At 38.3% G+C, this 288358-nt stretch overlaps 2 protein-coding genes, 2 long non-coding RNA genes and 1 pseudogene across 21 annotated transcripts in view; 3 read left to right on the forward strand and 2 right to left on the reverse strand.

Moving 5' to 3' along the window:
• Positions 1 to 9167, reverse strand: part of ZEB2 (zinc finger E-box binding homeobox 2) — a 126819-nt gene extending 117652 nt beyond the window's left edge. Inside the window, exons 1-2 of one of the 4 annotated variants that reach the window (XM_045868920.3) lie at positions 9075 to 9167; positions 8667 to 8808 (exon numbers count right to left, since the gene is read on the reverse strand). In XM_045868920.3, coding sequence (XP_045724876.1) covers positions 8667 to 8739 — 73 coding nt within the window. In that variant the 5' untranslated portion in view covers positions 8740 to 8808; positions 9075 to 9167. The other 3 variants (XM_045868921.3, XM_064586478.1, XM_064586477.1) reach the window with 3 other exon arrangements.
• A 668-nt stretch (positions 9168 to 9835) lies between these two features.
• Positions 9836 to 11757, forward strand: LOC135363875 (uncharacterized). The gene is made up of 3 exons (XR_010410146.1): positions 9836 to 9975; positions 11368 to 11518; positions 11623 to 11757. It is a non-coding gene; the product is annotated as an uncharacterized LOC135363875 (long non-coding RNA).
• A 3505-nt stretch (positions 11758 to 15262) lies between these two features.
• Positions 15263 to 134721, forward strand: LOC123839434 (uncharacterized). Of its 15 annotated transcripts, none has more exons than XR_010410139.1 (13): positions 15263 to 15650; positions 16732 to 16878; positions 17555 to 17609; positions 19262 to 19339; positions 23835 to 24040; positions 29582 to 29611; positions 31632 to 31726; positions 33913 to 34034; positions 63240 to 63377; positions 64444 to 64603; positions 66441 to 66608; positions 123005 to 123124; positions 123424 to 134721. It is a non-coding gene; the product is annotated as an uncharacterized LOC123839434 (long non-coding RNA). The 15 variants fall into 15 exon arrangements; XR_010410138.1 differs by having other exon boundaries at positions 123005 to 123077; XR_010410142.1 differs by lacking the exons at positions 123005 to 123124; positions 123424 to 134721 and having other exon boundaries at positions 23983 to 24040; positions 66441 to 71057.
• Positions 54524 to 57039, reverse strand: LOC123839136 (large ribosomal subunit protein eL20-like; annotated as a pseudogene).
• An 86387-nt stretch (positions 134722 to 221108) lies between the features above and the next one.
• LOC135363767 (importin subunit alpha-8-like) lies at positions 221109 to 222651 on the forward strand. Its single transcript, XM_064585777.1, has one exon. The coding sequence runs from the start codon at positions 221686 to 221688 to the stop codon at positions 222538 to 222540; it is 855 nt and encodes a 284-aa protein (XP_064441847.1). The 5' UTR covers positions 221109 to 221685; the 3' UTR covers positions 222541 to 222651.
• Positions 222652 to 288358: the final 65707 nt, after the last annotated feature.

Here is a 288358-nt window from a genome sequence, read left to right on the forward strand (position 1 = left end):
CACTTCCCCCTTGAAAAGATGCGGGGGCTGTGATAATGTCACTGTCCCAACTGACCTCTTATAGCTTTTTGAGCTGAAGCCCCTTTCTTCATCACAAACTCCTGGTGTCTTTTATAGTAAGGAGAGAGGCCCCAGCTGCTTTATTCCCTCTAGCTACCATGGTCTAATATTTTAAAAGCTGGAAATGAAAATAGCTTTTCTAAAGATATTTCCTGGAATTTTTAATGTGCTGCCTTGATTCCTTTTTTTTTTTCTTCTTGCCAATTATAAACCACCATTTGGAGGGCTTATGAGCAATGTAAGTCCACCTCATCTAATTAAACCACATTGTTTTAAAAGCTTGAACAGTTTTCATGTCTATAAGACTTGTCTGAATAATAAACTGCTAGCTAGAACCAGAATTCTGGGGGTCTTTGGAGAGCCAGGATTTTATCTGCTGAGTGCAAAGGGCCAGGCATTCAAAGAGTTAAAGAGTGTTCCCGCATTGCTGGGTAGGTTAATATCACAGCTGCCTGGTAAAGCATTATCCCGGTACCTCACTTAACAAAAGCCTCCTTTTGCAAACAGACTCCCACTTTCTCCCCAAGTGTCCAAAGGTGTTTACTGAAGTAAATCTGCCTAAATCCTTCATTGCTTGGGTCATGGGGGTGGATAGGAGGGGTGGAAGGTGTAGGGATAATCTCTTTTTGTAAATTCTGTAAATCTTCTGGGAAAAAGAAAAAAAAAATCAAGAATCTGTGTCACATGCTCGTGTACAACTTCTAATATCTCCGCTAGTTTTACTCTTATAAGTGAAATCCGCACAATGGCTATCAGAAAAGCCCCCATTTCCAAGTATTCATTCTGCTGTTTGAAGCAATTGCACTTCTAAACTTGTGTGTGTGTGTGCGCACGCGCATTATGGGCTTAATCTAATGTTGAAAAACTGTTGGTATCTAAAAGTGGTTTCAGAAAGGAAAAAAAAAAGACAAGACAGTTTAGGAGCAAGATAATGTAGCTGAAAAGTTGTCACGAGAGGTTTCTGCTCTTGCTGTGGTCTCATTCCGATACCATTAACTGCATGTTACTTTTGCATGTTGAAAATGGAGGCAAATAACACAGTAAAACCTGACAGGTCCGCCTGCGAGGGTTTAAACAGTTCCCAGTAAGAAGGAGCCCTTGAGGCATAAACTTTCTCTCTGAGGAGAACATGAATACCACCAACCCCTCCCTACAAATCTCGAAGCATCCAGTTTGAGATACAAAAAGGCTGTCATCTCACAAATGTTAAACATACTAAAAAAATCTGAAAAAAAAGTATGGAGAAGGTGTGAAAAACGTGGCACTTTACAGCCCTCAAAGCTTTTTAAAATAGAACAACTTTTCCCCCTAAAATTCTTTTCAGAGAATTTTTTTTTTTCCTTTTTGGCTCATTTGAGAGTTTCTTTCTTGGCTTTTTTCCCCTTTCATTTGAAAATATGAATTATCATAAAAAGTCAGGGGAAAAAATGGGAAAGTCTTTTCCAGTTTTCCTGAAGATTTATCAGTGTGTTCAGGCTGGGTGTAAGCACTTCTCCCTTTTTCTCTGGGCCAGACACCCATCACTGAAACCAGAGCGGGGCCTTGGGAGACTTTATCCTTTCTCTCCTCCAGAGCAGTCTCCAGCTGCGGCAACTGCCCCCCCTCTATCCCCCCCCTCCAAGTGCCCTCACCTCCCTGGTCTGATGATAAACAATAAGTAAAGCCAAATAGTAGGCAGCACTTGAGAGTGGGAAGTCCACACACCTGACCCCAAGTCTAACAGGCTTCTGAGGGAAAATTTGATCCCTCTCTGACACTTTTTACCTCAAGTGTTGAGCGGGTGGCCATGAATAGTACAGACATGCCATCTTGTAACACTATATGCCTGTCAGGAGGGACAGGGCCTGGTCAAGCATCAACTATATAAGGCTGGTAACTAGGGAAAGCCCAACAAACAGCCACAAACACCTAAGTTATTTTACTCAGCTACTACCCTCTGCCTCTCTCCTCTTCTCTCTCCTCTCTCCTCTCTCTCTCTCTCTCTCTTTCTTTTCATCTTGGCTTTCTGTGGCAGAATGCAAATGGAGCCTGCCGGCGGTGAAAGGGCTGAATTGTGATTAAGAAGAAGAAGAGCTCCTTTCTTTGTTCTCCCCTCAGGGGATGTTTACTGGGAGAGACACAGCGGATCAGATATGAAAGGCATTCAGGTCAGCATTGATGTGAGCGAAAGTGAAATCATACCTAAGGCATTCAAAAGACCGCCGTGTCAGGGGTTCAGCTAACGGTGCAGCTACTGTGCGTGTCTTCCCGGAGAGGCAAAAATCGTTTCACAGACTGGCAATTTTTTCTCCCTAATTCACTACAAAATTATAAAAGTTTCCCCACCCTATTTATCTCCTACCAGATGACACAAGAGTTAGTATTTTCTCTCCTTATGGACCACACGCGAAATTAGACCAACTTCTAATAACTGTATTACCTTAGTGAACCAGCAAGGCACCATCTGAACTGTGAAATCTTTCTTTTTTAAGCAGATGTATTCATGTGTGATACATATATGCATAATATGTAGGGGAGAACTGAATGAAGAGAAAAGCCAAAAGCACACACATGGATGGCTTTTCCTCTCACTTTTCTCAGAGGAAACACAAGACAACACACACACGCGTGCGCACACGCGCACACACACATAGTATAAAAACAGTACAGAACACCTTAAAACGAAATTCTTTATTTACTTTGTAACTACTAGTTACACTTTTCCTGAGAGTTTTCACTCTGACAGGACTGTCACCCAGATAAAAGTATTTGGCACATAGCTATTAAGGCAAAGACTTCCATAGAGTCTGCTGATTATTATTGCTTTCCTTTTAAAAAATGCTGCATGAAGAAATACTTGGATCTTACTTTTTAAAAGTTTACACTCCCCACAGCCCAAATAGTCATTCAATAGATTTTCCAAGTGGTAAGCTGATGCTGTTGGTATAAACAGAGCTATGTAAGTATATACAAAATTCACAAATCACAGCAAACATACAAATAATAGGGAGGTGCCTAGATGTTTCAAGGCTTAAAAATGAAAAGGAAAATCACATTTCATCTTCTGATTGCTAAAGAAAGAAAAGAAATGGGGGGGGGGATAGGGCTATATTTATTGGTTTTAAATCATCCTTCCCTCTTCTCTGCATTATTTTTTTCAACCTTCACATCTTGGCTAAAAAGCATATTTGGGCTTATGTTAACATCTGCTTTTGTGGTGACATTTAATTCTGTATATTTTCAACTAGTGTTTCTGCATCACAGATTTTCCTCCTTTATCTCTTTGCTCTAAAAAGACAACCAAAGAGCAATCAAAAAGGTGTCTGACTTGGCCATTCAGACAATTGCCCCCTTGTGGGAATGCGGGAATGAATGGTACAGTGGACACCCCAGCACCATTGACGTTATAAACATGTAAATGAAACACATTAGGGCAGACAATCAATTGTCTGTGAGCATTGCAAACCTGCACTCCCTCTCTCTGTGACAGGCACAAAATAGTGTCTACCTTGGGAAGCCACGGTGCTGGAGAGGAAAAGGACAAAGAGTTCCCTTTCACACAGAAGAAAATGCACCTTAAAAGCCTTGGAAGAATGCAGATGACAAAAACTGTTGTAAGGAAAAGAATCTCCCACATCTTAGAAGAAACGCGGCACTGCTAGAGAGCTAACAACACCGCCCTTTCCTACCTTCTGGGTAGACATACATTTCTCCAAGGAAATATTCTTAATACGGCATTAGGGTGTTTGATAACCTCTTGGAATTTTCTTTACTTTGAGCAAATTAAGCAAGCAAGAAAGGAAGCATCGGATACATATGACATAGCAGTTTAGCAGGGAACTTTAATCTTGGCTTTATTCGTATTTGGAAATAAATGCTTAAAGACGTGAATTTATTTTTATTTGGCAACAGAGTAACAATGTAAAGTTTAAAATCCTTAGCCCACCCTTACCCCTGGTGGAGCATCACATTATGGGTGCCAGCAGACTAGTGGCTCTGCTACGAAGGAAGGCATGTTCCACCCCAACTGACTTAGTGCTTCCAAACCGAAATAAAACAAATAGACCAGTCTAGATACACAGCCCCCAGTCTTGTGTGTGTGCAGCGTGACGAAACTTGCAGAAGCTCTCCACAGAGAGAAAAGGATGGAGATGGATATCTTTGGAGCGCCCTCAGAACTGGTACCTGCCACACAAGCTGCCTCTGAGTGCTTTGAGAATCAGCAAAACAGGCTCCCTATAAACTCATCAACTTTATGAAGAAAGCTACTTGCGAAAGATTTCTCCACTTGCAAAGATAACGAAGTCTGAAGCGACTGTAATCCGAAGGAAACTTCCCTGCCTCAGTGTGTACTAAGGGGCTCTGACTCCGGGCTGCCCCATGCCAACTTCACCTCTCGGAGAGGAGAGTCAGGAGCCACATCCTGAAGAAGGGGCAGAATGCATTTCTTGTCCTTTTTATGTAAGCATCTCTGAAACGGAAGCAACTTCTCCGTCCTCTAAGCATCACCACCAGCGCCTCCACTCCCTTTAAGGAAGTGGTAAGGAGAGAGGGCTTATCTTAAAAAAGGATAATCATGTCTGCTCATCTGCTTGTTTCTCCCCTAGGGTCCAGAGCCCTGAACACATCCAACTTTATCCCTTTTCTTTTACCACTGGAAATCAGAGACCAAAGGCATTTGTAAAAATCTTCCCCACTCCCCCCACACAATCCCCAACCCTTTAGCTGAAAGTTTGTAGAAAAATCAAATTTAACTTTTCTGTCTTTCTTCCATTTCCCTTTCCCCTCCACTCCGAATTCAGTTTTCATCTAAAAGACAACTTCATTCCCTTTTCTGAAACAAGCAGTTTCCGGGTTTGATTTTGGTTACAACCTGCACGTATGTGTGCGATTTTTCAGAGGCTGATGCTGGAAGGCAATGGGCTGGGGAGGCTGGCCCATCTTCCCAGACTCCACAGGATGCCGGAGGGAAGCAGGAGCATCCCCAGGAGCCGAGCCCGAATCAAGGGGCTAAAGCAACAAACTTTGCAAGTTACAACCCGGCCCGCCAGTGGCAGGCAACAGCCGGGCATCTCCCCTCTCCAAGTGCTCATTTCTGACTCCAAGGCTGTGTGGAGATAGTGGGGTATAATCAGGGGAATGGAAAAGGGGGGGCTGGGTTTCTCCCCTCTCTCCAGCTTCAGTGAAAGTGTTACAAAGTGAGTCAGGCGACTGAAGATCATCTGACTGAACTTTCTTGAAACCGACACACATTCTTGTCTGCCGGCAACTTGCTTTTTGCCTCCTTCCCCCTCACCCCTCTCCCCCTTTCCTCCTGCACATCTTACTTTCTGGGAAGAGATCTCATCCTTTCCATGTGGGGGAAAGGGGACTGTCAGCTATGGATTAACTTGGCCCTGGCACTGTCTTTGCCAAGCATCTTGCTGGTCTGAGAATCTTGAAGGCTGGGTTTTAGATTCTTGTTTCTCTCTTTGCACATTTATTTCCCTCAAACTGCCTCCTTCTCCTTCGCTTTTTAATAATTGTATACAGCATCGTCTTCTAACCCACATTCTTGACCAGCCTTTCAAACACACACACACACACACACACACAGACACAACTGCTTTACATATTTTTTCTTCTTGTCGCCTTTCTCTATATATACATTGTTGACTTCATTAAAATTATATAAAGTGCCATTCTAGTTTCCTGGATGACCATTTTTCTTTTTCTTTTTCTTGAAGCTTCTTACTTCTGTGATTAGTATTGCCATTATTCCTTTCCAGGAATTTCTATATGATTTTGATAAGCATCATCATATTTAGTGTTATCAGCAAAGACACAAGCTCAAAAGTGACATCTTTTCCATGAATCCAGGAAAGAAGAAAAATCCACTCAGTTCAGATAAATCCTGGCAATCCCCAAAGGGAAAGGCATTGGATATGTGCTTGATGAGAAAGAAAATGAAAAAGGGGGAAGAAAACTCTTCTACCTGCTTCTCAAAACCAGGGCATTGCTCAGTCAGATTAAACCTGAAGAGAAACACTGACAAGTAACCAATTCACAGCATGTTTTTCACAGATTATTTGGAAAAAGAGACAGGTAATAGTCAAAGTTAGAGAAGCTGTAAGCAATGGACAGGCTTGTTGTTAAGTGTGCAAGGTCTGAGGTAAATGCCTTAAAAAATGTGCAATTCAACTTTCCATTTCGGAGTGCTGAGGCTTCTCCCAAGTTAGTGGCTGGGCGGAGGGGAAATGGTTGCGGGGTCCATGGCTGAGCACCTCCCTGGCACTCTGTTTCACCTGCGAAGCCCCCAGCAGGCCTCCCTCTCCACCAACCCCACCCCTCAGGGTTCCCAGGGAGCTTGGAGCCTTCTCTTTCCCCAGACCTGGGCTCTGGCCTGACCTCACTGCCGGGGCCAGGCTGGTCAGCAGTGGCAAAATCCCGAAGGGGGTGGGAGGAGGCAGGAAAGCAGAAACAAACATTCTAAATAGTCTCTTCTGCAAAAGAACACTTCTGGGAACCTTGCTTTATATCTCTTTCTCTTTTTTTCTCTCTCTCTCTCTCTCAAAAAAAAAAAATGACTGTTTAACATAAGAAAAAAAATCCTCCTTGACACAAAGCTTTTGTTATCCAGTTGATCAGCACCGTGCTTTAGATACTTGTAAAGAGGGGGGGGGGAAGCCCCACAACAGACATTGATTTTAGAAAATCAATAACCAACATTTAATAAAAGGAACAGAGGAAACACAAGAGAGGAGAGGGGGACATTAGGTATAATTTTAGTGTCTACTAAATTACCCAGAGATGGGGAAGGGGAGGTCTCCTGTGTAAGGACCACCTTAAATAATGCCAGATTGCAGAATGAAGAAAAAAATTGAATTAAGGGAGAGAGACAGAGAGACAGAGACAGAGACAGAGGGAGAAAGAGAGGAGAGACTGACTTAAAAAGAGGCAGCCTCAACTGGATCTTGGGGAAGCAGCTCGGAATATATTATTGTACTTTTTTTTTTTTTTTTTGTAATACTAAGCCAAGCAAATAGATCAAAGGCAGCACAAAGGGAAAAGGCAGGATAACGTAACGAACAGTTTCTGACCAAAATTCCTCTATCACTCCCCCATATGGCTCGACACCTCCACCACAACAAGCAAAAGATACACACACACACACACACACACACACACACCCCACAACCTAGAGAGACAGAGACAGAGAAGCATCATTTGTCTCTAATCAAAATTCTCTCGTCTTTGTGTTTTCTCTCTCTCCAGCACCCCACACTGCGCCCCCAGCCGCCCCCTCCCTGCGCCGCGCTGCTCCGGGGCAGGCCGGGGGCGCGCACAATTGTCCTCTCTAGAGGAAAGTTGCTCCAAGTGGGCCGGGCGGTCCCCGCGAGGTGCGGGCTGGGTTTGCGGGAGGCCGGAGGCCGGGCCGGCGCCGCGTCCCCACGTCCAGCTCAGGAGCGTCAACGCGGCCCCGTGCCGGGTGATCAAGCTGCGACCGAGGGGAGCGAGAAGTTTCCTTTCCCAGTCTGAGCTGGCGCTAGTTCGCTTGTTTGTTTTGGGGGGTTGGTTTTTCTTTTTAAACTCAGTATCCTCTGTCAGCTCCCCCCCAGCACCCTCTCTGGTCCCCAGCTCTCTCCCCTCCCCCAGGCGGCTTCTGCGCTCTTGCCAATCACTTTTCTCTTTTATTCCCACGATTTTGTTCGGGGGTAATACCTAGGGGGGTCGATCTCTGTCTCTCTGTTTCTCTCTCTTTCCTTTACTTCATCCCTTCTCTGCCTCTCGCCAAGACAGACCTTATTAACAGTCACCCTTTTAGTCTCCCACCTCTGGTCTGTGTGTCCCCCTCGCACCCCCATCTCCTTCCTCCTTCCTGACTCAGCTTGGATAACGGGCTCCTCCTGACCATGTAGAAACTGCCCAGAAAAGTCTCCCTGCTCTCTTCGACCCCTCCAGTCCCCGGCGTGGGGCCAGAGCTCGCTGGAGAGGAGCCACCCGCCCCCGAGCCCGCACGGACCCCGCCGGACCCCGCGCAGGGCCGGCCGAGTCCCTCCCACCCGAGGTCCGGGCGCGCCCGGCCGGGCCCCGTTGCTCGCGGACCGTTACTTGGCGTACGGGGAGGCGGCCGCGAGACTCCGGCAAGAAACTTTAAGCCGCGCGGAGGCACAGCCCCAGGCCCCCTCTCCCGCCCTCGCAGTTCCTCGGCCACCCCCGCCCCCGCCCCGGGATCCTGCACGACCCGGCGCCCGGGCCCCCGCCCTGCCCTTGCCGGACGCTCCCGCAGCCCGGCCGGGGACCCGGCGGACCGGGCGCTAGCGGAGCGAAAGGCGGAGGCAGCGGGAGGGCGGAGGCGGGGGCGCGAGGGGGCGGCGGGGGGGGGCGCGGGGCCCCCGCCGGACCCCAGCGCTCCGAGCCCCCCGGCGCCCCCCGCTCACTTTGCCCGGCACTTCCCCAACTCCCCGGTCCAGCCGCCGCGCGCGCAGGGCTCCGGCGCCGGCCACGGAGAGAGGCTCGCCCGCGAGCCCTGGGCGCCGCCGCCGCCGCCGCCGCCGCCTCGGTTCCCTTTCCCTCTCCCCCTCCTTCTCCCCGGGTCTCTGAGCCGCGGAGTGGCCCGGAAAAGTTTGGTTCGGGCCGCTTCTTACCGTTTTTCCTCCTGGGATTGGCTTGTTTGCGCCTCTTGCACCGGGGGCCATCCGCCATGATCGGCTGCTTCATTGATAAGAGCGGATCAGATGGCAGTTCGCATGGACTCGGCGCCCTGCTTCGGCAGCACGCAGGCTCGATCTAGCAACCAAACACAGCGACAATGTGGGCATCGCCCGCGCCCATTGAAACGCGCGCGGGCCGCCCAGGGGAGCCGGGCCAGGGCCCCGGCGAGCACCCATCCGCGCCCCCCAACGCCAAAGCGAAACTTCGGCGGCCCCCTGCCCGCCCCTACCCCCAGCCTTGGCCCCGAGGCGCTTTGTGTTTGTTACTGTTTGGTGTGTTGCACCCGCGAGGGGATCGGAGAGACAAGAATTACATCTTCAAAATGAGTCATAACTCCTGACCGTATGAGGGAATGCACACGGCGGTACAGTAAGGCTGCTTGACTCAGGGCTAGGCGGACCCTTTCCTCGGAAAAGTCCTCAGCCCGGCTCGGGAACTTGGGGTGAGGCGAGGCTTTCTTTCTCTCTCATCTTGTCTCACCCCCCCCACCCCATTCCCCAGAGGAAACAAACAAACAAACAACGCGAAACAGCCCCCGGATGAAGCACACTCGGGCAAATTGATAATAGTAATTATAGGAAGCCCACTCGCCCCGCGCCCCCTCCCCTCCCCTTTTGGAGTTTATCGAGGCACTGTCTCTGCCTCCCCCCGGTCCCCCGCCCCCAAATTAAGATTTCCCGTTTCACGCCGAAATAAGAAGTATAATTATAAGCCTCTTTGGACACTGTCGCTTCCCACCCCCCCTCCCCCCCGCCACTTTGACAATATTTACTTAAGTATTTTCCCCCACCTCATTCACACACATGCTCCCCTACACTGGTTCCCTTAAATAGTTCCAGTAGAATTTTTTTTTTTTTTTTTTAATCCCCTCAAGAAAGGAAAGAGAAAGTCCAACCGCTACGGCAATACTTTTAAGCTCTACTAAATGATCGTATCCTTTCTGGCTTCGAAACTTTTGTACCTAAAAATCGAGAGAGGCGCTGCATTTTTTCAGCTGAAACTGTCAAAACTTGGAGAAGGGGAACCTCGGAGGCAGGCAGGAGAGGAGGAGAATCCCGAAACTCGGTGGAGGTTGGGAAGATGCTGTGCCTCGAGGATTAGTTTAAACAGGGGCTATAAAAGATGTAACAGATGCAAACTGTAACACAAGGGCCATTAACCCTTTCTCTGCCGAACACACTTAGTCCCCACGCCCCGCACCTATTGTCTCCTGTGCTCGAAGCTTTGCAGAAAACCTGGAAAGTGAGTATCAGTTTCCACACATTTGCTGAGAGGGGTGGGGGTGGGGGCAGAGAGAAGGGGAAGTGGATGATTTAGAAAGCACCTTGAATTTAACCTAGGCATAGTGGGTGACTTTTAAGTTTGACACATTTTGTCATTTCTTGGCTCTCCTATTGATTGTAAATTGTTGGGAAAAATCCTGAAATAAGGAAATGGTCACACAAGTGTCTGGGATGAAACAGCTGGCCTGTCTGTATTCATGCTGAGACTTACACACGATTGCATATAAATACATGTTTAATAAAGTAAGCTGCTAGTTTTATGAGCATGTGTGTGTGTGAGGGACAGATAGAGCATTTGTGCTGTAAACTTTATCTTTGCCTGTTATTTCTAACTCTGGAGTTAGTAATCTTGCCTTCATCATTATAGGGGGAGCATGTAAAATATATAAGTAGGTGGCAGATAAACACATTCATGTTAGCCGGGCTCATCACTGTTCCTGGGAACTCCAGCTATCTCTCTCGACTTTCCAGTGCCAAAGTATGGAATGGGATATGTGTGTGCATGTGTCTCCTGTTAAATCCATGTCTATAATACTTTGCCATTTAAAATACAATTTCAGAAGTTATCCTTAATTTAAAACTCTGATATCCTGACAGCAGCTTTCTTCCCAGCTGTAGTGACCCCCCCCCCCCCACCCCATACACACACTTTGGTAAACGACTCAAGTTCCATGAGGACTTTCACTTCTTTATTTATCATCACAGAAGTGAGGTGTTACTTCACATACATACACACACAAAGAATAAAATAAAGAAATGAAACTCGCTAAGCAGACAAAAACAGGCAACTTTCTGCTTAGAAAACAGCCTCCTCCGGTGGGAGAGGATGCACTGCCATATCTAAGAGAAAGACTTGCCCCTGAATTTGGTAGGTTTGTATTGATCAAGTTTTGTAATTATTAACAGGTATTTGCCAAGTTTTAATTGCTGAATACAATGAACTGGAACTAGATGCAAAAATAGAGCAGAATCTCTCCCCTTGAAGAGTTTTCATTCCACCATGTAGTTCTCAATAAAACTTTTCCTAGGCTGGGTAGCAAAAGGCACCTTTGGTTACCTGAATGGACAGGTACAGGGCAAATTATTTGGGGGAGGAAAAAGGAGAGAAAAGGAAGGAGAGAGAGCGGGAGTGCCAGAGAAATCGAAGAAGTCACTCTTGGGGAAAGCTTGCCATAAAGGAGCTAAACCCACCTGAAATTCCTGCCCACAGACACTCCTTCTCACTTCAGACTCACATCCCCACTTAAAAGGAGAAAAATCATAAAAGGAGGGTGGGGGATGACCATACAAAAAAAGAATAAAAAGAGAGAAAAGGGGAAAAAAAAACCTACCTGCGAAGTCTTGTTTGTAGTTTTGGCCAGAAATGGTGAGAAGAAAAAGCATGAAGAAGCCGCGAAGTGTGGGGGAGAAAAAGGTGGAAGCGAAGAAACAGCTCCCGGAGCAAACTGTACAAAACCTCGCCAAGAGTGTCGGGAGGCAGGACCGTTATTCCTGCGGAGCAGGTTAGAACTGATCTCTTTCGGCCACTCCAGGAAACACAAACCTGGGGACGGACTGACGTGTTACGCCTCTTCTAATGACATTTTTTTCTTTTTCTTTTCTGTAGGAGAGAGAGGAGAGACCCTGAAACACGCGCCACCTATCTTTGTGGGGAGGGATAATTGAAGCGCCCTGAGCGTGAGCATCATGTGAAAACGTGATCGCCAAGTTTCTCTCTGGGAAAGGATCTGGGATAGATTATACCTTGAAGTCTCCGCAAACGCTTTAGTGGAAGAAATGAAATTCCACCTCCCTCCCTTCCTCTCTCCCTCCCTCTCGCCTCCCTCCCTCCCTCCCTTCTCCACGCCCCCCCCCCCCCCCCCCCCCCCCCCCCGTCAAGCCTTTGGCATCATTATCCCCATCACTAAATCCTACAGAGTACAGGGCGGAAAACGGTGCACACCATTCACAGAACTGGAGAACTCTAAGGGGCGAAAGTTAAAGGGAAAGATCCCGGGTCCTCAATCCAGATCGCTTCTTCTTCTCATACAGATATTTCTAATGACTAGATTTGAGATGAACATTAAGTTGTGTGGATTTCTCAGCACGTCTTCTGGAACTAAATTCTTTGCCTTTTTTCTTACTTATTTATTTTTTTCTTTTTAGATGGCAGAGCCAGAAAAAAAAAAATGCTACATGTGAACTGCATCTTAGGGTGTGTGTGTTGGGGTGTATGTATGATGAATTTCTGGATTGGATCCCAATACTAAAAAGTAGTTTGGCATTTTAAAAAAGGGTCTCTAAGTAAATTAACATAGAGCGCTGGGTTGACTGATCTCTGAATCTCTCTACATTCAGGGAGACCTCACTACAAAGTGAGGGAGTGTGTGTAGGAGGAAAAGGAGAAAGGCCATAGAGGAACTTAGCAGGAAAGGAAGAGCATGATATTAAACGGCATGGGGTCTAAGTTTGGGAGTATATATTTTTTTGATATTGCAATTAAAGTAAAATTAAAAAGAAAAGACTCCACCTTTGCTCTGAAGGGATTGGTTATGTAAATATGGAAGGGATTTCCTGGAGAATACAGCTTTCTACTGTATGGTTAATTAAATAATCACTCAAAAGCTTCCAACGTGACGCTTCTGTCGTAATCCAATCAGGTTACATAGGTCCTAAACAAGAAAGATATTTTCCACATCTGGAAGTCAGCAATTTAGCAAGTACTGCACATTATTAACCAATTCAGAGCCCACTTCCCAGGGGAATTTTTTTTGAAGTTTAAGTGTTCTTAACCAATGCTCTGCTGTTTTGTTAATCAAAAAGCTGGTTTACACTGCACGTAATTGGAACTAATATAGAAGTAAATAAAGACAGCCAAATTTGAGGATGCTGAGCACAGGCATTTATCGGAAAAGGAAGAAATTTCTTAGCTTCCAATGGTTCAGGCTCAATTTCTTAAAGCACTGAGACCTTTTTTTTTTTTTTTTTAAGAGTGAAAGTGCTTGAGAACCTCAGAGCACAAATAAACTTCCAGTTCCACAGCCTTTGGACTTCCTTGCAAAGGTAAAGGTGGAGGTGTCAAGAGGACTAAACAACCTCACACCAGCTTTTCTGCTTTAATATTGTTAGTGTCACAGCCCCCTGTTTTCAGTCTGATGAAATCTGAAACAGATAACACCCTGATCCAACACTAGACTTTTACTTATATTAAGATAAACTGCTTTGAATTGTGCTTTGAATGTGTGCCTAAAGCAAGACTTTGAATGTAGGAGTCACTTGCAATTGCACTCAGAGGAGGGAAAAGCCACCACATGGGTTGCCACATCCATACTCCCAGAGGTGCATGTCTTTGTATTTTGTATATTGGGGGCGGGGTAGGGGGCAATAGCCATCCAGCATGACCGCAGCCTCTTCTTACTTTGAGATGCAAAAAAGTAAATTTTCACCGTGGTTTACAGACTTACCTCTCTCCCAACTTGAGTAATACAATGAGAATAACTTGATAAATTAATCTTCTTCCCTATACCATTACAGATAATTTACCTATAGAAGAGGAGCATTCAAGATCATCAGTCTAAAAGTTAATTATAAAAAAGGAAAATTAATGATTTCCAATATGGGTCAGACATATTTTTAACTTTATGTTTTACATTACTTTTAATAGTATATATTTATATTAAATATATGTATGACTTATCAAATCCTCCTCTATTTATCTCTATTGTTAATGTCCTTTTTTTCTTCCTCTTCCCACTTTCCTTCCTCTTTATTAAAAAAAAAAATGGAATCCAGCTTTCTCTAGAAGTTTGCTTTTCAGCCTCCCCACTTCCATTCCCATGGAAGAAAGGATCCCATTGCAAGGAATGATTGCAAGAAGACCTCACTGTATTAGCCCAGGTAGTCTTTGGATGGTTACAGTCTCACACACACACTCACAGGCAAAACCTCAGGTCAAAGGATCCAGGGAAGGGCTAACAAATCACTTGTCTTTATTATGTATATTAGTGTCAGGTTACTTAGGATCTGGCTTAAAGAAAAAAAGAGAGAGAGAGAGACTCAAATATTTCCATTAAAAACACCTAATCATCTGATTACTCTGGGCTCAGTAATTGTTGAAGTGGCAGGAGGCAGCCCCAACACTTAGGACTGGGAGTTCCGACTTTCAAGTATTTGATTTGGGGTAAAAAAGCAATCTTTTAGGGTCCCATTAAGGTGTATGTTTGGATGATGGCAAGGGAAGGGTCTCTGAGAGGGGTGAGCGCGCGCGTATGTTGCCCCCCGCCCCTGCCTGGCACGCCCCTGGCACTCCCCTCCTCATTTGACCGAGAGTTCCCACCAACGCAGAGGCGGTGAGATCGGAGGAAGCCGAATATAAATTTGTTCCGAACACTCCCTTAGTCCGAAGGCCAGGTCGGGGACAATGGAGATCGTGGGATCAGCGGGATGCATGAGCACAGGGCGCAGGGAAAAGTCGAGAGAGGACTGGTGCTTTCGGCTCCTCACACAGCAAAACAAGTCCTGCAAATGAATCGCTCCTTCCCGATCTTTCTTTCCCATTAATAATCCATTTCGAGATTAGCGCAGACGAAGGGGATTAAAACAACAGATACAAGTAAATGCGAAATAATATTGCAATCGACGTTGGAGGGAGAAAAAAATTCTTTAGGGTTTCTTTGAGTAAAATAAACTGCCTCCCTCAGGCTTCCCTCCACCCAGGCAGGGTAAGAAGATGCACTTTTGTTTTCCAATTTCCTTCAGCCAGGATCTGGTGCCTGTCCCCCCATTCACCTCTCAGTCGGTCAATTTCCCCAACTTTCACAGCAGTTCGCCCCCCCCCCCCCCGCGCCAGCCCCCAGCTCCGCTTGCCGGCTCAGAAGCCCAAAGAGATACAATGTTTCTGCTCTTGAACACACAGGCTGTAGAAGGAATTCGAATTTGGCCCAGCTAATGAATTTTTTTTTTTATATAGAAAATTCTGTTTATTTTGTACAATGTGGAGAAAAAAAAAAAAAAAAGGAACCTATTCTCGTTTTGAAACGGAATTGATCTTTCATCTAGAGGAATTATTTCAACCCTGTGTTGTTACGCAGGAGGTGGGCAACTTCTTTTAGAGTTGCAAGCAAAGGGTGATAAGGGAGACCCCTGGATTGGGGTGTGTGTGGAGGGGGTGGGGGGCGGCAGGGGTCCAAGCCAAGCCAAACGGTTTTCTCACGTGCAAACTTGCAATCCAATCCATTCGGAGTTGAGCCGAGGATAGGAGGGGGAAATCTATTTAAAAAAAAAAAAAAAAAATCAGGAGCATCTCTCTGAGAAACCCTTTTAAACAAAATCAAAACAGGACCAGAGAACCTCAGACCGACCCTAACATCCCTGCTGTGAGGCCCGCGGGCTGTGGAATCACGCACGTCACCTGGCCCCAGCAGGGCGGCCAGCTGAGGGGTTCTTTTTATTTTATTTTCCTTTATTTTTTGAAGTTGAGGCTGAATCTGGGCTTCAGTGCTTTGCCAACGTCTCCACTGACAGGAACCAGCAAACTTCAGGACTCAAATGAGCGTCTTAATTTATTGATGCAAAACAGGTCTGCTTGTCGCCCCCAATTCTCGGCGCGCTCGGTTCCCCACGCCCCCAGCTTCGGTCCCTCCATTCGATCTCAGGGTAAGGCCCCGCCGCACAGGCGGAGGAGCACGTGGGGGGGGGGGTTGTCCGTCTCCGCCCGCCCGCCCTACCCAGACCTGTACCGCCCGGGAACCCCGCGACCCCCACCCCGCCGCCGGGTCAGCTGACCTGGGTCGCTAGCTAGCCGGCTCCCCGCCCGCCGCCCTGTTTCCGGTCCCCGGGGTCCGCGAGCTGCGCGAGGAGCCGGAGCGGCCGCAGCCGGGAGGTGATGCTGGGGGCTGATTACCATGAGAAAGGCTGTGCCTGGAAAAGCCTCCTCCACGCGACTGTCAATCTCTCCAAGGGAGGGGGGGGCGGGGACGGAAAGGGGCCCTGTAGGAGTCACCAGAAAACTTGGAGTAAGTTGGATGCGACGCAGGCCCGAGGAGGTGGCTTTCGCCTCAACTTGGAAGGCTGTGGCGTTAAGGGCGCGGACGCCAGCAGCCTCGCCAGGGAATTAAAAATCCCAAAGCCTTTCTTTCCTCCCTCCCTCTTGCCCTCCTGTCAGCCCTCCCTGCCCTTTATCCTTATTTTCTTGAAATTCTTTCCCAATTGCATTTCCTACATTCTCCTTTCTTTTTATCTGATTATCTTCCTTTGCAATCTCTTGTTTTGTTTCTTAGCATCCTCTCTCTTTCTCGCTCCCGCTCTGATTCTTTTGTGCCTCCTTTAGGTGTCCAGATTTATCATTTAGTTTTGAAAACACAGTGTTTAATATGTAATTAATCTACCAGCAGGAGGTCAGGGACGCCTTAACTAAAATAACTCCCTGGGTCATCAGAGAGCAAGTTCACCAGGTGTCAGCGAAAAGTAAATCGTAATCATAAATATTAATCAATATCTTAGTAATCAAATGGCTTCTTATTCTCAATCATATCAGCTCAAACTGATTTTTTTTAAAAGATATAATCTTCCTGGAAAAAAAATAATACTTGCTATAGAGAAATGATTTATAATTAAAGCAATGTGGAAAAAATTCTCATTTACAGAGATACTTTAGCAGTACTTAACAGACTTTAGAAATTATGATAAGTAATTTAAAGAAACTGAAACTGTGCTTTATCTTTTAATGTTTATTCAGAAAGCGTCGTAAATTCCCAAAGCACCCTCCTCCCCACAAAGATTGATCACTTCAGAGAGAAACATGTTTATTTTGTACTTGCTAAACAAATTCACAACTTGAGTCACTGGGTTGGTTTCTTGGCCAGGTTGCCCCGTTACCTAGCAGGTGAGTGAACATGGGGCTTCAAATGTCATGAATATGGCTATGTTTTTTGTTTTCCTTATTTTTTTTGTTTTTCATTCATTTTGAGCACATTTGTGTTCACTTATTAAAATTCAGAGTTTGCACTTGTTTACAATTTGTTTACTTTGTTGCATTTTTAGAACTTGTTAGAAGTCAATTGAACATGTATATTAAGCTGCTTTGTAGGCCAAGAAAAATAAAGATGCACTAGAAAGATGCCTTTTATGCTTCATAATTATTAATTGACATTTTATGATGAATAATTAATCATTTGAATAATTTTGGTATCTCTGATCTGAACACATATTTGCATATCTAATGCTTAATTTTAACTGTTTTTTTTTTTTTAAATCATTCTCTTAGGACAAAGTAACAAAGTAACATTTTAATGCAAAATTTCTCTTTAACATTTGTGTAAGTTTATTGAGTTCTATTATTCTTTCTAGATAGCCCTAAAACTTCTTAACAATTTGTAAACCATTTATGTAGTAATCACAGACAAATATGTGACAAAACTACAGTTACTTAGGAAAAACAATATCCTGTGTAAAGTCCATTCACTCTTCTCCCCAAATGCAGAGATACGCACTAATTATGCACCATATTTTTCTTATTGGAATTTGATCATTGAACTTTTTGGTTATGTCTACTTATACAGGTCAAAAAGTGGAACATTGAGACAATGGACAAATAATTAAGACATGGTACTTAAGGTAATTTTACATTTTTTTACTTATTAATATATAGGCTGATTGAAAGTTATTTAAAAATGATCACTCAAATATATCCCTGGAATTTTTATGCCCCTGTGTCAGTCGAAGTCTGAGGTATCTATTTCTGATACTAGCTGTGCAGATTACTACCTGTATGATTACAGGCAACTTACTTTAAATGTGTTTCCTTATCAACAATGTGGGTACGCTAATAGTGTTCATTCCTTAGGGTTTTTATTGGGAATTAAATGAAGTAATACATGAAACATCATTATAATGTAGCTTTATTGTTATAATGAAAAGTTGAAAAAATAACATGGAACATACAGATCAATTAAAGACAGTATAAATTAATTTTGACTACTAAAAACTAACTTTTAGTATCATTCATAATTTTTCTATTGAGAAATGAATGCTGTGTCATTAAGTGAAGAAATAAAATGGAAAACATCATAAGATTTATGGCTGGTTTATGATTCTTTAGACCTGTTCAAGGGATGCATAGCCATAGATGTGAGAATAAATACAGTATTTCTTTATTATGTTAGTTCAGCAGTTAATTTATTGTATTTAAGATGGTCATAATTTGGTTATAAATACCAGACTTCTTTTAATCCAAGTGTATAAACTTGAAGTTTCTCATGTTTTTTAGTAACATACTGTCTTTGAGTGTAAGGGTTAAATGTGCAAAAGCTCAGAAGCGGTCTTGAGTAAGAATTGTGAGGGGAAAAAAGGCAAATTTACAAATTTGGAGACCAGGAATTTGGCTGTCAGAGCATTATTTGCTGTAAGACCATTCATAATGAACTGAACATTCCCTTTTGGAATTGTTGTTATCCTGGGGTTTGTGCTAATTCCAAGTACCTATAGTGGGGGAGAAAATCAGTTTATTAAATGGAAAATGAAATCCCTAGTCTCTTAAACATCCACGAGGCCAGATTTTCTTTTTGATGCAAAAGCTGAAGAATCGATGCAAATGCTAAGGGGAAAAAACTATTGCGATTTTTAATCCCGATACTGATGGTTTTTTGTTGTTGTTGTTTTCTTTGACTACTCAAAGCACTCCAAGTGTCCCTTAATTGTTTCCTTTCTCAGAGGATTCATTCCATACTCCTTGTAGGTCAAAACCACCAAAAGGGCCATTTGGACATCAGCTTAGGGGCTCAGAGTGCCCTGTACCTTTTTCTTTTTCCCTTTTTAAAGGGAAATGGGACCAGCAATCGTTTATACCTACAGATTGTCTGGTGACCTAGAAATAACTTCATACCGATTTGTGGTCTTCTTTAATAGTCCTCATTTTGTTAGAAGGTCAAAATTATAAACTTTGTACTCTGTTCAGTTCTAATTTTGCACCATTCTGGGGGTGATTTTTGGTTGTAAGAGTTTTTCAGGTGCTTAAATATAAAACCTTCCTCTCAAAAATGTTCTTCTCCATGATAATCACAACTATGCAATAATAGTAGCTAAGAAAACAACAGCAACAAAAAACTGGTTCTCTAGGCCTGGCACGTTTAGATGTGACCTAGAAAGAATTGATGACTTTCTCTAGAATTCAAGTGTCTGGTTCTGTGTGGGCCTTTGAATCTGTCAGGGCCGCCTTCCTGGCCAACACCATGCACATGAGCTATCCACAATCATCTCCCCTTCCGCAGATATCTTTCTGAACAACTTGTGCCCACCCACTCTGCACACTCTATCATGATCCACTGCCAGTCTTCCTGGATGTTTGGGTGAGTACTTGTTTTTCCATGTATGGCTTATGCCTTTTGGACCTAATACTTAGGGTCATTTCTCTAGTTACAACGTTGACTCAAGTCAAGTGCTCAGGTCGAATGCTTTCTCTAACTTTGTTGCCTGTGGCTTCACAGGTCAGTTCAGTCTTCTCTCCAGGACCTCCAACTCAGGAAAAGCTCCCATGTGTAGGTTCCTCCTAGCTTACCCTGGCTCCAGTGTTGGGCCCAAGCACAGGACAAGTTAGTGATGAAGATCATGATATCTTCATCAGGCATATCTGGGAATAGTTTTTATTTCTTATACAATTCTTTTATTGCTTGTTGACTGCAAACTAGACATCAGTGTATTTGACCCTAGATTCTTTATATTCTCCTCAATGATAGCATATTACAATGGCAAAGATACAGATTTTGGAATTAGATGAATTGGATTTGATTCCCTGCTTTGTGTGTACTAATTGTGTATTGAGGACAAGATATTAAACCCCTATGAATCTCATTTTAAAAATGAGCAAGAGAAGGGCACCTGGCTGACTTGGTAGATAGAACACGTGACCCTTGATTTTGGGGTTGTGAGTTTGAACCCCACGTTGGGCATAGAGATTACTTAAAAAAAAAGCAAAAGAATACTTAGGTTTTAGCTGATTGTGGTGAAAAAATATAACAATATATGTAAAATGTCTGATACAGGATATGCATATCAATAAATAGGAATTCCTTCTCATGAATTACCTGAAAAGTATATGAAGTTAAATTATAAAAAAGTAGAGTAGATGTAGCATGAGTTTTAGTTATTAATTATACTATTTTAATTATTTTATTGTTATTTATTTTATGATTCTACTAAAAATTATTTAACTGGTTCTTTCTTATACAGACATTAATATTTACTGATAGCAAAGTTAGAAAAATAACATGGAGGGGTGCCTGGGTAGCTCAGTCAGTTAAGTGTCTGACTGTTGATTTCCACTCAGGTCATGATCTTGGGGTCATGGAATTGAGCTCCACATCAGGCTCCACACTGGGCCTGGAGTCTGGTTGGGATTCTCTCTCTCCTTCTCCTTCCGTCCCTCCCCGCTGCTCACCTGCACTCTTTCTCTATAAAGAAATAAATAAAATCTTAAAAAAAAAGAAAAATAACATGGAATTTTTCAGTTTGTAGTAGAAAAGGTGGTGGGGGTTCATGATAACAAACATCATGATACTAGCTTCTAAGATTGTATATTTCACATGTCCTTTTATAATTGTAAGGAAAAGGTATTTTCCCACATCGTTCTCCCTACGTGACCTGGCAAGGGAGGAAGCAGTCTTGTAGCCAGCTCAGCATGGTCAGAAAGTGTCAAAGATCCTATTTGCTCAAGGTAAAATGAAGACGGTCTTAACACTGTCCAAAGCTCTTTACCTACTCTTACCCAGACTTTAGAGCGTTGAAGGAATTGTGGAGGGGGTAGAAGGGATAGAATAGCACTGAGAAAGTTGGCCTGCGGTATCTTCTTCCTGTCCCTCAAGTTGAGTGCTGAAACATCTACTTAAAAAAAGAAAAATAAAAAAGTAAGACTATGTATATAGCACAGACATTGCTTCACTCTCCTGCCTGCAAATTTGGGAGTGGGGTTGGGTCAGCAGGCCCTGGCATGATCTACTGTGTATGTGACTTTTCTACCCTATGCCCTAGAAAGGAGGGTGTCAGGGGACGACTGGGCTGTGGACACAGGGAGCATATTGTTCCAGTGGTTCTACTACAGTGCAAACCAAGCTTCTTTCTCTCTCTCTGGAACTAACTTTGCTACACACACACACACACACACACACACACACACACACACACAATCTATTCCTATTAGGCTTTTCCTTGGCCATTGTGGAACTGTAAGTATGGCTCCTGTGGGTAAATTTTCTGGGTTGAGGACAGCTGACTTACCTATTGTTCTTGGCATATGGCTAGACCCTTTGAGACAAAAGGGACAGAACAAAACTGAATGTTCACAAAAAATCTTGGCCTTTCAAAACAAGAAGGAAACGTTAAAACCTCATTCTTTTAAAGCTTAATTTGTCTATCTAGTAAATATTTGGAATTTCAGTTTAGAGAAATCAGCATGATCCTGAAGTATAGTATTACCTACCATCATCTAGAATTTATATAGGATATTGAAAAATTATTTACAATAGTTTGCCATGGTCCCTAGGTAAAGACGATTTCTACTGAGTTCTGCTTCTACTAGGGAGGGGTCTTGTGTGGCTGAGGGACATATTCAGGATTGGGTGAAGTATGCTTGCATTTGAAATCACTTTGAACTTTGAATTTGGGGCAAAGTAACGTGTTTTATGATACTGAAGCAAAGTACCATCACTTGGAAATTTTTAATCATTGCTTCATTTAGGATCTCTAAATAGTAATTTATTTTAACAAAGGAAGATGACCTATCATTGATGTATCTTTCCCAATCCCCTAGAACAGTGCCTATTATATAGTAAATATTTGTTGTTTTTTGGTGGAATCTGCCATTCATTAAGAAGCTTTAAAGGGAAGTAAAGTGATCTCCCATTTACACTTGTAGTGGCTTGAGATAAGGCTGAGGATAGATGAGGGTAGCAGGCAGGAATCATGGACACTTAGACCCACACACCTCCTTTTTATCAAGTTATGTACCCAGTTACATTATTTAGCACAAACTGTCTTATTCCTCTTCCTCTGTATCAGTTTTACATATGGCCTAAAATAAATGAAGGAACACATGCAGAATTATGTGTATATATTTGTCTTTCTTTTTCAATGACTCTGATGAGTCTTTTCATGGTTGATTTTTACATAAATATATTAAAATTTAATAAGAGGTTTATTCCTGAAAAAGGAAAGAAAGCATAGGGAGGAAATGGACAGGACTAGTACAAGTATGGTTTGCTTACAAAGACCAAGTGTGAAGTTGCAGTTTAGGATAAATGATCTCCTCACCTGCTAACACCACACAATAGCTAAAGAAAGAAAACAGAGAAGATGAGGAGTTGTGTTTTGTTTCTCCTTTAAGTAAATGAGCAGACTCCAACAGCCAATGGGCTAGATGATTCTCCTGCCAGGAGTTTCATTTTCATGGAGAACTGGTAACTGGTTGCTCAAAGGTCTTGAGGTGAAAAGTGTGAGCCTTATTTACAATGCTTTCTTTCTCCAGTACACTTCCCTCTCTCTTCTTCCCTCTGCTTTGGGTCCTATTTCTCAGGGCCTTCACCTCTCCTTACTTTTCTGTTGGTGCTCTCCGTTCCGAGGAAAAACGACCTTTCAAAGATAGCCTGGTCCACAGCCTTCAACAGGCTTAGCTTTTAAATAGTAAGCTATAATGGGAAAATAAGAAATTTCCACTATATTGCAAAAACCTGCCCGGAGGAAACAGAACGTTGACCTGAAATATTGTAAGGAAGGCCAGTTCAATACCATTGCTGTATGTTCCATGCCTAGCATGGAGCTTGGTGGCCAAGAGGTGCAGAAGAATATCTGTTGAATGAATGAATGCATGCATGTATGAATACTGTAGAAAAGAAGCCAGGCGTAAGACAACAGATGCCATTTATTCCACATGCCAAATAAGAGTCAAAAGCATTAATGTAGGTGCAAAAATCACCTGTGGTCATAAACAGGATTCTGATATTATTTTTGAATTCTGAGTATAAGATTTTATTTCCAAAATGAAATACCAAAATCATTTACCAAGCAATAGAGATATAACAGTCCCTCAGTCACTCACTTGCAAAGGAAATTTTCAATACAAATAAAGTCATACATATTTATACTAGGGTAATTCAAAATAACTTCCTCACATAAGCACTGCTACGTTCAAATAAAATCTTGCCAACACTTCTGAGTACATTGCTTTAAGAAAAAAAAAATGCTCCCTGTAGCGTCCGAACTATTTAAAAATCTTGCCAGCTTCTTCAACATACATCAGTTATCTCTCTTTAAATCACTGACAAGAATTTAAAAACTGCTTCATCAGAACAACTGTTACCCTTTCTCATACTCTAGTTAGAACCTGATCTTCTAAAAAGGACCATATTTACAGCTTCTTTTGAAATTTTGAAACCATTTGGCTGATATGTTTTTGCTACATTTTCTTTTCTTGATTTAATTACTGGGGACATTTGCATGAAAACAGGAGGACAGAGACGTAAGATTTTTGTCTTATGAGTTCATCTGTTTCTGATGCTTAATTCCCCACCTGAGATCAGTATTTGTTTTATTATAATTGGGAAGCCAGGATCTGGATTGGAAATGAAAGTTTTTGGAGGTGAAATAAAGTTCAGAAATAGGGACACAGGAGGCTAAGGGATTGGTGGAGGATATGATAATGGATTTTCTTCTGGGTTACTTATTTCCAAGTAGTCATCATGTCAGTGACACATGGTGTGTTACTGAAAAGGTTAGAAAACCAAGGAACTCTACAGAACTGGGTTGGTGCTTCTCTAAGAATACCACACTCAGGCAGTCACTACTCTGTTGTAGGTGTTGACAAGCATCAGAGAAAACAGTGAAGGAGCTGAGCCTAGGTCACACAGGAATTCTAGAGATGGCCACCGGAAGTGGGGAAGGAGATAAAGCCAAATGCCCCACTAATTCTGACCACCTTGCAAACGCTTGTGGTTTTTCACAGAAGAATCAGAGAAGACTATCAGGATGAATTCTGAGCATCTTCACCTGGATTTTCATGGGTATGTAGAATTATACATGGTCAGAGTTGAAGTCATATCTTCTAACTTTTCACGTTCTTCCTGAAGGGCACAACTGTCCATCCAGTCTTCCAAGCCCAAATTCTGAGGTGACTTTTGACTCCTCTCTTTAAAAAAAAAATCCATACTTCATCGCCCAGCAAATGCTAATGCTCTTACCTCCACAGGTTCCTCAAATGTGCTCACATTCCCCACATCCTCCACACTGACATCCCTGCCCTATCCCAGGTACTCATCATCTCTTTCCTGGAAGGCTATGCCCACCTCCCAGCTGGCTTTCCTGTTTCCCATCTTTCTTCCCTCATGTCCATTCTCCACACCATCTCCAGAGTGAATGAGTGATCTGAAACATATATCTGACTGTGGCACCGCGGAGCCTAAAAGCCATCAGCAGCTCCCCATGACGTCACTGTGGTGCTTCTCAAACTCACCTAACCCCAAAGATGGAGCCCTGAAGATGGCTATTTTCATATCATACCTATTAATTAATACTTATATTTAGCCATTTAACCTTTGCTCCTCTTCCACAGTTTTGGGTAAAGTTGAGACCCCAGGTAGGTGGACCAAGTTAATCCTGCCTGTTCCCCGGGTGTGAATCCTGCAGTGTGAGAGGCTTAGTGCCAGTGCCATAAGCCACGGTTCTTTAGCCAAACACACGAAGCCCTCTGAGGTCGAACATGTTCTCTTCTTCACTCTCCTCTCCTGCCAATCCTCAGATGGCATATTATGCTTTTGTACTATTGTTTGTATTTCCGCCTAAACAAACCATTTCATTCCCGATGTTAGGGAAGTTGCCTATGCTATTTACTGGGAATATGCTCTCCTATCCCTTCATTTGGCTGACTTCTGTGTTCATTCCTTGACTCAGTTCACATGTCATCTCCTCCTGGAAGCCTGAGGCTGGCTCCTCTGTGTCCTCATGGCACTTGGCACTCTGCACTGCTGTCCTTCCTTTATATGTCTTCTTTCAACCACAGTAAGTTTTCCATGAGGCCAGGGACACTGCCATTTTCATCTTTATACCCTATTATGGGCTGAATGTTGTCTCTCCCAGAATTCATTTTTTGAAGGCCTAATTCCCAATGTGATGGTACGTGGAGGTAGCGCATTTGGGAGGTAATTAGGTTGAGATGAGGTCGTGAGGGCAGGGTGCCCACAGTGGGATTAGTGCCCTTGTAAGCAGAAGAACACAGAGAACTTGCTCTCCTCATGCACATGCACCAAGGAAAGGGCATATGAGCCCCCAGCAAGAGGTGGCCATCCATAAGCTAGGAAGCCAGTTCTCGCCAGGAAGTGAATCCCCTGACACCTTGATCCTAGAATTCCCAGCTTTCAGAACTGTAAGAACTAAATGTCTATCGTTTAAGCCACCCGGTCTATGGTATTTTGTCGGAGCAGCCCGAGCTAAGACATAGCCTCAACTCCTAGTTAGTATCTGGCACACGGTGGACACTTAAAAATACATTTTGAAGTAATGTGAATATCATGGTACAAGTTTTCCACCACTGGACAAAGAACTCCAGGCACATGCATGTTCTAGAGATAATGCATTTAGCTGCAGGAGCACTCTAGCGTTCCTGCACTTCATATTAATAGGGGACCGAAAAGTTGGAAAGGTCTCATTGTAGTTTTGAATAACTTATATTTAGTTTAGACATGCATTTGCAAAAGTATTCAAATAAAAATAACTTTCACATGTAAAACATTTTCAAATTTCAAAGCTCTTACATATGTATTATCTTCACTTGATCCTTACAATAAACTTTCAAGGTTGGCAGATATTATTATGCCCAATTTGGAAAAGCAGGAAATTAAGATTTTGATGGAGTAAGACAAAATAATCAAACCCATTTTGGAAGTCCCAAGTATGTTTCAGAAATGGAAGCATCTTTGTGAAACTGGCAAAGAGCAAACTTTAGTATTCTTCTGTGACAGATGAAGAAATAGGGTGTTGAAAGGACTGGCTCAGAGTCACAGGGGGCCACCGTCAAAGTCAAATTGAACTCTGTCCTGTGACTCAGATTAGTCCTGATACACCCATGTACATTTATGTGTACATATTAGAAAGGGAGCCTTGGTTTTAGGAGAGCAACCTGAAGAAATTTTTTTTCTTCTCTTCCATAACTTTTGTTACTTGTCTCCAGTACATAAAGACACCAAATAAGAAACAGAGTTGTTCAAGAGAGTAGTTTGGGAGCAAAATTGGAAAATTATTTTGGTTTATTTGAGATGGGAGAGTAGGGACAGCAAGGATCATATTGAGCCTGAACATTTAAAAAATAATTTCTTGCTTTCATTATAAAGTCATAAAATACTTAGTTTTAAGTAAACATAATGAGACCATCTCAATATATCTTACCTGTAATGTTCTACAGTTTTTTCCCCTGATAAATGTGAAGCCCAAGAAAAGGTGTATTTATTATAGTTCTGTTGCTGAAGGAAAATGCTACTTCCAGCAAGAGGCTGTCTTTTACTTCTGTTTACTTAGAATTTTGTAAAGCAAATTTGGCAGATACTCTTCTGAGGGGAGAAAAATTTCACATAAGTTAGGATGGTAGATAAAAATGTATTATTTATTTGTGCTTTGAGTCACTCTGGAGAGGCCAGTAATACAAAATAAATTCTGCATAGACTATGATGCAATGACTGAATGCAAAGATATTTATAATCTTCCTCCTACCTACCCCTAGAAATTGGTTAAACAGTTTTACAAAGTATGTCCTTACGTGTAAATTGTTAAAGTTATAATGTGTTGACTAATGCATCAGGATTATGGGCCAATTAGTAAATTCAAATATGGGATGGGCACTTCATTTCCTAATGAATTGCTTGACAATTACACACATGTATCACATAGTTATTCATTCAGCAAATGCTTACCAATTGCCTACTATGTGTTAGGCTCCATGCTCAGAATAAGGCTACAACAGTGATCAAGACAGACCTGATTTTTGCAGGCTGGCAAGGAAGACAGACGGTGGGTGAGTGATGAATGCTATTGAGAGTATAGACAGCAGGCCCATCCAGCCAAATGATAGCTACAAAATAAAGTGAAGGCAAGAGTAGATCTTCCTAATGCATAAAAGGTCAGGTCTTTGAAATCCATTAACCACCACCGAAATTAGTCTAAATCACCTGTGACATATTATAACCCTTCCAGGCGGGGCTAAAGGCATGTTGGGACATCAGAGCAGGCTGGGAAGGAGAGAGGAGAAAGCCTAGTATCAGAACTTCAGGGAGGGAGGCCAGTGTTCCAATGACAATAGCTAGAGGGCTTTGATGCACAAAGCTCATGAGAGGCTGACCTCAATATCCAGGGCTCATTCTGGTGGGCGGTAGCTGTTCTTGCCAAGTATGAGGCAGTAGATCTGACTTTCTGGGGGTTCTGTTTCAGTGGAAATAGGACCCCAGTCAGCTGCTGGGTCTCACGCTCGGATAGGCTCTAGCTACTGACAGGAGGATCCTGGCAAGGACTAGACAGATTATCAGGGGGGGAGCCTCAAACTGGGGCTCAGGTTGGGGCCCTTATTCCAGGAGAGAACCAAAGTATGAAATGGGCACCAAAGCAGGTACAATGAATTATCAGAAGGGGTTGGGTGTTGCGGGGGGCTGTTCCTTCCGTGGCTTTAGGGTGTGTTGGTCCTCCCTAGATGGCAGGCTCAGTGTCTCTTTCCTCAGTGTCCTCTTCTGGCCACCACAGCTCCTTTCTCTCGCATCTCTTTGTATTCCAATACTCTCTGTGATGCCCAAATATCGAATGAAGCCTCTGTGTACACCAAGAACAGCTCATAGCTTTTGAGTGTGGATTTGGCTTTCGTTGGAATGATACTATTTTTAGTGTCAGTTCATTAGAATATAGGTAGTGCTTGGGTTTTTGCTGTGAAAGGTAGGATGCTTAAAATTTAAACAAATATAAACAAACAACTTCAATATTTTGGTTTATTTATTGATTCTAATGGCAATACCTTTTTTTTTTTACCTAGAACAACAAAAAATGATAACAAAACTATAAAGAAGCCTTTAATTAGTGAGTGCATGAGTTTTGTTTTCTTAGGCATTTTTCCTCTTGACTTGTGAGAACTAAATAGCATATCCACATATGTTGTTCCTATGTAGTGGATTACGTCTTTAGAAGTGAGCCCAATAGATATAAGCTTATAATTTGTTTGTGTTTTGCTCTTTATTTTTTTAAAAAATCACATTAAAGATGGGACTTTATTTTCTGTTTGAATGTAACTCCACTCTTATGTCTATGTTCCCAGGCGTGTGTGTGTGTGTATATATATATATATATATATATATATATATATATATATATATGTATATATATATTTAAAAGGTGGAGCTACATAGCACAGGATTCAACTTGACAAGTGATTTTGGCCAAGTCCCTTACTGCCGTTGGGCCTTAGCTTCTACATCTAAAAACATAAGATAATAGCACCAACCTATTGGGACCACGATTGAGAGCAAATGCGACAGTGGGGATCCAAGTGTGTGTTGCTTGTGAAGTACCAGTGCAGGTGTTTGGTATTTATATTCAGATGCAGGTTATGCTCACATCATATAAGAATGTGAATGCGTTCAAAAGCTCAACTAGTTCCTGAGGCAAGAAATGTGAAATGGCAATGACTAACAGGGTCAGTGAAACTCTTGGCTTCTAACCAATCCTGTACAAAATCTTTCCTAACCACATATTTTGAAAGATGAGGAAAGATAAAGGAATGAAGAGAACTGCCTTTTTTCTCTAACCCTTAAAACATTTTTTTTTTTCTTCCCAAGAAACTGAGCTATGGAAGCTTGAGGCCTAACTCAGTACTGAAGGTGGTCATTCAAAGAACTGTTTAGAATGTTGTATTTATGAAAGTGAGGTGCCATGAATATGTACTTGTATCAGACAGAGGTGGACATGATCAGAACAAGCTTGTTCACAGAGCCCTTCTCTCTGCTTGGCCATGAGTCACAAAAATCTGACATCTGGACATGAAATGCTTCCGTGAACAAAAGTTGAAACCTGTGTGTGTGTGTTTAATATGTAAAGGAAGAATGAAATTGAGACACCAAACTCTTTCATTGACTCAAGTTTAGGGCCAGATTTTAATAATGTGGCTGTCCAGATGTGAGACACTAATGAGAACATAAGGAATTCCTGGATAGAAAAGGGATGGTTGGCCCAATGGCCTGTCTCCTTCAAGTTTATTGCAACACACCTCTCTGTGTTGTCAGCATATCTTCCAACCCCTTTGCCTACATAAACATGTCCAGCTGTCTCTTAAACTCATTTTTACTGTATGTTTCACTCAATGGACTTATTTGGTAATTTTTAGTGTTTTCCATATGCTGGTAGATCTTTGGATGAAGTAGTCCTACATTATCACTACTTCTAATTAATCACATGAAGTATTTCAATAACAAAATGTAGCAGATACCATTGGAAATTTGGAAGAAATCAAATACACCTATAATAAATTTAGAAAGAAATAACTGTTATTTTGCTAATCTACGTTTTCATCTTTCTTAAAGATGTGAAGATGTAAGTGGGGAGTGATTAAGGTGGGTAAACATAAAAAGTTTCTTGCACTGTATTAGTTTCATTAAAAATTTCTTAGCAGAAGAAAATGCTAAGCTCAAGTGATATAATAAAGAAAAGGATCTGATGTTTTATTTTGGTTGGGTTAAAGCCATATTCCAGATAACATTTTACTTCCTTAATTATATCAATATTTCAGGCTAACATGAATTTGAGTTGAATTATTTAAAAAATAGAATCAGTTCTCTGAATCAATATAGAAATGATCTTACATTAAAACCCTTTTTTCAAAATTTTCCAGATTACTGGGGACCAGGGGACTTGGGGTGAATTCTTAGGTTGACCATGGGTCCTTCTTATTGGAAAATACACCTGAAAATTTCCTTGAGGATTTGATGGGAGCTCATTGAAGCAGAAATAACTAGGTGTTCATTAGCCGAATATTTTGCATTTTCATTTTTGAATGCCGTTATTTTAAAATTATTTCAATATATGTGTGTTGATTTGATGTGCGTGTCACATCAAATCATATGATTATATGTCAGTTTTAGTCTTTTATTGACAAACACTTAGGGTGGACCAACTTGTCCAGGCTCACACTGGCATTTCTTACTTTTAGCCTGAAAGTCCCACTTGCTATGAAATCCCTCAGCTACCGACAGACAGGTACTTCACAAACACATACGGAAAAAAAAATCTGCCACTAAGATTTGCTTGGCTTTTTGTCTGCATACTCTTCAGACTCTGGGAACTCAAAAAGCAAAGTGTTACATCAGCATTAAGGATTTTACTCTCTTGTTATAACAACAACCTATGTTAAGGTGTCAGCGCCTTGGTGACTAGGGTGAAAGATGATCCATGCGATTTTTTTTCTTTTAAGTTGTTTCTAAGCTCAGATGCATGATGTTTTATTTAAAGAGAGAGAGCGAGCTGGAAAATGTTTAAAAATCAAACCTATTTTCTTCCAAACTTTTCTCCCCCGAGTCCCTTGCTCTCTAGACACGCTGTAAGATACATCCTAAATCTAGCACCTTGAACAACCTCCAAAATCTCTGAAGCCCAAGCTATATCTTATTGTCCAGGTTATGGTAGGAAAAAATTATCTACATTGAGTGACTTTAATCTTATGTGCCTCACAACTGGAGGGATTCTGTAAGTATTTTTCTACTTTTTAAATTTGTGGATGGTGACTTCTGAACTTTCTCATGGAGGAGGTCTTAATAAAGAGCATGCCTGAATCCACTTCTTAATAATTTTTAGATTCAATGAAACCGTTTACAGGATTCCTCTTCCTAACAACTGCTTTGCCAAGCATTGTATAAAATAGCATTCTTCATGGGTAGATGATCCCATGGAAGGTGACCAAAAGATTTTAAATACAGAGGAAAGGAACCAGCCACTCAATCAGAATTTGTACATTTTTCATATGTGTGCTGTGTCTCTCTGGTAGCTTCTTGTTTGGTGCATGTGCATGTGTGTGCATGTGTGTGTAAACACATAGCATTTAGTTACAGAACGTGTCACAGATTTCTTTCCTGGTCACCATGCTGCATGACTGATCCATTTCATATGATGTGTTTAGTATGGTTCATTGCCCACTGGTCTTATTATTTAACAATTTGCATTAAATTGAATTTTCTATTTACAGGTGTAAATGGAAATTTTGGCTTCTGAGAATTTATTATTTACTGGCTAGAATGTTCTTGGTTGAATTAGCTCTGCCAATATTGGATTGTGTATACCTGGAATAAAGTTTGGGATATTTAATTAGAATATCATCATCGTGAAAGAACTTGTTATTTTTATGGCTAAGCTTGAGCTACTGAGGCCGGATCACTATCATTAGTCTAGGAGACATTCACCATAATTCTTTAGAGGTTTTTAAAAAACCATGTGTATTTCTTGATGGATCAGAGGAAGTTAAATTAGTGGTAATGTGTATAAATTACTCAAAAGTTCAAAAAGCTTGAAACCTTTATCATCTAAAGTAACATTTTGTTGATAACTGGACATTTCTCATTTTAAACTCTTGGTTTCCCACAGATTCAAGGAGCTAATACTTACTGACTTCATACTATTTGCCAGGCTCTGGCTACATCCTTTACCTATTTCATTAAATCCTCAAAGTATCTTGTGAGGTGAGCATTATGTTTGTTACCATTTTACAGGAAATGGATGCTTAAGAAAGATCACAAACTTGCCTGCACACGTGCCCAGTGCACTGCTGTGTGCAACTCTTCCAAGTCCATAGCGATCTCCATCTCTCCTTGTTCTCTGTCCCCTTCTCCCATGTCCCGCTCCCACTCAACCTCTTAGTGTTGCAGAAGATGCTAACACCATTCCCTGTCTTGGGCTTTGGACATGTGGTTCCATTTTTACCTTCTGTGCCTGGCACACTCTTAGTTTGTTTTCAGCTCCAGCCCTGGAACGGTCACCAACAGTCACTATCCATACTGGATCCAGCAGAAGTCTGGCCAAACTCCTAGGACATTGTGTGTGTGTGTGTGTGTTTTAACATTTTTATTTTTAGCTTCTTTCTCTCTCTCTTTAAAACAGATTGAGATAGTTGACCCATTTTAAGCCTTCTAATGGGCCCATTTTAAGCCTACAATTCAGTGGTTTTTAGTATAGTCATGGATACGTGCAACCATCACCAGAGTCAATTTTATTTTATTTTTTATTTATTTATTTGAGAGTGAGAGAGAGCACGAGCAGGGTGGAGGGGCAGAGGGAGAGGGAGAAGCTGACGCCCTGCTGAGCAGGGAGCCCGGCGTGGGATTCGATCCAGGGACTCCGGGATCATGACCTGAATGGAAGGTAGACGCTTAACTGACTGAGCCACCCAGGCGCCCCCAGAGTCAATTTTAGAATATTTTTGTCTCCACAAAGAGAAACACAATATTTTTGTCTCCACAAAGAGTAGTTCTCACCACTCCCCCCATCTCCCTCAGCCCTAATCAACCACTAATCTTTCTGTTTTTAGAGATTTGCCTACTGCAGACATTTTATACAAATGGAATCACATAATGCATGCATGGTCTTGTTTAACTGGCTTCTTTCACTTAACATAATGTTTCAAAGTTCATACATGTTGTAGCATTCATCAGTACTTCATTCCTTCATTCCTTACTATGGCCGAATAGTACTCCATTATGTGGATATACCGCCTTTTATTTTCCCACTTGGGTTGTTTCCACGTTTTGGTGATTGTGAATGGTGCTGCTATGAACTTTCATGTACTATCATCTGTTTGAATATCTGCTTTCAGTTCTTTGGGGGGTGTACATAGGAGTGAAATTGCTGGGTCTTAAGTCTATATTACACTTTTTGAGAAGCCCCTAAACTGTTTTCCATGGCAGCTGTGGAATTTTATATTCCCATGAGCAATGTATAATGGTTTAAATTTCTCCACATCCTTGTGGAAATAACATTTGTCATTTTCTATTGTTTTTCTTGTTGTTGTCATCAGTGTTGTTGATTTTTTTTTTTTTTTTTTTTGGTTGTAGCCATTCTAGTGGGTATTAAGTGGCCCACTGATTTTTAAGATCTTTTAAAGGCTTTTCAAGAAAGCTTTATTCTATTCTCTTTTGTGCCCTCAAGAATGGTTTATAACTCCCTTACATTATTTGTCATCACATCCTGTAATCTCTCTTTCTCTGCCTCCTTATCCCCTTCTTGAAACTGCAATGGACAGTCTTGTTTCTTCTGTATTTCCAGGGCTCAGGACATGCTTGTGAATGAGTGAATAAAGGAATGGAGGGAGTTGTGAGGACGAGTGTTGGGAAGTAGCATTTCCTATGATCCCTCTATTGTGCCAGGCACCGTGTAGCACCAACATGTCCTATCTCATTTAATTTTCATAAGAATAGTAATAATGTGTTCATTTCACAGAAGAAGAAGCAAACCAGAGACAAACTCTTGTCACCCAACCCCTGAGCATAGAGCTTGACTTCAGACCCAACCCTCTCTGAATCTAAGACCTGTGTTAATTTCATGACACGTCCCACCCGATAAGAACGTAATAAGGCCCATTACTACTCTTTTTCAATTTTATTTATTTATTTATTTATTTTATTTTTATTTATTTATTTTTTTAAAGATTTTATTTATTCATTTGATGAGAGAGACAGCGAGAGAGGAACACAAGCAGGGAGAGTGGGAGAGGGAGAAGCAGGCTTCCTGCCGAACAGGGAGCCCGATGCGGGACTCGATCCCAGGACCCCGGGACCATGACCCGAGCCGAAGGCAGACGCTTAACGACTGAGCCACCCAGTCGCCCCACTACTCTTTTTTTAAAGATTTTATTTATTTATTTATTTGACAGAGAGAGAGCACAAGCAGGGGGAGCCACAGAGGGAGAAGGAGAAGCAGGCTCCCCGCTGAGCAGGGACCCTGATACGGGGGCTCCATCCCAGGACCGGGGATCATGACCTGAGCTGAAGGAAGGTACTTAATCGACTGAGCCACCCAGGTGCCCTCATTCCTACTCTTATTACTGCTACTAGGACTACCTCCACCTATTGGATGCTTACTGGTGCCATACACCATGACAGCTAAATTTTGGATACCATCTAATCTAATCACTTTAAGAACCTAGTGATTCAGACATTATTATTATTTCAGATAATGGAACAGTCACTGAGAAGTTAAGTAATTGCCTGAGAATAAACAGCCAGTAAGCCATGAAGTCAAAACCAGGGTCTGTTTAATTGCAAAGTGTAGGTCCTTCTAGCAATATAGGAAAAATGCATTAGAGACCTGAAAGTTTCACCTGGTTACCTGACAGTTGTGAGGTCCATCAGGAAATCAGGCAACCAGAATTGCGCAACAATTTTTCCAAGTACTTTTGTCTTTTTAATTGCCTCCAATCGTGATTTTGGTGATACAGATATTCTACTATGTATTATGAAAAAAGTACTCTGTGACCCTAAAAGAATGTTCTGCTCACTGGCTCATTATGTTTTAAAGATCTTACCTATAATATATGTAAAATATACTACATCTGATCAAACAATTTTTTAGATAGTAGTAGTAAATTGGCTATCCTTGCTTTTAACAATTTGAGCATTCATTCAATATTTTTGCCACAGAGTCATTTTTTCTTTTACTGTGTAAATTCTACCTTAGAGCTGTATAAAATACTGGTAGGAGTTCATGGTAAAGATAAACAAGAAACATTATAACTAGTATAGAAAATTTTAAAAATATAGCTTGATTTTATACTAATTTATATACTTTGATTGAAGAGGATCTCTCCAGGATTCATACTAGGCTATTAAATATTGGGAAACCTCTGCATGGCTCTATTTTGGGGTCAGGTGTAAGTGGAAAAGAAGAAGCATCAGATGACCTTAATTAATTTTAATCAGTGTATTTTCTCAATCCGGGTATCCTGTTTTGGTGTTTCATTCATTCTTCTTGTGTCATGCTCTTCATTGCTCTTCATGCCTTTTTCAAGGATTTTTTTTTTTTTTTTAAATAGAGGCCTATGTTACCATTTGGCATATGTCTCCCTTGTCAGTGACATCTTGAAAATTAAAAAAAAATAATACCTCCCTCACACGCATCCATTCAGGCTGGCCGCCTGTAACTACACCATGCTTCAAAATGTGTCACCTTATTAAATTCTGCAAATTGTGCTGAACATTGTCTCTATAAATGTTTTGGAAGGGCTTTACTGTCAGGTCAGCTTTCTAAGGGCTAGAAATATGTCAAACCTGGCAGCCTTACCTTTATTTAAGAGCCAAAATACAAATAAGTAGATTACAAAGCAATCAATCAATACAGCATTGCAGGATGTTATGGTTGGCATTGACCTCAGAGTTCTGCACCCTCATTTTACAGATGAATAAACTCATCCGTAAGCTCTGCAGGAGATGGGGTTTTGCCTTGACTCAGTTACAGCTAGCAAGGTAACCCTGGATGTTCTGCCATGCCTCAGTTTCCTCATGTGAAAAAGAGGAGCTTTCCTTTTATTAGATAATCCCTCAGGCATTTTTCCACTTCCAGTTTCTATGGTGCATTGACAACATATATTGTATTGATACATTTCTAGTCATTAAAAAGTTTCTGACCTCCTGCAGAATAACTCTTCCAATCTTTTACGGGGACTCCTTATATATTTTTTTAAAAGTCAGATATGCTATCAATTTATAGTTATTGGGGAAATCATAAATTTTATCCACTGTCGAAAGAATATAACGAACGAAGATCTTTCCCCTGTTCTGAGCATTTCTTCACTTTTTTCCCTCCCTGGTTTGTTGTTTTAGGGTTGCTTGGGGATATTAGGTTATTGACCTTTGTTTATCTTTCGACAAGAAGCTTTCACTAAAGTATTTTTGGGGGGTTATATAAGAAACAATGGCTCTCACATGCAAGTAATTACATGGATATAAGGCAAGAAAAAAGTGGCACATATTTAAATTGATTAATTTTCTTTCTGAAAACTTGTGGAACCTAATCTGAAAGCTACGTGCAAGTGTGCATGGGCTTTCTGAGAATACTTCCTCTCTTCTGTTACTCTGAAGTCTCTGGATGAGTTTAGTCCCCCTGAAAGGCCTGGGCAGGCAAGTTTGGCAAACAATCTAATCTGATATGATGCACGCTTTTCTACTCAACTGTAAAAATCTATTTCATTCAGATATCACCTGCTATTCTTATGGCAAGTCTTTGGAATAGAGATCCTAAATGTGTCAAAAATGTGTAATGCATTTGTGATCGAAATAAATGGAGACGAGGGTGACTTCAACTTGCTTTCACATGTGCTGGCCAGCACTTGCAGAATTCAAAGTAGGTTATGTTAGCCTTCACACTTTCAATGCCTTTATGGAGGTGGTGTTTATATATCCTAGATTTTCCAGGGCAACCCTGGGTTGTAAATATTCTGTCCTGTTGTTCCATAAGTGCAATCATACTTGTCAAGCTATGTGTCATGAGTTTTGGTTTGGAAAATATGGACACCGTATGTCCATCAGAGCCTGTTTTTCTGGCTTGATGCCTTATGCTATTGCTCTACCATGCCCTACCCCTAGCCCACTTCCCATTCTCACCAAAGGCTTGTTTCTGTTTTAGTCCGCTTGCTTTCTCAGACTAGTGTCTAGGGGACAATGTGAACAGTAAACTAATCTGTGCTAATGGGCAAACAGAAGAAAATCAGGGTCAGGAGGATCTGTACATCCAGAATGTTCTGTCTCCCCCCAGGTAGACCGAGTGGCGCTTTGGAAATAGTGCCTTGACTTCATTTATCTCTAAGACAAAGTCGTTCTATGGGTGGTTGGCGGGGACAGATTTCTTACAGGAGGCATGAGCCCCCCATTTTGCTGCAAAGATGGCTTCCACCCTGTCGATATCTTTGGCTGGCTTTGCATACGTGTCCCAGATATGATTAGATCTCTGTAACAGTAGGAAAGGAGTAAAAGGCCAGTATAATTTTACTTCTCTGCCCACAATAATTTCTTCTGGTATGTGTACACTGCTCAGATGCTCTTTTTACAAAGTTGGAAAGTAAAATTGTTTTATGACAATATTTGCTGAGACAGCAAGATAAATCTTTGCCTCTCCATTGTTAAATCCCTGCCCCCCACTGAACTCTGACTTAAAAAAAAAATTATTCTTTAATGAGGAGGCTCAGTTTAACATTTGTAGAAAAATGTTTAGGATTATTTGAAATATTTTGTAGATTTCAAGTTCATTGCCTGCCATTTTCCTTTTAGCCTAACCTTGTTATTTCTGTTTATTTTATGTGATTTTATTACTTAAACATATAAAGATTTCTACTAACTGTCCAAACAGCTTGCTTTTAAAATCTCTGCTTAACCACTTTTATTTGTATCACGTTTTTTTTTTTTTCTTGTCTTGGTTTAGTACTTAACTGTGATAAATCTCAACTGAATCTCCTTTAACTCTTTAAAAAATAACTTCTCATTCTTCTGTGTTAAGCAGTTTACCTTTTAGAAATTCAATCAGCATTCCTTTTGGCAGTTTGTATTATCTTAAAAAGCCGCATTAGTACCTTGACTTTTCAGTCCTGGGAGCATTTGCTGAACCAGATGCTTTCAATATCATCTATTATTTTTAATCATACATGGTTAAATCTCAAGAACATTCTCTTGAGATTGTTGACTACTTAGGAAACTGGAATAGCAAGAAGCACACGATATCTTTAGAAACAGGATACAAACTTAGCTTCATTATTATCCTAATCAATATCTGAGTAATTAAGCTGCCCTATTATCAAATTCAAGCTTTCCTTACAGTCTATTATCTGTTTGTTTTTCCTGATCCTTTATGTCTACATTCAGCTAATTTAATGTTAACATTGTAGAGTCACCTGGTCTCTTTTGTTAACTGTAATCTTCTAATAATTGTATTTAACTGAGGGATCAGTATGTACCAGACATATTAACCTCTAAAACCTTAACGAGCAACCTGAGAGATTGGTATTATTATCCCCATTTTAACAGATGGGAACATAAATTTTGAGTGGGTAAATCATATTTTTCCAGCTCACAACCAGTGAGAATGAGGCTGAAATTCAAACCAAAGTCTGACTTAAAAACCCCCACTTCTAACCACTGTGCTATAGTACTTCCTGTTAATGAAGGATAAGGGTGTCTGTTATGTAAATCAACATAGTCATTGACAATGGACTTCCTTCTTTTAGACTGCAATATGCATCTATGAAAGTATTTATTAGTCTTGTCTGCTTTTCCTTTTTTATTTGAAAAATGCCAAAAAATGCATCATATATTCATAAAATCATATAAAATAAGAGCGAAAGATTTCCCCATCCCTCTAAGATCTTAGAGTCCTTAGTATGTGTACTTTCAAAGTTCTCCTAGGCATATCTAGACGTGACTCTATAGATCTTTCCTTATTGATTTTTAAAGTGTTAAGGTTTATTACTAAAATTACTCCATCTTATCACTTCTTGCTTGCATAGGGAACATATAAAACTTTACTCCTCTGGACAAAGACTGTAAAGTATCTTTTTCCTTTTTTTTTTTTGGTAAGGATTTTGAGAGTCTAAGCTGTGAATCGGTGAGGCAAATGTTTTAAAAATATTGATTTTCCTTTTTTTCTCCTGATACTTGTCCACTGTTAGACTGTAGGAAGAGAGGTTTAGTCAAACACTTAATATTTCATCGTATCCTTTCTCTAAGTGGATGGTTAGAGATTCTTACAAATCCTTTCCTCTTTTGGATCAGAAACATCTTTTACAAACAGACATTTAACATACGCTTTTTCAGGCTTCCATCCTCTACTAAAAGTGGGTGTATTTTCATATTGAACAGTGAGGCAGGCAAGGATGAAGAGGCTAGAGGAGAGGGGACCGTCACAGCAGAAATGACAGCAGCCGGTCTTTGGCCCCTTCATTCAGCAGGGCATTCTCCTCTCCTCCCGTGGACTCCAACTGAAGGCTATAAATCTGTTATATGTCTGCTTACATGCAAGGGTCTTTGTTTTCATTTCCGTTTTTATCTGCTGGACGGTAAACCATGCAAGCCAGGGATCTTGTCTTCCTATCCCAGTGTCTATTTCGTGCTGAAGACATGGGCTTAAGATCAAGACCAGCTCACGTGTGGGTGATTGAATAATGAAAATGATTGCTGTTTGGGGACTAAATGACAGGAATTTGCAGCAAGGTATCAATGTTGGTGTGAGAGGCAGAGTGTGCTACTGGACATAGCACAGGGATGGAGTCATTTGTACCTCAAACCTTCCACTTAACTAGGAGTGTGATCTTTTCTGAGTTCTGAGGTTTTGGCCTTAGCTGTCCCATCCGTAACATGGACAGAGTTCACAACAACACTCATGGCCTGTGTTGTTGTGAAGATTCAATGATGAAATGATGCAGCAGGCTTGGCCCTGATCTTCAGACTACACGGACTTTATTTATTTATTTCAATTTAAAAAAAGATTTCCTTGGGGCAAAATACACATCACATAAAATTTACCACCTAAACCATCCTTTTTTTAAAAAAATTTTATTATGTTATGTTAATCACCATACATTACATCATTAGTTTTTGATATAGTGTTCCATGATTCATTGTTTGCGTTTAACATCCTGTGCTCCATTCAGTACATGCACTCTTGAATATCCACCACCAGGCTAACCCATCCCCCCACCTCCTCCCCTCTAGAACCCTCAGTTTGTTTCTCAGAGTCCATAGTCTCTCATGGTTTGTCTCCCCATCCAATTTCCCCCCCTTCATTTTTCCCTTCCTGCTATCTTCATCCCCTTTTTTTTTTTTTTTTAACATATAATGTATTATTTGTTTCAGAGGTACAGGTCTGTGATTCAACAGTCTTACACAATTCACAGCACTCACCATAGTACAGACCCTCACCAATGTCTGTCACCCAGCCACCCCATCCCTCCCACCCCCCACCACTCCAGCAAACTTTAGTTTGTTTCCTGAGATTAAGAATTCCTCATATCGGGCACCTGGGTGGCTCAGAGTTAAGCATCTGCCTTTGGCTCAGGTCATGATCCCAGGGTCCTGAGATCGAGCCCTGCATCGGGCTCCCTGCTCAGCAGGGAGCCTGCTTCTCCCTCTCCCACTTCCCCTGCTTGTGCTCTCTCTCTCTAGCTTGCTCTCTCTCAAATAAATAAATAAATTCTTTAAAAAAAATTCCTCATATCAGTGAAATCATGTCTTTCTCTGATTGACTTATTTCACTCAGCATAATACCCTCCAGTTCCATCCACGTCGTTGCAAATGGCAAGATTTCATTCCTTTTGATGGCTGCATAATATTCCATTGTGTGTGTGTGTGTGTGTGTGTGTGTGTACCACATCTTCTTTATCCATTTATCTGTCGATGGACATCTTGGGTCTTTCCATAGTTTGGCTATTGTGGACATTGCTGCTATAAACATTGGGGTGCACTTACCCCTTCGGATCCCTACATTTGTATCTTTGGGGTAAATACCCAGTAGTGCAATTGCTGGGTCATATGGTAGCTCTATTTTCAACTTTTTGAGGAACCTCCATACTGTTTTCCAGAGTGGCTGCACCAGCTTGCTTTCCCACCAACAGTATAGGAGGGTTCCCCTTTCTCTGCATCCCCACCAACATCTGTCATTTCCTGACTTGTTAATTTTAGCCATTCTGACTGGTGTGAGGTGGTATCTCATTGAAGTTTTGATTTGGATTTCCCTGATGCCGAGCAATGTTGAGCACTTTTTCATGTGTCTGTTGGCCATTTGGATGTCTTCTTTGGAAAAATGTCTGTTCATGTCTTCTGCCCATTTCTTGATTAGATCATTTGTTCTTTGGGTGTTGAGTTAGTAAGTTCTTTATAGATCTTGGATACTAGCCCTTTATCTGATATGTCATTTGCAAATATCTTCTCCCATTCTGTCGGTTGTCTTTTGGTTTTGTTGACTGTTCCTTTTGCTGTGCAAAAGCTTTTTATCTTGATGAAGTCCCAATAGTTCATTTTTGCCCTTGCTTCCCTTGCCTTCGGCAATGTTTCTAGGAAGAAGTTGCTGTGGCTGAGGTCAAAGAGGTTGCTGCCTGTGTTCTCTTCAAGGATTTTTATGGATTCCTGTCTCACATTTAGGTCTTTCAACCATTTTGAGTCTATTTTTGTGTGTGGTGTAAGATAATGGTCCAGTTTCATTCTTCTGCATGTGGCTGTCCAATTTTTCCAACACCATTTGTTGAAGAGACTGTCTTTTTTCCATCGGACATTCTTTCCTGCTTTGTTGAAGATGAGTTGACCATAGAGTTGAGGGTCCATTTCTGGGCTCTCTATTCTGTTCCATTGATCTATATGTCTGTTTTTGTGCCAGTCCCATACTGTCTTGATGATGACAGCTTTGTAATAGAGCTTGAAGTCGGGAATTGTGATGCCACCAGCTTTACTTTTCTTTTTCAACATTCTTCTGGCTATTTGGGGTATTTTCTGGTTCCATACAAATTTTAGGATTATTTGTTCCCTTTCTTTGAAAAAAATGGATGGTATTTTGATAGGGATTGCATTAAATGTGTAGATTGTTCTAGGTAGCATTGACATTTTCACAATATTTTTTCTTCCAATCCATGAGCATGGAACGTTTTTCCATTTCTTTGTGTCTTCCTCAGTTTCTTTCATGAGTATTTTATAGTTTTTGGAGTACAGATCCTTTGCCTCTTTGGTTAGATTTATTCCTAGGTATCTTATGGTTTTGGGTGCAGTTGTAAATGGGAACGACTCCTTAATTTCTCTTTCTTCTGTCTTGTTGTTGGTGTATAGGAATGCCACTGATTTCTGTGCCTTGATTTTATATCCTGCCACTTTACTGAATTCCTGTCTGAGTTCTAGCAATTTTGGGGTGGAGTCTTTTGGGTTTTCCACATAAAGTGTAATATCATCTGCAAAGAGTGAGAGTTTGACTTCTTCTTTGCCAATTTGGATGCCTTTTATTTCTTTTTGTTGTCTGATTGCTGTGGCTAGGATTCTAGTACTATGTTGAATAGCAGTGGTGATAGTGGACATCCCTGCCATGTTCCTGACCTTAGGGGAAAGCTCTCAGTTTTTCCCCATTGAGAGTGATATTCGCTGTGGGTTTTTCATAGATGGTTTTTATGATCTTGAGGTATGTACCCTCTATGCCTATACTCTGAAGAGTTTTGATCAAGAAAGGATGCTGTACTTTGTGAAATGCTTTTTCTGCATCTATTGAGAGGATCATATGGTTCTTGTTCTTTCTTTTATTAATGTATTGTATCACATTGGTCGATTTGCAGATGTTGAACCAACCTTGCAGCCCAGGGATAAATCCCACTTGATCATGGTGAATAATCCTTTTAATGTACTGTTGGATCCTATTGGCTAGTATTTTGGTGAGCATTTTTGCATCAATGTTCATCGAGGATATTGGTTTGTAGTTCTCTTTTTTGATGGGGTCTTTGTCTGGTTTTGGGATCAAGGTAATGGTGGCCTCATAAAACGAGTTTGGAAGTTTTCCTTCCATTTCTATTTTTTGGAACAGTTTCAGAAGAATAGGTATTAATTCTTCTTTAAATGTTTGGTAGAGGGCGCCTGGGTGGCTCAGTTGGTTAAGCGACTGCCTTCGGCTCAGGTCATGATCCTGGAGTCCCTGGATCGAGTCCCGCATCGGGCTCCCTGCTCGGCAGGGAGTCTGCTTCTCCCTCTGACCCTCCCCCCTCTCATGTGCTCTCTCTTATTCTCTCTCTCTCAAATAAATAAATAAAATCTTTAAAAAAAAAATAAATGTTTGGTAGAATTCCCCTGGGAAGCCTTAACTATTCTTAAGTATACAGTTCAGTAGCGTTAAGTATATTCATGTTGTTGTGCAACCAATCTATAGAACTCTTTTCTTCCTGCAAAACTGAAACTCTGTACCCATTAAACCATAACTTCCTATTCTCCCCTCCCCCCAGCCCTGGGAACCACCATTCTACTTTCTATCTCTATGAATTTGACTACTCAAGGCACATAACAGAAGTGGAATCTTAGAGCATTTGCCTTTTGGTAATTGGCCTATTTCACGTAGCATAATGTCCTCAAGATTCATTCATGGTGTAGCATGTGTCAGAATTTCATTCCTTTTTAAGGCTGAATAATATTCCATTGTACGAATATGCCACATTTTGTTTCTCATTCATTCATTAATTGATCCTTGGGTTGCTCCCACTGTTTGACTGTTATGAATAATGCTGCTATATCATGGGTGTACAAATACCTCTTTGAGACCCTATTTCCAATTCTTCTGGGTATATACCCAGAAGTGGAATTGCTGGATTATATGGTAATTCTATTTTTAATGTTTTGAGGAACTGACACACTGTTTTCTGTAGTGACCACACCATTTAACATTCCCATATGCCATGAGCCTCCAATTTCTCCACATCCTCGCCACCAACACTTGTTGTTTTCTGTTTTTGATGGTATCTATCCTAATGGGTGTGAAGTAGTATCTCAGCAACTTTTAAACCTTCAGACAAATTCCCATGTTTTACCTGCTAGCCACTAGAAATAAAGTATCTATTATAAAACAAGCTAGGAATAACATGCAGACAAACTTAAGGAGTATTGACCACAGAACAAGATGTTCATATGCTTATTAGTTGTTTTGCCATAAGTTATCCGGATGTGAATCCGTAACTGTTCTTACAACAGATTTTCTGTTCACTGAGTCCTTGTACAGGGAAAAAGCATGGTGAAATGAAATTTGACCTATATTCTTTTTTTAAAGATTTAATTTATTTATTCATGGAGACACAGAGAGAGGCAGAGGGAGAAGCAGACTCCCTATGGAGCAGGGAGCCCAACGCGGGACTCGATCCCAGGACGCTGGGATCATGACCCGAGCTGAGGGCAGACGCTTAACCGACTGAGCCACCCAGGCGCCCTGACCTGACTTCTTATAAAGAGTATAGAGAAAGCTCCTTCCTTTCCTTGGATAATACTATTTGACTCGTCATGTTTTGCTTGTTGAAAAGGGCTTGTTATTCTTACTCAGAAACTTAAGAGTTTTCAGACATTGTTGTTGTGTTTAGACCGATGAGGCAAAAGCATGTGAAAGATTTACAACTATATTGCTAGTTTTACATGCTGGATGTAAGGTATATATAGACCATACCTTAGGGAAGGAGTGTATTTTCTGCTACTGAATCAGACCTGGGGCTTGTTGGTTGCTGCAGTGAGAGCACTGGTGAGTAAGTGTGGTTGCATTTTAGTGTGCCGTAATGTGATTTTTAAACTTGTTCAAACCATCAATTCACTGTTGTCATCACATCTCTTCCGATTTTCAAGTGCAAACTTGACACCATTGTTCTTATTAACAATTAAAAAAAAGTTATGCCCCTCAAGTTTCTATTATGAGAGACATATTCTTGAAGTTATGGTTACATTAAAATTCTTACTACAAATGAAGCCAGCTAAAAATGTTTACCAACTTGAATTGAGCTCATCATGTTTTGTTTGCTGAATAGTGTTTTGTGATTTTACCAACATAAGAATGAGTCTCCAAACTATTTTTAAAAGTGGAGCTTTTACTCTAAAGAAGTGCTTGCCTCATTTTCTTCATGCTACTCCAAACAAGATGTTGTTTATTACTTTGAAACACTATATGTAAACCCCAGGAATATGTTAAATATGATTGAAGTCTTGGCTGTCTTTAACAAATTGAAGTTTCCAGAAATTTAGCTGTGTTTAAAAACCAAAGCCATGTTTTCAGGAAAGATTTCTATTTCCAAATATGTGGTTGCCCAAACCTTTTATATTTTCATGTCAAAGTCAGCTGCCAAATAACACACACTGTACCTTAGCTATAATAGAAAAACACACATAGACTTCAGATTTTAAAAAGCACTGCAAGAACTATGATCATATTTCTTGAACTTATGCTATTCCTATGCGTAGAAGTGTGTTTTCGAGTACGCTCTGTAAGGCGACGGTCACTTACACTGGTACAAAATTGACATGCACAGCACAAGACTGGCACCGTGTAACAGCTGATCTGGGAAAATACAGGAATTCCTAGCCAGACCAAAATATGAGGTCAAGGAAGTCGCTTTTGTAATAATAGTGGTTATCTGTTTAATGTGTGATCTGGCAGTTATATGATATTGACCATAGGCAATTATGCATATTTCTAAACTGGTTGTGTGCAAGCCCACAATAAGAGAAATCCCCCAGTTTGTGATAAAAGGGTATTTATTGTCCTTTTATTTCCTTCATATGCTTTACTTAATCATTTATAAAAGACAAATTAATAGTGAGTACCAATATCATTTTGTGTTTTATTCTGTAGTCATTCCTACACATTTGGGATATGTATTAATATGTGCTCTTAATAGTCTTGGCACAAGTTTAATGTCAATGAATGAGTGATGTACACATTTTATAGTCTTCTTAAGGTATAATAATGTGGTTCAGTGACAGTGTGTCTTGATTTCTTTGGGGGCAGGGTACTCAGATATGAGTCATATGGGGTAGAGACCTATTAGTTACTTTTTCCTCAGCTAGTGCAATGAGACACAATTTTTGTTTCATTATAGTACATTTTTTTTAGAATAGTATTATCAAGATTGTGTATAGATTAATGCCTAAGAAACTAGTTGATCACGAGACTATATTTTCCTCTATCTTTTCAATGTGACTGAAAGTTATATTCTATATTTTCATATCAATGACAATGTGATGACACAGCAAAGGAGTTATATTGGCTTGTTGCACACATCAAATGTAATCTTTTCTTTGTGGAAAAATATGTTTATTTTGAACAAGAAAAAAGAAATTTGAGTGTTTCAAGTATCAGGAAGCCTATGTTGGAGAAGACAGTGATTGGCTGTTGTTTACCTACTCCATGGGTAGAACAAGGAGATATGGGATTGAATTTTAGTAAAACAGGTTTAAATTAACCATGCAGAAGCACTTACAGAAGACACCGCAATGGGCTGCAATTGTTGCCTTCTTTATTCCCAGGGACTCCGTCTGCTGTACTCACCAGGGCTCAGCATGGTGTCTGGCACAGAGAAGGTTCTCAACCGATATTAAATGAATAAAGAGAAAGAACGGATTAAGGAGATGCTTATAAAAGCCATAGCATTTGTTCTCAATGTAAGGTATTAATTTTAAGGTTTAATGGTGCCATTGTTTTAGGAACATCTACAAGGAAATCAGAGCTGTAAATATTGAAAAATCTCTCTGGCATTTTAAATTTAAGAATATGCCATATTTACCTACATAGTTAACAACTTTCCCCAGACATTTTTCCTTTAAAAAGCAGCACAGTATAGGGCGCCTGGGTAGCTCAGTCAGTTGAGCGGCTGCCTTTGGCTTGGGTCCTGATCCTGGGGTCCTGGGATCGAGCCCCGCACAGGGCTCCCTGCTCAGCGGGGAGCCTGCCTCTCCCTCTGTCTGCTGCTCCTCCTGCTTGTGCCCTCTCTCTGTCAAATAAATAAAATCTTTTTAAAAAAGCAGCACAGTATAAAGGATGTGGGGCCACCGCTTTGGGAACGGTGGGCTTGGAGACTTCTGGCCCCAGCAGAGGTCAGTACAGGGGGAGAGCCTGGGCTCTTAGCTACAGGGCTGCCTTCAAGGAGCCTCCGAAGACTGAATAGGAAATATTAAGAGTTATATGTTGTGTCTATTTATTTCTGAAGGTTTTTCCACAGAGTAATTTTTGGGGTTGTTTTTGTGGGTTAGAAGGAGTGTGGGGAGCTATATATTATTCCTTCTAATGTCAAGCTGAACCTCAAAAGAAGATTTTATTCGAAAGATGTAAAAACAAACAAACAAAAAACTTCAAACAAGGAGCCAAGTGTAGCCACTAGACATTGAGGAGTTCTGCGTGCTCAGAGAAGGTATCGCATCTGCATGCGGACTGCTTGCCTGAAGACCAGCCGGTGTCAGATTATAACCAGCGAAGACCAGGCAGGACTGCACAGTGATCAGTCCTTGGGCTGAGTGTTTGGTGGTTCAGTCCCCAAGGACTCCTGTATTAGGTCTCTGATGGGGATGATAATCTGGGGCTGTTGCAGGCAGGCCTATTGATTTCATTATGACTGAAGGCACTCCAGAGTTTCCAAGTTTCACAGGCCTAGGAAAATATTTAAGGTCCGATCACACTTACACGGGTTGCAAATTAGAAGAACAAAATTCACGTTAATAACTGAGTAAAATGCAATATTATGTCAGCTCCATTCATTGTCAAAAAGAGTAGCATACAGATGTCAAGACATTTGAAAAGAGTTTTTAAGTTAAAACTTTTCACTCTGTAAGCATTCCTCTAGGTGCTTGATGATCACTTGGAAATCATAGTTGGCTATAAATTAGGCGTATTATTGGAAGCTTAATATTTCAGAAACAAAATTATAAAAATCCTTTCCAAATTTTTACAGCAAAATGATTGTACTTAATGTGGGATATGGGCTCATTTTAATCTGTTTGATATCATCGGTCTTCAGATGTAATGGTGTATGGGGTCTGCAGAGTATTCACAGGGCCTTAAATCTGGGAGACTAGGTGGGAGAAAGTAAGAGGTTAGGTGTATTTTATTATTTATTATTTATTTATTTGTTCAAGGGAAAGTATATTTTAAAAGGTGCTAAGAGAACATTACATAGATGCCTAGCAATATTTCCTTATAAAGTATCTAATGAGCCCTTTCTTTTCTTTTTTTTATTGAAGTATGATTGACATGCAATATTATATTAGTTTCACGTATACAGCACGATGATTCAACATTTGTATGTACTGTGAACTGATCACCACAGTAAGTGTAGTCACCATCTGTTACCATACAGGTTAATACAATATTACTGACTATATTTCCCATGCTGTACATTACATCCCCGTGACTTATTTATTTTATAACTAGAAGTTTGTACCTCTTGATCCCCATTACCCATTCCCCCCATCCACCTGCCCTCAGGCAACCACCACTCTGTAATCTGTACCTATGAGTTTGGACTTTGTTTTGTTTTGTTGGTTTGTTTTGCTGTTTAGATTCCACATTTGTCTTTCTCTGTCTGACTTATTTCACTTAATATAATGCCTTCAAGGTCTACCATGTTGTTACAAATGGCAAGATTTCAGCCTTCTTTACAGCTGAGTAGTATTCCATTGTATATTTTTAGTATATCTTCTCATCCATCAGTGGACTCTTAGGTGATTTCCATATCTTGGCTATTGTAAATAATGCTGCAGTGAATGTAAGGGTGAATATATCTTTTCGAAATAGTGTTTTGTTTTTTTTTTCCTTCAGATAAATACCCAGTAGTGGAATTAGTGAATCATATGGTAGCTCTATTTTTAATTTTTTGAGGAACCTCTATATTGTTTTCCATGGTGACCATACCGATTTACATTCCCACCAACAGTGCACATGGGTTCCCTTTTTTCTGCATTCTCACCAACACTTGTTATTTCTTGTCTTTTTGATGGTAGCCATTCTGATAGGTGTAAAGTGATATCTCATTGTGGTTTTTTGATTTGCATTTCCCTGGTGATTAGTGATGTAAAACATCTGATCATGTGCTTATTAGTCATCTGTATGTCTTCTTTGGAAAAATGTCTATTCAGATCTTCCACCTATTTTTATAACTAGATTGTGTTTTGTTATTGAGTTGTATGAGTTCTTTATATATTTTGAATATCAACTCCTTATCAGATACATGATTGGCAAATATGTTCTCCCATTCAGTAGGTTGCCTTCCATTTTGTTGATGGTTTCCTTAGCTATGCAGAAGCTTCTTTCTTTCTTTCTTTCTTTTTTACAAGAGAACAAATCTACACCTTTATTTATTTACTTTTCTGTAAGTTTAAATCCTTGAAGGGTACAGCATCACATGGATTGTGTGGCCAGTGGCTTTAGCAGGAAGGTTGCTTTGAAATTTGGCACAAACCATGCCACTGTTTCCATGACCACAAGTTACTTTTCCCTAGATTACTCTGGTTTTGTTTGGTTTGCCACCAGGAGTCACCGTGTTTTTCTTTGCTCTGTACGCATAGGTACATTTCTTGCCTAGATGAATTCAGTTTCATCTCAGCATAAACACCTTCAATTTTAAGAAGAGCTTTGTGCTCTCTCTGGTTCTAGAGACCCCACTGATAGCCAGCAAAAATGACCTTGGACCACACCTTCCAGACCTATTTGTCGTTTTAGGCATCCTCTTCCCAGCAGGCCTCCTTAGGCTCCAAAATGGTGGAAAGAGCTATGCAGAAGCTTTTTAGTTTGATGTAGTCCCATTTATTTATTTTTGCTTTTGTTTCCCTTGTCTCTGGAGTCAGTCAAAAAACCATCACCAAGACCAATATCAAGGAACTTACTGCTTATGTTTTCTTCTAGGAGTTTTATGTTTTCAGGTCTAACATTAAAGTCATCCACTTTGTGTTAATTTTAATATATGACATAAGATAGTGGTTGGTTCAGTTACGTTCTTATGCAGGTGGCTGTCCACTTTTTTCAGCACCATTTATTGAAGAGACTATTCTTTATCCATTGTGTATTCTTGATACCTTTGCCATAAATTAATTGACCATACATGCATGAGTTTATTTCTGGACTCTCTATTATGTGCCAGAGATCTGTGTGTCTGTTTTTATGCCAATACTATATTGTTTTGATTACTGTAGCTTTGTAGTATAGTTTAAAATCAATGATCCTGATACTTCTGGCTTTGTCTTCTTTTTCAAGACTGTGTTGGTTCTTTGGAGTCTTTTGAGGTTCCACACAAATTTTAGAATTATTTGTTTTAGTTCTGTGAAAAATGCCTTTGGACTTTTGATAGAGATTGCATTGGATCTGTAGATTGCTTTGGGTAGTATGGATATTTTTACAATATTAATTCTTCCAATCCATGAGCATGGAGTATCCTTCCACTTGTGTCATCTTTAATTTCTTTCATTGTATATCTTGTAGTTTTCAGTGTACAGGTCTTTCACTTCTTTGGTTAAATTTACTCCTAGATATTTTGTTCTGTTTGATGTGACTGTAGATGGAATTGTTTTCTTGATTTCTCTTACAGTTCATTATTAGTGTGTAGAAGTGCAACAGATTTTTGTATATTAATTTTGTATCCTGCAATTTACTGAATTCATTTATTAGCTCTTACCATTTTTGGTGGAGTCCTTAGGGTCATTTAAATATAGCACCGTGTCATCCACAAATAGCAACAAATACTTCTTCTTTCCAGTTTGGATGCCTTTTTTTTCTTTTTCTTGCCTAATTACTGTGGCAGGACTTCCAATACTACGTTGAATAAAAGTGAGAATGAGGCACCTGGTTGGCTCAGTTGGAAGAGCATGCAACTCTTGATCTTGGGGTTGTGAGTTCAAGCTCCATGTTCGGTGTAGACATTACTTAAACAAAAAATCTTTTTTTTTTTTTTTTAAATGAAGATAGTGGCATCCCTGTTTTGTTTCTGATCTTAAAGGAAAAGATTTCAGCTTTTATACTAGTGAGTATAATATTAACTGTGTTTGTCATATATGGCTTTTATTATGTTGATGCACATTATACACACACACACACACACACACGTTGTTGAGAGTTTTTTAAATCATAAATGGATGTTGAGTTTTGTCAAATGCTTTATCTGCACCTATTAAGATATCATATAATTTTTATCTTTCATTTTTTTAATGTGGTGTACCAGGTTAATTGATTTGCAGATGTTGAGCCATCCTTGTATCACTGGAATAAATCCCACTAGATCATGGTGTATGATCTTTTTAATGTATTGTTGAATTGAGTTTGCTAACATTTTGTTGAGGATTTTTTTAAAAGATTTTATTTATTTTTTTGAGAGAGAGAGACAGTTAGTGAGTAAGAGAGAGCACAAGCCAAGGGGAGAGGCAGAAGGAGAGGGAGAAGCAGACTCCCTGCTGAAACAGGGAGTCAGATGAGGGGTTTGATCCCAGTATCACGGGATCATAACCTGAACCAAAGGCAGACACTTAACCGACTGATCCACCCAGGTGCACCAAGGATTTTTGTGTCTATGTTTAATATCCCAATACAAGGATATGGGCCTGTAATTTTCTTTTTTTTGGCGATGTCCTTGTCTGGTTTTGGTTTCAGCATAATGCTGGCTTCATAGGAAGTGTCTGGAAGGCATTCCCTCCTCTTCAGTTTTTTGGAGAAGTTTGACAAGGATAAGTATTAAATCTTCTTGAATGTTTGATAGAATTCACCAGTGAAGCCATCTTGTCCTGGACTTCTGTTTGTAAGGAGGTTTTTAATTACTATTCAATCTCTTTACTAGTATTTGGTCTATTCAGAATCTCTATTTCTTTATGAGTCAGTTTTGGAAGATTGTATATTTCTAGGTGTTTATCCATGTCTTCTAGGTTATCCAGTTTATGGACATATAATTGTTCATAGTAGACTCATAATCCTTTGTATGTCTGTGGTACCATTTGTTGTTTCTCTTCTTTCATTTTTTATTTATTTGAGCCCTCTCTTTTTCTTGGTTAGTCTAGCTAAAGGTTTGTCAATTTTATGAGTCTTTTCAAAGAACCAGCTCCCAGTTTCATTGATCTTTTCTATTTGTCTTTTTAGTCTCTATTTCATTTATTTTGGCTCTTATTTTATTATTTCTTTCCTTCTACCAACTTTGAGTTTTGTTTGTTCCTCTTTTTTTAGTTCCTTTAGTTGTAAAGTTACATCGTTTATGTGAGATTTTTCTTGTTTCTTGACTTAGGCCTGTATTGCTATGAACTTCCCTCTTATATTCACTCTTGCTGCATCTGATAGGTTTTGGTATGCCATATTTCTGCTTTCGTTTGTCTCTAGATATTTTTTGATTTCTCCTTTGATTTCTTTGATGACCTGTTGGTTGTTCAGTAGCATGTTGTTTAATTTTCACATTTTTGTTATTTTTTCAGTTTTCTTAGTTTCATACCATTGTGGTTGGAAAAGATGCTTGATATGACTTCAGTCTTCTTGAGACTTGTTTTGTGGACTAATAAGATCTCTCCTGGAGAATGTTCCATCTGCTCTTTGGAAAAATTTGTATTTTTCTGTTTTTGGATGGAATGTTCTGTATATGTCTATTAATAAAGTCCATCTAGTCTAATGTGTCATATAAGGTTGATTTTTCTTATTGATTTTCTGTCTGGATGATCTATCCATTGATGTAAGTGGAGTGTTAAAATCCCCCACTGTTATTGTCTTGCTGTCAATTTCTCCCTTTAGATCTGTTAATCTTTGCTTCATATATTTTAGTACTCCTATGTTGGGTACATAGGTATTTATAAATGTTGTATGTTCTTGCTGGATTGACCCCTTTATCATGATGCAATGCCTTTTTTTATTTTTTATTACAGTCTTTGTTTTAAAAACTATTTCATCTGATATAAGTATAGCTACATCAGCTGTTTTAAATCTCAATTTGTTTGCAATATTTTTTCCATCCTTTCACTTTCAGTCTGTGTGTATCCTTCTGAAGTGAGTCCCTTGTTGGCAACCAATAAATGCATCTTGTTTTTATCCATTCAGCCACTGTATATGTCTTTTGATTGGAGAATTTAATCTGTTTACATTTAAAGTAATTATTGGTAGGTATGTATCTGTTGCCATTTTTTTTTTTTAAAGATTTTATTTATTTATTTGAAAGAGAGAGAATGAGAGAGAGCACATGAGAGGGGGGAGGGTCAGAGGGAGAAGCAGACTCCCTGCTGAGCAGGGAGCCCGATGCGGGACTCGATCCAGGGACTCCAGGATCATGACCTGAGCCGAAGGCAGTCGCTTAACCAACTGAGCCACCCAGGCGCCCATGTTGCCATTTTGATCATTGTTTTCTGTAGTTCCTCTGCATTACTTTTTTTTCTATATCTCTCTCCCATTGTGGTTTGATGGCTTTCCTTATTGTTATGTTTAGATTTCTCTCTTTCTCATTTTCTTTTTGTATTTACTATAAGTTTTCCCTATGTGAGGTTCACATATAACTTCCTAGTTACATAACAGTCTATTTTAAATTGATTGCAACTCAAATTTGAGTACATTCCAAAAATATATTTTTACCCCCATTTTATGCTTCTGATGTCACATTTACATCTTTTTATGTATCCCATCACTAATTATTGTAGTTTTAGTTAATTTCACTACTTTTGTCTTTTGACCTGCATACTAGCTTTATAAATGATTAATCCACCACCTTTACTATATATTTACATTTTCCAGTGAGTTTTTTTTTTTTTCTTTTGTATGTTTTCATTAATTAGTGCCATTTCTTTTCAGCTTAAAGAGGTCTCTTTAACATTTCTTGTAAGGCCAGTTTAGTGGTTATTAACCTCTTTAACTTTTTGCTTATCTGGAAAACTCTTTATCTATCCTTGTATTCTGAATGATGACCTTACCATGTAGAGTATTTTTACTTGGAAGTTTTTTTTCCTCTCAGTACTTTAATATATCATGCTACTTTCTTCTGTCCTGAAAAGTTTCTGCTGAAAAATCTGCTCATAGCCTTAGGGGATTTACCTTGTGTGTAACAAGTTGTTTTGTCTTGCTGCTTTTAAGATTCTTTGTATTTAACTTTTGACATTTTAGTTACAACATGTCTTGGTATGAATTTCTTTGGCTGCAAAGAAATTCTGTGCTTTTTGGATTTGGTAGTTTGTTTCTTTCTCCAGATTAGGGAAGTTTTCAACCATTATTTCTTCAGATAAATATTCTGCCCCTTTCTCTCTCTTATCTCCTTTTGGGGGCCTTATATTATGGTCGTTATTCTACTTAATGCTGTTCTTCTTAATGCTGTTAAATGCCTTTAACTTATCTTCACTTTTTTAAAATTCTTTTTTTTTTCCTGCTCTGTCTGGGTGAGTTTCAGTGCTTTATCTTCCAGCTCACTGATCAGTTCTGCTTTATCCAGTCTTCTCTTGAACCTGTAGTATATTTTTTAGTTCAATTATTGTATTCTTTAGCTCTGTGACTTCTCTTTGGTACTTTCTTATATTTTATATCTATTTATTGACGTTCTGTGTTCATTTGTTCTCCTGAGTTTGGTGAGCATCTTTATGACCATTACTTTGAACTCTATCAGGTAGATTAGTTATCTTCACTTTGCTAAGGTCTTTTTCTGAGGTTTTGTCTTGATATTTCTTTTGGAACCTCTTCTTCTGTCTTCTCACTTTGCGTGACTCTCTGTGCTTGTTTCTATATATTAGGTGAAACAGTCACCTTTCCCAATCTTGAAGGAGTGGCCTTGTGTAGAAGGTGGTCTATGAGATGGGCCTGCTTTCCCCTCCCTTCCTTTCTTTCTTTTTCTTTCTTTCTTTCTTTCTTTCTTTCTTTCTTTCTTTCTTTCTTTCTTTCTTTCTTTCTTTCTTCCTTCCTTCCTTCCTTCCTTCCTTCCTTCCTTCCTTCCTTCCTTCCTTTCTTTTTCTTTCTACTTTCTTTCTTCCTCCCGAGAATCCTGGTTTTCCCAAGGAGTATGTTTGGACAAACCTGGGGCCCAGGAGTTTCTATATCTAAAGGAAAGTTTTGGACCTCTTGGTGGTTAAGTGTGACTTGTGCTGGTGATGTAGGACACAGTGGGGCAGTGGGAACTTGATCTTGGAGTCATGAAACTGCTTGATTGCTGGTCAGTGGCACTTGCTGGCTGCAATCTCCTCCACCTTCATGATCTGGATCATGCTGGGTGCCCGTGTCTTGGTAGCACTGGGTGAACACACCTGCAGTGGTCAGGTCCCAATACTCCTGGTACGTGTTGTGGGTGCTGCTGTGGGATTCATAGCATAGCCAGATGCTGAAGTTCTTTACTTACAAGAGTGATTTCTCCAACACCTGTCCACAGTAGACAATTTCCCTGGAAGACTTCATCTTTTTTAGCTGAGACACAAAGTCCCAGAAGCAGGACTTGGTGACACCATTTTTAGGTGCAAAGATTCGCATGTGATAGAGGGACAGAGTGCAGCATTTGGGGGTGGGCAGACAGTGCCTCACCACTTTGTACTCTTGCAGTGTGCCTGAGGTCTTCCTGGCACCCTCTCTGCTCTTGCTGCTATCCAAGAAAGGGAGCCCTTTACTTATTTATTTATTTATTTTTAAGTAGACTCCATACTGTGTGTGGAGCCCAGTGTGGGTCTTGAACTCATGACCCTGAGATCAAGACCTGAGCTGAGATCAAGAGTTGGGTGCTAAACCCACTGAGCCACCCAGGCACCCTGGGAGCCCTTTACTTTCAATGGCATCTTTTACGGTATGCAGACAGGTAACTTTGAAAGTAGTGGATCCAATCCTTAAGTACACAGTACTTGGTAGCCAGTCTGAATGAGGAAAAGGTAAGAATTTGACCTTGTGTAAATAATGCTGTACAGTGTATCTTATGATGTATGCTTTTATGTTAAAATGCTTAAAAATGGTTTAATCTGTGCAGTCAAGTGCTCTTTGTTTTCCAGTTGACTATATTCCTTTGGTATAGATTGTGAGTTGGGGAAGGGAGATGACAATTCTAGTTTCAGTTAGAAGAGTTTTGAGTGAATGCAGAACTCTCTCTGGAATAGAGTCATTTCTTACCATGCTCTGAACCTTGGTTAATAATATGAAATGACTATTTTGATATTTTATTCCTTACATAACCACAATGTTTGCACATCAACAGGTAAGAGTACATGGGTGCTGCCATTTCAAGCTACTCCTAATTATGTTTTTAACATTCTAGAAGGGCTGTATTTGTCAATCAGTGAGTCCTTCAGTGCAAGCCATTAAATGTTATAATTAATATAATTGTCTAGTGTTTAGGTAGAATAAATTGCTCATTTTTTATTTCATTATCTGTATTCTATTCTTTTGTTTTATTTATTTATTTATTTATTTATTTATTTATTTATTTATTTATTTATTTATTTATTTTAATAATCTCTATACCCAATGTGGGGCTGGAACTCATGACCCTGAGATCAAAAGTTGCATGCTCTACTAACTGAGCCAGCCAGGTGCCCCTAATTATCTTGTGTTTTTAGCACAAGTTTCTAACTATGACAGACACTCAGGTGTACTTATGTAATAATAGCTTTAAGGTCCATTTTATCAACGTGTACATGTTTTAAAGGGAATATTTCCATAATGTTTTTAGCTCTCACAACTTTTTTTAATCTTTCACAGAATATTATGATGTATTTGTCACATATTAGTTTCTTCCTTGATAGATGAGGCCATGAAAGGCATGGACTACTGAAATGAATTGCAAGGCCATAGTCTTTAGTTAATCCCCAAGGAAGGGCTGCTCTTCAGATTCCCAGATGAATTCTCCCACAGCCTTTTGTGAAAAAAAGACAGCATGTAGAGTTTTAGTTATTAATTCTCCAGCTCCATGCTTTTTTCTTGAGTTGCCTAAATTAGGAGCCTCTTCAATTAGAAACCCACTAACTTCATTAGGAAAGGGCACTGTGCATCTTGTCTAGCTGTGCTTCCTGGGCATGTAACCGTAATAATTACTAATAGATATTGGTCGACTCAGTGACTGAGTGAAATAATGAATGGGAGTAATGGCTCCTGAAAGGTTTGCCAGTGGCAGCTGGGGCTCTCTGCAAAGCCCAGGAATGGTGGACCTCTCTCTGACAAATGAACTGACACAACCTATGAGCACACCACTGCTCTCTTGGCCTGGCTATGCCTGTTTTGCCCACTTCACTCATTCTCCTCAGGCCAACTTGAGACTGGGTCTGGTGCAGAGACCATCAGTTTCTATCTGTTCTTTTGCATCAGAAGAGGCTAGGAAGTATGAATTGTGTTCAGATGGAATGAGTAAATGGAAGGGAACTAAATGCCTTCCGGGTGGAGATGGGTTGGGTGTCCTAGGAAAGGTGTTACAGGAATTAGCATTAGTATTGGATTTATGCAGGTCTTGACCATCTTCACATTCAGTGTCATTCTCTCTCATCCCTTCTGCTTGTTCCCTGAGAAAACTAGCATGCTGTCCCCAAAGAACTGCCTTGACTGAATTCTGGCCAAGGCAATGCTGCCGCCTGGCACTAATGAACATGGTGCACTCAACCACCCAAGCAGTTGGGCTCTGCTGGCTGGGACCATATTTTGAGGTGACTGTTTCCTGTTCTGTGCTGTGTCTTCTTGAGGAGGGCCACAGGGACACGTTTCTCTATGGTCTCAGAACCAGGAATAATTGTGTCCTCCTGAGCAAATGGCATGTTCTTTGTCTTAGGGACACTCTGATCTATGTAATGAATCACATTTTCCTCTTCATATAGCCTGTCTGAAAGCTCAGATTCAAATTTATAGACTACTCCTGGCAAGTAGATAAGACTTCCTTGCAATAATTTTGTCTTTTAATTTCACTGCATTTTCCCTTAGACTATTTTATTCACCAATTTTAAATTTAGTTTATTGTATCAGATGCGTTTTTTTTGTTGTTGTTGTTAAATAAACCAATTAAATCCTTTTGGGAAAAAAGAAATAAAAATAAAGACCAGTATATTCATGCAACACCTTTACTTTAGTTTTGTTGATTTCCCAAGCCTTAATTTTACACCTTTTTTTCTCTAATCTCAGTATCAATCTGTACTTCTTAGCAGCATAATCCCTTCTGGATTTGTTTTTTGTTTTGTTTTGTTTTGTTTTTTAATAGGAATTTGACCATTATATTAAAAGTAAGGTGTTAATAGCGATCCCTACAGTTGCTACTTTCTAGCTATGTGAATTTAACTAGATTACTAGATTAATCTTTTTCATTTATATAAGAAGAGTAATACTATTTATTTTTTGTGAAGGTTGTGAGGATTATACAAAATACTGTATGTAACATACATAGTACCTGATTTGACACATAGTAGGTCTTTTGTTTAAAAGTCTAAGTGGAAAATGCACTGGACTTGCAGTGAAATCTCTCTCTCTCTCTCTCTCTCTTTTTTTTTTTTCCCACTTATTAGCTTATGACCTTGGACAAATCATTTTACTTTTTTGGACCACATTTTTCTCACATATAATTTTATGGCATGGCAGAGAGAGCCCTTAGGATTCTAGCTGTGCTATTCTTGGATTCTTAGGCTTGTCCTGAGTAACATGTGAGAGTTTGTCCTCACTCTGTTCGCACTAGGAATGGTATGAATATATTCACCTGGGCATCGAGAGGTCTTGGGGAGAAGGGGATCCAGATCTGAAGCAGGGAAATGAAAAGGCCCATTGTTCTGGTCATTAATGTTCTTCACTGCTGTTGGTTATGGTATTTGCAAAGGTAGTAGCATCTTCTGGAATACCTCAATTGTGATTATAGTGATTATAGTCCTGAATTCAAGTGGATTTCAAAAGATGTGTCATTGTGGATGCTACTCTCTGCAGTGAATGGTTTATAACCGGGTGCTTGGTGAATACTTGGAGAGGTAGCAGAGGAACTAAGGGAGATGCTGCTTCTGATCAATGACCATACTCGCCAATGACTACATTTGGTTCATCACGGAGTCAATCATAGCAAGTGTCTGTGTCCAAGATATAGTTTCTATTCAGGAGATATTGGGCAATAGGAAGACCCCAAAGCAAGAGGAAACTCATTTATCAAGAAGATAAAGAAGAGTTTGTGATAGATGTAGAAGAATAATCTACACTGAAATGAAGCTACACTCATAGCCATTCATCAAGATGCAGGGTAGTTTTGTGGTTTAAAGGCACAGCATTTTTCAGTGTGTGGTTTCAGCCAAGTTATTGAATCTCTCAAAGCCTCAGTTTCCTCATATGTTAAAGGAATAGTGATACTTACCTCACAGGGTTGTTCAAAGGAGATAATGTAAGTGCTGAGATATGTTAGTTATAGGTAACTAGTATTATCAAAAACTACTGGTATTATTATAAACTGCAAATTCACACCGGACTTCAAGGTTTTGCTATCCCTAATCTCATAAACTGTGTGGACTATAAGAATAAATGTTAAAAACAAAGCATTAGAGGGGCACCTGGATGGCTCTTTCAATTGAGCGTCCAACTCTTGGTTTTGGCTCAGGTCATGATTGCGTGGGTTGTGGGATCAAGCCCTGCATGGGGCTCCATGCTCAGTGGGGAGTTGCTTGAGGATTCTCTCCCTCTGCCCCTCTCCCCACTCTCTCTCTCTCTGGCTTTCTAAAATAAATAAATAAATAAATCTTTAAAAAAACATTAGATGATCAAATGATTGGAGTAGAGGGCATATGCAGAGAAAAAAGTTCTAATAAATTTTTGAATCAGTACATCATGTCCATTAGTTTTCATCCTATCATTTTATCCCTGGGATCTTACTTTCAAAAGGTAGCCATCTACTTGTACTTTTGATTGATTTCATTCTTTGTATGTGAGGTGGGATTATAAATTAAAGACACTAGTTTCTATAAACTTCCCTCATTACTCCATAGTCCCATTTTGCCTACTTCTTGCAAAGTTTCTGTCTCCTGCCTTTCTGTGGGATAAATTTAAATTTGCTTACCTTGTTCAAAGAGAAAGCATTATGACACTTAATCCTGAAAAAAAATCTTTATAACATAACTTTTAAAAAATGGTAAAAAAAAAAAAAGTAACCAGAGTAAAATGTTAAACAAAACAAAGCAAAACAAAACAAAACAACAAAAACCCTGAAGAAAGTGTTAAGATATGGTGGAATGATTGTTACAAAAACAGAGAAACCACTGAAAACTAGTCTGGTTTGGGTTCAAGTATTGTTGTCTCAATGAGCTTCAACTTTTGCTTGATCCACTGAAATTCACTGAATTCAGGGAAATGTTGAGATTTGAAATGGTAAAATGTGTGGTAGTTACAGCCTCAGAACACAACACCTGGGAGTGGCGGTTTTCTTGTGTTTCACTGTTTGAATCTTTCAGGAGAGAAGTGAAATTCTATAATCCAAATTTCATTGATTTATTTAGTTTTGACCTGCATTCTCATGTCAATTTCTCCTATGTCAAGTCATATGTTAGTCCATTTGGATTTGAAAACTGTACAGATAATTTTGTAGGCAGTATTTTCATAGAAAAGAAATCAGGACTAAAATCCAAGATATTGGCTGCCAAAATACTTAAAAATCAGGATATCCTTAATTCAGTTTTCAAAAGATGTTCCATAATTACTAATTTATTCTTGAATTAGATGCACTAGTGTCTTCAAGCAGTTTTACTATTTTTTTTATTTAAACTTTTTAAAATTGTGGTAAAAATATAACTTGAAATTTGCCATCTTAACCATTTTGAGTTAATTGCAGTTCTGTAGTAGATTCACACTGCTGTGCCAACAGTGCTCCAGAACTTTCTCATCTTGCAAAACTGAAACTCTATACTTGTTAAACAAGAACTCCCCATTTTCTCATCCCCCAAACCCTGCTCAATTCAGTTTCTAAGTGGGGCATGTATATGTTTTGTGATTACGATTTGGTAAGGCCAGAGGTCATTTAGGTGGATTGCAAATTGTAGGGTATGGTGTTTCTTTCACTTGAAAGTTGGACAAACGGTAGGAAATGAATGCTCATAGTTAGCACTTTTATTAGTTGAACTATAGGCTACTACTTAATGGCACATATGAAGTACTTGAAAAGCAAGCATCACTCATACTTTTGAGTAGTGAAGTTTACAATGAAAATCAAAACCAAAACAGGAATCAGACAGAAAATCCTGACAATGAAGGAAGGTAGCTTTTGAAATATAAAAATAATTGGAAAGTTGTGATATTATTTTCTTTTGAGATCTTTAGAAAGGTGAATGTTCATTTCAGTATTGTGGTTTTGTTGAAGTACTACCAGCATGCCAAGGAACATGTTTACAGGTCCCGAGCTAGCCCCCTTCCTGGACTTTTCAAAGCTGTACCTAAGGAGTCTGGTGTGACCACAGTACAAGGCAAAATCTAGAAGGAGGAAATGCTGAGATGTGGGTAGTGATATCTCAGAGCCCTCATTTGCTTAACTGAAAGCATTTTTTAAATGTTCAGGGAAATGAACATGATGGAAGACGTTTCAGTGCCAGAGACAGTGAGGGCCCGACACCCTGGTGCAGTTCTCCTCCACTTATTTAAAAAATCAAGGTGATGAGATGTCATCTTATTGGCTACCTCCTGGCATCATCTTTATAGCCTCCATGCTCTAATACAATGGGCAAAATATGGCAAGGTGATGATGATGATGATGATGATGATGATGATGATGATGGTGATGGTGTTGATATGATGGTGATCCTGAGAATAGTGGTCACCCAAACTCATGGATGCTCTATTCTTACCTCAGGTGTCTTGCCTGATAGGTCTCAGATTTTGGAAATGCAATGTTTGATGATACTACTTAAGCCTCTACAGGATTAAATTTATAGATCTTACCACCCAGAGGTGTTTAAGACTTGGTTCTGGTGTGTTTCAGGTACATTTTACATTAAACAGGTTTTTATGTGTCAATTTGGGAACTTAATTGTCATTTATAAACTTGTTGCCTTGCTGAAAATGTATTTTGAGTCCAAAACAAATAAATTAAAAATTTTAAGGAAATGACCCTTTTTAAGTAGGAAATTGTTTCAATTTGTTCTTGTAATTCTATATCAGCATTTAATAAAATATTTTAATTTGGTTTTAGAATGAAAGCTATAGCTTAATTTTAATAATGGAGGAGAACAGTAGAGTGGCTAAAAAATGAACAGTATTAAGTATATTAAGTTCTTGATACATATTGGTTGAATTAATTAAATACAGAGTCATTTATATTTAGTTATTTGACTTTGAAATACAGGGTAAGAGTTTTGAAACTTCAATTGAATTTTATAATGATACTTTTCTTACTCTTATATTAACGTGAATTTTCACATCTCTGAACTCACATGTTTTGCTTACTTTGGCCTTATTTTTATTTGGCCACTACTTATTCTGAGTAGTGGGGAGGGTGAACTTGAAGTTATAAATATGCTTCAAGCAATCTACAAATCCAAGCACAGATAATCAAGTATAGATGGTGTTAATACTACTTAGGTAGTGATAAGCTACAGGAAAATGTGAGGGAGAGGAGTAAGAAGTTATAGTGAGTCACTTAACCAAATCTGGGTTGCTAATATGCTATTGAGAAGGTTTTTTTTTGTTGTTGTTGTTGTTTTTAATTTTAAGATTCTTCCTTCAGTGGAATATAAAGAGATAACCTCAGTATTAATGATAGCATATTGGCATATGAAGGGAAACTATATGTTACATCTCTTACCTCATTTCTTGCTTGAAGTGATAAACTGATTTGGCCTCCAGGCCTGAGTTTTTTCCTTTCTCAAAGTCCCATTTGATTCTCTCTCTTGGTTGGTGGGGACAGCCTTCCTGGTTGGAGGAAGACCGTTTTTAAGGCAAGAGAATATGGGTGCTGCATGCCTCTACTAAGACCGATACTAGAATTAATATAGTGAACTCACTCTTTCACCAAAGTGGTCATCTATACCTTGGGGACATTAAACAATGTGGAAAGGGTCCAGGGAACACTAGAAATGGCACCAGATTAGAACCCTAGAGACCTTGTGGATAGATGTAAGAAAACTCTAATAATTTCATCAGTATTTACCATTAATCAATTAATATTTCTATGTGCCAGGTGCTATATGCTTCATCTTGTTCAATCCTCACAAAACCTTGTAACTAAATCTGATTAATCCCATTTCAAGATTTAAAAAAAAATAGAGAAAAACGTGTTAAAACATGTTTCTCAAGCTGATGCAGGCAGTAAAATAGACCTGGAGTTCACCCAAAGATCGTCAGACCCCAACACAAATATGTCAATTATTCTGCTAGTGCTTCCTACCATGGTGGTGGGGATTGGGTACAGGCATGGTTACTGCTCTTTGGGTGATGATTTTACCTAGTTATTGCCAATTAGTTAAATTTAAAGTTCTTTACATTTCTCATTTGTTCTCCTTCCTTCTTTTTCACCTCTGGTCATTTTCTTCCCACTTCTGATATCACTCCCAAGTTGGTAGTAAAGGCCATGATTCCTGCCCATTTTCTCCTCTCACCACAAAACCTGGATCAATTAGGACAAAGGAGCCAAAAGTATGGTAGCCTGTCAGTTTCTCTTTCTGTGTGCTTTAGCCCAGCTCTCAGGATGAATTTAGATTAGGCATACTCAAGGATATCCGTGAGTAATAACTATAAGCTTTGTCATAGATAACTGTATCGGGTGTGTTTAAATGTACAACTCTGTTTTTCTATTATTATGTGATATTTCATGTTGACTTGTCAAACTGAAAAATACTCATATTGATTTTGCAGAAAGCTTCACATGTGAGATAAATGCACTCAAAGACTCCTCACAAGTAGCTCTTTGGAGCTTCAGATGTGAAATGGATCATTCCTCAATCTGTAATAGACCCTTCTGTGAAGCTCTTCAATCAAACCTGAGAATTCAAGGTGAAATTGAGGGGAGGATGGGAAACCCCTATAGGGGGATTTGAGTGGACTAGCTGAGAAAGGAACCGGGGGTATTTGCTGCCTCTTTTTTCAGTTTTTTTTTTTTCTTGCACGTAGGAAGGCTGTCAATCACTGTGTGACCTTCCATGCCGTGCACGCCGTATGCGTGTAATACCTGGGTACAAGGGGACAGCCGTAGAGGTGCTCATAGAGGTGCTGTCATATGTGCCTTTGATTTCTTTCCACTTGCCAGTTTTTTTTCCTGACAATTTTCAGGTTATTTTTAAAGTGGGTATTTTATACAAATTTATTATACAGGGTTTCTCTTTCCACCAAATCATTTATATTGTTATATTTGTTAGAGTGAAATTGTTATCTTTTGAGAAAAGCATAAATAATCTTCTAAAAAAGTTAGTGACGCATAATAACTACTTTAGTTAAAAAGAATTGTGATATTTTGTTAAGTAGTGATCATGGTAAGGGCATCTTATTTAAGAATCATGTTTGTAGATCATGTAAATGACTTTTAATTAGTTTGTTCTCAGGAAAGCAGTAAGAGTTACCCCTAGGAAGGAAAACAGCATCTTCTGAAATTAGTTTTGGTGTCACATTTTTTATTTATTTGGGAGCACATTTTCATTTGGACATTTCTAGGTTAATTAAAAAAAAACTCAAAAATGTTCAATGGGCTATTTAGTTTGGGGGAGCAGTGAATCCTGACACCAAACTAAGTAATAAAAACTGTGCTTTGGAATTTATGCTCAAACACAGAATATGTTTGATAATAGTTTTTGATGCTCAAGCTGCTACGAAATGATTGCTATCCCCTCGCTGTGTTGTAGTTTTTCCTAAGCCACGGAGACAGTGTTGTTTGTAAAGCTTGCATATTAGTATAATCTTAAGAGCATATTAATTGCCCGGGAGGTTTATGTATTTGTTCTGCACATGTGAGTAAAGATCACGGCAGCTTATACAGCATAATTTTAGAGATGGAGAAAATGACTATTGTAATACTTGCTACTCTCAGTTTCCTCTACAGCAATGCCCTTACACCTTTCTTTTTCAGGCATTTTGTAGCATCCTAAACAGAAGGATATTGAAGGGAGCTGATTCTGCTTTGATCCTTGTGCTTGTTGTCAAAGCGCTTGGGATTGAAGAGACTGTTGGCTACAATTGACTGTGACAATTAGGAGATGATCAGAGCCCTAGAGTGGAGCACTTAAAGGGTAATTTACATGTCAGTTTGTCGAATAAAAAAAAAGATATTCAGCTAAGATTTTTTTTTTTTTCCCCTCAGAGCCTTGTAAACTGCAATTTGTGCTCTGGTAAGAAAAACCTGGCAGAGGAGTTAGGATAGCCATTACCATTTGAAAAGAAGCAATCATAAGGCCGCTGCTGAGCCCTTTGTCCACTAAAAATGCTGATTTGCAGCAGTGAGTGAAAAAGTGGAACCATCACTAAATAAAACCTTGAGCTAGGTAACAACCCCCCCCCGGCCCCCACCCTTGCTGGCTTTTAATGTTGGTTAAAGGTGTTTTTAAAAAACGTATCTTAAATCCGATACTTACTATCATTATAACATTGTTATTGGTCATGAATGTCCTTTCCTAAAAAAATAATATAAAGGATGCATTGAGGAAGTGGTAGGTGGAATACAGGCCAACAGCCAATTGAAAGGCTGATGCTGGCTATCAGTGGTATCTTAACTCTGGTCCCTTTGTATGGTATCACAGTTTTCCGCCAGTCAATCCTTTACACTCTGTTTTCCCCCTAACATATCAGTGTGCTCCTAGGTTTTCCCATTTTTATTTATACTCTGATTTTAAAGTGGGAACTGTATTTCTAACCTTCACATATTTAGCCTATTTGGGTGCACTTGGCTAAAAATAGAATGCACTTTCTGTCACGATTTGCTCTTCATATGTGGTCATCTCTATACTTTTCTGTTTGGTAATCCATATACAGAAGTAAAAAAAAATAGCTAGAAAGTGAAAAGAAGATAATTGCCAGTAAATATATGGTGATATATATTTAACTGTCAAATAGAGTCAGAAAAATTAGTTATTTCAAGAATTTTTGAGTCTTACCCCCTCCCTGGAAATCATTAATAATAGTAATAATAATAATAATAAATAACATGTAGTTGCAAGCTTTTCATTTGGAAAATTATCTAAAAAAGAATGTATCAACACAGCCATCCTATCCAGATGTAATCCAATTTGGTGTGTATATTTAATTCAGAGATACATATTAACTTTCAATGGCAGATACATTTTATATTCCATTTTTTTGGATCCTTGGCTACAATGACAGGCATTTGCAGAAAGGCAGCAGGTTAGAAATGTCTTTATCTTAAAACACCAGCTTTATTGATGAGAGCTAAGAACATGCATGACCTTCAAAAGCCAGATTTTCCAATAGCACATTGCTGTTACTCAAGTCCTTCACCTGGATACTGGTGTTGGGTTTTCAGGCCACCCTTCCATTAAAGACATTCACAATTCCAGATAAAAGGGCTTTATTTCTCTTCATTTACATCTAATACCTTAACAACAATAAAAATTTTTTTCAAGGGATGCTTTACGAAAGGACTTGCATTCTACTTATGGAGGTTTCTGAAAAACACAATAGTCAATGGGGAGCTGATTGAGAGAAGTCAGTAATTCACAGATACTCTGACTGTTTTGCAGGAAGGCCCTGAACTTCTTTATAAAGTTTTTTAACTCTAGTTTTCCTTGTGTGCACGCCCCCTGCCCCCCCCGCCCCCCCCTCCCCCCCTTGCTAAGAAGAACACACCAGCAAGGAAAAAAAAAAAATGAATAGGTTAGTAAGTGCTAAGAGGATAATGAGACAGGGAGTCAGAGAAGGTCTGGGCTTCCTTAACATGTGTCTGCAGAATGCAGGCAATGGTAAATCTGTATCAAAAATCAGGCACAGCAGGAGGTGTTCGTCTCCCAGGTAATGGGTAAATGATGAGCAGATGAGCCATCCTTGTATCGATTTAAGCATTTTGTTCCAGCCAGTCACAATTAACTTTGATTTGTTTTTACTTTCCTCTTATAGGTTTGCATTTAAAACACTCTTGGAGCACTAATTGTATAAAATTCTGGTAACTGCACATTCTCTTTTTAGAGAGGTAATGAGCGAATGAATGAAAAGGCAGGGATTATTTGCCATTCTAAGAGCTGGGATTGTCAGAACATTTCTACTTGACTGAAATTGTTTTGGAAGGTGAGCTGGAACAAGAATCTTGCAACTAAAATGAAGTGACTCTGCATGTGGTTTTGGGATGTTTCTGTTCATCAAAGAACTCTACAGAACTGCTCTGGGACTTAGAAGTTGATTTAGATTTTATTTATGAAAGAATATTTAGGTGAATCCTATGAAAACATTTTAAAGTACGCATATTTGACTCTTAACAAGTAAGTGGGAGTCTTCTGAAGGCTCATTTGGAATTATTTGAAAAGAGTTTTCCTATTACTATCACAGTGTTTTTTCAATATACAAATTGCCCTGTTGTGACAAAATAAATTATTGAAATGCTTTGAAAAGTTTTTAGAAATGTGCCCAAGGAAACAATATGTAAATTGTTAAAGTTAATTCACATGTCAATTTATTGAAATGTTGCTGCTACTGAAAAGTCCAAGAACCTTTAGCACAACATTGCAGAACATTTACAGTCTTGTTTTAATGAGTAGCTCTTTCTTTGTATGTGTTTGGAGGTGGCAGTAGAGTTGCCAGATATAGCAAATAAAAATAAAGAATTCCCAGTAAATTTGAATTTTTGATCAATAGTATTTTTTCATATAAGGATATCCCATGCAATGTTCACATTTTATCAGGGAACCCTAGGTGGCACTCTGATTGGACAGAAATTGCAACCATGCATTGAATGGACAATCTAATTATTTATAAATTATAAATTGTCACTTATAAATCATTTTACCTTTCACTGTCAGATTAGCTAGGCCAACAAGCTTGCCCCCCTTCAAATAGAAACCAAAAGGCTTTTTAACTCATTAATGCTGAGTTTAATTTCCCCATTACGTTCCCTGAACAAGCTGTGGACTCATCATTTCAAGTATTTAGTAATTTCTGCCTGACTAATATAATGGAGACTTCAGAGAAGGTGACGGAGAAGTCTGGCTTACCCACGTTGATCAGGCTCTGACTGGAGTGTTTCCTGGTTATGGGGATAGAGAACTGAAGGATACAGTGGGAATATATTATCCTTGTAAAGCCACATCTTTCCTTTTGTGGCAGTATTATGATTACATAGGTAACCAAGTTGGAAACCCTGCAATTCCGATCCCAGTAGGAGCTTCTGGGAAAGAAAAGATTCTGTGTCCTTACACTTTTATTTTATTGCATTGAACTTTGCTCACCATAATCTAGTTGCCATGAAAGAAGCTAAGCTAGAACCTAGAGAAAACCATATATCTGATGTATCTTTGAAACCAGCATTCAATTCTGTCAGTAGTCAGTTTGAACTGCTATCACAAAGTATCATAGGCCGTGTGGACAAACAACAGAAATTTATTTTTCACAGTTCTGGAAGCTGAAGTCTGAGATCAGAGTGATGACACGGCCAGGGTGTAGCGAGAACCCTCTTCCATGTTTGCAAACGGCTATCTTCTTGTGTCCTCATATGGTGGAGAGCAGGGAACTCTGATCTCTTCAGTCCCTGACAAGGGCACTAATCCTGTTTAGGAGCATTCTACCCTTATGACCTAACTGTCATCTCCCAAAGGCTCCACCTCCTAATACCATCACATTAAAGGTTAGGGTTTCAACATATAAATTTTGGGGGGGACACAAACATTCAGTCTGTAACAATTTTTCCCTGTCCTGGTGCTTTTCATGGTCTGTCAGAAAGACTATTGTGCAGGAAAGTTTAGAGTCCTGTTTCTCATCCTCTAAGCCCCATTTTGATTTCAGTTGTAGCTTCAGTGGATGGTTCTTCACAAGCCCAGTCCTCCAGAACATTGTTTGAGTCTTCCTAATTTCTGCCTCAGAGCCTTTTCCAGAATTGCAGAAGCCTGCTCAGTACTTCCTCAAGGTTGGCCTGGAAATGTGGGAGATAGTTAATACCCTCAAGGGCAGCCCTCAACCGATGGGAGGCAGGAGCTTGTGGACAAACTTTTCAGCTATCTACCTTTCAGGCAGTTCTCAGAAGCACTCAGCACACTTATGTAGGTATCTTATTCTGGGATCTTATGTAGATTATTTGGATTTTCCACCAAGCCTACTTCATTCTGTATATTTTCTGTACATTTTCTTGAAGGTTCAAGGTTATCCCTATTTCTAGGGATAACCAACATGCATCCAATTCCTCATCTCAGGTTCTGTTTTAGGGCAACCCCAACTAAGAGACCCCTGATGCTATCTTCTTCCCAGCACCATGGCCCTCTCCTTGCTCTGGGTCTAGATATTTTGCTTCCTTCGGTTCTACCAAAGTTTACTTTTCTTATTATCAGAGGAAGACAGTTCTGCCACTGTACCTACTATTAAAACTGAATCATACTGCTTAACAAGCACATCAAGCACATTCACTTCACCCAAACTCCATTAAAATGAGAGCTACTTTTTATTGGACACACACTCCACGTGAGGGTGTATGCTAAGGGATCCATGAATAATGTTTTGTTTAGTCCTCAGCATATCACCAAGAAATAATCAGTATTTCTGTTTCACAGATGAAGAAACTGAGGCTCAGAAAGATTAAGGGATTTCTTTCAAAACCACAAAGCCCATTTTTTAAACTACTATTCTATAGAGCCCACCATATAAAGCTCTTAGAAATTAAAATTTTTTTATCGAATACTAATATGAGCAGCTAAAGAGATGATTGGGTAGGGAATAGAGACAAGAATTGGTTTATATCAAAGAAGGCAAATATTTTTTTAAAAAAGCTCCTGCTCTTGGGGCACGTGGGTGGCACAGTCAGTTAAGCCTCTGACTCTTGTTTTTGGCTCAAGTCATGAACTCAGGGTCGTGAGATCGATCCCCATGTTGGGCTACACACTCAGCATGGAGAAAAAACAGGGAAGTTCTGGTTACTAGATTTGGTCACAAAGGTCATGCTGTTGGTGACATTCCTGTAGTCTGCTATGGTTGTTAAAGCAGTCAATCTCTCTTTCTTTTGGCTTTATATGAAAGCAAGAAGGAAAGACCAAGGTCATTTTTTTTTTATTTTTAAATTTTTAAAAAAGAATCTATTTATTTATTTGAGAGAGAGAGAGAGAGGAGAGGGACAAGTAGACTCTGCACTGACTGGGGAGCCTGACATGGGGCTCGATCCCATGACCCTGATCTCATGACCCTGATATCATGACCTGAGCTGAAATCAAGAGTTAGAGGCTTAACTGACTGAGCCACCCAGATGTCCCCCAAGATCATAAGTTTTATTCATGAAATACAGTAGTAATAAATTTTCATATACCAAAAAAAAAAAAGCCCCAAATTATCAAATTATGATTGAATAAAATTGGAAGTTTTGGTTTCATTATGAGACCTGGGAGCTCTGTGTATCTATATTTTGGCTCACGGTGCCTTACATATGGTAGGACTTGATAAATATACACTGAATGAATTAATTTGAGTATTGTGGCATATAGTTTAAACTGACTTCAATAAGTCCAAGTTTTTAGTGATCTGCTTTACTAAACAACTGACTTTAGCATCTTTTAAGATTTGTTACTTGAAAAAAGTTAAAATTTTAACAGAGTCATATAATTTAAGACAGTGTCTGGAACAATGTAATCACACGCTTCGCAATGAAATATGGTGACTTCAGTTAATTTAAATCTACTGGAGGCAAAGAGAAGTGGAAAGATTTCATCTGATGTTACACTAGGCACATGACTAGAGAGGTATGGGCATGCTAGAGTGCAAAGGTCAAATAGAGTAAACAGGCACCTTTGTGGAGACAGGGAGAGCTACCCAGAGCAGCCAGGAGAAGATCTGTTCTCCACTTAGAACAGGATGAGTTAGTAGCCCTTCTTTACAACTGAGGCTGGGGTGGGGGGGAATGGTTCCCTGGGAGCTTTCCTCTGACTCTCCCAAACTTCTCCAAATTAACATATTCCATAAATATTAGAATTTTGACCTCCTTACAAACTGACTACATTTGGGATCAGTCCTATAAACCTGTCGTCTTTATCCTATTGCATCCCTTGATGTAGAGATAGGGGTTTATCCGTGCAAATCTTTTTATTGGTAGAATTTCAGATTCTCTTCAAATTGCCGTGCAGTTAGGAATCCAACTGTGTGGCAGTTTCTAAAAACTTCATGAGGTTGTTTAGAACAATAAAAGGGATGTGCGGTATGCAATTTCTATTTGTGCTTGTTGGTTACTGTTGGTTTCTTGTGGCAACCATAGTAACTCATAGGCCCTCAAGAGTGAAAGTGGAAATTACCCCAGTGTCAGGGCCATCATCACCGCAGCATTAGCTACACCAGTGAAAAATAACATCAGATATACTCGATCTTTCCATGCTTACTAATGGAAGCTATCTAACAAGCAAAAATAGGTTTTGTCTATTGGATTACAGACTATAAAAGAGAAGTCTAGTATTCTACCATTCAACATATGGGATGGGAATACTTTCAGATTCCATAGAAACTAAAGGAACCTAACATGTATATAAATGTCTACAATTTTACTCAAAGGAGACTATATATATATATATATATATATATATATATATATATATATATAATTTTTTTTAAAGTAAGCCCTAGGCCCAGGGTGGGGATTGAACCCATGACTCCAAGATCAAGAGTTACATGATCTATGACTCAGCCAGCCAGATGACCCCAAAGGATTCTTTTTAAGTTCTTTGTACAGCAGAACCAAACTTCTCCTTGTCTACAGGATAAGTTATTTTGATTGGCTAAATTTTAATGGCTCATTTAAAATGTAATTAGCAGAAAAAATATGATTATTATATGTTTAGTTTTATGCCAATTACTATGTCTAAATGCTAATTAAGATTAGGATATATGAGGGATGCCTGGGTGGCTCAGTCGGTTAATTGTCTGCCTTTGGCTCAGGTCATGATCCCGGGGTCCTGGGATTGAGCCCTGAGTTAGGCTCCCTGCTCAGTGGGGAGTCTGCTTCTCCCTCTCCCTCTGCTCCTTCCCTGCTTGTGTGCTCTCTCTCTCTCTCAAATAAATAAAAACCTTTTTAAAAAAAGATTAGGATATATGAATCAGTGCAGCTAATAGGTGAATAAACATAAATTATGCAATCGACCCAGGTAGAAAAATTAGACTCATCTACACCTTTATGTAACTAATGCTCACAGTGAGAACAGACTCCATCCAGAATATTTCTTAGACCAAATTTAGAAAAGTCCAGGGCATCTTCTCTCAAAATGCCTAAAGCCATTATCTGATAGAGAATAGGTGACCAATAACATTAGTCTACTACTACTAAATAGTACAAGGTGTGCAAACAGAATGGTCTGGTAGAATAAAGCAGACCTCAGGAAATATGATTTCCCAGAAATCTAGTTAGGTAGACTTGCACAGTTCTATTACCTCTCGGATCTCCTTTCCCTAATATTTTAAATAAAGAAATAGAAACACAGAACAAAAAATTGTTCTTTGGTTAATAACACCCAACCAACTTAAAGGTGTTAGATAAATATCATAGATTATAAAGCTATATATGTGAACTAAGAACTATTCAGTACCATCATTGGCAGACATTTGTGAATTTTACTATTGGGAGCTTTCCCTTCTCTGTACTAATGCCAAGCATTATTTGATTCAGAACTTTTTTTTTTAAGATTTTATTTATTTATTTGAGAGAGAATGAGATAGAGAGAGAGAGCATGAGAGGGGGGAGGGTCAGAGGGAGAAGCAGACTCCCCTCTGAGCAGGGAGCCCGATGCGGGACTTGATCCCGGGACTCCAGGATCATGACCTGAGCTGAAGGCAGTCGCTTAACCAACTGAGCCACCCAGGCGCCCCAATAGTCTCTTTTAATTAAGAGACCAGATTTCTTGTGTCCAGGAGTCATCACTTAAGAGCATTTGATGACCATTTTATTTGTTTGTTTATTTATTTATTTATTTATTTATTAAAGATTTTATTTATTTATTTATTAGAGAGCGAGCGAGAGAGAAACAGCATGAGAGAGGAGAGGGTCAGAGGGAGAAGCAGGCTCCCCGCTGAGCCGGGAGCCTGATGTGGGACTCGATCCAGGGACGCCAGGATCATGACCTGAGCCGAAGGCAGTCGCTTAACCAACTGAGCCACCCAGGCACCCTGATTCAGAACTTTTTGATCCTCAGAGTTTAAACGTTTGATGCACCCATACCCTTTCACAGAAAAAAGAAACATATTTTATTCTTACACATATATTACCTATAATTGTTGGCAGAGTTGGGACTACTACCAGAAGTGAGGGATAGAAGTGACAAGCGATGGAGATCCACCAGCTACTATGCAGATACCAATGAGCACTTTGGGAAGTAGCCTAATATGCTTGTGGGATAGCCATGCTTTCTCGCCTTTAGACTTTAGACTCAGGAAAACTGCTTCAACTTTGTTAAGTAAAGATGACTTTACTTGGGAATTTTGGCTGTTCTTTCTATTTAGAAGATACCAAGAAGATAATAGTGGACTGTAATGAACTTCAAGCTTTAAAAAGCTCTGACCTTTTGACTACCTTGCAAGTCAGTATTGACTTTGATATAGAAAAGCTCTCTAGTTCTTCCTTAAATGAATGATAAGCAGCATGGTTAGGATTACATAGTGAGTGTTTTGTCCCTGGATCTCTCTGGTCTCTAGGCCAGATCAACATACAGGGTCCCTATATTTAAGTTATTCTTCGGTTGACAGCATCCTTACATAACTTCTGCTTGTCACCAGGGACCTGATTATATTATCACATAATTAATTTATTGACTAATAGCTTAGTTATCTTAAAGAGGTGCTGACTTTATATCTAGGCAACAATTTGGGAACTGGCAGAATCTAGTTTATTAACTTTTATATCATTATACAATGATTCTCTAAGTGTGATATTCTCTGAACACTGTATATTATATAATATGATACTTAATAGAGTACTTAGAGAATAGGTGACCAATAACATTAGTCCACTATTACTAAATAGTATAAGATTTGCAAACAGAATGGTCTGGTAGAATAAAGCAGACCTCAGGAAATATGATTTCCCAGCAATTTAGTTAGGTGGACTTGCACAGTCCTATTACCTCTCGGATCTCCTTTCCCTAATATTTTAAATAAATAAATAGAAACACATGATCTCTTATTTTTCTCCCAGCTCTATGTTCTATGTATTTGTTGAATGATGATTAAGAATGTAATGACATCATAAATACTATAATTGAAAGGATATATTTTCATTTTTCTTGACTGTTTCAAAGTTTGATAAGTTTAATTTAGGATGCGTACTAACATTTTCTTTTTTTTTTTTTTAAGATTTTATTTATTTTTTAGAGAGCGAGCGAGAGAGAAACAGCATGAGAGGGGAGAGGGTCAGAGAGAGAAGCAGGCTCCCCGCTGAGCTGGGAGCCCGATGCGGGACTCGATCCCAGGACCCTGGGATCATGACCAGAGCCGAAGGCAGACGCTTAACCATCTGAGCCACCCAGGCGCCCCGCATACTAACATTTTCTGTGGAACTCTAAGAGTACCTTAAGTTTATGACTAAAACTTTTGTTTTTTGATGGATAGGCAAAAAATAAGAATTTATAAATGTTTTGGCTTTCTTCACATGTGTGAAAAATCCAGCAATAAAAACAAATACTTGCTTCATTTAGAGAAGGGTACACAGGGTTTTGTTAATTTCAGGATGATAACAAGGTGTAGAATGATAGGATGTAGGTCTGCAGATTTATGTTTGGTACACTGCCAGAAACTACAGGGTCGAAAGAACATGTCGATTTATGTATATTCTCAAGGTTTTGTTATCTAGTCCTTAGGCTGTTTGACCATTTGCTGTGAGTCATATTCTATTTCTAATTCTTAACCTTAGACTATTACTTAGAATAAAAATATGATTGACTCATGGTTAGCTGTGGAATTCAGTAAGTTATGAATACAGATGGCAAGAAAGGTAAAACATCAAGAAAAGTTCATTTGACCAAAACTAAGAAAAAAATTAATTTTAATGTCGTGTATTATTTGAAATACTTGAGAAACATACTCATTCATCAGGTCTGAAAAATGTGTTCAGAATTTGTTATTTTACATTATTGAACTATTAACTCTTATATTTCAGATCCATAGCTGCTTTATTGTTTTATAGTCACTGTATCTTTGAAGTGGGTCATTTTTGACAATATTTCACACCTGGGATGGCAAGTTTAATATTACTGATGGTGTCAATAAGACTTGATTATTTTGATATCTTCTACTGAGCAGAGCTTACAATGTTAATAATGTTTTTCAGCACTTTACTGCTTTAGATTATCTTCTTATAAGCCCACATCCTGTACATATTGTGCCTTTCCCTGTTATTATAATTGATATTTATAACTAGGAACTACTCATCATTATAACGTATCAATAATAAGACAACAAACAGTATTAATACGATGCTCAGCATTTGTAATTTTCAGAGGTTCAAGTACCTAAGGGTTCTACGGTGGGGCCAAAAGAAGGAATAAAGGAGCCTTCTAGACTCTAGATAGAAAACATTCAAAAACTGATTTGATATCAAATTTAAGGAGAAAATATGCCAATTAAAAATACAGTTTTTAGGATTCAATTCAGCATTTGTTACTTAATAGCATTTGTCATTTTCCAATTTTTCATATGCAGCAAATTAATTTCAAATCATTTTGCTCTTCCACATGCCTTTGTGTATTGTGTTTCTTTTTTTGTATTCTTTTGGATAACATTTGAAAAGAAAATAAGACTACAACAGTCATTGATTACAGTCAGGATGGAAGACAGTTGTAAGACCGAGGAACAGGTGGGGCATGGATGATGGGAATATTCACTTTTTGTGCCACCATTTTGTAGCTGCTCAAAAAAATTTTTTTTCTTTTCAGCAAATGGTGGATATTGTGTCTTTATAAAAAATGGTTCTGTACTGGATCCATCTGCGAAGTATAAACATGTCATCAGCACTCATTTTCCATCTCCAAAAAACATTCCCCATGTCCATATTTGATTTTCAAGTGCATCTGTGCACTGGTGGAAATCCTCCCAACATGCTGCCACACAATTGCAAAACCCACACATTTCTGTCTTTGAATCAAGCTTTCACAAGAGCCTGGCCTCCTCCGGGTATAAGCTTGTTTCGAAGTTGCAAAGGTCCGCCGGGTGACCCCAGTAAAAGGAGCTTCAGTATCTGTGGTAAGGTGAAATTATTCCTTTTAGGGGGATGATTTTGTCCATGCAGTTTCTTCTACTCTGTTCCAAAACTTTTTTTTTTTTTGCATCTCATAATTTCTCTTTTCGTGCCCACACTATGCTTCCCTAATTATTAGCATTATGCTATTGAGTTTCTCAATGACTAAACTCAAATTTAAGAAAGAAAGTTAGTTTGATTATTCTGAAAGTTTAAGTAGAAAAAGCAGGGAGTTCATCTCAGAAAGTTGAAAGGCGAGCATCCTGAATTCTGTGAGTCCCTAATGCTATTGATGATCACATAACCTGAAAGAATTTAAAACATCACTGGAAAAATGTAATCTCTTCCTGAACCCACATTCAGAAGTGAACTCCTTGGTAAAGAAGGAAATTTGATTTTACCTCATTATTTTCCCTACGCAGAGCCGGAGTTACCTTCGCTATGGAGCAGTGGAGTAAGCCTTGCCTGTCATTTTTAATCAGGTTGTTTTAGGTAATTTTGGTTATGCCCCTCATTACTGAATTGTTTATCAATAGGCGCAGCAAGTGTCACTAGCTTTTCTCATCAAACCAGGTCTGACAAAGCCCCACAGTGCATGGGAAAGAGGCAGCTAGGTGAAGCTAATGCCATAGATGTTTGATTCATTAGGAGCTTATTGTTAACGGGGATGTCTGATTGTAAAGGCTCAGTCAAGCAAAAGAGTGCAGAGTAATCAGTCGGATTTATAGTTTGCACGGCTCAGAAAAAAAAATCAACATAAACCTTTGGATATAGCAGAAACAGAAAAATCCCCTTTGGGCAGCCCTAACCTGGAAAGAGCCAAATAAGGTCATGCTACATGAAGGTTTCCTGTTAGGTGATGGGAGATAGAGACGGATTAGAGCCATATGGCATGGCCTATCATACCTTCTGACTTAAGATAACAAAGCCAAGCTTTGTGCTTAGCTGTTTTTGACTGACATCATCAATTTTATTTTATGTTGGTCACCTCCGGTAACAGGAAAAAAATGGCCTAGGGTTGATAACACATGCTTTTTTTTTTTTTTTTTTTTAGTATTAAGATGCCTAGAAGCTAGTTTTGTGCTGTTAAAAATTTCAAAGAATTAGTAGCTTACTCTTCTATCACCCATCCTCCAGCAACTGTCAGCCCCCCTCCCCCCTTGTTTTCAGTTTGTACCTTGCAAATGAGAGGCAGCCTTATTCAGAACCAGATGTAAGGCTCCTAGAGAATGAGCATAAGCTGGTGTACTTTAAGCCTAATGGGAAGTTTTATATGCAAGGGCCTTGAACTGATTAGTATAATTCCCTCTTTAATACAGCTGTCCCTCCAGATTAAGGTAAACCAAATGTTGCAATCAGAGATTAGTGTACCTTGCCAGTTATTAACATCCCCGGTGCTCAGCAAGCACGTCAGATGCTAATGCTGTGTATTTATTTGCCATTTCCCCATTGTAACTTGAACTTCTGCACCTGTCAAAGCATTCCAGTGAAGAGAGGGGCATTATTGGAAAGCAAAAGTTTTATACCTGTACACCTGTTTTGTTTTGTCACAGCTTAGATTTTCCTTTGGCCTGCCAAGACTGCCAGGTGCTTTAATCTGCTACTCTACTGGTTTTGTAAAGAAAGACTTTGTGTGTTAAATTGCATTTGTTACTTTCATATGCTTTCTTTTATGCAACTGGTGAGCTGCTCATCTAAACTGGTGGTGTGCACGCACGCGTGTGTTTGTGTGTGTGTATTTTCTTTTGCAGAAGAGGTAAAGGGTGAAGTTTCTTTCTCAGAAAACACACCTATGTCCTCTGTGCTCCTCAGATTCTGCAGTGTCTTAAATCACAAGGTGGGTCTCACAGCTGTAATATATTTGGCAGGATATCCTGCCTTCTTGCAGCCCAGATGTCAAGAAAGACAAAGTCCTGGCTATCAGAAAGATCTGGCTCTGTTTCTTTCCCTCCCCAGCCCCCATCCAGGGCATGCTTGGACTTGAGGGCTGAACATCTATAACAAACACATTGGAGAAGTTTGGGGTGGTCGCTCTGGTTGTGTTTTCGGTAACTGGTCCCGTTTGGGTGTTCCCCGATCCTTTTCATCAACGTGGCAGGTGGGCCAGCAAGTAAGGGAAAATCTTGGCAAGTTTGATGAAGAGGACTTATATTTGTCGAGTAAAGTGCCTTTGTGATTTTTATCTGCATTGTTTATTACTCAGAGATTGAGAATCAAGAGGTGCTTTTTCTGAAAAATGCAGAGCTTGCTGCGGAACCACTAGGGTCATCTCAGGGTCTGGTTTTGTTTTCATATGTGGGATTAAAGCATGTGGCTCTGCTCTTACAGAGCAGTCACCTGATGGCAACAGCACTGGGGCAGTAGCAGCTCCCCCTGAGTTTTGCCACAGGTGGGAAGGAGCCCCAGTTTTCCAGCCAGCCTGTGACACTGCAAGCAGCCACCGGTTGGGGTTGGTGTCCGCCTTGGCGCATTTTCTTCCCTTGCCCTCCTTCTTCCCCACTCCATTGTTGTGTCCGCACGTTGATTGCCTGGTGCAGAGTTTCTACATATTATAGCTTAATTGCAGATTTTTAAAAAAGACAAAAATATGTTCCTATCTTAGGAATTATGTCTTGCAGCCTACTAAATATGCTAATGCAACACTAAGCAGGGATAAAGTTCTTGCCATACCCCCCAACAGTTGCGTGGAACCCGCTGCCAAGTGATTGTTAATTGTGAAGCACAGGCAGGCTTTGCAATCCATCTTAATTGTCATACTTACTTCAGGTTTCGTGATAAGGCTCGATGTTCTGTTGAAAGTGACAAGGTTGACAAGGGGAAAGGGTGTGGGCCTGAGCCTGTGGTTCTGAAGGGGTTGCGTGCTCTGACCTGCCGAAGGTTGATATGGACGGTCTGCGAGGGGATTTTAGTTGCCATGGGGTCCCCAGGCGGTTGAATGGAGAGACTGTCTGTCCTGCTTTTTCCTGTTAGGATCCTGACACGTGGAGCATTGATGAACTCAGCACAACGTTGAATGGGAGCTTTTTGGCAGCTGAGACACTGGGGCTAAGCTGCAGGTCAGAGATAACACCAGTGCGGATCTCCTCCTGCACTCAGTTACTAGCGCACTTTCTTCCCTCCTGAGTGCAGGAAATGGCTCATGTTAAATACGGTCACTTTTCAGTTTTCCTTTCTTCTAAAATGGAGCTTGACAGATTGGACTTTTCAGCTCCCCCCTTGTTTCACCACCTCTGCTTCTACCTCAGAAATACTCTTCAGGAAGCAGGAGTTAATCTTGGTGAGGAAACGATAAGGTGATGCTTGATTTTTCAGGGGAAAGCAGAAGGATATGACTGCCTCGGTGCTGCACATAAACGTGTAACTCCCCACCTTCGAGGCTTTTCCCTTCACATCTCTTCAGTACAGACCAGAAGGGGCGCAGAATGGAGAGCCTCCTACCTAGACAGATGGAGGGAGCGCTTCCTAGCGTCACGGAGCGTTAGGTACGAAGGAGGACACTTCTGGGAGGTAATGCTCACGTTTAAAGAGGGGCCTTTCCAGCGCCTGTGTGGCCCTGCACCCGAAGGGCACGTTGCTGCTGACACCAAAGCAGTTCTGCATTGTTTGCCATGTAGCTGGGTTGTTGCAGGTTTCCAAGATGTGGAAAACAAAGAGACACTGGCAGCAAGAGTTACTGTAGGCATCTTTTGCCAGCCGGATTCAGAGAAGCCATGCAGAAAAAAAAATTCTGGCTAGTCTTAGTACCTGCCCTAAACTTGGGCTGCCCAGGCTCCGTTTAAAGAAAAGTTATTTGAAATTGATCTCTGTGTGGTATTGAGTAGTGACTGCGAAACTAATAAACAGAAACCGCCCCCAAGCCAAGTCAGGTTCTGACGTGGGGTGTAAGTACATGACTTCAGTGAGATCTGAATGCTTCCTTGATGCCCTTTGAAGCAACAGGGATGTGTGTGTGTGTGTGTGTGTGTGTGTGTGTGTGAGTGCACATGCAGGTAGAGGGGATGAGATAGGAAAAGGAAGACGGAGTGGATAGAAAGGCATGGGAATGAGGAAAGGTTTCTGATCAAGGTTTAGTACATATCCGAAAACAAAAGAGTTGTGGGTAGAAGTGAGAGTAGCAGTTCAGCCCTAGGGCTAACACCTTGGGACAAGCAGGGTGATGCTGCCCTTTGATCTGTCACCTCTTACCAATTCCGTGCACCCATTCTGTCTCAGGAGGGCAGAGGGTAAAGCTGAGAGAGATGGAGAGAGAGTGAGTGATCTGTAGGAGAGCCAAATATGATGAGTCAGTAACCCTGAGGAGAATGATTCAGGTTTGGAACTCCATCAGAATTCACTCTGATGCCAAGTAGTGGTGCCAGGCCTTCCATAATAAAACAATTTCCCAGTCTTCCTTATCCAGTTGTTCTATGTAGCCTTCATCTGGCTTGAAGTGACTGGGGCTAGGTTACTCCTGGACTTGTTCTAGATATACCTCTCTGGCTACTGCTGGTGGGGACTTCCCAGGAATTTTGAATTTCCCCAAATTGAACTTTAGAGAGAGTAGTCAGGACTGAACAGACTCCCAAAGGACCCCAAAGAAATAGAGGGTGTGAAGTGTTCAGTGTAGTCGCTGACACATAATAGGTGCTGGGGTAAATCCTCACTATTCCTCTATGAAGAACGAAGCCAGTTGAATTTGTTGTTAAACATTCTTTGGCTGTGTTTTCAGTTGTAGCACTGCCTGAGGAAACTGGAAAGCTTAGAAGAGGCTCCTGTCCTAAACAAAAGGTTTAGATTTGGTTGTGTTTTCTATCTGCTTGGTCCAGATCCGGTGTGAAAGTTTGAAGTGACCTGAAACATTCTAATCCTAGACATATGTGGTCAATTGTCCTGAGGTCAAAGGGAGACAACTACCTATACAATGTGATTTCAAGAGCCTGGGAAAGCCCATATGTCCTCCAAGTATCTCCCCAGTTAACCATGGCACCTGTTAACATCCTGATACTTCTGCTGGTAGGGCAATGCCTCTGAGCAAACACATGTTTTCTTGATAAACCTCTTTCTGTTGCAATTATGATCCTTGAGAGAGGCCATCTTTTATTATGTGGATAATGTTGATTTCTTATTTACTCACCCTGTGACAACTGGAAAGAGAGAAACTAGATACAAATAGCAGTTTTGTTAAGAATAATACAACTCCTCAGCCACAGGATGGGTCAAGGAGGTTACACTAGGTTGGGGTTTGTATTCCTCCAGGTAATTTTGGATCAAGATATGTAGATAGGAGGAGTTCTTCTAGTCAGCTTTGTGGAACAAAAAGAAATTAATTTGGGGTCCTTTCTTTCTTTTAGACAAGACCTTTCATTTCTGATCATGAAAAACTGCTTAATCCCATATTTTCTTGGGTTATCCAGAATCCTTCGCCTAGAAGATGGTAGGTTGGCGATTCTCAAACATTTTTCTACTCCAGAATGTACATTCACACGTTGGACACTTCCATGGGTATACCTTGATTGTGATACAAGAGGCATTGTATTTCAGCCTTTATTTGAAACAGGTCTCCTTGTCCTGATGTTCTTCTGTGTCCTCTTGGGAAGGCCCACTCCTTTACCTCTGTTCCTGTTCTCCCATCTTCATATCTCATCAGTCTGTGAGAGTTGCTGCCTTAAATAATGTCCTAATTATAGGAGCTTTTTCTTTTTCACACAGTTTGTGTGCCTTCGCCCTTTCTCTAGGAGCTTCACTCCCTGTAAGTATGTATAATATATGTGCATGTGTACATGTTGTATGTGTAGGTTTATGCACACACACGTGTGTGTATAATTATTATCTTAACAAGAAATAAGCCCATCCTATGTGTTTTGCAAAAGATTTAGGTTAATGGTTGTTTTAAACAATGAAGACTGTTAAGTCACCAATGTGTTCTCTTCATTGCCTATGTAATTTTAATTTTTTTTTTTAAGATTTTATTTATTTATTTGACAGAGAGAGAGACAGTGAAAGAGGGAACACAAGCAGGGGGGATAGGAGAGGGAGAAGCAGACTCCCCGCTGAGCAGGGACCCTGATGCAGGACTCATTCCCAGGACTCCAGAATCATGACCTGAGCCGAAGGCAGACGCTTAACCACTGAGCCACCCAGGTGCCCCTATAATCTTAATTCTTTAAGTTTTCTTTATCTATCACATGATTTTTACCCTTGGCTTTTTTTTTTTTTTTTTGGTTTTAAAAGTATGTGTATTATTATTATTTTTTTCTTACTGCACTAGTCCTACATACTTATTGTAGAATGTTTGGAAATTATGGGTGAGAATAAACTCACCCCAATTTCACAATCTAGAGTTATCGGTTATTAAATTGGTTGTATCTTTCTATCTCTTGGCTCTATTGGTTTAGGTATTGAGAATGCCTGGGTCACTCTATAATTTTTAAATTGTTTTTCTCTTTCCTTTTCAGACTTTCAACTCTTAAAGCTCTCCTCATTCCTTTTATGTTGATGGGTCCCAAGTGGGACCGATACAGTACTTTAGTATCTAAAGCTAGATCTGACTTGTATTCTGGGAAGGTTAGCTCACAGCCTCTACATACTATATTTTGAACTTCTTAATATGCATTTTCCTGCTCTGAATCAGTGATTTATTTTTTGATCTTTGTTAATACTCCTTTTCAAGCTTGAAACAAAAGAAATTATCTAAAAATAACCAAAGACTGTTATCCAAGACTTTAAAGTAGCGTGAGCCAATAGGTTGACACCTTTGATCCTTAGGTAAAAAGTTACAGTTCTTTTGTTGGCTTTCTGCAAAAGGAGGAAGTGGGGGCAAATTACACAGTTGATGCTATTTTATGCATGAAGGAACCTACTTTTGACAGCTAGTAAACACGTTTCAACATTTTTCTGGGTAAAGAAGCTCACTTATTTAACATTTATTTATTGAAGTAACCTCTATTATGTGGCAGGCACTGTTCTAGACTTGGGAATTCAGCAGTAAATAAAACAGACAAAATCCACCTTTGTGGGAGCTTACTACTTAGAAATAAAATAGTTGAACTTTTTTACTTTCTATTTAAATTTCCACTTAAAGTAATTGTATTTCATTTTCTAAATTCTGAGTTAGTTTTGAAGCAGGTGGGGAAAGAGCTCTATTATCTATTATTACAATATTTCTATATCGAATAATGTCTTTCCTACCAGAAATCTCTTTTACTCATTACTCTGCACATTCCAGTTTTTCAGTAGACAAAAGGCAAACAAATGCAGTGTCAAAGATCAATTTTGATGAATTAAAATAGTTGAACTTCATTTTAATATATGTTGTTTTATTGAGAAGGGAGATTTATAAAAACAACCAAACAGGAGGGGTAAGAGTGGATATGTTCTTTCAACTATTTTGAGGAGTAAGTATGCGATGCAAAATTAGGAGAGGTCCTTCAATTTCAGATAAAGCTGAATAGTTACATATTTGAGATTATGGTTTTGCCATGCAGTTAACTTGAATAGTAACAGAAAAATTACTAGTAGTTAAGCAGAGAAATAATGCATGAGGCAGAAAGAGATAGGTCAACATTTTATTTAATTGGAATGTGTTATCTACGGAGGCTCTACTGGATGTGAGTCACTGAAGGTATAAAGAAGTATGTAGAAACTAAGAAAAAAGCAGACAGTAGTTATCTCCGTGTTTTTTTTACCCACTTGTTTCAGTTTGAGTGTGTTTTAGGTAGTTTGTCAACCAGACATCAAGAGACAGGAATTATACCGATAGAATTGGACAACTTTTCTTTTTTTTTTTTAATCGGAATTCAGGATCTGCCATAGGCAGTTAGATTGTGACATGGAAATATTGAGAGTTTAAATGGATGCTCCGTGAGAAATTATCCTGGATTCTTCAGTTTGTGTGTAAGGATGGAGTCTTTGTTACTTTTTTTAGAGTTTGATGAAAAAAGTATGTGTTATAACTCAACTGAGGAAAGAAGAGTGTGTATTGGAGACAAGAACTTGCACAGTTAAATAACTCAGTCTGTGGAATAGAATATAGCTGCTGACAAGTGACTGAAGACATGGACGGTCAGCTGGAAGGGTTGGCCAGATTATTCACAAGTGCTGGAAAATTCAGAAGAACAAAAGAAAGAAAGGAAGGAAGAAATGAAGGACAAAAGTGTGAACAAAGAGAAAACAGATGAACAGACAAAAACTACAGTGTGGGTATAATGAGGCATAATTATTTGGAGCTTTGATACTAGCTCATCACTAGGGACAAATGATATTCTTCAGGTAGGGTTGTATGATTTACATCTGTGATTATTGGGATATGGGATAATCTAGGAACAAAGTACAATAACATTATGTTTACTAGAAACTATAGGAAATCCTGGCCAGATTAAGTGATGCTTTGTGAAGAAAGAGGTGGAGATTCCAAGTTTATCTTTTAATCGTTTTTAGCCCACTTTTAGTGTGCTGTGTTTAGTTTTTTAAAAAAGTAAGCCACAACTGATCCTTAGTTTAGTTTCAAATCCACACTCTACCTCTATTTCTCTACTTGACTTTCTTTGTCGTGTTGCAAAGCCCATCAAGATCTACCTACTCACTGAAGGTTTTTCTTCTCCTGTGAGATGAGATACAATACTATTCATAAACCTATAGAGATATGTGTGTTTTTTATTATTAACTATGGCCATGAGTGAGGTCTTTCTTGACATGTAAGACAGCAGACATAGTGTCTTCGCATTTAGAAAATGTGTACGAAACACAGCATCCATTCTTTGTCCAGTAAACATTAATTGATGTAGATGAGAGAGCACACGTCGCTAACAAGAACCTCCTGCCTAACTCTGGGTCTTCAGAGGCTTAAAGACTTTTGTGAGCTGGAATGATGCCCCATTGTAATTCCTTCTGTTTAGGTTAAATGAAGAGGTAGTTTTCTGTTTTAAAGGCAGCATTCCTGGTGAATTTAGCACGATATATGCATTACTTGTATTGAACATAAAAGTTTATTAAGTCAGAAAATTCAAAAATTATTTAAAATATAGACTGTGTTATATATACACGGTACATGTAGTGTGTATATGCATATACATACACAGTATATGTGCGTAATGAGTGATATGGAATTTTAGAATAAGTGAAAAGATGTCATTTCTGCTTTAAGAAGAATCAATGTATTTGGGAAAAAGAAATGAAAATCCTTAAAATTGTTTATTTTATGTTCTACCTTCATTCATTAATAAATATTCATGAAATATCTACTAAATAGATCAAGAAAGCACCATTATATTCTCTGAGAGCTTTTAATCTGATGGGTTGAAGGCAACCACAATACAAAGTAGACTGATTTTTACAAGAAAGCCAAAGAATGCTGAAATGAAAATAACAAAAATATTGAGCACCAGAGAGTCCTTACCATGTGTCAGGAGCTATATGATATATTTTAGGTGTGTTGTCTCAATCCTTACAACCCTGAGTTTCAGGTACTCTTACATCACCCCTTGCCCCACATACACTTGCCAGATGAATCCGCAGAGATCAATCCATATTAATGAGTTACCTAGGGGCACACAGCTAGGATGAGGCAAAGGTGGGCCTGTGAACTGAGAGTCTGACCACAGCGCTGGAGATGTCAACCATTATACTCCACTGCCTCCTAGGGGATGGGAGGGAGAGATCACCTCTGATTGGGGAGGGGTCAACAATGGGTTCTTGGAAAGAGGTCCCTTGATCTAGGTCTTAAAAGATTGGCTGGATTGTGGGGCAAGGGGAGCTATGAAGAGGGAGAGTCTGTTTGAGAATAGTTATGGGTTGGGGGAGAGGGAGCAGAGCTCAGGCTTGGGTAACACAGGGCCTGGTGGGGTGTTGGGTATATGTTGCATTGGGAGGTAGGCACGTGGGGGCTGAAAAAGAGAGGAAGGCCAAGAATCTGGTCTCAATTCTACAGAGCTAAGTATAAAAGAGAGTAAAAGATTTATAATAAAAATGGAAAGAATGGATATTAATATGGCATTATCATTAGAAGAGTTTTAATCAGCAAAATCTTAGAAGAGCTGGATATTAAACTAGGGTTTGAAACTGATGTAAATGGAGTAGAAAAGCATGCCAGCAATCTAGAATATTGTGATTCAAATAGGACACTAGAACATAAGGAAAGCTGATAAAAGTCCATTTTTTTCATGAGTTCAAAAACCGCTGAGGGATGAAGTTGGTTAAGTGAGTCTCTACCTTTCACACCTAGAAGAAAGGGAATAAAATATCATCTCTGTCTGTTATAGCTTACCATCTACTCAGCTGTTAAAGTAAAAAAAAAAAAAAAAGACAGTTTTTTTTTTTTTTATCCCTTTTCTTGTTCTTACTCTAAAATATATCCTGAATCTGACCTGCTTGAATCCTTCCTCAAGGACTTCGCAGAGTGGGGACACTCTGCTGTTTGGAAGTCTCAATCAGATCAAGTCACTTCCTCATCTGATATCCTCCAAAGGCTGCCTGTTGCATTTAGAACAAATTCCAATCTCTAAGTCCTTCAAATTTCCAGGCTTACCTTATTTTGCTTTTTATTATGCTTCAGGCTTCTTGCTTCCTTCTGTTCCTTGGACTCACCATGCTCGTTCTCACTCTAGGGCATTTCACTCTTCTTTGTGTTTTTCTTTTTGTTTTTGTTTTTTGACTGGCTGTTCTGCAGAAAATCAGCTCAAATATCTTAGCCTTGGAAAGCCCTTCTCTGGACAACCGACCTGAAATGTTATAACCATGACTATTTTCTTCCCTTACTTGTTAAGAAGGTCACTATTCTCTTATTTAGAAAACTTTATTCAAATTAGTCTGAATCTCTCTACCTAATTATATTTCTTTGTAGTTCTTATAATTTCCCCAAAGTTATTTAAGACAATCTCTGTCTTTGTCTGTCTCTCTCCAGGAGAATTTTGGCTTCAGAGGACAGGACTGGCTTTGTCTTCTCCAGTGCTACAAACTCAGTGCCTAAGTGCTTTGAATGTAATAGGTGCTCAATAAATATTTGTTAAATGGATGAAGAATGAGTGAAAAGAATGGGAGTGAGGATGGCTTCAGTAATGGGTAGAAGCTTATGTTTTATCCAGTAAAGGAGGTAGATTGTGGAATAAATTATGTGGCTATATTTTCTAATTATGTTCCATTTCAACAATTAACCAAGTTGCTTTCTTCTTTGCATACCAGCTAACTGAGGGTGTTAGGTAGAGGAAAAGTGTTTTGTGTTGTTGGGTGGGTGGGGGGAGACAAGCCTGAGATTTAAAAAGGAGAAGAAAATGGTCTTAGTTAATCCACGGGGTGGGTGAGAGCTCAACCAGAATGCTCTTTGGAATCCAGACAATTCAGTGACAGTAACACTCTCATACAAGTGTTAGGGAGTTCAGAAGAGATGAGTCTGTGACATGTGCAATCACTCCTTATGTGTTCGAGTTTTCAACTGTATTTCACGATGACTTTAAATTTGAATGGGAAATGACCTCCTCGTTCCCAGTTCCTTTTCTAGCCAGTATAGGATTGCTCCTTCAACAAATATCCATATGTTTTGTCCAGGAGAGTTCTCCTGTATCTTAACAGATGGAGTTTATGAGTTTATTTTCTAGTAGAAATAGTGATTTCAAGACAAGAAGGAGGTTGTAGGAACCGTTTATTTTTACTTTTTAAAAGGAATACCTTCCTGGCAAATAAGCGAGTACATAAGCAAGCAGACTCAACAGCTTTCTTGGAAGGAGTCAGCCGCTGCAGGTATGGGAGGAGTCCGTTGGCCAGCTTTTGCTTCCCTGTGCATTTCTCACACTTGTGTTGGCACAGTTGGTGGCATTTATTATTAGCCGTGTGTCCTACAAGACATTCATTCATGGAATATGGCCTTAGGAGAGGGATCGTCACTTCTTTTTCATTGGCTTAGGGGGCATCTCACATAAATGGAAGAACATCCTTAAATAGAAAGATCTCGATTCAGGGGAAAAGAAAAAAAAAGAAAAGAAAGAAAAGGTGAGGAGAGAGAGATGTTCTCCGTGCACTCAGCTTGGAACTGAAAAATTAAGAATTTGTTTTGTGCAATGCTAGTTACCTTGCCAGTCTCAAGTTGGCACTGTGGGCTTGCTGTAGCTGCTGAATCTGAGCTGAGCCGAGGAGACGGTTTGCTTCGGTTTTATTGCTCAGCCTCACCATGCATCTCAATATGTTTTTGATTTCGTATTTTAAAAAAATAAGGTGAATGATCTCAAAAGGAAATCATTGCAGGCGATTTTATTCTTTGCTTTTTCTAATGGACAATTAAAAGGCAATCCTGGTCCTATTCCAGGGATTTTCTCATTTCTTGGTACAACTGTAATTTAGGCACATATAATAGTGCAATGGTATTATTAGATATTATCATGTTTATTTTATTCATGAAAATGTGTGACACACCTTATGTGTATTCTTTTTGAGCAAATGTTCTGGAATGGGTTTTTGTCCCAGTTCCTTTTTGTGCCTGTAAGAAGGTGTGTGATGGAATTTCTGTTCCTAGGAATAAGAATAGTATTTCTTTTTTTGGGGGGAAGCATAATAATTTTGAGCTTTGAGGACTTTCAATGGGTTATTGTTGCTTGTTTTTTTTTTTTTTTTTTTTTTTTTTTTAACAAGGCTCCAGCCCACCAAATCCTACTGTGACACACACTTCCTATCTGCAATGGCAGATATTTATATTTCAAATTCAATAAAATTATAATGAATTTTATTCTGAAAAGTTTTTTTGAATTTTGTTTTTTAAAGATCTGTGAGGTAATTGGAGATACCCCAGGCTCTCAGAAAACCAGGGCTGGGAATCACTGCTTTAGTGATTAGCACTTTGTAAGCCTTCAAAAAATATTAAAACCAGGATAGATTGTCTAATTTCTTGTGGGTGGATTCACTTTAGTATAATGTAATGTGTTAACAAATGCTCAGAGAGGAGGTTGTAGATCCAGAAAGATGGTTTTTGCAGAAGGCTTTTATACAAATTAATTCAAAGAATAACAGGAACAGTTGTGTATTGGGGCAGAAGGAATAAGGTGACTCAATTAAATGATAGAGAGATCTCCAGGAAAAAAATAGTCTCATGTCAACCCAATACTAACAATAAAATTCTCATTACTGAAATCGATAATCCTGTAATAAATGCATAATAACTTCAAAAAGGATTCTTTTATTAAGTATTTTTTGTATGATTGGCTATGCACCAAATATTGAAATCAAATACTGCTTTGCTTTACTTTAAGAATGATAAAATTCTCTACTATGTCTCTAAAGAGAATCTTAAATGAGAAGCTTCAAAAGAGTAATTTGCAAATAAATTTACCTGCTGAATTTGTGCCAGAACCTCCTATATTTACCTAATTCATTTTTGGCTTTTGCTTAGCTCTAGCCATGATGACACTGTGAGAAATGAATGTCAAGTTCTCCTGGGTTGCTGGAATGTTTGTGCAAGGCAGTGGTGAAGAAGTAAGGGTAGTGCAAGCCCCAGGGTTTGGGTCCCATTCCATTGGGGGTCTTGGGGGTTCATCTTCCACAAAGCTTGAAGAACCAGCGTGAGGTCTGGCTAATCCGTACTCCTAGCCTGTTGCCACTTCGTGGGTCTGGGAAGGTAGTTCAGTCCCTCTCCACATTCGGAGTTGGGCACAGAGCACTTGGTAGTTCTGAATGGCAGGGGTGGGGGTGGGGGGTTCAGGATCCGTCCATTTGATACCAAAACTGAGCTCGCTTTGTGGCTTTCTGAGATAGATTCAGGACATTTTTGTAGTGCTCATCGACACACAACTCACTGACCTACAACTGTATCTGCAGTTTGAGAAGAAATTTGAGTAACTTAGTAAATAGGTAGACCGGGAGAGATTATGCTGCCCTGAAAACACTTCTGTTTTTTTGGCAGGGATGTCTGTTTTGAGCTTCCTGAGCTTTTTTGCTTGGTGTTCTGCAGAGAATTTTGCATTCCAAAAGATAGGCGAGGCTGCCTTCCGGTGTCTGAAACCGCTAGAAGGTGCTTTGATAGCATAGAGGCTTCCCCAGCCTGTTTTCGGGAGATAACCTCCCCTCACCTGGCGGTGGGGTTGCATCTGATTAACGTTCCATTTGCTTTACATATATTTTCCCTAGAACCTTGCCTGAGTGATCAGGGTGGCTACTTCCTTTAAAAGAGCTAGATATCCGTTATATCTCAATAAAGCTAAAAAGAGTGAGAGCGCGGGAGAGGGGATATCTGACATTTGGAAAAGGATCGCTCTCATTTTTAACTTTTCCTTAACTCTACCGGCTAGACCTGTAGCTAATACAAGTGAGGAGATGCTTCATACCCATATAGATGCTGTGGCCCTGAAGGTCCCAGCCTTGGTACACTTTTCCCTCGTTCAATTTTTTCTAACTGTGGTTAAATCTTCATTCGTGTAGTTTACCTCTTAGCTCTCTTATTTTTTGCATTTATATAGCATATGTTAGGGTTTGCTTAGAATGCAAAATATGCTTCAAACTTGGGAGAGAGCAAAACTAGGCAAGTTAATGAAATATAATGCCTTCTTTCCTCTTCCAGAATTATGTAGAAGGGAGCAATGGAACTTTTTGGATTGGTTCCATTCTGCTTTGGCTTACTGTTGCTTTCAGTGTGTGGTTCAGTTCATTGGCACCAGATGCCGTAGGAACTAAGGTCAAGGGTTTGATCCTCACTTGGGCCAGGTGGCTGCGTATTTTTCCAACAGGTTATACGGAGATTCAGTACAGTCACTGTAGAAATGCTGGTCTGACAGGGACTGCTGGACATGTGAATGACTGGGTGACAATCCAGCCCCATTCCGGGAAAAGCAAAGCCCGAGACTTACTGTCATTTTTGCATCTGGACAGGACGTGCCACTTAAAATGGGAGCTTGTTACTCAACCTCCCTGAGTCTCTGTGTCCTCATCTGGAGAATGGAGATAAGATTTGCTCCCTTTCTACCTCACCAGGATCTGAGAAGATTAGATAATGCCTGTAAAGTCCTTCTACAAAGGTATGAGCATTATCATAAACAAGGAGATTAGTCAACAAATAAAAAAAAAAATTCTTAAAAGACCCCCCAAAGTGTATTGCCTAATCATTTTTTGATTCAGTGTCAGTAGTTGGCAGTCTCACCCCTTTTGAGTTTGGTTTAGCTGCAAAAAGTTAGGTGTGAATGTTTGACCTTCCTATTTATTTAGAAGGTGAAAAAATTGTTTGATAGCGAACATTTACATTAATCAAAACAAAGTGGGCTTTGAATCCGAAACAGATTTTATTTGAAAAAGAAGGTGAAGGCGAAGGTCTCTAGGAACATATGCGCCACTGAGGAATATTTGCATGCATTTGATCTGCAAGCACGCTTCGGTGATTTTCACAGTCTACCTTGGAGTTTAAGTTGTAGCAAGGAGCCGTTGCCATTGCTCAGTGACACCGTCCCCTTTTTCCTGCTTTATTATGGCACACAGCGACAACTTCATTTTTAGCATTAAAAAAAAAAATCCTCTTCACTTAATTCAGACAGTGACCTGCAGGCCTCATTCTGACTGAAGGAGCCATTCAGAATACTTGCAGACAAAAGCAGGGCTTTTTCCTAGCAACCAGATCAAAGCCAAATCTCCCAGAATAGCTCCCTCCCAGGTTTTCTTTGGCGCATAGGTTCACAAGGCTCCTGGTATCCAGTTCAAACTACTCTTTCAAACTGAAATGGAAAGGAAAACTCCTGAGGAATTTTCGCAGACTCTGAAAACTGGCGAGCCTTGCGAGAGCACTTAATCTTGGGAGAACACGGTGGTCACTTGGAGCGTCCCTAACTTTGTTATCGCCCGCATCTGCATGTACATTCTGTCGGGCTTCCACAGAATGAGGTCTCTGTTTCCTTTCTGCCAGTACCTAATATCAGCTATGCCCAGGAGCCGGCTGATGAAGACTTCCTGTTTGTTTTGAGTCACCGTTAGAGTGATAAATATACTTTAGCTTTCTGCTTCGAGAGGAAAGAAACCAGCTGCCCTGAACTACAGAGAAAAATTCAGAAATTCCACTGAATGGCCCTGTTATCATGGAGTTTCAAGGGCAGCATCAAAATGAAAACTATAAGCCAGGGCAAAGTAAATAATTTCCATATTAAAGCATCTTGCTGCATGCATCGACCTAAGTTGTTTGTCTTTAATCATTTAGGCGAGCGTTGCATTTTTCACTCTTCTAAGACCAGCTCAGCAATGTTTAGAGATTTTTAAAAATGTAAACTTACGCTACAGAATAATGGTGAGCTATATAAATAAACAATTACAGTTGTGGTTTTTTGATCTGACCACAAGCTTTTAATACCATTTTTGCATGAGCATATAATGCTTCTGGATAAACAATAATGTTTACATTGTCAGTGGCATCCACTGTTGCACTGAGTCATTTACATATGTGATTATTTGGATATAGAGTAACCCAAGAACAAAAGAATACTATAAAATTATTTAAAACAAGAGCAACAGGAAATCTTTTATAGCTTAAATAGCACTTCTTAAATAAAGCCGTGGAGTTTTTGTGTTTTGATTTCATTTTTGTCCTTTTATTTTGGACACGTTTTGGATTTAATGACTTGAATGTCCTTTGAGTGGAATTTCTTAACTCTGATCTGAAGGGCAGTGAATTTAGCAAGCCTTATTGATCCGAATGTCTTGACCACTGCTTTCTGGCTTTTGTCTTTGTTTGTCTGTCTGTCCGTTTTTTAAGCTCAGTATAGACTTGACTTCCAGAAGCCATGAGTTGGAAAAGATGGCAACAACTTGCATGTGCTTGAAGTGGGAGTGAATTACTTATTTCCTCCCAATAGCTATAGCCTCTCCAAGCAACTTCTAATAGTAGAAGAAGAATACACAGTCATGCACAAGATGTCTTTTTGTCCAGGATAAGGGAAATGGTAAATAAGCAAGGTAAAGTTAGCATCAGCACTTTTAGGCTGTTGAATTCGTCATGCAGATGTGGAGGCAGGATGGTGTGCATTGATTGGCCTTAGGACAGTGTATCTGGTCATATTTGTAAAGTGAGACTTGAAAATGCACCTGAATTGTTGTATATAAACAAGGTACCCCAACACATTGGCAGTCAGTGATTGGAACATCATCCCAGTGGCTTCCTGCATGAGAGAATTACAGTGCTGACGGCTTTATGGAGATTGGGTCCTCATCTTGTAAATCCTCATGTTAAAAAAATTCATGTGTCATTGGCAAATCATAAAGGAGGACATGCATTTAGAAATGTTCAGCAAATTAGTTAAAACAAAGCCAAGTATGCTAAATATTGTTTTGGCTTTACAAATATGTGGTGCGTGGTGTATGTCTTTTTTATAGTCTCACCTTACTGCCACAGCAAGAAAAGAAGAAAGTGTTTTTAAATATGATTGAGGAGAGGATGGAAAGATTAAAGTACTAAATAATGTATTTTCTGTTCCAATGGAGACCTGTACGTGCATATACTTAGAGTAGTGTGAAAGAATGGCTGGTATTAGGAGGAGAGGGGAAAAAATAGTGGAGCCAGCATTTTCTGTGGGTAAGAAAGAAGGGTATAAAACAAATTCATGAGATAAAATGTATTTGCCGAGGTAAGTATGCCAGGGGATAATTTTGGTGGGTGTATCGGCCTCTGTACTTTAAAGAAGAGGTTAAAATTAAATAGAAATATAGGATGGTAGGGGTTTAGGTGAGGTTTTGGTAAAATCTATTATTTAAAATAAATTGGAACTCTAGCTGGGTGGAACCTATCACTTACCAAATATAAAAAGGCGTGAAAAACCACCCTTTACCTTTTTCAGTGCTATTAAATGCCAAGTATCTGGTGCTGAAGTGAAACTATTATGGTCAGATTGGTGCTGTACATGTCAAGCCACCATTCTTCTCAGCAATGGCAATTGCTTAGATTGTTTAAAACTAGCTTTGGTTGTGAAAGCACATTTATGATCCAGCCTTGAGGAATTCCACCCACTGACGGCCAACATCCATTTCTTCATGATTGAACAACAGCACAAAAGTCCCATCTTCTATTTGCACATTATACTGCCATTTACAAAATGCTTTCACTTGCAACATCTCCCATGATCCTTGGTTGTATCTGGTTCCAGTTGTAAATGGAAACAGTAAGAGTTTGTCATCTGTACCCCTGGTGGTGGCTTCAGCAATCTGGTTTCTTTTAAGGGGGCAGAAATACTCCTCATGCCTCCTCACAACATTTCAGGAGCATCTTCTTATGAAACAGATGCTGCAAATCAGTATTTTTAAGTATAGCAACTTGAGGCAAAGTGAAATGAAAGGGCGTTCCAGAGCAATTAACCCTGTATCTTCCTGAACATATCATGATGCCACATTTCGGATCCCAGGAGTTTTAGACAATTCTGTTGGAGAAGGTGAAGCATAGGCATGGGGAATAAGGACTCTGGGATATTTAGAATCATTTTGTCCTAGTAAAGGGTGGTAAAAAAAATAATGCGTTTATTAGAAGAAGTGGTGGTGGGAAGGGGGGATGTTTTTCACACCTGTTTTCACACTTCTGAAGTGATAAGTCCAGCCCTCAAAAATAAAATGGCAGGTTTCACACTAAACCCACCCAGGCATATTCCTATAGTCTCTAGTCTCCCAAGCCATTTATTCTTTAAGAAAAAGAGGCGGGGCACGTGGCTGGCTCAGTCAGAAGGGCATGCGACTCTTGATCTCGGGGTCATGAGTTTGAGCCCCACGTTGGGTGGTTGGGTATAGAGATGACTTAAATAAATAGAACCTTAAACAAGAGAATAAAGGGGTAACAAGGTCTGTTGTACAAATCAGTGGCCGAGAAAGGTCTCTGCCATCTTTGCTTTGTTCTCCTGTCTTCCAGATGTATGAGCCATCTTCTATATATCATGCATGGATCTCCAAGGCAATGCACTAAGTCTCCAATGACGTTGGTTCTAGATTAACAATCTTCTTCTTTGCCTTTTTTTGATCTAAATACTCAGTGAATTAGGCACCCAAGTTCATGATTTTACCAACGGGATTCACACACGTCTTTTACATGTCTTAGATTCTCTTGGCTGCCGTTTCTATCCTATTCCCTTCACTCATTGACATGGGTATAACTTATTTTTCACCATCTTTCATCTCTCAAAATGGTCTATCTGATCATAACCTAGAGTCACAGAATGTTATAAGTGGAATTAACCTCAGAGATGATGTAGGGCAGTATCTAACAACCAACTCACAGAACTCTTGATTTACCAACCCCTCAAACTTGATCTTCACCATTTTTCTTCAGCTCAGTAAATGCCAACCTCATCTGTGCAGGTGTTGAAAGGAAAAACTAGGACTCATCCTCGATTCCTGTTGCCTTTTCCACCCTAGATCTAATCCATCAGTAAATCTTATTTTTTGCTATCCTGAATATGTCCAGTACTCTTCCAAGAGCCACTGTCATCTCTTGCCTTGATAGAGTAAGAGCCTAGAATTCATCTCCTTGCTGCTTATTCTCTCACATTTCCCTGTGTTATTTTTTATATATTACTTTTTGAGGCTTTGTTTATTGACTTTCTTCCTTTGCAATTTTCTGGATCTGCTCTCCTTACTAGGATGTAAGTTCCAGGAGACTGGAAGCATCGGGTATAGAGTGCACTATTTAACACATGTAATTGTGCCTGGGACATTGTTGGCTCTCACTGAATATTTGTTGAATAAATTAATCTCCTCCTTCACAGACTGGAAATAAGGGTCACAAAGAAGTTACATGAATTTCTTAGGCTCACCAGATTAGTTTGTAAGTTTACAACGAGAGCATGGGTCTCTTGACCTAAGGAAAAGTTAGCAGTGAGCAGGAAACCTTGTCATAGATTGGGTAGATCTGTCCAATGAGGAAAGAGACCTCATCCAAGCACTAGGAGGAACTCTGGTTAGCTGATTCAGGGGAACAACAAATAATAATAACATTAGGTTCCTTTTTTTCCTTCCTTCCTTCCTTCCTTCCTTCCTTCCTTCCTTCCTTCCTTCCTTCCTTCCTTCTGAGAACAAAGTAACCAGAGTTCTTGCAAGTGTAGTGTTCAAGTACCTGCTGTGGGGCAAAACTAAAGGTATAAAAAGCTTCTAGAAATTCACTTGGGTACTCAGTACCATGAATGTCTCTAGAAAAAGGGAGGTTACTCAGAAATGGAACTCAAGCAGATCCTAGGCTGTTCTCCAACTTACTGCCCTACCACCAAATGCTCACTACCCTACCTGCTCAAGCACAAACCACCAGCTTCATGTTTATTCAACTCATACTTAGTAAATAACATACCTGTTATGGCTTTTCTCCTAACAACTACAAATATTGTTGAAAAAAGAGTTTCAATGTTTTATGTTAGTCAGAATGCTACCAAGGGCTAGTTATTGAAAATTAAATTGGATCAATCTTAATCGGTCTAGGTTATATGAAGGTCTTATATGAAGTACCATTGACATTTTGAGGCTTCTGAGGTAACTTGGTATGTGGTCCCTCAGGGTTTCACTTGCAACTATGTGAGTTTGCTTGAATAGAGAATCTATCTCCTTTTATTGTTTTGTATTATATTTATCATCTTCTTATCTTTAGTATGTGCCAAACAGTTTTCCATGGAATGATTTATTCTAATAATTAAAAGAAGGCAATATTCTTTTGGTGGATGACTGTTTTGTCTGAGTTATAAAATATAATTTATTTTTTTCTTTGTACCATTGTTCCAGAAGAGATTCATCTTTAATTAGTTTGAGGTGTACTGTGGCTTACCTTTGTCTCCAAGTAAAAGATTTTTCTTTTTCAAAATCAGATGAATTCTGAGTTGACAAGGTTAAAAAATCTGCAATAAGATTAAAAATGCTAGAATTTTCCATTAACAAGTTGCTTCTAGAAGTTGCTATAATTTAGCACTTCAGGTACTGAACACCTATTAAAGAAATGCTTGTTTGCATTATGTTAGATGTAAATTAGGTGACTCACTTTCCCCATCTCTTTCTCTATATTTATTTTTAATCCCGTTCTAAAGCAAGGACTAAGACCAAATGAAATTAAAGCATTCTTTTGGTTTGATTGGTCTAATATTCTTCAATGAGCTGACTATGACTCACAGCCTGTCCCCCTTTTATTAGTAATTAAACTGAGACACTGAAACATTATGTAAACTCATAATGGCAGATTAAATATCAGGGCTGTAGCCCACTGAACAGCACTGCTATGTTTAAACTGATACCTTCAATATTGTCCTTGGAAAATTTTAATATTTCACGTTATAGGATTGCCACAGAAAAAGAGAGTAATTAAAAACAGTCATGTATTTTATTTTCATTTTTGTTAGAAAGGGGTGTTCACTTTGAATGGTAAAGAACATAAGATAAATAATGTGCCTATAACATTTTTTTTTGTTCGTTTTTGCTGCACTGATAAATGCTTCTGTAGTGTGATGGTGGCCATTTCTTCTTTATTTAAAAAAAAACCCATCTTTTAATCTTAACCAAAGTAATTCATATCCATCACAGGAAATTTAGAAAGCATAGGTATATAAAAGTAAGAAAGTAAGGAACAACCCACAATCCCACAATGAAAAAATAACCATCATTAGTATTTTAGTTCACATGCTTCTAAACATTTCATGTATGCCTGTTAGATTATATGCACATTAAAGAAAAATGACACTCCTACTGTTATTTTTTAAAAAATCCCTTTTCGTGTAAGAATATATATTGAATATATTTCAGTGTCATTAACTAGTCTTTCACAATGCCCTTGTGAAATTCTGCACCATTTTTTATTAAAATTTTTATTTGTTTTATTTTATTATTTATTTATTTTTTATTTAATCAATCCCCTGTTGTTGAGTATTAGGTTGTTTCCAGTCTTTTTCAAGATTATAAATATGATTGGCATAAATGTTCCATGTAGCCAAATATTTGTCCATATTCTTTTATAATTTTTTTTTTTAAGATTTTATTTATTTATCTGACAGAGAGAGAGACAGCGAGAGAGGGAACACATGCGGGGGAGTGGGAGAGGGAGAAGCAGGCTTCCCGCGGAGCAGGGAGCCCGATGCGGGGCTCGATCCCAGGACCCTGGGATCATGACCTGAGCCGAAGGCAGACGCTTAACAACTGAGCCACCCAGGCGCCCTGTCCATATTCTTGACTGCTCTCTTAGAACATATTTCTAGAAGTGATTGTTGAGTCAGCATGTATGGATCTTAGGCTTTTAGTTCATATTAGTTCCCTTTTCCTCAGAAATGTTACACTAATTCATATGCTAATTTGGTTATGGCTTATTATTTTGGTATTTTAATGCAGCTATTCCTTTTATGGCAACCAAACATACTGACTGTGAGGCACTCTAAACTGCTAATATAAGAGGGTTGAAAAATAATTGACAAAATTCTACAATGCCCTGATTATTTCGGTTACATTAATCTGGCATAATTCTCTTTCTGGTCTGCTTTTGGCTAGTTGTATCTGGATTCAACATATGTTTTACTATTCTTCTGTAAGAGGCCTCCAATAAATTGAAAAAGGGAGTCCGTCATGCAGTCTAATATGGCATATTAACACTCAATCCAAATTCAGGCAGATGTCATCTGTTAATCATAGGCCAATATAAGAAGCAAGACTTGTGAGGATATTAACCAGGAAAAGGTTCCAGGACAACTGTGAAGCAGAACATGTAACCTATTCACCCAAGAGGCTATCATACAAATTAACGTGCTCACCATTAAAACTGGCAAAGCTTTCAAAGCTCAGCTAGGTTAGCTGCTCAGGTGACATCAGTGGGAACATACTGACATAATTTCATCTTTTAATTTTGTCTCTTGTCTCTTCTCTCTTTTTTAAATTTTTAAATATTTTTTTATTTGTTGTTGAATATAGTTGACATGTAATATTATATTAGTTCCAGGTTTACAACATAGTGATTCAACAGTTATATATATGACAACACGCTCACCACAATAAGCATCTCTTGTCTCTTCTAAGCTTTTTTTTAAAAATCTTAGATGGACTATGGTAGAGATTAGGTATCATTTACATTTTTTAGATTCCAAGTTTTGAAAAAAACAAACATTGACACTAGTATTTTCATGAGTGTCTCTTAACCTCTCTGTTAGGCATAAGGTGTATTCATGAGTCATGCACCAGCAGATAAAAACAATTAAAATATCAAATCTTTCCCCACTTCCACCCCTAAAAATGTTTCTAGGCTCAAAAAGGAACTAGGTTCTCGGCAATTTTAACCTAAAATGCTTCTTCAGCTTTTCTTAGACTCTGGCCATCTCAAAATGCAACTGAAGACAAAATTGTCCCATAAGATTAATTTTTGGTGATTGAACTTACATCTTAAAAACTAAGCTGTTTCACTTCCTTGTGAAAAAACAAATTTCTTGAAGATCGGTTTCCATTCCACGTTTGTGATCCCCAAAGTACCCAATCTTTGGTACGTATTTGCGTGGAATGAATGAGAATATCCTATGTCCCCACAAAAGCAAGATAGGATGATTACTGGCAACATACATAGTGGAGAGAACACCTAGATATGCAGGGGTCACAATACCCAGCTTCTCCTTCCTGTTGTGCCAGCCGACTTGCTGGATCACCTTTGACAAGTTAATCAATCTCTTTGAACTTAAGTCTTCATAGTTATAAAATGATGACACAAATTTTCTTCTTTGAGAACAGATTGTTTTGAACATCATGGGAAATGAAATAGAATATTGTGTAACCTGATTAGCACATTTCAAATGAAAATTATTATTATTATTTTGAAGACATGTGTTAGTGTTTTCCTTATTGGAATTCTTAATTCTTATTTTCCAGTGCTGGGGATGGAATAATAAGTTAAGTCCACAGTCTCTGTATGTAGTCTTTTATCTTAAATCTTGTAAGTAAAGCTTTTTACTAAAAAATATATATATAAATATAACTTTAATTGTTTTTCTCTTTCTTTCCTTCTTTTTTTGATTGAAAGATAACATACTTGCAGAAAAGTACCCAACTCATAGATGAAGAAGCCCATGTAAACAGCATCATAATCTAGGGGTAGTACCCCAGAAGGTCCCCTCACACTTTTTCCAACCTGCTACTTAATTCTCCTTGCCTCCAGGGGGCCAGGATCCTGGATACCAGGATCCAACTCTATTAACTTATTGTCCCGTGATGTCATGCTAAAATGGAGTGGAATCTGAGTACCCACTAAGCTGCCTGACATAGCAAATTGCTCATGGTTTCTTGGCGGTGACAATTCTCATCTTTGAAAATAAGGAGGTTGAACTTTTAAGGTCCCCCCCATCCCCCCCCGTCTAACCTTCCGTGGTTTGTTAGCTTAGGTGAGCTTCTCAGAAGCCATGTTCTAGATGAGAGATGGTCAATTAACTTTATCCTCTCCCATGAATACAAACAAACCATGAACCCTATGGACTATATGATAAAATGGACCCAGGAGGAATGGGTGAGGGAGGACTGATACATGGAGGTATCACGTATCTGGTACATACTCAGCACTGGGAGGATTGCCTCAAAGCAATCCTAGTCAACATCACATCACAGGAACAGTGGAAAATCCTTTATAATTTGATTGTCTTAGATCCACCATTCAGGTTTGGGATGGATAGGGACTCCTGCCATTTAGCAACTAAATACTGTCTGACAAGCAAAATGGAACTTAAGTAATAGGATTAAGATCTCCTTTTGCCTCAGTGATACACTATCAAGAAGGAACCTATAGTTCTATGACTTCTGTCCGCAGAAGCTGAATGAGATGAGGAAGAACAAATGAGGATAACTTCCTCCAAGAGTCAAAACAGTAAGCACTGCCACCTTCCTCTACAATCTTGTGACACGTGCCCTGCCATGAATTGAGTTTCCTATATGTGTAAGAGGCTCCTAGCATGAGGGATTTATTTAGATGCTTTCATTTTATAATCTCTTTTGAATGATTTCTTCAAAGAGAAAGATTTGTATTTAATACCAACCAAAGAGATGAGTGAATGACAACCTACCTTTCAATAGGCCTAGAGACTTGACACTATGCCCCGGAGGGAAAGTGTACAAATCTCCAGGATTCAGGGGACATCTTACCCACTTACTTCCTGTTCTAGGCTTGAATGAGGACACACCTCTTTCTTTATGACCCAAAGTGAAGTTTTCCCTAAGAAGCTCATGTAGTGAGGTGAGAAGTCAAGTCTCTTTTCCTTGAGAAACACTGGATAGAACCACACGGTCCCAAAAGAGAATAAGAACTTGATTGTTCCCAATCATGGTGGTTCCAAGTACATTTTTCAGATCATGGTTGTGGCTGCCTAGGATGGGGGTATGGTGAGCCACAAGTTCACAATATAGTATTGCCACACCTTGATCCAACTTTAGGAGAGGTAGGAGACACATGTTCTCCTCTGGACTCTTGTGGAATGTGACTTTCGGCTCCTACCTGGAAAACCCATATTCAACTGGCTACGGGCATTGACTCCTCGGCAGCCTTGTTGCTTGAGGAGGACACTTTCTGCTTACCTTTGAGAAAATTGCTTAAATACAATTACACTCCCAGCCAGCATTTCCCCCAGCTCGTCCGATGTCAAACAAGAAACCCAGCCCCCAAATCTAAACACCAGACAAGTAGCTTGAAAAAGGAAAATAAATTTTCAAATCCAAAAGCCATGTTGCTTCTGTGATTGAAAATCTTTTTCTTAGTGAGTAGGAGTTGCTTTCATCATTGCTGGTCATATGTTTTTGTTTTTCATTTCTGGTGGAGAAGTTTTCTAGGGTATTTTTCAAACTTTCCAGCTTAGCAAAGCGTTGGCTAAAATTGAAAAGAGAACTAGGCGTTGGGTTGGAGGCAGCATTAGGTTTGTTCTGGTGGGGGGTGGGGGGGGCAGGTTGCTGACACAGCGAAAATAAGACAAAACATTTGAAACTTCTGGCTTTGTACTTCTCAAATGCCTCTTTTAGAAATCGCTTAAGTCGTTATTAACATCCACCACCCACCTTCCCTTTTTGGTCCTGACATTGGGTAATAATAGATAATGTTGACATATGTTCCCTGCTGGTCAGAAATACTATACTTCTGTGAAAGGTAACATTTTCAAGCTATGACAAAATGTATTTTACTTGGACAGAACATTAGTTATTGGACTAATCTCAGAATGTGGGCTGTGGGGTAAAAGTTTTAACATTTTAGTTGTGGGAGAAAGTTTGTTGGAAGAGTAAAAGCATCAGTATGGGGTGTGTTTAGCTTTCACCATTTCTAGAGGTATTGGCTCGATGTCAAACTCTTATGTCCTTAGGAATGTAAAGGAAACATTCCCAGTATGTATGAAGAACAGCTGTCCATGGACACAGCAACTTTTAAAAATGATTATACCCAACTTTACTGCAGTATGGATTATGGAATCAAAAAATATTTTTCACTGTGTACCAAAGAATTCTGTTTTACAGGCCAGTTTTAAAGCTTTTAACTGCATGAGACATATGCTGCAGTTCTGTTGTTTGTTCTCCATGTGATGTACTCTGAAATATGTAAAAGAGAGAGAGAGAAAGAGAGAGAGAGAAGAGAAAAGCATGCAAATTCTTCTGATCAAATGTGGTCCTCAAAACTACTTTTGAAACTAATTTAGGGGATGAGTAAGGAAATGCCCCAGCTGGCTTCCATGCTACTGAAGTCTGAACAGCCCTCTGCAGAACTGGAAAAATTGATTTTGTTTTGAAGGCTCACACAGACTTTTGTGTTGTGGAAATTGGACAGAGTTTTTATTGAATCTGGTCCTTTGTGTTTTATGACAGTCTGAATGGGTGTTAAGATTCCACGAATAAATCTCTTGCCGTTTCTGAAATTTCTGATATAAACATGGGCTCCGTCAATTTGTTCTCCGCACAAATGTCTTTTTGAATGTTAACAAACATGGCGCATTGACGGGTGGGCTGGCCAATGGGAGAGCAGTCTGCCATACTTGGTAGGACATATTGGTGTGATTTTTCTTTTGTTTCTCAAAGCTGTGGCCATTGAGAAGTAGCAGCGGCTGGGGGGGTATGGTGGTGGTAGTAGAGAATGAGGACTTCGTGACAAAAAAGAGGTTAGGCTGTTGGGGAAGTGGTGTTAATGGCCTTCAATTGAAAGTCTGGCTGAGACACCACAACAAGGGGATTGTGGGTTGGCCCTCAGGAAATGAATTATCTTCTTCAGGGCCTCAGGTGAGTTACTGAGAGGACCATAGGTAGTGAAGGCAAGAATGTTTTAAAAATACAGTCTTCCTATATTCTGCATCAGTTTGTGATTTTTGAGTGTCCTTTAAACTCAAATGTCAAATGGATAATACCCTAAAATTAGTTTCCAAGTAAATACTGTAATTTAAAGCAGGCAAGCAAGCAAGCAAGCAAAAAAAAAAAGTCTCCATTTTTATAATAAAAATTAGGTCATGCTCTATATGAACACTTTTGAAGGAGAATCACGATTGAGTTTCAGGACATGTTATGTTCCACAATTAATGGTAGTGAAAAATTACATATTGTATAATTTGAAGTTTTCTAATGTATAACTCTCATTATAGCTATCATTCTGAACCTGGTATTGGGTTTTCATTTTGAAGCACGAGTCCAAGTCTCAGTGGCCTAAATCTTATTCTTCAGATATTTAATGCCCAGACTAGAGATGCGATGGCTCCTTTTTCTTGCATCAATAAGAATTTATTATGTGGTTAAACTGCCAAACAGTGTCCAACTCTTTACTTAGCTTGTACTTAATTACCCTTCTAGGGGGGTTATTGGGTGTATGGAGCCATTGCCTCACCACATTCTGCCCCACACGCTACCCTTCATGGAGACTTGGTAAAGGATCTGAGTAGTCATTTTGGTGGAATTTACATTCATGATAAAATCAACGAGCTAATGCGGATGCTTCATGAGAGATTTTAATACACTCTGTTATTGGCATTATAAACTGGGCCAGTTACTTGATGTGCTTCTCTTTGTGGGCCAAATTCTGCCCTCTGTTTCTTGAGATTCCCACTGAAGTAGTAATTACCAAGTGGAAGAATACTAAAAATGTTCAGCCAAATTCTGTTCTAAGTTGCTATCATGTAACTCCCAATGAAGTTAATTATGACTTAGTAAGAACTAGTGCTATAGCGTCTTAAGGGCTTTGGAATTCTGTGATCTGCCATCCAAGACACCAGGCCAACAGTCTGCCTTTAAATATCCCATTTTAAGAGGCAGATTGACTCTGTTGAAGGTAGACATGGTTATGCTGTAGCTACATATGAAATGGGGTTTAAATAGTAGAATTTAACATCTTTGAACTCAAGAAGTTTGATCTTGTCGCAGTTTCCCTCTTTAGGGGAGAGTTTGTTTTATAGAAACTTTAATTCTCTCTTGCATCAGAATCCATTGGTATGAGTTACCTCCTGCCCCATTTTCCCAACATCCCTTAACTGTAATAATATATAATTTTTATTTCCATTAATTGTAAAACATTTGCTTAAGTCATCACTGCTTAGCTATTATTTCCTGGAGCTAAACCATTATCTTCCTTAAATACAGATGTTTATATTATGCATAATATAATTCCTGTCATGAGAATTCATTATAACTTTTCAAAATAGTTTGGTTCTCATTTAGCATATGTCTCAGTTTAGCCTTTTATTATTTTTTTAATGGGAAAAAAAGGGGCCCGTGACCTATTGAATTTGTAGCCTTTTGTCATCGTGCACATAGGGTAGAAGGGGCAGGCCATTGCCCATAGATTTGGTATGAGCAGAACATACTGCTGTTAAAACAATTTACTGGATTATCTCAGATTAAGATTCTTCTGAAAGTTGATATGTAGAGCTGCCCAGCCTTTGGGGTCCGCTGGTTTGTATCTGAGACTGGTGGTCCAGGGAGTTTCTTGAGGTACGTATTAGGAAGCAGGCAGGTCAGGGAAGGTGGAAGATAGCGACTAGTTATATATCCTGTGGGAACTCCAAGTTGAGACTGGATTCATATTAAAAGCCTTTTTATGTTAGGCTGGAGAACAATCAACTCATCCTTAGAGAAGACTGGGCTTGACAAGAACTGATTTTACCTGACTTCAGGGTTGCCCAAGTTCAAAGCTGCCTTTCTATATGTTGCTAACAAAGTTATCAGGGCAAAAGAGGCATTGAGAGTTCAATTTCCAAGTAACAAGTACAAGATATTAGGCTAGAAGAAATGTCCTTCTTTCCTCCCTCTTTGTTCTTTCTCTCCCTTCTTCCCATCCATCCTCCCTCTTTCCCTCCTTTTCCCTTCTGTATATAAGGGTTTATTGAACTCCTAGTATTTGGCAGGTGTCACGATGACCATTGTGTGTAAATAAGAAAAGCTGCAGTTCCTGGTCAGGAGAAATTCACATTCCAGTTGGGGTGATATTCAAGAAAAGCAACAATTATAGAGTGTATCTTACATATGGGAGCACTAAGGAGGGATACCCAGGGTGTGCCACTGAAAAGATTATGTTCTAACCCTTTGTAATTAAACAAAAATAATGTTGAACTACAGAGCCAATGCAATGAAGACTAGCAAAGTTTTGATTTTGCCTGGGATAAATATTTATTGCCTTCAAAAAAGCCTTCAAAGAATTTCAGATTAGTTTTTTTCTTAGTTTTTGGGTGCCCTTCCCAGTTGGTGCCATTAGCATATGATGTCCTGACCCAAGTTAGACTTTCAAAGACTTCCAAGAGTAGATGAGACTTGGGTTGAATCTTGAAGTTGGAGTTATGTAAGTTATAATGAATTTGGTGAGGTGCCCTGGCTGGGAGTAGGAGAGAAAACAGGATTTTGGGGGTGGTGTATGTTATGGGTAGGCAAATTCTCTGTGAAAATGCACTGAGAAAAAAATGGTTCCCGTGGTTTGGTGTGGGTAGAACACAGAGTGGAGATTTGTGGGAATTAGGACCCATTATGACATATTGAGGAGTTTGGATGCCATCTAAAAGAAATGAGGAAACACTGAAAATTTTGAGTAATTGAATAATAGATTCATATTTTAGAATGAATAGCTCATTTGACAGTGTTGAAAAGAGATTTGGAGATGGGGTTAAGGCAATTGGGAGGCTATTGTAATACTCCTGGCAAATAACAGGAGACCTGTAAAGGTATTTTGATAGTTGAATCACTAGGACATATGCAAATTTAAAAAATAGAAATGAGAGAGGGCAAGGCTCTCAGAATGACACTTATTTTTCTGGCTTTTTGACTGGGTGGACAGTGATTTTAAAATAAGAATTAGAAACATACCCAGAAGGGGAAATGATATATTCTGTTTTATGCACCTTGTCCTTGCTGTCCTTCTGAGACATCAAGAGGAGAGCTCTGTTGGTTTAGCCTAAAAGAAAGACCCCATACCTCAGAGCCAGAAGGTTGGGGTTGAAAGGAGTTGTGAGGGCTGTTTCGGTTCCATATTAAGGGATTTGGACTTCTTTTGTCCTCTATTTCATTTATTCACGTTGACCCAATTTACTCAGAGTTTGCAAATCTCTACTAATATATGTGGTTTGCGTGTTAGCTAGCATGAATCTCTATTGATTATAGAATACTCTTTATCAGCCACTGACACTGAGCCTCACGTTGAGCTGAACCAGTCTTTATTTCTGTGGCAATGATCCAAATCTTCTGCTCTCAGGTAAACACAGAAACATTGCTGTTGCCCATCACCTATGGCCTGGTAAGTGGCAGGATAAGTGGGGGTGGGGCTAATTGTGGAAGCTGGATCAGCCCCAAATAATTACCTTCTATTTCAATGGTGGTCCAGCTCTGTATAATCTACATATGCTGGCCTAGATAAGCATTTCACTGACAGAAGAATAGGAGCTTGGGAACAGGCAAATAGACCCATTGTTAGATGAGGGCTGCTTAGCTGGGTCCATGATCTGCCAGAACCAGACTTGCTTGTAGGGGACAGTTAGGAACTTGCCCCTTGGGGTCAGTTCAGGTTTGGAGTCCCAGCTTGACCACTCAGCAGGTGTTAAAAAATGTTCTTCAATTAAATTCCCTTATAAGAAAACAGGGTTGGTAGTATCTACCTCATAATGTTGTTGCCAGCACAAAATATGATACAGCATGACACAATGCTTAACAAAGTGTCTGGTACTTAGTCTTAAATACATAAAATTAGCAAGTGTTAGTTTTATGGATGAATTTCAGGGAATTTGTGAACACCTGCAATTGTATGCATTGTGTTGTGAGAATGTGTGGAAGTGCTATTATTTTTGCTGGGAAGAGAATATATGGCTGTCATTGGATCCTCAACAGAGCTCATAATTTAAAAACAACAATAATGAAGATTGAGAGCAAACAAATGAAAAACAAAATAAAGATTAAGAAAGACTGTCCTAGAAAAGTTGTTAAACAGTAGCTTTAAGAAAATAGAATTTATTTTTTAGGGCAATTTTAGATTTACAACAAAATTGAGTGGAAAATAGAGAGAGGTCCCATATACTTCTTTCCCCCACACCATCACGGCCTTGTCCACTTCAACATCCTATACCCGAGGGGACATTTGTTACAACCAATTAACCTACAGTGACGCATTATTATCACCCCGAATCCATAGTTTACACTAGGGTTCACTCTTGGTGTGGTATATTCCGTGGGTTTGGACAGATGTATAATGATACGTATCCACCAGGAGAGTGTACAGAGTAGTTTCACTACCCTTAAAGTCCTCTGTACTCTGCCAATTCATCCTTCCCTCTCCTCTGACCCATGGCAACCACTGATCTTTTTACCGTTTCCATGGTTTTTCCTTTTCCAGAATGTCATATACTTGGAATCATATAGTATGTAGCCTTTTAGATTGGCTTCTTTCACTTAGTAATACGCATTTTAGTTTGCTCCATGTCTTTCATGGCTTAGGAGCTCCTTTCTTTTTGGCATCACATAACAGTCTATTATTTGGATGTATCACAGTTTATCTCTTTACCTACTGAAGGACATCTTGGTTGCTTCCAAGTTTGGCATTTCAGATTAAAGATGCTGTAAACATCCTTGTGCAGTTTTCTTGTGCAGATAAAAGTTTTCAGCTCATTTGTGTAAGTAGCGAGGAGTGCAATTGTTGGAACATTTTTTTCCTCTTGTGTTTTATAACCCTTTCCAATCATCCTTTCCCCTGCAAACATTCCTGATACTACCCATCCTATCAGAGGAGTTCTTTTATTTTCTCCTTCCTCATCCAGGTACCAGGACCATACTCACTGTTCACAGTAGCTCAAGGTCTCCACTGGTATCCAGTCTCCCTTAGGAGGATTCTACACTGAATACTTTGCATCCTTTATTCTCTAGCCAACTCACTTTCTGTCCTGGATCCCATTTTCTGTAGTTCCAGATCTTAGTTGGGAAACGGAGAAATAAATTCTTCCTAATGATTTGATGGTTGGTATTGCTATTCCTACAAAATATGGTATTTACATTTTAATGGGTCAGAATTTTCAAGGCAACACTTTCCATGGGGTGGGAAGGTTGGAGTGGAGATTCAGGCCACCTGGTCTACCAGTAATGGGGATATTTTTGGGTTTGGAGGCCTTTATGGACTGCTGAAATCTCGCTTTATGATTGATTGTTTCCTCTGTCTTGAATAAGAACCACACCTGTGAATTTTCACCCTTCGGCTGCTACTTTGTTAAGCCTCAGGACAGCAACAAATTTACTTTGCCTCAGTTATTCTTTCATCAAAATGGGAATGGCTTTAGACTTGCTGTCTAAAACCTATATGTAGATTGATTCCTTTACTTTCCCTTTGTTTAAGGCAACTGGAGGATGGAACACGCTAAATGTTCTGAATTTAAGTATGATATTTAAACTACAAAACATCACTGCATAATGATAGATCCGAGTTTTCAAGAAATCCCTTTGGGGAAGTTAAACTTCCATTTATACAACGAAAGTAATATTTATCTTGCCTCTTAATGGTATTTTGTAAAATCTACCTTAAAATAACACAAATCAGCAAAGCCTTCTTCCTTAAGAAGACCTTTATAAAGGGAGTGAAAACATAGTTGTAACATTGCTTTTTTGTGAGGCATGTGAAAAGAAAATCCTGGAAACACATGTTTATTTTTTTCAGTTCCTGACCACTGTGTTTGGAAAAACTGCCAAGTGTGACTTAAAACTTGCAAATACAGTAACTTGCTTTGAAATTTGGACCCATAATGTCTTAGGCTGGTTTTTGTAGAAAAGGAATTGTTATGTTAACTTTGACTTCTTCTGATCACTCTGCTTCCCTGAAATCAGTTGCATGCAGATTAACAGGACAGATTCCAATGAATGAATACACTAAATGTAACTGACAGTCCTTAATATACAAATACTGAACATGGGACATTATCAGTTCTCCAAAGAAGTACTCTTCATGCTTTTATATAAGTGCTTAAGAACAGATTTAAAAAAGAATGTTGAAAACTTGCCAGACCTTCTTTGTATTTTGAAAGCCCACATCAAGAAGTGGTAGTAAATAGTCGTTTGAATATAGGAAAAAGGAAACTATTAGCATTGTTTTTTTTTTTTTTAAGATAAAAAGACAGTCCCAAGGAAAAGTTTCATAATCTTTGAAATATGAATATGTTGTTTAATCAGTTTGAAACAAATGACAAGTTAAAATGTATGCATCTGTATAAATAGACAAAATAGTTTGTTACCTGCTAATTAAATAAAGGTAACTGGCTGTTTTATTGAGGGCATATTTCAAGAGAACCATTTCTACTTTATATCATTTGATAAGTTGCAGGCAGAGTGAGATGGACATTGGTTTTGAATTTTCAAAGCTAAGAAAACAATGTATATGTATTTTCTTAGTTTTGAAAAAAATATAGTCTAAATACATCTAAATACATTGTGTTTGTTTTTCAAAATACAGTAACCAATCTTCAAACTTTTCCTTCTCAGCTCCTCATTTTTATCTCATAGAAACTGGCCAGTTAAGTATTAACATATTAAATTTTTTTTTCATTTGATTTGTAAGTAAACATCACTGCTGCACATTTTTGACCAGCATGGAAATAGAAAAATATTTGTAAAATTGTCTGGGATCCAACAATGGCATGATATGTTGAATTTCTAAAACCTGAGGGGCTGCTGATTTGTCAGTTTCCTTGTGTAACAAGAACAAACTTTAAAAAATAACATTTTATATTTACTAAAGACTTTGATATGTATTATTCAAGTTTAACAATGGCCCATACAGCAGGTGTTATTATTCCTTTTGTACAGATGAGGAAGGAAGATAGAGAAATTAAGAGTGGAAGTAGAGATTCATTTTCTCTCCCTCCCCAAGTTCCTGCTGCCTTTAATAAGCAACAAACAAACTCATATTTTAAAACCGTCACTTCTGTCCTCTCTTGGAAGAATTCAGAATGAGGAAGCTGCCCTGTTTCTTCATATTATTGGCAACTAATTAGAAGGAAGAGGGATTTATTTGTCTGATTGCTAAATGACAAGTCTGATAACCATTGGCCTGGGTATCTGTGGTGGGGTTAATATTCTAAGGTTTATTTCATAGGTGTTAGTGAAATTTTTAAATGGGAATGGATCCTCCTGGGCATCTTATGAAAATACTGATTTCAATTCAGTAGGTCAAGAGTGGGGGCTTAACTTTGCATTTCTAAGAAGCTTCCAGGCATTGATGCTGCTGGTCCAAGGATCACGCTTGGAGTCGTGAGGTCCTAAAGTGTCTTGCCTCTGTTTCCTAGAGCTACTCCTGAAGTAATACCATGTTCTTACCTTTTCCTCCATGTGGGAAAGGTCTACAGTTTTCCAGGTCTTCTGCCTGTCACCAGTGGGTGAGTTTCATTCAGGGGTTGGTGGGGGAAGGTGTAGAGTTCCCATTTTGCCTTGGTTAAAAAGAAGGAGCATTCTCCATTTTTCAATTGGTTCAGAGCTAGGAGGGAAGAGGATCATGATCAGACCAGCAGTTTATTTTCCAAGAATCTGTTTTCATGCCCTTGGGAGTTTACATTCTAGAGAGAAACAAATAGAAACAAATATATGGTATATCATTTGGGGCTTCCAATTTTTTTTTAAAAGATTTTTTATTTATTTATTTGAGAGGGAGAGAATGAGAGAGAGAGCACATGAGAGGGGGGAGGGTCAGAGGGAGAAGCAGGCTCCCTGCCGAGCAGGGAGCCCGATGCGGGACTCGATCCAGGGACTTCGGGATCATGACCTGAGCCGAAGGCAGTCGCTTAACCAACTGAGCCACCCAGGCACCCTGGGGCTTTCAATTTTTTGATAGGTGGTAAGGCAAACTCTCACTGAACAAGGAACAGTGGACGATTAAGATGATGGGGTCAAAAGGGATTCATTTAGTGCCTGATGAAAGGCAGGTACTGAAAAATACTCCTTTCCCTTTCCTCTGCACACCTGAAGGGGTGGCCTGTATTTGTCTCTTGTGTTCAGGGCTGGGAAGAGTGTTTCCCTGTTGGTGGGAGCCCACATATGTTGTATCTCCTCCATGATATTTTAGAAGTCCAGTGGCATTTGGAAATTCATCACTGGGACTTTAGCAGGTCCCCTGGCCATTTAGCTCCTGTAAGACATGGGCACTTTCCATAGGAGTCATTCACCAGTGACTGATGACTATCCTTCTGGGGAAATTCACTCTTTTCACCAAATAATTAAAGGGAAAATGCACAAAGGCTTACCCTTAAACTAGTTAGGAAAAGGCATCCTGTTTCTTTATTGATCGACATTCTCCTGGGCTCCCTAGGTTCTCCAAGTTGAGAGAATGAGCTTTAGAGACTGATGGTAGAATTTGATGAATTGAATAGCACAGTGCCCGGCACATGGAATAATTTTTTTTTGAATAAATAAGAGTGGATGATTGCCTGTTAAATAGGCATTATCTAACGAGTGAGGCAGGTAAGCTTCCTCTCTTATTCTGGGCCAGTCTAGCTAGGGACACTGTTTTGGGAAACATGGTAGTGGTGATGCTGGGAAGTATGTTTCTAGTTTAAGTGAATGACATGAAGTTGTTGTTTTGATCACTTATCAGCTTTGGTTTATTAGTATGTATAACTTGGCCTTAAGTGAAGACTCTATTACAGTTTTCTATAATTGCGCAGTAAATTAGACTTGCCACACTTACATGTGAGTTTCATAGAAGTCATCAACTAGTCACCAAAGAACTTATTCAGAAAACCACTGTAATAGCTATTTGTTTTAGGATTGACTCTTAGCTGTTTGGGTATGTCTTTCACTTTGTTTTCATTATAAATGCATTACACATATTTCTAGGTCAACATTGAAATAGTCTACAACTAACTGAGCTAATTTGGCACTCTGACTCACACAGTGTTCTAAAATGGATGTGCTCTGAATTTCTTATTCCAGATTTGAGATGGTCACCTGAAATTCTGTTGACTCCCTCTTTGGTTTCTTCCTCTGTAAACCGGGTGTAGTGTTTTATTCCTACAGAGGAGGCTGTGACCATCAATTAGGTATTTGTTGTAAAGAGCTTTGATAGCTTGCAAGAATGACCTTTTATAAAAACAGGATACATTGTACTTATCCTTACAGTATTTTCTTGATTTTAATTATAACTCATCTTTTTTCCAACCATAGAAAAAGAACGGAAAAGGGAAAATGTGAGTACAGAGGGCAGCACTGATTTCCATCACAAAAAGAGATTCTACAAAACTCTGGAGGGAAGTCACACCACAGTATAGGCTGATCCTGGGTGGGTCTGGTGTTAAATTTAAATGCTGTCTTGAAGGAAGACTGCAGGGACTCCTTCAGAGTACCTGCTCAGGACTGAAAAACAAAATTCACAGTTGGTGTGTATTATATTTGTAAACTTAAAAATTCACAGGTTGTCACGATTAGAGGGGGCTTTTTAGATCTTCTACTTTAACTTCATCCTTTTACAGATATGAGGAAATGGAGATTCAAAAAGTTTTTATAACTTGCCCTAAACTACACAGAGAATTGCTCTCCTGATCTCAGACCTGTGGTCTTCTGTTGGCATATGACTGGGTCTTAGGATACTATATGCATCATTTGCAAAAGATGGAATAATATTGAGATGAATCCTAGTACACCAAGCTGAGACTTTAGGATCCGTTTCACTGTGGCATGTGAGCATGACTTGTTTGATCTAAGCTTCTTTAAGTTAATTTCTGCCTGTGTTATCAGTGTTTAGGGTGCCTATCTCCCTTAGTGTTCTTGGGGTTCAAAAGTGGACTCTGGCTAACTTAAATACAAATGAAGAAAAATAAATACATATATAAGTAAAGTAAGGATGTTACTGGAAAGATACGATGCAGCCCACAGAAAAAAAGGAGGCCAGTCAGGGCTCAAAATGTTCTAGACCAGCATAGCTGCAGAGATTCAAGTAACAGAACCTAATATAAACCCATAGTGGACAAGGCAGCTCCACTCATTGCTCCTACATCTTATCATCCCAGGAAAGCTGCATATTTCAGGGTCGGAGGGTCTATGTTGGGTATGTGCCCACACCTTTGCTGGGCATGCGGTGAGTGGGTAGGGAGTACGTGGGACATTTTGATGGAGAAATTGCTAAGTCTGGATGTATAAGAAAGGAGTAGTTCCCAAAAGGGGGAAAATTGAGCAGTTGTTACCAAAAGAGGGAGGCATTCAGGGCAACAGAAACATACATATGTCCCAGAATCCATTTCATTACCTTAGATAGGAAAGAATGCCATGTGTACAAATTTTTACTTTATAAAATAAATTTTAAAATATTTCAGATGTTGGCATTCAGTCTTAGTTGATATTTTTCACTTTGTTCATTTATCTAATTCCAATGACATTTAGATTTTCATATCCCATTCAAGCCAACTAGAACAAATACCATACCAATAACAATGATTTTGTTCAGTTTGGTTATAAATATTCATTCACTTGGTCAGTTCATTTATTCAACCTATATTTATAATAGAATTTGAAAACACAGGATTCAATTTCTGATACTAAATTGCCAGGAGGGAGAAGCAGAGATTTTTTTTTTTTTATTAAACTATTTTATACAACAGACTAACCGAGTGGCTTTTGAAACAGTACTGGGAGGTAGCTCTAAGTTCCCAGTGACCTCTGTAGGTAGTGGGGAGACAGCCAACTCGTTGCGCTTCAGTTCCTCTCTGCCTCTACCTCTCCTTACCTGCTATTCCCTTTTTCTACCCAGTCCTCTCCATTTACTTCAACCAGAAGAGTTTCAGTGTTGTTTGTTTGGTATCTGAGCAATATTTCCTTTTATGGAAAACAAAAAGTTTTAGAATTACTAAACAATATGTTACCATTAAGTGTTACCGTATTAACTGTTCGTGTACTTATTAGATTTATCAAATAAGTATCTTTCTAGTTCTAACCCCGGGTAATAGGGAACATGTCTTTGTAGGCATGGAAAGCTCATCTTCTTAATTAAAAAACAAAAACAAAAACAAAAACACATTTTGAACTTATCTGGAATTAAATCAATAGAGAATGTTCACTGTGGATGAGGCTCTAAACTATCCCCATTGGGGGAATATTAAGACAGATAAAAGACAGCTCTTTAGTTTAACTTAGTTGGAAAGGCAAACCAAACATATAAAATAAGAAAAGCTCAACAGAAGAACTGATTTTATCAGGCAAGTACCCAATATTCATAAACTGGATCACCTCATCTCCATCTGGAGGGAGTTACAGGAGAGAGAGTTAGTATATCACCAGCCCAGGCAGAGGGACCCTTCTTGATGATGGCATATTCTATTTGGGTTTATAGTTCTAGGAGTCTAGGGGCACCTGGGTGGCTCAGTCATTAAGCATCTGTCTTCGGCTCAGGTCATGCTCCCAGGGTCCTGGGATAGAGCCCCGCATCGGGCTCCCTGCTCCGTGGGAAGTCTGCTTCTCCCTGTCCCACTCCCCCCTGATTATGTTCCCTCTCTCGCTATGTCTCTCTGTCAAATAAATAAATAAAATCTTAAAAAAAAAAGTGAAGTTCTAGGAGTCTAAAGATGTTTAAAAATATGTCAGAATGTCCTTTTCTGTTATGGATGATTTCTGCATCTCCAAATTATGCAAATTCTTAAGTGCCTTTTGGATTTGGGGGCAAATACGAAAATAATATTTAAAATAATCTCATATTCGCCCTCTGCCTTTAATCTGACATTTCCAGGTCTGAAATGAAAAAACAAACTTACATAATTATATTCCCATATATGGAGGGTGAAATGTTTTTATTTGGGCTGTCAAGAAGAAACAATGTTAAATTCATAAAACTCAAAATTGCACAGAAAATTGGAGTTTTTGTAGCTATAGATTTTACTTTGAGTTTGATCTCTGTCATTGTCTGCGGGGTGAAGTCTGACTCTATGATTTTCCATTATGTCTGTGTTTGAAAGCTTGGTTCTGTCCTCCCTTCATTTAAAACATTCCTAAAGCCATTTTCCATCGAAATCCCACCCAGTGAATTGAGTCACATCAGAAGAATTCCAGAAATAAGAACAATTGTGCCCTTTTTGTCATTGATGTAATGGTGTTTTTCAGCATACTTTACTAGTCATGAGCGATATTTTGGCAGGCAGCTGAAATAACCCTAGATATCTGATTGCATTACTGACTGCTACCTTCCAAAGGGTACCTCAGGGGAAGAGACATTATTTTAGGAACATTCTTTATTTTTTAACTTGAGGATATTATCTGTTAACAAAATAGTAGATTAAAAAACATGAGAGGTGGTGGTTTTTTTTTTTTTTTTTTTTTTTGCGCGCGTGTGTGTGTGTGTGTATCTGAGGAATACAACAACATATATTCAGAACACCAAGTTCTAAACATACAGATTCCTTAAAACAAACTGGTATAAAACATTTTGATAATGCCAGGACTTATCCTTTTAAGATAGTTTAAATTGTGACATTATTAAAATGTTTACCAACTAAAGGCAGCATTGTCTTCAAGATTTAAGTTTATAATTCTAGACCTTACTTTTATGTGAGTTTTTTCTAGAAATTATGCCTTCCTAAAAATTGAGCTAAACCTCTTAATTTTGCTTAATTTTGTTTTGTTTCATATTAAATATAATTTGTAAAACTCTCTTTATTTTGCATATTTTGGAGTTCTCTCTAGGAATGCTTTTTGATCTAGAATTTTCTCCTAGGCTAGGTAATTTGAAATTGAATCTTTTACGTTAGAAAAGCTCAGTAGGTTCTGTATAGTTTGTTTGGTTTCTCTCCTCAGGTAAAAACTGTCTTTCTCTCAGTTTGGCAGTGTGATAGGCTTCACACTTGGTTGAATCTGAGGTGAATTTGTCAAAAGCAGGTTGTTTTAGTTAAAGTAATCCATGTACCCTGTTCTACCTGCTATCTGGGAGAACTGCCAAGAGAGTCCCCAACATTTCATTCAGGGGCAGAGTCTATCAAACTGTTAGTTTTTTTGTTTGTTTGTTTTTAAAGCAAATTTGACTTTGTCATGGTTCTGATATTTTCTTCATTTATCATGAAATCAACTCTAGGGCTGCTTGACTGGTTCAGTCAGTAGAGCATGTGACTCTGGATCCCGGGGTTCTGAGTTCAAACCCCATGCTGGGCATAGAGTTTACTTAAAAAAAAAAAAAAAAAAAGAAATCAACTCTAGTCTTCTGGCTTCATGTTTTATGCTAGTTTTAGTTTAGAAAGTGTCTTTTCTGATAGACTTTTTTCTTTTCCTATAATTATAATTATGGTTTAATTACAACTGATTAAAATTGTAAAGATCACTATTTTTTTGTCAATGTCTAAGACAAAGTATTCTATATATTTTATCAGCAATAAGAAACTGAAATATTTACCCTAGAGAGAGGCAGTGAAGATCTGACCAAAAGTTAAAAGATAATAATCATCTGAATGGTAATTACCATTAGGAATGCTAAACTACCCGAAAATAATCCTTGTTCTCCATCAAAAGTAAATTACAAGCTCACTCATAGTGGGTCATTATCAGCTGTTTTTAATGGAGCATAGTGTTTAAAAGCAGACGCTATGGAGGTAGAAAATTCTGGATCAAATCTCACACTACCCTGACTGGTCACATAATATTGAAATAGTTATTTAGTCTCTTAAGAACATCAGTTTCTTCATTTATAACATACTATAATGATACTTCATAGCGGATTGAAATGGTGAGCATAGCACCTAATTCAAATCAGAGCCTATGAAATGTCAGCTCTTACTTATTATGACTATTTGCAGTTTATTTTGCATCATCATCTAAATGTATTTCACTGTCAGAAAATCTTTTGTCACAAAACTGTTTATCTGTCAGCATCAGTTAAGAACATGGTGCCTAATGCCAACTGAATATTTTGATATATTAGGATCTATATATTACCCATAAAATGACTTCTACTTCCACAAGCAGAAGTTGTTATAGTCTGAATGTTTGTGCCTCCCCAAATTTATATGTTGAAATCCTAACTCCCAATGTGAGGGTATTAGGACGTAGGGTTTTGGGGAGGTGATTAGGTCATGAGAGCAGAGCCCTCATGAATGGGATTAGTGCCCTCATGAAAGAGGCCCCATAGAGATCCCTTCCCTTTCTGCCCTGTGTGGAAGTTTGCATCCCAGAAGAGAGCCCTCACTGGACCATGCTGGCACCCTGATTTCAGACTTCCAGCCTCCAGAACTGTGAGAACTAAACGTCTGTGGTTTATGCACCACCCAGTCTTCGGTATTGTATTACAGCAGCCTAAATGGATGAAGACAGAAATAATCATCATTAACATATTTGCAGATTTCATTCTCATTTTTTCTATGGATATGTTTTTATCATTTGAAAAGTGGCCCTTGTAATGCATATCTAGCTTTTAGATTTCAGTGTTACCTGGTGAGAACAGTTTCTTTAGATGATCTTCAAAAATCACAATTTTAAGTAACTAAATAATATTCTATTATACAGAATAATAAGAATGTAGCTTATTTAAATATTCCTCTATTATTGACTATTTAGGTTGCTTGCACTTTTTATTCATTATAAATAACATTTCCATGAACATCCTTCTACATATATATTTAAAAGTATAATGAACACATTCAAATATATAAATATTTTAAAAGCATTTGAGGTATTCCGATGCTTTTCTGAAAATTTTGTAGCAATTTACCTGCCCATCAGGACTGCCTCATAGATATGTGAAACCCAAATCAAGACTTTCTTTTTCATTTTGATCTGTTAGTCCTACATAATAAATGGGCAAATTCTCACTAATTTCCCCCATGGTTAACACACAGACAAAATCTGTCCTAGCTCATTATGACATTTAACTGCATATCTTGAATTACATTAAAGTTTCAAAAGTTATAATTTATTTCTGAAGGAATTTTAAGTGGCAACAGAAAAAGAAAGGGATTAAAAGAGTTATATTATTGGCTATAAGAACTGTATGGACTTAAAAATGGCTAATCATTACAAAGAACAGAAGAGGCAGGCTAAAGGTTTTTGCATTTTCTGTCATCATTTCAAAGGGCAAAGACAACCAGAGGAAGAGACTGGATCATCATTATTTATTCAACTACTTGGTCCTTCCTGTGGGGCATATCTTTTTTGCATCACTATTCCCAACTAGCTTTTCAGCCAAAGTCTGTTTATTGGATGTCAGGTTGACTGGAAAGGTGGCCAATGGAATTTATGTGAGAGGAGCATATCACACATGTGGCCTGCGTCCAGGATTCATTCATTCATTCTTTAAATATTTACTGAGGACCAACTGGGTGCTGGGCCCCATTCTGAGCATATCAGTGAGCTAAAGAGATAAAAACTCTTGCCCTCTTGGAACTTACATTTCTGTAGGAGAAGACGATAATAGCACAAGAAATCCGTTTTATGATACATTTGGAAGTAATTAGTGAAATAAGGTAGGGAAGAGGATAGCTTGGGGTCAGAGTGGATGTTAACATTTTTAAATGGGTAGTTAGGAAAGGTCTGCCTGACCAGATGACTCTTGAGCCAAATTTGAAGATGGTGAAGAAATGAGTGATGCAGATGCCTGGGGCAAGCACCCATGGGGGTCCAGGCATGTCTGGTCCGTTGGAAAATTGGCTCCACAAAAGTATTTTTGAAGAGGGTTCAAGATATGCGAGACAGACCAAATCCTGAGAGAGAACAGAAAGCTGTATGCATGATGAGCTTGACCCAAGAGCCACTGAAGATGAGAAGAAGAAAGATCCTACATGGTGGTTCATGTTTAAACCTAGTTCTGAATATGTCTAGAAAGAATTCTGCTGCCCAAGTGACACTGAATTAGCACTGAGCATATCACAGTAAGGGAAGACCCACCTCCCTTCCTCCACAGACCTCACAGCAGAAAGGACTATGCTGCTTAGGGTGCAGGGTGAGAAGCGGCAGTGGTCGCTGTTGTATGAACCGCCCCTCCCCCCCCCCGGGAACTTGGCCCCTAGCAATTGGCTCTTGAATTGTGGATACTGGTGGGGCTTACTGTGTCTTGTGCGATGAAGGGCAAGCCCAGCGAAAACTACTGTTCTGCATCAGGAGAGAGCTGGAGGAGCCAAATTGTCAGGGTGGCAAGATTCGTAAGTTAGAGACAGAATAAGGCAGAGCCTGGTAGACATCAAAGTAATGGAGTACAAAAGAAAGAGATCTCTTGGGAACTTCTAGAAATAGGTGTGTTTGTGTGTGTGTGTGTGCGTGTCTGTGTGTGCGCATGTGCTTTATAGGAGGTCGAGGTCTGTCAGAGTAACTTATGTGTGGAATTTATTTTTTACAAGTTTTTATTTATTTAAATTCCAGCTAGTTAACATACAGTGTAATATGAATTTCAGGTGTAGAATTTAGAACTTACATATAGCACCCTGTGCTCATCAGGATAAGTGCCCTCCTTAATACCCATCACCTATTTAACCCATCCCCCTACCCACCTCCCATCCAGCAACCCTCAGATTTTTCTGTATTAAGAGTCTGTTTCATGGTTTGACTCTTTTTTCCCCCTATGTTCATCTGTTTCATTTCTTAAATTCCACATATGAGTGAGATCATATGGTATTTGTCTTTCTCTGACTGAATTATTTCACTTAGCATTATACTCACTAGCTCCATCCATATTGTTGCAAATGGCATGATTTCATTCTTTTTTATGGCTGAGTAATATTCCATTGTATATATACCCCATCTTCTTTATCCATTCATCAGTTGATGGACATTTGGGCCCTTTCCATAATTTGGCTATTATTGATTGAAATTTGCTTTAACCTAATTTGTCTGCACAGGCAAACATGTAGATTATTTCTTAGCTTTTTTTTTTTTTTTTTTTTTTTAGTATTGAATGAAAGTATTGCCATAAATACTTTCTCATGTTTTTTTTTTTTCCTTTTTTAGGCCAACAATACCAAAGGCCAACAGTAAAGGACAGTACTAATCTCTGTAGCAGGGAAATGTGACTAACACCACAAATCTGTAATTTAGCAAACTCACCTAAGAAAAACTGAATATAAATGACCACAACTTGGGCGCCTGAGTGGCTCAGTTGGTTAAGCGACTGCCTTCAGCTCAGGTCATGATCCTGGAGTCCCAGGATCGAGTCCCGCATCGGGCTCCCTGCTCAGCGGGGAGTCTGCTTCTCCCTCTGGCCCTCTCTCCTCTCATGCTCTCTCTCACTCTCTCTCTCTCAAATAAATAAATAAAATATTAAAAAAAAATGACCACAACTCTTATAACTATTATTTTTACCTGGGCATTTCAAGGCCAAGTCAGCAAGAGAGATTTAGATCAGAGACAAAGGATTTTGTTACTCACAACTCGTCAAGCAGCATAAACATCAGCATATTTTGTATCTTTAACCTCCTTTCTTACTTAGCGGACAGTAAGGGAGCTAGGTGACACCCACAGGTACAGTTAAGTTGTATTATAGGAGAGAAATACTGCACTTGGAGAATCTGAAAGTTTCATACTGGGAAACCAGCTTGTTGGCCCATTACTTGGGATGGGGATAATATCTCTATCTTCCATGAGTGTTCACTACACAAATATCCTTGCACAGATAATCTGGGACAAAAGAAGTCAGTGCTTCTGCTTGCAAGATATGCAGAAAATGAGAGACCTACAGAAAACTGTCTTCCAACAACATTAGCAACTGGTTTCATGGAAAAAAGCCAAAAAGAGAAACACAAACCTAACACTTCCCTGCTTTTTGAGACTACATCTTTCTTGGAAGAAACCCTGCCACAACTAATAAATTCTCAAATTGCCATGACCTTCAGATTGCTAGCCATATTTTCTAGAGCAGTGCAGCCCTTTCTATTGCACTACTGGGGGATGGCCCCAGTGGGCATATACTCCAGGGCTCTTCAGGCCCAGTTACTTGAGGTGAATACCCTGTAGAGACTGGTCTCTCACTCAGTATTTCTTTAATACACTCTGTTTCATGTTCTGCAGAACCAATGGCATTTGGTCCTAAGTGGGTAGACCTAGCTATCTGGTTACCTAGTGTCGTGGGATGGAGTCTGAGATGGAGAAGAGATTGTTGGAAGGGAAGCATGACACAATGGCCAAATCATAAACCATAACTCCATTAAGTCCCATTTTCATATTGAATAGACAATGAAATTGTATTACCTGTCTCTTACAATGGGAAGAAAAATCAATATGTGCCATTTCTTCTTGTGATGGATGTCTTTCTCTATCCTCCCTGCTGTTGCTACCCGCAACATTTTACATTAGCATGATAAGAAACATTGCAAAGTGTGGGATGGGCCTGGGTCTTCAGAAGGTGATTTCTCATATCAGTCAGTGAATATAGTGTTTAAAACAGCATTTGTCATTATGGTTAAAAAAAAGTGCCCATAACCAGCATAGAGTAAAGCAACGTTAAATTATTGAACAAAGATTCCTTTACCACCCTGTAGGATATCTGGGAATAGCAGTCAAGTGTGTATTACATAAAAGAAAATGTGCTAGATCTGGAATTCACTTCCATTCCACGTGGCTTAGTTATGTGGTCTTGATTAAATTTAACACTCTGACTCACATGTTGATATTTTGAACGGGGAGAATAATCTTTGTTCTGTTCTCTTCATAGGTTCATAATTATTAACATTAACAATGTACTATAAGCATACGAGGGCCTCAGTAATCATGTCTGATATAATTGTGAAATGGTATTACAATTATGACATATTTAAATCAAAGTAGAATCTTTTCATAATATTGACATTGAGGAACAAGATCAATATTTCTGTGAGTTTCAATTTTTTGCAACATAGGGAACCTAGTCTGATTGGTAAGAAGACAAAATTCATGTAAGAACGAATGACATTCTAAAATATGATAGGGTAATCTAAGTAATACATTTCTAACATTGTTTTCATTTTTCACTAATGTTTTTCTTTTTTTTTTTTTTTAAGATTTATTTATTTACCTTAGAGAGCAAGTAGGGGCAGCTAGGTGGGGCAGGGGTGGCGTGGGGGGGATTGACAGAAAGAAAGCAGGCCCCGGGGGGAGGGGGAGGATAGAGGGAAAGGGGGAGGATAGAGGGAAAGGGGGAGAGAGAATCTCAAGCAGATTTCCTGTTGAACATGGGACCCCACACAAGGCTGGATCCCATGACCTTGAGATCATGACCTGAGCTGAAATCAAGAGTTGCACGCTTAACTGACTAATCCACCCAGTTGCCCCTCACTAATGTTTTTCTTAGGTGCACAATCCCCATATATAACCAAGTGGCAACCAAGTTGTTTATTCATATTTCCTGGAGTGTCCTCTATTTCTTCATCTCAGTCTTCTGTGATAACATCACCCTTAATTTATGACTCTAGTCATAATACTACTGTCTTGTCTTTTTGACAACTGGGAAATTAAATAGGAATCAACAAATATACTGGGGATGGGTAGTAGAACAAAGGGCTTTGTTTCTACATGTGACTAGAGCAATTCATGCAAACCATGACCTACAAAGCAATCTACAATATCTGCTTTTGTTTTAATAAAACATGGATCCACAGCAAAAAATTCATGGATTTTAGCCACCAACACTGGGAATCAATGCACACAAGTACTAACTCTTTTTTTTTTTTTTAAAACTAATTCACTCACCACTAACTTATGTAAGTTCTCATCTTGAAACTGGTGATGGCTGACACAGAAATATTTCTAGGATCAAAACTGAAAGCAGGTAGATGCTGTGGTTGTGATGCTAAGAATATCAAATCTGCCTGAATTGAATACATGTTGAGGTCGCTGAGATTTGGTTCATTGAACAACTGGGTGACAGATATATAGTTCAGATATGACTGCACACTTGGAATTTCCTTTAGCAACTGAATAGGTGCTGTGTGTGTGTGTGTGTGTTTGTGTGTGTGGTGTGTTTACAGGACAGTTACCTGACAGAGTTAGTTTAAGACTCAGGTGTTATTTCTTTCCTCAGATACCAAGAACCAGTGGTCTCACTGGAGTGTTATCAGCTACATTGGAGGGAACAAGAGAGAATGATAAAGAAGGTAAAAGGAAGCTGAGTGGTTGAGTCCTATTTCTTGGATAAACTAAGGTCAGTCAAACATTCCAGAATATCTGCTTGCTAAGACTCAACTTGTGCAGGTCTGAGCCACTCTTTTGGATATTATTTAATGGCTAGACTAAGTATTCTTTTTTAAAGAAATTTTTAAAATTTTAATGCAGGCGAAGTCAGTGTGCCAGGTTCATTTCAGCTCCTTCCTTGCCAAACTGAAGGACAGGGTCTGCTTCAGTTTCTCTGCCTTCTCTTTGTCTGTGATGACAAGATATAAAGGTATCTGATGCATTGAACTTTAGACTTCACCTTATCCTTATTTTTCTTGATCTCAACAGATTTGGCCTCCTTTCGCCTGGCTGTGAGCAGAAAGCCCTTGATTTTATCGATTTTGTGAAGCATGGCTCCAAGGGGCACTCGAGAGCATGCGGCTGGCACCACAAGCTACAAGAAGCAAGGGGTAGACTAACTATTCTTGAGGTCGCCAACTTTCCTGAGCAATGGAAAGTCATGGTGGTACATGTGAATGGTTTAAATAGGTAGCTCTCAAATTTTAGCATGCATCAGAATCATCTGGAGAACCTTTAAAGCACAGATTGCTTGGGCCCATCCTCAGAGTTTCTGTTAGAGGGTCAGAGGCAGAGACTGCGAATTAGCATTTTTAATAAGCTCCCTGGTAATGTAGATACCACTGGTTGGGGGACCACACTCTGTGATCCATTAGAATTGCCTTGGTTCCATGTATGTCTTTTATAATAATCATATCAAACTACATATTCAAATCACTATAAGTAAGCTCCATTCCAATCCCCAAGCCCCTAACCCTTCAAATAATAGATGGGTGGGGAGTTAAGTAAAGCTTTTGAAAGTGACCAGTGGAGAGTCATGGAAATGAAGTCCACACTCAGAGGGACTGCTCTTTTTGAGAACCTGGCTGGCTTATTTTGAAATAAGCTGAATTCTAGTACTTGTGGCAGGGACTATGAAACACAAGATCCTCTGATGACAAAAATGATGACAACCTACCCCCCAGTTGATCATCTTCACTTGTAAGTATACCATGTGGAATTGGATGGACTCAGAGAAGAAGTGAAGAAGGATCCTGCAGGACAAAGTGGAAGGTCCAGATGCCAGGTAGCTGCATGTCCCCTCTCACTCTGCAGTAGACTCCAGAAATAGACTCCAGTAACAAGACGGACATAGTTTCTGCTTTCATGGGGCTTACTTCTTGGTGTGGGTGGGAGGAAGTGGAGGGAGGAAGAGAGAATGGGGGAGCAAACGATGGGAGGGAAGAAGAGAGACAGAACATGAGCAAATAAATAATCCAGAAAAATATCACATAGCATAAGTAAAGTGTGGAGAAATAGAACAGTGATTTGAAACCAAGAGACAGGTTACAGAGTGGCTATTTTGGATTGGGTGTTCAGGAAGGTCACTCTGGATGACATTTAAGCTGTGATTTGAATGACAAGAAGGAGTCAGCCATGTGAAAGATCAAGGGCAAAGAGCATTTCAAGCAGAGGGAGCAGCTAGTGCAAATGCCTCAAGGTGGGAGTGAGCTTGGCAAATTCAAGGAATGAAAGATCAGTGTGGCTGGATCATCCTGGGACAGAGTGTGAGTGATACCAGATGAGGTTGAAGGACAGGCTGGGGCCACTCGAAAGTCATTGATGGGATTTAATTGTAGGTGTGACAGAAAAAACTATTGGCTAGTAGTGTTCTGATGTGATTGGTATTTTACTGCTGCAGCGGACAGAACACCCCACGGGACAGGGGACAAAGTAGAAAGAGGTGACTAGTTGGGAATCTATGTTAGTAGTACCTGAGAAAGGTGATGGTGGTACTGAGTAGGTGTTGTGAGTTGGAAAATAGTCAGATTCTGGAGAAATGTGGTCGATTAAGCATTACTGATTGTTTGAATATGTGTGGGGAATGTACATTAGGGAAACAGAGGCAACGAGAATTACCTCCAAGCTCCTTGCTATTCAGTAATGTGATTTGAGGACCAGCAACATCACATCATTTGAAACTTGTTATAAATGCAGAGTCATAGGCTATAACTCAGACTTACTGAATTAGAAGACCACCAGGTGATTCATATATGCATTAAAGTTTGAGAAGCCCTGTGCTAGATTATTGTTTCAATCTTTAGGGAGATTAGTGCTACTTATGGAGATGGAGATTCCTGGGGCAGGAATCAGTTGGGATCGGGAAGAGGGAACCATACTTTCTCTTTTATGTGTGTGAATTTTGAAAGATTCATTTGGCATACAAATGAAGACATCAAGTAACAGTTGGTTATGTAAGTCTGGATTTCTGGGGAATAGTCAGGGCTAGAGATAAAGATGTTGGATTCATTAGCATTTGGGTGGTGCTCACTATCCAATGAATGAATGGATGAACTCACTAGTGAGAGTGCGTTGATAGAGGAGAGGGCTAGGAAGGAGCGGAGCACTATAAAGTCTAGAAGCCTACACTTTTTAAAGAGGAAGACACAGCAAAGGAGACTAAACAGAGGAATGCCATGAGAGTATGGTGTCATGGAAGCCAAGAGCAGAAAGTGTTTTAAGAAAAAGCAGTCAATTGCACCAAATAGTGCTGAGAGGTTGAGGGAGAGAACACAGAAAACAGCACTGAATTTGGCAACATGGAGGTCAGTGGGGACTTTGGCCAAGGCAGTATCAGCATGGTGGGAATTGATACCTTTGGGGTACACAGAGGAGAGAAATTGAGGTGAGTGAGTCCAGACAATGCTTACAGATGAGGTGTTTTTTTAAAGATTTTATTTATTTATTTGAGAAAGAAAGAGAAGATGCGTGTGAGTAAGAGAGAGCACACAAGCAGGGGGAGGGGCAGAGGGAGAGGGAGAAACAGACTCTGTGCTGAATAGGGAGCCCGATGTGGGGCTTGATCCCAGGACCCTGGGATCATGACCCCAGCCAAAGGCAGATGCTTAACAGACTAAGCCTCCCAGGAACCCCTACAGATGAGTTTTTTTTTTTTTTTTCCAAGCTTCTGGGAGATAATATAGTTGTGTTTATTTCATTTGTATTCAGAAACCAATAATCATTCTTGGTTTCTCTTTCTACCATAGCCAAACTCCTAACTCTATTCTAGATGCATGGAGTACAAAGTACAAAACATCCTACCTATTACCTTTAAGAAACTCATAACCTAGTGAGATAGAGATGCACACAAATAATACAATGTTCTGATAATTCTGCATTAGAATTATTGGGGTTTATGGGCTAGGAAGAGAGTTCATATTTTTGCTTGCATAATGCTAGGCACATTGCATGTGTTATTTGATTTAACCCTTACTACATTCCTTTGAGGTTATCCCCATTTTACCAATGGGGAATGGATATTCAAAGATATACAGGACTTGCTTTTGTGTCAGAACTAGTAAATGGCGAAGCTCAAATTTGAACTCAGGTCTGCTGACCCCAGTGCTGTATTCTTTATAGCACCACGTTAGTTTGCATGGTGGAAGAGGGAACAAATAAAAATTATGCTTAGTAAACCGTGAGTGATCCTTCACAAATGGCAATACAAGGATTCCTTAATACTGTAGCGTAGCACCTTATACAGTGTTTAGGGATAAAATTCCAATGGTGAAAATTTTTCAAAAAATTCCATTATATCACTCATATGTCCCTGGGGAATGTTCACACTATGACTGCCACTTAGGTGTTGGGATCAAATGAGGCAAATATCAGATTGTGTCTCACTTCTCATTCAGAGAAACACAATTATTGAGGGGACTCACCTATAATACTGTTATTATTATTGGCTCTGTACATATGGTTTTATTAATATAAGTTAAATATATGTGTCAATTTTATACCTCAATAAAAGATTAAAAATTCACATAACATGCAAATCTAATAAGAGTTAATTTTCTTTTTTTGAGAGAGAGAGCATGAGCAGGGGGGACGGGTGGAGGGAGAGGGAGAATCTTTTTTTTTTTTAAGATGTATCTTTTTATTTTAGAGAAAGAGAGAGAGAGCATGAGGGGCAAAGGGAGGAGAGAGAATCCCAAGCAGACTCTGTGCTGAGTGCAGAGCCCAATGCAGGGCTCAATCTCATAAGCTTGAGATCATGACCTGAGCTGAAACCAAGAGCCGGACATGTAACCAACTGTACCATCCAGGTGCCCCAAATAATAAGAGTTAATATTAACTGAAAACTTACTAAATATGGTCAGTGTACTAGGAATATTACATGCACAGTATTATTCAAATTAATCCACATACTAACCCTGTGGGGTAGGTATTTTTATGCTACCTGAAGGGAAGACTGAGTTTCCTAAGGTCACAGAGCTAAGTTGCTTTCCTAGCCCCAAATAATTCCCATGTGAGTATGCCTTCCACTTTGCACATGGTTTTCCTGGCTTACAATCTTCTGCGCCAGCGAAACCCATCCTTACTGCTAGTTAACCCACAGGGCTTCCTAATCATGTGGCTCGCCCATTTCTCACCAGCAGTAGCTTTTCCCTTTATCTGCATCTCATGTGTTCACTTCTTTCTTTACTGAGGCTCCATAAGACTCACTTTTCCTCTTAAGTCCCTGCTGGAGCTCATTACCGTCTATGGATCAGTTAGGGAGTTTGCATGACTGAGTCTGTAAGTAGGAAACAAACTTCTTCTGAAGTCAGAAACTATTTAGGACCCTGGGACCTGATTTAATGTAAACACAATAAACACATTCCTGTCAGAGTAAAAATCAGTTATTCAAAATTTTCAGAGCAACTGTTTTAAAAGTTTAGATGTTTGCAAGTACCATCTAAAAGGTTCAATAAAAATACTACTTAGCTCAATTCAGATATAATTTGATATTTTTATTAACTAAGCCCCCTTTTGGAGATTATGTACAACTTTTGTTCTTCCAGTCCTCTGCAATGCCTCCCCGGAATCGTGCCCTATTTCTGTAGCTAGCAAATGGGCATTTGCACTGGTGCCTACTTGGATAATGCAAACCTGAATTTTAGGGTTCTACCTAAGGGCGTTTCCCCAGTCCTCTTTGACTCTGGCCTGGTTTTGGATGCCAATTCTCTGTTTCTGGAAAATGCCCTGACCATTGGGAGTGACTATTGTCTCTCACCTTTCTTTCTTGGTGGAAAAGAGCAGGCGGTGATGTGACTTAATTCACTTCTTTCAAGATCAAAGTACAAAAGATGAGGGAATCAACAACGAGGAGGGAAACTGGAACTTGGTGGACTGTCCGGAATGACTCTCGAACCTTTATTTTTTCACTCTCTTGTATTTGAAGCTAGAAGAAGGTAGAGATGATGGTTACATATGGGAATCCATCTAGTGAGATTTGGCTTGGAAATTAATTCTGACACATTGTTTTAGACCAGATAAGCTAGGTAATATTATAGCAACAAACAACACTACAATATCAATGGTTAACCAAAATTTTAGTATTATTTTCAGTCATGCAAACCTTCTGCGGGCCCAGACATCTCTCCAGGTGTCCTCCAGGTGGAAACTGAACATTCTGGGCTGTTTCTACCTCATGACACTTTTCTCTCAACATGGGGCTTTAGGGTTTGTCTAAACAGAGGAAGAGAACATTAGGGATTATGCATTGGCTCTTAAGTACTTCCTCCCCAAAGTGACCTCCGTGTCCCAATCCACTGGCCAGAATTAGTTATAGTCCCAGCTCAACTGCAAAAGGGGGTAAGAAACTTAGTTTTCTGTGTATCTAGGAATGGTTGGAAAACCAAAGTGGGCACTGGCAATGTCTGTTACAGACACCTGTGGGAAATGTCCCTCCAAGCCTCATATTCTTTGACATTCAGGTGCTTAGGGCACATGGGGTATGGCCTGAGGCGAGAGGTGTGTAGGCAGAGGGGCGAGAAATTTGTCCTATTTTGAAGACAACTGATGTCTTCATCCCTAAGCCTGAATGACGAACTTCCAAAAATTTTTCTTGTGTGCCATCTTGGTACAGAGACCATTAAAGAAAAACAGACTAATCTCCTTATAGCCACGAGTAAATAAATACACTTTTACAAGATATTTTATAAGGTGGTCAAGGACTTTGAATTAAGGGCCTAGATCTAGATCCTCCTAGGTACAAAATAGGCAAATGTGGATTTATGTATTTTAAATTCTATTTCTTCCAAGGTTTGTCATAGGATTAAAATTTAAAATAGAGTCCACACAGCAATGATGAATCAGAAAGGGAATGAAGAAAGCTCAGACGTATACACAAAGGATAAGCTATAAAGCTGTGAGCCTCCTCTGAAGGGCAGGAATGGGATCTTTCATTTAACACATCTTAGTTTGTTATCCTGGGAGCATGTTTGATACCAGCTTCTCATTATGGGAATAGTGATCAGGCTCCACTGCCTTACAAACATCGTATATATGTGTATACAATCTCACCTCTAAAATTTCAAGGTAATAGAAAGTAATCTAATTATGTGGATAATTAAAAACAACCAAGTGCAAGTTTAAAACTTGTACTTTTATGACTGCATAGGAGGCTATCAAAATGACAGGGTGTCTGGATGTGATCGTTGCACGCACTCAGATTAAATGAGTGCATTAGTTGATTGTTTCTGGTATGAAGATAAGCAGAGAAAAGTATAATAATGTTGGCATTTAAGTGGACCTAATTAGGCTTCAAGTTTAACACTCCATTAAGATGAATGGGAAAGGGTCACCCCCGTTCAAGCTGTGGCATTGTCTTAGTGTGTCTGGATTTTGCCTCTGAAGACAACAGTCTGTCAGCATATGTTCTCACAGTTACCCCTGGAAAGCAGACTGGAAATTTAATTCTTTTAAAATTAAATCTCAGATTCTGGAGGCCATAGTGGAGTCCATGGGGAGACCTTAAATCTTCTAGTTCTGCAGCTGTATTAGTCAAAAACAACAACAGTAATGATAATACTTTCCCTTGTCTATAGGAACTTTCCTGTGCAGACTTCAGTGTTCCCTGAATATGATCTGGTGAAACTAACAACCTTCAGTTTACCACTGAAGGACCCTGTCCATAGAAGGAATGAGTGACTTGGGTAAATTTACAGAGCATGTCACTGGTAAAGCCAGAAATAAAATGGAGGGACTGCTCAGTTTTGTTGCAATAGTTTGTCATCCATCAGGGAAAGGGAATAAGAAATAATGATCTCATGCTAAACTGAGTGCACATGCATGTGAAAGAAAACCCAGGAATCAAAGAGCAGCCCAGCACAACAGACCTGTTTATAGGCGAGTCTTACCATCCTGCCATATGGAAATTTGGCTCAGTGATAGGTGAGTAGGAGAAACCTGTAGTTATGACAATGGCCAACCCAAAGTGTATGGATGTGGTCTGAAACTTAGGCTACTCTGGAGCACATTCACGATCATCAACCCAAAGAGCCACAGGGTTACCCTGTGCTTTTCACTGACTGGATTTGGAAATTAGATGTGTGGATATTGCATAAGAAGAAGGCACGTATGGTTTGAGTTGAGTGGTTGGGTAATGGTTGTCATGATTTTCTGATTCTTTGGAAGGTGGTATGGCTACATCTCCACTGTAATCTCAGGACTGGCAATTTATAATTCTGGTTATGCTATAGTTTCCGTTCATGTCACTGGACAATTTTTCTTGCTAAAATTTAGTTGCTGCTTTTTAAAATTAGTGAGATGACGTATAGCCTGCTTATCCAAATTCTTTGTTTTGTGGCTGTGTTCTTCAGTAAAATTGTAAGAAGGAAGTTTTGGTATACAACTGGTAGACCTATTACTATGTCCAGCTCTTTTCTAAATGTGAAATTATTATAAATTTTGGAATTGTTTAAATGGGTCCAATTGTAATAAAATAATGGCAGTATGTTTTTATTAATCATTGATCTTAGGCTTTTGGAGTTGGATGGAAGGAAATGTGGTTCTTAGAGCCAAATGCTTACTAATGCTGAGATTCATTATTTCAGATCCCTGATTGATGATATGCTTTAGCTTGAACATTTCTAATAATGGAGAGTTGAGAATGGCATGATCATTCCCAAAAATGTTGACCATCTTGAATTATTAGTTCTTCTCACTCTGTCTTGTAATATTCTATACTTATTGATACTAATCTTGACTCTGAGAATACATCTGCTATTTGATAGCTTTCAGATACCTGAAGCAAGTGATCATGTTAATCCCTTAGTTTTCTCTTTTTCATTCATTATAGGGCATACAGAAGTTTTGAGAAACTTTGCTTCAAAGGTTTCCTTTTTTTTTTTAAAGATTTTATTTATTTATTTGAGAGAGAGAATGAGATAGAGAAAGAGAACATGAGAGGGGGGAGGGTCCAGAGGGCGAAACAGGCTCCCCACTGAGCAGGGAGCCCGATGCGGGACTCGATCCCGGGACTCCAGGATCATGACCTGAGACAAAGGCAGTGGCTTAACCAACTGAGCCACCCGGGAGCCCTGCTTCAAAGGTTTCCCTCAAGCTTTAGTATTATGTGAGGATTCAAACTAGCTTAAAAATGCCTATGGTGTATCATTAATACTTGGTTATTCTTGGGGCGCCTGAGTGGCTCAGTTGGTTAAGCATCTGCCTTCAGGATTGAGGGTCCTGGGATGGAGCCTCACATCGGGCTCCCTGCTCAGTGGGGAACCTGCTTCTCACTCTCCCTCTGCCTGCCACTCTCTCTCTGTCAAATAAAATAAAATCTTTAAAAAAATACTTGGTTATTCTTACTCATTGAGAACAGATAAGTTAGCATTTGGAATGGATTCACTTTCACAGTATATTTTAGCTTTTATATTGGTCTTGTTTTAGGGAAAATGAAATTCATTTGGTCTATCCTAATTAAAAAATTTATTTGTAGTAAAATTATTTGTAATAAATTTGCCCCAAAAAGTATCATTTCCAATAATGCTTTGACAAGATAAAAACATGTAAATGGAAAAAAGAAATAAAAAATCAAAAAATAAGATAGAACTGGGTAAAGTTCACCATATAAAATAACAATTATGATGTTATTACATACTTATTTGTGGTGGGTCCAAATTTGATTCTGAACTTGCTAGCAGCCAATTCAAAGAGAGAAATAAGATCAATTATGAGACTAAGAGCATCTAAAATGATTCAGAGACAATTGGAAGAAACTTGATTCCTCATGCTGAGTCCTGAGAACACTTTTTCCTGAGTTTGCAAAGAGATGACTTTCTATATTGAAGTAAGACTATCTTCAACAACATTTAGGTAATGAATTCCACAACAGATTTCATAGGACTCTTTCATGATAAAGTGATAAAAATTCCCAAGTGCAATTGCCTGGTACTTAGTAAGTGCTTATAATGGGTTAAACTGTCTCAGGCCCAGGCCCCCTGATTTCCCCCACCCTCCCTCCCGCCCCCACCCTCCCTCCCGCCCCCCAAAGAAGTTGAAGTCCTAATGCTCTGTACCTGGGAGGGTTACATTATTTGGAAATAGGGTCTTTGCAGATGTAATCCAGATAAAAATCAGATCATACTGAACTAGGGTGGACCGTCATCTGATGTGACTGGTGTCTATAGAAAGAGAAGAGACACAGACAGAGACATAGAGGGAATATGGCCATGTGAAGATAGAAGCAGAGATTGAAGTCATGCTGCCACATGCCAAGGAACACCTGGGGCTCTGAGGAGTTGGAAGAGACAAAGAAGCATCCTCCCTTAGAGCTTTCAGAGGGAGTGTGGCCCTGCCAACACATTGATCTTGGATTTCTAGCCTTCAGAACTGTGAGAGAAGACACTTCTATTGTTTTAAGCCACTCGATTTCTGATACTTTGTTATCCGGGCAGCCCTAGGAAACTGATATCGTGCTCAATACATATTTATCAATGTTTGGATGAATTTTATGGACCACTTGACTGATAGGAAAGGGCTGCTCAGAAATTTAGAGACTGCTGTGATTGACGAAGAAAAAAATGGATATACTCTCACTGGATATATTTATGTCCATTTCTATTTTTTACTAAAGTCAGCATTTCTACATAGAAGATTTATTTATTGTGGGGTTATAATTAATAAACCACGATCAGGAGGTTTAATGTATAGATTTGGCCACAACAGGTACCATCTTATTTCCTGTGACATACAGCTCTTCTCAGAGCTCTGTGCAGCATCTAGCATATAGTAGGTAGTCCATAAATGTTTACGGGAATTCCATGGTAAATTCTATTATTACATGATTAATAACGAGGGTAGAGGAAGGTCTTGTTCCCAAATCCTATTATTATAAAGGAGACGTATTACACCTATATATTTTAATTAGCAGGGTCACAGGAATCCTGTTATCTACCCTTGTGAATTTTACTATGTATGGGTGTTCCTGCTTCTTTTTCATTAGTCCTTTTCTCAAAACACATACCCATGACTTCAATCCTTATCATCTCCTACTATCTTCAAGAAATCAAATAAATCAATGACTCCCTAAACACCGAGAGAAAGAGAACATGAAAAATGAGCCAACAGGAAAAGCAACGTCTTGATTCTGGTTGGGACGCAGTCTACCAAAGTTGTTGCGAGGCCAGTTTCAATCTCCTGAGCACTGGCTTCCCTCCTACTGCTCTATCCTCAAGGCAGTCAAATGTTATGATAAGATAAAGGCAGCCACGAATGGGTCATATGCCCACTACAAATTATGAAAGCTCACCAAACACAGATGAATATCATGCATGATGAGCTCATTTGGAGAAAAAAGATGTCACATTCTTTTCAATAACTTAATATTTTATTTGGAATGGTAAAGCTTTTGAGAATCACTGAACTCCTATGCATAGTGGTACTTTCAACTTAAAAAGCAGAGATGGAGTCTCACAAGGTTTCAGTGCCACAATCCTCATTCTGGACCTGAAAGGAAGACATGAAAAAACCAAAAGAAACAAATAAAACAAAAAACAAAACCAAAAAATGTGGGGGGCAATCTCTAGGGGAACCCATGGAAACACGGACTGCTTGAATGCTCCTGTGTTTGCAAAAAGTTCTGTTCTATTCATCGGTCCTAGGTTCATCCCACCGGTGGTCCCACCCCTGTCAGAAATATAATGGAGCACAATCTCGAAACTGCCCTGCCCTTGCAACATTCACAGGTTCTCTCTCCCCCTAAATTTGAGCAGAGGCACTTTTCCTTTCTAAAGAGCAGCATCTGGCCTCTTCGTGTGCTCATTTGCATGCCAATACTGGATTGCTCTCCCAGCGCACAGCTATTTAATAGTGGTGCTGGTGTCCGAGCTCTGGGAACAAACCAAATGGTTTGGGTGTGCTTTTGTGTGCAGTGCGGGTCGTTGCTACAGTGTGCTTATTAAGAATAGTACACATTCATTATAACAAGATTGCTCTTTTGCTCAGGGGCCATCACGGCCCATTCTGTAAATGAATTAACAGTAGCATGCATTTGTGTATTATGGGCCCAGAAGATGCATTTGTTTATTAAATAAATCTGCAACACAGAAAGTATAGTTGAAAAAAAAAAAAACCTAGAAAATAAAGTGCGCATGTACAGTAGCTATTTGTTGTTGTTGTTTTTGAAACCTCAACGTCTTGGCGAGTTTTCCTCCTTTGTTTCTTTTAAATTACCAGACATCACAGGCCACACTATAGACTACCAACCAGTCTGCAAAATTTGATGTTAATAAAAAAAAAAAAAGAAACCAAATTTAAGTTGCAGAAGCACAAAACATTTCCAGGAGTGGTTCTGTAAATAATCACATACCTTTAAAATGATTTAATATTATGATTCTTCTGTTTCTCTTTAAATTCTCTTGTTTTTCTTTAAATCATTTATTATTTTTTAACTTAATTTTTATTTTTGGCTAAAATTTAGCTTGCATCGCATATATAATGTCCCCCATTAAACTCTGTTCTCTTTTGAAATACAAACTCTGTTTTTGGGGCATTCATCTAATATCGATCCCTTTATTTCCAACCTTTTGGCCCAGGTATAGCTAGTATATTAATAAACATGAGTCAGTCTGTCGGATTTTATTCCTGTTCACTAACGATTCTTTAAAGCCCAGTGGTGGTTCACAATTGCACTGAGAACTCAGAGTATGGTTTTAGTTCTGGCTACTCGGTATTTCTTTCCACTTATATTTTGTATCTTGCTGTCTTTAATATGTAATCTGGTATGTTGTGCACTGAAAGTATAAGGGAAAGAATATGGAAAGATTTTAAAATATGGAATGCTAAGAGTCTAAAGCCACAGCTGGGATAGTAGGAAATCTATTAAAATGAACTGAGGAAAAAAAAGGAAAGAAGAAACGGTCATATTCCTAAATTTTTGAAATTCTTATGTTACTTAAAGGCCGAATGTGTTTTACAAAGATAAACTAATTTCATATTTGATTTCTTGAAAAATTTCTATAAAACCCAGGGATAGTAAGTAAAATTGGCCAACATATTTTAAAAGAGAAAGCCTGGCAGAATGAGTGGATGAGGATTTCATAGATTTTTAGCTTAGCAAAAGATCTATGACACTATTAAACAAATACCCAGCTAATTAGTACAGCTGCAATATAAAAAAGAAATGTGTTTTGTAAGAAAAATGGCAGGACTTATAAAAGGTGTTCCACACGTAGCAAAAATACATAGCTGATTGAAGCAGGATTACCCTTTTCTTTCACGTGGAATCTTCAACATTTCGCATTTTGTCCTTAAAGAATAATATTCAGCTCTGCTATTTGTTGGGGAAAACCCCCCCCAACAAATCAACAACCCACCATTGTAGCAATTGACTTGAGAATTAGGTAAGGGAGAGAAGAAAAATATTTGAAACTCGATTCCTTTTCTTTCATCCTTTTTCTTGGGGAGGGGAGGGCAAAAGCTCTATTTTCCAGAGCATTTTATTTCTTCCACTGCAGCTTTTAGAGAGGCCAGCCGATCAGAAAGTCTGTAAGGGCCCGGGCCCAGACTCGGTGCTGAGCTCCGAATGTGATTCCAGTCCTGACAGGGGGATTATAGGAAACAGATGACTTACGCTTCTAATTTGTGGCCTTAAATTGCAAACAGAATTTCAGGAGTCGAGCAGAGTAATAAATGGCAGTAGAAAAAGCCACACACAGCCAAATCAGTATGTGGTGGTTGTAGGTTAAACTAAATGGGAAGAGACAGGTTATGATGGTTCAGTGTATTACAGAGAAGAAAGTCTTAAATTACCAGTGCTGAGAGGTATTGCTCCGCCGCAGACAGCGTCGGATTGTGCAGCCTACAGATATCCCAAGCAGAACAATAAAAAAAAGCAGGTTTAACGTAGAACCTGTTGCTGGAGGAATCATTTTTTCCCCTCTTTTAGAAATGGAAGCGGTGTTTTATGTTTGTTTTGACCTCTGCTGTGTACTTGGCCCCTTAACATCTGTTTTCGACCGTTGCCGTTTTTCACACCAAATTAAATGTCGAGGAGTCAGATAAAATAAGGTCGAAATATGTCCAAATTATTTTTGTTGACTTCCAGCAAATGTCTTGGTAACTCTTTTCACATGGAACAATACCATTTAAATGCCAACGTAGAAAATTATTTTCCTTTCAACATTTTAGGAGCTAAAGAAAGGAATTTTGAGGTGTACTTAAACTCGGGAAATATTGCATTGGCCTTTTTGGTAACTTGCCTGACTGTTTAAGGCTTGCTTGAAGCCCATTGCGCCATATAAAGTTATGTGCATTTGTTGGATAGAAATTCCAGGAAAATTGTTTAACAACAGCATGTAAAAAAGCCATTATTCAGACCTGCTTCAAACCGTAAATACCAGTTAGAATCAAGAGATCTGCTGTTTACCATAGGGAAACCAATATGCGTTTGCTTTCCTTCATAATCTCTAAATGTGGGTTAATGTGTACACGTGTGAGGAGAAACAGTTAAGACCATAATGACACGGATTTTCATCAACGTAAGAAGTCCGGCTGTCATAAGTCTGTGGTATGAATTTAAAAAGTGGCATCACATTTTTAACTTCTAATCTAATAAATATTGTGATAAAAGTAAACTGTCTTTTTCCGAAAAGAATACCATCTTCTTTTAAGATCTAACACGTCTGTGTATCGGAGACTGACAACTAATTCATGATAAAGATTGATTCAAAAATAACTACCCCATCCTATATTATTTATTGCCAATTTATCAAAATAACTTGTTCCTAGTGAATGATAGAAACAGCGCTCACATTAGTCCACAATGCTGGGCTTGAAGTGGAGCCAAATAGAATCTACAGTTTTTCTCCCACTTTCCTTATGAACAACGAGTCTATCTATCACACTAATTTTCGCATCTTTTAACTGCTGTGTTATCTTTGAACTTGAGTCTTCTGTTTAATATGCTGAAGAAAAGATGTTATGTGATGGGTAACCTAGGGAAAATGAACTATTTTCATTGTGCTCTTAAGCAAGTCTGTTGATAATCATTGAAGATGACTGGCTAAATAGATTTTGATTAATCACTTGCAAAAATTATGCTTGTTAGAACCACTTTATATTCTGTGTCATGGTGATATCAGTGTAGGTTATAGCTATTTCTTTGTAGATGGTGTGTTTTGTTTTTGGTTTGTTTTTTGTTTTTTGTTTTTGTTTGTTTGTTTTTAAATCACCTGGCAAAAAGAGAAAACAAACCTTAGTTGAAAGCTTTTGTCTCTAACAGAAAACTCTTTTCATGCCTGCCTTTTTTTTAAGAAGTGCTCAATTATTATTTGTGTCATAGTGGGAAGACTGGGTCTCTATAGGGCCTGAACCTTTTCAAACAGGAGAGAGCTTTTGTTTTTTTACCCCATCAACACTGATCACCTAATTAAATCTGATATCTCTGGCTGAAGCAAAATGATTTGTAATAGTTCTTTGGAGTTTACTTAATTAGTTTCGATGTCTTTTGTGTGGTAAATGTGGTGATATTTTCTAAAATGGAACTGAGAAAAGAGGAGGCAAAATGCACTCTTGTAAGGGATGGGAGAGAGGGAGGTGAGAGGGAGGGCAGACCCGTATGACCAAACCATGAAAGCAAGGTGTAGCCCCAACTCAAGGCCTTACAGACCCGAGTATTCATTAGTTGAGATCATCAAAGCAGACCTGACCTGGACAAAGGCTTCCTGTCAAACGTAGGCCTGGGCATCTGTCAGGGCCTCAGATTCTACACCTTGATCAGCCCAAGACACTGACACCATTTTCTTTAACAAACACCAACAGTCTTTTTTCTCCTTCATTTTAACATCTCTCAGGGGTTGGATTCCCTTTCTTCTTCCGCTCTGTAGAGAGTAAAGGGAGCTTGTTAACTTGCTTAGATAGTTTGACTGCGGATGCTCTTTGGCCACTTGCCTGTGGTAACAATGTCAAAGCATAACTTGGTATAATTGCTGTATTTGCAGTCAGAAGAGTGTTCAAGCGCTGAATAAAAAGGAAGTGTCATTTTGGAAAATCCTGTAAATTATCCTCAAAGTTCAGGCAAAATACAATGAGTGACATACCTGGTATGTCTCATGTTCATTGCCAAGCTATAGAAGAGTAAAATAATGGGGTTTTAACGAGCTGAATCGAAAAGCTATACATTCCCATGTTTGTTAGGCTGAGATTGGTGCCCAAGAACATAAAATCAAACTTAAAATGAAAGCGGTAGAACGGGGCTTTTTATAATTTAAAAAGTAACTGAAAAGCGTTAGAATTTTTATTTATCCATTGTGTCACAGTTTATATACGGTATGGGTTACAAAGGACAATTTTTGATGGATCTTCATTTAATAGAGACGTCCATAGTTTACAGACATTAGCAAAGCAATACCATTCTGCAAGTGGAAATTAGGATTGCAGTGGAACTTATTGATGGGTAATAATAGATGGCAAGCTAGAACCATATTCATTACAAGATGCACTTTTAAAGTGAGAGTCATATTCACTCTGTATTCTATATGTTTTCAGAGTCGTTTTGGTAGGAACACTGCAAAATGGGATTTGTGTGGTTTTTTTTTTTTTTCCCCTTAGTACGTAACGATGTGAAATTTGAAGCAAATGATGACCATGGATATCCCTCTGGCCTTTTCTGTGCGAGATGCATATGTGCACCTCTTCAAGGATAATCCTTACAGAATGAGTGCCCCCTGATCATTACGTAACACTGGTAGGCATGGGGCTGACAAGGCTGGCATTCTTTAGTCTGAGAAAAATGATCTTTTCAGTTAAGTAGACCCTTCCTGTGTCTCACAAACCATACAAAACCACGTGCTCCTGGCAGGTAATGGCTAGTAATTAGCGTGGCAGGCAGGTAATGACTTGAAATCACCTGCCAATTGTTTCTGAGTGTTTGCTCTCTTTCAAAACTCCGGATGAGTGGGACAGTCATGGGGGCCTATACTGACGCAAATGGAGAAAAGGGGAGGCACACAACCAGGGAATCTCTTTCCAAATAGAGTATCTCCCCATTTGTTGCTTATTTTAGCCCCACATCCTCCTTGAGGGGCTCCACAGAGGCATTGAGAATTGGCAGGTTACTTTACCTTCTTGCTGCTCCTACTGGGAGAGATGGTGCCTGTTGAGAAATTCTTTGCTGTTCTGGAATCAAACCAACCTTCTTAGTGTCAGCTTCTGCACTAGAAAATTGGGATTCAGAGAGTAATGGCAGCTCAGCTTGTTTGTAAAGAAGCATGAGTTACTCAAAGCCAGATTTTGCTTCCCGGTTATAGCCTACTTCTTTTTCTTGAGCTTTCCCCAACATCATGGAGAGCCCATGGTGTTGAAGCAAGAGAGGCTGGGTAAAGAGCCTGTGCAAAACTGAGGCTGGATTACTTCTCCAAGGATCCTATAAATGCTTCAGACCGGCGCTCACACAAAAATATCCATATGGGGTACAAATGAGCAACATAATGGAATATATTGAGAGAGGGGGATGGGAGGGAGGAAATAATGGTGAGCCGGATAGTTTGTGGTTTCTCCAAACTTGAATGAAGTCCATTCTGCTCCAGCCAATTGCTAGAATATGGATACAGGGAAGACAAAATTTCTAAATACTTAAAAAAAATTATTTGAGCATAATTGATGTACAATATTACATTAATTTCAGGTGTACACATAGTGATTCAACTTTTCTATAAGTTCCGCTGTGCTCACTGATGTGGGAAACAAAGGCAAAAGAAAGAAAAAAAAAATATATATCCTTACTACTTACAGCCCATTCACAACTCCTTGAAACAGGCAGAGTGACATCCCTCTAGGAACTCAGCTGCCTCGATGTGAATACTTTGGTAAGGGCAATCTTAGCCTGACCCCCCCCCCCCCCCAGGATCCTGTGAGTCTACTTTAACATATAAAAATTCCTTTGGAAACTTCATCTCTACCACCGCCCAAGATACAAGTTGGCAGTCATCCTCCAGGCATATGGCCCACTGATAGACATCTGAAGGGTCCCATGACTAGAGTTTTACTAGACAGTAATAAATGACCTTTTCCTAACAATAGCTAGCCCCCTCAAGGTCCTGGAAACCTTGCTGCCAAAATTCCTTAGACACTTACGCTATCCTTAACCCCCTCCCAGCTTGAAAGTATATAATTGGCCACTCCTCGTGACCCCAGTGCAGTTCTTTCTGCCCACGGGTCCTTCCCCGTGCTTTAATAAAACCACCTTTTTGCACCAAAGACATCTCAAGAATTCTTTCTTGGCTGTTGACTCTGAACCCCAACATTTCCTACATCACTCACCACAAGTGTAGCTACCATCTGTCACCATACAACACTATTACAATATTATTGACTATATTCCCTATGCTGTGCCTTTTATTCTCATGACTTATTCATTCCATAACTGGAAGCCTGTATCTCCCACTCCCCTTCCCCCGTTTTGCCCATCTCCCCTGCCCCCTTCCCTCTGGCAACCATCAGTTTGTTCTCTGTATTTATAATTCTGATGCAGCTTTTTTGTTTGTGTGGCTATTTATTTGTTTTGTTTTTTAGATTCCACATATGAGTGAAATCATATGGTATTTGTATTTCTAAATCTGACTTATATCACTTAGTATAATACCTCTAGGTTCATCCATGTTGTTGCAAATGGCAGATCTCATCCTTTTTAATGACTGCATAATATCCCACTGGTGTATGTGTGTTTGTGTGTATGTATGTGTGTATACCACATCTTTTTTATTCATTCATCTATCGATGGACACTTAGGCTGCTTCCATCTGTATTTCTTCTTTGGGAACATGTCTATTCATGTCCTCTGCCCACTTTTTAATTAGGCTGTTTGTTTTTGGGTGCTGAGTTGTATAAGTTCTTTATATATTTTGGATACTAACCCCTGTTGGATAGCTCCTTTGCAAACATCTTCTCCCATTCAGTAGGTTGCCTTTTCGTTTTGTTGATTGCTTCCTTCACTGTGCAAAAGCTTTTTATTTTGGTGCAGCCCCAATAGTTTGTTTTTGTTTTTGTTTCTCTTGCCTCAGGAGACGTATCTAGAAATATGATGTTATGGCCAATGTCAGAAAAATTACTGCCTCTGTTCTGTTCTAGGATTTTTATGGTTTCGGGTCTCACATTTTAGTCTTTAATTCATTTTGAGTTTATTTTTTGTGTATGGTGTTAGAAAGTGGTCCAGCTTCATTTTTTTGCATGTAGCCGTCCAGTTTTCCCAGCACCATTTATTGAAGAGACTGTCTTTTCCCCATTGTGTATTCTTGCCTCCAGATTTCCTAAATTCTTAAGAGGAGCCAGAAATCTGGAATTTTATGGGGGAAATATCCTGTTTTAAAGCATTGAAACTAATTAGAAAAAATAAAATCTTTATATAGGGGAAACAAAACCAGTGGCCTGATTTTAGGTCACAGAGCTGATGATCTCTGTTTTAAATTATTATTTTTTTTTACTTGGTACCTTTTCTTTTTGTAATCTTAGATTAGTAAAGAGGAAAAAAACAAAAAAACAAAAAACAAAGGTGGGTTTACCCATGCAACAAGTGTTATTTGGCTTTGAAAATTTTCTTGTGATTCTTGTGTCCAAACACTTAAAGAATGACGTCTTTGGAAATTGCCCCACACAATGCCTGCCTGGTTTTGAGCTTTCCCTAAATGCTGAAGGCCTCCTTGGGCCAACCCTCTGGGGCTCTTTCAAACTTACTTTTGGTGGAGAACTTCTCTGAACGCTGACTCACTGGTTCTAATAAGTCATTGTTAAGGAAAATTGCCTGACTCTCTCTCATGCCAGCAGTCCAGTAGGCTCCAAAGAACATAGTTTAGGATCTGGAAAGGCCTGGATTTCATTCAATTTGGGCTCTGCCTACTTACTACTACTGCAACCTTGAGCAAGCTCCATCCAACTCAACCTCCATTCCCTCACTGGCAAATTGAGAGTAATGTACTTAGCTTGCAGAACTATGGTCAGGATTAGAGAAAAATGCTTAAATTATGGCTTTTATTCATCTCTCATGTAGCACAGATAAATAGATTATGGTCATAAGACTTAATAGCCAGATACATACTTTACACTGGTAAAAATCCAAATCATAAATACGCTTTATATTTGTTTGAATTCAAAACCTTCTATGCTTTTCCTGAGTAGTTAAAGAAAGTTAGCATGATTTCCTGGTAAAGTTTATTTTCAGTTTAAACAGTATCAAATAAAATTGTGTTCCAACATCTAGAACACAAATACAATTAAATGATGAGTTTTAAGAAAGTTGAAAGGCTAATCAGAGTAAAACAAATTTAGCTGTTCAATGTAAAATCTGAAGGGAGAACTTGCTTTGGTTTGGGAGCTTGACCTACTGGACAAAATGATGTGAATGATTTCTTTTTATAAACCAGGTTGTCGTGTTTTTTTACATACAAGTAAGAAATCATCTAGCAGATCAAGTTTAATAGAGATTAGTCATACATAGAATTTACTAGGTTGGTAGTGGAGTGGTAGAAAAAAGCGGGGCTGGTTACTGAACATGCCGAGAACAGGAAGAGAAAGAACTGGCATAGCCGTCTTATTAGTAAGAGAACCAGATTTTGGAGGCAGCCTCAACATGGTCTAAAAAGCCATCATGTCTGTACCTTGAATTTTCTTTCTATACAGTTACTGTAATTTTAGAAGAGTGGTTTCTAGCTATATTACATCAAACTGAAAAATTACTTGCTTATTTGTTAGGGTTTTTTTTTTTTTTTTTCAGGGGCAGGGGATAATATAAAACTAAAACTGTATTTTCAAACTGAAAGAGAAAATTGAATTTATAAGGAGGCAAAGGTGTAATTGGCTTAATTTGCCCTTTTTCCAAATGCTTTTTATATATACTTGACTAAGCAGCTTGTGGACACTTTTATCCTCTTTCCACCTGCCATCAATTTTGTCATAGTTTCTCTAAAAATAAAGATATTAAGGTCAGTCTCACATCCAGTCACTAGCTTCCAGTTTTTAGATTTCGATTGTTCAATTGCATAGTAATTAAGAAAAGTGTCTAGCCCTAAAGTTCTTTGAAGTTTTTTCCCTCAGGGTAAAAAAAAAAAAAATTGGTACCTGAATTGTTTGAAGATCTAGTTTAATTTAGGAAGGGCAAAACCAAAACGTAAGAACAGAGAGCTATAAATTTTATCTGAATGTATAAGATGAGCTACATGAGCTATTTAAAGAAAAGTAGTGTTTTTTAATATGTTATTGTTACTTTCTCTGAAATATCTGACTATAACAAAAGGGATTTAGTAATCTATGATATTTGCATAGTCCAGTGGCTACAGATCCTGAGAGACTACCCATCTTCCTCATCTATTTGTTCTCATATGTGTTCATCTCAATATTAAATAGAATATTAAGTGATAGATTTCATTTTCTATAAAGTAGGACTCTAATGGAATACAATAGAATTTAAGCAGAGAAATCCAAACACACATTATGAACAATTATGTATAAAAATTGCAATACTCAGGTAGTTTATCAATATGAAAATGAAAAGATAGCTCAATATAACTATGTACAATCATCATTTCTATGTTACATTAGGAAAAAGTCCTCTTCAGGTCAGGTTAATTATGTTGCTAAGTAATCATAATTTTCTATTGTAATTTGTGAAACTTTAAAAATGAGAATTGATATCCTGCTTTCATAAAAAACTTAAATAATTGAAAGCCAGATTTTTATGAGTCATTACCAGAGTTTGTGCATTTTTTCTAATTAAATTATTTTCTTTTAGAAAGCCAGCTTCGGTGGGGGTGGGGTGGGAGTAAGCGGGCAGAGGGAAAGAAGGGAGCTCAAGAGGCACACACATAAATTGTCTTAATTTCTAAGAAATGTGGGTCTGACAATCACTTAAGACAATATAGTTGATATGGCTGTCAGGATGGACTCTTTTCAAAAGAATGTCTTTATAGAATATTATTGTGACACTTTGCTCAGATGGATGTCTTTAGCAGTATTTGATTAATGTAACGTAATAAAAGAGATGCACACCAAAGTGTCTGTACATGTCTGGTTAAGTATGTTTGATTCATTATATGTGGTTCTCAGTTCTTTCCTCTTTCCTCAGTTCATTTTTTATCATTTCAATAATATATCTATAAATATGAAAAAGTTGGCACTTTCAAAGTCTTTGACATATATGGCTATTAATTCGTAACTCTAAAAAATTGTATCTTTCAACTTGTCATTTTAAAGCTCGTAGAGTTTATTACAGTAAGTAACCTGTGTTGGAAATTAGATTTTGAACTTTAGCAAGAAGACAAATAAGCTCATGAACCTAAAAGTTAAAGATACCTAGACATAGATCTAAGAATTACATGAAAGGATCAATTATTAAAGATTATAATTTTAAGCTCCCTGAAGATATCACTGAGGTTTATATTGGTTAAGCAGTTTCCAACTTATTTTGTTTTCTAAGTCCAGATATCAAATATTGAGCAAGCTTATGATTAACAAAGATATCCAATTCAATTTCATGATCATCTTTGCTGCCATGGGTTAATGGGTTAAGTGTCATGGTTTATGTATTAATGACATAAATGGTTTTAAGACAAGGTATTCCAAAGGCAAAACAATAGTATATATATTGATATTTTCTACATGTTACTGTTTTAACAAAAATGAGCTCTACAAGGTAGATGCTATTTTATTTCTATTTTCCTGATAGGGAAGCTGCGGCAGGGGTAACATGCCCAAATCACACATATGCTAAGGGGCAGAGCAGAGCTGGGCTTGGAAATCAGAAGTCTGGCTCCAGAGCCTTTGATCACCTTTAGGTGAAGCTAAATGTGGAATGTTTTCTTCTTGGTGCCTTTGGTCCTGCTTCATATCCTTTGCTGCATAAGTAACAGCTTGTCCCTCTCACTTTCCATGTTCCTTTCCTTGGTTCAATTAAGAAGATAATAGCTAGAGCCTACTGTCCAGGGATCAAGATGGCAAAGGAGGAAGATCCTAAGCTGACCTCCCATGGACGAACCAAAACCACAACTACGTATAGCACAGCTGTCTCTGAGTTCGCCATGAAGACTAGCAGAACAGGTCTTCCACAACTAAAGGTATAAAGAAAAAGCCACGTTGAGGCAGGTAGGAGGGGCAGAGATGTGGTCTAGTCAGGGTGCATACCCCAAGCATGGTGACTCACAAGTGCGAGGGATATCACAAATGTGGAGGTCTTCCTTGAGGAGTGAGGGGTTCAAGCACCACATCAGGTACCCTTGCCATGAGGCTCCCACTAGGACAATGAGTCCCTGTAATAACTAGCCTTGAAAACCAGTGGGGCAAAGTCCAGGAGACCTGGGTTATAGGAAAGACTCCACTCTTAAAGAGTTTGTATACAAACTCCCTCACTCTGAGACCGACTCCAGAGGTAGCAATTTGAAAAGCACTTGGGTCATATGTGAGAGAGATTCATTGACTCATTTTAGGGCATGAACCAGAGGGGCAGAGATCTGTAGGAACTTTCCTTGGGAACAGAATACTGTCAGGCACCATCATTTTTACTCTCCTTCTACCTAGCTGGCCTGGTGCTGGAAGGTATCATTTTTGACTCTCTCCATCTACCTTGCCATCACTGCTCACCCCACCCCCATGTTCCCCTGTGGACCCACTGGGGCAGGCAACCTACCCCTCCAACCAAAGCAGCTTCCACCCCTGCCATTTATATGTGGAATCTAAAAAGCAAAGAAACAAAATAAAAATAAAAAAAAAAACAAAACAAAACAGGAACAGACTCATAGATACAAAGAACAAACTGGTGGTTGTTAGAGGGGAGAAGGTAGTTGCCAGAGGGGTAATGGGTAAAGGAGATTGAGAGGTACAAACTTCCAGTTCTAAAATAAATAAGTCATGGGGATAAAAAGTACAGCTTAGGAAACATAGTCAATAATATTGTAATAATTTTGTATGGTGACAGATGGTAACTAGATTTATGGGTGATCATGTGATGATGTATATAAATGTTGAATCACTATGTTGTACACCTGAAACTAATATAATATTATATGTCAACTGTATTTAAAAAAAAAAGAAGAAAAAAGAGCAGCTTGAAGCTGGAAAGAGGGAGTCTATTTAAATGGTGCAGCTAAAACAAAAGAAAAATGTCTAGCACATATCCAGTGGTTTATTCTGCTCAATTTTTATCTAGAAATATTACATGATTATTGATTAAAGTGAATTCTTAGTTCAATAGAATGCCCAAGAGATAGGTTTGCTCTGGTTAATGAGATGTTCTGAAGAACTGAAAATGAACAAGAAACCCATGTTGTTGTTTATTTCCTCATTTTCTGTTAAAAATACATGTGAAAATATGCATGCATCCATTTCCCTCAAAAGTGAGGGTCTAGTGAAATGAATGATATATTTGATCAGTGAATTCCTTTGTAGCCAAAAAGGAAAGAAAGAAATGAGAGAGAGAAAGAGAGAAAGAAGAGAAGAGAAGAAAAGAAAAGAAAAAAAAGAAAAGAAAAGAAGGAAGAAAGGAAGAAAGGAAGAAATTAATGGGCAAACATTAGGACAGCAAGTCTGAAGTGTTCCATGTAATGAGCTCTGACTCAGAGATGATCTGGGGCTTTGGAGTGCCAGGTTAGCACATCATGTGTGAATAAGCTTGTGGCAGGGGCTGAGGGTGAGGCCTGAGGACATGGTTTATGTTGGAGCCTCACCGTGTTCTGGGTGACTCATGTACACTAAACAGCAGAGTCATGAACCATTTACACACACCCAATATCAGGTTCACTCCGAGGCTGTTCTCCTGCAGCCATTTTACAGCTCTCTCTAAAAAGCACAGAACTTGGTTTGGCCTTTTCCAGAAGAGAAATAAAGAACAGAGGGCCTTAAGGTCCTGATGGTCCCTTCCTGGGGGAGATTGTTCAACCTCTGAGCTCGGAAAGATGCTCACAAGGTACTTTTCTCCTTCTGGTACTGTGTGGAAGGAGGGGTTTGGGGTCAGTTAGAGGCCTAGCTCTCGGCAATGTCCTCACCACCTCTGAGACCTTGGGCGATTCAGTTGTTATTCTTGGGTATGGCTTTCTTGGAAAACTATATAACTTACAGAATGGGATGGCAGAATTTTATGCATTTATAGGAAATTAACAGAGAAGAAATTGTGACGTTATTTTCAGGGCTCACTCATCCAATTGCTTCAGCTCGGGAATCATGCCAGAGCACTAATCAAGGATGTTAATTTTGTTCGGTTTTATATCTGTTTAGTGTTAAGTGAGAGGAAGAGAGGGTTTAAAATGGGCACTAGTAACTTTTGATATGTATACAAGGCTTTTTGAACCTATAAATAAAGGAACCTATGCAAGGACTAAGAGAAGGTCAAAAGAAAAGGAGCATTCAACATTGCAGGCTGAAAGCATGTAGGGGCATCTTCTGGGTGAGAAAGCCTGGTCTAAGGTGCACTGTTCATGGAGCGCCCTATCTATGGTTCAGCAGCACCTCCAAGCCTCGGAGTTCCCCTGCTTGAGCCAGAACCTGCCTCAGCTCATGAGCTATCGCACTAGCCCAGGGGAAGGAGGGGCCTCAAAGGAGTCAACTATGTTGCTTAGGGTTGTACATTTTGGGGACACATTGACTAAAATGAATCCTAAACTCATAGTCTTGGATGATCCTCTGTTCTTGGAGATAGAGCATTGGAGAGGAACACTGTGTTTACCATTTTAAAATGTCCAGGTCTGGCATTACTATTCAGTACCTACTCTGGCCAAGTCCTCTCACCTGTTGGGGACTAACTTACTGCCTATGGGAATGGAGGGAGTTGGACCCAAAGGTCTCTAAGGGTTTGAGTTTGCATGCCACTGACTCTGGACTTTTCCATGTAAACACTAAATAAACTTACAGTAACTATGGAGAAGGACTGTGTCCTTGCTGATAATTGTAAATGTCCATGATGTCAAAATGCGCGATAGTAAAAAGTGAAGTTGAAAAATGAGGAAGAGGTGTGACAGGGTGTAATCTAAATAGTTCTGAAGGGTGTGCACTTTTTAGTCTGCTTAGGGTCAGGGCTGAAAATTCTGTCTTCTAGCATATTTCAGAGTCAGCCAAACTACATTTTGGTGAAGAACCACCTTGTCCAGCAAGAGAGAGGATGGTAATCAAAGCAAGGATAGCCCCGTGACTCACATGATCCTTTTTCTGATGGAGGGAGGAGGCAGAGAGGAGCACAGGAAAGAGAAAAGACTTACATTAAGAAATTACATCAAATCCATGATTGAAATTTATATGTTTCAAACATACACAAAAATATAGTGAAGAATATAATGAATCTCCATGTTCCCACTGAGATTCAACAATCAATTCATGGACAGTCTTGTTTCATGTATATCTTTACTTAATCTTGTTTTACTAAGATGATTTTGGGGCAAATCTGTCACATTCTTTTAATCTGTACATATTTTCAACCTCTAAAGTTGAGAGTTCTTTTTATTTAAAAGGCAATTGCAATATTATTAACACACCTAAAAACTTAACAAAAATTCCTTAATATTTTTCAGTAACAAGTCAGAGTTCAGGTTTCTCCAATTTTCTCATATGTATATATATTTCATATATATATATATATATATATATATATATCACAATCTGTTTGAATCTGGATCCTAATTAAGTCCATAGACAGCTTGGGGAATACGTCTCTCTTCAGTCTCTTGTAATCTATAGGAACCTTCTGTCTTTCTTTTTTTTCCTTAACATCACTTTGGTGAAGAAACTGAGTCATTTGTCCCGTGAATTTTCTGATTTTTAATGATTAAATTTCAGTGTTATCTCTTGAGATGTCCCCTCTGTTTCCTATAAATTGATACTTTAAAGATTTTATTCATTTATTTGAGAGAGAGAGAGCGCGAGCGAGAGAGCGGCAGAGGGAGAAGGAGAGGGAGAAGCAGACTCCCCGCTGAGCAGGGAGCCCGATATGGGGCTCGATCCCAGGACCCTGAGATCATGACCTGAACTGAAGGCTGCCATTTAACCAACTGAGCCACCCAGGTACCCCTAAATTGATACTTTAAAGGCATGATTCGATTCTGGCTTTTTTTTGGGGGGGGGTTGACAACTCTTCATAGATGTGAAGTGTATTTCTATTAGGAGGCAAATAATGTCTCATTGTGATATTAGTAGCCATTATTGATTATTATCTAGATTTCTTAATTCATTACAGGCTGCAGTATATTAACTCTATAATTCCTTTTTATCTTACTAGCTGAAATATTTTTATTAAAAGAAATTTCCCCTACTTGATTACTTGAAGTATTACATATTCATTATAAGTTGTATATGAAACTCAGGATAAATACTGGATTTAACCCCTTATTTACCAGTTTCAACTTATTTTCTAGCATTCATCAAAAGTTACCAGTAAGCTCTGTGTGTGTTTAAACTGTTTATTTTGATCTCATGGATTTAAAAAATATTTGGACCTTGAACTTGTGAGTTAGACAGATGTAGGTTCTCATCCTGACTCCTCCGTGTTACACCAGAAAGAATCTTTCCTTCTTACTTCCGATGATTAAATCCTGGGGACCTTTACCTCCCTTCCATAATAAGACTTTCCCTTGACTCTCGTGACCAACTTAAAACCGCCCAAATGCACCATTTCACATTCAATTGTGTGGATGTTTGTTTAGTGCCTGATTTCTTTACTAGACTGTAAGTTGCATATGAGCATGGACCATGTTTCCTTTTAACGAAGCATCAGATCCCCATTATGAGTCTGTCTGTAAATATTTGTTCATTGAATGTTGAAAAACTGGGGTAAATTAATCTCTCTGAGCTTCGGTTTTCTCATCTGAAAAATCGGGGTAATAATACCAATGTCACAATACTGACATTATGTGAAGATTAAAGGAAATGACAGGTGCAAGACACCTGGTCTGTTGCAGGCCTTCTCAAGTGGTAGCCAGTTTTTTTTTTTTTTTAAAGATCTTATTTATTTATTTGAGACAGAGAGAATGAGAGAGACAGAGAGCACATGAGAGGGGGGAGGGTCAGAGGGAGAAGCAGGCTCCCTGCCGAGCGGGGAGCCCGATGCGGGACTCGATCCCGGGACTCCAGGATCATGACCTGAGCCGAAGGCAGTCGCTTAACCGACTGAGCCACCCAGGCGCCCCAAGTGGTAGCCAGTTTTAATACCATTTCATATCTAATGACCTTGGACACTACCTGCCTGGGAAACAATTGTGAAAAAATAATTATCTGCTTCTGTTTATGAAATGCTACGTCAGCTAGCAAATGAACAGCATTTACAGAGTTCTAAAAGGTCCTGAACGGGAGGAGAGAAAGAAATAGCATTCAGGTCTCCTGCCTCCAAAATGTTGTGGGGGAGCTGAGGTAATAATTGAGAATGATCTCAAAATGATTATAAAGAATTATAGGAACCAATTAAATCTGAGGGGATAGATGAAGTAGTTTAAGTTAGGGAAAGGAGGGGAAGCACGGACTCTGGAGGAGGCTTTGTGAGTCGAAGAGAAAATCTGAAGTTAGGGCTGGTCTCAGTGTCAAAAAAGGAAGTTGCTGTTTTGGGAAGGCTGACTACGTGTCCTCCCCATACTTACTTAACTAAGAAAATCCCTTCCACTGGCTGGCGATCATTCAAATCAGAGTCTATCCTTATGCAAATGCTAGACATTTAGATATTTTCTTACACTACACTGCGTCCCACCTCCATAATTTTGCTCAGGCTGGTCCTTCCCCTGGAATGCCCCTCTCGCTTTTCTTTACTTACTGTGTTGGTATCATGTCAGGAGTCACTCTTTTGGGTGTCATTCTCAGGCTCTTACCCCAACCCACCAGATGTGTTAGGGATTTTCATTTTGGCAAACTCTATATGCTAACAGTGTGGAGGCCAGAGACCAATTAGAAGAACCCAGAGACTAGGGATGTCATAGTCCAGGTAGATGAGGAGGCCCGAGACTGAGGCAGTGGGTCTGGAGGAAATAAATTCAGGAGGTAGAACTCATAGTGCTTGAGTACAGTGTTTGGTTTGAGGTGGCTCTGAAGCATTCAGCACACAAGTAAATAAAAATGTTGGCCCCTTAGTACAGTCCAGACCTTATGATTCTTGTATTCTTTGGTGTTTGGATTACTCCTGCTCCTATTCCTTTGCAGAAAGCTGTGTGACCCTGATTTTCCCCGTTTTCCCAGGACGTCCTGTACATACCCCTATCGCCCCATTTACTGTGCTGACTTCACCGAACGGTGAGCCCCGAGGCTGAGAACTCTCTTACTCATCTTCGTAACCTCAGCAGAATGCTCAACACATACTTAAGAAATAACAAATGGGTGATTGAGGTCTTATCTAACCATTGTACATTTACATTTAGATAAGATATTTAGTTACCTGGAAGGATAGATCAGTAATGTGTTAACACATGAACCTAAGTTAGTTTATCTGATTGACCCCTTCTCAGCAGCAGGAACAGAGTGGTGGCGAGTTAACCGGGCCCAGCAAGCTGATCTGGGGGAAGGTTGGCCACACCTGCTAACTCCCAGCCCTGGCTGAGATGCAGGAAAAAAGCAAAAGGGGTTTGTATGTTTTGTTATTGTTGTTTTTTTTGTTTGTTTTCTTAGCATGGTCCCTGTGTGAGAGAAAGTAGGAGAAAGCAAGAAGTATTTAGGGAAGAGCAATCAGTTTTTTAGTCTTGGTGAGACTGTAGACACTGAGCCGAGACGAACTGTACAGAGTTTAGTGGGGGTGGGCAGCTGTTGGAGAGCCTTACAACATGGACGCGACAGGGCAGTGTGCAGAGATACCCACCATAGAAATGCATAATAATCTTTCCAGAAAAAAACCGCCTTATATTTGCAGTGTTTCATATATTTGCCCCGAGAACCTGCTCATTAATCTAGGTTCTTAAAACAGTTATCTGCCTAAGAGATGCTTTTTGACATAAACAACTATCTACCTGGTGTCAGACTTTCTCAATAGATAAGACATACTTGTACTCAGGAAGGAAATTCTGCAGTAAGATAGCACACCAAACTTTTATTGTTCGTGGGGGAAGAAAGGCATGTGTCAGAATAACAGGAAAACCCACCCCGGTGTATCTGAACCTGATGTGGAGGAGGGGTCGTCATTTGGATCAGGCACACCGAGAGTGGCCCTTCTTGCAACATGGACTATCCTCAAAGTCATTGCTTTCTGAATTTTTTAGTGTCAGCAGAGACAAAATGAAATCCAGGATTTTTTCAGACAGTGTTAGCAATGAACAACAGGACATTTATCATTAATAATCAGACTGATCTTATTGCGTTTCATAGGATTTAACACTTGTCTGTATTTGTCCAATTAAATGTTTCCATCCATAACCTGTGTTTCTTTCCTAGGTGGAGGGATGTGCAGGAGTGGATCTTTTTCTATGAAAATTTTTGTTTTCTATCATGTTTAAATATATAAAATTTCATAGCTATTTTTTAATAGCTATATATTTGCTTAAAAAACTTGTTTAAATATAAAGATCTACAGGTGACATTTTGACTTCTGATTTATATAGAATCTTAAGAAATTATACTAAATACACCTTTAAATTATACTGATTAGAAAGTCTGTGAGAAGGACAATTTACAGAAATGCCAACAGGGTTGAGAATAGAACAGAGATGTTCAAATATAATGGCTCTGGCCTCCTTTGCATTATTATGAATTTTTATTTGTATCCTTATTACTTCAGGTAGACTTCCCCTGAGAAATTTGGATGGACAATTTAAAGGTGGTATGTTTCCAGGAAGACTTAGTGGCAAGACTGGAAAGAAGTCTTAGTGAAATATGGCAGAAGTCATTGTAACGTGACCTTGAGTCTCATAACTCTGGAGGAAGTAGGTACGGGGTAGTGTCAGAAAGGGAAAGATACTGAGGTGTTTCTAACATAGGCACAGGAATATGTGGCAACGATAGAACATTACTAAAGTTTTCCTCTAGAATGAGTTATTACCAAATATAATTTGAAGCCTTATGCAGTCTCAAGAAAATATCAATTTCTATGATTTTTATGAACTTGCACTTTGGAAAGGTTGGCAAATTGATAGACAATGAATAAATGCATTCAGGATTCACAGTTCAAGCTTATATTGTGGCTTGAATGTAGCTAGGAATGATACCAAATTTAGTAACACATGGATGTCTTTCTGGCAGTCTGATTTGTTAAAAACAATACTGACATAACTAAGTATTCTAAGCTTAATTGGGAAGCAACTTTTGCTTTATTGTTCAAGACTAGACAGTAGTTTCTCAAATCAAGTATCTAACCACCCTAAAAAAAAAGAATTTCATTGCGAAACTGAAATGATTGCATACTATAGCCCCTAACTTAATTAGAGACAGATGTACCTCTGGTCTAATAAGCTCCATATTGTTAAATGGAGATGGTAGCATCTCCCTTCATCAGTGTTATCCAAAATATAATCTTATTATTATTTTACTTGATCTATGGTCATATCATATTATTTTTTCCTTTTTGTTTTTGTTTGGGTGGTAGTCAGGGTGTGTGGTGGGATGAATGTTCAGAGGGTTGGGGGCCAATTTGTATGTATTTCCAAAGGATAACACTGAAAAATAGTCAGTGGAAGTATAACTGGAGTTCTGTATTCTTAACTTTTCATATCCAGGAAAATTTCCTACGTTAAACAAAAATCAGAACAAAGAGACTGATCTCTGTTCCCACATGAACTATTTTCCTATCAGCAATAAAGTATAATAAAATGTGATAAAAAGCAAAATTTGGCATAGTTTTGTAGAAACTTGATATTGTAGGTGCACATACATCAAATACTAAACAATTTAGTATAAATTAAATTTAGTATAAATTTACTCTAGCACTGTAAAGTGAGAGGCAGATAGGATATCTTCTCTAGAGAGCACATAGTTAAAATAATACTTGGAAATGACAAATGGTCAAATATGGGCATTACTTTTTTTTTTTAAAGATTTTATTTGCTTATTTGTTAGAGAGAGAGAGAGAGAGACAGAGCCAGCACAAGCAGCAGGGAGGGGCAGAGGGAGAAGCAGGCTCCCCGCTGAGCAAGGAGCCCCATGTGGGACTCGATTCCAGAACCCTGGGATCATGACCTGAGCCGAAGGCAGACGCTTAACCGACTGAGCCACCCAGGTGTCCCTGGACATAACTTTTCATTTTAGAGATACAGTATTTTATAGACAAATTGAGTAATAGTGTGCATTTTACTTCTAGGAATTTGGTGACCAAAGTACTTTGCCTTCCCCCTAGTGTTCTGATAAAAAGGTTTCATATTCTGTGAGCATTTTGTATTTCTCTATCCTCTGAGCCCATGAAGAGTCAGCAGCCCTTCCATCTCTACTCCCTCAAGATAATGCTAAACAGGAGAAGTCAGTTCCTTCTGTAGGCACTGTCAGTACCACATGGCAGACTTTGCCTCTTCCAGGAACTCTGATTGGCTCAGTTTGCAGGAGCCCATGGAGGACTGTACCATTTTCAGTGGCAATTTTGTCAAACTGAAACACCATTTGTCCACCACCCAGTTCAACTTTCCCATGATTCTTAGGAAGCCCCTGGCCTCCATTTTGAAAGCAGAAAACAAAACCACAGATCTATGAAGGTCAAAGGAGGAAGTTAGGAAAGCTGTAGCAATTGTTAAGACGTGGAAACTTCTTGTTTAAATTTCATTAGCTTCACTTATATTGACCCTCAGGTAGACATTCTAATGACCTGTAATTCTGTTGGGTACTTTATGAAGCAGAGGGAAATGGTAGACACATGGATAGGGTCAAAGCTGCAATATTGGTAATTAGCTCAATAGAATAAACAATGGGAGTTAGGCTATTTGCTAGAAGTTTGAGTGCAAATTTGACAAGGCAAGGAAAATAGATTGTCCTCCAGAGAGAACTAGTTAACACTTAAATTCAGAAAGCTCTGGATTCCTTCCTTGTTAAGTCCTGCAAATAGAGAAGAGGGTAAGAAAGAGAAGTAATTCAAAAGGGGGTGGTTAGGAGAGTAAACTGAATTTTTCCATGGAAATAAGATGTTTTTTTTTCCATAACTTTTTTTTTCACCCCTTTTAAGCTGTTGCTTTCAGTTTACTTCAATTCAGTCACTGAAGTAGCCTAGAAAGAAATCTTTGATATGCCAGATCAACCAAAAGTTTTAAAATATCCTTTTGTGCCTCCACTTATTAATGCAAATAGTAAGTTGGCATTTTGGGTTCATTTCACCATCGTCTCTGAAGTGGGTTAACATACACAGAGTGAGGAAGTGGAGGGAGTCCCACAAGAGAGCACATCTTTGATAGTTCAATAATAATAAAAAATGTATTTAGGTCTTTTCTAAATACCTTTCACCTCCCAAGAATATAAAAAAATGAGAGGAAGAGATCTAAGAAGAACAAATTGCGGTCGTCTTCTATGTTAGCTGAATGACTAAAGATATTGTTCTATGATTTACCCAATACTTAAATATTCCTAAGTCTAGCCTTTATGAGCTCATAAAAGACTTTGCTTATGTGTCTGGGAAAGCCAGTATCTTTATATACTGTCAGAACAGGACTAACATACTGTTTTCAATAGAAGTTTGAAAACCAGCAGATATTTTGTTATATAAAACAACCGGGCAATCACCTTATACCCACGTTTACATTTTAGTTTTATCGTACATAAACATTCCCTAGCTGAAATAGTTTTAAAAACTGGTAACCTGTGTTTGAGAATGATGGAAAGCAACTGAATCCTGGTTGAAATATTATTCCCACTGTAGTGTTTTATTCATGGGAATCTCCAATTTTTTCAGATATACTAAAAAAGCCAAAATTCATTAATGTCAGAAACACAAATGAGGGTTGGCACTGATCGTGCATCCATGCTAGGAGGAGGGAAGGCTGGGAGCCCCGTACAGTGTATAAACCCCAGATTCCACTTTTTCATTTGAGTTCCTCCATAAAGCCTCTCATGCATTCTGAAGCTCAAGAATTTCTTCTAGGCAACTGTTGTCAAAATACATTTTCCTACAAATACCCCCCAAAATGCAACCAAGAGCAATAATATTTCAGGAAGCTTTAGCTCAAGTGTGAGTAATAACCACTGGATAAACAGAAGTTTTACCGTCTTCTGTTTCATGATTGAGCTTTCCAAATGTAAACAATTTATAAGGAAAAAAGTGGGCCATGTCAGATTGGAGAAACAGAGAAAAGCTTGACAGGAGAGGTAGTTAGGACACGCCTGCGATTCCAAACTGATTGAGATATCTTCTCTTTGAAGTCATCATTCCTTGCCACCTCCCCTCCCCCTCCCTCATTGCCTTTGCTTCTCTCAGGGACCTCAGTTCAAACTCCTTCACATTTTCCCCCTTCTCCTCTCATTCATCTCCCCGACCCTTCTCCCACTTGGGCTTGTTGAGAAACTTACTTCCCAGGTGCTCTCCTTGCCTCAGCCTTGATTAAGCATCTCTTCTATATATATTTCTTTTTTTCTTTTTAAGATTTTATTTATCTGAGAGAGAGAGAGAGAGAGAGAGAGAGAGCACAAGCAGGGACGTGGGCAGAGGAGAGGGAAAAGCAGGCTCCCTGCTGGGCAGGGAGCCCGACATGGAGCTTGACGTGGGGCTCAATCCCAGGACCGTGAGGTCTTGACCTGAGCTGAAGGCAGATGCTTAACCCGACTGAGCCACCCAGGCGTCCCTCTTATATATATTTCTTAATGGTCTATAGTTTAGGAGAAAAAAGTTCTCCCTTTCTTTTTTATTTGAGCTGAAATGAGTTTTACAACTCTGATTAGAGACAAATCTTTATTTTTCCACACTGCCACTCTTTCTGCTGTCTCATTGACCACAGCTGGTATAAAAGTGATCAACACCGAAATGTTTAGCATACCAAGACTTATTTGCAGAAGTGATGATAAAATACCATGAGGAAGCATGCTATATGTACTCTAGAGGGAATGCTGTTGGAACCCTACCTAGATCCCCTTCAGTGGCTGGTACGTGCTCCCCTGTCTGCTTTGAGTGTGGCTGGTAAACTCCGTGCTGCCACCTTCCCTGGAAAATTGCCCTCTGCCCAATGACTGCCTGGGAAGGAGGAAGCTGGAAAAGCCCAGCCTCTAGGCCTCAAGGTGGGCCAAATGCTGAGGTACGATTTGTGCTCCAGAGCTTCTCCATGGCGTCAACTGAACTAGTCTCTGGCTGAGCCCACATTCTTGTCTAGTGTCCTTTCCCTCTCTCTTCCCTCTCCTTCTTCAAACACTCCTCCAAAAAAAAATCATTTGAACAAGAATTCCTATCTCACTCTGTTTCTAGAGAGAGTCACTTAAGACATTCACCATTGAAATAAAGAAAATTTTTAGAATTATTTGACCAAATATTCAATATATAAGAAATGACCAATTTTAAGATGGACATAGATAAAATAGCCTTAGGTTTGGAAAAACTGAATGAAACTTTAAGACATTTTTAGTTGTGTCAAAACTTAAGAACAATAGAGATATTATCTTTTGCCTCATAAAAAAGAGGAAATACTTCTTCAGGAGTTGCAAATATTTAAGATGTTATTAGCCCAGAAAAATCCCATGAGTGGGACTGTAGTTGTCTCCTAAGTACTTACATTATGACTAACTTTATAATTTCCAAAGTAGTTTCAATTATATGACCTCAAGTCAATCTCATGACAGGTACAACGAGCAGGGATAATTATTAGCCCCATTTTCCCTGGGTGAAGACTGTGCCTCAGAGAGGTTAAATGACTTGGCCGTTATTTCAGAGTTAGTAAGTGCCTGATCCATAGTCAGTGCTCAAACTTAGTATCTGTGTGAAACATGAGTGAGATTTGCTGATTAATTTAAACCATGTTAAGTTTATCAGAGTCTGGATCTTCATAATTCTGTTATTAAATCTATTTGGGCTGCCTTAGTGGTCCACCTACTAATCTGGAATTAATCTTGGGCAAAGTGGTCAAATTCATATTAAATGTGTATATTGATTATCCATTGATGTGTAATAAATTATCCTAAAAACTAACACATTAAAACAACAAATATTATGTCACAGCTTCCGTGGGTTAGGAATCTGAGGGTTGCTTAAGTGCCCCTGCCTGAAAGACTTCTCAAAGCTATCATCAAGGTGTTGGCCAGGGTTGCAGTCTCATCTAAAGGCTTCTAAATTCACTTAGGTAGTTGTTGGCAGGATTTAGTTCCTAGGGAGCTATTGGACTGAGGGCCCCATTTCCTTACCAGCTATTGGCCAGAAGCCATCCTCAGTCCCATATCACATGGCCCTTTCCATAGGACAGCTCAAAAGATGGCAGCTGACATCCCTCAGAGTGGACAAATGACAGAGTAAGAAAGGACAAGCAAGGCAGAAGCCAAAACTTTTTTTTCCTAACATAATCTTGGAAGTGACACCCTGTCACTATTATTGTGTTCTGTTGGTTAGAAGTGAGTCACTAGATAAAGCCCACTACCAGTGGAAGGGGATTACAAAGGATGTGAATATCAGGAGGCAGGGGCCATTTCAGAGGCTGCCTACCATGAGGTTGGTTGGCTTTCTCATGTATGAGGCCCTGCCACTTGATCCAACCCCTTGTTCTCTCTATACAGAGGCACTGGATTATTCTGTTAATTTCAAGGGTTTAGGTGTATGTGCCCTGGTTGAATGTTCTTCTCATTTGTTCTTCCTCCCACCCACTCTTCAATTTCTCTTCTCCATTTGCTCTTCCTTTCTTGCTTCCTCTGTCCTCCTGCTTCTTTCTGTACTCACTTCTTGTTCAGTCTCCCTGTTTCTCTCTCTCTCTTCTCATTCTCTCAGCAGTCACCTTCCTTTCAGAATCCAAGTCCTCTATATCTTTCCTGCTACCATGTCACTTACTGCTCCTCTGTCTGCTCACAGGGACCACGGGCAACCAGCAATTTTAGATGCTGGATTTTAAGTTTCTAAATAAAGTGATTTAATTCAACTATTGGGTCCAGTCTTTCTTCCAGGTTCCTCTAGGAAGCTGACACCATGATGAAGTGAGACAACATGGTTTTTATAGAATATTGAAAATCCCACTTTGGGGGAAGGTGGATTTTTTTCCCCCATTTCTCCACGTATAATGTCAGGTCTCAATTGTATCCAGTGTCTAGTCTTCTTTTATGTTAAATTCTTAAAGATTTTAAACATAAGATGATCATAATGGTGATCATAATAATGATGAGATGATGAGATGATGATGATGATGCAGGCTAAAGGATATTGTTACATCACTTATCTAAAACAACTTGTTAACTCTTGATGACAGGGACTGACTGTAAACTTTATCTATTTCCAGCATCTAGCACCATTTGAATGAATACATGAACGCAGCACTTTAGCAGAACTACAGTAGATTGGACAGGTTGGCTATTTCAGCTATTAAAGATAGAGTGGAAAAATGGTTTTCTCAAATCTTATGTGAAATTTTGGAAAATTGTTAATGGTATCTCTACTTCTATTTTTTCAGCAAGAGAAGATGCTCTCAAGACAAAAAGGGGGCTATTTGACACAGCAGAGAGCATTTCTCCCATGGGGGAGGTGGGAAGGGATGAGCAGTAATTAGCCTGTTTTGGTCTAGGATGACTGATAGCAATTCCATGGACTGTTTTGTGATATTAGACAAAGGTTCTTGGGGCAAAATGTGATTAGAATATGTTCAACTTGATGACATGTATGTTAAGCCTATTGGCACATAGCAACCAATTTCATTGCATGACCTCCTGGCTAGAAACATCAAAAGTAGGAGTCAAATCATTTGGAGAAGAGTTGTTTAGTGAGTTAGAATGAATGGAGTTTTTAGTGAGCACCGGCATCAAATTCTGTCCTAGTTTGTTGCTTGTCATGCCCTATTCTCCATCTGGGATGCCCAAGGCACTCTTTTTCAGGACACTTGACCTACAAGTCATATTTCAGAAACTACTGATTCGGTGCTTGCTGATGGGGTTTAGACTCTGAGGAGTCCGGCTGCTGGATTACATACAGACTAATGACCCATCAGATGCTAAAGGCAAAAGTTTAAAGTGCACTTGTGAATTAAACCACAGTATTGTCGGAAAGGAAGAATTTATTATGTCATTAAATTTAATTCAATAAGTTTTGCTTCTTTAGATGTACTGCACTGAGGGAAAAGTAAGAAATTAATTTTAAACAAGCGTTATTTTTCTTCCGCATACCCAGGTAAAGGATATTCATGTGAAAGAGAGTATTTTATTGGGATTAAAAGAAGCCATTAAAAGGAATGATAAATTGTGAAAACTGGGTATGACTGCCTAGCCAGGCATGAACTTTTAAGATCAGAGACTGTGCTTCAGTTAGTAAACACAGAGGGAAACCAGCCTTGCCTAATTTAACGACACCCTGGGTGAAGTTTTCAGGGCTTTGCATAAAATCTCAGAAGCTCATTGATATGAAGATGTTAGCAATAATCATAGTTGATGCTTAGAGTTTAATCTGAAAGTCAGAATGGGCACAAAAATGAAAATCAAGATGGAGATTTTTTTGCTTCAAATCTAGTAATTATTAGGATATGAAGAAAATTTTCTTAATTTAAATATTATAATAAAACAGAAGCATAAAATATGTGATGTTGAATCTTTCTACATATACCTCCTGGTTGCTTTATAGCAACAGATAAAATGTTGATAAATAGCAACTTAAAGATAAGTGAGGAAATTGCTGAGTGTTTGCACCTTTTGTCCTTTATCAATCAAAACAATCTGACAATCCTCACAGGGGATTCTAAATAAATTTCAGTGGTATAGAAGTAAATACAAACACTAGACTTTATTGTATTGATAATGTCAGTTCTAATAATTGAGAGACTTTTAGTATTTGTATTCCAGGTAATGAATTTCCTATTAGTGATTATTATGTAGTAGAATCAAAGAAAGAGTGCAAATCCTCAAAGAACAGTTTCTGGTTATTTTTTTTTTAACTGAATAAATTCCATAAGAAACAGCTTATGTCAAATAAGAGAAAAAAATTACAGTTAACCATTGAACAACATGGGGGGGTAGGGCTTAGAGGTACCCATGCCCTGTGCAGTGGAAAATCTGCGTAAAACTTTTGACTTCCCTGAAACTGAATTACTAATAGCCTACCGTTGATCGGAAGCCTTACCGATAACATCAACAGTCAATTAACACATATCTTGTATGTTGTATGTATTATATACTGTATTCTTACAATCAAGCAAGCTTGAGAAAGAAAATGTTATTAGGAAAATCACCATAAAAGGCAAACTACTGAAAGGGAGAAGATACTTGCAAATGACATATCCAATAAACGGTATCCAAAGTATATAAAGAACAGAGACAACTCAATACCCCCCAAAACAAATAATCCAATTAAAAATGGGCAGAAAACATGAATAGGCATTTCTCCAAAGAAGACATACGGATGGCCAACAGACACATGAAAAGATGTTAAACATCACTGATCATCAGGGAAGTACAATGAAACTACAATGAATATCATCTCACACCTGTCAGAATGGCTAAAATTATAAACACAAGGAACAGCAAGTGTTAGCGAGGATGTTGGAGGAAAAGGAACCCTTGTGCTGTTGGTAAGAATGCAAACTGGTGCAGCTACTGTGAAAAAACAGTATGGATTCTCTTCAGAAAGTTAAAAATAGAGCTACCCTACTATCTAGGAATCACACTACTGGGTATTTACCCCAAATACAAAAAACACTAATTCAAAGGGATACATGCACCCCAATGTTTATAGCCACATTATTTACAATAGCCAAATTATGGAAGCAGCCCAAGTGTCCATCAATAGATGAAAGGATAAAGAAGATGTGGTACATACATAAAATGGAATATTAATCAGCCACAAAAAAGAATGAAATGTTGCTGTTTGAAACAACATGAATGGACCATGAGGGTATAATGCTAAGCAAAATAAGTCAGTCAGAGAAAGATAAATACCATATGATTTCACTCATATGTGGAATTTAAGAAACAAAACAAATGAGCAAAAGAAAAAAAAAAAAAGGAAAGAGAGACAAACCAAGAAACAAACTCTTAACTTTAGAGAACAAACTGATGGTTACCAGAGGGAAGGTAGGTGGGGGATGGGAGAAATAGGGGATGGGGATAAAAGAATACATTTATCATGATGAAATAAAATAAAGTAAAATGATAAAATCACCAGGAAGAGAAAACATATTTATAGTACTGTACTGTAAAAAAAATCCACATATAAGTGAACCCACACAGTTCAAACCCATGCTATTCAAGGGTCAACTATACTGTGAAATAGGCCTGTGCCCAAGAAATTAAATATTGTAATTTCATTAGCATTCTCTCCTATCATGGGATATGCAAATTCTGTGCTTAAGGTGAACATAGAAATAATAACAAATGGAGTGCTTCTTTTCCTTTATTCATTCATTGCTAAAGGTGATGGCTTTGATTTTTTTAAGATAATCTGGTTTGGAATTTTCCTTTTCCTTCCTTTCTCTCTCTCTGTCGTGTTGGAATCACAAGGTTTGTTTCAGTTTTATTTCTGAAATTTTAATCTTTATTTTTTAAAGATTTATTTATTTATTTTGGGGGGGAGGGGCAGAGGAAGAGGGAGAGAATCCTGAAGCAGACTCCTCGCTGAGCCAGAGCCTGACTTGGGGCTTGATGCCAGGACCCTGAGATCACAACCTGAGTTGAAACCAAGAGTTGGCTGCTTAACCAACTACACCACCAAGGCACCCCTGAAATTATTTTAATCTTGGACGATTACCAGGAATAACAGACAAGAAATCCCACCTTCTAGTTATTCAATATGCTTAGTGATGCAAAGAATTAAAAAAAAAAAGAAGAATTTGGTGGTCTCAAATTTCAAGGTAAGGCACACCTTGTCAGGAAGGGAAAGCTGAGATGAGAAATTCATCTCCCCTTTGTGGAGCTTGCAGTTTTCCCAAAAGTGTCCTACTCCACAATTTTGGGATGAGTATCTGGCCTGGTTCCTCTGTCAATTATTTTTTTCCCCTAAGAATGGAAGGTGTTTTGTTGTTGTTATTTAAGATTTTATTTATTAATTTGAGAGAGAGTGCCAGAGAGAGAGCACAAGCAGGGGGAGCAGAAGTGGGAGAGGGAGAAGCAGACTTTTGGCTGAACAGAGAGCCCGATGCGGGGCTCGATCCCAGGACCCTGAGATCATGACCTGAGCCAAAGGCAAACACTTAGCTGACTGAGCCACCCAGGTGCCCCAAGAATGGATGGTTTTAAGTGAGGAAAGACACAGACCAAGGTCACCATGGCTGTTTACAGAGATTTCCTAAAGAACCTCTGTGTGCCCATTAGTGGACTGTCAGAAAGGAAATGAAATTCTACTCATAAATACCATTTGGAGTATCTCTCATACATTGGTGAAGCTAGGTTTTTGTCTGTATTTATAAAACTGTGGTCTTTATACCTACCTCATGGATTTATTGTGTGGATTAATTAAGTAAATATACTTAAGCTCCTATAACAGTTCATATAGTATAGAAAGACATTTGGAACTTTGTGTGTATTTATTTGTTAGCTCAGTGTTTCTCAAATTTTAGTGTTCATAAGAATCATCTAGGATCTTGTTAAAATGGAGATAAGAACTCAGTAGGTCTGGGCTGGGGTCTGAGATTCTGCATTTCTAACAAGCTCCCAGGTGATGTCAGTGCCGCTGATCCACAGACTGCACTTTGAGTAGCAAAGATTAGGTAGTGATTTATTTTATCACTTAGTTACAACTGGGACTCTAGAGCGTTGAGGTCTTAGTCCCGACTGGAGGGTTGTCTTTTACTGGTGATCTAGAAGCCTCTGAGAGAGAAGTGGCACAGTACTATTTCATATGTATTTCTTGCCCATAAACTCTCTTAAAAATCTGAAGGATTATATAATGTATCATAGAAATAATTGTAACATGTAATTCACAATCTGAAGTCTAACCCATAATCCCACCCACCCTTCAGGTGATTCCCGTTTATACTTTGGAAACCATTAAGGCATTTGGGAGAAAAGTGTTCTAGGGGAGTAGGAATTGTGTTGTGTAAATTCAAAAACCATTTTTGGATTACACTACAAATAGTCTTCATGCTGAAGCCTACCTGCTGTGTCCCTGGGAAACCTCTTCAGGATTTCATTTCAGGGATGGTATTTAGCAAGATCCAGGTGCTTGCCGCCCGGCAGCAGGTTGCTGTGGGAATAAGACTTGCACCGTCATTCTTCCTGTTTAGAAGGTTTACCCACCGAGACCACCGACATTATCAGCCCTGTTACTTCAGGTATGTGGTTGTGAACCTTATTGATCGTATTCCCTACCCTGTACTTTTTATCCCTGTGACTTATTTGTTTTATACCTGGAAGTTTGTACCTCTTGATCTCCTTCACTTAATTCGCCCATTCTCCCCCCACCTGAATTTTGTTTTCAATCTAAAAAAGAAAATGGATTCTGAGGGAGAGATGGGGGGTTAGAAATTTGAGCTTCATGAGCATTTTATCTTTTTATTTATATTCAAACACTGTATGGAAAGTAAAACTGATCCTTGTCCTGGACCGAAGTAAATGGAATGAGGGAGTAATTCTGACTTAAAGTCTGAATTTACAAACTCCAAGTGTTACCCAAACTGACAGAATGTGTGAGTTAATATTTATCCTGCACCTTGATACCTTCAGATGAAAAGTACGACGCAAATATCAAGCACTGTGAGCCCTGTGGAGTTTTCAATCCTTACAATTTGCTAACAGCGAGCTACTCAGTGGTTTATTATGAAGATGCTCCTTGTGCAAGACTGGCTTCTGCCGGTGTCTGAACTCGTTAGTAAAATCAGTTTTCACCTGTTTTCTTTTGCAGACTCTCCAAACTTTAACATGATCGATGACGTACACTCTCATTTTTAGTCTAAAATATTTTGGCAGAAATTTTATGTATGAATAGCCGGAGTGAGAAAATGTATTTGAAGTCATGTTGGATGCATTCTAAAGAGACTATATACCACCTGATGTTGGTTACATAAAACTTAAGGTTTTTCCTTGATGTTGGTGCCCAAGGCTGAGGGTAGCTGCCTCTCAGAGGTGGGTCTCAGGTGTGCGATGTATTTTTTTTTTTTTTTAAACTGTCAAGTGCAAGCAAGGGAAGGCAGCTCAAAGGGATCTTTTACTAGCTGGTGTTGTTGGGAATGAGATGTTGATTTACCTATATATATTTTTTGTTTGTTTAACTGGAAGATAATCCATAATGTACAACACTGTTCTGAAGGCAAAAATACTACGAAATAAAAATCTTTCTTCCTTCAGGAACTTATTTCTGGAACTGTTGTGTTGCAAAGTTATGTTCAGTGATCTATTTTTAGAAATCCAGCATTTTAATGACCACAGATCTACAGTGTAGGAAGTAGTCCATCAAACTGAGCCAATGGATTTTGATGGCACGCTCATAAAAATATGTAGAATTATCTGGTGGCTTCAGTAAGTAGAAAAAACAAACAACATACTTTCTCACTCATACGCACACTCACACACACACACGTACACACAGTCACAGACACACTGGTTCTTGCTTCAGACTTCACTTAGAAAACAGAAAGTTTAAAATTCTCGTGAGAAATGGCAAGATTTTAAGAGAAATTAGACTAGAAATACAAAGAGCTGATAAATAATTGGCAAGTTGAAAGTGGTTGTATAAAGAGGTTTAAAGACTAGACCAAAAATGTAAATCCCAGATTCCCACTGTTTCCTTGTTTCAGTCACTGGACCTTTCTCCATCCCACCTAGGAAGCTGAATTATTTTCTTCCCTCAAACAGACCAAAATAATTTCTGTACACATGGTCAAAATACAAGAAATGGATATTGGAAAGTATCAGGAAATTAGGAGAGATAATTGTTAAATTATTAATTTTGACAGTTAAGCTAACGTTGTATGGCAAACACTGCCGCCTTCTCCCCTTCCCACCACCCTCACACTGTCCCTCACCCCACCTGGCATCATACGTACAAATTCAGAGGATTTTTGACATTTTTGCTTTACAGTAATCCCCAGGTCATGATCCTTTCTGACTAGAGCTTTAGACATTTTTAGTTTTTTCTTTCTTCCTGATCATTTTTTACCAACAATATTTGAATGTGGAGCTCGTGGTCTTGCAGGCTGTACTATATATTTTTGTCTCCAAATCTTTTGAACATTGTGATGCTGATTGTTGAAGCTTGGAGTTACCCAGGTGGTAGTTATTAACTGACGTGTCATGGTTCATGGTGAACAAGCTAGGTCAACAAACTTGTTTTTCATCATGGCTGGTTTTAATTTGAAAGGGAGCTTGTTACCTATTTGATAATGCTTCACTGAAGTTCACCTATTTCAGGTAGATTAATAGCTTGTTCAGGGATGAGAAGCCTAGGGGCCCTGTTGTAACTGTGTGCTGTAGGTTCAAGGTTCAAACTTCAGAAAGTATAAAAGTCCTTGTTTTCCTTCCACCTATTTGCCAGTGCATGTCTTAGTGAACCTTGATACTTGGTAACGCTTGAACAGTCACAGGTTTGAGACCTTATAGTAATATGAGGAGCTGTGTTATATAATTAAGAAAGAGATGTGTTCTGCTAGTACATTCCAAATTACAAGACTTTTCAATTTTGAAGATCATGGGGTTGGTGGAGATTGAAAAATATGTGTGTATAGTTTCCTGACCATTCACTAGGAAAAAGATTCAAAATCTCTCTAAAATGGAATATTAAATTTTGTGCAAATCCAGATACCATAGGGAGGTATTAGATTGAAGTAAAAACTGAAAAAAGGCTGTTCATGTTTGAACCAATCCATGATGGTAACATATCAGTAGTTCCTTAAATGGATGTCTTCATAAGTACATTTATAATATGTTTAAAAGGGGCGCCTGGGTGGCTCAGTTTGTTGAGTGTCCGACTCTTGATTTTGGCTCAGGTCATGATCTCAGTGTCATGGGATCAAGCCCCCGAGTCAGGCTCCATGCTCAGCACGGAGTCTGCTTGAGTTTCTCTCCCTCTGCCCTTCCCCCTACTCTCTCGTGAATGCTCTCTCTCTCTCTCAAATAAATCTTTAAAAAAAATAATATGTTTAAAAATTTGTAGTAAATTATTCACTGAAAAATTCTCTTCTTTTTAAAAAGGGGAGTTTTGCCATATTTGTTTTCTTTTAGCCATTCACGTATAGGTCGTTGGGCACAAAAGATGTATCAGCTAGCTCTGTTCATCTGGAGAAGAAAAAAATTCAACCTGCACGTTCTTCATAACCTGATTCTTATGAATCTCGATGTAGTTGAAGTTTCCACTTAGATTTTGCTCCTGAAGCATTTAAATTCAACACTACTATTTGAAGATTAAACCACAGTAGAAATATTAATGATGTCTCTGTACTGAAAACAGCTTGGCAATCTCTTAAATTGATAGGTTCCTAAAGAAACTCTCCATTTCAAATAAAGATCTGATATCTGGATCTCCTAACCAGTCTGAAATGTAGCTTACCTACATGGATTGGCTATCTAGGAGCTTGTAAACAAATTCATAAATTTGTCATGCTGATTATAGTGTTGGCAAACACAATGGCTGATCATGTTATAAATGTTTATCAACACCCGCACTCACCCACCTGCTAAGAGGTGCTACGCTTTAATGAAATTGTTTGAATATCAAGGCTGGTTGCTAAGATACAATGTTCTTGTTACTAGGGATGTGATGCTTGCGGATTTCTGTTATCAAATAATGATTAGAGATGTGCTAACCTCAAGGTGCTCAGTGCAGTGAAAGGTTTACCGAGCTACAAATTAGTAAACTGTCTGCTTGAGCAGGCACTGGCAGAAGAAACATGTGCCTCATCCATACATGGCTGGCATTTTATAAGAAGAGAGGACAGGGAGCGCGGCCATGAATGACGGGTCCTTGAGAGTTTGCCATGGAAGGTTTACCTACTCTACTGCCCAGCATGATATATCTTTAGCCAGCTGGGGAATTTGTTGAAATCCATTGCCAATAACGCCTTCCTTTCTTATGAAAAATCCATTCTTTACATTTCCTTTTAATTGGTTGTTATGGAATTACTAACATTAAACACATCACATCTCTCTTATGAGAAATAAAAGTAAATAAAAGTGTAATCCTACAAAATGGAGCTGTATTTTAACATGCGCACATTTTTAAGATGATGCCAGGTTTAAGAGACTTACTGGTATAAATGTCATATTTAGTACGATGAATTCTGCAAATAACGATGCAGACTTTTTTCTATTGAGAATGCAATCCTCCACAATATTTAATCTAATAGAAAATATCATGTACGTGTTGGAATGTTTCTCTTTATTTTTACTTTATCGCAAACAATATAATGGAGATGACCAAAGCCGTGTTGTGTACAGCAGTCTAGTTGTTCATCTTGTTAAAGTAGGACCTGTGTTGCAGTATTGTAGCTGCAATACTGCAGGGATGTTCTGAGCACAAAATTCTCACACTGAAAAAATTTCTATGATTTTATGACAGTCCCTGGAATTCCCAAAGGCTCTACTCATGACCAGTAATATTTCTGAAATGTGTAGGCAACGGTACTTCCGGTGTCATGTATAATTTTTACTCTTGTTACTTTATAAGAAATTTCAATTATTAGGATCACAGGTCTGATGGGTATTAAATTGACTCTTGAAAGTTCCCTTAATAAAAATTGAAATTGTAGATATATTTTAATAATGAAAGTGTTAAAATAAAATGATATTCAGATGTAACATCTGGCCTTCCATTAGATCAGGACTACTGTGAGAGCAGAGACTGAATCTGTTCGGCTCACCATTGTATAACCATCCTCCAGAAGATTGCACAAAACAGGCACCTTATGAATCGATGAGTGATATTTACATCCAGAAAATTTTGCTAACTTCCACAGCAGATACATAGAAGTTTATAAGTTAAATTTTCCTTCCCTCTGTGTTGAGTATAAAAGGATGGAAAGAAAAATGTGACAGTGTTTTGTTTTAGCTTTGTGAAATAGGTTTTGCATATCCTACTTTTACAGATGAGGAAAGCAAAGTTCAGAGGAATGAGATAATGAATTACTCAGTGTCACACAACCAATGTGAGGCAAAGCTGGATCTTTTGTAAGTCTAGTCCTATTTCCAAAACCCCAACTGCCTCTCTGATATTTTCAGACCTGAGTGGGGAAAATAGGGTAAACACTTAAGTAGACATGGGTGAGTGCACATTTAAAGGCAGCAAACATTATGTGCCGATTTTGTACCAAATGTACAGGCAGGTATGTGAGGGATAAAGAGCAATAATTTATAAGGTCCTTGGCCATGAAAAGTTTCAGTTTTGAAAATGTGGAAATATGATGTGTTCACTTTAAAGAACTTGAAGACTAAATATGAGTTTCAAGGAAAATATATTTTGCCTGAGCACAGAGAGAGAGTTCTCATTGTGGGTGAGGTAAGGAGGAGTCATTGAAAGGATGGGTGTTTGATTGGGAGATGTGGTTTTGTTACCAACAAGATCTGGGTTTGAATTCTTGTTCTGCCACATCCTGGGTAAATCTGGGCAAATTTCTTAACCTATATGTACTTTTCTTGTTGCTATTATAATTTTCCCATGTGGATTAAATTGGTTTTAGTAAGGTAATGTGCTTAGCACATAGTAAGCAGTCAATGTTCGTTAAAATTTTTAAGACCTACTCATTGACTGTGCCCTACAGAATTGAGCTATATTATGCTTGTTTTAGCCCAAAAATTGCTTCTGAAGCTTAAATTTCACCTCTTTAATGAAATACTTACCTTGTTTTTGTACTGTCCAAAGGTTGGTTCAATGAAACTGATTCACGTTTATTGATGAATACAAAAGAGCCGTTGCAAAAATGTCTTCATGTTCTCTTGTGACTTTTGTGCTTCACATAGATTTATAAGCGGCACATGGTTAATTATAGCTGGACAGAGACATGTGGAGGTGTTGCTTGGGCGGGGGTGTGCTGTCAGGCTGGGAGTGACTAGTGCTGGGTGGGCTTATCTGGAAGAGATTTGTTCTCTTCCTGCTCAAAGGGTTCTTAGGAGGCTTAAGTGAGAAGCTAAATTGGCATGTCAAAGTGGCATCCAAAGTCAAGGTAAATCAAATTATAATATTACACTGTATTCCAATGAGGAGGGAGTAGACAAACAAAAAACCAATCTCTCAATGTTCTCAGGACTATAATGCTTGCCAGTGATACCACATGTACTGACTTTTGTTGGAAATTAACTGTCGTGGCATTCAGCAACACCATCTTTCCACTTTCTGTTTTATCATAATTCGATGCTCTTTTCTTTTTTTTCTGAGCCTTCTTAATGTCTGCACTCGCTGAGTATTTTATCTTTCGTCTAAATTAGAATGCTGAATATTTGGCCTACTGGCTCAGAAGGTGGCTTGTCTAAGCCCAAATGGTCTCTATCCTCTATTTTTTCAGGCTAGATTTTAAAATGCTTCTTATTCACCAGTGAGAAACTTACAAAGTGGATTATTAAAAAAAATGAGGTCGGTGCCACTTGGAGAATGTATTCTATGCACCCAAACACTCCTTGGTCATATTTAGAGATGCCCCTAAATATAGTTGTGCTGAACTACCTACATATACTTCAGACCATGTCGAAGCACAAAGCCCTGTCAGTGTGGGGTAGTGTGGGCATTTTGTTATCTACAACCAGCTGTTGCCTCTTTTTGAGGAGAAAAACCTACTTCTGTTTAAATTTATGTTGCATTGAGCAAGTCATGTTGCTTGCGATTATATGTGGCTCAGCTGTGTCACGTGGCCTGACCTGCTATAACCTGAGTTAATGCAGTCCACATGTGGTGCTGAAAGACACATTAAAACATTCCACTTCTCCACGGAACTGTGTGAGCAGGTGATTTCTCTAAATGGCAGACACTCCCATGCTTGTATTTTAAACCTCCACCACTTTAGCCAAAAATATCTTCAAAAGCCCACCCAAAACACTTCCCTTGGTTATTTTTGCAAATTGTTGGGTGATTTACAAAGAGCAGGGAGGGAGGCACAAGGGGAAGTTTTGAATTATTTACATAATTTGATGGGATGGTGCCTCCCTTAAAGAATCCACTGGGTATAAGTCACAAATGTATTTACTTCACATACTCAGAGTCCTAGAGAGGCGACTTAATCATGTAATTATTAACTTGCTGCTTCTTGGATTCCAGCAAGTTGATAGTTATATTTCTCATCAAACAAAATAAAAAAAAAAAACTATTTGAAAATTACTCTGTCCCAGCAAACAGCCCTCATAGGAATGCACACTATTTTTACCAATATATTTTTTTCTCTTCTGTGAGAACGATGAGCCCTGTTGGTCCTGAATTCAACCTGAAGTGTCTGGCCAGCAGTGATAAAATTTGATATTGGACCATTCAGACATTTTTACCTAATTCCCTCAATGATCAATGAAACACATTGCTAGCACATCTGGAGCAGAATTCTTTTTCGTTAAGCAAACTGACCAAAGGGGGATCTGACTTATAGTCCTGGTTTCTCCAGCATTGTGCTCTAACCAAATGAGGCAATTAGCCAGACGTATGGTGAAAAAAAGAGATCCTTGGAACACCGTTCATACTCTTCAAATCCCAAATCCACATACTACCCGGTGCAAGTCACTTAACCTCTCCTGAGTTTTTCTGTCTTCTATAAAATTGGATGATGATATTATGTACCTGTAGGGTGCTTTTATGAAGGAAATTAGCTTAATTGTGTGAAGGGTCCTGTAAAATGTTGGATATATAGGAGGCATTCAAAGCAAGTGAGCTGCCATTAGCTTTGCTAAGTTTAATTAGAGGAAGATAAAACCAACAACTCTCCACAAGTAAACTGAGTAAAAAATTAACACATTTATAAGATACTCCAAGATCTCCTTTCCTTCTTTTTTTCTAGAAATGTTTGGAGCCCCAATGTACTCTGCAAGTCACTTCTTTTCGGGCATTAATTTTCTGAGACATTGTGTTATGGGTTTTAGAGCTTTTGCTTTTTTTTTCTCTTTAATTAAGAAGACTGTTGATCTAAAGTATTTGAAAATATGAAAGGCCAGAAGACTAAATGCCACAGTAAAGGCAAGAAATAAAACTTTTGCTTACCTAAGGCATTAGTTTTCACAATGTAATATATACATTTTTAACCTAGTGTCATCAAGATCTCCAACACTGACTCACTGAAGACCAAATGTCAGGTTAATTGAACCTATCAAGAAAGGTAATGATTTCTCAGTAGAGTATCTATTAATGATTGAATAATTTATCAGTTGTAAAGTGCATTTGTCCCAAGATATGTCCAGAGTGGATAGAGCATAGGAAATAATACAGTAAAAATATAATTCTAATGAGTTATATTTGGTTGCTATTTGACATAAAGTAAATATTGAATGGGGAAATGGCTCTAGTGTTTTGGAAAATTTACTTTTGCCCGTAAAGAATAAGATATAACTAAATTAACAACTATGGTTATTTCTTTCAAATAGAATTTATGTTGATATATGATGTTTTTCAGTCATTACTGAGGACATGACTTTACCCAATTTATCAGCCATGATTTCTCTTTCTGTGAAGATGAAATATCATTCCTACTCTGGGTAGTTTTCCTTCTTTTCTTCTGATTTTTGGGGGAATTTTTCCTTGAGTTAGATAACAGGATTTTTATGCTTCTATAGTTAAACGTTCTTTAAGATGCTTATTTGTTTACACTTATATAGCATGTTCTAGCAATGAAATAATTCCTTGCACTTCATGTAATATGACAAAATTGAAACTAAGCAGCTGGGTCACTTGTTGATCCATAGTAGATGCTCAGTAACTTTGTATTGGTTGGATGAATGGATGGGTAGATGAAACAATGAATATAAGGAAAGCAAGTATGAAGGAAAAAATTGGTTTGTAATAATGCTATATACCATTGTAATTGTTATTATACTTCTCACGGTTATGATTTGTGTTGTTCTGATTTTAAGGTTCTCCTGGGATACGTGACCTTACATTAAAAATAGGTATTTCCTAGATTAATAGTAATCTTGATGAAGTCTCCATTTAAAAATTTTGAATCCATCTCCCACCCATAATACATGAGGATCACTTGAGTAAAAGCTACAATGTAAGGAAAGGCAGTAAGTAAAAGCTACAATGTAAGGAAAAGCTACATGTCCCACTCTGCATAGGTGGAAATCTGAATATAAAAATAAAGGCCATTGTGATTTTTGGTAACAAATTATATTTACTGAAACACGTGTGTTAAATATATCTGGGTATGTCGGTGGAAGCTTGCTTTGGGAAACTGGCCATAACTTGGAAAGAGCTTCTGGTAATGTCTCTATTTTCCATGTTGCATCTGCTGGCCCTTACCAGTGAAGGGGAAGATGCTGAAGGGAGAACTGTCTCTGGGTGGAGAAAAACCTGGGTAAGCCTGGCTGCAAAAGCGCATGGCCTCAGTTACAATTTTTTCTTTCTAGAAACACAATTTAAAATATACAAGAATAAGCACTCTGTTTAGGTAACATCTAGTCTAAATCCTTCCTTTTATGGATGAAGAAACTCAGATGTACTAAAGTTATATTGCTTGTCCCAAATGGCACAACTAGTTTACTGCATAGAATATCAACTGTGGTCTCCTCGCTCCCAGTTCAGTACAATTTTTGTACATGATATCACCTCTTCATTTATTATAAAAAGAGTCAAATGATATATTTCATGAAGATGGAGACAAAATTAGCATGGCCTAGATTTTAGCATTTTCAACAGCATTGAGGCATTTGTACTAATGACCTTTTAGTGCCGAGGAGAATGATTGAAAAATGGCAAAAAACAAAAACAAAAACAAAAAAAACCCACCCTAAAATACAGGGACTTATAAAGTGATTGGGATTGAGATATCGTCTACTTAGAAAACAGTGAAAGAAAGGACATACCCAAAACTAATTTTTGCTCACAGAAGCCAAATTGTGCAATTCACATTTGAGAGAAGAGTGGGCCGGTGGGGAAGTGAGACTTCAAGTAGAAATTGGCTTTTGAGGGGAGAGCAATGTTTGCATAGTTAGGGAGGAAGAAGTACGTCCAGTTAGGGGGAACAAACCTGATGTGAAAGTGTGTGGAGTACAAATATGCCTGTTGCAAAGCTCTGCTGCTGGCAGCCAGTAGCCAAGGGTTTGGAAAAGGGAGAATAGATTTTGTTGTGTAGGGAGAGGTGAGATTAAATTAGCTAGTATGTTGGGAAGTGCATAGACTTCAGAGTCAGATAGACCTGAGTTTAAGATAGCGTCTATTATAACTTGGCAACTCTGCTTGGGTTACTAAGCTCTCTGAGCCTCAGTTTCCTCATCTGCATAATAGATATCATGTCCACAGGGTTAGACACATACATATCAAGTGTTCAAAGAGCCTCCCACATCATAGGTGTGCAGTAAACATGTCCCTTTATCTTCTTTATCCTATTGGTTCTTCTCTAACACATACCATAAAATTCTAAAAACACGGATTCATTTAAAGATCTATATTAATTGTATATGGTGAGTCCATTACTACATTGGCTCTGGGAATATTACAGATATGATGTAGAGAACTATCCAAGACCAGGAGTGTGTTCTGTGGCAGCACCATAAAAGGTGAGTATAACCAGGCCATATAGCTGGAGGATACACAAGTTTCATCAAATTAATATTCTGCCCAATTGAAGTAAGCTAAGTGTTGATATTAATTTGTAGAGAGAGAGATTTGATTGGTTTTTTATTTTAGCCAAGGATTATCTGCAGAGCATGACACAAGTATTTAGCCAAGAACTATCTGCAACACATGACATAAGCATTACATTATGCATCCAGAAGTTGATTTTTAACAATTCCAAGAACACAGATTGCTTTTATGGACTAGTCAGCTTTATGGGCACTTAAAGTCTATGAGGTATATCTTTGAGTATTTTTTGGTTGATCCAATTCCCCTAAGTCTTGCTTCTTTCTAATTGAAAAAGTGTGCATAAGGATTATGACTTGTGTGAAGGTTCCTATCTTCTTTGGAACTTTTATCTGAGGAACTTGTATAGTAAAACGTCAGTTCAAATGGATTGTGGTCATGGGAACAAATTTTGGTTGAATTTTAAGGATCCTATAATTCTATAAATTAGCCCAGTCTCTCCATTTTGGCTAGTTAAGATAGGTCTGTATTTGACTCTTGATGCTGCCTGTCCTATGGGGATACTCACTGCAGGCATTCATTGGCTACATCACCACTGATGACCATTTAAGAATTTGGATGACACCTGCAGCTTGTTGGTATACATGGAACAGTTTTCCCATAGGTTTGGAAATACCAACTTGTACGTACTTTCAATTACTCTCCTCTATGGCTGCGGACCTAGGTTTTCATAAAATGGGGCCTATTATACAATCTTCCTCTTTTCTATTTAGAGTAATGGAAGGGTTTGAACCCAATGTTATAAAATAGGTATTAATATAATCCTGCCAGAAAGTGACTTCTTATTGCCAAAGGCTAAACTTTAACACAGGTGTAAATGCAACTTACATTAAAAAGATGAGAATTAAGAAATACAAAAAAAGATAAATTAAAACAAATTATAAGAATAATTTTAGTTTAGGGGCGCCTGGGTGGCTCAGTTGGTTAAGCGACTGCCTTCGGCTCAGGTCATGATCCCAGGGTCCTGGGATCGAGTCCCACATCGGGCTCCCAGCTCAGCGGGAAGCCTGCTTCTCCCTCTCCCACTCCCCCTGCTTGTGTTCCTGCTCTCGCTGTCTCTGTCTCTGTCAAATAAATAAATAAAATCTTAAAAAAAAAAAAAAGAATAATTTTAGTTTAGGAAACATTAGTACAGAAAGTTTCTTTTGTCCCTATTATTCAATTTCCCTATTTTCATGACCTAGATTTTTTTCCTGTAACAACTGAGGCATTCAAGGCGAGATATACCTATGTGGAGGTATTTTGGCTCCATTCTATGTAAATATTTTATATTTTCCAGAAGTTACAATGTGATTCTGTGTTTGATAATCTGGTACAATAGGCATTGTTGTGGTAAGAATCTTGCCCTTGATGGAAAGTAATGAGACCACATTTGTTCCTTTTTCACTTTTCATTTGGAAGATGTAAATGCAGGTGGTGTCTTGGTTCTTGGGGGCTTTCCTCTCTGACTCTGTGTGTTGAAGAAGTCATATCAGATTTTTTCAATTTTATTCAAATATTTTGACACTCAGGAACAGAGCAAGCACTTATATCTTGTCTTCCCAGAGTTTATTTTTAATTGGGGAAGGGCTCAGCTGATGAGAATAATATAAAGAAATAAATGCATTAATGAATTAAATATTCAACTTTATTATTTTTTCTTTTAATCTTGAGATTGTGCATGGTGATAACTTCTGGGCTTGAGCAGAGAGAAGGATCTCTCCATTTTTTATTGTATTAATTTTCCTTGCTTATTATCATTTTAAGATCTTTTTCTTACCATGTTTTTTCTTTCCTTCAAAATTCTCTGTATTTTTCTTTACTTTTTTTTTTTTAAGAGAGAGAGAGTGCACACACACATGTGTGAGTGAGATGGGGAGGGGCAGAGGGAGAGGAAGAGAGAGAATCTTAAGTAGGCTCCATGCCCATGAACTCAGTCTCACAATCCTGAAATCATGACCTGAGCTGAAATCAAGAGTCAGATGCTTAACCAACTGAGCCACCCAGGCACCCCAGCTTTCTAATATCTTCTCTACCAGACCTCATGTGGTTAATTTCTAGACTGTTTTATACCTTTATTCAATTTACCTTTACTGCCACATAATTATAATCAAGAGGAAAAGATTTAGGAATTGCCTGTGTCCAGCTGAAAGAGGGATCAGCTAGGTTGTGCTGTATAACAAAAATCTTTCAAAGTTCCAGTGGCTTAAATAACAAAGGCTTATTTTTACTCATGCTCCTTGTCTATCATGGATCAGCAGAGGGTTTCTGCTTACTGTGATTACTTAGGTGTCCATGCTGATGGAGTACCACCATCTTGCACATTTCTGGGCTTAATACAAGAAGAAGGAGATGGTTCTAAGAGGTAGTGAAATAGAAATTAAATATTCCATCCTGTGACACATTTACTTATATTCACAACACATTGGGCAGAATTCGTCACATGTTCCTATATAACCGAAAGGGAGGAAGAAGTATAATCCTCTTATGCCTGGAAGGGATTGGACTGGAACTGCATTAAGTACCATAGCATGAAACTTGCCAGGCTGCCTTTGATCTCAGTTGAAGGTTATGGATCACAGATGGAGAGACAGAGAGGTTTGGCTTTATTCAGCAGCTATGAAGATGACTGGCATCTGACAATGTCTACCATGTAGCCAGTTAAATTCCACCATACCTTGGACAGTCTAATTTGGACTCCAAGTACTTGGCACCATGCTAGCTAGCTCAGTTCCAAGAGTGGAGGCATTATGACCTAAACCTATGGCCTATGATAAACACAGGTTTTGGGGCCAGGGTCCCAGATTTGAATCCTCAAATCTGTCATTTACTATCAAAGTCTTCTTTGGAGAGTTATTTAAATCTCTGAACATTAGTTACTTCATCTTCAAAGTAAGGATGATTATAACAAAGTAAACAGGCTCATTGTTTACCCCTTCTCCCACCTAACTGAAATGTAAGCTCTCTGACAACAGAGGTTTTTGTCTGTTTTTGTCACTGAATAATTTCTAAGTTCTTAGAACATTGCCTGATATGTTAATAAATAAATCCATGTTGAATTAATACATGTATGTATAGGATTTTTATTAGCATCAGATGAGTTCATGGATCTGAAATCCATTACATAACGGTTGGTACATATTTAGGAATCAATAAATGGTAGATGTTTTTACAATTCTGGAGGCAAATTAGGAGATAAATTGAGGTCTGCAAATAATGGGGGAAATCTTTCCTAGGTGTGTTCATAGCAGAGTATATTTCAGGGAAGACCCAGGGACAGAGTAAACTGTGTGGTGGGATTAGAGGTCCAATTTGATTTTAAACTAAAGAAATTTATTTCTATCCTAGAAAACGTGTCCAAAATATGGGACATTCTTATAACTGGCATTGTTTTATAACTGTCATAATTTTTTTTAAAGATTTTTATTTATTTATTTAACGGAGAGAGAGAGAGAGAGACAGCACAAGCAGGCAGAGCGACAGACAGAGGGAGAGGGAGAAGCAGGCTCTCCGCCGAGCAGGGAGCCCGATGTGGGGCTCGATTCCAGACCCTGGGATCATGACCTGAGCCAAAGGCAGCCGCTTAACCGACTGAGCCACCCAGGCGCCCCTATAACTGTCATAATTTTTGTAACTTTTCTTGGGGTCAAGACAACCTGTCACAGAGTTGCATCGGTTGGGACTTCTCCAAAGGCTGTGGGGTTGACATCTGTAGTGGTCAAGCTTCATAATTCTTCCTGCAATCATCCATCCATCAAATTCAATCAATATTTATTGAGTACCTACTTTATGCCAGGAAATGAAACTTTGCTCTAGAGTTTTCTTTTATTTATTTTCTGTTAACAGAGATTTTAACTTCAGTATTGCAAGTAATGATAATTAAAGATCTATAGTTCAGATTATGACCAGACCTTTCTGGTAACCAAAGTGTCCTATCATATGATTGTACAGTCTTGTCCACAGAACGATGATGTATTTGGAACAGCTTTCTAGGTAAACTAACAAGAACCAGAGAGCCAGTAAACATTCTAGCAAAGATGAGATGATTACTGTGCCAGTCCTCTAGTTCCATCACCTCTAGAAGAAGGGCCTTATCTGATTAGCTCCACCACTAAACTTTCACTGCTAAGTGTAGCTAAATGTCATTTCAAGAGTTTAAACTTGAGGAATTTTAGGAATGTATTTTTCCTTTTATTTTGATTATCTGTAGATGGTTTGGCACAAATACAAAAAAAAATTCTCTTCTGTATTTATTTATGATACGTCTCTTTTGAGAAACAATAATCTTTCTGCTTCTTAATCTAAATTGAACTGCAGTATACCAATAAAACAAGTCACAACATACAAAGTAAATTTTCTCTGTATAAATAATTAACTCTTCAAGATTTATTGGCCTTTCTCTATTTCCCCCTTTCTCTGAGTGGTGTAATCCAAATAAAATGTTGCATTTATTCTGATCTGATAAAATATTCATAAAAGAAACTGCTACCTTTGAATTTGGATTAAGAAACTACGAAGAAAGTATGATTATAAATGTTGACCTTTGTCTAAGTACTACCTAAAGCTTGTTAGCTGAAAACAACCATCTGCAGGGAATCTCCTTTTACTTTACCTTTATTTTGCTCCTTGGTTCTTGTTAAAACTTTCATTGACTTTATTTTTTATTTTTATTTTTTTTTTAAAGATTTTATTTGACAGAGAGAGACACAGTGAGAGAGGGAACACAAGCAGGGGGAGCGGAGAGGGAGAAGCAGCTTCCTGCTGAGCAGGGAGCCCGATGCAGGGCTCGATTCCAGGACCCTGGGATCATGACCTGAGCCGAAGGGAGATGCTTAATGACTGAGCCACCCAGGCGCCCCACTTTCATTGACTTTAAACTACTACTAGTTTGTATTTCCATCATGTATTCGCTAGGCTAAGTGAGCCAAGACTTGGCTAGAAAATATTCTTGGATGACCTGGGTGGCTTTGAAAATAATGAGGACAACCAGGAAAAATCTGTCCCAGATGAGCAGATTTTGCTGACGTAGAAGTGAGATTTAGAATTGTGATTTTGATCTTTTATGGTTATTTGTTGCTCTTTGCCATATAGAGATAGAAGGTATCTGTATTAATGCTCAGGGTAAACTTGCCTCGTGCCCCTTGGTTTTTTCATGTGTCCTAGGACAGTAAGTATATCTTGGTTTTGGCTCTTGAGGATTAGGTTAGAGGATTCCAGCAGGACTGAAGGGACTCTGGTGCCCATCTAGGAACTGGAGTTTACTATGAGATGGGTTCTATTGTGAACATTCTAAAAACTCAAAATTCATAATAATCATTTAATGTTCTTAAAAGAGGTAGATCTCTGGTGCTCCTTTTACCCTCCAGAAAAGTTTTGAAATGGATTATCAAAACAGCAATCCCTTGATTGTTCTCTGGAGTATGTCAATCCTGGGTGAACAAATAAATCTTTGGACTTTGGCTTGTTTATGACAAGTTCCTCGATTCAACAACGAACCCACCTGAGCCTCTGAGGGAAAGCCTCTCTGAGAAATCACCAGATGCCAGCTAGTTCAGGAGTTCCCAAATACCAGTCTAAGGATTGCCTCCATTTGGTGATAATATTTTCACTGGATGGTGTCACACGTATGTTGCAATGGAATTAAAATGATTTTTCTTAGAAGCTCAATATTTATTTTGGGATCAAGCCCTTCTAATTTTTTTCAAGGTAAGCATGTGCTTTCTTTTATAAAATTATGTAAGAAGAGAAGGCAGCAAAAATAAAGTTTTTAACTATGTGGGTACCTTAATTTTTGCTTCAAATAGGCCAATAAAATGTATAAGTCTGGGAGCCAGTGAACTGCACAACTTCAGATCTGGAAGGGGCTCTGTCAGTTCTAAGTGCAGTCAGACTCCTGTCTTCTAATTTCAGGGGTTGACTGTCTTGGTGAGGCTCCGTGTCGTCACCTGTCCTAGTCCAGCCTAGCCAAATGGGACTGGAGATGTTAGAATGCATTGTTAGCGTTTGTAGAAAACCGAGGTAAATTTGACTAGAACAGCAAGCCCGAGGAGGATCCGAGCCAACAGGAACTGACATGGCCTTAACAGCCGAAGCATCAGCACTTGGCTGCCTTGTTGTGAGATAGACACATTTTACTGTTGGCGTCAGGATTTTGAGTCATACTTATTTTCTGACCTGGATGAGGTCTTACGTTTTTCAAAATAATTTTCCTTTTGATGGTAAACAGTGACTGCGTGTCATTGGACGTTTTTTCATTCCACTCAAGAAGCGACTGCACTCGGTGGCTATGCTCACTAAGCCCTGGAGGAAGATGGCAAACTGTGCATGTTTGTATATTTTATATTTTTAATTATGTGTTCATTGAGGAAATGTTAGGGAATTTGGAAGCAAGTGAATAAGAAAATGAAAAGAGTTTACCCTCTTATTCACCCAGACATGGCCGCTGTTAACATTTGGTTACACACCCTTTTGGTCTTCTCTGTGCATGTGTTTATTAGCTTGGCACCATACTGTATGTAACATTTTGTAATCTGATCTATTTTTGATATTTTATAATATACAATGGATATTTCTTTGATCATTTATCAATCGTCAGCAACATGATTTTGAATGGCTGCATAATAGTCTATTTTATAATCCCATCTTGTTGCATAGTCTTCATGAGCTTCCTGTATCTATTTTGACATATATATATCAAATATAAATATATATACATATATATTTAGGATGGCTTTCAAAAAGTGAAACTACTGGGTTCAAGGATATAAATATTTTTAAAATCTGAAGAAAGATTTGAACACTTTCTGAGAGGGGACAATAGAAGTCAAGTATTATTTTTGAGAACTATAAATCACAACCCAGATTAAATGTCTGGCAAGCAACCATTCATATTTTCTGCTGAAAATCCTGAGAATTTGAGAAAGGGACAATGTAGGGAAGGAATAAAGAACTGAGCTGTAACATCAGTGTGACCAGATAGGAATGTGGTAGAGTAGAGAATTATTAACTTGTTAGTCCCTGCGATAAGGTTGGAAAGTGTACATCGATGATCACATTTGGTGATAAGATCTATATTTACAGGATTAAGAGCTGCCCCAGAATAAGTAGTCCAACAAAGTGGACACAGGATTGTTTAGGTCTTGACTGTATAAATTAAACTTATATATACTTAAGAAATTTCACTTTCTTCCTGTTGAGTTGAGTTTTTGTGTTTCGCACAAAATATAAACTACAGATTTGGTGGGGGACAGTTGTTAACTCTGAGTTCAGTTGACAAAAGTTTTATTTAGGAGGTACCTGGAGATAAAATGCATGTCCAATATCAGGTTTCATGTAACTTATATCTTATTTTATTTATGACCTTAACCTGCAGGTTTTCCACCTACACCTTAACTGGTGAAACATGATAAGAGTATGACATGCTGAGTAAGCATCACTCCACCATCCGCTGCTCGATATGCAATTTGATCACACCTCTAGCTTTGTGAGCTGTAGGCATGGCTTTCCGTTAAATTACCACCCTGCCATAAATCTGATTTTGGACTGAATTTCATGTGTTTAAAGTATTAAACCACTATTTACCAATCTCTAATGAGAAGTCATCAAATAATTCAAACAGCAGTACAAATACTTATATGTAACTCTAGGTAGAGCCAAATTAAATAGAAGTACATCTTTATGAAAAGAATTTATGCAAGCATAGCTCAAAAAAATCCCTCTTTTTTTTTTTTCAGTAAATAAAGGCAGGTTATCATGAGTTTATTTTAAACAACTTTATTTGGACACGTCTGAACTTCAAAACTAAATGTATAGCCTGTTTGATGCCAGGAATACATAGCCACCTGCTTCTTTATCTAGACATAATACCCCATGCATAGCACAATCAGTGCTTATCTTCTCGTTACTTGTTTCCAGGTGTTCCTTTCCAATTCGGCTGTGGACCTGGTGAGATCTGGCTCTGAGTCTTAGTTACCTGTTTTCCAAGCTCCTGGTACAAATAGTTATTTGAAACCTGCTTATTGAATGCATGCTTCATATGGAGGTTGTTACAATCTAAATGCACCTGAATTCCAGAAACATTCTGTGATTACTTATTTTCCTTTCATTTATTATCTGTTTTCAAAGATAGCAGGCCCAATACACTCTTCTAAGTTTCAATGACGTATACTACAACTTGCAGGTCCATGTCTTGGAATGAGGGAAGGATATAATGAATAGTACCATTCATAAACACTTATTAGACCCTTTCCATGGTCCAGTACACCTCGCTAGCCCCTTAAGATACAAAAGGTAGAGTAGTTGACCATAGAGTTGAGGGTCCATTTCTAGGCTCTCTATTCTGTTCCACTGATCTATGTGTCTGTTTTTGTGCCAGTCCCATACTGTCTTGATGGCTACAGCTTTGTAATAGAGCTTGAAGTCCGGAATTGTGATGCCACCAGCTTTGCGTTTCTTTTTCAATACTCCTCTGGCTATTTGGGGTCTTTTCTGGTTCTATACAAATTTTAGGATTATTTGTTCCCTTTCTTTGAAAAAAGTTGATGGTGTTTTGATAGTGATTGCATTAAATGTGTAGATTGCTCTAGGTAGCAGTGACATCTTCACAATATTTGTTCTTCCAATCCATGAGCATGGAATGTTTTTCCATTTTTTTGTGTCTTCCTCAATTTCTTTCATGAGTATTTTATAGTTTTCAGAGTACACATTCTTTGCCTCTTTGGTTAGATTTATTCCTAGGTATCTTATGGTTTTGGGTGCAGTTGTAAATGGGATCGACTCCTTAATTTCTCTTTCTTCTGTCTTGTTGTTGGTGTATAGGAATGCCACTGATTTCGGTGCATTGATTTTATATCCTGCCACTTTACTGAATTTCTGTATGAGTTCTAGCAGTTTTGGGGTGAAATAACAAACAAACAAACAAGGGGGGGGAAAGATACAAAAGGTAGGAGGACTTCCCTTAACCCATGGGAGTTGAAAATTGAAAAAAAAAAATATAACATTTCTCAAATTGTGGTAAGAGATCTGATGTTTTATTTAATAGACACAATGGCTCCATCATATGTCTTCCAAGTTTGCCTAGACACAAAGAGAGAGACCTTGGTGATGTCACGCTCTTAACTACCTTGTTCCAGAAGTGACACATGTCACAGTCACTCATAATTCCGTGACCGGAAGTAGTCACATGGCTTCAGTTAGACCACAAGGGAGAATGAAAAGTCTCTCCCTGTGCCAAAGAGGGATAAATCCTGGATTTGGTGAACTTTAATGACTTTAAAGACTAAAACTTAAAAAAAAATAATAAATTAAAAATTTTAATAATAAAAGTGGTTACGTACTTATGTAAAAATTCAAGCAGTATAAAAAAAATATAATATGATTAACAAAATCCTTCCCCCAAACCAGATAACCCAAATGTAGCCACTCTTAAGTTTTTGTGCATCATTTTAGAAATTTTCTATTTCATTTACATATATACACATAATTTATAAATCACACTGTAGATGATACCAAAATAGGATCAGAGATGTTTTTGTGGAACATTCTTTATTTAAATAATCTATTATGGGCCTCTTTCCCTATGATTACATATGGATCTATCTGATTATTTTTTATGACCTCTAACTACAGGGCTTTCCATTTGTGAAGATAAAATTATATATAGAGAGTGTTGGTCTAATGGTGATAATAATGATGAGGAGGAGGAGTTGGAGAAGTAGAAGAAGGAAGATGGTGAAATTTGATATTAATCAAGTGTTCTTACAATGAGTCAGGCTCTGTGCTAAGCACTTTACAGTATCCCTTTTAATCCTCACAACTTTAGGACATATGAGGTCTTATTACCAGGTCTTATTACTAGTCTTATTACCAATTCACAGATGGGGAAACTGAGGCATACTGAGGTTAAGAAACTTGCACAAAAATCACATAGCAAGGAAGTGACAGAATCATGATATGACTCAACTCTTTCTGGATCTGGAGCTTATGCACATAACCACTGGGAAATATTGCCTCTCCAGCATGTAAGACTTTAAATTTTGATGTATATTTCAAAATTACTTCCTGAAATTTTAACACCCTATTAAAGTCCTAGCAATAATAAAGAGTGCCCATTTCCCCACACTTTCATCAACCCTGAGCTGGTTTCAGCTTTGCCATCCTGACATGTGAAAAATTCTCATGGTAAATACTGCGTTGGTTTGTGAGTTTCCAGAGCAATGCATTGAAACATGAAAAGAAGCAGGAAAGATGCTAGACATTTCTGGGAAATGATACTTGTTTTACAAGAATCTCTTGTGTTCATACTGTCTGAGAGGAAGGATTTGACAAGATGATTAATTTTCTCTTACCTAAGTGTACATTTGTTACTCATCTGAAGCAGAGTTCCCTTCTAATGTCAGCATGAACCCAATCCTCAACCATTCACAGTTACATTTTTGTTTGAGGGATTTAGACCAAGAAATGAGAAGGATTTCCCTGGTTTCTAAAGTGTGTAAATGATGAGACTGGCTATTCAAGGTTATGGGTTGCAGTGTGATATGTCCTGAAAGTCACATAACAGAGGTGTCTGCATATGCTTTAGTTCTCTTTGTGTGTGTGTGTGTGTGTGTGTGTGTGTGTGTGTGTGTAATGGAAGGAGGCTCTAGAGAATAGGACTATGACAAGGGCCCATCTTAGCCTGATCTAAAGGCAGTACTGTATACAGTTGTTTAGTGAGCATCTACTATGTGCCAGATCTTAGGCTAAGCACTAGAAATACAGTGAACCAAAAGAGGTACTCTTTCTATCCTCATAGAGTGTATAGTTTCTAAGAGATACCAAAAATATCACCTGGGTCAACGGAAAAACTAAAGTAGTACATGATACTGTAAGAACATATGACTTAGTCATGAGTGTCTTTCCCGAAGACCTGATGTTTGAGTTAAGATCTGAATGATGAGGAGCCAGTAAAAATTTTTCTTTCAAAAAGAATTACATTTGCTACCTTTCAGAGATCTGGCTGAAGATAGGTAAGATAGGGCGAGGAGCCTTATTGTCATTGTCCAGCAAGAGACAGTGATGTTTGCGGTTCAGGTGTTGGTGGTAGAGATGGAGAGGAGACACATACAAGAAATGTGTAGTAGAGAAAATAGGTAGGTCTTGGTGATGGCTTTGATTTAGATGGCAAGGGAGAGAGCAGTATCAAAGATGTTGCCAGGTTCCTGGCTTGCATACTAGGTAGTGTCTATCTGAGCTATGGGGATCACTGAGATAAGACCGAATTTGGGGCAGTGCATTATGAGTTTGGTTTTGGAAAGACTGAACTCTTAGTGCCTTTGAGATATTATGAAGACAGAAATCTTGTCTTTTCTCATTCAAGGATGGAGCCCCAATGCCTAAAGTGGTATCCTGCATTTTGATAGGTACTAATTTTTTTTTTTGTGATTTCAAAAAGACCAATATTTTTGATTATTTAAGTTACTTTACCTTTCTTAATAGTGTTCTAAGATTTTATTCATGTAGGTTTTGCATAATTCTTAATTTTTAGTAACATTTCATTTGTTTTGTTGCTGTAACAGCACCCCCGACCCCCTGCACCATGATATTCTCTAATGGGTTATTTTTTTTCCTATAAAGGAATGTTATTTACTTTTTAAATTAATGCAGCCAGCCACTTTACTTAATTCTCAGATTTGTCTAATAGGTTTTCAATCAATTCTCTAAGTTTTTTTAGTTACAGATTTCATTATTAGAACATAGAGATAATTTTGCCTCCTTATTACTTCTTATTAAAAATACTTTAAACCTGTATTATCTCATTTAATCCTTCTCATGACCTAAGTTTAAAAATTCTGATGAACTCCTTTTCCTAGTTAAGCCAGTATATAACTTCATAGTAGAACAAAGTTATATTTCATTTTGTTAATGGATTTGTCTTTAAAAAAAACAAGTTTCAAAACATTGTTTCTTTCAAGATTTACAATGTTGACACCTCATTAAGAAAAATCAAACATAAATGATGAGACTATGGATCCTATAAATAAAGTCAATGCCTAGAGGCTCATTCATTCATTCACAAATTACTTACTAATACCTGGTACCTACCAGGAAAAACTCTATGTTCTAGGGATGCAGTAGTTAAAAAATAAAGGTATAAGCCCCTGCTATGATAGAACTCATATTCAAGGGGGGATGACAGACAGTAACTGGGACAAATAAAATATATGTTTTGTTAGGTAGTGAAAATTGCTAAGGATAAAAATAGAGTAGAAGAGGAAACTATGAGGTGTTAAGGAGGGATGGGGAAGTTTGAGATAGGATGTCTAGGGAGGGCCTCACTGAAAAGATCCAGTTTAGACAAGAAGAAAATGAGGGACAATTAATCAGGCCATCTGGGATGTAATTCCAGGCAAAGGGGCACATTTAGTACCATGGTCGGACAGTGTCTGATCTGTTATAGGAGCAGTGCTGTGCTAATATGCCTGGAGCAAAGAGATGAGGGGGAAATCGGGGAGTTTAACAGGTATAGGTGGTGGGGTAGAGGCAGATAACAGAGGGCCTTATAGGCCATACCAAGGACTTTGACTTTTCTTTTGAGTAATATCAAAGCTATAGGTGAGTTCGGGTTGAAGGCATGGCAGGATGTAACTTATGCCTGAATAGGATCACTCTATCTGCTATTAAGACTGAACTGTGGGTGGGCAAGGAGACCCGTTAAGACCAACTTCAGCAATCCAGAGATAACAGTAGCTTGGTCCAGGTTCATAGCAGTGGAGGTGAGGAGAAGTGGTTCGATTATGGGACTTATTTTGAAGGTAGAATCAACAGGATGTCCTAATTGATCAGATATAGGCTATGAGGGACTAGGTGAAGTTAATGATGCAAAGATTTTGGTTTGAACAATTTAGGATGGAATTGCTCTTAACTGAAGTGGATAGATAGTGAGAGAAGCAGCATTTTTATCTGGGGCTTGGTTTTTAGGGAACCCTACAGTACTATTTGAGAAGTAGAATTTTAAGGATAGGTAGAGGGGTCTTACAGGACTGTACCACTTCATTCGTTCCTCAGTTCTAAACCATAAGGTCCAACCATGATACTCCACTGACAAATATGTGGTATCCAGGCAGTATCAGGCTGAAGAAAAGTGAGGAGAGGGAAATGGGACCGTTTTAAAATGGGCAGGAGAAAGGAAAGGGAGCCTGGCTACCTGCTTCTATGTTAAGACAGGTAACTATTATTTGCTTACCACGCAGGGTTTGTTACTGAATTACAGAATGCCTTATTATAGGGGTGCCTGGGTGGCTTGGTTGGTTGAGTGTCCGACTCTCGGTTTTGGCTCCGGTCATGATCTTGGGGTTGTGGGATCCAGCCCCACACTGAGCACACAGTCTGCTTGAGGATTCTCTCTCCCTCTGCCCTTCCCCTGACTTGTGTACCCACTGTCCTACTCTCTAAAATAAATAAATAACATCTTAAAAAAAAGTGCATTATTATATATCGATATTCTCTTTATAAAGACCAAGACTTATCTGCCATTTTATTTATTTAACAAATACTTACCAAGCATCTTATCTGTGCCAATTTCTGTTGGGGATACATGGAAGTCTAAGATTTGGTCATTTCCCTGAAGCAGCTCACAGCCTGGAGGGCAGATATACATAAAAAATGAGAAATATTAATACAGAAAGATGATCCCAAGCTATGAGACTAGAGAATAGGGAATGATGAATTGTCAGGTAAGTGAGTCAGTGTATTTCTTTTTTTGCTGCTTAATTCTGGGATTCCATTTTATGAGTATTCTTATTTTCCTGCATGAATCAGGGGTTTAAGTACTAAGAGATTGCCGGGTACTGTATCATAAGACTCTTTGTTGCCTGAGCTGAATTTCCTTCAGGACTTGCAAAATCTTGGGTCATGGGATTTCAATTTAAGATTAAAAAAAAAAAAAGTTCAAAGTTTCTGTTCCTTGTTTGCAATTCTCCTAAACATGATTATCTAACTTCTTCTCCAAGTGCCGTGACAAAGCAAAGTTTTTTCAATAGGGGTACCTATGTGCAAATGGAATGTGTTGTTCATGGTCTCCGTAACCAGGTGCTTGAGAAGAAGCAAGACCGATGTGCAGAAGTGAACAGTTCTTATGACAGTGGAGAGTGGAAGATACCTATGTATGTTATACTTTTATTGTTCATCCCTTTGAAAGGAGTCTAGGAGCACCATTCATTCATGGAGCATGTACTTCTTTCTCATAGAAATTTGCTTTGCTGTTTTTGGTGTGGATCAGTGAGTCGATGAGGTTAGGTAGACTTCACTGTTGGCTGTCATAGGATAGTTATAACACTCTCATTTTCTGTAGCAAAATATTATTTAAAAGATACAATCGAGTTTTCTACCTTTAAATTTGTGCAGGTGTAACAATTGCTTTGAATTCACACAGGACAGTGTGTACAATTGTCTACTAAGTCTAACGTGATCTCATCTTTGAATTATTTTTTTTTTCAGTCTTACTTTCATAGAAGATAGGGAAAATAAGGAAAAAAATAGGGAAAAATAAAATGATGACTAAATGATATTTGCTCATTTATATGTATAACAATTACTTCTTAAGTGCCCAGTAACTATGGGAGTCATTTTGCATGGTTGGTCTGCGAGGGCCAAGCACTAGGTTTGTGCCTGGGGCAGGTTAAGAGGAGACCTCACCCTACTGTGTTTGTGTTTAGGGAAGTGTGATTTTGCTTTAGTGCTCCACCACCCTTATGGAGCCCACACCCCTGTAGCTACCAAGAATTATAGAAGTAGTGGCTTAATGTTCTTCCTATCCAAAGTTCTCCTCCTACCATCTCCCCATCTGGCAGCTCATGGGTGACTTCTGCTATACTTTCTACTCAATCTACCTAGCTTTGTCACCTGATTAAAACTTATTTGTGATTACTTCTAATGAAATCATTTTGCAATAATAAATAAGCTTCTTAAAACACTGATTAGGGCAGGAAAGGGCTAGATCAAGAAATGAGATACTTTAAAATATGTCGGAGCACCTGGGTGGCTCAGTTGGTTAAGCATCTGCCTTTGGCTCAGGTCATGATCCCAGACTTCTGGGATCAAGCCCTACATCGGGCTCCCTGCTCAGTGGAGAGTCTGCTTCTCCCTTTCCCTCTGCCACTCCCCCTGCTTGTGCTCTGTCATGCTCTGTGCTCTCTGTCAAATAAATAAATAAAATCTTTAAAAAAATATGTAATAATATTCTTTATTCTGATTACTAATGAACCTGGGATATATTATAAACTGAACCAGATCGTGTGGTCTCTGAACTATTTTCAAAAAAACTTGATTTAAAATCTTTTACATTTTATTTATAATTTTTTAAAAAAAGATTTTATTTATTTATTTGACAGAGAGAGAGCGTGAAAGCACAAGCAGGGGTTGGGGGAGGAGTGGCAGAGGGAGAGGGTGAAGCAGGCTCTCTACTGAGCAGGGAGCCCGATGTGGGGCTCGATCCCAGGTCCCTGAGATCATGACCTGAGCTGAAGACAGACACTTAACCACCCAGGCGCCCTTCATTTCCAATTTTTAATCTTAGGTGTATTCAAAAGGATGTATTCAGCTTAGTTTAATAAACAATTTTTAAGTCCTACTATGTGTTGGACACTATGCTGGATGCTGAGTAACAAGTATGACGGAAAGCATGGCACTGGCTCTTCAGGAGCTCATGCTCCAGTGGAGAACCCTGGTGTGTGGTGAGGTCAACTATCACAAAAGTCACCATGTATTGGGCATCCATTATGTGCCAGTCACTCTGCTTGACATTTTTCATACATTTAATCCTCACAATACTTGTGCAAGTCATACGTTTATTTTCCACATTTAACAGATGAGAAAACTGAGCTTCATTAAAGTTTGGGTAGTTGCTCCAGGTGACAGACAATAAGTGGTAAATTCTAGTTTAATACACAGATTATCATATTCCATGACTTGCATTCTTACCATTATGATACAGCACTTTCTGTATCATCCACACCTTTCGAGGGATGTGAAATGCATAGGTGTGCTCTTGTGTCTATGTAGATATCTTTAATTAGGAATAAAATTTCTAGAGTATCATTCTTGTATTTTTGTTGTTGTTTAATAGGAGGAAAAGAAATTAATTTGAGTTGCTCCATTTTCTAGAAAAGTCAAGATGTGAGGGCAAAATACTGTGGTATCATTGTAGCAAACATGTGAAATTTCCAAAGGGATGTGGTCTTCTCCAGGGAAGTCAGGTTCTCCAGACTGTATTTAATCCAATGGAATCTGCCGCTATTCAAAATGTTTTCACCTCCTTTTTGGAAATTTTCCTTAGATTCATTTTTTATTCCTCACAAAGAGCTCATTTTATTATTTAGTAATCAACATTTTTATTTAAAAGAAAAGGTGATCAATTTATCCGCAGACTTGGCTCTGAATAAAGTGTGGATGTTTGCAAAAATTAAACCTACCTTTTTAAAGTGGATGATTTGGGGCGCCTGGATGGCTCAGTCAGTTAAGTGTCTGCCTTCGGCTCAGGTCGTGGTCTCGGGGTCCTGAGATGGAGCCCCATGTCTGGCTCCCTGCTCAGTGGGGAGCCTACTTCTCGCTCTCTCCCTCTGCCTTTCCCTCAGCTTGTGCGCACTCTCTATCTCTCTCAAATGAATAAAATAAAATCCTAAAAAAAAAAAAATAACGTGGATGATTTGCCACATTTGACATTCAAAACAGTATGAGGGAAGTTTGGTCGCCATTCCACAAACATTTCTTAAGCAATCAATAGAATCAATGTAACGTTCCAAGGTCACTACTTGCAAGTGGATAATACTCACTTATTGCTTTGAGTTCTTATATTTTTAATAGATGATTACTTTATAATTACAGATCATCCAGGTAGCTTTACTACAATTAAGTAACAACTTGAAGAGCCCTGCTTAATGTGCAAGTGTGTTTCCTTTAACTTCTCCTCTCCTGGCCCTTGTCCGTGGAGGAGAGAACAGCCAGTTCAGGTGGCATCTTGCAAAAGGATCAGAATCCAACTTAAAAAAAGGAAACAGGGAGACAGCAAGAGTGAGAGCAAGAGAGGGAGAGAGAGAAATCATCAAAATGAGGAAGTGATTCCTTTAGTTATCAGAAGCAGGAGCGGAGTAAAAATGGCTGAAAATTCACCTCCCCATGGGGGAATGAATCATCAAAATAACTGGTGGAAAACAAGGTTGTGCAACCTTGACCGGCGTGTGTCACCGGCTGGTGGAATTTTTAGAAAGGCAGCAGTTTGGGTTCATCACTGCGGTTCGTGATTGCACACACCTGTTTGGGGTATGGATTTTGCAACCCCCCAAAAAGGGGAAACTGAACTCACTGCTCCTCCCGAGCTGTGCAAAAAAGCAGAAAACCACAGCTGCTTGAGCAGTTAACAGATATCAGTAAAATACCCATGTTACATAATTAAGGATAACGTTCTTGAAGCATATGGGCCGGAGGTATTATACTCTCATTAAAACTTTAGGTAGGAAACAATTTAGCATATTCTCACACATTTCTAGGGTTGAAGTCTATAATAAATGTTTGTAATTAGGCATGCTCTAAACAGTTTATTAAATAATACATGAAGAAAATGGTTGATGAAATATAGACTGCTCTGCATTGTGCGTACAATGACACAGAGGCATCAAGGTAAGAAATAAAAGATTTCTTCTCATTGACTTGATAACTAGTCACTCTGAGCAGCTTAAGTAAGACTGGAAGAGGTTTCATTCGTCAGAGCAGCCTGTCTGTAATCTTAAAGAAATAGGAATTGATGGCTCTGGGCTTTTTTTTATTTTTATTTTTATTTTCTTTTAACATACATTATAGGTAGCAATCTTTGAAGTCTCCTCCTGAATAGGAAGAGGTGTTTTTTGACCAGAGCCGTGCAAAAATCTCAGGCACTTTATCCTGGCAAGAATGGATCAGCTTGATGGGGAATATTAGGGGTGAAGAGAGCCAAAAAAGGCCCAAAAGAACATTTAAAAATTATGCCGTGGCTAATAGGTGCTGTTATTTATAAACTGGAGAGGAATAAGGGAGAGAAGTCTCTTGAGAATTGCAAGGCAGGTGCTTGGTCCCTGGGGAAGTGGTAGGAAACATGCCCCTGAGATGATATTAGACGCAGGAAAGAAATTCTTTCAGCTTGATACTCAAGCCAGATAATTAATGGTCAACAATCCTTATCTGAATGGAAGAGTGTGTGATCTATGGAAAATGAATTCGGATGATCCCAGGAAGTTCTCAAAGGATGAATAACCACTTTTTGAAGTCACTGAGGTCAACTGGATATTTTGTTTTCTAATGCACACAAATAAGAAATCTAGTAGCAGAATACACATGAAATTTGGAATGCCTTCTAGAACATACTTGGGAAAACTGGGCAAGGTTGACATAGCTTTTACTGATTTGTCTGCTTAGTAGGTAAATGGGGCTGCCAGTCTGGCAGTTTACACTGGCAATAAATCACCACTAGACATTTTATTTAAAAATTGGCACTGGCTCCGAGGAGGTAGGGGTTGTCAATTTGCTTTTATGTAGAGGCCAGGCACAATCATAACACACACAAGCCACCTGGAAGCTTCAGACCACATGGAGAAGCATGGCTCAGGTCTCTAATGGCTGTATTTTTGCCTGCTTGGAGAGTGCTGGGCTACATCACAGTCTCAGGATCCTGACCAGAAAGATCCTGGCAAACTGGCACAGGCTGGAGAAATCCCTTTTGGAAATCACTTTGGTTCTAGAATTATGATGTTGGAAGGATATTATAGATTTGATGGAGGACAGAACATTTGATGATTTATTCTTTTATTGGTGATGGTGATGGGGGGAGGGAATCCGCAGAGCCCATGCAGAGCGTAACAGTAGTACATTTCAAACATCACTCTGTTATTAAAGAATTGGGTAAGTTTCTTTTTTTCTTCCCCCCCCCCCCCGCCCCGCCTTATCTTGGTTGGGAGTTCACTTTTTAAATTGGTGATAAATTTTGAGGGGGGGGGAAGATACTGAAGTGATCATGCAACCACATTCCTCATATTAGCAATTATAGACGTTCTTTGAAAACTAGGGTATTTAAAACATAAAGGGAATGGGCACCTGGGTGGCTCAGTTGGTTAAGCGTCTGCCTTCAACTCAGGTCATGAGTCCAGGGTTCTGGGATCGAGTTCTGCATAGGACACCCTGCTCAGCAGGGAGTCTGCTTCTCTCGCTACCCCTCCCACCTGCTCATGATCTCTCTCTCTCTCTCTCTCTCTCTCTCATACTGTCACTCTCTCTCTCAAATAAATAAATAAAATCTTTAAAAAAATAAAAAAGTGGAGAGGAGGAAAAAGCAACACTGGACCATTATAGCCACTCTGATAGAAATGGTGGGGATGAACTCCCTTTCTTTCATCTCGTTCCTGACGCTCTGGATGTTCTTCAAAGCTTTACACATCCCTGCACAGTATTTTTGGGTGTAAGTATATCAATTTTGAAAATATGAAAGTTAGTGTGTCAGGACAATTCTATTACAACTGATTTACCAAATTACCAGTCTTTCATCTCTGTTTGCATATTATATTTGTAACTATTAATTATGCTGCATGTCTTGTACCATGCAAACTATTAGAAAGAACCTGGTTAAGATAGAGATGTATTGACTTTACTTTGGCCTCATGAATAATTCAATTTGCTCACTTTCTGGAAATACCCAGTTTGCCGTTGATGCTACAAATATTTGAATTGGATTCAACTTGTCCATCAAAGATTTTTTCCCCTCTCTCCTGGATTTCATATATGTGATTTTGATAACACTACCAAAAAGTAAGAAAAATATACACTTAGGTTTCTGCTTGGTAATGCAAAGTGTCAAGAGCAAACAAAGAGTCCACTTCAATGATGTGCCGAGGCAATTGGCAGTTTTCTTAGTATTTGGGACATGGGGGTATTTAAAGATTTGTGGCATTAATTACACATAAGCACATGGAGCATTAAATATCTAACCTGATAGGATTTTTCTTTGTTTTAAAATAGAAAATATTAGATCCTTTACTAAATATTTATAAAAATTCTGTTGTAAATGCAATGGGATCTGTATTCCTTTGACCACAATGTCTTACAAGCTGCCTGCTAGTAAATGACAACATTCATAAAATGAAGAAGGAAAAGAAAAAAGAAGAAAAATGAGAAATCCCCAAAGCAGTCACTTAAACAAAATCCCACAATTCTGCCAGTATTCAATGCCTGCATTAAATGTCATGCCCGCAAATCTTCACTCAAAAAGATCAAGATGCAACATATTACAATATTAAGGAAGAAATAAAGTATCAACATTCTTGGGACAGCCTCTAAAATGATGTAGGTGTTTACATTTTTTATTTTGATTTGTGCACAAGTATTCATTTGATGGTATGTTTTGGAGACAGGCACATAAAGGTTTTCATCTTGCATGGGTCTCTAACATTTATTTGGATTTAGTATACACATTGATTTGGACTGAAGTTTCTTCATCTGGATTTATCATACTTGAGGGCCCTAAAAGCTAAAATGTGAATATAGCATCTTGGGTTTTCCAGCTAACTTGTTAATTTCAGGACAGTTAAGCTTCTAGTATTTACTTTTATTTTTTCTCTCCCTGCTTGAGACTTATTATGGGACATATATTTTGTGTGTGTGTGTGTGAGTGTGTGTGTGAAGACAGTGTAACTCACTTTGTGGAGATCATAGTTCTGACCTTATTTTTACTATTTTGTAAAAAGAACCACGTTCCTTCTTTTATCCTAAGTGCAGAAGTGGATAACAGTTTGTTTCTATAAAGTTATTAAGATATGAGATATATTGGGGATAACAATAATTCAAGGGGAAATAATACGTATTTTAAAAGGTATCTTATTCTCCATGAAATCAAACCCATTAACGTTCACTGAGTCCTTTTAAACACGTGAGGGCACAGGCACACACAGGCACGCACAGGCACTCGCTGGCTCGCTAACTCAAGCAAAAATAGTCTCCGAGGGAAAGAGCTGCAAGGCTGCTGCCAACTTCCCCAACATACCCAAGAATTTCTTTATTTAGAACCTCCCATGTGCTATTTTTTTTTAATCTCTGGAATCTCAGGGATTTTCCCATCCCTCTGCATGCTTGAGACGTTTTAGAGCATGGTAACCCCCTCTTGGAGTCCTTTAACTCTTCTGTTTTATTTTAAAAATGTGGGCAGCATTAGTATACAGGGAAGGGACGGTTCCTGTGACAAAGGAGGGCGAGGATCCCGGTGTGCATAGCAACACCTCTGAAGATCACTGGTGGCTAGAGAACCCAACACCATGGTCCACCAAGGTCTCTTTTAAGGGGCCCTTGAAACTCATGGGTTTTAAATCAAGGGCTTCCTGAGAAGGTGCATTGAAGAGCTACGCATGGCAACATGGATGGAATACTTTGTGAATTCTTGGAGGCTCATTAGGTAACAGTTGCTCTTTGCCCAAAGCGCAGGATATGATACATGTATCATATCCTTTTCTTTTTCAGGTTTTAATAGAGACAGTGGACCTGAATTTTGGGAATGCATTTGCTTTCAACACAAGTATGGCAACTTGGCTCTTTTTGGACCAGACTGTGATAATCTCTGAAGCAATTATTGTGGTATTGCCCCTTGAATTATGTGGGTGAAACTATTAATATATGTTTAAAAATCGTATTTGCATATTGTTTTTGGTATAAACACACTGCTGCCTTTACAATCAGGCACAATGTGCAATTGCAGAAAACTCCTTTTCACTTATGAACGTCTGAGTCTGAGATTCACACAAACCACACTTTTGTTTGACTCCAAAATGTGGGTGCCAAATGAATCTACTGCACTAGGCTTATGAACACTACCGCAACTGTGCACCACTATTTCTCTACTGGGAGAATTGTTTCCGCAGATAAACCATCTGGCTTGAAACACAGCCCTCTTTGAAAATATTCCCCATTATGTTAGCTCTGAAACAATGTGTACAACTATACTCCAGTGGAGGACATGTTAACAGAAATTCAATGTCAAACAATATCTGCTCTGTAATCTTTTGCTAAATGTAAAAAGGAGGTAATCAAAATGCAAGATTTTAATTCTTTAAGGAGTCATTCTGAATGTGGCATAAGATGAAGAAAACTCAGGAAAATATTTAATAAGGACCTATAATAGAAGAATGTTTAACATAGTGACTTTTTCTTCAAGGATCACCCATGGAAAATGTGGCTCCTTTTGTTATAAATATCATAAAGATGGCACATTAATGCTTTGTGTTCATTCATTTCCCTTTTTTTCCCTAAGTGCTTTCAAATATGGATTGATCATAGACCATGGAAGAATTGTTGGAAGCTAGTATTCGTAGCTTGAAATTCTGAAGTGAACTTGGGTGACTCACTGTGACTTAAGAGTTAGGAATATTATAGAGAAATTGCAGTGGGAAGAGGTGCTACCTATAACCAGCTAGAGGAAATGTGATAGAAATTTTAAGAATCCAAGCCATCAATTGTTATTGTGTTGGAAGAAAGAGGGAAACATATTTAAAAAAAAATATATATATATGTATATATATAAAATCAGGTTCAGATCTATTTAGGGTGATGTTAAAAGAGAAGACTTGAGTGAAGTTATAAGAAAGTTGTAGAAAGTTGAGCACATCTGAATCTCTGAGATCAGAAAAAATCTATGGTAGGTGTATTTGGCCCATTGATTGGGGTAATTGCAATTCAGCATATTACTGAAATGAGAAATTGAGCTAAGTCCTAGGAATTACTATAATGTATGTAGAGAGTCTTAGGGAAGAAAGCTAACTGATCAATTGATGAGAAAAATTGATACCAATATGATAATTCCCATGGGGCTTAAAGAAAATGGTACATAGATAGGAAATGTTGATTGTTTTTTCCTCCATCACAAAATTGCCTTGCACATTGAAGATATTCAGTGTTTTTGTTGTTGTTGTTGTTTGTTTGTTTGTTTTTCTAAGTGGATTTAGTCCTGGTTACTTTGTTCTTCCTTTTAGGCTCTTTCTTTACCATTCTTTTAGTTATGCAAACAAACATGTCTCAACGAAGAAAATTTCAACTTTAGGCTTACAAGAAACCATGCCATTTACTTTTTCTAGTACTTTTACAGATGAGAGAACTAAAATCCATAGAGTTTAAATTACTTCTTTCATTTTATAATTTTATTGTACTGGATAACCAAGGACTTGTATTAATCAAAGACTTCACTTCACATGCTCTGCATTCAAGGTGATTTCTGAGTAATGGTTTCCAATAAAGAGGCCTAGTGAATCACATGAGTTGACCAAAGGACCCAGGAGGAGCCTCATGAAGGACTAATCAGTGAGCTACTGTGAGTAGGAGAACAGAGGTCTGTCCCTAAATGAGAGGAAGGCTCTTTTTGAGGGTTTGGATGGTGAGCATGAGATTTCTTTTTCTTTTCTTTTAAGATTTTATTTATTATTTATTTGACAGAGAGAGAGAGAGACATAGCGAGGGAGGGAACACAAGCGAGGGGAGTGGGAGAGGGAGAAGCAAGCTTCCCGCCGATCAGGGAACCTGATGTGGGGCTCGATCCCAGGACCCTGGGAGCATGACCTGAGCTGAAGGCAGACGCTTAACGACTGAGCCACCCAGGCACCCCGAGCATGAGATTTCTTTCTCACATTCATCTCAGAAAAACCTACACTGCCCACCACATGGGAGCCAATTAGAGTGACCTATAGGAAAAGGATGTGATGGAAACTGTTGGTCAGATCTGATTTGACCACTGTTTCCTTGCTGAAGAGCAGGGATCCATAGATTCCCTCTGTGCACAGGGGAATATACCCTACAGTTTTAAAAGCACTAGGATTTTCTCGGTCTATTCAGAGTCATTAGCTGAATCAGGCACTCTATTAAGTTATGTTGTGTTTATGCTTATGACTAGGAAGTGAACTCTGGATTATGTCTCTAGCGGGAAAAGAACAATCAGCAAATTAATGTATGAGACTTCAATGAAGTCTTCTTTGGTAAAGGTTAATTATCACACTAATACTATAAGGTCTGCTGCCATGAGGAGAGTACTTAGCACATGAGCTTCTGTTCACATTTTCCAATATTTTTCTCGTCAGCAATGGAGACATACTGTCATGTGGTAAGGACAAATCTTTGTTTGAGAGAAATGGGGCATTGTTAAACATTAACAGGTCCTTTGATTATTATTTTCCTTTTTTGGCTCTCTAATCTTTCTCCTGCAATTTTAGAGATTATCTGTGGTTGTGTGTGTGTATGTGTGTGTGTGTGTGTACATGTGGGTCTGTGTGTGTGCATGCATGCACATATTAAATTGCCAAGGCTCTGACAAGTTTTAAAGGTTCCCCAGAGTGGCACCCGGGTGGCTCAGTCGGTTAAGCATTTGCCTTCAACTCAGGTCATGATCCCAGGGTCCTAGGATAGAGTCCTACGTCAGGCTCCTTGCTCAGCAGGGAGTCTGCTTCTCCCTCTCCCTCAACCCCTCCTCTTGCTCATGCTCTCTCTCTCTCAAATAAATAAACAAAATCTTAAAAAAAAAAAAAGGTTCACCAGAAGCATTTGGATACAGATATATGATTAATCTTTAATTTTTAAAAGGTAAAATTCAAGTAATTGTCATTCGAAAACAGAATGTGACTTGTCTGAAGGACTATCAGAATTTGCCAAGATAATCATTTGATGATATAGGCCTAAATTGAACTTCTCTGTGCTTTTGGTTAGCATTTTAAGTGAAGAATTTTAGAACTGAAAAGGCATTATTTCCAATGATCACAGTTCCAAGAATGGGATTCTGAGAAAATCTGAAAAATTCTTGTCCCAGTAGGTAAGGGGGGCAGTGGTGAATGATTTACTTCTTTGCTGTCCCATGCAGTTCCTCAGGTAGACTGTGTCTCCTGACCTTTGTAAACTTGACAAAGAAAATTAGTGCCAACAGGTGCAGGTAGGTTCTCTCCCTGCCTTCGATGAACAAAACATAATCCCCCAATCAAAGCTGCCTGTATAATTTGATGGTCATCACCGTTTTACCCAAGTAAATGAAGCAATAGTTGGGGTTTAAAAAAAACAAGAATCGAAAACCAGCCCACCAACTGCACTGAGGTAGGCGAACAGCCCCTGCTCAGGCAGGTAAGGTAGATTAATAACAGGCCACTCCTAAGAAGGTTTAGGCTCTTACTGTCAGAGGGTAATAATTAATGATCAAATGTTAATGGAGATACTGGGCTGTTGATGTCATTAATTCAGCTCAGTGGAGCCAGTTCTGCCCAGGACCCGCCACAACTGTCACTGCATTTGCTTAATTATTCCAGTGCCTTCAGGCTCTTTTTCTTTCATTTTTTTTCCCTTACTCTTTTTTTTCTACCCCTACCGACTATAGGACATTATGTTTTCACTGACGCAGAATTATGAAGAGTGTCCTGCTCTCTGGACACTGCCAGGCCAAAAGTAGGTGAAAACCCAAAGGCAACAAAGGAGACTATAACTTTTTACTTAGATGAAAAGATGAGCAGTGCTGAGGAAGGGCCATCTTTCCATAGCCAGACAGTGCTGATATCATTTTGGGGTTCTTTAAGGATTTGGATGTCGAAAGTGAACTTCTGCTCTGAGCTGTGTAAAATGTCAAAGTGCTCACCCTCTGCCACAATCAAACAAAGCGAATATAGAGAAAACAGCGCAAGAGGGTTGATAGAACATAATGAGGTTCAGTTATCCATCCATCCAGGAGGGAACCAGAAAGTTAGCTCTGCTGGGCAGATTGGGGCAAGGAGAAACTTGGTGAGGGAAGGGCCACTAGGATTACAATTCAGCTGGAGGAGGGTATGAATTTGCCTGCCGTGCTCTCAGAACCTTCTTGCATTTTTTTGCTTTGTGTCTCTTTCAGCCCTTTTGACCATTCACTGTAAATACCATTTGGATCTTTCTGCCCTGGCCTGATCTAATCATCACCACACAGTTTCCTGATTGGTTTGGGGTGTTTATTTGGGTTTTAAAAGACCCTCGCTTTTCAAAATGTGCAGTTGAAAAAAGCTAGTTCCTTGGCTTTTTGGTATACATTTTCTAGCTGTGATGAGTGTTGTGATGTCAAAATAGGCCAGTGTGTCTTGTGCCTCAATGCTGGAATGCTGCTTGACTCCCTTCCAAACTGAAGTTCTTAAAAAAACGTGAGGCACTGCAACAATTTCAAATCTCTCTCTGTGCTGCACATGGTGATTTAAAATAATTGAAGCTCTTCAAATTTTTATATGCCCTCAAATTTGGAGGTGATCGGTTCTGAGCATGTGCAGTACACAATGACTTAAAATTATTAGAGTCCCTCAAATTTACTGTGAGTGTTTCAGTTTGGGAATGATAGGGGAACCTGGACTTTGGCAGTTAAATGTGCTTTAAAATGATCATTACATTCAGATGTTAGGTGATCAAAATTCTGGACACTTGTGTACATTTTTAAACTTATTGTGGAAATGACTCATTTTTTTTTTTTAGATTCAAAAGATATTGTTCGTCTATGACAAGAAGCTTTTAAATAAACCACTTAAAATGCACCATAACACAATTTTACTTTCACTGTCACAGTCCCCATTGATGACCTGAATATGATCATGATTGTAAAGCCAAATGCTCAAATCTGGCAAGATAAAGAACTGTTCTTTTCTAACCCATGCAGGACAAAGAAATGTATTCAAGTAAAAACACCTGATGCGCTGTTGAGTCTGTAGTCTGTCCTTAAAAGTTAAACTGCTTTTGCTTTAAATAAGAGGCATTTTCAACTGATGCATAAATTATTATTTCTAATACATGGTCAAGTTTCTTTTTATTTAAATACTTTAAATAAACTGCTTTTACAAAAGATCACTTAAATATTCGTATTATGACATCTCTGAGATGAAATATATGCATTCCTTTCTAAGTCCTTTGTTTGCTTTGGATATTTGGATATTGAACCAAACGCAAAGGTACGTCATCATGAAATGTACAAGATGGAATACTTGGATGATTTACTTGGTCACTTGGTCATTAAACATTCCTCAGATATTTGACCAGAGGATATTTTCTAAATGGGAACATTTAAACTTTTGCTGAGTGCCCTGATGCTGAGATTCTAGGAGGTGACGTAGATTTATGATTCAAAATTTAATAAAATATAAGAAGAAATCCAGTCATTAAGAAGTCGGCTAAAATTTTGAACATGTTTTATTTGTACCTTTGAAAGCCACATGGACACATTCTTATTTGATTTAAATGAAAGTGACAAAGGTGGAATTCCAGCATATTTCTCAGTCACTTCCCTTCCTCAGTAAATGTTTTCATTTTGATAAAAATTAGGATAAGTTGATTATGGATTTTATTTATTTTTTTTAACTAAAACCTGGAGTTGGAATTTGAAATAGTCTGGCACATGAAAACTTTCTGATCTTATAAACTAGTCTTATGAAGCTCCATATTTTTATTACAGCAGAAATTTAACAGGATTAAAAATAGAAAAATCTAATAATAGAAAATATGTTGTATTTGGGATTTCTGTAACCCTAGGGATTTAGGGCCCTGAACTATGTAAAGTCCTACATTTGGTATAGTAGTCAACTTCTGCCCTCAAATTTATTATTAGTTTATAAAGTTTGAAAAATTCTCTGTGCTTATGTATTTTTTATTGTGCTTAATTTGGAAAGGCAGAAAAAAAGCTAAAAAAGTTTGTTCTTAGTTTGCTAAGAAAAAAGCTAAGAAAGCCATTATTTGTAGCTGTGCTAAATTAGAATGTGTCAGTGGACTAGTGTTATGCTGTTAAAGTATTGAATTAAGCCTGATTTAGGTCACAAGTAGAATGAACACAATTATATCAAGATAGTCTTTGTTGAGCACATACAAATGCCTAGAAATTGCCTAGTTCCCAAGCATGGTTATACCAAAATAAAGTTCTTGCTTTTAGCTCTATCAGTTTGGGGGGGGTCTTGGGAACTGGAAAGATTATTTGGGAAGGCTAAAGTACTTTTTGTGCTTAAACTCTAAATCTTGCGGTAGTGTTAGCTCAGTAAGCCAATTTAAATAAACATCTGATATGTGTTGATACATCTTCTAAAATAAAGAATGCCAATATTTCATATTTTAGTATCACCTACAGGGACAGCTGGTATTGTTTTGGAAACAATAAGGACATTAGTTACCAATTGAAAAATCACACAAAACATACCACTCTTGGCCTTGAGAGATTGGTAAGGGGGTTTCTCAGGTTAAAACTCACTGTTCTTTTCAACTGTTGTGCATTTTCAGAGAAAGATCAGTTTTTTTTTTTTTTTAATATTTTATTTATTTATCTGACAGAGAGAGAGACAGCGAGAGAGAGGGAACACAAGCGAGGGGAGTGGGAGAGGGAGAAGCAGGCTTCCCGCGGAGCAGGGAGCCCGATGCGGGGCTCGGTCCCAGGACCCTGGGATCATGACCTGAGCCGAAGGCAGATGCTTAATGACTGAGCCACCCAGGCGCCCCGAGAAAGATCAGTTTAAGTAAATCCTTTTCTGCCACATACAAAATAAATCCCAGGAGAAAAAGGGGATAATTTAAAAAATCAAACCATAAAAACTTGAAGAATGATAGAATTATGCTTTCACTCTGTAGGTATAAAAAGACTTTTAAGAAAAATCTCAGAGAAATAATCAATTTGACCTCATGAAAATGAAAGTAGAAAAAGATACTTCTATTCATAAAAAATATCAAAATTGAAATACAAACAAGGAAAATTTCTATAGATATCACAGATGAGATATCTGTGACATGAAAACATTTTATCCAAATTTGTGAAAAATATTTAAACTTTAGCAGAAATAGAGGAAAGGGTAAAAAACAGATAGTGAAAATAAATTATAAATGCTTAGCAATTTATGAAAATAAAGCTCAACAAAATAGATTACATTTAATGTAATATCAAATAAAATAAATAGGTTGAAATTGATAGAAGATAAAATTTCCTAATTACGAATACTCAAACACTAAAAAAAGTCATTCATTCAATACATTTTATATATATATATTTATTGTTATGTTAGTCACCATACATCATTAGTTTTTTTTCTTTTATATTTTCTTTTTTCTTTATTTATTTTTATTTTTATTTTATTTATTTTTTATTTTATTCTTATGTTAATCCCCATACATTACATCATTAGTTTTAGATGAAGTGTTCCATGATTCATTGTTTGTGCATAACACCCAGTGCTCCATGCAGAATGTTCCCTCCTCAATACCCACCACCAGGCTACCCACATCATTAGTTTTTGATGGAGTGTTCCATGATTCATTATTTGCGTATAACACCCAGTGCTCATTACAACATGTGCCCTCCTTAATACCCATCACCGGGCTAACCTACATGCTTTTGAGTGTCTCTGGGTACTGTAGCCAGACCTAGGGATAAAGTTATGGACAAGAGGTCGACAGTCTGTAGCCTGGAAAGGCTTACAATCTTGAGTGAATTCCAGAAGACTAGCAGGCAAACGTGGGGTGGTGTGATAGTCACTGTGCAGTCTGCAGAGCAGGGCCTTGGGGTATCATCTCCTCTAGACTTGGAGGATCAGGGAAAGCCTTTCCAGGGAGTGAGGCTCAGGCCTAAAAGTTTAGTGTCATTCTTGTCTGTCTGCTTTTCCTCACAAGCCTCATCAAATCCTTCAGTGAATCTCATTTCTCCTTCAGTATATACAAGGATCCAACCACTTCTTGCCCTCCCTTTCTATCACTCTGGACCAAGACTGCCCTCACCCCCTTCCGGGAATATTGTAATCACTTCTCAGTTGCTCACCCTGCTTCCATTCTTCCATTGTCACAACCTCAATGACCTTGCAGAATTTTACATCTTATTCAGAAGACCCAAAGCTTTTCATGACTTTCCAGCCCTACAGCATCTGTCCCAGGAGCCTGTTTGACTGGAACTCCTCCATGTTACTCCTCACTGCCTGAACCTCAGCCCTTCCATCCTTCTCCTCCCTAAACACACTAAGTGTTCCATCACCTCATGAGCTTTGCACTTGCTAGTCCCTAGACTAGAAATGATTTTCCCTCAAATACATGTAGGGCACTGCTTTCTTATTTCACTCAGTTTTCTGCCCAGAGATCCTAACATCAGAATTGTTCCTTGACATTCTATTTAAGATGACAGTCTTTCTCTTGTTTATGTTTTTACCTTCTCTTCATATTATTTATCAGCTCTTGATATATTTATGTGTTTACCATCCATCTCCTCCCACTAGAATGTAAGGTTATTGAAGTCAGGATCTGCATCAGTCAAGGCTCAACCAAAGAAGCAGAACAAGTAGGAGATTATCTATCTATCTGTCTCTGTCTATCACAAGGAATGAATCAGGTGATCATGGTAGCTGGTTAAGAAAGTTCAAAATCCATAGTGCAGGCCTTCAGGAAGGGAAGATTGTGGTCAGTATGAAACGCTGGCTCAGGTCTAAATTGCTGCCACAGGCATAATTTCTTCTCCCCCATCTCACCGCCTATGTTGACAAATATATAATTGACACACAAAAAATTGTGTATATTTAATGTGTACAACATGATGATTTGATATACCTATATTATGAAATGAAGACCACGATCAAACTAATTAACACATCCATCACCTTAAGTAGTCTTTTCCTCCCTTCCTTCCCTCCTTCCTTTCTTCCCTCCCTTCCTTCCTTCCTTCCTTCCTTCCTTCCTTCCTTCCTTCCTTCCTTCCTTCCTTCCTTCCTTCCTTCCTTTCCTTCCTCCCTCCCTCCCTCCCTCCCTCCATCCCTCCATCCCTCCATCCCTCTGTCCCTGTCTTCTTCCTTCCCCCCTTCCTCCCTTCCTCCCTTCCTCCCTTCCTCCCTTCCTCCCTTCCTCCCTTCCTCCCTTCCTCCCTTCCTCCCTTCCTCCCTCCCTCCCTCCCTTCCTTCCTTCCTTCCTTCCTTCCTTCCTTCCTTCCTTCCTTCCTTCCTTCCTCTTGTGGTGAGAACACTTAATATTTACTTTCTTAGCAAATTTCAAGTATACAATGCAGTATTATTAATTATAATCACCACTCTGTATGTTAGGTCCCTAGAAGTTATTCATATTATAACTGAAAGTTTATATCTTTTGATCAACATCTTCTCATTTCCCCCACCTCCAAGTCCTGGCAATCACTATTCTAATATCTACTTCTATGGAACCTTGACTTTTTTTAGACTGCACATATAAGTGAGATCATACAGTATTTATCTTGTGTATCTGGCTTTTTTCACTTAGCATAATGTCCTCCAAGTTGATCCATGTTGTCACAAATGGCAGGGCAAAGGACTTGAATAGACATTTTTCAAAGAAGATACAAATGGCCAAAAGGTATGAAAAGCTGCTCAAGAACACTAATCATCAGAGAAATGGTAATGAAAACCACAATGGAATATCACTTTACACCTAATAGGTGGTCTATTATCAAACAGACAGCAGATAACAAATATTGTGGGATGTAGATAAAGGGAACCCCGGTACACTGTTGGTGGGAATGTAAATTGGTACAACCACTATAGAAAACAATATGGACATTTCTCAAAAAATTATAAATAGAACTACCATATGATTCAGCAATCCAGTTTCTGGGTATATAACATAACAAATGGGAAGGAGGGATTGGAACTACATTGCTGTGAGATTTTTTTTTAATTTTTAAAATATTTATTTGAGAGAGGGAGATCGAGCACAAGTTGGGGGGGAAGGGCAGAGGGAGAGGGAGAAGCAGGCACCCTGCTGAGCAGGGAGACCAATGCAGGGTTCAATCCCAGGACCCCAAGATCATGGCCTGAGCTGAAGGTAGACGCTTAACTGCCTGAGGCACCCAAGTGCCCCTGTTGCTGTAAGATTTTTCTTTCTTTCTTTTTTTTTTTTTAAAGATTTTATTTATTTATTTGAGAGAGAGAGAATGAGAGAGAACACGAGAGGGAAGAGGGCAGAGGGAGAAGCAGACCCCCTGCTGAGCAGGGAGCCTGATGTGGGATTCGATCCCGGGACTCCAGGATCATGACCTGAGCCGAAGGCAGTTGCTTAACCAACTGAACCACGCAGGCGCCCTGCTGTAAGATTTTTCTAAGTGTGAATGGTATAGTTTACTTAAAGATAGATTGTGTCTTATGACCCAGCTATTACACTACTAGATATTTACCCAAAAGATAACAAAAATACTGATTCAAAGGGGCACATCACCCCGAGGTTTATAGCAGCATATCAATAACCAAATTATGGAAAGGGCCCAAACATCCATCAACTGATGAGTGGATAAAGAAGCTGTTGCATATATACACAATGGCATATTATTCAGCCATCAAAAAGAATGAGATCTTGCCATTTGCATTGACATGGATGGAGCTAGAGTATATTATGTTAAGTGAAATAAATCAGTCAGAGAAAGACAAATACCATATGATTTCGCTTATATGTGGAATTTAAGAAACAAACCAGATGAACAAAGGAGAAGGGAAAAAAAAAAGAGAGGGAAGTAAACCATAAGAGACTCTTAACTATAGAGAACAAACTGAGGGTTGCTCGAGGGGAGGTGGGCAGTGGATGGGCTAACTGGGTAACAGGTATTAAGGAAGGCACCTGTATTGAGCACTGGGTATTGTATGTAAGTGATGAATCATTAAATTCTACTCCTTTTTTAAAAATTAATTTAATTTTATTATGTTAGCCACCATACATTACATCATTAGTTTTTGATGTAGTGTTCCATGATTCATTGTTTGCGTATAACACCCAGTGCTCCATGCAATACGTGCCCTGCTTAATACCCATCACTGCGCTAACCCATCCCCCCACTCCCCTCCCCTCTAAAACCCTCAGTTTGTTTCTCAGAGTCCATAGTCTCTCATGGTTTGTCTCCTCCTCCGATTTCCCCCCCTTCGTTTTTCTCTTCCTACTATCTTCTTCTTTTTCTTTTTTTTTTTTAGCATATAATGTATTATTTGTTTCAGAAGTACAGGTCTGTGATTCATCGGTCTTACACAAGTCACAGTGCTCACCATAGCACATATCCTCCGCAATGTCCATCACCTAGTCATCCCATCCCTCCCAGCCCCCACCACTCCAGCAACACTCAGTTTGTTTCCTCAGATTAAGAATTCCTCATATCAGTGAGATCATATGATACTTGTCTTTCCTGATTGACTTATTTCACTTAGCATAATACCCTCTAGTTCCATTCACGTTGTTGCAAATGGCAAGATTTCGTTTTTTTTTTTTTTTTTGATGGCTGCATAATATTCCATTGTATATGGAATATCTTTTTTATCCGTTCATCTCTCGAGGGACATCTTGGCTCTTTCCATAGTTTGGCTATTGTGGACATTGGTGCTATAAACATTGGGGTGCACTTACCCCTTCGGATCCCTACATTTGTATCTTTGGGGTAAATACCCAGTAGTGCAATTGCTGGATCATATGGTAGCTCTATTTTCAACTTTTCTTTTTTTTAAGATTTTATTTATTTATTTGAGAGAGAGAGAATGAGAGAGAGCACATGAGAGGGGGGAGGGTCAGAGGGAGAAGCAGACCCCCTGCTGAGCAGGGAGCCCGATGCGGGACTCGATCCAGGGACCCCAGGATCATGACCTGAGCCGAAGGCAGTCGCTTAACCAACTGAGCCACCCAGGCGCCCTATTTTCAACTTTTTGAGGAACCTCCATACTGTTTTCCAGAGTGGCTTCACCAGCTTGCATTCCCCCCAGCAGTGTAGGAGGGTTCCCCTTTCTCTGCATCCTCGCCAACATCTGTCATTTCCTGACTTGTTAATTTTAGCCATTCTGACAGGTGTGAGGTGGTATCTCATTGAGGTTTTGATTTGGATTTCCCTGATGCCAAGCGATGTTGAGCACTTTTTCATGTGTCTATTGGCCATTTGGATGTCTTCTTTGGAAAAATGTCTGTTCATGTCTTCTGCCCATTTCTTGATTGGATTATTTATTCTTTGGGTATTGAGTTTGGTAAGTTCTTTATAGATTTTGGATACTAGCCCTTTATCTGATATGTCATTTGCAAATATCTTCTCCCATTCTGTCGGTTGTCTTTTGGTTTTGTTGACTGTTTCCTTTGCTGTGTAAAAGCTTTTTATCCCGATGAAGTCCCAGTAGTTCATTTTTGCCCTTGCTTCCCTTGACTTTGGCGATGTTTCTAGGAAGAAGTTGCTGTGGCTGAGGTCGAAGAGGTTGCTGCCTGTGTTCTCTTCAAGGATTTTTATGGATTCCTGTCTCACATTTAGGTCTTTCAACCATTTTGAGTCTATTTTTGTGTGTGGTGTAAGGAAATGGTCCAGTTTCATTCTTCTGTATAGGGCTATCCAATTTTCCCAACACCATTTGTTGAAGAGACTGTCTTTGTTCCATTGGACATTCTTTCCTGCTTTGTCAAAGATGAGTTGACCATAGAGTTGAGGGTCCATTTCTGGGCTCTCTATTCTGTTCCATTGATCTATGTGTCTGTTTTTGTGCCAGTACCATACTGTCTTGATGATGACACCTTTGTAATAGAGCTGGAAGTCCGGAATTGTGATGCCACCAGCTTTGCTTTTCTTTTTCAACATTCCTCTGGCTATTCGGGGTCTTTTCTGGTTTCATACAAATTTTAGGATTATTTCTTCCATTTCTTTGAAGAAAGTGGATGGTATTTTGATAGTGATTGCATTAAATGTGTAGATTGCTCTAGGTAGCATTGACATCTTCACAATATTTGTTCTTCCAATCCATGAGCATGGAACGTTGTTCCATTTTTTTGTGTCTTCCTCAATTTCTTTCATGAATATTCTATAGTTTTCTGAGTGCAGATTCTTTGCCTCTTTGGTTAGATTTATTCCTAGGTATCTTATGGTTTTGGGTGCAATTGTAAATGGGATTGACTCCTTAATTTCTCTTTCTTCTGTCTTGTTGGTGTATAGGAATGCCACTGATTTCTGTGCCTTGATTTTATATCCTGCCACTTTACTGAATTCCTGTATGAGTTCTAGCAGTTTTGGGGTGGAGTCTTTTGGGTTTTCCACATAAAGTATCACTAAATTCTACTCCTAAAACTAATATTATGCTACACATTAACTAACTAGAATTTGAATAAAATTTTGAAAAAATAAAAAATAAAAAAGATAGATTGTGACCAGTTAAATATGTATATTGTAAATCTTATGCACACCATCACCCAAAAAAGAGGCACAACTAATAATCCAATAGTGGAGATGAAATGCAATTATAAAAAATAAGGCAAAGAAAGAGAGAAAGTACAATTTAAGCAGACAATACATCTAACAAGATAGTAGATTTTAAACCAATCAGACCAATAATTGTATTAAACAAATTATCTAAATTCTACATTTAAAAGATATATTGATAAAACAGCAAGACTCAATGATCTGTTATTTACAAGAAACTCATTTTAAATATAAAGACAAATAGTTTAAAAGTTAAAGGATTTAAAAAGATATACAGTGTAAATCCTAATCAAATGAACGTTATATTAAAATCAGATAAAATATCTTTCAAAGCAAGGGGTAAAGATAGACACTACATAATGATAAAAGTTTCAATTCATCAAAAAGACACCACAATTCTAAATAATTTACCTAATAATACAGCTTCCAAATACATGAAGCAAAAAATGATAGGCTTAGAAAGAGAAATAGACCAATCCTCAATTCATTGACTATGTCAACGCTCTTCCCTCAGTAACTGATAGAAAAAGCAAACAGGAAATCACTAAGGAGATAGAAGACATAAACACTATGACACATTTTTGAACACAGCACCCAAGAACAGCAGAGTATGTAGTTTTTACAAGTGCATGTATAGACCATATTCTATGGTCTCTACCTAAACTTATTTAAAAGAATTGAAATTATACGAAGTAGCTTCTCTGACCACAGTGGAATTAAACTGTAAATCAGTAACAGAATGATATGTAGAAAATCTCCCAATACTTGTAAATAAATACTATCCTTCTAAATAACTCAGGTGTCAAAGAGGAAGCCATGAAAGAAATTAGAAAATACTTTAGGGGCACCTGGGTGGCTCAGTCGTTAAGCGTCTGCCTTAGGCTCAGGTCATGATCCCAGGGTCCTGGGATCGAGCCCCTCATCGGGGTCCCTGCTCAGTGGGGAGCCTGCTTCTCCCTCTCTCACTCCCCCTGCTTATATTCCCTCTCTCGTTGTGTCTCTCTCTGTCAAATAAATAAATATAGTCTTTAAAAAAAAAGAAAATACTTTAAATTGAATGAAAACAGAACATATCAAGATTTATGGGACAGAGCCAAAGCAGTGATTAGAGGGAAATACATAACATTAAATGCTTGAATTAGAAACCAAGAACAATTTCAAAACCACAATGTAATCTTAACCTAAAGAAAGGAGTAAGAGAGGAGAAAATCAGACCCAAACTAAACAGAAGGAAGAAAATAATGAAGATAAGGATAGGAAAAGAAAAGAGAAAGCCAGGTTCTCACTCACTTAGTTTGAAAAAACTCACTTGGTTTGAAAAAGAGTCATAGTAAGAAGCAGAATAGAAAATAACTTCAATTTTTTAGCAAGTGATGATTAAAAGTATTCATCAAATGGGACCCCATAATTCAGTTCTTTCCACAGAAGGATATCCATTAGGGTCAGCGAGTGAATCATTAAAGACATTTTTGTTTACGGTGGAAATGACAAATATTCCACATTTTTAAATTCTATGGTTTCTCAATAACAACAGCTACTATTTATTTATTTATTTATTTATTTATTTATTTATTTATTTATTTATTTATTTATTTATTTCCAGGCGCTTTATATTCATTTCCTCACTTCTTACAACTCTGCACGGTAGCATTTTTATGCCTAGTTTACAGATCAGGAAAGTAAGGTTTTGAAGGGATTATGTGACCTAATTATGGTCATAGAGTTAATAAATAATGAAGTGACGATTTAAACTCAGTCCATGCTTTTCCCATTTTAGTAGGTGCAGATCTCTCTTTATTAGTTGACTATGCTGGTCTTCCACATTTTGGTGATGTTTCTTGCTCTGTTAGCTTTGGTCTTCCTAATCACCTTATGCTTATAATTCTGCAATAATATCCTAGTTCATTTTCCTTCCTCAAGTGTGTCTTAAATCCATTTGACATACTTGTACCTCGACACTAATAATTTTAAGACGTCCATTCCATCGTGGCATTTCTGAACACAAAACCTGTGATCTATCTCCTATTGCATGATGTCCTGCCTTTTTTGCTTAGTTTTAAAGACCTTCCTACTTTTTATTCACCCGTGTATTTCAGTTTCCTCGAAAGCACTCCTCATCCTGCTGAAATTCATCTCTCTGCCCTCAGCATACTGGTTCTTACACTTTGATTCTTGTTTTTCACTCTTTGCCCTGTGTTGTAGTTTCTTTTTCGTCTTTTTGCCTCTCCCAACCCTATAAATCTCCCAGGGACAATTTCAAGTCTCATTTCTTCCAGGACATTTGCCTTCTCCCGCCTAACGCTCTTTTCTGCATAAACTCTGAATGCATTTGGCATTTGTTTTGGGAATGGACGCTTAGTTGTTTTGATAGATTTTGATTCTGTTAAATTAGGTAAAATGCCACATTTCTTTTCTTTTCTTTTTTTTTTAGATTTTACTTATTTATTTGACAGAGAGAGATAGTGAGAGCAGAAACACAAACAGGAGGAGTGGGAGAGGGAGAAGCAGGCCTCCCACTGAGCAAGGAGCCCAATTCGGGACTCGATCCCAGGACCCTGGGATCACGACCTGAGCCAAAGACAGACACTTAACGACTGAGCCACCCAGGCACCCAAATGCCACATTTCTAAGGGTTGTCACAAAATAGTCACTATTGCAGATCTATTTTCTGATCTACAAAGGGTGTCTTTGGGGGATGGAAAATTTGATATCCAAGTGTACCTTAAGGTATAGATTCTTGGTCATGGGTCCCAGGAAGCTGTATTTTCTTAGGTTATTTTTTTTAAGCTAGTTTTTGTTTAGTAAACTCCTTGGACCCTATACTTAAGAAAACAGTGCCCAGAGTAACTAGCATTTTGTAGAATATGACTGACACAGAAGTAGGTAAGAGTCTGTGACCTTTTGTTTTTGTATCACTGCCTTTAAATTGCTCAAACCCAATGATTATAGGTTATCCTAGCAGGATAGGTACATTTAAAATCATTTAGACCTTTGGAGAAAGGCTGTTATTTTGATTAAACATCCAAAGTTCAAGTCCTTTCTCTCATGCTGCTTAATTCTAAGAGCAAGTCAATGCATGAGAAAAATTGTATCATTATATGACCTTGTTTTTGCGATGATCCTCCTCCTGCCCTCGCTTGTTTTCCCAGGATTTCCCTTACTTAAGGACACTATAGATGCGGTGGGCTGGCCCCAGGGTTCGTTCTTGAAGGAGGGTAATGCTGACACTAGATCTGAAGAATGTGTACCCACCAGGCTCTAGTAATAAAAAGTTTATTAATCCAAAAGGAAGATGTGCCAACACGCCTACATTTTAAGCTCATTAAACATCTCCAGTTATTTTACAAATGGCTTGTTTTCAATAAAATCCCAAATGCTTTCTATCCCAAGTATTTCCCGCCCTTAATTATTTTTAAATGATGTCAAGGAAATTTCATCCATATGTACTTGTTTTCAATATATTTATTGAGTTAACTGTTGTTTGTGAAGATTGATATAATATTGTCCCCTTTCAAAAGCAGGGTCCCAGATATGCTTTTAAAATGGGTTTCTCCTGTTATTTTGGGAGTTAATTTTACTCAGGCAATCTTGCTTGTAACCAACAGTTTGGGTTATAGTCAAAACTAGCACTTCTGAATCAGCTTTGAATTTCTTCTTCATTCATTTATGTCCCTTCCTTGTGGAGATGCATGGAGTATGCAACCAGAAACATTTTCAGATCAGGAACAGCTTTAAGTAACCCACCCCTGACTATTTTACTCTCCACTCAAAAGTTACAAAGTCGTTTGTAACTGGAATAAGCATTGATCTTCACATACCCCTTACTGTTGAATACTTATTTTCCTCTGTATTTAATTGTCTTGGAGAGCCCTCTGCTCAGTTAGACAAATATATTACATAGAATACACCGGAATCTCACAAATCAATGATAAATAATTTAAAGTTGTCACTCTGAACTTAGGACTTGAAAATATTTTTATATTTAAACTATTACACCATATCTATTATGTCGTCACTGTGTGAAATGCAAAAAAAGGAGAGGCTCTCATTACGAAATATGTTTATTTTAAAATTATAATTTTACTTTAATATATTAAAGGAGAGAAAGTGACATGGTTTATGTACATACTACACAAGACTTAATTATTTGCTTACATTATTCTAGGTGAATAAAATCATCCTATCCCTTTTACCTTCTAAATAAATTATTTAAAATGCATTTTTCTTTTGACATGCATGCTAATAACATAGGGAAGGGCTGAGATTATATGCCTAGTGGTGCTTGCCTTTCAAGGTGGTAGAATTTATCATACTTAAGTCAGAACTTAAGCTCTAAACTACCCAGAAGACAAGGCAGAACTGACTAATAGCCTGTAAAGGAACCTGCTGTTTAAAACTTCTAGCCTGTAAAGGAACCTGCTGTTTAAAACTTTTCCAGAGAAGAAGGAGTCCCAAACCATTTTGCCGTGGTGGATGCAAGAGCGGCCTAGTGACCTGATATTCAGGGAAATTAGAGAATGTCTCCTGTTGCTAAATACGATGGTGGGTCACTGAAGGTGTATCTGATTTTTTAAATTGCAGTTTGATTTCTGTCTGCTCTGAGGAAGACCTGTGCATAAAGATTTTTCTTGGGCCCCGGACTGCTAATTTTCAACATATGTTCTAAATATTTACACATAGACTATAATAGCCCTGGTGGAATCCTTATAATCTACTAGGTAAACAGTATTACTTAAAATATCCAATTTGCATCTTTTTTAAAGATTTTATTTATTTATTTGAGAGAGAGAGAATGAGAGACAGAGAGCATGAGAGGGAGGAGGGTCAGAGGGAGAAGCAGACCCCCCACTGAGCAGGGAGCCCGATGTGGGACTCGATCCCGGGACTCCAGGATCATGACCTGAGCCGAAGGCAGTCGTTTAACCAACTGAACCACCCAGGCGCCCCTATCCAATCTGTGTTTTAGAGGCGGATTCTAATAGCACCAAATACAGTTAGTATAGTCAGTTGGCTCAATAATATGTTTTAAATGCCTCGAAGAGTATTTGCATAATCTGCATTTCAAAAAGTCCACAATTAAGTATTTACACATCTTTAGAACCTTTAGAGTCAATCCTGCCATCTCCTTTACACTTCTATGAGGAATTTCTTCCATTAAAAAAAAACTGTTATAAAAGGAAATTAACAACTTTTAAATAATACTCTTAGAGAAAATCTCCAAAGCCGAGAAACTCAAAGAGAAGGCTAACACATAATTCCTCACTTTCTCTGCTTATTACTACGTGTTGGAGGGACCTCAGATCAGTATGGTCTGAGCCATATGTGCTGCAATAGAAAGGTAGGATGGAACAAGTTGCCAGGGGATGGAGTGTCAGCATGGCATGCCCCTCCCCAAACTCCTCCTCCTCTCCCGTTTCCCGTGACTCGGAAAAAAAGCACGTTGGAGGCGCATACCTATTGTACCTTTTGGTGCATCACAATCTCTGTTGCCTTGGTCATAGTAGCAGATGACTTAAAATCTCTGTCTAGAAAATGAAATAAAGCTCAATCATCTGGGGAGTTAGCATGTGCCTGCATAACCTGGTGAAACATGTTCAGCTGAATTATTAATTTTCTGTCTTGTTAAGTACTGGATTCGTGGCTGGAAGTGAAAATGCATGCAATGTAAAAATATGCTGGAAAACAGTTGTAAAGCCATCATTAGGTCTCAGTATTGCATGACTTCTTGTGAGACAGAGTGACACGTTTCTTAAAACAGGATCAGCTGTCATTTTCACAGGTTTATCCAAATAGTTAATATTGTAAATTAAATACTCTAAAAATTTAGATGACAGAAGGTTCATATAAAATAATTTATCACCAGCAAAGGCTGGGAAGATTGGGGAAAAATTGTACCTATGTTGGAAAAATTTTGCAATACCATCCTGGACTGTTGGTCGAAGTTGGAGAAATCCTTTTCTGACACTTAGAGTTTAGCAAACTCTGACATTAGAGTTTATTTTATATCGAGAAGTCATGGTTTTGGTTTATCAGTACTTATTCTGCTTCACCATAGAGTAACTATGTCATTGCAAGTGATCAGAGGCCTCTGAAGGTGAGTGTACAAGAAAGGAATAATTAGTGTTGTTACTGATTTTTAATTTCTTCAGTACATTTTATATTATGACAATGTGTTTTACTGTTACCTCTTTTGGAATCACAAACATGAAACCATTTATCAGAGACATGTAAAAGAGAGTCAAGTGAATAATAAATCCACTCTTTATTTCTAGATAGACCTATTATTAAAGTTTGTTTAGTCCTACCTTCAACACCAGGAATAGAGTTTCTATTTTAGTGTTATAAAAAGTTAAACCATTTCTTTACCTTAAGCAAGAATTTCACCAGGTTTTTAGAGAGAACACTATAGTAAGAAAAAATTCAAGTTGACTCACTACTTAACTTTCTGGACACATTACATTCTAAGTAAGTGTTTTTGCAGTACCGAAAAACAGAGTTCCACTTACTGATGATGAACAACAATGTATTTAAGTTATTGGAAATGTTTGTGAATAAGCTCATTTTTAAAGGTCAGCAGTTACCCCCTAGGGCACTAAATATATCAGGTTCAGTATTATTGGATTGATAAAGGAGTTAGAAATACTCTTCTACCTCACAGATAAAAATAGTAAAAAAACATACTTGAGAGGGTCATCAAATTTTAATGATAGTAGTTCAATAAATCACCTTTGAATGATTGCAATAAATCACCTTTGAATGCACTCTGAATTTCAGTGTCCTTATAAAAAGGGGACAGGAATATTTACTTCTAGGGTTATAATGAGGATTACACTGGTATTTTGTCCATGTGCTCATTGAGGATTAACTAACATCACCATGATCATCAACATTATCATTGTCACCATCTTCCCTTTAATCACCAACAATATTAGCTCCACCATGAATGTCACTTTCTATGGTCACTTTAGCTAGTTGTTCTTTGGCTGAGCAATATTTGCAGGGAGCATCCTTGTTGAATAAGAGTTTCCAGAATAATCATTCATTCATTCATTCTACAAATATTGATTCATGGATTCATTCATTCTATAAATATTGACCTACAATATGCTGGAGCAGGTAATATCAGACCCTTCACTGACCTCATGGAACAGATTACTTTCATATTATAACTGTGATAAGTGCCACAAGGTAGAGGTATAGGGATATTGTTATAAGAGCATATGATGGGCAATTTGGCCTAGTCAGGGTGGTCATGGAAGGCTTCTCCAAGGAAGTGACATTGAACCTGAGATCTACAGGGAGAATTGATGAGACAAGAGGAAGAGTTTTCAGCAGAGAAGATATCATATAAGGCAAGAGGAAAGGTAGTGTGTTATGGGAACTGAAAAAAAGGTAGGTGTGCTAGAAGCAGACAATATGGGAGGGGGAGTGTAGAAGATACGCTAATGAGGTATGTAGATGGGAAACCACTAAGAGTCTTGGTCTTTATCTAAGAGCAACTAGAAACTATTGAGGTGTTTTATGCACCAAATGACATAATCAAATTTATTTATTTATTTACTTCCGTGACTCTGGCTTTAGTGTGGCTTTAGTTTGAAAAGTGCAAGGGTAGGAGTGGGAAGCTATTATGAGACAATTTTAATGGTCCAGATAGGATATAATGATAGTGTGAATGAGGGTAGGGTCATCAGAGATGGACAAAGTGGATGAATTCAATAAAACATCAGGGGGAAATATTATAGTAGTTGTGGTTGGATTGGTTATATGGCGAAGAATTGGTGGAGAACTGTTAAAGGTGGTCTCAGGTTTTTGGCTTGCACAACAAGATCATCGTTGGTACCATCAAAAAACATTGGAAGAAAACCATATTTAGAATAAAGAACTATAGGATCAGTTCTGAGCAACTTCAGGATGTGGTTCTGAAAGTGAGCTGGGTGAACATGTCAAGCCAGTTGGTGACCTGAAGTAGGAGGTCTAGACTGAAGAATTAAGTTTGTGAATTATCTCCATAAAAACTGCATGAGTTTCAAAAAGATTGTGTAGGAAGAGAGTGTGTAGTAAAAAGAAAGAGTGACTTAATGCTAACATTCATATCCAGGGAGAAGGTAGTGGTCTGCAGAGAATGGCCAGAGTGGAAGGGCAATCAGGATGATATTTACCGAAGACAAAGGAAGTGAATGTTTCAAGAAAGGGCTAGTCAAGTGTTGGCTATGTTTTTTTGAGGTCAAGTAAGACGAGCACTAAAAATATGTCAATTAGATTTATCGATTTTATTTGTTAATTAGATCTTTATTATTAATAACGTTAGCAGAAACTAGTGTGTGTGTGTGTGTGTGTGTGTGTGTTTATGTTAGTGGGGGGAAGCTGCAAAAGACAAGAGAGGGCTGGGTTGATGGATGAGGGAGAAATGAGAAAAAAAATATTTTATATAGCTGTTTAGAGAAATTTGGGGCTTCTTTCAAAGTATTTATGGCTTTGTTTCTTTATTAAGATTTAAAAAAATCTCAGAAGTGGGATTTGATTAATTCGATAGTTTTTTTTCCCCTTCTTCTTCTCTTAGGAGATTCCCGTAGTAAAGACCACTGTGATAACTTGTCAGGGCTTTAACCTTTTTTAAAATTTAAATCATCTCTGATAATACATATGTCTCTAGGATTGCCATTGAACCATTATGTGCAGACTAAATTTTTTATTATTTCCTATTTATAGCCAATCTCAGTTCGTGATTAGATCAACCATATTGTAGTATAATTGTTTCATTTGTAATCTATCTGGTTGTTTTTATAATAGAGACATAACTTCTGTGTCCTGGTGACTCATAGTACTAACACAGAAGTCACAGGAGGAAGCTCAGGCTGACCATTTGGAATTGGTCAAATCAACTGTTTTTATTGGGCACTTACATTTAGATACGCCCAGTAGACTTTTCTTAGACTTTGATGTATTTTTTCAATAGTATATTTTGAAACAAAACAAAACAAAACAAGTCTCAGAACACTTGAAGTAAATGACAAATGTTTCTTAAAACTTCTGTAAATTATCTTTTTTTTTTCCAAATTTTGGGTTTTATAAAATTGAGCTTTTTATATGTTCCAGTTCATAAAACCTTTTCCCCTTTACATGCAATCATTACTTCCCAAGAGAAAATTGACTTAAAAATAGATTTCTTCCTTGACTACATGGAAACCCAGTTTACATAAACAATTTAGGTTCTTCTCTCTGCTTCTGGGTCTACCAGGCCCACCAGGTGAATGAAATGCAAGAACTATGGGGATTTGTAGCGGCTCAAAACTTCTGTGATGTCCAGAGCAAGCAGAATGGTGAAGTTTGAGTTTCTCTCAAGAGGTGAACCCATTTTTGGATGGGTTCTCCAGCTCCTTTCCTCCCCGGCAGTGCAGAAATATGATGTTGCAGTCTCCAGCACTGTTAAATCAGCAGGGATATCTGTAGCTAATGGTTATGCCTTTCTACTCTGCAGTTTGACTAAATGAATGGGCTGTACTGTCAGTTCTAATGACTTTGGAAAAGAGAGGCAGGCTCCTGGTCCCCTCACAAAGCATTATATGTTCAGTCTCACCATGTGAAGCAGATATTTGGTCCCCGCTTCAAACCATGGCAGTGCATGCCTGCAAAATTCCAGCGAGAGCCCAGAGTGTCCCACCTATTGTGGCAAATTTCCCATAATGTCCTGCAAATTGCAACATAGTTCGTGGGAAAAGTAGGAGGAAATTATTTTCCTGCATAGGGATAGCTCATGTGGGAAGGCTACTCCACAGGTTCCCGCAAGAATGGAGAAATACATCTGGTCCATTTGTGAAGCACATCATGGAATGGTTATTTTGTATCTCAATTTTACACTTTGGGGAAGTATTTGGAATGAACGAATTTCTAATAGATGGCTCTAGACTACGTGTTTGTACACTGCACCTTTTTGCTATTAAGGAAGTTGCTTCCCAAAAGAACGGTCATAGCCTCAGCCACACTTGCATGTGGGTATTTCTCCAAACTGTAGGTTCTTAAAGCAATTAACATTGACATCACAAGTCGATGGCAAGCTAGTCCTAAATGCATCAGCTTTTAAAAGGGCGTTCCCCAACAGCTTAATTGGTGAAAGTATTAGTATAAATTAAAACATGTGGGGAGACAGTATGTTTACACTCTCTTCTAGGCAAGAGGAGAATAAAACGTTAGTGAATAAATGAATTTTCTATTGTCCGCTGTTACCGTCCTCTTTGCTTCTTCTGTACAAGATGGAAATTAGGTTTCTAACAGCAGTTTTATTCCTATGACTCTACAGAAACTTTGTCATTCCCCAAGTAGGATGAATTTGATAAGTAGGCATTTATCCTTTTTGTGCTTGTTCCTTCTGAACAAGGGCAACTGCTCTCTACTGAACACTTTTACCCTCCCAAGCTGTGTTTGACATAATTACCGCACTGGAGCTAAGATTCATAATCTGATTGCCAATGTCAACAGAAATGAAGGCTTTCATGAAAAACAAAACCTGTTAAGTATACTCAAGGCACAGCATCAATCCCACTCATGAGTAATTAAAATACCAATTTATGATACATTTGTCTTTTACTGGTAAGTCTGGAAATCCTATGGATTTTTTTCTTCAGACATAGATGCTTGAAGGAGAATAAATTCTAAGGACAGTTACACCGCTTCAAGTTTTGGATTAGGATTTAATTCTACAAATAGCATTTTGAAGTACTTGCTATGTGTGAGAGAAACTAAAATGGACTGTTTTCTTTTCGTATTTAAGATTTCCTTAGCCCTAAGAAAAGAAGGAATTTAATAAAGTGGTTGAATTCTCTGTTGATTTTGTTTTGTTTTGTTTTGTTTTTTGTTTTTTGCTTGAATCTGGGGATTTGGTTCAAAGTTGATCCTTAAAGAAGGGAAAAAGCTACAATGTGTTGTACACTTCTTCTGTGTTAGTGGTTTTATTTGTTTATTTATTTTTCATGCACCAACCCTATGAAGTTTAAAGATGAAGCTCAGATACACAGAATAACTTGCCTAAGCCTAAACGATCGTACAGTAGTAGAATGGGGTACACAGGAGAGCAAGAATGAAAAAGTACAGTGCCTGGTGGCAGAGGAAATTGTCCATGTATCAAAGAGTTTCAGCACCTTGCCAAGTTCTGTCAGTAGGAGTCTGTGTAGCATATATAGGAATAGTTTCTAAGGGTACTAAGCCAAAGAAGAAAACTGTAGGATTAGACTGGGTCAAATTCATCTATACATTTGCCTTTACCTGGGTTTTGGGATTTAATGTGTTGGCTCAACCACCTGGGGATGATGTAAATATAGCAAACTGACCACTACACCCAATGGTGGTATGGAGTCAATGGTGGTGTGGAGTCATTGACTCCTCAAACTTGTGCTGAAACAAGAACCCTTACCCTTCTGTGAAAGCTGTGAAGCAGATGTTGCCCGTCCTATCCCACCTCCTGCAGCACCAAGACAGCGAGGTTCTCTCGGACACCTGCTGGGCCCTGTCCTACCTCACTGATGGCTCCAATGAGCGCATCGGCCAAGTGGTCAACACAGGGGTCCTGCCCAGGCTGGTCCAGCTCATGAGCAGCTCGGAGCTCAGTGTCTTGACCCCCTCCCTCTGCACTGTGGGGAACATCATCACGGGAACGGATCACCAGACCCAGGTGGCCGTCGACGCAGGCATGCTGCATGTGTTGCCCCAGCTCCTGATGCACCCCGAGTCCTCCATCCAGAAGGAAGCAGCTTGGGCCTTGAGCAACGTGGCTGCAGGGCCTCGCCAGCACATCCAGCGGCTGATAGCTTGTGGCATGCTGCCTCCTTTGGTGGCTCTGCTGAAAAACGGAGAATTTAAAGTCCAGAAAGAGGCCGTTTGGACCGTGGCTAACTTCACAACTGGAGGCACCATAGACCAGTTGATCCAGCTTGTCCACTCTGGCGTCCTGGAGCCACTGGTGAATCTGCTTACCATCCAAGACACCAAAATTGTTATCATCATCCTTGATGTTATCTCTTTTATCCTCCAGGCAGCAGAGAAGCTTTCAGAGAAGGAAAACCTGTGTCTTCTGATAGAGGAAATGGGTGGCATTGATAAAATTGAGGCTTTGCAACTTCATGAGAACCCTCAGGTTGCCCTGACTGCTTTGAACATTATCGAGAACCATTTTTCTGAGGGAGAAGAAAGTGGCACAGTATTACCAGCCCTGGACCAAGATCATGAATTCTTAAACCGCTTAACAAAGCAATACCAAGGCCCCACGACTCCTAAACCAAGGAGCAAACCCTAATGGGTAACTTCTTTAAGAACCTTCTATGTCTTGGCATGGCACAGGTGTAAAGCTTTTTAAACTAAATGTTAATAAAATTTTCGACACTTCACCTCCATCTATCAAAAAAAAAAAAAAAGAAAAAAGAAAAAAGTCAATGAGGAAGAAATGCTGGCGTTTTCCTGGAATGCTGTAGTGGAAGGAGTCCAAAGGCCCAGGGATGTCTGAATGTTGGGATGAGTCTATTATATATGCAGTTTGTGCAGCTACCCACGTACCATGCCCCCAAGAAGAAACCCCATCACCTGAACATTCAGAAAAGTGTTGGCAAGGAAAAGCACTGGCCTCTGTAGTGCCTGTCCTCTGCAGGTTGGCAGGGACAGTAGGAGGAGGTGCATTGGCACTGGACGCCCCCAGGTTTTGACGGAATCGGGGACTCACAGAGTGGTAGGGGCCTCATTGCCAGCGCTTAACCAGCAAAGACAAGATGAGTGCAATTATCTTAATACGTTGCGAGGATGGAGTGGTGAGAAGAGTGTTTGACCCACAGGGACTTACGGCAATGATTCGTCCATCATGGAATCCCCAGGGATGAAATGGACGTGTAGCTTACTAAGGTGTTGCTTCTTATATGTAGAAAAAGGCTAGTGCACAGAAATTTGACTCAGGTCACCAAGGTGGGGGCATTCATATTCAATTCCTAGACCTAATCTAGCTCACAGACCTGGAGCCGCTAAGTTTGTGGTAATTTGTTGCAGAAGCAATAGGAAACTCAGAGAGTGGTAAAATGCAGTTATAAAGAAAAATAGGTGAAAGATTTTGCTTGGCTGTCAAAGTTGGCAGGAAAGGGAGCGACCGATTAATTTCACTATGGACGAGTATAAGGGCATGTATATGATTTGAAACAATACTCTTAAAGATGAAGTCTGGCCATTCAGTTATAATGAAGGATAGGAATCTGAGAATTGCTATATGGTCACTTCTCTGAAAAATGAGATGTAGGTGTTTTGAAAGGTAAGAAAATGCCGGGCCAATTCATGGAGAATAGTGTGGCCCTCTAGGGAAGGAATGTTCTCCTTGTTGATTTTGTATCAATCCTTACTTCTACCAAAGGATTAGTCAGGTTCAAGAATCCAAAAACTGACTCTGAGGAGGGAGCTGGAGAATCAGACCTAGGCCTTTCCTTGGTTACGTCTCTCTCATTTTACTTCTCACTCCTGACTTTGCAGCTGCTTTTATTTTCTGATATTGGGATATTTTCTTCTCTTTCCACAAGGTGGACAGGCCTCTGGCTTTTGTGTTGGCCTAGGAACGCTGGGGCGGTGGCTCAACTTTTGCGACAAGTACTCTTACCTTTCCTTTCAGAAAAGGTGGCTGGTCTCAAAACCAGTCCATGTTGCAGTCAGTAGTAAATTCTGAGATTTTAGTGTGGGCTTAGAAGAAATTGTGGGTCACTCAGTGTGCTTTCATTTATGCCTCTATTTTGCTTCTAATTAGGAGTTTTCCATTGGTCCAGTGCAACAGACTAGAGCTTTGGTTTTGCTTAGGCATTGGGACCGAAGTCCAAGCTAATAATGGAAGTTAATTTGCCTAGCTCTGCCATTTTTATTTATACATCTATTTCCATGGGGACTTTGTGGGGATGTTAGGTGGATGGGCCAAGATAAAATTTATGTATTTCTGAGTTTCTCTATGAACATCACCTCTTAAAATTTCTTCTCTTCACAACTCCACAGATGATGTACAAAATAAAAATTTTACTTTCTCCTTATTCAGTGTCTAGCTCTGAAGTACTGTGGATTTTATTCTGGTTTTCCCATTTTAAGAACACAATAGATGGGGAAAATGTACATAGAAAAGGAATACATTTTGAATTTACAGATTGAGTCATTTATTCAGAATAGTTTCCTAGGTATGAATAGTGCTTTAGTAGGTTTACCATTTAAATATAGTTTTAAGATTAAAAAAATTCATCATGAATGGAGATTTCTAATCTATTTACTTTATATAAAATTATATCTCATCATATAATATACAAAGATGTATATAATATTCAATACAAACATTTGATATACATGAGTTGAAACTTTTTTTAAAGTCAAAACTTCAATTCTCAGCCCATTGTAGTTTATCAGAAAAACCTGGGAATACATTTCTAAATTGTACATGCTGCCCCCTTCCCCAAGGTGATATTATGTTTCACCCCTGGACTTAATAACCTTTGGGAATTTCTTTTTTGAAAGTTTTTCAAGGAAGGCATTCTCACCTTATCCCCCAAAGTTTTCAGGATAAGCATTAAATTAAGTTTTTGCCTTACTTCTTTTTTTCAAAAATAAAGTGACACTTTTATTCCACTTGGCAAAAACTGTGTGATGAAAAGTATAACTTCGGGTGCCTGGGTGGCTCAGTTGGTTAAGCGACTGCCTTCGGCTCAGGTCATGATCCTGGAGTCCCTGGATCGAGTCCCGCATCGGGCTCTCTGCTCAGCAGGGAGTCTGCTTCTCCCTCTGACCCTCCCCACTCTCATGTGCTCTCTCTCTCTATCTCATTCTCTCTCAAATAAATAAATAAAATCTTTAAAAAAAAAAGTATAACTTCTACACGTACATTTAGGAAATCTGGCTTCCTCCCAATGATCTCTTTCTCAGACAAGAGTAATAATTTGTCATATCTTAAAGAAGTTGTCTTCATCTCACTCCAGTTGGGTGTTTGAAATTAATGTCTATCTTTCTATCTTCCCTGGCTTCCTCTCTCCTTCCTGGTCTTCTCTCCCCCCCTCCCTTCTCTCTCTCTCTCTCCTTCACACACACACACACACACACACACACACACACACACACACACAGATAAGCCTTTGATAGAAACTAATTTTAAAGTAACAGTGATTTTTATGAAACTTAAAGAAGAAGCACTCAGGGTATCCAGTTCTGGTATCTGGTAAAATGGAGTAAGAACAGTCCAACCTGTCACTCATAATGAATGGAGCTATAAAACCTGGACAAAATGCATGGAACAGCTATTTGAGGATCTTACTAGAATGTGAAGTACCACTGAACCTACAGTGAGTTTACCATTTTTTCCCCTCTAGTGTACTCCAGCCTAGATTCAAGTAGTGCAAGACATGTAAGCACCATACTGAGAGAGAGAATCTGAGGGGAAGCCCTCTATTTCAGGCTCCAGGAACAGGACAAGGAAAAGGACCTTGTGGTGGGAACAGTGGTGACTGCAGGGGCCCACAAGTGCTTCAAACATTGAGGAATGAGAACATTCAATATTTTTTCTTTCTTTGTCCTGCTGCTTGACCCTGAATGCAGATGCAGTCATGGGAAGTTTGTGTCAGGGTGGGTAACTAAAGCCCAAGATTTCTGGGGAACTGAAAATGGAGTCCTAGGGAATCAGTAAGTATCAAAGAGATCACGGATATACAGGGGCTGGGAAAGAAATCCCATAAAACTGTTTATGAATTCCTGCACTCACTTTTGTTGCACATGAATGGATCTAATTGTAAACAATGTACCACATACTTTGAGAATGGAACTAAGAGATGGGCAATTGCCCAGGTCCTAGATTGGCTACTGAGTGGCAAACACAGGAGACAAATGTAAATAACACTGCAAAGCTATTGAAAACTGAAATATAGGTTGAAAACACAAACGGCAGGAAGCTGGTTAGAACATGGAGTCTAAACCCAACTGGGTTGACTGCTTACTAAAAGCAAAATATCAACATTTTCCATGGGATTTAAACAAGACCCAGAGTCTCATAAGGTAATATTCAAAGTGTCTAAATATAATGGATAATTCATTGGCAAACAAGAACTACCCCCACCCCTGCCAACCCAATTCACATGAGAAAAGATGAAGAACAGACACCAGTACTAAAATGGTTAAGATACTGGAATTATCTGGCAAAGACTATAAAGCAGCTATTATAAAAATGCTCAAAGAAGTAAGGATAAACACTTTTGAAGCAAATGTAGAGAAAGTCTAAACAAAAAACTAAAAGATATAAAGAAGTACCAAATAGAAATTTTAGAACTAAAAGTATAATACCCCAGCCTCTGCAAAAATAAGCAAGCAAAAAGAAAACCCCAAAGAGGCAAACAAACAAATAAAACCCTCACTGTATGGGCTCAATAATTGATTGAAGATGAAAGAAGAAAGTGAACTTGAAGATAAATCAATAGAAATTATGCAATATAAGAAATAGAGAAAAAAGAGAAAAATAAGGAGACTCAGGATAATACCAAAGGTCTAACATTCATGTTACAGGAGTCCCAGAAAATGAGGAGAAAGAGTATAGAATAGAAAAAAATATTTGAAGAAATAGTAGCTGGAAATTTCCCAAATATGGTGAAAGATAGACACGTAAAGATTCAAGAAGTCAATAAGCCCCAAACATGATAAATTCAAAGAAATTCACACCCAGAAACAACATAATCAAACTGTTAAACTTTAAAAACAGTCACAAATTATCAATAGCAGGAATGAAAGAAGGCTATTACTACACTCTCTGAAGAAAGAAAAAGGATAAAAAAGGAATAATATAAATAGATCAATGTACGTGATTCAATAAGCTAGGTGAAATGAACAACTTCCCCCAAACCAAAAATTTCCACAAACTCTCTTCAGGTGAAATAAATAGCCAAAATAGTTCTGTAATTATTAAACCACTTAATCCATCATTAAAAACCTGGGAAAAAGAAATCTCTAGGCCTAGATAGTTTTATTGCCAATTCTACCAGATATAGAAGAAATAAAACCAAGGCTACACTAGCTCTTGAAGATGAGGGCACACTTCCCAACTCATGTTATGAAATGAACATTACTGTGATATGAAAACCAGGAAAATACAAGAAAATTATAGATCCACATCTCTCACAACATCGATGCATAATATCACCAAAATATTAACAAATCAAATCCAGTAATGTATAAAAGAATAGTTTAACATGACCAAGTAGTATTTATCCCATGAATGCAAGGTTGGCTTAGTGTTGGATATCAATCAGTGAAACTCATTTGTGGTATAATAAGAAATATATATTTGGTTTTTGTCCCTGGTTCATAGCATGGAGCTCCTAAAACCCTTTGGAATCTCTGGAGCAAGAAGAGTATCTTTTGTTTGCTAATGAGATCACCTGTGGCTGGAGGCCCCTTGACAGTGTCAGAATGGAAGGAATGATTGGGTTGGCTCTTTTAACCTAACCCCTTTGCCCCCCAACCTCTAAGGAGGGGAGAGGGGCTAGATATTGAGTTAATCACCGATGGCAATGATTTAATCAATCATGCCTAATGCAACCGCCATAAAAACCCTTAAATGACAGGGGTCAGGGAGCTCGTGAGTTGGTGAACACACTGAGATGCTGGGAAGGTAGCAAGCCTGGAGAGGGCATAGAAGCTCCATGCACCACCCTTCTCCAATCCCTTGACCTATGCATCTCTTCCATTTGGCTTTTCTGAACTACAGCCTTTATTATAAACCAGTAATAGTAACTAAAGCACTTTCTGGAGTTTGATGAGCTGTTCTAACAAATTACTGAACCTCAAAGGGCTGGGATTGTGGAAACCCTTTACTTTGTAGCAAGGTTGAACAGAAGTGTGGATCCCCTGGGTACCCAATATTTGGATGGCCTTTGAAGTGATGGTAGGCTTGTGGGACTGAGCCCTTAAACCCATGGTTTCCGATGCTAACTCCAGGTAGTTAGTGTCAGGACTGAATGGAATTATAGGGCACCTAGTTTGTGTCTGGAGTGTTGGAGGATTGGTTGGTGTGAGAAAAAACCCACACACTTAGTGTCAGAATTTTTGGGAATAAAACTATTACAGCTCATTTATTAATAGTCTAAAGAAGAAAAATCATGTGATCATATTAAGTAATGCAAAAAAAAGGTTTTTTCAGTATTCAATATTCATATATAATAAAAGTTCTTGGGCGCCTGGGTGGCTCAGTTGGTTAAGCGACTGCCTTCGGCTCAGGTCATGATCCTGGAGTCCCTGGATCGAGTCCCGCATCGGGCTCCCTGCTCGGCAGGGAGTCTGCTTCTCCCTCTCCCACTCCCCGTTTGTGTTCCCTCTCTCGCTGTGTCTTTCTCTGTCAAATAAATAAATAAAATCTTTAAAAAAAAATAAAAGTTCTCAGTGAATTAGGAATAGAAGGAAACTTCTTCAACTCAGTATGGGACATCTACAAGCTAACATCATGTGTAATAGTGAAAGACTGCAGCACCAGTATATATTTATTAGACTGGATAAGATAAAAAAACTGCCGATACCAGGCATGGACAAGGAGGTAGAGCAACTGGAACTCTTGTACGTTGCTGGTGGAAATGCAAAATGATACAGTCACTTTGGAAAACAGTTTGGCAGTTTATTGTAAAGCTAAGTGTGCCTGCATCGTGTGGCATAGCAAACTCACTCCTGGATATTATTCTTAGAAAAATGAAAACTTACGTTCCCACAAAAGTTCAGCTGTACATGGATGTCTGTAACAACTCTATTCATATTGGCATCAAACTGGAAACGACACAGATCTTCTTTAGTGGTATATCCATATAATGAATACTATTAAGCACTACAAAGGAATTAATTATTGGTAACAGACAACTTGGATGAATCAAAGACTTATGCCAAGTAAGAGTTCAGTCTCAAGGGTTACATACTGTTTGATTCCATGTATATGACATTCTCAAAAGCAAAATTATAGTGATGGAAAGTACATCAGTGGTTGTCAGGGGTTAGGAATGGGTGAGAATGACCCTGATTGGTGGCACAGACAGGTTTTTTGAGGTGAGGGAACTATTCTATATCCTAATTGTGATGGTGGATACATTAATCTGTCCCTGGGTTAAAACTCAGAAATATACATCTAAAAAAAAGTCAGTTTCACTTTATGTTAATTAAAAAATAAAGTAATGGGGTGCCTGGGTGGCTCAGTTGGTTAAGTGTCTGCCTCCAGTTCAGGTCAGGATCCCAGAGTCCTGGGATGAGCCTGCTTCTCCCTCTCCCTCTGCTGCCCCCCAACCTCTGTGCTTGTTCGCTCTCTCTCATGCTCTCTCTCAAATAAAGAAATAAAATATTTAATTAAAAAACCTTAATGAATAAATAAATAATAAAAATAAGCACACAAAGTGACAATCTTAAAAATTAGAATATAGTGATTTTTCTAACAAGTTGCTGAAATTATCAAAGAAAATGAAGAAAATTAACTATAAGAAAATGAAAAGTTTTAGACAATTCTAACCAGAAGAGTAAAGGTGAAAAGGAGATTTAATCAAATTCTTATTTATTATTTTTAAAAATCAAATCCCAGTACATGAGAGCTATGTGGTAATACTTGATGCTTGGTTGGGGCAAATTGGAGCAAGTATAGGGCAGCATAATTCTTTTTTAAGAACCTGTAAACCTATGGTACTCATATTTCAATCATTAGTAAGGCTGAAAAACTATAAAAAAGGCTAAGACCTTTCAGAGATGCTAAACAATAGTGACCTTGGGAAGGAAGTAGGAGTTTGGATATATGTATATATACCCACATTTCTTAAAACTTTCATCAAAGGAATCCATGCAGAAGCTCAAAAATGAAACCGAATACTCAGGCTTATAATAAAATGCAGTAGTCCCAAAACTTCTCATACTTTTAAATAGTATGGTTGTATTGCTACTTTCCCTATTAACTTTCTGACTTAATACCTAAGGATTTAGATAATTTACATCTTCTCCTTCCCCTCTCCCTACTTGTCTTAGCCCCTTCAGACTATTATACAAAATACATCAGCCTGGGTGGCTTATAAACAGCAGAAATTTATTCCTCACAGTTCTGGAGGCTGGGAAGTCCAAGATCACGGTGCTGGCAGATTTAGTATCTAGTGAGAGCCTGCTTTCTGTTCACAGATGGTACCTCCTTGCTGTGTCTTCACATGCTGGATGGGGCTAGAGAGCTCTATGGGGTCTTTTTTTATAAGAACACTATCCCTTTAAAGAAGGCTTTACTCTCAAAGACCCCATCCATTAATATTATCATTTTGGGGGATTAGGATTTCAACCTATGAATTTTGGGGAGACACAAATATTCATATCATAGCATTCCCAATATAATTATATTCACAGTTCTGCCTTTGCTCATTTCTGTAATTTCAAACAACATAGTAACCTTAATATCTTGTTGCATCACTAATAGACAATGTCACTTGCCTTTATTTTGTAATGCAGTGGCACTCTGTCCTTTTCCTTTACAGCTCCTCAGCTCTGCTATGTCTGATTTTATGTCATACCCTCATTTAAAAGATATTAATTAATTAATTAGTTTTAACTAGTCTGGATTTATGGATTCCTATTTTGTTTAATGAGTCAAGATCTTCTATTATTATTTTAGTGCTCTCCTTTAGCTAATGGAGCCCCCTAAGCTGCCCTTTTAGTATATTCTCATCATTCTTTGAGGACTTCCTATTTTCGACCATAGCAAAATGTTTCAGGCTCATCTTACACTATTCCAATATGGTCTGGAATTAACCATGTATTCTTGGGGAATAATATTTGGAAGTCAAGTTTTGGGTGCTAAGTCTGCTAAGTCCTCTTAATGGTCATAACTAGGAAATTTATGTACATGTGTATTTCCATATAGATATATATATATGTACATGTATGCATATGCACATATATTTACTTTAAAATACATATCTGTATATGTGTATATGTACATTTATATAGAGATATAAAGATATGTACATACGTTACAAATATCATATATTTGTATGTAACATATAATTATAAATATACATATGTTTATATATTTATGCATATATATTTAAAAGTGTGACTTAATACTGATACCTATAATTCCAATTCAGCATCATTGATGTTACCTTTACTTTTGTATTTTTGAACTTTATAACATACACTTCCTATCTTTCTATTCAGTAACCTTCCCTAACAGAAGAAGTTAGGTCTTCTGTGATTTGTAAGTGTTTATTCTAAAAATTGAAAAACAATGAACATATTTTAGGTTGTTATGGTAACTCCATTATTCATTGTAAAGGCACAGAGTGCTTGTTAGGCTCCCTTTTACTCCTTTACATTTATGGGCTCAATACAGCTATCTATCTAGCATTCAAAGGAGAATGTTTCCAGGGATAAATCAAATAGATTCTTTCTTTTTAAAATATTTTTTTAAAACTTTAAATTCCGGTATTAGTTAACATACAGTGTTATGTTAGTTTCAGGTGCGCAATATAGTGATTCAACATTTCCATACATTGCCCGGTGCTCATCGAGACAGGTGCACTCCTTAATCCCCATCACCTATTTCCCTCATCCCCCATACCTCCCCTCTGGTAACTATCAGTTTATTCTCTATAGTTAAGAGTCTGTTTCTTGGTTTGTCTCTCTCTCTTTTTCTTCTTTGCTCATTTAATTTGTTTCTTAAATGCCACATATGAGTGAAATCATATGGTGTTTGTCTTTCTCTGACTGACTTATTTCACTTAGTATTATACTCTCCAGCTCCATCCATGTCCTTGCAAATGGCAAGATTTCATTGTTCTTTTTTTTGGCTGAATAACATTCCATTGTGTATATATATCACATCTTCTTTATCCATTCATCTATCGATGAACACGGGTTGCTTCCATAATTTGGCTATTGTAAATAATGCTGCTGTAAACATTGGGGTGCATGTGTCCTTTTGAATTAGCATTTTTGCATCTTGGGGGTAAATACACAGTAGTAGGGTATGGATTATAGGATAGTTCTATTTTTAATTTTTTGAGGAAACTCCATACTGTTTTCCAGAGTGGTTGTACCAGTTTGCATTCCCACCAACAGTGCAAGAGGGTTCCTTTTTCTCCACATCCTCAGCAACATTTGTTGTTTCTTATGTTTTTGATTTTAGCCACTCTGACAGGTGTGAGGTGATATCTCATTGTAGTTTTGATTTGCATTTCCCTGATGATGAGTGATGTTGAGCATCTTTTCATGTGTCTGTTGGCCATCTGTACGTCTTCTTAACCAACTGAGCCACCCAGGCGCCCATCTGTACGTCTTCTTTGGAGAAATGCCTGTTCATGTCTTCTGCCCATTTTTAAATTGGATCATTTGTTTTTGAGGTGTTGAGTTGTAAAAGTTCTTTATATATTTTGGATATTAACCCTTTATTGGATATGTCATTTGCAAATAACTTCTCCCATTCAGTAAGCTGCGTTTTAGTTTTATTGGTTATTTCCTTCACTGTGCAGAAACTTTTTATTTTGATGTAATCCCAATAGTTTATTTTTGCTTTTATTTCCCTTGCCTCTAGAGACATATCTAGAAAGATGCTGCTACAGTGGATGTCAGAGAAATTACTGCCTAAGCTCTCTTCTAGGATTTTTATGGTTTCAGGTGTCACATTTAGGTCTTTAATCCATTTTGAATTTATTTTTGTGTATGGTCCAGTTTCATTCTTTTGCATGTAGCTGTCCAGTTTTCCCAGCACCATTTGTTGAGGAGACTGTCTTTTTCCCATTGGATATTGTATCCTGGTTTATCCCTTTTATACCCTTCACCAACTGACTTTATTCAATCCTCAGGGTTTTCCCTCATCAGCAATAGTAATGATTACCTGTGCACATCCTCTTACACTCATTTTCCTCTGAGAATTGTTTTTGAGCCATTAATCTTCCTGCTCCAATTTGGCCTGAGAGTATACATAGAGGGTCTTCTGAATTAAATGCACTGTTCCCTGAATCTTTGGGTTGCCCTTTATTTTGCTAAATGTACACCATAAAAAGGGCCTATACATTTTTTTTTTTAATATTTGAATGTTGGGGAAATGTCTCTATTCTGTCCTATGATAAATTGAGCTATCTTGGAGGTTATAACAATTGTATTAAAATATGCTTCCATTCTTTTTTAGCCTCCTATGATGCTAGTGAGGAGTCTGATACTATCTGATCCTTATCTTGTTTTAAGTGACTCTGAACAAATATAGGATCAAATCTTTATTCTTAGTGTTCTAGCTTCTCGTACTAGTGAGTCTAAGGGGAATTACTTTTTTTTGGTATTAATTGTGCTAGGCACCTGGTAGGCATTTTAGTCTTAGTCTTGACAACTCTAAGATTTTATTTCCTATTATTTCTTTAATGATTTCCTTCCCTCCTTCTATTCTTCCTTTGATCCTTGTTAATCAGATGTTGGTATTCCTGGATTGATCCTTTAAATATTTTCCTCTCTTAGGCTAAATATGAGAGGACCTCTAATATTTCTGCTAAAACTTACTGTAAACTTTTTAGTTTTGACAAAGTTTAAAAAATTATTTGGAAGGCTCTAATTATTTACTTGTTTTTTTATATCATTCTGTTCTTTTTTAAAAAATTAAATGTCTCAAAAAATTAAAGGTCTCATATGTAATTAGTTAGCATTCTAACATACCCAGAATAATTGCCCTCATTTTCCCCAAAGAGATCATTCATTCTATTTTGCGAAGAACTATTTTTCTCCATTTGTCTGTTTTGCCTGGGGGATGAAAATGCCCATTTCTGGAAGTTCTTTATCCAGTTTTTGGGGGAGAGTCATTCATCAGTACCACCTGTCTTCTGGCCTACTCTCCTCTCTTCTCTCCCTTCCCATTCATCGTACCTGCAGTTTCTGAGCTCAGATTTATTAGAAGTATTTCTTGAAGATTGTTTTTCTTCTAAACTGTAGTTCCTTTGTACATATTCTAGGATGTGCTTTTTGTCCATATCGCTTGTCTCCTGTTCTACTTTATTATTGCAGATTATATATATATATATATATATATATATATATATATATACTGTATATTGTTGATGTTTAGATATACACTCTTCTACTTTTTGACATCTCTTAAATCACAATGTATCTCACAATTGATGATGTTTTAAAATAGTTTAGGGGCTCAGTCCATTAAGTGTCTGCCTTGGCTCAGGTCATGATCCCAGGGTCCTGGGATCAAACCCCACATGGAGCCCCCCATTGGACTCCCTGCCCAGTGGGGAGACTGCTTCTCCCTCTCCCTCTCTGCTCCACTCGTGTTCTCTCTTACTCTGTTCTCTCTCTCAAATAAATAAGTAAAAAATCTTTTTTAAAAATAAAATAGTTTAAACATGTATATTACTTGAAAAAAGTGAGGTCTTAGGTAAATAGGCAATTAACACACATGCTTTGCGTACTATTTTAAATCAAGTTCCTTTGGTTTCTGTGTTTTGAAGTTCCTAGCAAAACAGGTAGGCATGTATTCCCAAGTCACTCTGCTTGATACCTTTGTCATAAAGTTTAACATAGTGTAGTATGGTTAGCACTTTTTATGTTTTTATTTATGAAGGAGTTGAATAAAAGGGACTATAAAATAGTAATAGACTATTATGTAGGAATTATAATCATTAACATAATTAATTGAATAATTTAATATGTAGAAAGTATTCATGCAGAAAATGATGGAAATTTAAATGAATGAATTGAAGGAAAAACAATTATTTCTCCTCATCAGTATGATGTGTGAATTTTATGTGTTGAAAAAAAAAATTCTTGGGAGGTCCCAATCTGTGTTCCATGGGCTCTCATTCCCTAGAGTTACTGTGTTTCTGTATCTCTCTCTCTTTTTCTAATTTCCTTTGTGAAATAAGTTTGAGAAACATGGCATGTGTTTCTCTTGGAAAGCCATAAAATTAATTAGCATGTTAAAGACTGAAAGTCGTGTGATTAAGAAACACATCAACATTGCTTAATACAATGTATCCCAACTTTTGATTATAGAAATTAGTTGTTTTGGCGATAAATTATAATCTCACAATAGAATTCATGTTTCAAGAAACATCTTTGGAAATGCTGATGTAATGGAATAAATAAATCCTGGTTTCTAGGCATGATCCTGGCATAAAGTAATAGTAAGTCTTTTGTTGTTATTTCCTATTTTGTCCCTGTTTCCCACTTTGTTAATTGGAGTCTATTCTCTAACTCCAAGTCTAGAGACTCTCTTGGAAGTTTCTTTTCCTTTCTTATTTTCCATTTTTCCTCCTATCACTATTAGAATTATTTCCAGAATTCTCTGTGTTCTTTGCTACTTAAAAAAAAATTCTTTAGATTTTTCCACTGAATTCATCAAACATTTCCATTTTACCTTAAAGTATACTATGTTTTTGGAAGTATATAAATATACTAGTCAGATGAAATAAAGCAGTAGGCAGTGTTTCTTTGCTCAATGTGTTGTTTTCTATTAGAAAAGAGAAAATGGGAGAAACAATGCAAACAAGAGATGCAATTACATGACCCCTGTCCTCTTTCTGTCTCTAGCAGAGAAAAGTATTCATTTTGTTGCTTTTTATTTTCTGAAAAGGTATTAAGACCTTTGCCTTGAAGGTGTAACATCAGAATAACAAGACATCCTCTTTTGACTTCGGTCTGACCTTTTCTGCATTCTACTCATCCTTTATGAGAGTCAGCTAAATAGGCTGCCAAATATTGTTCTCTCTTAGGAAATTCTTCCTGGAATCTTGTAAACTTTTAGGGGGAAAAGGCAACTAAAGTCAAATTTCCTTGTGGAATGCTGGACACAAGAAATATATTAGTAGCACTTTTGATTTTTTTTTTCCCAGAAATTTATCAGTTATTTATGTAGACACATTATGCTGTTCTGGTTTAAATTGTTAATTGTTCTCAATTATTCCCAGTTAGTTTGGGCTGACATCATTTTAACCAGACTTCTTTAAAACAGAAAGAGGAGATGCTCTCTTACCCTAAAAAGAACTACTTCTAATATAACCTTAGTTTCTTTTCTTCCTATGTGAGTGATCAAAGTAATTAGTGATCATAAGCAATTCCATTGCTTATCATGCGAAGTTAACAAACAATAGGTCAGAATGTGACAGAGTAACTTATCTGCCATTGAGTAGCAATATTTTTGTGCTATGGTTACATTGTTAAGCAAACTAAAATAAGCATATCTTCATGCCAGGGTCTTAGTTAATGTCATTTTGCTTGGCTGAGAAAATCTGAAACATCTCTGAGAAGACATATTTTAAGAGAGCATTAGGACATGCATATTTTTAGGATGCTAATAGAGCCTATCACCCCCTTTGGTTTTAGCTGCCAGAAATTATGATTCATAGTTCTTGATAGCATAGAAGAGAAAACATTGTAAAGGCAAAGAAATTCTAACAGATTGCTCAGGAATGATTTCTAAGTGTCAGTTAATCAAACATTTCTATTTCATCCCTTCAGGAAAATGCACACTTCTGTTTTGAAAAATGGATCTAGAAAAATCTTTATTTTTGCTTTCTAAGAGCCCACAATTATTGACGAATTCTTAGTAGTATTAATAAAGCAGGATGGTAAAAGGATATTTAGCATTCTAACGATTTATAATAATAAAATTACACAGCTGAAAAGTTGCCTGTGAAGAATGTTTCAAAGGAACAAAGGGTGTGTGTGTATGTGTGTGTGTGTGTGTGTGTTAAAGATTCTGGAAAACACAGTAGTATTATTATGTTATATTACTCCTACTATTTTTGTTATTCTGGAGAAAAAAGTCAATTAAAGAAGTACTTTTAATAAAATTTTAAAACTTACTTTGGAATGCAGAAAAATGCAAAACTATATGACAACGTTCTGAATCAGTTGTATTATGCTAGAAAGCTTTGGAGTTATTTAAACTTAGGGGTTGAAAAAGAACTACTTGCTATTATTATAATTGATAGTCAAAGTATTTTGCATTGAGAAACAACTCTTGCAGAAATCCCAAGTTATGCCTGGTTTTGATTGTGGTTAAACATTTCCTGAAGCTACTGGTTCTTTATTAATGTTGACTTTACTTATGACATGGTTTTCTCTCAAATTCTAGTTGCCTGGACTATTATGATTACCTATTCACCTTAATAGATTTCTACTCCCCTTTTCTTATTACAGCACATTTTGAAATATATCGGGTAGTGAAGAGAACACTATTGCCATTGAGAAACGTGCAGTGTGATGGTTATTTAGCTTTTGAATGGGCTTTTACAGAAAAGTAACTGCTTTGTGGGAATATTCAGGTATGAGAAAGCATCTTACTTACAGAGAAATCCCCTCATCCAACTGATCAGTCACATTAAAAAAAATGCATGTGTGGGATATTGCAGATTGAAGTGTGCAAAGCATTTGTGTTTTAATTAAAATTTTAGAGGAAAAACTCATTCACATGAATTAATAGCAAGATTTTTAGCAGGTTGCATAAATGGTGACAAAATTTACATCTTTGTATTCAAGAAGAGTATGGAGTTACTTGGTGAAGATCACTACATATGTTAAATCCTTTCAACATGTGCTATAAATATTAAAGATCTGTGGCTATTAAATTACGTGAGAGCAAATGACTTATGAGTAATTACAAATACCTGTTCTGCTTCTACTTATCACTTATTTTCTAAAAAGTAGCATGGAAATGAAATGCAAACATAACATAAAAGAGTATAACTTCCTGTTAAAGGATGCTTTATCATATAATGCGACATTACAGCCTAATTCAATGCAGGACTAAACCAACATTGGAGGAAAATGAGAATTCGTGAAGTTAGGAGCCTCAGTACTCTGAAGTGCATGCTGTTTGATGTCCCTCTAAAATCTTCTGTTTTCTTTTCTAATTGTTCCTGTGGAATAGCAGATGTCTTTAGATTAAAATGGATTTCACAAATCATAGAAATCCAAAGGGAAGAACAACTTATTGATGCTTTGGACATATGGATACTTTGTTTCTAGGAAGTGAGGGTGTAGCAACTACAGGATCATTGAACTTTGGAAAGGAAGAGACTGCTCCCTTGGAGCCTTGGAATTCCAGGCCTCCCAACAGGTAACTCAGCTCTCATTACTTTTATATATTCGCCTTCCAATTCAGATCATGTCTGAATAAGGATTCCACTGCTTAGAAAAAGACTGAAAACCTCCAAGAACAACTTGTCATTTTGTAGGTGAAGAACTACTCTCTGAAAGTTTAAGTGACCAGAGAAGGGTACTGAGATGCTAAGGGGCCTCACACTTTTCAAGGTACACAAAGTTGGAAGTGACATTGATGAACGTTTCAAGAAGAATAAAACTCATGCCTTTTACGATTTCCAAAACATTATCTTTCTCATTATCAGGTTTGATCCCTAGCAGAGATCAGAGCACTCACCAGAACACACCGTAAATGTGTAGTGTGACCAGGAAGGGACATCCGATCATTTTGAATTTTAGTTCTTATTGAGGACTGTCTCTGGCAAGCCAGAGTATGCCATATTCACTACTCCTGGAACAGAAGGAAATTACCTTACCTAAGGGTGACAAGGGTCTGGTCTCCATGGTACTTGATTCCTAACTGAACAGAGCAAATTTAAAAAAAGGTAAGTGGGGCTTCTGTCCCTTGTCTTCCTGGCTGCCTTGGGTTAGCATGAGGCAGTGATCCTGGTAGGCTTCTCTGCTTTTAAAACCTACACGTTTCCTCCACTGAGCTTTCCTAAGGCTAGAATGGGGATGGCATTGTGGATGTGGATTGTATGGAGTGTTAGCCAGGTTTTTGACCACAGATCTGAAGCCTACTTCTTTAATCAGCCTTATTGATCTCTGGCAGGCTGTTTTTTGTTTGTGTTTTGTTTTGTTAGTTTTTGTGTTTGCTTTTTATCTATTTTTCAATTGGTTGGAAATCCAGGGGAAAAGAAAGCCGTTACTTATTTAACTGTCTAAAAACCCCAGACTCATATAACATGACAACAAGGGTAGGAAAGATTCCTCAAAAAGCTAGACAATACCAATGCTACCCCAGTCTGCTTTTCAAATTTATGGCAATTTTCAGAGAGTACAGGTCTTAAGAGAAATAGTTCCTATTTGAGTCTTTTTTTATTTTCTAAAGGTGATGCTGTTAGACTGGTTTTCCTAGAGTACCCGTGTGTTTGGGTCTATCTCATTCTAGACTTGGATGATGTTCGTCCAGCCCTCCATGGTCCAAGTCCGCTAGCCAGGGGTCACTGCTGCCCCTGTTTTCTCCCTTCCCCCTACAGCCAGTGAATAACCAACTCCCATCAATTCTACCTTCAGAAGAGCTTTGAAACTTACCTATATCTTTCTGTCATCATTGTCATTACCTAATGCTGATTCATTATTATCTTTTTTTTCTGTGGAATATATCTCCACTGTGATGAATTCCTAATGGGTTTCCCTGTTTATTGTGTTCCTATACATCCATTTTCCGCATAGCAGCCATAGGGATTAAATCTTGTTAGTGTCCTACTTACATGTCTTCGGTGGGTTTACATCATGCAGAGAATAAAATCCAAGCCCCTTGCCTTGGTCCATAAGGCCCTGTGTGCTGTGCTGCTTGACCCTACCCACCCATTGCATTTTGGACCCTTTCCCCATCAAGGACTACACTTCAGTCACTCTGGTTGTCCCCAGAAGCCTACACTCAACTCCTTGACTGGTTGAGTTTTCCTCTGCCTTCAGACCTTCGTATACCTCTCTTGTCTACAGATCTTTTTTTCTCGTGCTCTCTGAGCTCTTACAGAGCTCAGGTTAATGATCACTTTCCAGGTCTTTCCTGACCACTCAGTCTAAAGTTCCCCTTTTTCTCTGCTGTTCTCTTTTGGAAGACTCCGTTCTTTTATCACAGAACTCTTGTCAACATCTTCAGTTTATTTGTATATTTACTTGTTTGCTTTTAATTTGAAGAAAGCTCATGTCAAACTACTGATTATGTAATTATGTCCAATTAGCTGACAAGTAGGAGTAGTTAGATATGTATCCAGGTATACCTAATTAACTTGGGCATCGTTATAGCTATAGTACATATCTTAGAGTAACAGCTAACTCTTCCTGTCTAGAGTACTGCTGAAATCCTTAGGAGTGAACAGAGCAGGATCTAGGTCTAGACCAGGTCCTCTTCTTTGTCATCTTGGTGTTTTGCCTCCTCTGCTCCCAGTCTTGCCCCATCACAGATCGGACCTCATGTTCTTTCCATCCATCAACTTTGACCCAGGCCCAGCCTGCATCAGAGCTGCAGTAGTCAAGACTAGGGAGCTCGCAGGCTTCTGGCTTCAGTTGTGCCAAGATGAGCTGTTCAAATATAAGGATTTCTGTGTATGCCTATTATGCCGGACATTATGTTCTTGTTCCTATGTGTAAAAATTATAGGTTACTGGAAGTGTTGGAGGTGACACTCTCTGCTAGTGTCTTCTGCAGAATTCCTGTTGCCTGTCAACACCCATGAATGCTTGCAGGAGAGAAGTTTCACAGTCTTTCCTGATTTGGGGTATGAAGAAGGACACGTTTCTGGAAAATTCTCTTCATTAGTTTAAGACTTTATTTATATGTCAGAGAGAGAGAAAGAGAGAGCACAAGCAGATGGAGAGGCAGGCTCCCCACTGAGCAAGGAGCCCGATGTGGGGCTTGATCCCAGGAGCCTGGGATCAGGACCTTAACAGAATGAGCCACCCAGGTAGCCCCCTTCATTAGTTTAAATACCTTTCCCCTGTGAGTGGTTCTTATCTCCTGATAACCAGTGTCACTCTGCATATAACATTTTCTGTACCTGAGACCACACACTTAGGATAGGAGTTTCCACGTAACAATTTCTGACCTATATTGTGGACTATTTTTAATATTCATGAACCAATGTCCTGAATTAAGATAAAAACTACCCAGACACATGCAAGTTTGGTATGGTCTGAAATGTTTTTTTTTTTTTTTTTTTTTTTCAGGCAAATATTGAGGCTGGTGAGATGAGGTATCATTTTGTTGTTGTTAAAAGCTAGCACTCTTTTTGGGTAGAAAACTAACAATTTTATTTATTTTTTTAAATTTAATTTCAATTAGCCAACATATAGTACATCATTAGTTTCAGATGTAGTGTTCAATAATTTATCAGTTGCCTATAACACCCGGTGCTCATCACATCACGTGCCCTCTTTAATGCCCATTACCCAATTACTCCACCCCCACCCCCCCACCTTCCCTCTAGCAACCCTCAGTTTGTTTCCTAGAGTTAAGAGTCTCTCATGGTTTTTCTCCCTCTCTGATGATTTCCCATTCATTTTTTTTCCTCCCTTCCCCTATGATCCTCTGCGCTGTGAAAATTAACAATTTTTTAAGGACCAAGTGTGTTCTAGGCACTGTGCTAAGCATATATATTAAAATGTAATGCTGATCCAAGGGAGGGAACAAACATAGCTGTCCAGGTGCTTTGGCAGGAGCAGAGTTAGCTTTATATTTTAGTGAAACTTCCTTATCTTTATAAAGTTGTGTTAAAACCTAATGTCTGTAAAAGTTTCAAAATGAAAAAAAGGCATGCTAATGGTTAACAATGTCTTTTTCCAAAACGTCTCAATAATGGGTGAGTACTTGGAGGAATTGAACGCAGTCCTATCTGGTCCTCAGTCTCCCAGTCTCAGAAGCCTGATTTCAATTACACATCAAGAGTGAGTCTATTGTTTAGGATGACTGATAGAGAGTCAGAATGTCATCTTATTAGTTTAGAGTGAAAAATGTAACTCACGGACCAGCCTTATAAGCACACTCACTCACTCTGGGCAGTCCTACCTGGGCATCTCATTTATTGACAGAGGTTGCTTGGTGAGCCTAGAATAAGAAAAAGATGAATCAAATAGTAAATGGATTTAGGTTGACATATCTACTTCATAATAGGAATGGGAGTTTCAAAGTTTTGTGCTAAGTATTTGCCTCTCATAGATAGAGCTGGATAACATTGTCAATATGAGCCTGGGTAACTTTTTTTTAATGCTTTGATGGCTGACTAACTCATTTTTGAATGCAGACTTTTATTCTTTTTGTTTGTTTCATTTTTATCTGTTAAAATGGTCAGTTCAACCACAATCAAATCCTGCAGAACTTGGAGTCCTTTCTTCTTTAAGGTGGCTGTATATGTCTTATCTGGTGGATTGTATGATAATGCCAGATTAAATTTCTCAGAATTAAATCTGAATTTCAAATGCTGAAAACACTATGCTTAAGAATATTGGGTAGATCAGCATTAAATAATCATTTGTAGACTAGTTGGTAAATATCCCATTTCAGCCAATCACAGAAGAACAAGAGCAATGTTGGGAATAACAACTGAGAAATTAGAAAAAGAGTACAAGGAGTCTAAAAATAAGGATTGTTGTTGAAGTGCTGCTTCTTAGGTTCCATTTGACAGGGGCAATTGATGCTCATTTACTCGCTTCCCGCGTGGCCTGCAGAGAGGAGAGTCCTGGTTTGCTACAAATGTGTAAACCTGAACTTCTCTCTTTTTCAAATAAAGTACCTTATTTCAAAGCTTTTGATTTCAATTTTGGATGGAAATTTTAAATTGTCTAAGTTAATTTTTATTTTTTTATAATTTTTTGTGTTTCAGCTAGTGGAAATGCAAACATTATTTGGATGACAGTCTAACTGCTTTGTGGTTCTATTACCTGTACAGAAGCCCTGTTAGAGCTTCCTTTTTATGCGCATGTCTTCCCATGAATTGTGTCTTTAACATTGGAGGAGGGAAACATAACCTGCGAGATTACCTTTCAGCATGAACCATTCTGAGGACCTTCTGTTCCTTGTCAGTGATTTCACAGAATTGAAAGTCTGAGATCACTATAGATGTTGGGCATTGAAAAATTGGGGGAAATTCATGTCTTTGCACTGGCATTCCGTGAAATGCTTCTGTGGGTCTGAGATCATTATTGAAAGAGAGTTGAAACAGATCAATTAAGAAAGAAATATTTATTAACAGGACCAATCAAGTTATTTTTATTCTTTACTGAAGATCAAAGTACTGTTAGGAAAAAAAACCTGAAATAAATGAAAAGTTAAATCATTTACAATGAATTAAAATCTATAGTTTAAATATGGAGTATGCTCATTTGCAAGGCATTTTCAATGTTTTGTATTGAATCAAATGACTGCTTTTCAGATTTTTGAAATGGAAGATTTGCCTTAGAATTAACAATCCAAATGTCATCGTGAAGGCAGAAAAACAAGATCATTAGGTAGTTCTACAGACAAGCTATTTAGTTTTGGTACTATATATTTATCACTTAGTGGTAAATTTATTTTAGGCATGGCAGATCAGAGGCTTATACCACTATGGACTGTAGAACACCAGCAAGGAAATTTTTATTCCTATTGTTCTGAATATCATAATAAATGATCTTATAAGGTAGGGGAAACTTCCGTGTTTTGGCTAAATATATAAAATAACAATTATATACAAATACGTAAATCACATACACCTCGATCCCTTCCGTTTAATTTCCATATAATATGGAAAAACCTTAGTTTAAAAAACTGACCGGCCATGGATTCTTATTCTGAATCAGAGGGATTAGGTGCTGGGTTAAAAGTTGCTGCCTAGACTTCTGTTTAAAACAAAACTAATAATAATAATAATAACCACAACAGTAAAAAGAACCCTGGCATTGCACAGCTGGTGATCCTTGAGGGAAGTGACTCTTCTAATGTTGCCAATACTCTTGCAAGCTCTGGTGGAGTGGTGTGCTCTTCACTGGGTGGAGAAAAACTTTAGGATTTGTCATGAGTGCACTGGACACCCCTTACATGGGCTGGATGGGAAGCTCTGCTCAGGTCTAAAGGTGATCATAAGCGGAGGTTTCCTGGAAAGTAGGCAGGAGACCAAATGAACACCCTCCGAACAGTCATTCTCAAATATTGACCAGTGGCCTCAGGCTGATCTGTGATGACATTTTCACTGTACTGCAGGGAAATAAGATATTCAAGGAAAATTGTTTTTCATTAAGTGTATTCTTTTTATAGAATTATCCTTTATAGAGAGATTATGTACTTTCTACTCTTTTGGTGTTTGGGTGGTATCATGATGTAATGGTGATAATGGATATAGTTTTATTCCTTTCATTTAATATTCTTTCTTGACAAAATTTTGAAAAGTAATGATAGCTCTGTTAGTTTTCTAACATTTGGGGGGATTTTTACTGGTTCAAAAAATCCTAAAGTCCAGGGAACCCAAGATTAGGAGAATGCTAGCCTGCTATGTAACAATCTCTGTTTATTATTCCTCTTGCTTAGCTTTTACTGTAACATTATGACTATTAGAATGGGTGACTCGGTCCTGATTTTATCTGAGATTAGAAACCAGGTACAGGGTAGTTTTAAAGCTATTTCACGTTACCCAAAGCTTAAGAATTTTTTTGTAAATTTGGCCAATATAGTTATGGCCTAAATATTGTTAACAGAGGGCCACTGTCAGATTCTGGAAGTGTCTCATAAACAAATATTACATTTTATACTGGCACAGTTTGTTTGTTTGTACATTATTTATGCTTAACTCTGACAAGTGATAGAAACAAAGTGGATTCTGCACCTTTAGAAAACATGTTGCCCAGTTAACAAGAATGTTTTTGGTAGTTTATATGCCAGAGCTAATCTGGGTTTCCATACCTTGTAAGCATACCTCTAAAGACTAAGCCCTTCCTTAATTTCGGCAGCTGTTGTACAAGTAACACAAGCCCAGCATAGAGATGGCTTCTTGAATTGTGCGAATGCACTTGGAAATCAACCGTGACCCATACTATTGACTAAGACGGATGCTAAAGTAGACATATTTATAAAATTACTGAAAATTTGGCTCAAAGAGATTTTGAGTCCCTGAAAGTCAGCATTACCCAAACTAACTTGTGTTGCATATTGCTAACCTATCTCAATTCTGTACAATAGACTCCAGATACAGCATAGATGAGAAAATAGAAGACGTGGGTGGGAGGGAGTAAGCTTGAATAAAAATTTTGCATCATTATTCTGACCCAAACTCCATCTGTTTAACCAAGACCTTGCTTTTTTTCTAGGAGGGTCATTTTATTATTAAGCATGAAAAAAAAACAAAAAAACAAAAAAAACAAAAACAAAAACACTTCTACACTTCAGTTATCTTAACAATAAGTTCTATTTAAAAATTTGATATCAGTCTTTATTTTTAATGGAGTTTAAAGGTATATCATATATTATTATAATAAATTCTTGATGATAACATTATCAAAACCAAAAGAATTATTTAGAATAATTTCCTTTTACTAAGGATGATGGGAATGCAAGTAATAATCATATGTCTGTATAGATACTTATCACACGCAACCAGGGATGCACAATAGTATCAACTGGGAAGTTTTAAACCATATCCATGTCTGGGCCCACCTGGTTTGGGGCTGGACCTGATAATTTAAAGCTACCCAGCTGATTATCATAGCTCTGTGAGAAATATACGTTCTGTCTGAAGGCTGGTGCTTCTGAAAAGAGTTGCCTAAATAAAGAAAGAGTTTTCTTACATATTATCTGTCCTCATACAATTTAGTTCCAAAGATTAAATTTAAGGTCCGTTTGTCTTAAAGGGTAGGTTTCTAGGGGGAAAAACTGGAAAGAAGGCATTTTTGAAGGGAATCTTGGTACTTAGCGCCCCCCCATCCTTATAATAGCCTCTGCATATATCATCCCTTTATTTACGTCCTTCCATCTCTTCGAGAGCTAATTCCCAACTCCTACCACTGTTAACCCTCATTCAGCAACGAGCTTATGTCTGCCATTCTGAGTGGGCTTTAACATCCTTGCATATGTTCAGTTCTTCAAAACCTGTTGGAATTCAATGAAAGACCAGGAAACATAGGAATGATGCCAGCAGACAGTGTGGTGAGTGGGGGAGGATCTTTCCCCAAGGGATTGGAGGTATTCTTAGGATCAGACTATGTATATACATATGTACCCATTTATGCACATAATACATATATGTGCTCTAGATGTGTATTTATGTGTATAGGAACTTCTATTATGTGTTACAAGGGTGTGGAAACGGACAGTGGGACAGTGAGTCTCTCTCTTTCCCTGTCCTGTCTGTTGCTCAAGATCTTTTGTATCCTTAGCCTTGCTCAGTGGCTTGCGTATTGGAGCTCAGTGAAGGTCTACGAAATGAATGCATGTTAAAAGGAAGGAAGGAGGAAAGGAAGAAAGAGAGGAATAAAGATGCACTTAAGGCCATATTCAACATGACATGGCAGGGAATTAATAGTTTTGATGGTTTCAGTTGTGTGAGGGTAGGTCAGGACGGTGAGAAAGAAGACTATTTAGCAGCGACTGGCCCCTAGAGTTGCATGCATAAAGACTGTCTCTAGAAGGCCATGACCTAGGATCCTTCATATCTCCAAAGAAGCCTCATCCTTCCACATGGGAGGTGCAGAAGGGGTGGGTAATGGGTGGAGAATAGAAATCTAGATCCAAAATAGCTTCACTGATTGTGGAAATAGCTTTTCAGTGTCCCTCATCTCCCACTGACTGGGGAACTCTACTTCTGTATTTCTAGATGTCTTCTTTTAAGATTGCTTAGAAACAGGGTGGAATCTGCTGGATTGTAGTAAAAAAAATAAAGGCTCAAGAGCAGTGGGATTTCAAGGATCCTTAGATTCTTTTTTTAAAAATTTTTTTAAAAGATTTTATTTATTTATTTGACAGAGAGATACAAAGCGAGAGAAGGAACACAAGCAGGGGGAATGAGAAGCAGGCTTCCCACTGAGCAGGGAGCCCGATGCGGGGCTCCATCCCAAGACCCTGGGATCCTGACCTGAGCCGAAGGCAGACGCTTAATGACTGAGCCACCCAGGCGCCCCAAGGATCCTTAGATTCTTGCTTCTAAGAATTAACAAACATTTGGGGCCTGCATTGTGAGGGGAGAAGAGGAAAATGAAAAGAACCATGTTTCAATTAATTTTTCCCTTGGTTATCTGTCTCTTTTTTAAGATTTTTATTTATTTATTTGAGAGAGAGAGAATCTGAAACAGACCGCTGAGCACAGAGCCTGATGCAGGGCTCAGTCTCATGACTGTGAGATCAGGACCTGAGTTAAAACCAAGAATCAGTCACTTAACTGACTGAGCCTGTTATCTGTCTTTTCTTGTTTTCTTTTTTCTTTTTCTCCCCATTCTCTTGCTGTTCCTCATATGCTATAATACATTAATTAGAGAGATTATATTTCTTAATAATGAAAAACAGGCTGGTTGCAGAGTTTTAAAGCTATTTGTAATTTTATACCTTATGTTTTATTGTCATAATTTTATATATTTTTATATTTTTTTGTCTTCTAATTTGACCTTTTTTTTTTCTTTGAACTGTAATATATGTGCATGTGGGTGGGTGAGAGTATATGCATATATATATATAGTTTTTTACACATATATTTTTTATCCCAGAGTACTGTAAATATTCTTTCTGAAAAAGACACCATGTTTGCATTCCATGAGGTTATTAACATGTATTCATGTTAAGAAATGTTTCCTCCTCACAATTCATTATTAAAAGTTACCTGTGCTGGTTATCTTATGACTGCCTTTCCAGGCCCTTCTCTCCTGGGGAGGCTGATTGCAAGCACAGCTCTCTGCTTTCTTGTTGGTCTCTGTCGGAGTCTCATTAACAGTGGTGGAGGAGAGGGTGGGAGGAGAGTGGGGTCTGTGGGTGTTTGTTTGCCCAGCTCCCTCCCTGGTGAGTGGTTATGGGTTGGCTGTGGCCTCTAGCAAAGCTGTGGCCTCCATGTGGTGAGTGGTTCTTTGCACTCACCTCTCTCTGGGCTCTGCTAACCATGCCTTCCTCTTGCCTCCCTGGGCCTCACAGTGTAAGCAGCTCTCCACCATTACTGGCCTTGGTGCACTCCATTTCTGAGCAATTTCCTGACCCATATTTTTGTAAATTATGCTTTTATTAAACTTCTCAGCCTCCAAGCTCGAATGTGTCAACTGCTTAGATTGTGACCCTGCCTGATACATTACCTTAGCACATTTATCCCAGGCCCACACTAAGAGGTCAAGGTGTAGAGGGTGAAATGCCCTTTTTCATTCTTGGTATGTTTGGGGAGAAATCTGTTTCTTGCCTTTGGTCTTTCCCTCTTCCTTTTTCTCCAGGGAGGATTTTATATTTTTAGTTCCTCTTAAACTTGTCCCAACCGAGAGTGTTTAAATATCAACAGATTTCCAGGAACACAGAGAATATCAGGGAATGTGTACATTCTCAGACCTATCCTGGTGTGGGCTTCATGGTATTTTAGGAGGATGGATTGAGATTTGAGGGTCCTGGCTTTATCTGGGAAGTAGACGTAGGTAAGTTGTTCCTGCTCTGCTGTGTATTCTCTGAGATTATAAAGCTTATAACGGAATTCAAGGGAAAAATTTTTTTTCATTTTATCAAGTTACTGAAAGTAGTTCCTTATCATTTATTTAAAATGAGCTCGAAATAATGATTTTGCTAAGTTTTTTCCTTTAATTTGTATATATGCCTTTCATTTGTTTTCCATCCCTTACTTTGAGTAAATTGCATGCCTGCACATCATCCTGGTAAAAAGTTGTTTAGTTTTGTCTTTCTGTGAGCCCTGTTAGATTGGCTTTATCAATGTTTTTAAAAAAATGAATAAAATCAATTAACTACAAATTTTAAGATTTTTCTTTAATGGAATCCAAATATTTTATTCATACATTGTATCATCATTTTATTTGAAAACTTAAAATTATCTGTAGAGAAATCATAGAAATAAATACTACCTTTTAATCTACTCTGAGAGATCTGTAACACGTTGACAGATTAAAAAAAATAGGGACTATTTTATAAACCTCCAGTCATCAAATAAGTGACACGTTTGAGTCAATCATTTTAAGAGGTTACCGGTCCACTGATGAAACCATTTGAAGAAAATGTGCTGTTTGATGTTACAGAAGCCAAAAGCTGAATAAATGTGTCATCTGTTTTTCATTTTAATTCACTATTTCAGAAGTATTTACTGTGTATTAAAAAATCTTTTTACCCTTTCAAATCTTTTGGACAACCTGGAAAAATTCAGAACAGTTTCACATATATCTATAAAAGCGCATTCTCAGCTAAGTTATCTTGTTCATATGTGATATTAATAACATATATATGAACTTTTTCACTTGTGTAAGAAAACCATCATCTTATTACGTAGATGCGGATTTTTAAACATAATCTACAAAACAATATAAAAGATAAAGAATTTTAAGTTCAGAACAAAAATTAATTTGAGGTTTTTTTTTTTTTTTAACTGTACATTATAAATCTCACTGAAAAGTATTTCTAGGTTGGAATAAAAATGTCTGGAAGTATGTTACCTTTAAAAATATATATATATTTTGAAAGGACAAGCTCTGTTTTAAGAAACTGGATTATTTTATCCTGCCATGGTCCATGAGAACATGTCGCTAAATTAAGAGATATTCCTAATTCAGTTCTCTCCCCAACCTCTATCCTTCCCTGGTAATTAACACCCAATTACTATTTTTCCTACCCTCATTTTTTTCTTTTTAAACCTCTCTCTTGTCCATGGTTGCTTTTTAAAAAAGATCCCTCCCTTGTCTCCAGATGCTCTTCTCTCTCCTCTGCTGTCTGCCCTCTCACCCCAGGCCAATCCCTTGAACCTGGATCCAGCCTGCCCCACCTCTTGACAATGCTAATTTCCTCTTCTCAGTTTGGCTACTAAATCTTACACCCTGCCATAAACAGGCTCCTTGTGATGCCTCTGGGTATCCATAATGCACAGCCGAAAACACTCTAAATGCCACCATCCCTTAATTCACTGATTCTAGCCAGAAGCTGGGAGGGAGAGAAATATCAATGCTTTCCTTTAAAGCTATTGTCTTCCAGTGATTTTCATTAAAGGGACGGGAGAATTAACTGTAAAACACAATAATCCTCAGGTTTTCTTGAGTTAGTCTCTGGGGGTGAGTGTTTTCACCCAACATGTTCTGGCAGCAGGGATGGAAAGGGGTGAGGGGGAGTGACGGGGGCGTTGGGAGTCCCTACACGGGATCCTGTAACTTCTGGAAAAGAAATAGTTCGGCAAACAAGAGACGTGATTACATAGGCTTAATTAACGGTTCAAAGTATTGGGGAGAACTTATGGTGGGATGCGTGTTTCTCATTCTTTAATGAGTAAATGACCCATTTGAGTACAGGAGCACATATCAGAAGCACATGACGATGAAGAAGCTCGTGGTGGTAGGCCTGATCAAAGTTTTTCAAAACTGACTCCAAGTATTTGATGAAAAAGATTAACATGGAGACAATTTACCCAACAAATAGAGTATAAAGAGCCAAGAGACCTTCTAAGGGACTTCAAGACTCCAGCTTGCCCACATAAAGAATATCATTAAACAGAAAGAAAACAAAGACAAGAATAAATAGAGTGCCGAGTCCGTAGAGGAACTGAACTGCCGATGGGTGATTTTTCTGTTCTATTTTTAATATCCACACCAGAAGATGTTTCCAGGTTTTAAAAGCAAACAAAGCAACGCGTTTGACCTGGGTTCTAACTGTGCAACTCTCTTAAGTGTTCTAAAAGATGTCTGGACCAGAATTGGTTAATTAGCGCTTTGTGTTGCACTGTGTTACATATGACCTAACCAGAGATAAAAAGGTTTAAAGGTCTCTTGTAACCCTGCAATGCCATTTGTAACACAAAAATAACCCCCTTTCATTACTAGCATGCCACTGTAGCACGCAGGTTATTTTTTCCCTTCACTGCAATAAGGGCAGCTTTCGCATCAGAAGAATTCTTGGCAAATTAATGCGCTACCTCTTGGGCTAATTAAATTAGAAAGGATCAAAAATACAGAGCGGCTTTTGTGGTGGACACAATGTCGTGCTTCATGCATCTTGCTCAGACAGGAATTTCTGCCATTTAGCCCCCTTTTGCCTCTAGCAGTGTTCTGGACTCTCGAACACAGTCAAGTTCCTAATTTGCCTCAATGAGAGAGAATTATTAACTGATAATAAGAAAAGGAGCATTCACAGCTCCAGGCTGGGCTGTGTGGAAAAGGGTGATCTACCCAGCACCTGAAGCGCATGCAATTTTTATTAATTCCTGCCTAAAACAATGCATTCAGGAGTAAAATTGCGTGCAGATGACAAAAACAATTACGCCTTTGATTCATTCATTCTAAAAATGTGAACTACTTTAGCTCAAATATAACCAGATTAAACAACTAAAGCGGCTGCTCACCTCTCTTTAAATCCAGTTTGGATTGCAGCAAGTGTGTTTTATGTCGAGAAGTTGCCACCACCACTTAAACTGATTGTTCCTATTGAAATCGCTGAGTGCACAAGTGATTTTGCTAATAATTAATATTGTTCTCTCTATATTGTGGTTCTTTGTTTGGAAGATGACACTGATGATGGTGTTGCTATCTTTACGGGCATTAATCCCAGAAAGAGAGATGTAGGCTCCTGCAATCAATCCTCGCATGACTATGTGCTTCTGTAGACTTTCGTCATTTGCAGCTGCTTAGAGAGTCTTTTGTTTGCAGGTCTGTCTTTCTGCCTCTTAGGTATCATGGAGCTTTGATTCAAACAAGATACCTCCATTTTGACTTGCTGCAACATCACTAACGGCCCATTGCTTCCCAGATCTTATTTCACCACAGCCAGAGTTTCTTCAATTGATGTTTGCAGAGTTTCTTCTGCTGTTCTTTTGTGGGTGACTCTACATCAGTGAACTTTGTTGTCTGGCAGGTTCCACGTGTCCACAGTTAACAGAGCTTGGCTGAACCTTCCTATGTAACAAGGTTAAATGGAGTGCATCTCTTTGTATAGGAATAACGAATGTAGGTGTGTTTGTAAAAAAAAAAAAATGTTGTCAGTGGTGCCATGACCATACTTAGTTTTAGATAGATCATTGACTTGTTCATAATTTTTGTTGGTTAAAACAGTTTGTCAAAATGAAAAACAGTCTCATTATGCTGCTGTTTTGTATGTGTGTTTTATTCATTTTTTAGCTTCCTTCTAACATAATAGAAATTAGTGATTGCGTTTGGGCATTCTGTTAGGATCTTTGACTTTTTAAGAGATTTTCATAGTATATGCAAAGGCATGACCTTGATCTGCTTCAGTACTTCCATGGTGAATTGCTGTCTTTAAGCTATGATAAAAAAGTCCCTTCCTGTGTGTAGCCTGGAGTAGTCCCCAATTCACTGGTGAGACATTCAAGGGCCATTAGTAATATAAGCAATGTGTCAAACCAATGATTTCTCTGAAAGCCAGAGAACATTCTAATGGCATTTTCAAAATTTCCTGTTGAATCCTAAAATATAGTGGATAATCAATTTGTTCTATTTGAATTTGCTTCCTTCCCTGTTTTTTGTTTTGTTTTGTTTTCATCATTCTTGGGGTGCTAGGAAATCATTCTGAACTAAGATTATCTATTTTGATCTCTTCAGTCATTTAACCATGTAGCAGTAACCTTAGAAAACCGAACTTCGTTCACTCTATCTAATCTGTACTTCCTCTTTCAATACTCACCTCAAGCACTATCTACAAAATTTTTCTTGGATTATTCCATATCACACTCATAACATAATGCCTTCAGTCTTCCTAGAATTTAATTCATGGATATAAAGATTTGTGATCATTAGGTGCTAAAGAGTCTTGGTCTGGTCTCTGTAATTTTCATATACCATTTTCTTAATTACTTGAGGATTGATATCATGTAGTATGTTTTCTTTTATTGCCCATAGCATCTAGGTTGGCATTCCGTAGGTACTCAGAAACTTTTTTGTTTTGCCAATTGATTTCTTTAATGGGTACCAGGGACCCGTTCTACTGGGAATATTAAATGTTTGTACAAAAAGAAAAGAAAAAAAGATGTGTAGAGAGTCTTATCTGTTATAGCTATGAACAAGTTTCTAAAGTCAGTATACAAGAATAAAATTGTATTAGACAGAATTATCTTCAGAATCTTTCCTTAGGAAGCTGCCATATTGGAGACCAATGGAATAGATCAGTGTGTTTTTGTTTTGTTTTGTTTTTGGTTGAACATAAATAACGTAGTTGATTTATATTTAGGCTCCATATTATAGAAAATAATGGTTATCTGAGTTACCCTCAGTGCTGGAAGCTGTTTAATATACGAAAGGCACATGACAACTGGAATTGGCCAGAGGAAGAGTGGCTTTATGTGTCTTATTTCATGCTCATTCTATGGAAATAGTTGGCAGAAGTGCCTTGATGCATAAATAGATTTTCCCCCTGTTTATTTTTTTAGCCAAATTATGTATAGTTGTGATCCTGTAAATTAAATATACATTATAATGTGGCTCCACTGTGCAATGTTTTTCTTACTCCAGAAAAATGCTTCCTGCTAGATTTTGAAGATGAGTTCAGTGCATGTATCTGGCTTATAAATGTAGTCTTGGGGCTCTTCTTACATTTCTCACTTACTTTGCACTCTTGTCTTCATAACAGCTAATTTCATGTGGTCAGGCTACATTTGATGTGTAGTTCTTCATATGGAAAGTTTGTCACTCCCCTAAATCCCAGTGTTGTCAAGGTAAGTGCAGTTTAAGAAGATGAATATCTGCCAGATCAGAAAAACAGCAACAACAACAACAACAACAACAACAACAACAACAAACTTTATTGAGCTTTCTCACTGTCCTCAAGGAGAGCTATAGAATTTTCTCATTGTTCTCAAAAACAAACAAACAAAACCCAAAACAGGTATGTGCTCAACCTCTTTGCTTCATGTTGAACTTTCCAACTTGGCTGCTAATATTTATCTTAACTCTCAGAGGAAGCTGGCATCCTAAAAGTTAAAACACACACACACACACACACACACACATGGAGGGAGGGGTCAAACATGCTTCCTAGGAGGTCCCTTATATTCAGAAAAGAGACCTTCAGGTGTTGGATTTGCGGATTTTATGGCAGTCTTTACCTTGAAGATTATTTCCTCAAATTTAGGGCTGGCAAAGCATAAAATGACATTGACATTGATAAATATTCTCTGGACAAACTATTGAGTAGTTTTTTTTTTTTTTAATAAAGGGATTTTTCTAATCAAACATATCTTAAAATGGTTGAAATTTATCAACTTCTCATCCTCACATAGTGATTGCTTGTGAAACACATACACTTTTATATATACACACTTCTAACAATGGAATGCACATTCTTTCATAAACTTTAACATTAGGTAGGAGGACTGGGTGAAAGATGTCATTCCCCCGCGCCCCCTCAAATGACAGTTGTAGCATTTTAAAGTAGTTCTATGATCTACTCTTGATCTTCCCTACTTTTAAGCTCTTACTTTCCCTGAATGTATATATTGGACCCAGAAAAACAGAACATGCCTATTTTCCTCCCAGTATATGAGAGTACCGTGTTTGAAAATATCATCTGTATGTGCTTTATTTTTATTTCAACCATACGTGCTTTTATAAGTATTTGAAAAGAGAATATTTTAAAGATTTGAAATAGGAAGAAGGGAATATATGTGAGTTACAGCAGCCTCAGGGTAACAGTATCTCACACACTAATGATTCATATGGAGTTTATGTGTCTATTTATGCTGTCATTTATTTGGGGGAGGGGTGGCTAGAGAAAGAAAGCTGTATATAGTATATTCCTAAATACCAGTGGTTTCTGAAAAAACAAGACCTGAACATTATCCTTATTTAATTAGGAGCAATCATTACATAATTATTCACATTAATTCGGTTTCTTACAACAGTCTTACACTTATTGGCACTTCCTCTTTTCCCGCTCTTTGTTCTAGAAGAAAGGGGAGTGTTCTTTATTATTTGAAAAGGAAAAGGGAAAAGGCTCTTTTCTGATGAAACATATACAAAAATATCCCCATCTGATATGGCTCCTGGGGTCACATGGTGTCTGATTATATACTTGGTCCTGGATTTTTCTGTAATTATTCAACACTCAAATAGGTAATGGTGTCTTTAAAGCAGCCAGAAAATATGAACTCAGATCTTTCTCATAAATGTAGGATTTAGACCATCAGAATCTAGTTTCTGATGTGGCGGGAATGAGTGCAGTGTCTAAGAGAGCTGTCTGTGATGATATAGAAGTAAAATTACCAGGGGAGCACTGGTAGTGAAGCCAAAACTATTACAAATGCGTGAGGAGGGGCATGAGTGGATGAAATACTACTAAATATTTTTATCCAGATTACTTAGTCACATAGTTTACTCAGAAAACTAGCTCTCTCAGAGATGCTATGTGAGATAAAGCAGTTGTCTTTACCTCTATATATCTTAGTAAAGCCCAGAAAATTATTTCATTAGCAAGTACATAGATTAATTTTCACCATCATCACAAGCCTGAAAGAAAGGACAGATGAGTTTGTTTGAATTTTCAGAGGTCACCTTTTTTTGGGGGTGTGTGAATGTGAGCTACCTAAAGGAGTAAAATGGAGCAAAAGTTGGGAAAATTAATTGAAAAATCATTAGTTCTTACAACGCAGGAGCAAGAATAAATTAAAGCAGATGCACATTGGAAAGTTTCCTTTCCACTTTTACCCGCACATCCATTTCTTTGCCTTTTACAATTAAATAAAAAAAAGGAGAAAACTATTTCCAGGTGTCTTCACTCAGTCTCTCAGTTTCAGAAATATTAATCTATGACTTTACTACTGACAGGGGACAGAGAAGGAGAATATCATCTCTTCTGATCCTCTGTTGCAAATATAGTTACAAAATGGTGTAAAATAGTTCCTTTGAGGTCCAGATTTGCAACTACAAAAAATTGGGTATTTCTTTCTTTTTCTCTTTGCTTGAAAATCAAGTCCACCCTGTCTCGACCACATAAATAGAACAATTTTCCTCTGTGAACTGCTTGATGAGGCTGTGGCCAGATTCATATAAATGTCATAAAAACAGAGTACAGAATGGATTATTTTATGATTAAGATCTGTATGGATCTTTGTATGAATGCAACGTGCTTTGGCAGGGCTCTGCTGCACGCACACTAGTTTTAGTGTGTGTGGTGGAAAAAATGGCCTGCCATACTGTCACTTTAATGTCTTTCTGAAAAGGAACAAGAATCACTGGGCTCCACCAAAGGTTACAGCAATCATACAAAGGTTTGGTCTGCTAACCAGTACAGTGTGTGTTCTATTTCTCATTGGGTTAATGACGAGAGGACGATTCAATAAAATGCCACAATATTTCTCAGCACTTTGTCATTAAATGACATATTGACATCTCATTCTAATGACAAGGTGAAACTTTCCTGTTCCCTAATTTATGTAGTAAGATTCAATTTTCTTTCCATATCTTTGATTGTGTCGAGCTGAATTCTTTCTTTTTTTGTGTGTGTCTTTCTCTCTTCAGTTTGGATATTTGGGGGAGAGAGAGAGGCTTCATTCAGCTTTATTTATTTATTTATTTATTTATTTATTTCTTTATTTATTTATTTATTTATTTATTTATTTATTTTTGAGACATCAGACAAGCGGCTATCAGCACATGGATGCCAAGATGGTCCGTTAATGAAGAATTGTGGTTTAAGAATTTCAACCAAAGGATTAATATATTAAAGTGAATAATAGCATCAAGGCAGTAGCAAAGATGATGATCAGAGTTGGTGAAAGAGAGATTATTGATCATCTGGCCCTATCAGTCACAAACAGGGAGGAGGAAAACAAAAGAGAGGAAAAGGAGATTAAAGAAATTAAATATAGTTTAGTAATGCCAGTTGATTCTGTTGCTAATTATAAATCTTTGGCAAGAAGCCTTTGGTTATACAGTGACACTCCACTTATCGGGTGGTCAGATTTCCAACAATCTTTACCACCCAGAACACAGTGGAGTTCCTGGAATTGTACCTCTCAAAGCTTTGACTATGTAAGAGCAACTTTATTTGCTGGAGATGTTCTGCTATCTCCTGGAAAGTTGTTGAATTAATTTGTGTATGTATTTAAGATTGCTTATTTACTATACTTGGATGTCTGGATTTTTTTAAGCCACTGTAAGTTTTTCCCAGGTTATCAAAAAAAGGCAGTGTCAGGGGTGGGGTGGAAAAGCAACGGGAAAGAGGAAGGATGTGCAGTTTAGCAGGCTATAAAATAAATATACATGAATAACCATTGTTTGATGGAAAACAAGTACTCTAAAAGAGGACCTGCTAAATTGTCTTGACTCTTTAGAAGAAGAAAAGAGAGCTCTTAGCTGTGGAGCCCAAGGAAGTCATCATGGAGAAAGGACATTGGTATTGGGCCTAATGGGATATATAAGATTTTAGGAGGACTAGAAGATGGGCATTGGGGAAGACATCGGGTAATAAGAGGAAAGCAGGGATATCTGAAATCACTAATGAAGTGTTGAGCTTAGCTCAGTTTTGTTAAAGCATAAGGTGATCTCTGAGAGTTGTAGAAAATGAGTTTGAAATGACAGATAAGCACCAGGCTATGGAGAATTTTGAATGCCAGACTGAGGCATTGGTATTAATAGCATCCAGGGAGTAGCAAAGAAGGTGATCAGAGTTGGTGAAAGGGAGGTTATTGTTCACCTGGCTCTATCAGTCATAAATAGGAAGGAAGAAAACAAAAGAGACTCCAGTGTAGGCAGTTGGAGCTAATTAAAGTGCGTGGTTGGTGGTGATGCATCAGAGTTAGGGACTGTAGGAAGTGGGAGGTCCACGAAGGTGCCCAGACTTCTGGCTTGATTGACTCTATAAAGTGGTGGTCTCATTACTGAAATGGGAAACACAGAGGATAAGCATATTGGGAGAGTGGAGGCAGTGGTATATTTTGTATGGGCAATGTATGCTCTTGCTCATGAGCATCCATCAGACGGCTAGCCTGCTATGGGGGAACAAAAGATGGGGAGGCTTGAGAGAGATTTGAAGTCAGAAAGCAAAAGAAAATGCAATTCAAAAGTAAATGTTATAATTCAAAGATTGGATGGAGTTATTAAGAGAAGGGAAAGAATGAAAGAATGAGGAATAAGGACAGATTCTTAGAATCCACAGCAGTGGGAGAGCAGTATGGAAGAGTCTGAGAAGTTACAGTGTACGATAAAAAAGGACGACTGTTGTAGACTGTGGTATCGTGGGAAATGGAACATGAAGGGTGGTAGAGGAAGGGGAAGGAGAACAAACACACAGTGTGTATTAACAATATATCAGATCTGGATGTACCCAATATTATTTAATTTTCACCGGCATCCTATTAGAGATAGACTCTTATACTCATTTTACCGAGGAAGAAATTGAGGTTGGGTAACGTGGCCAGGGTTACACAGGAAGAAAACAGTCATGCTCAGCCCCGTTCAACTCCAAAGTCCATGCTTTTGCCCTGTTCACTGCTGCAACAGGTTAATTTATTAGACAAGGAGAAAAGGGTGTTTGATTTGTGACCTTTAGTAGAGCTGTGAGTGCAGAAGACATATTTTCAAAGGATAAAAAGTAAGTGGGTGAGGGATTCAGGATGGCACCTGCCACGTAATGAGGAACTGTTGTAGCTACTGAAGATATAGAGATATAGGACCTAGTCCTTACACTCAGGGAACTTCCTAACTGGGAGAAGCAAAACACACATCTAGATTATCTTTATATGAGGTGGCATCTGCTCTGAGAACACAGACAGTTTAACCTTTCAAAACACAAGGTGAAAGCTTGATAAAAAAGTGAAATGAAAGGAGAAAAGAGAAATAAGGTTTTTTTTTTTTTTCTTTTTAAGATAATGTGCATGTGCAGATGTTTGTTTGTAGACTGACTGAAGGATCTAGTGGTGAGGAGCTCATTGAAGATGTTAAAGCAAGAGCAGATCAGAGAGGGATGGGGACCAAGGACATAAGAAGTGGGGTTAGTGGCTGTAGTTGTCTTGAGAAAAAAAAAAAGAGGGGATAATCTGTTATTATCCAGGGATATATTAAACAGATGCCCATTACTACCTTATGCCTACCCTATGGAAAGAACTAGGCTTGAGCATTAACTTAAAATTTTGTATGTGATTAATATGGCTTGTTAGGCAGGCTACCCTGCCACCTTTGGCTGCCTTTGGCTCCCATATGTAGAGGGCATAATCTCTGGGCAGGCAAGACCAAGGTAGAGAATGGTTTTTTCATATATTTGTACCCAGAAAGTGGAAATTGAAAACTGCATCCAGGGCAAATAGAAGAGTCTGAAAATAATTATGTCCGTTGCAAATTATGGCTTATTTTCAAACAAAAGGCCAAACACACAGATCCATAAATTGTCTAGAAAAAAAAATCCATTTTGTTTCGTCATCACTGTTCTAATTTTAAGGAGTAAATAATTTCAGTACATTACAGTACTGTGATTAGAGGCTACAGGAGCTGTGTCCAGAAAAAGCATTTATCTTCCTCATCAGAGACTTCTAAGAGGAAAAACAAATTTTGTGCTCCTGTACTAGACTAACTTTGGTAGATTGATATGTCATCTCCTTGTTTAAGGGCTATAGACAATAATCAGGAGTCATGTCTTCATGGTGTTCTTTATAAGCTCTTCTCCTTCCTAAATTGTGTTGTACATTCCCCATTCACCTATGTCCTTATTGTTTTTCTTATAGGATTGAGGCTATGGTGAGAATGATGCAGCCTTCCTCTCTCTCTCTCGTTTTTATTATTTTTGATACATTATCATTTCTTATTAGCATCTCTACTTCTGAAAAAATGTTTTAATAATGTGTTTTGCCAAAGCAATAAATGCTATTTGATTCTTAATGTAGAAAGATAGGTGTGAGACTCAGTGGTACTCTAAAAAGTCACCTAGAAAGAATGATTTGTGTTTGCTAATTTTTGACACATCAAATCTTAAATTTCTGCTTTCCTTTGGTATAAATATTTATTATTTCAATTCTAATAACAATGTAAAAGTATGCGAATAGTTTATTTTTTAATCATACAATAATAGTCACGTGCTCTGCAATACCAGTAATCACAGGTTTGTCAATTTACTGGAAACAACAATGACTTGACTTTATTTAGAGCCATATTAAAGGGAGTAAGCTCTTGACTTGGTGACCTAGTTTAGTTGTTCAACTCATACTGAGACTCTGTGACTAAAGATTCATGCATGGAATTGAGATTAAAAGCAGCCATAAATCAGGTGTTGAGCAAAATGTCTTCTATTTTGTAGGAAACATAACAGTTTCTTTGTTAACCCAATATTTTATGACAAGTGTAACGTTTGCTCATTAATGTCACCATCTCTCTTTACCACCAAGAGCATTTTAGCGAAATTGACCAATGCTATACGGATTTGCTTCTGGACATACGGAAAAAAGAGATTAAGAGGTCAGCACTGATTTTTAAAAGCAATAATAATCTAACAGTGAATCCAAAAATAGTAATGACATTTTATTTTATGTTTTGAAAATGTAAGCTTTATAACCTCTGCTATTTCCATCTGTGATAGGGTGAAACCCTCTCGCCCGCCCCAAAATGACCCACAACCCACATGTTATAATCCTATGTTTTGAAACTCACATAATGATTTTGGCCTTTTTTACTGAATCACACAACTGTGGTCCATTCACATTTTATCCTAGTATTATAATGTTGTAATTCGACTCAACAGAGTGCTATAATAATCTACGATCTTTTACCATATATGATAGTTTTCTTCATCTCTTTCTCCTTGATTTCAGTGCTATTTATCTAATTTGGGGAATTTTTTTCTCTCCATTTTTTCCACAGTTTTCTCAAATTACCTCCTTTTTACTTTTTTCTCTTTTACTATTTCCCTCACCCCTGCTTACTCATATTATGTTCTTTTATGCAATTTTATTTTATAACACCAACTATAATAATGCCATGTATTCTCACTAAGTGAGTCAATTCTCAAGGTATGGATTCAAGAGAATACTCATTAAAAAAAAAATCACATGCCTACTATTATGTTGGTTACTGGTACTAATTTTTCTTACTCCCATTGTTCATAAGTATTGGTTGCTAAATGAAGGCAAGTATCTTTAAGTAATGTATTTCTTTCCAGAGGTTTTTAGGTTGTAACCCTAAGAAATATTTCAGGACCCTACTAAGAGGCTCTAACCATGGACTGTGGTGGATAGGTCAGATTGAAGCCCAAGGGCATAGCCACATCGTTATGACAATAGTTTAAGTAGTTAAGAAGCTCAAGGACCAACAAGTAAGAATGTAATTCTCCATCAAGATTGCCAGCTGTTTTTAAGTGTTTGGAGACCAAGATGAAGACCACAAGAAGCAGTGGCAGATTGTCAAAGCAATGATGCAGAAGCTTACCATTACCCTTATGAGCCACAAGAGGTACAACTGTGTTTCCTACAATGATGAAATCCTAGTTGAGCTCATTGAAAGCTTTGGTATAATTAGTTTGTGAACATTTCTAGAATCCCAAACTTTTTTTTTTTTTTAAGGAAAATAATTATCTGAATATATAGCAAATGAAATAGTGTCTGTATTTGTGAGCAAAAACTGGGATAGAAAATCATTTGCCCAGTTCTCTTGCTGGCTCAAACATTCTTAATGAGATTTGTGGGTTATATAGTGGAACTGGTAACAGGGCATACTGTGAAAAAGAAATGCAGGAAACAGAAAACTTTGCTCCAAAATGCTTTACTTTAGACCTGAATGTAGATATGTGTTTTTCTACTGGTAAAATTTAATAAGGCAGAAACATTTATCAGAATTCTTATTTTAAGTCTACCTCCACACAAGGCAGTTTTAAAGATTATGACAGTAATCTGAAACTTGAATTTTATGCAAATCTGTCTAAGCTGGAATAGTTATGCTAATACTGGAAGAAAGGTATTATCACTTTTATTCATCTTACTTTTAGTGAATTAGACCCTTTTTATTAAATAACAAAACTCTTACAAAATGACAAATAGAATCCTGGCTTAAGGTGGATGGCTATTAAAATAACCCTTGCCTAAGCAACAAAATTATACATATTCTACCCCATCTTATATAATAATTTTTCTCCTGAAATAGTCTTTCTGGACTCTACTAGGAGATTCAGTGTATGGTTCCAACAAGAAGGTTATATATAAGACGGTAGTTAGGAGTATAGGCTTAGAGGTTGGAAAAAAATGGGTTCAACTACTAGCTCTTACATATAGTAATAGTACAACCTTAGATAAAAAAACTCTGGAGCCTTTTTTCCCTGTAAAATATCTAATACCTTGGGTTGTTGAGAGGATTACATATGATAATACCTGCAAATTTCTTAACACACTACCTGACATTTAGTAAGGATTCAAGAAATAAGAACTATTATGATTGGAATTATTGTGAGTCATTGCACAGTGTTAGATAATTATCTGTTAATTTATATTGTGTAATTTTGCTTTTCCTAAGATGCTCTGTTTTAGCTTTTTAAATAGCCCTCGTGGGGTCAGAGTTTACTATATTTTGGCAGCCAGTGTTTACTGTGTTTTGGGAAGCATTTTATACATGGTAGAAAGACATACTAGTCTAAGAAGAGCATTAAATGTAAATGAAGGGTTTTATATTTTCACCAGGGATACACATGATCACCTTGTACAAACTTCTTATCTAGTAGATGATAACAGGGGAGTAGTGGAGTAAAATGATTTGATAAAATGACTAGAATTGTAAGTGGAATCCAAGACTCTTGATGTTTGGTTCTGTAGTATATGGCTCCTCTTTTTTTTTTTTAAAGATTTTATTTATTTATTTGACAGAGAGAGAGACAGCGAGAGCAGGAACACAAGCAGCGGGAGTGGGAGAGGGAGAAGCAGGCTTCCTGCGGAGCAGGGAGCCCGACGCGGGGCTCAATCCCAGGACTCTGGGATCATGACCCGAGCCGAAGGCAGACACTTAACAACTGAGCCACCCAGGCACCCTATGGCTCCTCTTTATAATTCTTATTTCCTTGAGGATTTTAGGAAACATCCATTAAAATGTGCCCCTATAAAAATTTCTTACATTGAATGCTATTTCCAAATTATAAATGGTATGTATACTAGTCTTATTTGAGATATTTCCAAACTATTCAGTTATGAGAAGTAAGTGTTTGACTCTACAAATTCCTGTCAAAGGGAAGTCTAATGCTTGGTAATGAAAGGGTCTTCTTACCAACCGTGATGCTACTGTCTGGGTTATTCCTGACTTATTTTTCTCATTTCACACCTTATGTTTTAAGTGATTCTTGGTTGCTCAGTACTTAAGAAATGCTAAATGTCTTGAGAGTGCCACCAAGCATGGTTCCATCAGTATATCTGGAGGTGGCCAAAACCAGCTCACTGTGAAAATTGCCATGACATCACTGCCCAGGCTCTATCTCCCTAGGATAAATAGTGAACTTCAGTTTCCATTGCTGTCCATTTAGTGCCTAAACTGAATGGATGCACATTTCTTATTCCTAGAGTTGAAAAGCAATGGAAAAAAAATAAGTAGTCCACTGCTGAAAACAAGAGGTTTATACTTAGGGTGGATACACATTTCTGGGATTTTATTAGAGGTTATGCAACCAATTTTGGCTTCAGTTGTATCGTTTACTTTCCTTAACATGACATAAGAAAGATAGGGTTCAATAAGTGGAGAATATAAATCAGTGTACCTGGCTATTTTCATTGTGAGACTAGAACTGTGATTGATGTGCTGACTGCTGTTATGTAAAACCAAACTATTGAAATCACACAGATGATTTAAGGTGGATTAATATCCTGAAGCTGTATTTTTAGTGACTTATTAAGGGTATGAATTATTTTGACCATCTTAATGATTTACAGGGTTATCAGCAACTCTGACAATAGAATGGGAAAATTTCTTAAGATGATAGAAAATGAGATAAATGGTTTTAGTTCTATCAAATTTGTGTCAATAATTTTCAACTGTGTATTTCATGGGGGGTATTAGCATTGTTTCATCTCACTTGTGTTATTTAGAATGTGTTGTCAGTGCCATGAAGGTTTCACATGGCACTTTGCATTCTATAATCACGTGTCTCCCATTTCGTGACCAAGAAATCCACATAAAAGTCCCGTAAATCACATAAGAAAACTGTTCTGGGCCGTCTCACTGTGGCTAGGGTGTTATTCGTAATACTAAATATTTATGACTTGAGGCCCTTCAAGACCTTTTCTCTTCCAGGAAAGTACATTGTCATGCCTTGTGATCAGCACTTCGAATGCTAACTCCTTTGATACAATCTTCATAATAACCTAACAAGGTAGGCCTTATGCCCATTTTATAGAAAAAGGAAATTGAGGCATGGAAAGGTTAAGCAAATCAGAAAATATCCTAGGCCAATCTGATGCCAAAGCCTGTTCTTAATCAGTGCTCTAGATTGTCTGTGCTATAGGGGTCAAGCCTTAGCTCCTTCTGCATTTAAAAATCCTCCTATCTCGGGGCGCCTGGGTGGCTCAGTTGGTTAAAGTGACTGCCTTCGGCTCAGGTCATGATCCTGGAGTCCCGGACCGAGTCCCGCGTTGGGCTCCCTGCTCGGCGGGGAGTCTGCTTCTCCCTCTGACCTTCCTCCTTCTCGTGCACTCTGTCTCTCATTCTCTCCCTCTCAAATAAATAAATAAAATCTTTAAAAAAAAATCCTCCTATCTCACTGGTTACCTTTATTCTCACTTCTAATTAGAACTATGGGTAAGCTCCCATTCTTCATTCAGTTATCTTGAATCAGCTGGCTGACTTCTTACCTTTGAGCCTAGCTCTGACCTTATTGCTCTTAGGAGACCCAGACACCTGTGTTAGAGGTATCTTCTACTTGTGGGGTTGTTCTTGCTGTTTAATTGATTTGAAGAGGGATATTGATCACTTTCCTAATCGATTTACACTTGGGGAGTCAGAGTGACAAAGTAGCAAGACCCGAGATACGGAGTAAGATCAAAGTAGATTCAAATCCTGGACCTTGTGCTGTGGCTTCATCACTTCAGGCAAATTTTCGTATCTCACTGAGCCTTCCTTTCTCAGAAGATATGATTTCTATAAAGATTTAGCAGAGGAATATAGAGCAAAATAATCTGGAAAATTAGTTTCTTTTCTACCTAATTGGTTCAAAGTATTGGCATATTTTTTTAATTCTTATTACTGCTTAAAATATCTCCTTCATTATTTATTATTTAATACTCATTCTACCTCTACATGTAGGATCTGCATTGTGGTGCGTTTGAACTGGGGACTTTGTCAGAGTTTATGAGGGTATTAGAAATGTAAGTGCCACTAGGACCATGTCCAGTATGACAGAGAAATTTACTGTCCCCAGAAAATTCAATTGTTCTCCTACATTCCCCTCCCTCAGTAAGTCAGGCAGGCCCATCTGACTACTTCTGGCCAATGGGCTGTGAGGGGAAGTAATGTGATTTTCTTCCAGGTAAAACGCATTTATGAGCTGGTACATGGTCTTTCAGCTCTCTCCCTGGATGTGGATTGTTCCTTTTGACATCATTACAAGATAAAAGTGGCCCAAATCCCTGTGACATCAATTAGAAGCCACCAAACCCATAAAGGATCTAGGATGAACAATCACCAGACCTTTTTAATTATGTGGAGATTCTGCGGAGTGTTTGTTAATGCAGCATGGCCTAAGCTAACTTTACTAATACAAGCAGCCTTTGGAAAAGTCTGTTTTTTTACATGGTAGGGAAACAGGTAGATAGAAAATATTAGAGGAATTGCGATAGATTACCCAAGTAATCTAAGTAAACACCTAATAGGAAAAGTCACTGTTACCGGTAATAATGTGGTTCTCTCTATAGAGAAAAAATTTTTTCTAACATTTTTTAAATGAAAAAAAAATATCACATTTAATTTTTTTTTTCTTTTTTTCCCCTAATGTTTTTAAAGCAACTGTTTGCTCATACTGAATATTTTCCTATAGGATTAAAGATTGATTGAGACCAGCCCATGCTTGGTATAAAACTCTTCAATAAAAAGAAAACCAAACCAAACTAATTATATTGTAGTGGTCAAGTTAGTGCTTTGTCTAATCCAGGATTCACAACTCTTATATTGTCAAAAGTAAATATTGTGAAGCAAGAGTGGGAATTCAAGAGTAGAAGTGTTTATCTATAGCAACAGTTGAATTTACAAAAAAAATGTTTATGAAAGTTTCACAATTCAGTTATTTCACTTTTTGTAATGACAAAATCGGAGTAATGACCCAATCATCCCATCAACATCATAGCAATTTCCCTATAATTGGCTGTATGACTTGGATCGCTACTGTGTGCAGTGGGACAGTTGTATATTGGAATGCTTTAACTCCTCAGACCTTCCTTAGTTGATCTGCCCAAATATTTGTATTTGATAGTGTGGAGACACAGAGAAGTTTTTATTTCATATTCTGTATGATTTGATTTCGACTTTGTGGTTGATGAGTGGATAACATTTAAAATATATACGAGATTCTTATAGATTACATTCATTTGATGAAGCTTTGGGTTTAACTGGAAATGTCAAAAAGGTATTTCACATTATTCTTTAATTATACATTTCTATGCCTAAAAGTTTAGTTATTGTTGTTTTGTTAGTGATGATATGATAAATGAGCAAGATAAAAATGAGTGGAATATACCAGAATGACTGTTGGGCTTGAAGTCAGGAGTCCTGTGGTTTGCTCCTGGCTTTCTTATAAATGCATTTTGTTACCCGAGTGAACTTGGGCAGGTTATATAATTGTTCTGGGCTTTATTTTCTTTATCTGTAGAGTAAAGATACGAATACTCTCCAGAGTTAAACTCATAGAGTCAATGCAAGTATCAGATTAACTAAACTTTGTGAAAATGGCTTAATGATATACAAATGTTATATTTACATTTTTTTAAAACTTGTAGACAAATATATAAGTAAGTGATCAATTTATTTGGTGAGTCAATTCTCTTGGTCCTTTGTCTTCTAACTTCCATTAAATCTGTTCCCAGTCTCCTCTTGCAGCATTTCCTGACCTTTCACCCCATCCCCAAATCTTGACCAAATGCCCCTTATCTATGCTCCAGAGAACCCTCTGCATGACTACATTATAGCACTTACTGCATTACATTGACAGGATATGTGTCTGCTTGTCTCCTCTACTAGATAGTGGAGTTCTTGAGGGCTGTTGCAATGCAGTTTGTATTTTTGTGTCTCTCAGTCCCAGGATAATGCTTGGTAATGTTGTTGATGCTCCTAAATGTTTACCAAACTGATCATAAAGCTTGGAGACACTATGATGACTACTATATTTTTAAACAAATACTCTCATTGAAAAATATTATTCTACTTGCCTGGTTGACAATTTATAATAAATAGGACGTTGCAATTTCGAGTTGGAAACCTTTTAATTTCTTAATTAGCTTCATACAATTTATGTTACACCTAGTAGAAAGCATTAAGAGGGTAATTATTTTTTTTTGCTTCTAATATTACTAGGAATATTTTTTGCATAACATGAAAATTCCTTGCAACTTTTTCCTTTTAAAGTTCTATGAAGCAGTTTATGGAATGGCAACCTGCCAAATGGTGATCCATTTTCTCAAAAACATCGTTTGAGACCTTGCCAACCAGGCACACTGAGCTTATCTACTGCATCATAGTACAGTCACATAATTCGTGCAAAATTATGTTTGACATTAAATTATAAACCCTTAGCGTAATAATAAAAAAATAAATAACCCTAAAAGCAAATTAAAAATATGTTTTCACTGGAGCAGGTTATTAGCCCACTGGAAACTTGATCTGTAGTAGTCAATCCATGGGCATGCTTCCATTTCTGGAGGGGTTTGAAGTTTCTCTCTGTGCAGAAAAAAATCCCTAATTCATGAAAGGAAAATTAGCTAATAAAATAATTTTTTCCTCCTGAACTGCTCTGTTGATGAAAACATGTCCACTGCAATTTTAGAAATGAGTGACTTTTCAAATAAAGTAGTTTGTGTTGCCATAAACAGAAGGATGGTAAGGCCATTGCCGTTCTTTGCCAAAGGAAAGAGTAACCAGCTGTGTCTAGCTTTTTTTTTTTTTTTTTTTTCTCTCTCTCTCTACTGCAATATTCACATAAATACTCTCTTCTTGGGACTGTAGTTGCTCAAATGAGAGCCCATCAAAGAGAATCAGCGTTCTCTCTGAATTTGTGCATTCTGAAGCCTCACTCAGAAAAGAAAAAGAAAAAAGCACACACAAGAAAACCCATAAAAAATCTTAATATGTTGAAAAATACTTCTATTTTATTCCACCTACCATTTCAATCTTTGTAACTTTGTCTCAGTTGGTTTTCTCAGTTGTTGATACACTGCAAATTATAGATTAAGATTTTAGGGGCATCTAAATGGTCATTCCTAGCTTCTGATATACAAATCCAGGAGTTTCTGTGCTGGGTAAAGCACAGCTCTCTGCAGTCTGGGCTGCCCTTGAGCTGGGATTAAATTATTATGTAGGTCCCTCCCATGATAAATCACAGTAACAGCCATGGAATAACAACCAAGTTTATCTCCAACTTATTTATTTATGAGGTTTAATTTTAATTGGTTTTCATATAAGTATAATACTTATCCTTGCTTATTTGTAGTTAAAAATTAGTATTGTTGTTCTTGTAGTTAAAATATATTTTCACATCTGTATAAATGTTTATGAAAGATAACGTGTATTCCTTTATGAAAACATCAAAAAGGGGTATGTTTTCTTTAATGTAATGAAAAATAAAGCCCATAAATCAGACAGACTACATCTGTAGGGAAGATACAAGACGACATTTTACCCAAGATAACATTTCAAAATGATTGCCAGGTAACCTGCAAAATTGAAATGCGTTCTGCTGCCAAATTCATTTTAGCATTGGGAATTAATTTTTCAATGCGTTTTTGGAAGTAAGAGGTGAATTAATTATTGCGGGCACTATGATATCATTGGAAGTCTGATGTTAGACTGTGATTCAGATGAACATGGAGTCGGTAATATAATTGAACTTAGTCCCTTTATCTTTCAAGGGCTCTTTTACATGACAACACAATATTCACACTGCTCCTAGGGATACCTTTGGCACTCCTATAATTCTAATTTCTTTCCATGCTTGCATAGTTCATTGTTGATTCTTGGAACCCAAACAGGATGGAGGGGAATGGAGCAGAGCTCGGTGTCCAGTGGCCTTCTTCAAGTAAGCCCCGGGTCCCTCGTTAGTTCAGAGAGCATTTGCAAGTTTTCCAGAGAGAGCAACTTCTCTTAGTGAGGAATCAAACCTTTGCTAGGAATTACAATGGGATTCATGACTCTGGAGAGGTTGAAGGTGAATTCACCCTCATCAAAGCACTAGGATTGATCATGCACAGTCTCCTGAGAGAACTGCACATTTCGGCCTATGATGCATATGCACAAGTACATTGGACCAGGAGCAGAAGACAGATCAGGTGGTTTAAATCTTCCCAACAGACAGGTCTGGAATGCTGTCAAGTACTGCATGTTTGCCCTTAATAGTTAGAGATCCAAAAGACTATTTCAGCAGTGAAAATAAGTCCCAGGCCTATAGATGGGAATGGAATGAGAGCAGCTTGAAAGGCAGCATCATCTGTCTCTACTGGCAGTTACTTTTCCCCTTTTCTCCTACTGTCCCTCAGTTTTCTGGTGTCTAAAATGTTTGTCATTTTCTTCCTTTTGCTTTTTTTTTCTTTTTGGTCATTCTTTCATTTTTTGGAATAGATCCATAAGCATAGCATATTAACATTTATCTGATAATATTTGTTAAGAGGCTCACATTTTTTTCTTTCCATAATAATGGATATAAAAGAAACTTCAGATGGTAACCCAGAGATAGTTTAAAAAAACAAAAAACAAAAAACAGTGGTTTAAGTAGTGCAGATGGTTTTCTGGGACAACAGGCTTCGTCAGCTCCAAGTCTACTAGGTCAAAGTCTCATTGGTTATGAGTTAGTGGCACTTATATTTGGCCTTTGAGTTTCAGATTGAACATCTCTCCTCTGGCTGAATTTTATTACTATGTAATAAAATGAAATCCAAGGTACTTAAACTCTTTTTAATGAGGACTACCAAAATATTTTTAAAGTTATTCTGTGACTCTCGCTTTCTCCTCTCCATATTTTAATGAGTTTTGGAGGGAAAAAAAAAAAAGAACATTTAGACCTTGTCTATATAACATTAAGATAGTGATGGGGGCATAAAAATTCAGTCATGTCAAATATGAAAGAAAATAACCAGGGTTTTCTTTTCTTTTTCCTGCTGAATTGATCAATTTAACTGGGTGTTTGCTTCAGAATTAAGGCAGTTAAATCTGTTTTCACATATACATTGTTTCTCGTAGTTGTCCTTTTGTTTTTCTATCTTGACCATTTGTTTATTTTAACCTTGGATTTGGACCACTGTGTTCCCTTAAAGAAAACAACAAACAAACAAACCCCAAATTGCCAATTCTAGTATTTTTTGAAAAAAATTTTTAACTGGGGCATTGACATTTTAAAATATGACACTCAAATTATGTCTAGAACACAAAGTCTGGATTCTTTGCTGGTTCACTCAGTCAACTATTATAGGTACATGGACACTTACCTGCTCTGTTAAAGATGACTGTAGGCAGCCAAGTTTATTGTTATTTATGTTAAATATCATATTGACTACTTGACTGCATGGTTATTCTGTTGTAGGTTTCCTCTCCACTATAAAAATAAAATGGACAATTAGGGCAATATCATACCTAAATCAGGTAAAATTACCTTAACTGAGTTATTGAACTGAAATGAAAAATTTGTTAAATGACTCACTCTGGACTTTTCAATGTGAAGCAATATACGCTCTTCTTCGGGCATTCTGCATGCAGTTATTTGAAATTGCACTAATTTTGTATCAGATAAAGAAAATTACACATATCTTCCCAAACCAACACACACAGCAGAGCACACTGGCTCTGTCTCTTGCTAGCATATGGTATTCATCATTAGCAGGAGCGGCATCAGCCACCTCTTTTAGTTGACTGGTGGAAAATAGAGCTCCAACTCAAATCTCTGTCTGCTCGCCATAGCTTTTTCCAGTTAAATTGGTACCACAATCTGTATGGTTTCATCACTCCATTGGCAGTTTAATATAAACATCTGTTTCCAGTCTTTTATATCCTATCTGAGATTTATTCAGTCCCTCTGAGTTATCTGTCCTTCTCTCCTCCATTTATTTCCCTTGACTTCTAAATGATGTTATATTTTCCAATATTTCCTTGATCTTTTGCTCAGATGTGTGCATCATTAAATGTATTTAATTATCTTCCTTTCTGTTTGTTTGTTTCTTGTGGAGCCTGGACTGTTTGTTTGTAATCTGTTCCCTCCCTGTGCATCCTGAAGCTCTTTATTCTCACAGTGCAATTCTCCTTGGAAATAAAATAACATGACTTCAGGTTTCAATGGTGGAGGTGATTATTTCATTGTGACTGGCATCGAGATCAAACTGTGAAGAATTTTATTCATGGTAAATGATTTTGTCTCTTCTCCTCCCATATTTGCATTTACGACTGTATCATGCAAGGATTTGAAGGTCCTAATGCTCAGGATTCATGTTATTTTGCTTTCTCTTCTATTAAATTTATAATGTTGGAAAGTGAGGGCATTTCCTGCGAGGTAATAATCTATGGTAGAAGCAGAGACCCTGAATCAAAGACAGTAGAGTCTTTTAATTCAGCTATTGGTTAAATGTCAGGAAATGTCCGGCCCAGAGGTCATTATTGTTAAGTCAAATAAAAAGCTTTTATTTTCCTATCTCCTTTTGACTTTGGGAGCTGTTCATAAAGACTGATGCCGGGTAAGTCACTAACTACATGGAAATGGTGGAATTGTGTAAACAATTGGCAAGCAGAACTTTGTTCTTATTGTCCCATTAAGCTTAATATGAGGTGTTAAATATAATGAAATGTGGTGAGTGAAGTGTTATTTTCCTATTGGTTACTGTAACAGTCATTAGCAAGTAGGACACGACTAGTACTGAAAATAGAATACTGTATCCATGACAACACGGAGTTCAGCTTTTCCATTTTCAGCAAATGGGGCAGCAATTACTTAATATTTTATTGATTTATTAATTTCCTTATAAGTGGGAGTAACAAGAAGACTCTTGAACTGGGCAGTTAATAGCCCAAATTAGCTAAAATTTTTAGTTACATCACTTACATAATCATTTACTCATTCACTCATTCTTGTTAACATTTGTTGAGATTCTACTATGTGGTAGACACTAAGCAAACAGAAATGAGTGAGACATAACTTCTGTCCACAAGGTATTCATAGTCTAATTAATGCAGTGATTCTCAAAGTAAGGTCTCCGAATGAGCAGCATCAGCATCACTGGGAACTTGTGAGAAATGCAGATTTTTCTAGGCCTTTCCCTGACCTACTGAATTGCACACGCTGGGGTGAGGCCCAGTGATCTATGGTTTAACAAGTCCTCCAGGTGCTTCTGGTGTTCCCTATAATTTGAGACCCACCAGATATATGGGGAAATGAAAAACTTGTCAGCTAATAATATCTTGCTCTATATCCAAAATGATTATAAAATAAGAGAATACTTCCATCTAAGAGAGTTATAGTTATGTAGAATGTCGAGGTTCTACAAATATTTATCCTTTTGGTTTATGGCTGAGAAGTATAGTCCACTGACTAACTTCACATGATTGATTGAAATCACAATGAAAATTTAAGATCTTAATGGAAATCATACAAATTCCATGGGTCTTGTTACATCTCTTTAGTGAGCCTGTTGTTTCATGAATATGAAAAGACTATCTTTTAAGATAGAATTGTATATAAATAGATGCTTGAAGGAAGTGTCACTATTGTATATACAGTAAAGTCCAGAGTCCACCACCATGCTAGACAGATAAATATTCAATAAATGTCCAGCCCATTCATGGATTTAAATCTGGAAAAAATCACGTAACATTTCCTCTTCTTTCTTCTTTTGCAAAATGAGGGTGGAAGTAGTCATTGTGAGGTAGGATGCTCTCTTAGATCTCTTTCAATCTGAGTGTTTTGTTATTCCGTCTTTGGAAGCCTGTGTTTATTAATACAAGCTTTCCCTGTCCCTCTTATATAAATGTATGTATACGTATACACACACACATATGAGCATAGAATCAATTTTACTGTCTGTATTTCTCTATTACTTATTAAACTGTGATTCTTAGTACAATTATATCTGAGCTTTTCTCTACAATCACGGCCTTGAATCTTCGCCCACTCAGAGCTGCATGTGTGTTCTTCCAAGCCCTTACTCTATACCCGGAACTGCCTTTTCTTGAACACGCCACAGGATACTTCACCCTTTTACTCTTAGGAGCCCATCTGTTCTGTGAAGCATTCCAATGACAATAACCACCTACCACTTTGTGCTGTTATACGCTTATCTTTTCCCTTCCTTCATCCTTTTGATCTTGAGTATATTACTTAAGATGAGTACTTTTGTTCTTTCTTTGCTTTTAAATTACAACTGGTGACATGCTTTGGAAGCTCACAAAAATAATATTTCACATGGGGACATCCAATGTATCAGGTAGAAAAATGTATACCCATATGACAACAGTATGAAGCAAGAGTTGCATGCAGGTAGGGTAATAATTAGCTCAATGGTTTAGCATAGTGTCAAGTTATTTATAGTTCAGGTGTGAGCCCCGGGGGGCCAGTGACCTTATTATCTGCTACAGTTGAAAACTGTAGCTCTATAATGCACAGACATTTTGAGATGAAGATGATAGTACAGGGAATGTGGTGGGGGACAGAATAGTATTGTGTAAAAACGGTATGCAGGCAATTGGACCTGGGTTCGAATTCCATCACCAATATTCACTGGCTCTGTAATCCCAAACGAAGTAAATGATCTCTCTGAATCTATTTTTCAAATTTAAAGGTATGAAAATAATCTTCACATTTTAAGATTGCCATGAAGTTTAAATGAATTAATGCATGTTTGGAAGAACGTATCACAGGGCCTGATAGAAGTCAGTTCAACCAGTCTATATCTGCACTTTAAACCTCTATCAAGAAATAAAAACCTGCGTACCTTTCTCTCCATATGAATTGTACCCCAAGTCCTTTGTATCAACACGCTGAAGAATAAATGCATCCCACCCCTTTCTCCATAGTCTACTGCTGGGTTCTATCACTAGGTGAATGGTGTTGCTACTCAGATAATGTCCCAAGACAGAAAGTCTCCTATCTCTCACTTTGTATATCCAACAAAGACTAAAAACAGATGGCTTTTACCTTCCATCTTTACTCCTAGAATTAATTCCTTAAATACTCGAAATACCTTGCTTGGATCACAGTATAGTCTCGAAGGCAGCCTCGCAATTCCCAGTCTAAGATATTCAATTCATTCTCCTTATATGTTACCAGGGAAATCTTTAAAACAAAAATCTTGATCATGTTACTGTCTTGTTTCAAATCAGTTAATGATTTCCTATAATCTTTTAGATAAAATTCAAACATTTTAATATGACACTCAAAGCACTCTTTAGTTTAAGAATAAGTCTCCTTCCCCATCCACCCTGACCCCTCTCATCACTACTCACATTTCTGTACAGTCACCCTAAATAAATTATTTTTTTTCTCCAATAAGGTTCTGCTAAAAGCAGAGCCTGAGGCAAAGACTTGGTGGCAAAGAGTTTATTTGTGTGGTTAAATAAGGAAGCAGGAATGAAGGAGCAGGAATAGAGAGATGATAAGGTGTTTTTGTCAGGGTATGTCATTGAAGTGCTTATAACGGGCAATAGGGCTTCGTTCCTTGAAACCTCTGAGATGCCTATAATACTCCCAGAATTGTCAGAAGGACAAGAGGCTGAGTCATTCATCCACTGGTTGAAGGATGCCTTTGGGTATAATATCCCAACACATCAGCTGCATTTATGGAGGGGCTAATTGACTTCCTGAACTTCAGGAAGTCCCTGAATTAGGGAATGCTTGTGGGGGAATGCTTAGTGAATTTGTGTAGAACTGTGTACCAGAGCTACTGCTGAAATCACAGATGGACCAGAGGAACGTGACATAGGACAACACAGAGATGACTTCCCTGTGCTCTGCTTTTGTGTCTTTGCATGACTTATTCCCATGGGCCTAAAATGTGTTCATTGCCTCTTCTTCTCCAAGTTCATATTGTTAACTCATACTGAGCAATCAAGTTGCATTTCCAGAGTTGGCCCTACCAGGAACTTTGCCCTGGTCACAAGTACTGTCTGAAAGTCTTTCTTTCTGACATCCATAGCATTCAGGGTGGTGCTGCACCAGGCCACATCCCACCATAAATGGCCCTTACTGCTTTATGCCTGCCTCTAGAATAAAAACACCTTGAGGATGGGGAATGTATCTCGCTTGTCTTTGTTTCTGTTTGAAGTACAATGCCTGGATAGTCTAGATTGTGAATCAATATTTGTTGAATAAACAAGCATGAATATACAGAAGAACTTGAATCCCCTAGACTAATCTTTATAAAACATCATTTCTTATGCCATCTCATCAAAAATCTTCACTAACTGTACCCCACTGACACATAATGACTACATTTTTAAACTTGGCTTTCCAGAGTTTCTATAATGTAATCCCAAGCTGCTTTTCTAACCTGATTTCCCATTACCCCTATTTATTAATTTTTTACTCCAGACACACTGTTCACTCACTGTCTTTTATACAGCCTACTGGATCTCCATCCTCATGCCTTTGGGCATACTAGTCTGTCTGTTTTTTAAATGTATGTCTGACTCTTACACATATTTTGAGGCCTAGTTTAAACCTGTTTTCCTAAAAAGAAAAAGACAGCTCTTCTTGACAATTAGCCTATGGTGGCCATTTTCTCTCCTTTGAATCCTTGCATTTTTTTGTTGTCTAATAAGTACTAATAACAGTACCACACGTCTGTCATCTGCATGCAGTGTATCTCTTCAATTAGATTTGATGTTTCCTGAAGTCAGATTCCTTGTCTTGTATATACCTTGGGATGTGATTGTAATTCTTAGTCCCTAATCCAGTGACTAGAATGGGATATTGCATCTAGTGCAAGCTCAATGCTATTTCTTAATGGATAGACAGACTACTCAGACATTTACTTACATATCAGTCATTTCAAACATATCTGTGACTGGATAGTCAGAATAGAATGGCATGCTTCAAAAAACCACAGCCTTGACCTGACTGATGGAGCAAAGCAGATAGACATTTGCTCAAAACTTTAATGATGGAAAAGGAAAAAAAAACATTTACAAGTGTTCAGTAAAAGAGAACATAAAGAGGGATTATTTAACAAAGCAATTTGAGAATATCTCCTAGAATAACGACACATTGCTGAATATAAGAATAACCAGAGAATATGTTTACCTTCAAAAAAATTTAAAACAGTCCTAAATTTCTCTTCTGAAATTTAATTGCTTAACACATTTATTTGGTTTTATAGCATTTTAATGAGGGGAAGTGAGATGTGGTTAAATGACCTCAAAAAATGCTAGTTATTGTTTATGGCTATTGCATTTTATAAATTATTAATATTTAAAACAAAGGGCATTTTAGTTTTGGAAGAACTAAAAACAAGTAGAAAGAGAGATTTTTTTTTTTTTTTTTAGAGAACTGGGAGAGTAGGGGTTAGATGTGAGTGTAGATCACACTTGTAATACCTCTGTATACTCTCAGTAATAATAATAAAAAAACTACTATGTAGTATTTAATCAAAAATACTCAAATACTGAAAAACATCTTGTTTGATTTGCATTCCTTTAAGAAATGGAAGTGTAAATATGGACATAATATTGGTAATTTAACTTTCTAATCTTAGTATCATTTAATAATGGACCAATTACAAACTATGGAAATTATACATGTTTAAATAGACAGTGGTTAAATCAATCAATGAAGCTGAACTAAGAGACTATATTGAATGATAGGAATATCATTTGTTAATATTTAATGACCTTCGTTTAAAGGATGTTTCATAAGGTTTAATTATAATAGAATTCTGACTTTTCAGTGCAATATGGTTTTCAAGTTTATTCTGTGGTTTTACTTGTTTTTCTCTTTTTAATAAGATAAACAAAAGATTTGCTTATCATATGTTAGAAAAAGTAAAAAAGGAAGGATTAAAAAAATCTCTTCTACCCCCACTTATCTACCTTCCCTTTAATTCTTCCAACATTAATACAATGTTGCTGACTATGTTATGTTGTTACTAGGTTGTGTCAAATCAAGAGAATAATTGGACATTAAGATTCATCTCTGAATACATTAATTAGATGATTTCTTTATTTCTGTCTTAAGTTACTAACAACTTCCTCTCCATAACTAGGGAAACTCTGCAAGAACTCATTATCTTTTTGGGACTCTATAGCTACTTTAAGATGATTTTTTGGTGGATGTGGTCGTTCTGGTAACAGTAGACTCTATGTTAAGTTCCAAAAATTAAAACTGCAAAAAGAAAGGGTACTATTTGGATTTAAAACATTTGCCCTTCAGGTTATTTCTTTTCAGATGGAATGTGTTCCACAACAATAGTACCTATGGCCAGTCATGAGGACCCCATGAATACTAATATGCTCATCAGGATGATCTTTGAAAAGTCACATTTTTCTCTGAGATTCTACAAATCACGTGGAAGACATAGGCCATAATTCTCTTTAGCTCAGAGGTTATGTGCCTTGCTGCACTGGGAACTCATTGTGAGCACGTTCGTGGTCAGATTCATCTTTGTGTTCCAAATGCCTTGCCCAGTGCCCAGTGTAACAGCTACTCAATAAATGATGTTATTAGCTAATTAATAAAATCATGTAACCTTCCCTAGTCTAAGGGTGTTAAACCAGAAATTATCTGAAGGCCTTTCCAGTTATAACATTCTTTTTTTTTTTTTAAGATTTTATTTATTTATTTATTTGAGAGAGAGAGAGAGAAACAGCATAAGAGGGGAGAGGGTCAGAGGGAGAAGCAGGCTCCCCACTGAGCCAGGTGCCCGATGTGGGACTCGATCCCAGGACCCCGGGATCATGACCTGAGCCAAAGGCAGTCGCTTAACCAACTGAGCCACCCAGGCGCCGCGGTTATAACATTTTATGAACTTTAAGCAGGCATCTTTCCATAGATAGTGAAAACTTTTCAAAAAAATTATTCAATAAAAATGTCTCAAGGAATTTATTCCCACCTAATAGATCAAATTGCTATAATTTAATGGCATTTCCTGGAAGTCAAGTTTGACTTTAAAATGATAAAAAAAATAACCAGATGCTTAACATTCCTTATTACATAAATACCTACAGGTGAAATTTATCTAATCTTAATCCCATGGAAGAAGGATAGGATGATGAGTTAAAGGAGTTCAGAGCTGATAATGTGGGAGAGGAACTCTAAAGATAAATTCAGATCCCCTCACCATTTAGCCTAAGTGAGCCAGTCCTTTTTGTAACTATTTTCCTGGCACCTTTGGCTCATGGGCGCTGATGTCATCTTCTTCTTGACACAGTGGATCTAGTCCCACAAGTCTTTGGTATAAATTGAACTTGTGTAAATCAGATCACAGAATTTAATAAAGGATTACTGAACTACAGGACAGACTGTGTTCCAGGCTATATGGGTAAAGCCAGATCTTGACCTCACACATTTATAATTAGGTGAAAGAAACACAGAAGCACATGGATGATGATAACAGGAGACATAGTATCAAAAAGAGGAAAAGATACATTCCTCCTAGGACTAGCTTGGAATGATGTGGGAAACCATGCCCTTTGAAATGCCCTGGAGTTCGACAGTAAAAGGAAGCAGGTTATGAAGACTCTTCAAAGTTCTTATGTTTTCAAATAACATACTGACATTTTTACCTATAGTAAGTTTGAGTTCGCTACATGCATACTTTTTTTCTGTATGATGGATTTTGCCAAAGAGCTAAAAATCCAATGACTTAAATTTTTAACGGTAAAGGCAGAATAATGGATATCTTTCAGTGTCTCCCTTGAATTGATAAGTAGTGTCACTTTGTGTTGAGAAGATGTACTTGCTACTTTTCTATTAATAGTAAGTTGCAATCTTATGGGTGTTGTAGTGATTGGTTAATAAGCAGAGACAATTCTGTTAATTTGATGATAATATTCCTCCAGTTTTATTTTCCCTTTTTAGTTTGGGTAATGAAAGAGAAAACCTCAAGAAAATAACTCCAATTCAAAAAACAACTGAAAGCAAGTTTAAATTTGGCTAGTGGATGAATCCCTTTGGCAAATTTAATTGTAGATATACATGTATACAATATATATACTATATTGTAGACACTATGTAGAGAGAGATAAGGACCAAAACGAAGTTCCTCCTGTAAGTATGGGTTTTAAGGTCTGTTAAGAAAGACATATATTAATCAAAAAAGTCACACAATAAATATGTAATGATATATTTAGAGATTAATAATAGTGTGAAAGCCATGAAATGCAATTGAGTTTTAGGTGTGTGTGTGTGTGTGTGTGTGTGTGTATGTGGTTGGGTGTTGTCATGTGGTCATATTTGCATTGATAAAGTACTTTGCATTGTAATTGGTGTTGCCCAATAGCAAATGTGAGGAGACCAGTTAGGAAGTCCAAAAAAGACAGCCATGCTAGTTTAAACTAATGTAGTGTCAGTGATGATGTGTCAAATGCTCTTTTAGGTGCTAGGGACACAAAAATGAATACATTAAACAATAACAAGAAAGTCCATTTCCTCAATAAGCTCCCTGCCTGTTGTCAAATTTCTAAGTATGGTCAACTAGGCATTCATATAAGAGAAAAATAATATAAAGCAGCTAATGTCAGGTGATTTATATTCACTATCACTTGACTTCGGTGCATATTAGATAAATTTTACTCTTGGGGATTCTTTAAGAAGCAACAGTAATCATGCATTTAAAAACACTTTCACAGTATAAATATAACTATAAGGTGTTATTAATTTTCTCTTTATAACTTCCTAGTTATATCTAGCTTAGGCTTATATTTCAATATAGGAAGGAAAAGGTCGTGTTTTCAAGGTACCTGCTATAGAGAATGGTGTTCCATTCAGTGGGAAGCTTAGAAAATACCTCTCAAACTTACCACTGGCTCCCCTCACCCTTTGGCTGAAGGTTTTTGTGGAAGCTGATGCTTGCATTCAGTGAGTTGGAATCATTCCCCGGAGCTACCCCTGAGATCAGAGGAGGTGAGAGGGATGAGGTGTGTGTACCAGAGGCATCTGCTACAGTTAGTTTCAGATTTTTTGTGTTGCTTTTTCAGTCTAGAACATTTCATACGTGGTTCTGTGAATGCCTTTTGTGTGAAGCATATAATGGTTGGTTGCTCCATTTTAAATGATTCTAAGCTTGAACAGTCATATCAACTTTTTAAAGTTCCCCAACAACTTTTCGATAATGATTTTACATTCATTGGTGATCACTACCTGTATTCATCATTTCTTCCAGGGTTGTAAACTTGTGATTTTCCTAATTCCATCATTCTTTCTGTATTTACTTGTTGGAATTTTTCTAAAAGAGAAACTTCCTTTCATTAACGATTTCGTTACTTCAAGGTAACGAAAGGATACATTCTTGATACTTTTCTTTCTCACTCCTTTAAAAAAATCGATTTATGGAGTAATGAGTTGGTGCTCTGATAACCTCCAAAGCTATCCACTGAATCTTGTATCTTTCCCTGAACAGTAGGGGAGCATCTCTACACTATTAAAAAAAGTAGTGGGGTGGAGATTTTTTTTCTGTTGTCTCACATTACTAACAGATTACCAGGCACTCATGCTTAGTAAAGGAGACTAGAGGCATAATGGGGTGAATGGATAACTCAGCAATAGGCAGGACACAAGGAAGGCAAAAATCACTTCTGATTGTAGCACAAGAGGAGAATGGAGGGAAGGCAAGCAATGGTCCCCATATTGGCAAAAATTGCAGAGCTGCTTGCATAAATTAAGAAGTTTGAAACCCTAGATTTCTGCTACTCAGGTGTACTCCAGAGCTTTTGATTCTCAAAATAAAAACCCAAATCCTTTTCAGTATTGTTTTCCTAAGATGTTTTATAAAGAAATGTTCGAGACTGTGAGTAATGGTGTCAAATTAAATTGCAAACCAACTTATCTCTCAGCTGAGCAGGGTGACCAACTCACTCCAGTTTGCCTGGGAAACTCCAGTTTCCCAATTTTAGAACTCAAGTTCCCTCAGCTCAAAAGCTCTCTCAAGTCCTGCGCAAACTGAAATGGTCAGTCACTCCAATAAAAGGAATCTTTTTACTTACAAGGTATGTATACCCAATGTTCAGTTTTATAATTGAAGAGTATACATGCAATTTCCTTAGTTTGCTGGCCCGTCTTATTACTTTTCCCTTTCTTCTCCTTTGTGACCGACAGCACAAACTTAGGACTATGAAGGAAAGACTGTTGTATATTCAAAGACAGAGCAAGGGAGGTCACTAGGCCACCCAGGGATCAAAACATTGCTGTTAGCATCACTAACACCTGTTTTAAGTTAATCGGTACATAAGGGTTGGGAATAATGATGTCTATATAATTGTTTTTATATTCATACTAGTTATATCTTGCTGGAAAAAATAATCTTCCGAGAAATCATTTTCTTTTAGGCTTGAAACTGAGTTGACTGCATTGCTAAAGATATACTGCTCAGTTCTCATTCCACTTGGCATATACGTAGAATCTAAGATCCTGCACATATCTTTGAACTGTATCTTCGTAAATATTTCATTTTATAATATTTTCAAACAATCAAGTGGCCCCAATTGACTGGAGGCAATTATTCTGACATATAAGAGGTTTCCTTTCACCATCCCTGCATACCTATTTATGGGATCAAAGTATCCTTCCATGATTTCCCTGTACATGCTATTTAGTAACTGTTTTCCTGTGAGCCTTTGTCCTACCTTGATGTGGTATAGCCCAGACAGATATATTTCTTCCATCCATTGAAACTAGCCAAGGACTGGATTTTATTCCCTTTAGATCAAATATCTTCACAGATGGGATAAAGAGAATGATTTAACTGCTTCTCAGAATTCCCACCTCATTGGCAAGGATTTTCCAGTGTGGCTGTGACTAGGAACATTTTAGCAAAAGCCAGGTGAGAAACATGTAGGAAATTTTTAGTGCCCAACATGCAGATGATAGGACTACAAGGTGCAATCTAAAAAGGAAGATAATTAATAGCCACGTGGATAACTTCAGTTCATATTTTACAAATAACTTTGGGAACATTGACTCACAACATGAAGCCTAAGTAAGACAAAAATAAAATTTTTGAACATCAGCCAACAGGTATGTCAGTAATTTGTCTAAGAGAATGAAGAGCTATTGCTGCTTTAGCTTGAGTCTGCATTCATTTGCATTTCCTTCCTGATGGTACACATGTAAATAGTGCCCTTTTGATTTTTTAGTATTTTTTAAAGATGTTTTTATTTATTTATTTATTTATTTATTTATTTATTTATTTATTTATTTATTTATTTATGAGAGCAAGCACAAGCAGGGGGAACAGCAGACAAAGGGAGGAGCAGGTTCCTGACTGAGCAAGGAGCCTAATGCGGGACTTGATCCCAGGACCCTGGGATCATGACCTGAACCAAAGGCAGACGTTTAACCAACTGAGCCACCCAGGCGACCCAATAGTGCCTTTTTAAAAAGACAGAGTTGACTCTCCAATTTGGACCAAGGAGATTTTAGATTCTTTTCCTCCGGAGCCATGGGCACACTTCTGTGAACTCGGGTTTCCTCGTCTTTAAATAGATAATGGGGATCAGTCCACCTCACAGGCTCTTTATCAGGATCAAAAGAGATCATGTAGGAAAAAGAGATTTTCAAGTAATACATCAACCAAACGTTAGTTATAATTATAGCACTACTATCTTCTATGATTTGAGGGAAACTTTTTATTTGTTGATGTAGTTTTCATAAAAACCATGACAAATTTAAAAAAAATACTCAAGAGCATATTACACAATGATTGGCACATGATAGACATTCAACAAATCTATTCTTTCTAATTTGATGGATTCCATCTTAATGTGTATTTCCTTCCAGGAGGAAAATAATCCAGAATTGTCTCATGTTTTCCCTTATTTGGACTTCAGACTCTGGCGAGGGTTCTCAAATGCTCTATCTACAGATATTCTCTTCCTTTGTACTGAGCTATTTTGGGAGAGGAAACAGACCTTGTTTATTCCTAATAATATAAATTTTACTGCATAAAATATAATGAAGCTACTGTCTTTACTGTTTTAAACATTTTCCCAAGGAAAAAGTTTTATCCTGGATTAAAGTAGATGTCTAAATAGATTGACTCTTACCCTGAAGTCGTTGAAATAACATTTTAATGCCACTTTCAAAATATAAATTTTGATGTGGTTTTTGAAAGGTGAAATGAATAAAATTTTGGAGCTAAAAATAAATGGAAGAATATAACATTTTACCATCAAAATTACAGATACACACATTCCATTTATTCTTTTTAATTTAAATAATGGCTGTTGAAATACATCAACAGTATATTTTTGTCAGGTTTTATTATGGACAGATGATAATTATCAGATATTTCAAAATGGATCATTTAGGGCCTTCAGATATAGATCTTTAAATGTGCTCTAAGAGCTTCCAGTCACATTTGTTTTATTTAGGTGTTACTGCATCAGAGGGAAACAGACCACTTTCTCTTGTGACAAAGGGAGAACCCAGGGAGGGATAGTATTTTTTTGCATTCACAGGTGATGGAGTTTGTATAAAAAATGCAGTGGATAATGGCTGGCTTGTCTTCCGAACAGATGGTGATGGTCTTGTTGCTAGGATAAGGCCTCAAGAATTTAGTTTTTAATTCTATATTATTTGCCTCAGTGCCATGTATATCCAGAGGTTTCCTGAGGCAAAAATACAAAAAACAAAACACAACAAAACAAAAAACAACGCACAAAAAATCAACACAGAGTGACAGAGAAAGAGAGAGAGAGAGACAGGGTAACTGAGCAAAGAGCAAAGACTGGATCCAGGTCAATAGAGACTTTGGGGAAAATGCCTGCTCAGCTGTCTGCAATCACCTGGGTTTGAAAGGCAGGCAGGAAGGAAGATTGGTTTGGCAGAAGAACTGGGCCTTTGATGCCTTCGATACCACAGAGAAAAATACCCATTTCTTCCCATTAGAAGTCTGTTGACTTTCCTAATTAAGATAAACAGGTTTCTGAAGGAGTTAGCTCTTACAGCATGGCATTTATAAAACAGCTATATATACACACAAGAATGTTTGCCAAGAATTTCGGCTGATGGTGGTCTTATGAAGCGTTTTCTAGAAATATTTTTAAATAGTTGTCATATGTAAAAGTGAGCGACTTTCATTCCCTCCAGTCAATTAAATATCTAGTTTCAACTCTAAGAGATAATAACTGAAGTATTTTTTTTTTTATAAATGAATGAACAGTTAGAAAATTGTTAAACACATAGCCCCGAAGCATGAAAAATATATTCGTTTAACAGCTTTATTCTTTTATCATTAATTTACTTCAGAGAATTTCCACTAGTGTAATTTTCAATGAAATACTGTTATTTTGAAGTCTCCTTTATTGAATATAAGAGCCATGTATGTGATTATGGGCCAACAGTGTAAAGGCCTCTGGGATATGGCTGCGTGTTGGCACAGGGTTACCTGTCAGGGCTGTCAGGTCATCTGCCCAAATTAGTCACTTCAGTCAATCATCTGTTACGTCGTATGTCATCCCTTGCTTCACCCCTCCCAGTAACTGACGTTAGTGACTTGCCTCAGAACTATATGGATGCAACTTTAATAAATCAGTCATTGAATTTCTATCGTTCCTATGAAGAATGTGACTGATGGCGTTGTACTCAAGTCTTGCACATCTCTTGTGTCTCCTTGTCAAATGTTAACCTATGTTTGCTGAGTCCCTACCCTTGGGTTCACACTAAGGTCAGGTACCGGCTAGTGCTGGGAAATGTATACCAAACTCAAAATTGTTCTAGGAACACAGCACTGGAAGCTACTACTGAAGCCTGTATTAGGTAGGCTGGGAGCATAAATCACATACTGTTATTGTGCTTTAACAGCTGTCAATCACACTCAGGTTTTAATTAGTTGGTTTGGAGGGAAATGATGCTATAGGTTTTCTCCCCCCGTCTAGCCTACACATTTATGACCCTCTGTAATTCTGCCTCTCCTGACAAACCACCCAGTGTTTTAGGGGCTCTTCTTGTAAAATGGCCTAACATTTGTGTTTTTTAAATCCCTACTCTCATCAAGATTACCTGTTTGGTATTATATATACTCCCTCAGGGCCTTTAAGTAAACTATCTCTATGGTCTGATTGATTTAATTCAAGGTAAGGTGTTAATGACTTATTAATGGCTTCTTAGATAATATCCTTGCTTTCTGGTAAAGATTTTTAATGATGCGCAAAAATAATGACTAGTGATTAGAATTCTAAATGCTACATGAAAAAAGGTAATAAGAACATGCAGATGGAACAGATATTTTTGGCAGAGACGTTCTTTAGTATTTCTCAACGCATGTCATGTAGACTGTTGCCTTTCCTACTAAAAGTCTGACCAGCCCTGTTTTAGAGAATTTTTGCCATATTCAACTAACTGTGTGTGTGTCTGGAGATGTGATAGACACTATAATCTGGCTCTTTATTTCCACTGGCCAAGACATGCTATAAAGTGTGTCCTCCAAAAAAGCAGACTTCATTTGAATAAGCGGTTGTTTTGGAAGTGCCCAATTACTAAACTCTTCATTTGGCCAAATTTACTTTAAAAAAAAAAAATTTCCAAACTTATTTGCATGGCGATGCAGGAATATTTTAGCTCAAATTAATTTATTTCAACATTTGTACTATAAACATTGAATCTTTACAGAACACATGTCTTTGTACAGTTTGCATTCATCAAGGAAATGCATGAATCACTTTCACCTGATTGTTCAAGTCACAAGAGAATTGGATATACCCCTCTGCTCTTTGTTATTGTTTCTAATTTTAATAATAGAGAAACAAAGGCATTGATATCTAATTCTATACATAGAAAAAACCACATAAGTATTTCCAAATAAAATCTTGTACTTAAGTGTCCTTTAAATTTAAGTGTTGTTTTATTTGGGGATATTTCACCACCTGGTAAGTATTTCACTTTGTTATTTCCAATACTTCATGGGTGTTTGTTTATATCTGTATATGCTTTACATGTGGACCGCTAGATTTTTAAGAAAGATCTTCATATTTTAGAGTTACCAGATCACCAGAGTGCTGACTTTTAACAACTGTGAAGTCCTGTTGAGTGTGACCTTAAATCTCCCCCTCCTCCTTTAAATATAGAGCTCACACTGGCAGCAGACTTTAAAATGCTGATTTATAACGACTCTCACTTAACACTTTCGGGATTTGAATGACCACTAAGGCAGCTTTGTAACCAAAAAGGAAAAGTGAAAGGTCATGGCTGTGGTTACGGAAATCATGTTGGGTTTTGTGGGACCCGTAACTTCTTGTTGAGACATTTTGATTGGCCAAGCTTATCAATGAGCATCAAGGGAAGGATTTGTAAAGAGATCTGTGGGGAAGAGGAAAATATTAAGGCTAGAGAAAATAACCGTGTATTTGTTTTTTTTTTTTAAACCTTGTTTTCTCTACATGTACCCACTTTATTTCTTGATTTTAATGAACTGTATATGTTTTCTGACAGCCACAAAAACTGTGAGATATGGAGAGAAATGGCATTGCTCTTATTGGATGATTTCCTATCAGAACGCATCAGGGGGTCTGGGCATTTACAATCAAATTCAGTAATTGTACTTATTGCTTGGTGGGTAAGTCATACAGAAGGGAACAAACCATGAAAACAGTGCCTGTTATTTTTTGGTGAGCACGTTATCAATCTATTTAAGTAAACTTTGGTATTACCCAGAAGGTTGTTCTTTGCTTATTATATTGCTAACACTGTGTTCAAATTGTGGGAATGTTCTGTTTTAAATGAACTCACTGCATGCAGATTTTGTAGGGATCTCTAAACAGAGGGTGGTTTCATTATACACCACAGCTATGGATATTTTACATACAGTCAAATGAGTTAAAGACAAAGGTTTTCTTAACATTATTTATTTGGTCATAGGCCACTATAGTTTAATGAAAGGAGTATAAATTTATGTACGGAGGGTGAAAGTATAGAGGCTATTAATTGGTATCACATTTTTTTAAAGACTTATTTATTAGAGAGGGAGAGGGAAGGGGGGAAGGGCAGAGGGAGAGGGAGAGAGAGTCGCATGGAGCGGGACAGGGGGCTGAATCTCACAACCCTGAGATCACTACCAGAGCAGAAACCAAGAATGAGACCCCTAACCAACTGCGCCACCAAGGCATCTCAGTTGCTATTGTATGGTTTTATATCTGAGTGTAACAATTACGCTGGTGCTTTATATCTTGGCAATCCCTAAAAAGCTTAACATGGTACCTTGCATAAAGTAAAATTACTGATCATTATGATGGATAATATATTAAATCTAACTACAGCCCAATTTTGTTTCAAGGACAAATTTAGCAAAGATGTTTGGGAAGAATTTGGGAATAAAATAAAAGCAGGAAGTCCATTGGAAAAGTTAGTATTTTATCCCAAATCAAAATTCTTCTGATTCACGGGATGTGGATTAACTGGAGGGAAAGATGACAGAGATAAGAGAAAGGAATACATTGCCTTTAGAGTCTGCAACCTATTGACTTCACAGTTATAGATAAGAGTATAGGATTTAAGAGTAATTTGGGGGCATAGTGCACCAAATTAAAACTTTTGAGATTATGACTAAGTAAATTAGCTTCTGTGTGTATTTGAGGCTACTCTCTGAAGTTATGAAAAGGAAGGAGCAGTTCTTCTTAGAGTGCTTAAGCAAACTGGCACTTGCTTGGGTGCATGGAGAATCTGGCTCAATACAATAGAGATAACACAGCCATACTGACATGTTATCTGAACTATATGTTCTCTGCTATTTTCAGCATTGTTTTGAAGATTATAGAGATTGATTCATACTCTTTCTTGTATTGCTTTTATTTTTTTCTGGAGAAAGGGGAGATAGTTATATACTATGGAATATATATATGTTAGTATTCTGCATGTAAAAATATAAGATTATTCTTAACGCTTTAAGAGGGTAGATTATTTTGATTTTAGTG

Source organism: Mirounga angustirostris, unplaced genomic scaffold (genome assembly GCF_029215605.1).
Source record: "Mirounga angustirostris isolate CCGP_5_RB_7025 unplaced genomic scaffold, mMirAng1.0.hap1 SCAF_3, whole genome shotgun sequence".
Taxonomy (NCBI): Eukaryota; Metazoa; Chordata; class Mammalia; order Carnivora; family Phocidae; genus Mirounga; species Mirounga angustirostris.

Bases quoted from the DNA above. Each gene is read 5' to 3' on its own strand.
- LOC135363767 (XM_064585777.1), top strand. From the start codon at position 221,686: ATGTTGCCCGTCCTATCCCACCTCCTGCAGCACCAAGACAGCGAGGTT.